This window comes from Hyla sarda, chromosome 9 (genome assembly GCF_029499605.1).
Source record: "Hyla sarda isolate aHylSar1 chromosome 9, aHylSar1.hap1, whole genome shotgun sequence".
In the NCBI taxonomy this organism is placed as follows: domain Eukaryota; kingdom Metazoa; phylum Chordata; class Amphibia; order Anura; family Hylidae; genus Hyla; species Hyla sarda.
The window spans coordinates 26,084,641-26,372,998 of record NC_079197.1 but is presented as its reverse complement, the minus strand read 5'-3'; the positions used below and the strand labels follow the sequence as shown (position 1 = coordinate 26,372,998).

The 288,358-nt window shown below is 45.0% G+C and overlaps 4 protein-coding genes across 13 annotated transcripts in view; 2 read left to right on the top strand and 2 right to left on the bottom strand.

Annotated features, from left to right (window-relative positions):
* Positions 1 to 24,173, bottom strand: part of TREX2 (three prime repair exonuclease 2) — a 30,112-nt gene extending 5,939 nt beyond the window's left edge. Inside the window, exon 1 of the mRNA XM_056540770.1 lies at positions 24,036 to 24,173. The gene's annotated coding sequence lies outside the window, so the exon portion shown is untranslated. The remainder of the gene's footprint in view (positions 1 to 24,035) is intronic.
* Positions 23,853 to 56,641, bottom strand: HAUS7 (HAUS augmin like complex subunit 7). Its single transcript, XM_056540767.1, has 10 exons — positions 56,511 to 56,641; positions 50,293 to 50,408; positions 48,455 to 48,522; positions 38,272 to 38,333; positions 36,123 to 36,232; positions 34,289 to 34,444; positions 33,854 to 33,944; positions 31,555 to 31,764; positions 29,276 to 29,387; positions 23,853 to 24,176 (listed from the first exon to the last, which is right to left on the bottom strand). The coding sequence occupies exons 1-10, from the start codon at positions 56,562 to 56,564 to the stop codon at positions 24,115 to 24,117; spliced, it is 1,041 nt and encodes a 346-aa protein (XP_056396742.1). The 5' UTR covers positions 56,565 to 56,641; the 3' UTR covers positions 23,853 to 24,114.
* Positions 56,642 to 56,749: 108 nt separating this feature from the next.
* On the top strand, positions 56,750 to 91,597 carry LOC130291677 (deoxyribonuclease-1-like). Of its 4 annotated transcripts, none has more exons than XM_056540766.1 (10): positions 56,750 to 56,987; positions 60,768 to 60,913; positions 66,052 to 66,140; positions 72,359 to 72,442; positions 72,850 to 72,965; positions 77,566 to 77,678; positions 79,005 to 79,162; positions 83,353 to 83,449; positions 83,547 to 83,598; positions 88,285 to 88,560. In XM_056540766.1, the coding sequence occupies exons 2-10, from the start codon at positions 60,824 to 60,826 to the stop codon at positions 88,497 to 88,499; spliced, it is 1,014 nt and encodes a 337-aa protein (XP_056396741.1). In that variant the 5' UTR covers positions 56,750 to 56,987; positions 60,768 to 60,823; the 3' UTR covers positions 88,500 to 88,560. The 4 variants fall into 4 exon arrangements, with proteins under 4 accessions (XP_056396741.1, XP_056396740.1, XP_056396739.1 ...); XM_056540765.1 differs by lacking the exon at positions 56,750 to 56,987 and adding an exon at positions 59,070 to 59,467; XM_056540764.1 differs by lacking the exons at positions 56,750 to 56,987; positions 88,285 to 88,560 and adding exons at positions 63,533 to 63,675; positions 91,267 to 91,597 and having other exon boundaries at positions 60,778 to 60,913.
* Positions 91,598 to 129,343: 37,746 nt separating this feature from the next.
* Positions 129,344 to 230,336, top strand: LOC130291676 (extracellular matrix protein 2-like). 7 transcript variants are annotated; one of them, XM_056540757.1, is made up of 10 exons: positions 129,344 to 129,494; positions 174,990 to 175,184; positions 182,966 to 183,364; positions 193,218 to 193,505; positions 200,963 to 201,078; positions 201,767 to 201,899; positions 205,616 to 205,773; positions 220,137 to 220,276; positions 224,186 to 224,512; positions 229,717 to 230,332. In XM_056540757.1, exons 2-10 carry the CDS (start codon positions 175,016 to 175,018, stop codon positions 229,895 to 229,897), a joined length of 1,911 nt encoding a protein of 636 aa, XP_056396732.1. In that variant the 5' UTR covers positions 129,344 to 129,494; positions 174,990 to 175,015; the 3' UTR covers positions 229,898 to 230,332. The 7 variants fall into 7 exon arrangements, with proteins under 7 accessions (XP_056396732.1, XP_056396734.1, XP_056396731.1 ...); XM_056540759.1 differs by lacking the exon at positions 129,344 to 129,494 and adding an exon at positions 141,290 to 141,563; XM_056540756.1 differs by lacking the exon at positions 129,344 to 129,494 and adding an exon at positions 154,064 to 154,134.
* The last annotated feature ends 58,022 nt before the right edge of the window (positions 230,337 to 288,358 follow it).

Below are 288,358 nucleotides of genomic sequence, written 5' to 3'. Positions count from 1 at the left end.
GGGGTACTGCGGTGGGGAATTTTTTTTTAAATTAAACTGGTGCCAGAAAGTTAAACAGATTTGGAAAGGACTTCTATATAAAAATCTTAATCCTTGTAGTACTTATCAGCTGCTGGATGCTCCACAGGAAGTTGTATTCCTTTTTGGTGTTCTTTTCAGTCTGACCATAGTGCTCTCTGATGACACCTATGTATGTATCAGGAACTGTCCAGAGCAGGATATGTTTGCTATGGGGATTTGCTCCCACTCTGGACAGTTCCTGACCAGGACAGAGGTGTCAGCAGAGAGCACGGTGGTCAAACAGAAAGGAAATTCTAAAAGGAAAGAGCCTCCTCTGGAGCATACAGCAGCTGATAAGTACTGGAAGGATTAAGATTTTTAAATAGAAGTAATTTACAAATATGTTAAACTTTCTGGCACCAATTTATTTGGAAAAAAACAAAAAATAATTGTTTTCCATTGGAGTACCCCTTTAATGTTATGGCTGATCAGTGTATATTGAACTGCTCAGTCCATGCTGCTCTATCATATGCTGTTTATATACAAGATGTTCAACGTGACAGATCCACTTACAGTAATACCACATTTACGAGGCATTTACAGATGAAAACTTTATAAAGTTAATTATTACTGTCAGGGTTATGACATATTTAATGGTCTTATTTACCACTTATACACATACCAGCTCTGGCTACATTCCACTGCCGTTCAGGTATAGACGGTCGCTCCGGAGCGCTGATGTATTTATAATGGCCGCCAAAAAGATCATGTTATCACACGAGGGCCAGTCTTATATCGGATTGGTGGAGCCTTCTGGCACAACACCCTCCATACATTGTGTAAATAATAGAGAGCGCTTTAGTACAATCATCATATAGTACGGAGCCCAAATAGAGCCAAATGGCCAAATAAAACTAAACGTTATAGGGTAGGTGCACAAGAGCCACATTTTGTAGTGTATTTTCCTATCCAATGAAGTTAATGAATGGCAAGATTGACTGCATATTGTTCTACACAATGTATACGCAGCAGCAAAATACAGCATATGGCCAAAGAAGCAGTGACACGCAATGCCTTGTATCATCTGAATGCTCAAATACCCCCTAGGAGTGACCAAGTAATAGCTCCAGACAGTAAATTATGGTATTTCTAAAGCCTTGGATCTCCTGTAGCTCCACCTTCTGCAGGGGTGGCTATTGCACCACAAAGGTCGCACAACCCCAAAAGCCAGCCCTATTTATTGTACTGCTGTCCTCTTCTGTGGTGGATAGCCCTTTACACCCTGTTCCAAATTATTATGCAAATTATATTTTTCTCATTTACCTAAATAATTGATGTCAATAACAGTCAGCATAATTCTCATGTAATCAACTATGAGTACATTTCAAATTTTACTGAACAAACCTCCTAATGAGAACAGTATTTCTTATAAAACATAAAAAATCTTACAATGCACTGTGCCAAATGATTACGCACAGTAAATTGCAAAACACTTTATAGGTTGTAAAGAACTGAAAATGGTCATTTGTTGTGTTTGCAGCATATTTTCTGAAATCAAAAGCTATTTCAATAAAACTTTAACAACATTTTAACTTTTTAAATGTTTTAACAGGTCACGTTACATTTTAACATAGGACCCCTTATTTGATAGCAGCTTCACAAGTCTTGCATCCATTGAACTTGTAAGTTTTTGGACAGTTTTGGCTTGAATTTGTTTGCAAGATGTCAGAATAGCCTCCCAGAGCTGCTGTTTGGATGTAAACTGCCTCCCACTCTCATAGATCTTTTGCTTGAGGATGCTCCAAAGGTTCTCAATAGGATTGAGGTCAGGGGAGGATGGAGGCCACACCATGACTTTCTCTCCTTTTATCCCCACAGCAGCCATTGATGCAGAGGTATTCTTTGCAGCATGAGATGGGGCATTGTCATGCATGAAGATGATTTTATTACAGAAAGCATAGTTCTTTCTTCTGTACCAGGGAAGAAAGTGTACAGTCCGAAACTCCACATACTTTGCAGAGGTCATCTTTACACCTTCGGGGACCCCAAAGGGGCCGACCAGCTCTCTTCCCATGATTCCGGCCCAAAACATGACTACACCACCACCCTGCTAACGTCGCAACCTTGTTGAAACAGGGTGGCCATCCACCATCCATCCACTACTCCATCCATCTGGACCATCTGGGGTTGCACGGCCCTCATCAGTGAACAGGACTGTTTGGAAATTAGTTTTCGAGTAATTTTTCTGCCCAATGCAGCAGTTTCTGCTTGTGAGCATTGGTTAGTTGTGGCTGAGTAGAAGGTCTATGCACCATTGCAAGACTCTGGAGGACTCTACACCTTGATGTCCGTGGGACTCCAGAGGCACCAGCAGCTTCAAATATCTGTTTGCTGCTATGTAATGGTATTTTAGCAGCTGCTCTCTTGATCTGATGCATGGATCTGGCAGAAATCTTCCTCAATGTGCCTTTATCTGCACAAACCGGTCTGTGCCCTGAATCAGCCACAAATCTCTTAATAGTGCGATGATCACGCTTAAGTTTTCGTGAAATATCTAATGTTTTCATACCTCATCCAAGACATTGAACTATTTCACTCTTTTCGGCAGCAGGGAGATCCTTTTTCTTCCCCATATTGCTTGAAAATTGTGCTCTGCTTAATAATGTGGAACACCCACCTTAAGTAGTTTTTCCTTAAATTGGGCTCACCTGGCAATCTAATTATCACAGGTGTCAGATTGTCTTCAGTGATCAAAAAAGCCTGAGACACGCCATCCATGAGTTAAACTGAAAAACTAAACATTTAATCTTTGTGACACAAATAGAATTTGAATAATAATTTGGAACAGGGTGTAGATACCAAGTGAAACCTACAGTCAGTGTCAGACTGGGACACTTCTAGGCAGGTTGGGACCCATTTGTGCGCTAAAGCCAGGGACAACTGGAGGATGCTCTTTTACAGTGGTCTCTAAATGGTTTTGCTCCAGATGTTGCAAAACTACAACTCCCAGCATGCCCAGACAGCCAAAGGTTGTCCGGCCATGCTGGGAGTTGTAGTTTTGCAACATCTGGAGGGCCACAGTTTGGAGACCACTGCATCTTCTACACCAATCTAACTAGTATTAAATGTCAGAATCCATCTAAACTAAAGAGATATCAAAGCGAGAGGTACATACGAAACACATGATGTTGTAGCAGCAATTGCTTAACTATTATTTACTTACCTTAATTCTATTAGACATTATTCCATACACTGAGCTGATTAATGTAAACAAAGGAGATCACTATAATGATGTCATCATAAGGAAATAATTCAGATTCCAAACCCTGACCTACCGATAGGTGTGAATCATCAGGAGGATCATGGCTGGAGAATGAGGAAGGCAGCATGAAAAATATTACAAGTCATCCTGTAATTAATTATGTAAAATATCTTATTTATTCACATTACATAATATGTCTATAAAAGAAACTGGAAATAGAGATGTATGGAAAATGGGTGAAAACATTGAGCTGCAAAGGAACATGTCTAACCTGTCATTGCACAATAGAAATAAGTCATCCAAACCTACCCAAGTATTGGGGAGGATGGTGGGGCAAGGATTGGCCATGGTGAATTTCAACATCTGACCCCATTGTTGTTCCTGGATATATGCAGCCACCAGAGGTTGCACTATGGTTTTCCTTTGGATCCAAAAGATCACTCAAACCCACAGTTAAGCAGACAGCGTCAATCTCTGGCCTACAATAGTACATATACAGTATGTACAATATAGTCTATAACCATCTTGAAAGCCCCATGTAAAGTAGAGGTATAGCTGGCTCATTCAGTATTATTCTTATACAATTACTAGATCTGGGATGCAGTACAGGGGATAAACTGATGGCATATAGATCAAACAGGGATCTGTTTGAATTTTAATCTATTCTATAGACTTTAAAGTGTACCTTTAAAAACCTTTTTATATAATGTAGATAATAAATTGGTTATTGAATGTGTATATTTTGGGGTGAAAAGCTGGTAATTACTCACCGGGAATTCTATTTCCTCGTAGTCACGACAGCACCAGAGAGATGGACTCCTCCCCCAGGAACAGGAAACCTAGAGTACAAAAAGGATGCACACCCCTCTCTGCCTCAGTGAATTACCAAGACCTAGGAAGCATCCTATTAATGGTTAAACAAGTAATAATAACAACACATAACATACTACTGAATAACAGCAAAAAATATGTTCAATATTAAATTTTTATATACATAAATATATACATATATATATATATATATATATATATATATATTATATATATATATATTTTTTTTTTTGCGACACCAACGTGAACACACCACTGTGGAGAAGAAACATGAAAGGGTCGGAATAGGAGGTGGTGGTGTCGTGACTACGAGGAAATAGAATTACCGGCTTTCCATCTCGTCACGACACCACCAGAGAGAATACCAGAGAAAAGTTAGGGAGGGACCACAGCCTGGAGAAGTTTGCATCCAAAAGCTAGAGGCACTAGATCATCAGCCCTGAGCCTATAGTGTCGAAAAAAGGTATGTGAGGAGGGGCAAGTAGCCGCCCTACAGATTTGAGAAATAGAGGCACCTCTGTTCTCTGCCCATGATGAAGCAATGAAGCAACAGCTCGAGTGGAATAGGCCTTCAGGTTAGGAGGCGGAGACAAACCTGCAGAAAAATAGGCTGCCACAATAGCTTGCCTGACCCACCTAGCAATGGTATCTCCTCTGACATTATTTCCCCTATTGGGACCTGTAAACTGAATAAACAATTTATCTGATTTTCTGAACTCTGAAGTCTTCAATATATTCTAGAACACACCTGCATACGTCTAGCATGTGAAACAATGTCTCCCTTTCTGAAGAGGGATTCGCACAGAAGGATGGAAGGACTACCTCCTGAGACATGTGAAATTCCGACACTACTTTAGGGAGAAAAGCGGGATTTGGTTTTAAAATAATCCTATCATCTAGAATCTAAGTATAGGGCTCTCTGATAGATAAAGCTGCCAACTCCCCTGCTCTTCTACCTGAGGTAACAGATACTAATAATGACACAACACCGTCTTCTGAGCTAGAACCCTCTTGGGAACTGAAGAAAGAGGTTCAAAAGGACTCTTGCAGAGGGAATTAAGGACCAGAGTAAGATCCTAAGCTGGAACAACCTGAGGACTAGACAGCTCTAACATATTAACAGACCTGAAAAATCTAACAATCCAGGGGTGATTTGCAACTTTCTGGCCATATAGAGTCCCTAGAGCTGCTATAGGCCCTTCTAAAGACCCTTTTGTAGAAAGTCCAAAATGAAAGCAAAGTTTGGTTTGTTCAAATCTGATAAAGTAGAGTCCGATGTAGACAGAAAATTTTGGTAGTCACCGGCTTCCTACTATACTGTAGATATTACTGAACCCGAGAGATCTTTGGATTTAAGAATTAGCCTCTCAAGAGCCAAGCCGTCAGATGAAGATTGCAAACCTCCGCATGAAGAACTGGCCCCTGGGGAGAACCCAGGGATCTGTTAAAGACATGGGGGGGGGGATTTATCAAAACCTGTCCAGTGGAAAAGATGCTGAGTTGCCCATAGAAACCAATCAGATCGCTTCTTTGATTTCTATCAAGGCCTCTGCAAAATGAAAGATGCGATCTGATTGGTTGCTATTGGCAACTTTTCCTCTAGACACGTTTTGATAAATCACCCCCATGGTCCTTAGGCAGGAGAGCCAAGCTCTCGGAGGCCAGAATGGGGCAATCAGGATAATTATAGCTCTGTCCTCCTTGACTTCATGACCCTGAGAATGAGAGCTAGAGGAGGGAAGGCATAGGCTAAGTCCCAATCCCATTTCTGGGACAATGCAGCCACTGCCAGAGATCTGTCTGCTGGATTCAATGAAAGAAAATTCCTGACCTGTCTGTTCTGCCTGGTAGCGAACAGATCCACTTGCAGAGTTCCCCACAAGGCTGAAATCTTTAGAAAAATTCTTTGATTTAGTCACCATTCTCCCTGACAAATCGGCTGACGACTTAGAAAGTCTACCCTGATGTTGAGGTCTCCTTTGAGATGCACTGCCGAGATTGGATTTTAGATGGATTTCTGCAAAAGGACAGGACCTGGAAAGATAGAGTCATTAGGGAAGGACTCCTCGTGGTACCTTGTCTATTGATGATGGACACTGTAGTGGTATTGACTGAGAAGATTTTAAATCACTAATAAATTCTCTAGCTGATTCAAGAGCTCTAAAAACTGCCAATAATGTTTTAAAATTAGAAGATCTGTCAAATATTTCTTCTTCCCAAGGACCCTGAAAATTAAGTTCTCCTAAATGTGCACCCCATCCCCAACAGTAGTGATAACCACAGGGTTCTGACAGCTCCAGTCTATACCCTTAGATACATTTTCTTCTACTAACCACCACCGGAGAGAGGCAAGCACAGGGGGAGACAACTCAATATGCCTTTCTAGATCAGATTGGGAACCATCCCAAGCACTTAACAGTTCTAACTACAAACCTCTAGAGGGAAAATGAGCCCAGGGGACTGCCGGAATGGCTGTAGTAAATAATCCTAAAACAGACATCCCTTTCCTGACATACGGGGAGAGCTAATAATGTCACTGACCGAGGACATTATTTTCTCCATCTTTGATGAAGGAAGGAAAGATTTCTGAACAGAAGAATCAAATAAAATTCTTAAATAAAAACAAGCAACCACACAATCACCTCCAGGAAAAACCCAGGATCAAACAAGGCGTGTGGATCTTGTGTAGAGTAAAAATGTTTATTACCCACAATGCAACACGTTTCGCGGAAGACCGCTTCATCAGACAATGGAGCTCATCTTCCATACACTTCTATTGCACAGCGGAGGCAAAGCAGCAGAAAAGTATCCCCTTTTTAAAATCTCCCGCTCTGGAAAGCCTGGCTGCGGAGTCTGAAGTCACATCCGTCCCTCGCGTCGGCCTCTCTCCCAGCCGTCACTTCCTGTGATGTCATAACCCCGCCTCCAATATGGCCACAACCACAGGAGCTCCGGACCTCTTCCAACCCACTGCACAGGTGGGCTGTAGGACAGAACTGGGAGAAGCGGAAGGAGGAGGCAGGTGGCAGCGCCGGAACACTGCACTGGGGCACAACTAGAAGTCTCCCCCCCAACCAGGGGGTATAAGAGGCCCTGCACTATCCCAACTAGGAGATGAAGCCTCCCTGGACCTCTCCACCGTCACCCACACCACCAGAGGCATGGATTAACTCTAAGCTTCCTACAGCAAAAAGGAAACCACTGAGGTAGAGAGGGGTGTGCATCCTTTCTGTACTCTAGGTTTCCTGTTCATGGGGAGGAGTCCATCTCTCTGGTGGTGCTGTCGTGACAAGGTGGAGAAATGATTTGTTCATGCAGCTATTGCATGTGTGTTTCTGTGCAGAGACAAAATACAGGGAGTGTGGGCGGACAAGCAGGGCTCTGTGACACACTCCTGGATCACACAGCAGGCTGACTGACAAGCCAGGACTGTGTGCAGAGCCCCGCTTGTCCTCCGTGCGCAGAGCCCCGCTTGTCCTCCGTGCGCAGAGCCCCGCTTGTCCTCCGTGCGCAGAGCCCCGCTTGTCCCACCCACACTTCCTGTATTTTATCTCTACACAGAGAAACAAAGGCAAAAGCTGCAGAGACAGCATTGTCACCAAAAATATACACATTTTTTTAACCAATGTACAAATATACATATGTTATAATCTCTACATTATATAAAAAGTTTGCAAACAAGTACATTTTGAGTGTAGGTGCATTTTCTATCTGCAAAATAGATGAAAGTAGCACAAGCTGGGTTTTTATAATATTCCCATGTAAATTGCCCTATAGACTAACATTAGTGCAGTAAGCTTTTTTGCTTTCCTTCAGGCTAGACTTACTTTTAAAAGGGTATACATTTTTAATACTGTCCAGACCAAGCACCTATGAAACCAAATGGTTGAACGCCCTTCACCAATATTCTGGATAAAATCTTATCATTTATCAGTACTCAGAAGCAGTCATAACCAGGAGTGGCAGATTTTCTCTTATTGTATTTGCAGAAAGGCCCTGAAATCATAAGTCAATGGAGCCTTTATCTACAAGTGTAGGTTACTCTTATGACACAGCACATTCATGAAACCATGCAGTTTCTTACTATGGATGTCCTTGTTTCAGGTGACCTGTAAAGACTAATCCCCACTGATCCCACATTAAAGTCCTTTTCCATGTTATATCCAAGCATGCCCCCCCCCCCCCCCCAAAAAAAAAAAGTCTTAATCCTTCCAGGAGATATCAGCTGCTGAAGTTGTGTTATTTTCTGTCTGACCACATTGCTCTCTGCTGACACCTCTGTCTGTCTCAGGAACTGTCCAGAGCAGTAAATGTTTGCTATGGGGGATTTGCTCCAACTCTGGACAGTTCCTGAGACAAGCAGAGGTGTCAGAAGAGAGCACTGTTGTCAGACAAAAAAGAACAGCTTAACTTTAGCAGCTGATAACCACGGGAAGGATTAAGATTATAGAAGTAATTTATAAATCTGTTTAACCTTCTGGAGCCAGTTGATTTAAAAAAAAAATGTTTTTCCTAGATAACAAAGTGTCCGTATTCAGTTTACAAAGGCAATGTTTTTTGCAGGCTGAACACCCGGCTACATTCTAAATAGACACAAGAGTTGCAAGAAATTGATCCAGGGTGAATTTATTGCGACTGTCAGGATGCATTTTGCATTTGTATTACAGCAGCATTTACTGGCGTGACCGAGGGTCTGATAGTTAGTCACCCTGTCTATGCATCAGCATGCAATGCATGCCCCCTGTCTGCAGGATTACAACAGGGAAATGCAATTGAGGTATTTCTTAAATGGAATGAATTAATGTGTGTAATTTACAGTTAATCACGGCGCAAAAATTAAGCCCTCATACCTCCTCATATATGGAAAAATAAAAAAGCTATAGGGGTCAGAAGAGGACATTTTTCAACGTATTAATTTTGGTGCATGTAGTTATATATTTTTTAGTAGTAAAATAAAATCAAACCTATAAAAATTGGGTGTCCTTGCGACAGTATGGACCTACAGAATAAATATAAGGTACACTTTTTATGAAAACTGCACTGCGTAGAAACGGAAGCCGCTAAAAATTACAAAATGGCTTTTTTTTTCAATTTTGCCCCACAAATATTTTTTTCTGGTTTCGCCATAGATTTTGTAGTGAAATTATTAATGGTATTACAAAGAAAAATTTTGGCGCAAAGAACAAGCCCTCATATGGATTTTTAGGTGGAAATTTGAAAGTGAGAAGGAAAAAACTAACGTGCAAAAATGAAAAATCACCAAAGAGGGAAGTGATTAAACGTGTGTATTTTATGAAAAAATTTAATGAAGGAGATTTTTTTATGCTTACCGTAAAATCTCTTTCTCGAAGGATCCATTGGGGGACACAGACCATGGGTGTATGCTGCTGTCACTAGGAGGCTTGACACTATGGCAACAGAAAAGTCGGCTCCTCCCAGAAGGGTATACCCGCCCACAGGCACCTGAGGTAATCAGTTTTAGTCCCAGAGCAATAGGAGAAGACCGCCAGGTCAAGAGAAAACCACAAACTGTCCTAGCAATCAGAAGAAAAGGCAACTGAACACACCTTCGGACAGATAACTTAAATAGGAACACCAGAAACAAAAGGGTGGGAGCTGTGTCCCCCAATGGATCCTTTGAGAAAGAGATTTTACGGTAAGTATAAAAAAAAATCTCCTTTTCTCTATCGGCTCCATTGGGGGACAGAGACCATGGGACGTACCAAAGCCGTCCCTTGGGTGGGTAAGGAGTCAGACAGGTGGACGGTTGGACCACTGCCGTCTGCAACATCTTACAGCCCAGAGTAGCATCAACTGATGCGAAGGTATGTATCTGGTAGCACCTTGAGAAAGAGTGCAAAGACGACCACGTGGACGCCTTACTAAACTACAAGGCCAAAGCCATGTAGCGGAGGGCCCAGGATGCCCCGAAAAAAACGGGTGGAATGAGCCAAAACCCTGAAGGGTGGGATCTTCCCCTTGCAGCGGTAAGCTCCCAAAATGGTTGTCTTGTCCAACTACCACAACAGGTTGTGGAACAAACACTTCCAGGGATGAGAAGGGGCCGGACAAAAGGACGGTAGGACGATGTTCTCATTGAGATGAAAAAGCCAAAACCATATCAGGTACGAAGGACGGACCTGGACAGAAAACAAAACAACTTGTCATGGTATACAACCAGGAAGGGAGAATGGCAGGAGAGAGCTGCCAGCTCTGACACCCTCCTAACAGCGGGAAGAGCAATAAGGAACGCCACCTTCCGGGGAAGGAGACGAAGAGAAATGTCCCTGAGAGGTTCAATAGGGGGGCCTTGCAGGGCATCTAAGATCAAGTGCCAAGTCCCAAGGGAAAAAAATAGACGGCAAAAAGGGGTGACACAGGAGACCAGATATAGGAGGTCTGGACGATAGGAAAGGTGCAGAGGTAAGTACTTAAGGAGCCTGACCACGACGACGTACCACGCCCGCCGGGGCCAGTCTGGGCCACGAGAATGGCGGGAACGCCCTCTGCTGCGAGTTTCCTCAGGACCCCGAAAAGAGAGGAAGGGGAGGAAACAGATAAGGTAGGGCAAAGCCAGACCAAGAGAGAGGAACACTTGGTTGTGGCGGGACGTGCAGATGTCCACACCTGGAGCGCCCCAGAGGTTGCAGATCACTGCAAACACCTCCGGATGTAGGGACCACTCACCTTAGACGACTGAGGACCGGCTGAGAAAGACCACATCCCAGAGACGCCCGGAATGAAGAGCGCCTAGATGGCCGGAAACCTGAGTCCCGCCCAGAAGGGAATTTCCCAAGAAGTAAGCAAAGAAAGGATTGCCCTAGACCCCAACATGTTGAAGGGGAAAAGGGCTTCTCGAGGGACCAAGGCCCCAGACCGGCCAGTCCTTGAAAACACCTCCCCAGCCCGACAGACTGGCAGGGAGGGGCAGGAAGGAGCGCCCCGAAAAAGCAGGGGGGGGGGGAAACGAAGCCACCATAGAAGGGACCGACAAGACTATCGAGAGAGAACGATCTTGCGGTCTAGAGACAACGGAGACCTGTCCCACCGGAAGAGAATCACCAGTTGAAGAGGTCGGTGATGAAACTGGGCAAATGGCACGGCCTCCACGGCCGCCGCTAACCGACCCAGGACATCCATGCAAAAGCGAATGGAAACTGGAGCAGGGTGCCTAAGTCATCGGACTCTTGACAAGAGAGTCAGCCGTCGGCGGAGTCGAAGCGGGCAGAGGCCGCGTCGAACTGGAGCCCCAGGAGAGCGGTTGGGCTTGTCACTATTGACCATCCAACCGAAGTGAGACAAGGTCTGGAGGTTGAGGCTAAGACTCTCCAGGATCTGGGCCCTGGCTGGAGCTCTGATAAGGAGGTCGTCCAAGTAAGGAATCACGGAAACAACTGTTGTCCGTAAAAGGGCTATCACAGGCACCAGGACTTTGGTAAAGGTCCGTGGAGAAGTGGTCAGACCGAAATGGAGAGCCACAAGAAAATGACTGTCCGGAACTGCAAAGCGGAGGTACCGCTGATGACCAGAACAATAAGATGTGGAGGCAGGCATCCTTGATGTCCACTGAGGAACAAAAATTCCCCATGAACCAAACACCGAACGGAGAGACTCCATTCGGGATGGGAAAGCAGAAGATGCTGGCTGAGATACTCGAGAACCAAGATTGGGCGAACAGAAACGCCTTACTTGGGGACCACAAAGAGGTTAGAATAAACCTCGAAAACGTTCCCCTGAAGGAACCGGGACAATTACTCGCTGGATAAAAAAAAGGAGTGGATCCTGAATGTGCATGGTCCAGCATCCCAGAAGAGTAACAGGCGACCAACCACCCGAGAAAGGTCGGTGGGTGGGGGCAACCCTTCAGACCGAGGAAGGCCTACGGGTGCCTGATGGGCCAGAACGGATAGCAGACCTCCGGGAGGGACAGTTCCGGAAGGAGGGAGCCCTCTTCCCGTGAAGGCGCCCGTCTGGACTCTTTGTTGGTACCCTTTGGCGGCACCAAAGGTCCGCAGAACCCGAAGGAAGACTTACGACGGAAAACGGTTCTGTGAGCCTTATCCAGAGGTAATAAGTAACTCTTCCGCCCGTCTCCTCACTTCCTGAAGGCGACGTGCACATTCCAGGCTTTAAGCCATATGGAGGAACGGTGCCTACCAGGTAGCTTGTGGCAAAGGCAGCACAGTGGCTGCGCATGGAAGCAGAACACAGAAAATCTCCAGCTGCGGAGCATCGGAGAGCTAGATTAAATAAATCCTCCAGAGGGATCTTGAAGACTACCCTGGCAGAGATGGGAGACCATACAGAAAGGGCCCTTGACACCCAGGCTGAAGCAAAAGCAGGAAGATCCTGCTGTCTCAAAGGCAAAGTTTGCCAAAGTCTCCACCTTCTTGTCCGCTGGATCCTTGAAGGCAGCCGCATCAGCCAACGGCCATGTAGGCGCCTTAGAGAGGCGGGAGACTGGCAGATCCACAGTTGGAGAGGAGGTTCACCGAGCAATGAGGTCCTTGGCGAAGGGATACCACACTTGAACCTTCTTCGTTTCCTGAAACTTCTTGTCAGGGTGCCTCCAGGCGGATACCAGCAGGGCGTAAAATTCAGCGTGAGAGCTGAAGGTCTTGGGTGCCGGTCAGGCCAAGGAGACTTCTGGGTCCTTTAGATGGAATGTGTCTATTATAGCTGAACCAATGAGTACTCCACATCAGGCATCTGTGCGTTCCTGTGAGTCGGAGGCCGAATCAGAAACCTCATCCACAAGTTCTCCAGGTGAATGGGAACGAGGTGAGGCAGCCCTGGAAGAGGTCGGGCACGATGAGAGGAAACTTCTGGACCACGTCCGAAGTTCCTGGGTCCTTTAGCTGGAAGGTGTCTCTTATGGCCGAAACCGATGAGTACACCACATCAGGCATATCCGTGCGGTCCTCTGAGTCGGAGGCCGAATCAGAAACCTCATCCACAAGTTCTCCGGGTGAATGGGAACGAGGTGAGCAGCCCTGGAGGTTGGGCACGATGAAAGGAAACTTGTGGAGCAGAGTCTGAAGTTCCTGGAACCTCTAGATGGAAGGAGTCTCTTATGGCCAAGACCAATGAGTGCACCATGTCCGACATATCCGTGCGGTCCTCTGAATCAGAGGCCGAATAAGAAACTAAATCCACAAGTTCTCCAAGTGAATGGTAACGTGTGAGGTGGCCCTGGAAGAGAGGGAGACTGACCTGGTACGCGGGTCTGGAGAGCCAGAGCGGCGACCATGGGAGCGTCCTCTAGGGGAGAGACGCTTGCTACAGGGCGGAGTAACGGGGCGATGCCTGTGAGGGGAACGCCCATGCCTACCAGAAGACTCGGAGGATGAGTCAGATGAAAAACACCCCTATGACGTTGCGAGAGCGTCAGTATAGGGGGAGAGCTGGACCCTCCGGAGGGCCGGAAGGGCCTCTCCAATGCAGTCACCACATAACAGGTCTGGAAGACAACCGGGGTAGAATAGCAGGGGGGTCTGGGGGAGCAGGCAGAGCAAGTGGGTTCAGCAGAACCGGGCATTTTGGAGTTACAGCTTTTACAGACAAAATGGGAAACTAACCTTCCAGTTGTCTGTTTAGAGGGAGGAACAGTTCTGGGCATGGACATAGTGAAAAAAAAAGAACTCTCTCACCCGAACCTGTGTCCCCAGGGCAGCTGCTGTGAGGAGCACTCCGCTCTAGTATAGATAGAGAAGGGAGATAAAACCAGCCAATAGCCAGAGAGGGGGTGCCAGGAGCAGGGACACTGCTGATTGGCCCCTGCCACCTACAATTGCATGCACAGCGCTGATTGGAGGACAATTCGCGCCTCCTGTAAGCTCCGGCGGCCCTGGTGGGCAGACCTAAAGCGCCCCGGCCGCCGAAGTGCCGAGAAGAAATACAGCAATGGCTCCCGCTCATTGCCCCGAGCGCACATGTCGTTCGCATATGCGCTCGCGGGAAGTGAGCGGGCAAGACACATTTTCGCCGGCAGCAATCTGCTGCCAAAAGTGAAAGTAAGTAGTCGCTTCGTGTGCCCGCATAGTATAAACGCTGCGGCTGTCAGCCGCATAAGTAAAAACACACACGTACATAAGTTTGAATGCATGTGAATAAACTGAGCCCCTTTATCCAAAAATGCCACTGCTCGCCCCAGAAATAAAGATAAAGCCCCTTGTCCAGGCCAGCCCCCATTAGACCCTGAAAGGTGGGCCAAAAACTGAGGGTCTCCAGAGGTTGCAAGTCTGCCCCTAAGGGAGAAAGGGAAATATACTCACCTCAGTCAGAAGAACTTACCTAATGGAGTCTTCTGTGAGGTCTTCAGCATTCTGTCACCAGCATAACGCCGAGCTACAATGTGCGTGCAAGGCGAGCAGGGAAATAGGGGGACCCGGACCCATGAGGTACAACCCCAGGCGCTGACCATTGGCGAGAGGGGTTTAACAGCACATACACGCAATGTCTGTGCACCCTCAATCGCAATGGGGAAACAGTGAGCCGCAGTTCCTGAGTCCCCACCTGAAAACAGGAAAGAAAAAGGAATTAAAAACACTTCCCTAACTAGGAAAATAATAAAACATAAGACCTAGTCTGGAGAACTCCAGTCCATAACCACCTCCTGAAGACACTAAGCTAAAACTGATTACCTCAGGTGCCTGTGGGCGGGTATACCCTGCTGGGAGGAGCAGACTTTTCTGTTGCCATAGTGTCAAGCCTCCTAGTGACAGCAGCATACACCCATGGTCTGTGTCCCCCAATGGAGCCGATAGAGAAAATAAAATATTACCTTTATTTTAGCTATACAAATAAGCATTTGTGAACTATTCTGTTTTATTCCATCATTTAACAAAACATTTACAGAACTAGAACTGCAAAGTGGATGTTAAAATCTGGATAAGCTGCGGAAAGTGCACAGATTGGTTGCAGATTCTCCTCAGGAAATTTAATATGAAAAAAATAATAATCTGCACGCACATCCTATTGTTGTGAATTACCAGCAGATCTCCAAGCCCAAGTATAAAATAATAAATACTAAACTCCCCTTGCCTGGTGATGCTTCCCTGGCCCCTGTACAATCGGTCCCCTGCGATGACATCACATGTCCACACTTCATGGCTGAAGGTGAGTTGTACAGAGACCAGCACCAGACCAGGAAAGTAAGAGTGCGTGTGTGTATGTGTATATGTATATATATATTTATTTATTTTTTATTAATATACATACATACATACATATACAGGGTGGGCCATTTATATGGATACACCGTAATAATAATGGGAATGGTTGGTGGTATCAACTTCTTGTTTGTGGCACATTAGTATATGTGAGTGGAGAAACTTTTCAAGATGGGTGGTGACCATGGTGGCCATTTTGAACTCAGCCATTTTGAATCCAACTTTTATTTTTTCAATATGAAGAGGGTCAAGTGACACATCAAACTTATTGGGAATTTCGCAAGAAAAGCAATGATGTGCTTGGTTTTAACGTAACTTTATTCTTTCATGAGTTATTTACAAGTTTCTGACCACTTATAAAATGTGACCAAAAAACAAAAAGGGGATAAATCCCAGGGGAAGTGCTCTTAAAATATAACTTAATAGTTCATGTAAAATACACCATAAACTAAATATGTGACCCATTAAAACGTAATTAAACTATATAGGTACCAAAGAAGTGCAACCCAACGCGTTTCCACTGTATATGACAGTTACCTCAGGGGAATAGCATTGGTACAATATCTATGGCCCAATCGTGGGCTGAAAGCAATTACCAGAAAAAAAGGTGCAGGCCAGAATCTGACTACTCACGTTTAGTTGTCCGGGAAGCAGAGCATCGAGCGCTACCCACAATAGTGGGGAGCCACGCTGCTGGCTACTGGCGCTCTGCTCAAACTTGGCGGAGTCCAGCCTAATATCCGGAACATCACGTGCACGTGACCTGCATCATATGACGTAAGCCTCACCCTCCTGGATCGCGGTCCCCAAGACAGGCTCTAGGTGTTGACCCTAACACCTAGGCGGGGTGGCCGCCCTAAGAAGGGCGGTCCCGCTCTGGAACCTCCTAGTATTCCCTATCCTATACTATCTAGGTAGTGATACTAAACTTAGGACACCGACTACGGGTCCTCTCTCTACCGAACCAGTCACTACCCAAGGGTAGGGGGAGCCACCACCAATCTAGTGCACTAAAGGAAGCAGAAATAGTTTTGTTGTTCATTAAGTCCTGTTGGTGCCACTGAATTTAGTTTAAAAATCCAACAGCACTCCTTTTGTAAAAGAATCCGGTCAATGTCACCTCCCCCAAGGTAGGGGTTTAACCCATTCAACGGCCATAAAGCTCAGTCCCTCAGGGTTCCCTCCATGTGTAGCATGCATATGTATAGAGAGACGTCTCCCTCTTGTTTCTAATGTCTCCCAAATGTTCCAGAATTCTACGCTTGAAGGGTCGTGTGGTTTTCCCTACTTACTTCAAGATACACGGACATGTGGCTACATAGATAATGTTGTTTGTGTCACAGTTCATAAAACTTCCTAATTTGACATCTGTGCCCGAGTAGGAGTCTCTAAAAATTGAACCTTTCTGAATAAACGGGCAGGCTTTACATTTGCCACATTTGTGGCACCCCTTGGGTTTCATTTGCCTGCCTAGCCAAGTTTCTCTTGTTCGGTTATCAGGGGCTAGATGGCTCTGGGTCTTGTCCCCCAGAACATCGGCGTCTATCTTGACAAAGGGAGGGAATTTGTAATCTCCCTTCCGTCCTACACGAGAGATTCGATGGATCTCCTTAGCAGGATAGAGGGAGTTATCCTTGATAAAGACACACTACTCACAAGTATTGATGTAGAGGCCCTCTATTCATCCATCCCCCACGAGATGGGGCTGAGGGAAGTCTAATTTTTTCTTTCCTCTAGAGGTAACCATTTGCAAGCACATAACAACCTTATACTGCGTCTGCTGGAATTCGTCCTCACACGCAACTTTTTCCTTTTTGAGGGCCAGATTTACCACCAGCTTAGGGGCACGGCCATGGGGAGCCCCTGTGCCCCCACATACGCCAACATGCTCCTAGGCAGGTGGGAGGCCAGCCTAGTCTTTGTGGACGAGAGGGAAAAGTTTGGAGATCTTGCCCTTCTATGGGCAAGATTTATTGATGACATCTTGATACTATGGCAGGGCTCGGAGGACGAATTCCGAGCATTTGTAAAGTCTCTTAATATGAACTCTATTGGTCTCTATTTTACATTCGAGATCAGTAGTACAAGACTGGCTTTTTTGGATCTGAAAATTGTAAAGGATGAGGAGGGCGCACTGCGAACCACTGTACATCGCAAACAGACAGCAACGAACAGCCTCCTGAGGTGGGAGAGCTGGCACCCGGCCCCCCTTAAGAGGGGGATACCAAGGGGCCAGTATCTCCGCCTCAGGAGGAACTGCTCACGGACAGAGGACTTCCTGACACAAGCTAATGACCTGAGAACTAGATTTAGGAATCGAGGTTACCCGGATTACATTTTGAGGAGGGCCTTTCAAACAGGCCCGACGGACCCCAAGGGAAGATTTGTTGGTTCCTCGTATTAAGGAGCAGACAAATAGTCCCATATGATCTGGCCGCTAATCCCATCAGATCTATACTAGAAAAGCACTGGGGAATCCTACAAATGGATCAGGACATAAGTGAGGTTATAGGGGGAACACCCACAAATTACACATAGGAGAGGCAAAAGCCTGGGGGACATTTTGACCCAGAGCCATCTAGCCCCTGATAACCGAACAAGAGAAACCTGGCTAGGCAGGCAAATGAAACCCAAGGGGTGTCACAAATATGGCAAATGTAAAGCCTGCCCGTTTATTCAGAAAGGTTCAATTTTTAGAGACTCCAACTCGGGCACAGATATCAAATTAGGAAGTTTTATGAACTGTGACACAAACAACATTATCTATGTAGCCACATGTCCGTGTATCTTGAAGTAAGTAGGGAAAACCACACGACCCTTCAAGCGTAGAATTCTGGAACATTTGGGAGATGTCTCTCTCTATACATATGCATGCTACACATGGAGGGAGCCCTGAGGGACTGAGCTTTATGGCCATTGAATGGGTTAAACCCCTACCTCGGGGAGGTGACATTGACCGGGTTCTTTTACAAAAGGAGTGCTGTTGGATTTTTAAACTAAATTCAGTGGCACCAAACGGACTTAATGAACAACAAAACTTTTCCTGCTTCCTTTAGTGCACTAGATTGGTGGTGTCTACCCCTACCCTTGGGTAGTGACTGGTTCGGTAGAGAGAGGACCCGTAGTCAGTGTCCTAAGTTTAGTATCACTACCTAGATAGTATAGGGAATACTAGGAGGTTCCAGAGCGGGACCGCCCTTCTTAGGGCGGCCACCCCGCCTAGGTGTTAGGGTCAACAACTAGGGCCTGTCTTAGGGACCTAGAACAGGATCACTAGGCCCCTGAATCTACTCCTTCCTGACCCCTGCTAGCATCCCCATAATGGGTGGGGCAGCCACCTCTAATCTATACCCCTTTATTTATCCACTTGCTGATATCCAACTTTGTTATCATATGCATATGCTCAATAATTCCCAAATCTTTGCGACAGCAGTGACTCTGTGTGCCTTACCTCATCCCAGATCCCTATGTTTAGAACTGATCTCCGCAATACTTTTGAACCTCTCCCTTTTCATCCCCTGTCTCTAAAGAGCATACTATACCAACAGTATTTGCACACCAGCCTAAATTACTTCCCCTTTTCTTCAAATATGCCCGTCACCATGCCTATTTAATAAATAACCATATATCTGTCATTCCGGAACCCGGTCTGATATCATCTGATCAGTTCGGATCACATGACCCCCCCGGGCGCGGCTACGTCCCTGGGATGTACACGCCATGGATGCGCACCGCGATCCAGGAGGATGAGGCTCGCGTCGTATGACGCGGGTCACGTGCGCGCGATGTTCCAGATATTAGGCCGGACACCGCCAAGTTTGAGCAGAGCGCCAGTAGCCAGCAGCGTGGCTCCCCACCATTGTGGGTAGCGCTCGATGCTCTGCTTTCAGGACAACTAAACGTGAGTAGCCAGATTCTGGCCTGCACCTGTTTTTTTTTTTTTTGGTATTCAAGAATGGGACAGTACCCCGATGGGGAATTTTTTCCTCTGCTTTACTTACAGGTTTCCCAGGTGACGGCAGGTAGACATTGTGATGGGTGAAATGTGATCAACCACACATACCGGCTGAACATGAAGTAACTGTCTGTCTCTGCTGTCTTTAATCCTAGGTCACTGTGGAATACCAACCAGTCCGGTATAGGTTTAAACACTTTGTCAAACTCTATTGTCAGCATATGACTGAGTGACAAATTGCTGTGAATTACTGTAATTTGGTTCAGTACATTGTTATGAACTGCACACCATACTGTAGGTAGCATGTTTGCCCATATGGAAACCAGGGCCGTGAACAAGGGCTGTTCTGAACAGTGGCAAATATTGCATACAAATAATACAGACTCTGGTAATTGCTTTCAGCCCACGATTGGGCCATAGATATTGTACCAATGCTATTCCCCTGGGGAAACTGTCATATACAGTGGAAACACGTTGGGTTGCACTTCTTTGGTACCTATATAGTTTAATTACGTTTTAATGGGTCACATATTTAGTTTATGGTGTATTTTACATGAACTATTAAAAGTTATATTTTAAGAGCACTTCCCCTGGGATTTATCCCCTTTTTGTTTTGGTCTCTATTGCTGGGAAGAGGATCATTGAATGCACACCTACTGTGGGGTGGATACAATACCACAGACCTCTATTTTGATTTAACTGTGTTTGATTTAAATGTGTTCAATGTGCTGCCCATTGTGTTGGATTGTCAATGCAACCCTCTTCTTCCACTCTTCACACACTGATGCAACACCGCAGGAGAAATGTTAGCACAGGCTTCCAGTATCCGTATACACTGCTATATACTACTATATACACCGCAGGAGAAATGCTAGCACAGGCTTCCAGTATCCGTATACACTGCTATATACTACTATATACACCGCAGGAGAAATGCTAGCACAGGCTTCCAGTATCTGTAGTTTCAGGTGCTGCAGAATGGGCAAAACAAAAATTGGAACAGGACCCTCAGTTTACGCAGAAGATTTTGTTCAGTGATGAGGAAACTTTTATGTGAATGGTGAAGTTAACAAACAACACCACCGCTATTGGTCTGACACTAACCCACATTGGATAGATCCCTCCAAGACTGTTGGAACACAAAAATTGATGGCATGGTGTGGTATATGGGGTACAAAGATAGTGGGGCCATTCTTCATCAATGGAAACCTCAAGGCCACTGGATATGTGACATTGCTACATGATGATGCGTTTCCCTCTTTATGCACCAGGGGTGTGGAAATTTTTAAAAAAAACTACTTGTCCAAGGGACTAAAGCCGAACACAATCTACTTGTCCCTCAAGAAAATCCACTTGTCCTGGTTGATGAAATAATTTCAACCAAAATAGTACGATCCCCCCCCACTAGACCACCAGGGATGGATATAAGATCCTTTAGACACTGCTGACAGCGGTGATCTAATGGTTTAATAGGTGATCGCAGTATGTCAGGATATTAGCGGAGGGAGAGCTGTAGATCCTTTTACACCCGAGGCAACCCCAGATAAGTCTAGATGTAACTTTTTGATCGCCTTATAAAAAATTTCTCATATGAAGTGACCAAAAATGAACAATTCTGGACTATTTTTTACATTTACACCGTTCACCGTACGGTTTAATTAACATTATATTTTAATAGTCTGGACATTTCCACATGCAGCGATACCACTTATGTTTATTTTTGTACATTATTTTTATTTAAAGAAAATTGGAAACTTTTATTAGGAAAGGGGCTTATTCACATATATACGCACTTTTTACAATATTTTAATCACTAGTTTTCAGTCTCAATAGGGACTTATGTGTTACTGGGGGGGGTTCTGCTTCTCCAGTTTATATGGTGCATTTTGTGTCAGAAAATGCTGGAAGTTGCATTTAGTTACTAGATAACAACACCACCCAGCATGCCCTGATACAGCCTATGGTTGTGTGGGTGTTGCAGCATGTTGCACTGTATAGTAGGACAGTTAAGGTTATTGTGTAACATGCTGGGAGTTGTAGTTTTGATTCGTGTCAGCTGCAGAGCCATAGGATGTGTCAAGGAATACTGGGAATTACAGTTAGTAACTACAACACCCAGCATGCCCTGATGTAGCCTATGGCTCTGCAGCTGACCCGAACCAAAACTACAACTCCCAGCATGTTGCACTTTATTGTTCTACAGTTTAGGTTATGGTCCAACATGCTGGGAGTTGTAGTTTTGGTTCGGGTGTGTTTGCGTGCATCCGTGGGGCTCTTGGTTGGCGGGTGAGTATGAAGGGGGGGATTCTGGGGGTGAAATTTAGTGCGGGTGCCACTAAAAATAAATAAAATTAGATGGCACAACTGCCCTAATGCCCGTCTGCTCCTATACAAAACATTCATGCATACACATATCATACATGCACCAACCACTGCCCCCATATCATACATACACACACACACACCCCCGCCACTCCCCCCCCCCACATCATACATTACATACACACATACACTCACACCATACATATACACCATACAAACACCTGCCGCTGCCCACCCCACATCATACATCACATACATACACATCACACTTAGACATTATACACACATCACACATACACTCACACCATACATATGCACACATCATACATCACATACACACACACACACACATCACACTTAGACATTATACACACATCATACATTACATACACATCACACAGACATCATACACACATCATACATTACATACACATACACATCACACATAGACATCATACACACATCATACATTACATACACACACACACACACACACAGACATCATACACACATCATACATTACATACACTCACACCCTACATATACAACCACCCTTCCTGCCGCCGCCTGTATTCTCGGTCTCCTCACCTGAGCCGCCATGAGTGGACATCAGAGCTGTAGTCCCGGCCGGTGTGAGGTGAGATTTCCGTCCTCTCTCCCCTCCCCCCTGCTCTGTGTTTTCCCCGTGCAAACTAGCAACCGCCCCGTGGTGGATTAGGTCCTGTCTAGACAGAGCAGGGGGAGGGGGAGGGGGGAGCTGTGTGCGGGGGATGGAGCTGTGCACGGAGCTGTGCTCGTCCTTTCTCTCCCCCTGCTGTGTCTTCTGAGCTCCGTCCATCCTCCGGGAGGGGAGATAAGGGGGGGCTCTGCAGTCAGCTGGAGGCCGCAGCCCCCTCCATACACTCTGAGCGCCGGTGTGAGGTGGAGACTTCCATCGGCTCCTGCGCCTCACACCGACATTAAAGAAAAATAAGGGGGACGTCGGTCTGTCCCTGCCCGATACAGGGCTAAATCTATAAACAATTCACCTGCCCGGCGCCCAAAACTACTTGTCCCGGGCGTCGGGCTATAGGATTTCCACATCCCTGCGCACTGAAGCTGGCACGTTCCCTGAGTTTTTCCAGCAAGATGGTGCGCCACCACATTATGGGTGTCAGGTCCGAGCATTCCTAGATAAACAGTTACCTGGAAAGTGGATTGGTCGTCGTGGGCCAGTTGAATGGCCCCCAAGGCCTCCAGATCTGACCCCCTTAGACTTTTATCTTTGGGATCATCTGAAGGCAATTGTCTATGCTGTGAAGATACGAGATGTGCAGCACCTGAAACTACGGATACTGGAAGCCTGTGCTAGCATTTCTCCTGCGGTGTATATAGTAGTATATAGCAGTGTATACGGATACTGGAAGCCTGTGCTAGCATTTCTCCTGCGGTGTTGCTATCAGTGTGTGAAGAGTGGAAGAAGAGGGTTGCATTGACAATCCAACACAATGGGCAGCACATTGAACACATTTTATAAGTGGTCAGAAACTTGTAAATAACTCATGAAAGATACTCCTAAAGTTACGTTAAAACCAAGCACATCATTGTTTTTCTTGTGAAATTCCCAATACGTTTGATGTGTCACATGACCCTCTTCCTATTGAAAAAACTAAAGTTGGATTCAAAATGGCCACCATGGTCACCACCCATCTTGAAACGTTTCCCCCCTCACATATACTAATGTGCTACAAACAGGAAGTTAATATCAACAACCATTCCCATTTTATTAAGGTGCATCCAGATAAATGGCCCACCCTGTATATTGTATATTACATACACACACACACACATATATATATATACATATACATTATATATATACATATATACACATATACACATATATATATATATATATATATATATATATATATACACACACACACACACACACATTTTAGACCAGTGTTTCCCAACCAGGATGCCTCCAGCTGTTGCAAAAATAACAAATCCCAGAACGCCCGGACAGCCAAAAGGCTGTCCGGGCATGCTGGAAGTTGTAGTTTTGCAACAACTGGAGGCACCATGGTTGGGAAATACTGTATTAGACATTCACTTGGGAATTAGAAGTGGGTTATCTGTGAGGATTTCCCCGTCGATGTTGGTAAAATACATTTGCTCTGGATATTTCTGTGGTGATTCTCACTCATGTATTTTACCCTATGTATAGTTAGATACCAACACGACCCAAACAAGAGCTTGGATTATTACATTATGTTGCAAACATCTTATACATTTGGAATTTGCAGGAAGTAGATACTTTAACTCCATGCACAAGAGAAGTTTTTATGTAAACTATAACCAGACTGAACTGATATGACGGCGCATTCAAATGTACAATATAGCAGTGCTTAAAGGGTTCATAAGTCATAGTCATTCTTCATGATACCAAACCTGCATCAGTTCATAATTGTGTCCTCTACGGATGTAGGTAAAAAGTTACAATAGCAGGCACCTTGTCAAATAAATTTTCGGAGGTGAAGCCACTTCAAGCCTTAAATCATGACACGAAAGGTCACCCGTCACTTGTTTCTTTAGTCTTGGAGTGAAGTCTGTAACAACTCATAGTTTTGCTTCAGTTCCTCGATTTTCTCATCTAGATAGGAAAAAATTTTTTTTAAAAAAATAAACGAAAATTGAGGAAAACAACTTTAGGAATTAGGCCACTAAAATTACATTAGCACCAACACCAATCAGCAGTTTGAAGGTGGCCATAGTGCTTGTGCAGCCTCTTCAGTTACCAGCACTTGTACCTGCATTGCTGTACTATTAGCAGCGATGGTGCAAGGTTCTGCAGTGTTGTCCTATTCAACGTAATGAAGCAACACCACTCCTTTTAGTACGGCCCTTTAAACAGCGCAGGGTGTGAAGACCTCCTCCCAACTAGTATTTATGGCCTATACTGAGGACTCCAGATGCGGTTGTTTTACTTATATATACTCTATGGCGCTACCATAATGTAGCAGCCTTAGGGCGCTGGCGGAGCAGAAAAATCTGAATTCCCAACTACTGGTAGGGGATTCAGATCAGAGGTGCACACATCATCACTCAGTGGCCACAGGCGATGAAGTCATCTCATCACGTGCGGCTTGCTGAAGAAGTGCAGAGGAAAGGGAGTTAAATGTTTATTATTATCATTTTTTGTGAGGTGACCTTTCTAGCTACTGGGGGCTTCCCTATCCTTCCAACTAGTGGTGATAAGGATGGACCGAGAAGAGGCTTTCAAATGTGATTGTCTGTGCTGCTATATATTTTGCTAACTGTCGACATAAGAAAATATACACCCTGCAGGGATGTTGGTATACACTCTCTTAGCAGGAAACTCCGCTGTTTCACAAAGAGCTCCGTTTAATTTAGGAAGTAAATTTTCTTTTTACATTCGAAAAAAAGAGGAGGGTTAGTTATGACATCACAATTAGCATGTTACTTTTTGATTGGTTGCTTGATTATTGTGTCCGTATATTAGCATATCTAGTGTCCATTAATTTCTTGGCAGAAGTTCTCTGTTCGTCAGATATTTAGTCTTTCTACTCCCGCATGAAGTCATCTCAAGGTCTCAATCCGGAGTCACGAGCAGATAGCATTCTGATGTATATGGTTAAGGGCTAGGGAACAAATATATTTTTCCAGCACCAATGGCATGTTAGTATTAGTATATTGATCAGTCATTAGAAACATAAGGGTCATCCTCCTTATCAATGGCAGCTCCCCTATCCTTCCAACTACAGGGGGCTCCCCTATCATTCCAACTACAGGGGGCTCCCCTATCCTTCCAACTACAGGGGGCTCCCCTATCCTTCCAACTACAGGGGGCTCCCCTATCCTTAACCCCTTAAGGACAAGGCCATTTTACACCTTAGGACCGGAGCGTTTTTTGAACATCTGACCACTGTCACTTTAAACATTAATAACTCTGGAATGCTTTTACCTATCATTCTGATTCCGAGATTGTTTTTTCGTGACATATTCTACTTTATGTTATTGGTAAAATTTTGTCGATACTTGCATCGTTTCTTAGTGAAAAATTCCAAAATTTGATGAAAAAAAATAGAAAATTTAGAATTTTTCTAACTTTGAAGCTCTCTGCTTGTAAGGAAAATGGATATTCCAAATAAAAATTTTTTTATTCACAAATACAATATGTCTACTTTATGTTTGCATCATAAAATTGACGTGATTTTACTTTTGGAAGACACCAGAGGGCTTCAAAGTTCAGCAGCAATTTTCCAATTTTTCAAACTCACTATTTTTCAGGGACCAGTTCAGGTTTGAAGTGGATTTGAAAGGTCTTCATATTAGAAATACCCCACAAATGACCCCATTATAAAAACTGCACCCCCCAAAGTATTCAAAATGACATTCAGTCAGCGTTTTAACCCTTTAGGTGTTTCACAGGAATAGCAGCAAAGTGAAGGAGAAAATTCACCATCTTCATTTTTTACACTCGCATGTTCTTGTAGACCCAATTTTTTTATTTTTACAAGGGGTAGAAGGAGATAATTTATACTTATATTTGTAGCCCAATTTCTCTCGAGTAAGCACATACCTCATATGTCCATGAAAAGTGTTCGGCGGGCTCAGTAGAGGGCTCAGAAGCAAAGGAGCGACAAGGGGATTTTGGAGAGTACGTTTTTCTGAAATGTTTTTTTGGGGGGCATGTTGCATTTAGGAAGCCCCTATGGTACCAGAACAGCAAAAAATCCCCACATGGCATACCATTTTAGAAACTAGACCCCTTGGGGAACGTAACAAGGGGTAAAGTGAACCTTAATACCCCACAGGTGTTTCACGACTTTTGCATATGTAAAAAAAAATATATATTTTTTTCACTAAAATGTGTGTTTCCCCCCAAATTTCAAATTTTTGCAAGGTTTAATAGCAGAAAATACCCCCCAAAATTTGTAACCCCGTCTCTTCTGAGTATGAAGGTACCCCATAAGTGGACCTGAAGTGCACTACGGGCGAACTACAATGCTCAGAAGAGAAGGAGTCATATTGGCTTTTGGAGAGCAAATTTTGGTCGGGGGGCATGTTGCATTTAGGAAGCCCCTATGGTGCCAGGACAGCAAAATAACCCCCACATGGCATACCATTTTGGAAACTAGACCCCAAGGGGTACAGTGAGCATTTACCCCCCACTGGTGTCTGTCAGAACTTTGAAACAGTGGGCTGTACAAAATGTTTAATTTGCACAGCCCACTGTTCCAAAGATCTGTCAGACACCAGTGGGGTGTAAATTCTCACTGCACCCCTCATTACATTCCGTGAGGGGTGCAGTTTCCAAAATGGGGTCACATTTTTTTTTTTTGCGTTTGTCAAAACCGCTGTAACAATCAGCCACCCCTGTGCAAATCACCTCAAATGTACATGGTACACTCTACCTTCTGGGCCTTGTTGTGCGCCCCCAGAGCACTTTGCGCCCACTTATGGGGTATCTCCGTAGTCGGGAGAAGTTGCATTACAAATTTTGGGGGGCTTTTTTCCCTTTTACCTCTTGTCACACACACACATATTTATTTTTTTACACCAACATGCTGTTGTAGACCCCAACTTCACCTTTTCATAAGGGGTTAAAGGAGAAAAAGCCCCCCAAAATTTGTAACACAATTTCTCCCAAGGACGGCGATACTCCATATGTGACCCTAAACTGTTGCCTTGAAATCCGACAGGGCTCCAAAGTGAGAGAGCCATGCGCATTTGAGGCCTGAATTAGGGGTATTCTACGCCAGTGATTCCCAAACAGGGTGCCTCCAGCTGTTGCAAAACTCCCAGCATGCTTGGACAGTCAACGGATGTCCGGCAATACTGGGAGTTGTTGTTTTGCAACAGCTGGAGGCTCCATTTTGGAAACAGTGGCGTACCAGACGTTTTTCATTTTTATTGGGAGGGGGGCTGTGTAGGGGTATGTGTATATGTAGTGTTTTTTACTTTTTATTTTATTTTGTGTTAGTGTAGTGTAGTGTTTTTAGGGTACAGTCACACGGGTGGGGGGATTACAGCGAGTTTCCCGCTGCGAGTTTGAGTTGCCGCGCAAAATTTGCTGCATCGCAAACTTGCAGCCTGATACTCACTGTAAGCCCCCTGCCCATGTGAATGTACCCTGTACATTCACAGGGGGGGACCTCCAGCTGTTGCAAAACTACAACTCCCAGCATGCACAGTTTATCAGTGCATGCTGGTAGTTATAGTTTTGCAACAGCTGGAGGCACACGGGTTGGGAAACCCTGAGTTAGAAAACAGACAATGTTTCCCAACCAGTGTGCCTCCAGTTGTTGCAAAACCACAACTCCCAGCATTCTCAGGCATGCTGGGAGTAGTAGTTCGGCAACAGTTTTAGAGCCAGATGTTGCCGAACTACAACTCCCAGCATGCTTGGAGTTGTAGTTTTGCAACATCTGGAGGACTACAGTTTGCAGACCACTAATACAGTGGTTCCCAATCTGTGCCCTTCCAGATGTTGCAAAACTACAACTCCCAGTATGCCAAAACTGTCCAGGCATGCTGGGAGTTGTAGTTCTGCAACATCTGAAGGGCCAGATGTTACAGAACTACAACTCCCAGCATGCCTGGACAGTAAGGGCATGCTGATGTGTAGCTTTGCAACATCTGGAAGGGCACAGTGGTCTCCAAACTGTGGACCTCCAGATGTTGCAAAACTGCAACTCCCAGCATCCCCAGACGCCAAGGGCTGTCTGGGCATGCTGGGAGTTGTAGTTTACAGGGTCCCATTACAGCAATGCATGTCGCTTTATGGCGACATGCATTGCTGTAAAGGGCCTGACCGCGGCTGAAGATCTACTCACCTGTCGCCGCTTCCGCCGTCTTCATCGCAGGGATCCGGGTCTTCAGGGACGAGGTAAGTACCGGGGCCGGTCCCCAGCACTCCCCCGTCCCCCGCCGCGTCCTCCGGTCTTCCTCCTGTCCTCTCCGGACTTCAAGGGGTCGGGTAGGGCGGGAGGAAGTAACCGCCCCCCCCCTGCGATTGGTCGGTTAGTTAACCGACGGATCGCAGGGGATCGGAGGAGGTGGCAGGCTTGCCCCCTCGCTCCTAGTCTTCAGCATGGTCCTGGCTGTGTGTGACAGCCGGGATCATGCGAAATTACCGGGGCGGTCGGGTCCCAGAGACCTGATCAGCCCGGTATCGCCGCAGATCGCAAGGGCGATTTCCCTACATGGCCCCCCTCGGCGTTTGCCCTGGATGCCTGCTAAAGGATTTCAGCAGGTATCCGCTTCCGATCTCTGCCCGGCGCGCGGCAGAGATCGGAAATACAACAGGACGTTCTCTAACGTCCTTGGGCATTAAAGCCCAGGTAGCGGGGACGTTAGAGAACGTCCTATGTCCTTAAGAGGTTCCAACTATAGGGGGCTCCCCTAGCCATCCAACTACTGGGGTTTCCCTAACCACGGGGGGCTTCCCTACCTATCTAAATACTAGGGGCCTAACTACTGGGGGCTTCTCTACCTACGTAAATGCTAATACTAAAACCACACCCCTCGTCTGGGTAGACAAAAATCCTTGCACCAATCCTGGTTGTTAGGATTTTATTTTCTGGATGTGCAGGAAACAGACTGATCAAAAAGTGAAATAAAGTGCACTGTGACATGCAGCATTGATTCACACATGTCCTTGGCATTTCAGCGAGATCAAATATATTTCATACAGGCATGTGTTCTGTACAGACAATTGTTACTTACACAATGTGGCCATGCTGCCTCCTCCCCAGCACTCTTTTTCTTGCTGCCTTTTCTTCACCACTCCTTCTATTGTACTGGAAGTTTCTATAAACTGGGCAATCCCTTCTAGCTCCTGGGTAGTAAAAGGTATAACAAAAAGTGTGGATGACCATACAGATAGCTTAAAAGGCAGTGTTTTCCAAAAAGCATGCCTCCAGCTGTTGCAAAACTACAACCCACAGCATGCGGACAGCCTTTGGCTGTCCGGGCATGCTCAGAGTTGTAGTTTTGCAACAGCTGTAGGCACACTGTTTGGAAAATGCTGGCTTAAAAGGGGTAATCTAGTCAAAATAATCTTTTCTTACTTCTGCAATCTCTGACTATGAAAGATTTCCAGAATCTTTTTTGAATGCTAAGGCTGCGTTTGTGTTATTGTTTCACTGGTTTCCATAGTATTGTGTTTTTTATATAGGGTAGTAGTCTGCACTATCGTGTCCATAATTTTATTTTTTTTAAGTATATGTTGCAATGTGTGCATGTTGCAAAGTATGCCAATGGGAAAACAGATTTGTTTAGTCTTCAGCATCCTTTTCAAATGTACACATTAAACGGGAAACACTTTTGGTCAATATTTGGTCGCTATTCGTAGCCAAAACCAGGCATGGAACAGGCACAAAGAAATGATAATGGAAAGAGTTGCACCTTTTTATGTGTTTTGGACACACTCATGATTTCAGCTAAAAACACTGACTAAAATATTAAATGTAAATCCAGCCTTGAACGACTTAAGTAATGTTTTTGTTACTTGAAATTTTACCTCATTTAAGTACTCCAGGATTGGAAAACTTATCCCCTATCCTAAGGTTAGGGGATACGTTTAAGATCGCGGAGGCTCAGACCGCTGGGACCCCCGCAATCTCCCGCATGGCACCCCGGCAGTTCGCGGGAAGGGGACGTGTCGATCACCGCACAAATGGGCGGCTGACACGCCCTCCTCAATTTAACTCTATGGGAGAGCTGGAGTGCTGCTTCGGCAATCTCTGGCTCTGCCAGGGCACTGTATTGAGGGGGTGTGACGGGCACCGCTTTGTGCGGTAGTCGACACGTGCTTATTCCCATCGGTCAGACCTCCCACGATCTAAAACTTATCCCCTAGGATAGGGGATACATTTTCCAATACTGGACTACTCCTTTAAATGCTGTTTTAGATTTACTGTGGTAAAAAAAAAAAAATCTTAGCCATTAAGACATAGGTAGTGGGGACTTAAAGGGGTACTCCAGTGAAATTTTTTTTTTATTTTTTTTTAAACAACTGGCGCCAAAAAGATTTGTATATTACTTCTATAAAAAAAAATCCTAATCCTTCCAGTGTTAAAGGAGTTTCTCAGATTGTATTGATCCTCGCTGGTTGGCTCTGGTTAGGCCTCTGAATTTGAGTGACTGCTGCTGTCCAAATTAGAGATAAATAGCTGGCAAGTGCCAGCAAGAGGAGTTGACACCAGACACCGGGTTGGTATAGACTCCTCACTCAGCTGCGGTTGGAGCGCACAATGGCAAGATAGCCCTTTATTTTTGGGGGAGACTACAGTTTATATGGTTATCAAAGAGGAGGTTGTTTCTCACATTAAAAATCATCGTGTTGTACTTTGGTTGTTTAACTATATCTATATATGACAAACTTTTATTTAACCATATGCAGTTATAGGATTCAGGTGCTTCCTGTTTATGCCAAGGATTCTTTCTGTGTCCGTCCTTTTCCATCATCTGACTACTTCTCCATATTCTTCAGTTGGATGTTACTTCTCCTTTTGGCACACTGCAAATCTTTGTCTTTCTTCTTGGGTGCTTTCCCCATGAGCAGATTCAGCCTTGGTTACAAGCAGTAGCTAGCTGATATATCTGATAAGGGTAATGTTTTTCTGCAGCAATTTATTAGCAATAATATATATTATGGATTAATATATTGATCAACAATCGTCATAATCATCCTTAACGCCAGTACTTTCCATTGTCCATTTTAGGAACTGTCCAGAGCAGCATGTGTTTGCTATAGGGATTTTCTCCTACTTTGGACAGTTCCTGACATGAACAGAGATGTCAGCATAGAACACTGTGGTCAAACAGAAAAGAAATCAAAAAAGAAAATAATTTCCTCTGTGGTATTCAGCAGCAAAGTAGTACTGGAAGGATTAAGATTTTTTAGTAATTTACAAATCTGTTTAACTTTCTTGCACCAGTTGATTTAAAAAAAAATAATAATAATAATTCCACCGGAGTACCCCTTTAAGCAGTGGATGTACCTTGCAGAATGTAGTCAGCAATTGGTGAACTGACTTGAAGAGGGGGCCTGATGTGTTCATCTGAGGAGCTGTGTATCTGCAATGTTCCTGCAATTCATTCTCATACACTTGAGTGAAAGCTGCAATGAGCTGGTGGAAGTCGGTCAGAGCCAATCTCAGCTTCTGAATAACAGTGTCTTCACCCGCGACAGGGCTGCAGAGGAACGTGCACTGCATGGACATAAGACAGCAACATATTTAATGATTTACATCTGATCTCATACAAACAACACTGGTTTTCTTAAAGGGAATCTGTCATCAGAGTTATGGTGACAATGATCCTCAATAAGACGCTATATTCGTTTTTATAGTTTCTGTCATTCTGCTTACATCCCTGTCTATCAGTTATATAGTCTTATTTCCTGCTGTTCCACCTCCTTACCACCTGTCAGTGATTGGGTCAATACAGTGCATAGACAGTACATTCCAAATCACTGACTGGCAGGCCTGTGCGGTACTTCATGAATGTTGCGGATTACTAAGTACATGCTTGCTCAGTAGTCTGAGGTGAAAACAGGGATTTTAGCAGAATTACAACAAATATATTTTAACAATAATACTAAAACGAATGAAGCATCTTAGTTAGGGCTGCAGGGTAGTCCAGGACAATCAGAAGGCAGAGTGCATAAGCCAGGGAAGTAAACAGAGAAAATAGGGAGGATGAGCGCAACATCACTGGACAGAAAGCATAAAATAGGTGAATATAGTGTATTTTGTTTATCCCAGACAACTCTTAACCCCTTTAGGATGAAGAGCGTACAGGTACACTCCTTGCGTCCTGGTACTTAAGGACCGAGGGCATACCTGTACACTCTGGTCCCGTTGCCGGGGCTTGAAGTGTGCTCACTAGCCAGTGGGTCCCAACTGCTATCAGCAGCCAGGACCCACGTTTATTGCCAGGCATCACCGATCGGGCCGAAGCCCAGCATTAACCCTTTTGACGCCGCGATCGAAGTTGATTGCAGAATCTAAATTGCGGGGGTTAAAGGTGCCAGTTAGCTCAGTGTATGCAGTCATAAGATTGCAAGTTATAGCCCCGTATGGTGAAAAAAAAAAAAAAAAAAGTTAAAAAGGAAATCTGCAGCAGAAACAACTTATCCCCTATCCACAGGATAGAGAGATAAATGTTTGATCACGGGGGGTCCGAACGCTGGGACCCCCCCCCCCCCCGATCTCCTGTACAGGGACCCGGCCCTGCCGCGGCTCTCCCGTACAGGAGGAGTGTCAGCCGCAGAATGGCGCAGCAGGCGACAAGCCTCCTCCATGTACTTCTATGGGAGAGGTGGGGATGCAGCGTTCGTGTCTCCCCGCCTCTCCCATAGACCTGTATGGGAAGGGGGCATACCATCGACCTCAGTGAGGTCTACGATACGCGAATTAGCTGGCGCATAGCGTGACAATGCCGGGGCCCCGTTCCGGAGATTTCGGGGGGTCCCAGCTGTCGGACTGTCCCCTATCCTGTGTGTCACATGATGTTGAAAAAAATATTGATAATTGGTATTAGCGAGTACTTAAAAAGTATCGGTACTCGTACTCTGTCTTAAAAAAATGGTATCGGGACATCCCTAGTACTGATAAAAACTACAGATCATGGCGCAAAAAATTAGCCCTCATATAGCCCCATATGCGGAAAAATAAATAAGTTATAGGGGTCAGATGAGGACAATTTTAAGCATACTAATTTTATGCATGTAGTTATAATATTTTTAAAGTAGTAAAATTAAATAAAACCCATATAAATTGATTATCCTTGTAACCGCATGGACCTACAGAAGATAAAGGTATAACTTTTACCGAAAAGTGCACTGCATAGAAACTGTAGCACCCAAAAGTTACAAATGGCATATGTTACTCAGTAATTCTGACCAAGTACATCTAATTTTTATGCCTCCATCACCTATATTTATTATAAAAATCCCTCTTTTCATTAGTTCACAGTATTAGAAATCCTCTCAGGGGGAATTGGTGTGTCTGCTCATGCAGCTTTGTCCATGACTCATGGACAAGCCTGATGCTGCTGCAGGACTGGTTATTATCCAGTAGGTATGGGATGGGATTACCTAGTGTTGGGATTTTCAGGAGCCATTTTCGTTATTAAATATTCACATTCAACCAAGGTCTTTAATTTTCAACAGTAACAACATATAAAAAGTTTTTGGATTTGACCGTGCCCATTTAAATGAAGAGCCAGAGAGCAGATTGAGGAGTCTTCTAGCACATATACAGTACATACAGCATGTACATACATACAGCAGAGTACCTCATGTTTAAGATCTTCAAGGCTCAATGAGATTCTTTGTAACTCTTGGATGTGCTCACTGATCACGTTATCCTTGCTGCACGGAAGTGTCCTGGGTAAACCATATAATGAAATGCATCCTTATAGATTCAAAAGTGTGGACATGTCAATACAATAAGGTTTATCATCTCTGAGATACAAACTCTAAAGTGTAAAACTATGCATGGTAACAGCATTTGCAATGATTGCACAGGAGTAGAAATATTTTTTCTCTCTTCTAGTAATGCACCACTCCTGACTACTGGCTGTGTCTGGTATTGCACCTGAGCCAGAGCTGAGATACCATGCAGACTATGGACAAGACTGGTGTTAATCCCCATACCAGACAGCAGTCTTCTAGTATGGGGCTCATGTGAACCAAGACCAGATGTGGCTACAATATGCTTACAGTATTACCTTTTCTGAAGTTCCTCTGGGACCAAGAGAGTTTTCAGGTCGGCAGGCCAGGGATTGCACTCTGGAGCCAGGGTTGCTTGAAGATGGGGGCTTGAAAATAGTTCCTTTAGAAGCTCCTCATTCTCACGAGCATAGGTAACAAAGTTCTTATCAGCGCTGTGATAGGGAGGAAAGGATAAGGATGGGCTCATACTGTGGTTTTAATTACGTTTACCGTATAAGTTTTATACTCTAGAAAAAGGATTAAAAAAAAATGTATACACTAACAGATGCTAAACATGGATTCTATTTTTATTGCCTTGCACATGGCAACATATACTTTTGCTGTATACAATAGGGCAGTCTACTATTCTTTAGTATACAGCAAAATCAAGTGTAATAAAAAAGAAACTGTGAAACAGAAACAAAGTGTGAAAAAAAAAAGTGGTCATTACATCACTGACAAGATAAAGAACTGCTTGCCAATAAAAGGGAACCTGTCACCACTTTCAAGCTGCCGAAACCATGAGTCATGAGGGTGGTTACCAGTGACTTCTCCCTGTCCCCCAGTCCTGATTGATCAATCTATCCCTATAATCAAACAAGAAGAGATTTATCCATCAAGGCTGGTGGGGAGAAGCTGCCAGGAACTGCCCTGGTGAATCATGGTTCTTGCGGTATTAATAATTATCCTCTATACCAGTGGACTCCAACCTGCGGACCTCCAGATGTTGCAAAACTACAACTCCCAGCATACCCGGACAGCCAACGGCTGTCCGGGCATGCTGGGAGTTGTAGTTTTGCAACATCTGGAGGTCCGCAGGTTGGAGACCACTGCTCTATACAAAGCATATGGGATAAGTAATATGAACCTGGGGACTTTGTTAGGATACACTCATTTTGAGAACAGGGACCCAAGTCTTCCATTGTAATGGAGCAGCCGTTACAATTGTCCATAGGCTGGGTCAGACATTACAATTCAAGCCTATTCACCTTAAAGGGATACGCTGTTGGAAAAATCTTATCCCCTATGCAAAGGATAGGGGATAAGATGTTAGATTATGGGGGTCTTGACGTTGGGGACCCCCGCGACCTCCGGGCCGGCATCCGGAACATGGAAACTTGCAGCTTCCCCGTTCATTACGTCACGCCACACCCCCTCCATTCATGTCTATGGGAGTGGGCGTGACAGCTAGTACAAAGCCGTCAACTCCTCCTCCCATAGATGTGAATGAAGGGGGCGTGACAGCTTGCATCGCCGGTCACCGGGCACGGAGCAGAGTTCACTCTGTGCACCGAATGACAGGGGTGCCTCAGCAGGGATCGCGGGGGTCCCCAACATCTTATCCCCTAGAGTACCCCTTTAAAGGGTTTTTACAATCGCTTATCCTCTAATGACAAAGTTATCCTCTAATCACATTTCAGTGGATAACTAATCAGTGGGGGTTGGACTGTTGCCACCCACCCCCCCACAATCTTGAGAACACGGAGCCCAGTCTCCCCTTAGAAGGGAGTGGCAGGTTCCATATTCGCGCTGTAGTTCCATTCATTCTCTATGGGAGACAGCCGAACACTGTACTCTGCTATTCTCTATAGAGAATAAAGCAGTGAAGCACATGTGCGACCATCCGTTACACTCTAATGGGAGACCAGTGTCCTCATTCTCGAGATTGCAGGGTGCCTTAGCGATCAGCTTGTTATATCTATTGATAAGGGATATCTCGTTTAACCATACATCATTCTATAAATGTGTAAAAGAAGGTTAAGAGGCGCTTACGTGAAACTGAGGTGACTTACTGCACCCTGACACAATGGGGTCTACATCACAGGTATGTATACGAAAATATTCACTTACCTTGGAGTCATGAGCTGCAGCTCAGAGCTGCTGGACACATTGTCACAGGTCTCAATAATATCCAGTAACTGTGTCATAAAGGCCAGCTGCCTGCTTGGGCTAACATTCCCCTGTAAGACATATAGACACCAAAGGAAACTATTAGGAAAACCACAAGTCGGGAAAGAGGTAAAAGCAGCTATGCATTTTATAACATATGCTGGGATCTGATTAAGTACCGTATATACTCGAGTATAAGCCGAGACCCCTAATTTCAACCCAAAATCCCAGGAAAAGTTATTGACTCGAGTATAAGCCTAGGGTGGGAAATACATCATCCCCCCCTGTCATCATCCAGACCAGTCATTAACATCCTCATCATCATCACCGCCTGTCATCATCAAGACCCTCATCATCATCACCTGTCATCATTCCCCTTGTCATCATCCCACCCCCCCCCCTTCATCATCCCCTTGTAATCATCCCCACCCCCCTTCATCATCCCCTTGTCATCATCCCCACCCCCCTTCATCATCCCCTTGTAATCATCCCACACCCCCCCCCCCTTCATCATCCCCTTGTAATCATCCCACAACCCCCCCCCCCCCTTCATCATCCCCTTGTAATCATCCCACAACCCCCCCCCCCCCTTCATCATCCCCTTGTAATCATCCCACAACCCCCCCCCCCCTTCATCATCCCCTTGTAATCATCCCCACCCCCCTTCATCATCCCCTTGTCATCCCCACCCCCCTTCATCATCCCCTTGTAATCATCCCACACCGCCCCCCTTCATCATCCCCTTGTAATCATCCCACAACCCCCCCCCTTCATCATCCCCTTGTCATCATCCCCACCCCCTTCATCATCCTCTTGTCATCATCCCACAACCCCTCTTCATCATCCTCTTGTCATCATCCGCCCTCAGTGGTCTTCAACCTGCGGACCTCCAGAGGTTTCAAAACTACAACTCCCAGCAAGCCCGGGCAGCCATCGTCTGTCCGGGCTTGCTGGGAGTTGTAGTTTTGAAACCTCCGGAGGTCCGCAGGTTGAAGACCACTGCGGCCTTCGACATCATCCAGCCCCCTCTCACCCCCTTTAGTTCTGTACAGTACTCGCCTCCGCTCGGAGCTGGTCCGGTGCTGCAGGGCTGTCCGGTGAGTAGGTCGTCCGGTGGGATAGTGGTTCCGGGCTGCTATCTTCACTGGGGGCGCCTCTTCTCCGCGCTTCGGGCCCAGAATAGAGGCGTTGCCTTGACGATGACGCAGAAGTACGTTGGCAATGAACGTACCTCTGCGTCGTTGTCAAGGCAACGTGACTATTCTGGGGCCGGGCCCGAAGCGCTTAGAAGAGGCCTCCCCGGTGAAGATAGCAGCCCGGAACCACTATCCCACCGGACGACCTCCTCACCGGACAGTCCTGCAGCACCGGACCAGCGCCGAGCGGAGGAGAGTACTGTACAGAACTAAAGGGGGTGAGAGGGGGCTGGATGATGTCGAAGGCCGCAGTGGTCTTCAACCTGCGGACCTCCGGAGGTTTCAAAACTACAACTCCCAGCAAGCCCGGACAGCCGATGGCTGCCCGGGCTTGCTGGGAGTTGTAGTTTTGAAACCTCTGGAGGTCCGCAGGTTGAAGACCACTGCGGGTGGAGAGTTCACTCGAGTATAAGCCGAGGGGGGTGTTTTCAGCACGAAAAATCGTGCTGAAAAACTCGGCTTATACTCGAGTATATACGGTATTAGCTCCTTTCTAGATTTTCCCCATTTATTATTATAGTAAATTTTCATGCAATGTTATGAAAAATATCAATGTGTCTGAATTTCAGCAATCCTGAGTCTTTGGCAGTAACTTTTGCTGCTTTAGGTGTGCAACCAGTGAAGGGGGCAATTATTTTTTCACGAGTGCTTGATAATAGTGATAGTTATAGTCAAGGTGTTTCCTTTGTCTAATAGTAGGGTATGAGAAAATAGATTAAATTGACAAACGACAACAACAACAACAACAAAATAAGAGGAGAATTATGAAGGGGAGGAGTATAAACCAATGTTCCCCAACCTGTGGCTTTCCAGCTGACGCGCAGCTACAACTCCCATTGTGCACACTAGTTTATATTATGAGATCCACTGGTTTATGATATGAAATTCGAGGGGGCGAAATTAAAATAACAAACCTTTATGAGGTCCACGTCGTCTGGATTACACAACATAAGATCAAAGCCAAGTTTTGCCATCTCTGTGAAATATATAAATAAAAAGGCATAAATATAATTACGGAAGATACCCAACTCAAATATTTCATGGTTACTCTTTTTAATGGTTTTATACCACCACCAGCTGCCCTGTTAAAATAAAAGTTTATTGTTGTTGGTGATTTTAACCCAACAGTGAAAACCACTGAAGAACCTGTGAAAAGGACCTACAACTCATGAATAGTATCAAACAAACACTGTGATTCACTCTGGTCAGTGTTTCGGAATAGTTTCTGTGGTACATGATGTATAGCTTAAGTAGTACAGTTTTAAGTAACTTTGCATAATCACAGTCTATTGTACTTATTGTAGCTCCACTGAGTATATTCTGAAAAGGCTAAGCTCATTTATCTTGTTACATGTTCAGAAATGGCAGCAGGATTTGCTGCAGAAGATCCCTGTGGGGGCATACCTGTGCTTTCGCAAGATGGCTTGATAAGAAAATTGTCTAGTGCAGGAGATAGGGTGGGAATCCCAGGAGCTTAGACTGTCTGAAGAGTAAGGCCTGGTTCTGACAAAATCCGGCAGGAGATTCAGACTGAATCAGTCAGTGCTGGGACGGCGCAGACATTGCCATTCCCATAATCGGCAATGTCCGCACGGCAATGTCCGCAGAGCGGAAATCTGCCAGAACAATGAACAAGTTCAATGTTCTGGTGGAATTTTAAGAGCAGATTTTCCACCGTAAAAACTCCTCAGTGTGCACTGTGCAGGGGAATCCCACTGCCAGCAATGGGACTCTGCTGCACTGGAATTTCCAAGCGTTAATTTCAAATGGAATTACATTTGGAAAATTCATAGTGTGGACCCGGCCTAAAAGGCCCCCATCACTGGGTCAGGGGAACCCTTATCTGATTGATCGGAGTCCCACCCATCCCTGGGATTTCCACCTGTCAAATGCTTACTGCATATCTTGTGGATATAGTCCAATAAAAGAAGTTTGCCACGTAATATTCAATTTATTTGTGTTAGCCATTAAAAAGTATCATAACTGAAGAGAAATAGAAACACTTTTTTTTTTTCAAACTGGGTAACATGGCATCAAATCCTTGTACCCAGTGCACACAGCAAGGTCCATAAAGGCATAGCTGGGCAAGTCTGGTGTAGAAGAACATGGCTGGCAGAAGGTCCTGACCATAACCCCATCCAACAATTTTAGGATAAACTAAAACAGAGACAGTGAGTCCTGTCCTCCAACATCTGGATCTGACCTCCCAAATGCTCTTCTGCTGGAGAGGCTTCCCTTTATAGGAAGTGGTGCAGTGTCTGTCACTGCTGTGAGAGTTGCCCAGAAATAAAGATGGAGGATCAAGAGGAGATGAAGTTATGTGCTCAGATGTTTACATGAATAAATGACAAGAACTTTATAACCTCACCTTTGGAAAAGAAGAATTAAAAAAAGTTTTTCCTCCAGACACTGTGAAAAAAACACTTTTCTCCATCTTATCTCTGGATTATTTCTGGTATTTTCATTTTAGGTAGAGACGCGGCTAATTTTTAACTGCAACCCAGCAGACATGTAAAGACGTCTCAGTCTTATCACAGTTCATACAGTTCACTTCAGTTAGTACTTACCTCGCGGTCAACAAGTTTCTTAGATGGCAAAATATTCACATGGGAAAATAATTTCTGGTAACAAATAGAGGAGGCCTACACTGAAGTGGGTTTTAACTCCTTAAAGGACAACTGCAGCGGAATTACACTTATCCCCTATCTACAGGATAGGGGATAAGTGTTTGATCGCGGGGGGTCTGACCGCTGGGACCCCACCTCGATCTTCCTAACGGGGCGCCGGCATTAGCACCCATGGTGACGTAGCGTCGACCTAGAGGTAGACGGTGACGCCCCGTCTCCTCCCCGTCCCCATACAGTTCTATGGGGGATGCGGGGAGGCACAAATGCTGCCTCCCCGCCTCTCCCATAGAGATGTATGGAGGAGGCGTGTCGGCCGCAACGTCATGCTGCGGCTGGCACGCCCCCTGCACGGGAGAGCCGCGGCCCCGTACAGGAGATCGCCGGGTACCCCAGCGTTCGGACCCCCCGTTATCAAACACTTATCCCCTATCCTCAAGATAGGGGATAAGTGTTTGTACCGCTGTTGACACTCCTTTAACGAGACAAAGGACGTATATTTACATTCTGCGCCGGCTCCCATGTTAGAACGCGGGGTCACGCGTCATATCGGGTTGGTCCCGGCGGCCATCAACGGCTGGGATCCGTGGCTAATACCGGAAACCCCCAATCGAGGTGATGCCCGGTATTAACCCTCCAGACGTGGCAATCAAAGTTGATCCGAAGTGAAAGTGAAACCTTCCCGGCAGCTTGGCGTCCTGAACAGCTTGCAGGACACCAGGAGGATCCCTACCTGCCTCCTCGCTGTCTGATCGCCTGCTCCGTGCCCGAGATCCAGGCAGGAGCAGTCGAGCAGCGATAACACTGATCAACGCCATGCTACTGAATGGCAGCGATCAGTGTGTGCAATGTTCGAGTCCCCTATGGGGGCTATAACATTGCAAAAAAAAAATATATAAAGTGAAAATAAAGTGTTAATAAATGTGATTTAACCCCTTCCCTAATAAAAGTCCAAATCACCCCCCTTTTCCCATAAAAAAATAAAAATAAATAAAAATAAACATATGTGGTATCGCTGCGTGCGTAAATGTCCGAACTATAAAAATATATAATTAATTAAACTGCACGGTCAATGGCGTACATGTAAAAAAATTCCAAAGTCAAAAATAGCGTATTTTTGGTCACTTTATACCATTAAAAATTAAATAAATAAAAAGTCTACTCAAAACAAAAATGGTACCAATAAAAACTTCAGATCACGGCGCAAAAAAGGAGCCCTCGTACATGCCCATATGCGGCAAAATAAAAATGGAATAAGGGTCAGAACTGACATTTTTAAACGTATACATTTATGAGCATGTAGTTATGTTTATTTTCCAGAAGTGATACAAAAATCAAACCTATATAAGTAGGGTATCATTTTAACTGTATGGACCTACAGAATAAGGAGAAGGTGTCATTTTTACCGAAAAATGCACTGCGTAGAAACGGAAGCCCCCAAAAGTTCCAAAATGGCGCCTTTTTCCTTCAATTTTGTCGCACAATAATTTTTTTTTTTTGTTTCGCCGTAGATTTTTGGGGCAAATGACTGATGTCATTGCAAAGTAGAATTGGTGGAGCAAAAAATAAGCCATCATATGGATTTTTAGGTGGAAAATTGAAGGGGTTATGATTTTTAAAAGGTAAGGAGGAAAACTGAAAAACGCCGAGTCCTTAAGGGGTTATGCAATGTATTCTTAAAAAGATAATATGATTCTGGGATGGGCGAAAAAAAAGTAATAAAACCTACGCTTACCTAGACCCATTTCACGCAGCTTCTGTTCGGCTCTGTCCAGTCCACCAATCTCTCTCCTTTCTGCTTCCAAGACGAGATGCGGCACCACTGCGGCCAATGATTAGCTGAGCAGCCAGGTTCTGTACCCGGCGCTCATCTCGGAACCAAGAAGACATCAGATCAGGGGAGCGGACAAAGCTGAATGGGAGCTTCTGGGGACTAGGGCTAGGCGAACAGCAAAATTTTTTTTTTTTTTAAAGAAAACACCTTAATAGCCCTTTAATAATCAAATTATGCACCATGCTCTGGTTTTGTAATTTAAACCTCTAGGCTAACTTCAAATTAGCAGTTTTTTTTTTTTTTTCCTTTGCATCGAACAAACCTTGAATGGGTCAGATCACAAAAGGACACCCCTGGGTCCCGACGGATTCTATTGACTTTAATGAGGTTCCATCAGGTGTCCGTCGTATCGCAGGAGATGAGCAGAGAAAGAATTAATGCTTGCAGTATTTTTTTTCTCTGTTCAAGTCCCATAGTTTTAACGTAGTAAAGCTACTCTGAACAGAACACAATGCTGATGTGAACTCTGCCTTAGAGGTTTTGCTTTAAATAGGTGAAGCATGAGAGCTCTATTGGCCAGAAGCCATAGAAGGCCGCACATTTATCCTGCATCCACCACCTTGACATGTAATGCCACAGTTCCTAGTCATCTATAAAAATTGCAGCACCTAGAGAAGCTAGGTCTATCAGTCATCTGTATGGTGTTTTTATGTCCTAGTAAGACAGATGTTGTCATGGCAATACTTAACACTTTCCATCTGCATTCTTCTTTCTGAATTATTTTTGGGGGTACGACCCTCTATCATGTGACAATTAAGCTTTTTTTACATGTTGTCTAACCCTGAACGTAACTAAAATATAGGGGGGAACTTATGATTATCTGCTCTGGACACACACTGCAAAAAGTTTGAAGCCTCTGTTTTGCACAAAAATGTAGCTTTTTTTAAATTTATTTTTAACTATTTATTTAATTTTAAACTATAACTCACTTAATTGTAGCCAAAACCTATGCTAGCTTTTATAGATTCCAGAGGCAAGTTACACGGCCCACTTCACTGCCCAAGCTATTAAAGGCGTGTAAAGATGTGATGCTGAGGATATGGGGAGCAGAGATGCTTCTATTCTCCAGGTGCCGAAATAGCATTTATTGATGCTGAAAAGCAGGTGTGGTAACATCTTAAAGATAAAAAGGATTGTCCTAGTGACAGATCCTATCTCAATATAACCCTTTAGATGCCCTATGATGGCAGATGGATGCAACAGAGGACCAAAACGTTCATGTCACATATGGGACTACTGTCCGACATACTTCACCCACTCATCGTATAGAAAAAAATATATATATATATATAATTTTTTTTATTTACATATTGCAGGATAAGTAGATTTTTTATCCTTACCGTAATATTTCTCTCTCGGAGGACCCATTGGGGGACACAGAGACCGTGGGTATATGCTGCTGCCACTAGGAGGCTGACACTAGGCAACAAAAGAAAGTCGGCCCCTCCTGGCAGGATATACCCCGCCTACAGGCTCTGAGCTAATCAGTTTAGTGCCAAAGCAGTAGGAGAAGATCGACAGGGAAAGGAAAAAAAAAAAAAACAGCAACTGTCCGAAGGAACCACAGACAAAAAATAACCGGAACCAACCCCCAGACAGACAACTAAACCAAAGACAGCAGAACAAATGGGTGGGTGCTGTGTCCCCCAATGGATCCTCCGAAAAAGTTTTTACAGTAAGCATAAAAATCTACTTTTCCCGGTCGTCTCCATTGGGGGACATAGAGACTGTGGGACATACCAAAGCAGTCCCCGGGGTGGAAAAGAAACCAAGCAACTCAGATGGAAGGCTGGGCCACAGCCGTCTGAAACACTTTGCAACCCAAGCCAGCAGCAGCGGACACAAAAGTGTGCACCTGGAAAAAATTTGTCAAAGTGTGCAAGGACGACCAAGTGGCCGCCTTACCGACTTGCATGGCCAAGGCCCTATTGCAAAGAGCCCAGGAGGCCCCGACGGATCGAGTGGAATGAGCTGAGACCCAGAAAGGCGGAGTCTTCCCTTTGCACTGGTAGGCTTCTGAGATTGCAAAATGGATCCACTGGGAAATGGTTCGCTTTCGAAGCAGGAAGTCCCTTACGATGACCCTCCAGAAGCACTAAAAAATAAAAAATTAAAAATGACGAAAAGATGTAGTGACCGAAAGGTAGGTCCGAACAGCCCGACCACGTCAAGACAGTGAAGCAAATGCTCCCTGGGATGGGACGGAGCAGGGCAGAAAGACAATATCCTCATTTAGGTGAAAAGAGGAGACCACCTTAGGTAAGAAGGTGGGGATCGGCCGGAAAACAACTTTGTCCTGGTGCAGGACCAAATAGGGGGAATGGCAGGAGAGAGCCACTAGCTCTGAAACCCTCCGGAAGGAAGTGACCACAATGAGAAGAACCACCTTCCCGGAAAGGACAGGAATAGGAACGTCCCGGAGAGAGGTTCAAAGGGAGCACCTTATAAGGCACTGAGAACCAGATTCAGATCCCACAGGGGAGTAGGGGGATATGTATGGTGGAGCCGCATGAGCTACGCCTTGCAGAAAAGTGTGAATGTGAGGATCGGACGCCAGGGGCCGCTGAAAGAGAATGGAGAGAGCTGACACCTGACCCTTAAGGGAACTGAGAGCCAAGCGTTGCTCCAGTCCAGATTGTAAAAAAGAAAGAAGGCACGGAAGGGAGAAGAATTAGAGAGAAGGATTGAGATTCACCCAGCGAAAGTAAGACTGCCAAGTACGGTGATAAATCTTTGAAGAGCAGGACATATGAGCCCTGATCATTGTGCGGATCACTTGGGGAGAGAACCCTCTGGCCCTCAGAACCGCAGTTTCAACCGCCACGCCGTCAAATGCAGCGACAGTAAATTGGGGTGGCAAAGGGGACCCTGAGAGAGCAGGTCGGGATGCATTGGGAGACGCAGTGGCACATAGGCCACTAGGCAAAAGACGTCGGCGTACCACGCTCGTCTGGGCCAGTCTGGAGCCACGAGAATGGTGGAGACGCCCTCTGCTTTGAGCTTCCTCAGGAAGGAAGGAGAGGAAGGGGAAGGAAGAGATGGGGGAGGACGAAGTGCGACCAGGGAATCACTAAGGCGTCCATGGCCAGAGCCAGAGGATTGTGGGACTTTGCAACGAAGTGAGGAACTTTTTGGTTGTGAGTCTAATCTCGTCAAGGAGCTTGTCAAAGAGACGGGTACCAGTAAAAGGCAACTCGGTAAGAGACCTTTTGGAGGCGGAAAACGCATCCCACGCCCTAAGCCACATGGGGCTGCGGAGGGCCGCTAGGAGACCTACAGCAAAGGCAGCACAACGGACTGACTGCATGGAAGCTGTGCACAGAAGTCCCCAGCATTGGAGAACCAAAGCAAGATAGATCCTCCGGGGGGGGGGAAATCCCGCCAGGATACCCTGACTGAGTTGTGAGCACCACAACAATAGGGCCTCGGACCCAGAGCCTGCTGCGTCCGAGGCAAACTCCGCTAAGGACTCCACCGTCTGGTCTGTCGAGTCCTTGAAAGCAGCTGCATCTGCCAGCGGCAGTGTAGTGGCCTAGAGAGGCGGGAAATTGGTGGAACCATTGAGAGAGGGGAAACCACCTTAGAGTCAAGGTCCTTGGCGAACGGGTAACGCACTTGAATCCTCTTCATTCCCGTGAACCTCTTGTCCGGATGTTTCCATGCAGATTCCAGAAGGATGTGAAGTTCAGCGCGAGAGCTGAACCCTTGAGGTGCTGGTTGAGCACGATGAAAGGATACTTCAGGAGTAACGTCTGAAGATCCTGGGTCCTCTAAATGAAAGGAGTCTCTTATGGCTGCAACCAATGAGTTCACCATTTCAACTATATCCGAGCGGTCCTCTGAGTCAGATGCCGATTCGGAAGCCTCATCCGCCAGTTCACCAGGAGAAAGTGAACACGTGGAGGCAGCCCTGGAGGGGTGCGACCCTGACCGGGTACGTGGCTCTGGCATGGCAGAGCGGCAATTCCGGAAATGTCCTCTGGAGGAGCGACGTCTGTGCCCAGATGAAACGGGGAGGCGAGACCCACGGAGGGACGCCCACGTCTACCTGGAGACTCAATGTAAAAGTCAGACAAAACACCCCTAGTACGCTTCGTGAGAGCGTGAGGCTTATGGAAAAGAGGAGCGGGACCCACCAGAGGGCCGGCGCAGGGCAGAACTCTTCAAGGTAGACACCATGTCACGTGAGGCCTCAGCCACCACAAAGGGGACTTGAGTCAAGTCAGCCAAATACTGGGATAGGAAGAAAACCCAGACTGAAGGGGCGGCCGAATCCACCGGAACTGTAACATCCGGGGAAGCTAGGGGGTCTGGGGGAGCAGTGGAGCAGGCAGAGTCAGTGGGCATTTTAGGAATAATATGTCATACAGACAAAATAGAAGACTAGTAGTCTCAGTTTAGAGGGAGGAACAGAATAGCGTCCCCTATGACAGTAAAGGGTTAACCCCTGAGATGGGCGTTCCCAGAGCAGGGGCACTGACCGATTGGCCCCCGCCACCTGGATCGTGCGCACAGTGCTGATTGGAGGGCGATTCGCGCCTCCAGTAAGCTCCGGCGACCCTGTGGGCAGAGCTATACCGCCCCGGCCGCCGAAAAGAACCACATTAATGGCGCCCGCTCCTTGCCCCGGGCACACGTTAGCCGCATATGCGCCCGCAGGGAAGTGAGCGGGCGATACAAATATCCCCAGGCAGCCGTCTGCTGCCGAAAGTGAAAGTAAGACGGCGCTTCATGCGCCCGACAGAATCCCATTCATATACACACACACACACACACAACTGCATAATAAGCGCCTCCAGAGAGTTCCGACCCCTGGGGGCGGAGCTATGTAGAAGTCGGGGACGAAGCAGTAATGCGCTGTCCCGAGCGCACATGTCAGCAGCATATGCGCTCCGGGGAAATGAGCGGGCGGCATACACACCGGCAGCAGCTGCCGGAGAAAATGAAAGTAAGCCAGCGCTCCGTGCGCTTGGTCAGTAAAAACGCTGCGGCTGTCAGCCGCATATAAGGCGCTGCGGCTGCAGCCGCATAATAAAACACACACACACACACACAGTGTAAGAAGAAAAAACACCTACACAGTGTAATAAAAGAAATCATGCCCCCAAAGACGCCACTGCTCGCCCCACTACCAGCCAGCCCCATAAACCTGAAAGGTGGGCCAAAAACTGAGGGTCTCCAGAGGTTGCAAGTCCTTGCACCTAAGGGAGAAAGGGAAATGTACTCACCTCAGTCTGAAGAACTTACCTAATGGAGTCTTCTGTGAAGTCTTCAGTCAGCTTTTTGTCCCTACAGCATGCCTAGCTGCTATGCGCGAGCGAGGCGAGCAGAGAAATAGGGGGACCCGGGCCCATGAGGTACCAAACCAGGCGCTGACCGTTGGCGAGGGGGGGTGAACAGCGCATATAAGCAATGTCTGTGCCCCCTTACTCGCAATGGGGAAACAGGGAACCGGAGTCCCTGAGTCCCCACCTGAAAACATGAAAGAAAAAGGAATGAAAAAATGAACACGTCCCTATACTAGGAAAACAATAAATCAGAAGACCTGGTCTGGAGAATTCCAGACCAAGTCCACCTCCTTCAGACACTAAGCTTAAACTGATTACCTCAGGGCCTGAAGGCGGGTATATCCAGCTGGGAGGAGCCGACCTTTTTTTTTTTATTACCATAGTGTCACACCTCCTAGAGACAGAAGCATACACCCACGGTCTATGTCCCCCAATGGAGCCGATAGAGAAAGGGAGATTTGGGTCCCTGTTTTAAAGATCTTGGGGGTCCCGGAGGTCGGACGATTCCACACACACACACGATCACACACTTATTCTCTATCCACAGCATAGGAGATAAGTCTTTAAACGCTGGGGTGCCCTTACATTGGGTTAAGGGGTTGTCCATTACACCCGCAAGTAACATTATGTGGAATTTATGTTTTTTTTTCCTAATGGGTTCTTGTAGTCAAAGGCTGTACAGTGATCCCTCAACCTACAATGGCCTCAACATACAATAGTTTCAACATACAATGGTCTTTTCTGGACCATTGTAACTTGAAACCAGACACAACATACAATGTACAGACAGTCCAGATCTGTGAAACATGTCAATGGCTGGAAGAACTGACCAATCAGAATGGTAAAGCACTTGTATTACTGAAGTACATGCACTGACTGGTGTCTAGTAGCACCCCCTTCAGTACAGGGAGGTATTACATGTTCTGTACTACTCTTTACCTGTGCCACAGTTAGCTGCTTCTTTTGGACACCAAGTAAGTGCAGCTTGATTTAACTTTTTTTTTTTTTTAGGACATGGTGTGTAATGTACAGGACCCTGAAGAAGCTCCTGTCCTCTACATAGACAGTGATTACAGATCCCAGCAGATCTTTCTTACTTTTATATGGACCTGCTTTATCTGTATTAGTTATTTACTTAGTTTTCTTTAATCCTCAATTTTTCCTATTTTTGGATGACATTTTGGTGGCTTCAGAACCAATTACCAGGTTTCCATAGAGTTATGGTCTCAACATAAAAAGGTTTCAACATACAATATTAATTGGTTCCAGGATGACCATTGTAACTTGAGGGACCACTGTACATGATAATCTATTACTAAAAAAAAAAAAAAAAAAAAAGTGTTAAAATTACCTTTCACTTTTAATTCTGCCTGAGATTCTTTCAAAACAGAGAACTGGTCCTGAAGTGGAGGGTAAGTTCTGTATAAAGAGAAGACCCAAAAGATGTCACACAGTGCCGGCTGTATACAGGGTGATGCAGTAATAGGAGGTTATTATGTAAAGCAGAACAATAACCTTCAAAAGCAGAAGAGGACAGATCACTTTGACGTAAAAGAATTTCCATTACAAATGTGACTACTTTCCAATGAGGATGACTAGATCACAACTGGAACCCAGCACAGAGCCACCCATCGGGGTGATGGAATACGTCACAACTAACGTTCATTTATTTTTCATAGCCACAACTTTAGCCTGTGTTTGAATGTATCTGCCTTTCCTCATGTCAGATGAAATGCAATGGCTCAAAACTCACGACTCAGAACAGTGTTTCCCAAATATGCCACAAATATGCCAAAGGGGGACAAAAAAACGAATTTACAAGATGGGAAAACCACAGTGCACCATGGCTTCACAAGCCTATTTTGCTGAAAAAGAAGGCTGCTCTATACTTACAATAAACAACATTGTAATCGGGTCTAGGAGTTGTCCGGACAGTCGCAGAGCTGGGGCTCCGGATCCCCACCACCTATCTCCGGCTACGTCACTCAGCTGATTCATACATTCATCCTCTTCCACCGTCAATCATCCGCATAATGTTGTCGGAGACAGGGGTTGCAGCTCTGGAGCAGAGCAGACCCGAGCCCCGTCTTTCTGACTATCCGCACAACTTCTGAACTGGATTACAATGCTGTTTATTGTAAGCATAGAGCAAGTATGTCTAGAATAGGCCTGTGGAGCCGTACTGCACTGTACGGGAGATTTATCAAAACCTGTGTAGGGGAAAAGTGGTGCAGTTGTCCACAGCAACCAGATTTCTTCTTTAATTTTTCACAGGTCTCTTTAAAAATGAAAAAAGAAATCTAACTGGTTGCTATGGGCAACTGCACCATTCTTCCTCTACACACATTTTGATAAATCTCCTCCTGTGTGTGCAGCTTCATAAGCCTTCTACAATTGCACTTTAAAGGAGTAGTCCAGTGGTGACCCAGTGGTGAACAACTTATCCCGTATCCTAAGCATATCGCGGGGGGTCCGACAGCTGGGGCCCCCTGCGATCTCCTGTACGGAGCCCCGACAGCCCACGGGAAGGGGGCGCGTCGACCTCCGCACGCAGTGGCGGCCGACACGCCCCCTCAATACAACTCTATGGCAGAGCCAAAGTGCTGCCTTCGGCAATCTCCGGCTCTGCCATTGAGATGTATTGAGGGGGCGTATCAGACGACGGTTCGTGCGGAGGTCGACACCCGCTATCTGGCCGGAGAGCCTGGCCCCCGTACAGAGAGATCACAGAGGGCCCCAGTGGTCGGACCCCCCGCGATCTCAAACTTATCCCCTATCCTTAGGATAGGGGATAAGTTTTTCACCACTGGACTACCCCTTTAAGGCAAGCACACATGTGTACGTGTTTGTATATAAAGGTAGTTTTTGCATGTTGTGGTTTTACAGCAATTTTGCAAAAAATAAACAAACAAAAATTGTTGCAAAATATGGTGCCATTTTACAGCATTGTTTCTACTGACATTTTTTCTGTACCTTTGAAAAAAGAAAAAAAAATGAAAAAACTAAAACTGTTTTAATAACATAGTTAAACCCCATATGAACACAGCCTAACAGACAAGTTTTGTCCCGAATGATCGCTATGATGCTTTCAGTTCTTGGCGGGGGTTTATCACGCACGTGCAAACACTGCCAATTCTGCACGACACCTAGTATTTGGCAGTATGAGGTTTATAGAGTGGTGCACGTTACCGTGTACAGATCCATTCCAGGATGTCCAGGCGATGAGCTGATGGGGTGCACAGGAGCTCAAGAATACTCTGCGGTTCAGTCACATAAACTCCCTCAAGAGACGGGCAAGACAACTTCTGCAAAAGGAGGGAGAGGGGTTACTTGTTACCTTTTCTTACCATTTGAAACACTTTTTTTTTCCGTTTTTTATCTTTCATTCTGCAAAGTTTTTAGAACAATCGAACATCTGTGATCGCACGACCAGGAAAACAATAAACCTGTACTATATCCCCAGTAATCCACGCACACGTTTATGTGATAAAGCATTACTGTCATTAAAGGAGAATTATCGTGCAGAAAAATGTCTCCGCTATCCAAAGGATAGGCGAGAAGCGTCTGATATTGGAGAAGTGCCCGACAGATGACAGGGGAGAAGTGCCCGACAGGGGAGAAGTGCCCGACAGATGACAGGGGAGAAGTGCCCGACAGGGGAGAAGTGCCCGACAGATGACAGGGGAGAAGTGCCCGACAGATGACAGGGGAAAAGTGCCCGACAGGGGAAAAGTGCCCGACAGGGGAAAAGTGCCCGACAGGGGAAAAGTGCCCGACAGGGGAAAAGTGCCCGACAGGGGAAAAGTGCCCGACAGGGGAAAAGTGCCCGACAGGGGAAAAGTGCCCGACAGGGGAAAAGTGCCCGACAGGGGAAAAGTGCCCGACAGGGGAAAAGTGCCCGACAGGGGAAAAGTGCCCGACAGGGGAAAAGTGCCCGACAGGGGAAAAGTGCCCGACAGGGGAAAAGTGCCCGACAGGGGAAAAGTGCCCGACAGGGGAAAAGTGCCCGACAGGGGAAAAGTGCCCGACAGGGGAAAAGTGCCCGACAGGGGAAAAGTGCCCGACAGGGGAAAAGTGCCCGACAGGGGAAAAGTGCCCGACAGGGGAAAAGTGCCCGACAGGGGAAAAGTGCCCGACAGGGGAAAAGTGCCCGACAGGGGAAAAGTGCCCGACAGGGGAAAAGTGCCCGACTGATGACAGGGGAAAAGTGCCCGACTGATGACAGGGGAAAAGTGCCCGACTGATGACAGGGGAAAAGTGCCCGACTGATGACAGGGGAAAAGTGCCCGACTGATGACAGGGGAAAAGTGCCCGACTGATGACAGGGGAAAAGTGCCCGACTGATGACAGGGGAAAAGTGCCCGACTGATGACAGGGGAAAAGTGCCCGACTGATGACAGGGGAAAAGTGCCCGACTGATGACAGGGGAAAAGTGCCCGACTGATGACAGGGGAAAAGTGCCCGACTGATGACAGGGGAAAAGTGCCCGACTGATGACAGGGGAAAAGTGCCCGACTGATGACAGGGGAAAAGTGCCCGACTGATGACAGGGGAAAAGTGCCCGACTGATGACAGGGGAAAAGTGCCCGACTGATGACAGGGGAAAAGTGCCCGACTGATGACAGGGGAAAAGTGCCCGACTGATGACAGGGGAAAAGTGCCCGACTGATGACAGGGGAAAAGTGCCCGACTGATGACAGGGGAAAAGTGCCCGACTGATGACAGGGGAAAAGTGCCCGACTGATGACAGGGGAAAAGTGCCCGACTGATGACAGGGGAAAAGTGCCCGACTGATGACAGGGGAAAAGTGCCCGACTGATGACAGGGGAAAAGTGCCCGACTGATGACAGGGGAAAAGTGCCCGACTGATGACAGGGGAAAAGTGCCCGACTGATGACAGGGGAAAAGTGCCCGACTGATGACAGGGGAAAAGTGCCCGACTGATGACAGGGGAAAAGTGCCCGACTGATGACAGGGGAAAAGTGCCCGACTGATGACAGGGGAAAAGTGCCCGACTGATGACAGGGGAAAAGTGCCCGACTGATGACAGGGGAAAAGTGCCCGACTGATGACAGGGGAAAAGTGCCCGACTGATGACAGGGGAAAAGTGCCCGACTGATGACAGGGGAAAAGTGCCCGACTGATGACAGGGGAAAAGTGCCCGACTGATGACAGGGGAAAAGTGCCCGACTGATGACAGGGGAAAAGTGCCCGACTGATGACAGGGGAAAAGTGCCCGACTGATGACAGGGGAAAAGTGCCCGACTGATGACAGGGGAAAAGTGCCCGACTGATGACAGGGGAAAAGTGCCCGACTGATGACAGGGGAAAAGTGCCCGACTGATGACAGGGGAAAAGTGCCCGACTGATGACAGGGGAAAAGTGCCCGACTGATGACAGGGGAAAAGTGCCCGACTGATGACAGGGGAAAAGTGCCCGACTGATGACAGGGGAAAAGTGCCCGACTGATGACAGGGGAAAAGTGCCCGACTGATGACAGGGGAAAAGTGCCCGACTGATGACAGGGGAAAAGTGCCCGACTGATGACAGGGGAAAAGTGCCCGACTGATGACAGGGGAAAAGTGCCCGACTGATGACAGGGGAAAAGTGCCCGACTGATGACAGGGGAAAAGTGCCCGACTGATGACAGGGGAAAAGTGCCCGACTGATGACAGGGGAAAAGTGCCCGACTGATGACAGGGGAAAAGTGCCCGACTGATGACAGGGGAAAAGTGCCCGACTGATGACAGGGGAAAAGTGCCCGACTGATGACAGGGGAAAAGTGCCCGACTGATGACAGGGGAAAAGTGCCCGACTGATGACAGGGGAAAAGTGCCCGACTGATGACAGGGGAAAAGTGCCCGACTGATGACAGGGGAAAAGTGCCCGACTGATGACAGGGGAAAAGTGCCCGACTGATGACAGGGGAAAAGTGCCCGACTGATGACAGGGGAAAAGTGCCCGACTGATGACAGGGGAAAAGTGCCCGACTGATGACAGGGGAAAAGTGCCCGACTGATGACAGGGGAAAAGTGCCCGACTGATGACAGGGGAAAAGTGCCCGACTGATGACAGGGGAAAAGTGCCCGACTGATGACAGGGGAAAAGTGCCCGACTGATGACAGGGGAAAAGTGCCCGACTGATGACAGGGGAAAAGTGCCCGACTGATGACAGGGGAAAAGTGCCCGACTGATGACAGGGGAGAAGTGCCCGACTGATGACAGGGGAGAAGTGCCCGACTGATGACAGGGGAGAAGTGCCCGACTGATGACAGGGGAGAAGTGCCCGACTGATGACAGGGGAGAAGTGCCCGACTGATGACAGGGGAGAAGTGCCCGACTGATGACTGGGGAGAAGTGCCCGACTGATGACAGGGGAGAAGTGCCCGACTGATGACAGGGGAGAAGTGCCCGACTGATGACAGGGGAGAAGTGCCCGACTGATGACAGGGGAGAAGTGCCCGACTGATGACAGGGGAGAAGTGCCCGACTGATGACAGGGGAGAAGTGCCCGACTGATGACAGGGGAGAAGTGCCCGACTGATGACAGGGGAGAAGTGCCCGACTGATGACAGGGGAGAAGTGCCCGACTGATGACAGGGGAGAAGTGCCCGACTGATGACAGGGGAGAAGTGCCCGACTGATGACAGGGGAGAAGTGCCCGACTGATGACAGGGGAGAAGTGCCCGACTGATGACAGGGGAGAAGTGCCCGACTGATGACAGGGGAGAAGTGCCCGACTGATGACAGGGGAGAAGTGCCCGACTGATGACAGGGGAGAAGTGCCCGACTGATGACAGGGGAGAAGTGCCCGACTGATGACAGGGGAGAAGTGCCCGACTGATGACAGGGGAGAAGTGCCCGACTGATGACAGGGGAGAAGTGCCCGACTGATGACAGGGGAGAAGTGCCCGACTGATGACAGGGGAGAAGTGCCCGACTGATGACAGGGGAGAAGTGCCCGACAGGGGGAGAAGTGCCCGACAGGGGGAGAAGTGCCCGACAGGGGGAGAAGTGCCCGACAGGGGGAGAAGTGCCCGACAGGGGGAGAAGTGCCCGACAGGGGGAGAAGTGCCCGACAGGGGGAGAAGTGCCCGACAGGGGGAGAAGTGCCCGACAGGGGGAGAAGTGCCCGACAGGGGGAGAAGTGCCCGACAGGGGGAGAAGTGCCCGACAGGGGGAGAAGTGCCCGACAGGGGGAGAAGTGCCCGACAGGGGGAGAAGTGCCCGACAGGGGGAGAAGTGCCCGACAGGGGGAGAAGTGCCCGACTGATGACAGGGGAGAAGTGCCCGACAGGGGAGAAGTGCCCGACTGATGACAGGGGAGAAGTGCCCGACTGATGACAGGGGCGAAGTGCCCGACAGGGGGCGAAGTGCCCGACAGGGGGCGAAGTGCCCGACAGGGGGAGAAGTGCCCGACAGGGGGAGAAGTGCCCGACAGGGGGAGAAGTGCCCGACAGACGACAGGGGGAGAAGTGCCCGACAGGGGGAGAAGTGCCCGACAGGGGGAGAAGTGCCCGACAGGGGGAGAAGTGCCCGACAGGGGGAGAAGTGCCCGACAGGGGGAGAAGTGCCCGACTGATGACAGGGGAGAAGTGCCCGACTGATGACAGGGGCGAAGTGCCCGACAGGGGGCGAAGTGCCCGACAGACGACAGGGGAGAAGTGCCCGACAGACCCACTGCAATATTTGCCGGGGAAGCGGGTTGGATTGGGCTGCACTGTCCCCATGGCCGAGAGATACGTACATTTCCCTATAAAGACTACTATGCAGAGAAGGTTGTGTCTGTTCCTAACCTATAGGTGTTTCCCCCACAAAAATAAATAAATAAAAAGAAAATGAACTACAGAAATCCGCCCCGACAAGGGCCCAAGTGCCCCTTGTGAATGTAGCAGTAATACCGCCACTCATTTCACCAGTGTTTCCCAAACATGGTGCCTCCAGCTGTATCAAAACTACAACTCTCAGCATGCCCGGACAGCCTGGAGACACCCTGGTTGGGAAACACTGGTGTATGGACAAACCAGGGGAGAAGTGCCCGACTGATGACAGGGGAGAAGTGCCCGACTGATGACAGGGGAGAAGTGCCCGACTGATGACAGGGGAGAAGTGCCCGACAGGGGGAGAAGTGCCCGACAGGGGGAGAAGTGCCCGACAGGGGGAGAAGTGCCCGACAGGGGGAGAAGTGCCCGACAGGGGGAGAAGTGCCCGACAGGGGGAGAAGTGCCCGACAGGGGGAGAAGTGCCCGACAGGGGGAGAAGTGCCCGACTGATGACAGGGGAGAAGTGCCCGACAGGGGAGAAGTGCCCGACTGATGACAGGGGAGAAGTGCCCGACTGATGACAGGGGCGAAGTGCCCGACAGGGGGCGAAGTGCCCGACAGGGGGAGAAGTGCCCGACAGGGGGAGAAGTGCCCGACAGACGACAGGGGAGAAGTGCCCGACAGGGGGAGAAGTGCCCGACAGGGGGAGAAGTGCCCGACAGGGGGAGAAGTGCCCGACAGGGGGAGAAGTGCCCGACTGATGACAGGGGAGAAGTGCCCGACTGATGACAGGGGCGAAGTGCCCGACAGGGGGCGAAGTGCCCGACAGACGACAGGGGAGAAGTGCCCGACAGACCCACTGCAATATTTGCCGGGGAAGCGGGTTGGATTGTGCTGCACTGTCCCCATGGCCGAGAGATACGTACATTTCCCTATAAAGACTACTATGCAGAGAAGGTTGTGTCTGTTCCTAACCTATAGGTGTTTCCCCCACAAAAATAAATAAATAAAAAGAAAATGAACTACAGAAATCCGCCCCGACAAGGGCCCAAGTGCCCCTTGTGAATGTAGCAGTAATACCGCCACTCATTTCACCAGTGTTTCCCAAACATGGTGCCTCCAGCTGTATCAAAACTACAACTCTCAGCATGCCCGGACAGCCTGGAGACACCCTGGTTGGGAAACACTGGTGTATGGACAAACCTTATAGGGCTATGTTCACACTGCATTAAAAAAAAAAAAAAAAAAAAACTGTACTTGAAGGATTTACATCTTGTTTGGGGAAAAAAAAGAGGCTGAACATATGTAAAACGTGCACATATTATTTGTCGCTGTGTGAGCATAGCCCTAGACGTCAATTTATTCTTACATTTCCATGAGGAATAACAGAGGAACAGAACGAGTTCTTGGAAGAAAAAAACAGAAAGTGACATCTCTATCCAGTTGCAGTGCTTTATGGGTGAAGTAGTTGTGAGGTAGAACTACAATTCACGACATAACCTCTCAGGACTAGGGCTGTTGTGAAACTACAACTCCCAGCATGCCCAAACGGCAATGAGGACGTATTTCACAAGAGTCGGAAGCTGCATAACATTACACGCCAGACGTTATCCGTCCGGTATCCGCCGCCGTCCCCGTCCTCACCTGTAGCCGCTCATACAACTCAGTCAGCAGCCTCAGCTCCACACCTCCCGCCATATTCAGCGCGCTCCGTCTCGGGCTCTGATTGGATAACGAGTGTCATCGCTGCGCTCTGATTGGTGCAGTAGAATTGCAGTGCAGACGGCCCTGATTGGCTATTGGATTATTTACATAAAAGCCACCTCTGCAATCGGATGATTGGTTGTTTAAGTTTTTCCCGCCCATTCACCCCTAAGCTATTGGTTGTAGAGGATTCCTATGGACATCTGTGTAGCAACTAAATGTGTTGGGATAACAGTGATCTATACTATATCGTGTGGGATTCATTTATTTTAGATTAACCCCTTAAAGAGTAGCTCCCACCATCCTTTTTTTTTTTCTGTCCCTACCTATTGCCCATCTATCCCTAACCTCCTCCCTGCCGAACTCCGCTCTCCCACCCCCCTGTTGAAAACAATAGTTTTGTTATATTTATTATGTGTAAGTCCGTACGGTTACAATGATACCCAATTTATATAGGTTTTCTTTATTTTACTATTTAAAAAAAAAAATATAACTACATGCACCAAAATTTGTATGTTTAAAATTGTCCTGACTCCTATAACTTTATTTTTTTTCGGCATACAAGGGGGTTTAAGAGCTCATTTTTTGCGCCGTGATCTAAAGTTTTTATCGGTACCATTTTTGCTTTGATCTGAGTTTTTGATCACTTTTTATACATTTTTCTAGGGTATACAAAGTGACCAAAAATATGCAATTTTGGACTTTGGAATTTTTTTACGTGTACGCCATTGACCGTGCGGTTTAATTAACCTTAAATTTTATAGTTTGCACATTTACGCACACGGCGATATCACATATGTTTAATTTTATTATGTTTATATATATTTTTTATATGGAATTTGGGAAAAGGGGGGTGATTTGAACCTTTAATAAGGAAGGGGTTAATGTGTGTGTTTTTAAACTTTTTTTTTTTTACACTTTTAGGAGGAATCATTAGATTCCTGATACAGATCAATGTGGTTCCATAGAATCACATTGATCTGTGTGCGCTGCGCTCGAATGATAAAGCCGGGTACTGCCAGGCTTTATTATTGTCAGAGCCGCAGCTAGCACAGGACGTGAGGGAAGCTCTCCGGCTACCTCAGCAGCTGATTGTCCACCCCAGAACCCCCCCCCCCACCGCGCGCGCGTAATGGCGATGTGGGGTGGCGAACCACCCCCCTGGACCACTAGGGAGCAGTTACAGGTACCTTTAGACGCCGGATCTTAAGGGTTAATAGCTGGCCAAGGCGATCGCCGCATGTCGACTATTAACGCCTGCCCTGAGCTTCAAGAATCAGCTGGGGGTCGGCCGGTATGTCGGGAGCCGTCTCGAGTCGGGAGCCCCCGCCGTACCTGCTTAATGGCACATGGACGTGTATACACCTCCATGGTCGTTAAGGGGTTTTAAAGGGGTTTCCCAAGATCAAAAGTTATGTCCTATACAAAGGACCTATCACTGGGATCCCTACTGATCCTGAGGACAAAGAGCAAATGTCTATCGAATGAAAAGAGCGGCAGCACACATGCATGGCGAGTGCTCCATTTATTCTCTAAGAAACATCTGAACATTGTGGAGCCCTGAGCGCTCATCATATGTGGGGGTCCCAGTGGTTGGACACCCCACAATCAGCTATTTAGCCACTGGGTGTCTCGGGTTGTGATGATGTGTATGGGGCAGATGTTGTAGCCCAGGGGCAAGATGTTATTAGCCCCTAAATGTTCCTGATGCCAGGGCGTGGTTTTCCCGGTAACCGACCGAACGGTAGAATCGCTATCCCAATGTTAGGCAGGGCAATGATAGTCCAAGACCAGGTAAGGGTTAACGGTAGCTTTACTGAGGTAGACAGATGGAAATAGTCTTTACAGCTAGGCCAGGATCCCAGAGAGGTGACCAGTAATACATAAGGACCTCGCAGCTTGCTAGGACTTGTAGTGTCTCTGATAGACTTTAGTTCAGCCACACTGACTATAATAGACTTGACTATAGACTTGACTAGGATGTAGGTAGTGACAGCAGACATGGAATGTGGCTGTAGATGGCTTGAGCCCTCCAGATATGCTGGACACTAGCTCTGAGACGTCTGGTCTTTACTGGTTCTCAGCAGGAGTGATAAGAGAGAGATTGTAATAGCTGCCCCTCTTATAAATGGGGGCTGAGCCAGAAGCCCATAGGTAAAGCTGCAAGTCACCTGGTTAGCTGGTGCTCTGTGGGTAACAAACACATCATGTGAACACATTATCATGTGACTAACTCAAAGGTCCTTAAAGGTCCTTAATACATGTGGTAGCTTGGGGGGTGTAGGGTATGGGGAGTGTAGCTGTGCAGTTAATAAAGGGTGTTTGTTAACCCTTGCAATTCATGACGCCAGGGTGAGGGCTCCTCAATAAAGCTTATCCTACCGCCACCCTTCCCAGGAACGATAGGGAGGTAGATGATACTGAGTTTAAGTAGTGAGTAATAATGGATTGTCCACAACCAGAAAGCTTCTGTAAACAGTGGTTGGGACTTTAGCTTTAAGAGTTTCTAGTATATCGCGCTGTTCCACTGGATTTAGGGGAATTAGTTGCGGTCCAGTAGTCAGGCTAGTATTAGCAGGTATTAGAGTAAGACTCACGATTTTTGGTTCTGCTGAGGCCAGCAGGTTTTTGAGGCCGAGCGTGTCGTTGAAAGTTGCGTAGCACCGTCCTGTTAGTCCGGCATCCACGAGAGCAGCAACTCAATAGAGCGATAATTGGACGCAGTTCCCTTATATGGGCAGGGGCTGGACTAACGCTAATTGGTCCATATGGATGTCAATCACCATTACAGAGAATGCTGGGTATCACGTGACCCAAGGACCTCCTAAGGTCCTGCAACATACCATAGAGGTTACTAGCTTGGTTACATGACCGAAGGTCCTGCGACGCTGAACAAGGTAAGTACTATACATTCCTATACAATATAGATAGAATTACTAATATATACATTTATTAATATTCAAGTTAAACTTAAGGAGAGGCGACTAGGGGCTGTCCCACCTGAGGAACCCTACCTGAACGTAGTTACTCTGACTTTGGGGACCTCTACACTAGGTACGGTATGCAATACGGTATCGGGACACCACATACATAACACACAGAACACTATACACAATATATATTACTATGGGGAGATGCTGCAGGAGGGCTCCTAGGATATAGAGGGACTCAACCGGACATGTCCTAAATACTGTACAGGAGTATATGGTGTACTGGGACATCACATGTGCATATGGGATAACTATTGATCTTGACATAACACCGGTATCTCCCACTGACTGAAATGGAAGCGGCGCAAGACAGTGTAGCACCATCCAGGGGTGTTACTCAAAGTAGCTAAAACAGGGGATTTTGATTTCTTGGCCACCTCTGGTGACCACATACAGACCAGAGGGGTTGCTGTAGGTTTCAGACACTTATGGCATATCTTATTTACCACATTGCCCTAATGCTGGGTCAGTTCCTGGTGGGTGCAGAGTGAGCATTTACTTGGTGCTCACCTGATGAGACCAATTGATCGGAACCCCATAGGGGCTGGTTGTAAGGACTACCCCTTTAATATAGAGAATTTAGAGTACATATGGGACATGGATATTTGTGTTTTCTAAGATGACTGTATTTCTCCAAACCACCGATAGTCACGTGACCCAAGAATTCTGCGTTCCTTGATTTTAGCTCTGTCGCTGAGGCTTTCACTACGGGACTACAGGTTTAAAGGGGTTATCCTGGAAAAAACTTTTTTATACATATATATATATATATATATATATATATATATATATCAACTGGCTCCAGAAAGTTAAACAGATTTGTAAATTACTTCTATTAAAAAATCTTAATCCTTTCAGTACTTATGAGCTTCTGAAGTTGAGTTGTTCTTTTCTGTCTAAGTGCTCTCTGATGACACATGTCTCGGGAACCGCCCAGTTTAGAAGAAAATCCCCATAGCAAACCTCTTCTAAACTGGGCGGTTCCAGAGACAGGTGTCATCAGAGAGCACTTAGAAAGAAAAGAACAACTCAACTTCGGAAGCTCATAAGTACTGAAAGGATTAAGATTTTTTTAATAGAAGTAATTTACAAATCTGTTTAACTTTCTGGACCAAGTTCATATATATAAAAACGCTTTTTCCTGGATAACCTTTTTGATGTGTAAAAACAGTGATGGCCTTCAACATATTGATATTCTTGTTTACAGAGCTCAAATAGGAAAAGGTGTCAGGTGGAACCCTGCCTTTTTCTCTCACACTCAGTATGGTATATAAGGCACCGGTAAACATACGCAATGGGCTCTGCATTTCATTGTCCAGCAACACATATCCGGCCAGGATCTCAGTGGAGCAGGTAACATGTTTTTCCTTATTTTTTTCATAGATATTCCTATCTGCTACAATCTTGCATATAAGAATTTTGCTACATTCATATACAGTGGTCCCTCAACATACGATGGTAATCCGTTCCAAACGGACCATCGTTTGTTGAAACCATCGTATGTTGAGGGATCTGTGCAAAGTAAAGTATAGGACAGTGGTCTACAACCTGCGGACCTCCAGATGTTGCAAAACTACAACACCCAGCATGCCCGGACAGCCAACGGCTGTCCGGGCATGCTGGGTGTTGTAGTTTTGCAACATCTGGAGGTCCGCAGGTTGTAGACCACTGTTAGAGGAAGTTGTACTCACCTGTCCCCGCCGCTCCGGACCGTCACCGCTCGTCACCACTGCCCTGGATGTCGCCGCGTCTCCGGGGTGTCCCCAACGCTCCGGCAAGGCCTCTACTTCCCCCGGCATCCACGCTCTCCGTCGCCGCCATCACGTCGTTACGCACGCCGCTCCTATTGGATGACGGGACGGCGTGCGCAGCGACGTGATGACGACGATGGAGAGCGCCGACGATGCAGGGGATCCCGAAGAGGACGCGCCGGAGCCCCGAGGACAGGTAAGTGATCGTCAGCGGACCACATGGGGCACCGTAATCGGCTAAGAAGTCTGCGCTGCCCGATAGCCGTTTAAGCGATGGCCCCGACATAAAAAAGCATCGTATGTTGATGCTGCCTCTGAGAGGCCATCGCATGTTGAAATTATCGTATGTCGGGGCCATCGTAGGTTGAGGGGTCACTGTACTAAACATATACCAAACCAACATAACATTATGGGCAGTTAATAAAAAACATGCAAAAATTGTTAGGGTCTTGAAATATAGGACTAGTGATGAGCAGCAGGGGCCATATTCGAATTCACAATATTTCGCGAATATATTGACGATTATCCGTCCTATTTTCCCGAAATTCGCATATTCGCTATGTTCGTTTACTTTTTTTTCCCCATGTGAAAATTTGCATGGAAAATTTGCTTAAAAATTTGCATGTGAAAAAAAAAACTACTAATATTTGTCATTAAGAATGTAAAGCACTATATTTTAAATATTCACGAGATCGCGACGTGCCGATATTCACAATAAAAATTTGCATTACGAATATTCCTGCTCAACACTATATAGGACCATGATGTTTTGCAGCAGGACTCTATTTCAAAACTTCTATATTGGTGAATAAAAGTATCAACCTCTCTGGGTGCCACAGAATGGTGCTATGAGGAGCATTTTTAGCTTCTTGGGCTAAGTAGCATATTTTATTATTAGTTGAACAGTTACTTTATCTAAAAATGTAAAGATGCTGTCAGTTCAGGTTTATTGAATCATGATTGGGTAGGCAGTTGCTGCTTAAAGGGGTACTCTGGTGAAAATTCAACTCAACTGTTGCCAGAAAGTTAAGCAGATTTGTAAATTACTTCTATTTAAAAATCTTAATCCTTCCAGTACTTATCAGCTGCTGTATGTTCCAGAGGAAGTTGTGTAGTTCTTTACTGTCTGACCACAGTGCTCTCTGCTGCCACCTCTGTCCATGTCAGGAACTGTCCAGAGTAGGAACTAATCCCCATAACAATCCTCTCCTGCTCTGGACAGTTCCTGATATGGACAGAGGTGTCAGCAGAGAGCACTGTGGTCAGACTAGAAAGGACTACACAACTTCCTCTGGAGCATACAGCAGCTGATAAGCATGTCAGGAACTGTCCAGAGCAGGAGAGGTTTACTATGGAGATTTGCTCCTGCTTTGGACAGCTAGGGTTGCCACCTGGCCGGTATTTTACCGGCACAGACGGTATTTTGGCCACCCTGCCAGTATTTTTATATTAAAAATACTGATAATGCAATGGCCGATATTTATCCAACCAATCCTCCAACTTCCGAAATGTTGCACCATATACTATACCAGTGTCTCCCAACCAGAGTGCCTCCAGCTGTTGCAAATCTACAACTCCCAGCATGCTGGGAGTTGTAGTTTTGCAACAGCTGGAGGCGCTATGGTTGGGAAACACTGACCTATACTATATGCTACTATATAGTCCAACATGCTGGGAGTTGTAGTTTTCAATTGGGGCAGCTGCTGAGCCACAGGCTGTATCAGGGCATGCTGGGAGATGTAGTTAGTACGGTAACTATAAAAAAAAGATCAAAAAGTCACAACAAAACATGTGAAAAACTACAGGCCCGTATAAGGACAAATAACAAAGTTATAGGGGTCAGAATAAGACAAATTTCCCCCGCATATGTGTATCCTGTGATGTTATGCATATCTATATATATATATATATATATATATATATATATATAATTAATTATGCAAATTAGCATGGCCGGTATTTTTTTTATTTTTTTTTTTGCAAGAAAGGTGGTAACCCTACTTCCAGCTGATTTTTGGGCACCCAGCAGTGAGACTACAATGATACCATTTGTGGATTCCTATATAAGTGTCAGGTCTGTGTTCTGGAGACTGTAACCTTATACCCCTGGCATCCACTGCTGCATTCTTACCCTCCTGGGTTGTGTGTAGTACCTGAGTTTTCTTTCGGGAAAGTCCTCCTGAATTACCCTGGAATACAATTTGATTTTCCTTGTTTATAGGAAGAATGAAGTCCGTGTTCCTGGTGACGCTGGTAGCCTACTTTCTACAGACCAGTTTTGCTCTTAAAATTGCCTCCTTTAATATTGAGCGGTTTTCAGCCACCAAGGTTGATGATCCTGCCGTCCTAAGCCTTCTTATCCGGGTAAGGATTTCGATCTGCAATCCCATATACACATTTCAATGCATTTTTTTAATTCCATCAAATTACCCAGATACAAACAGTAAATATGCTGCACTATATATGAAAAGAAATAAAAATAAATTCCCAGCGTACATTAACTTTCAGTCTGTCAGTCCAGTAGCCACAATTTACCTTAAAGGGGTACTCCAATGGAAAACATTTTTTTTAAATCAACTGGTGCCAGAAAGTTAAACAGATTTGTAAATTACTTCTATTAAAAAATCTTAATTCTTCCAGTACTTATTAGCTGTTGAATGCTCCATAGGAAGTTATTTTCTTTTAGAATTTCCTTTCTGCATGACCACAGTGCTCTCTGCTGACACCTCTGTCCATTTTAGGAGCTATCCGGAGCAGGAGAGGTTTTCGGTGGGGATTTGCTCCTACTCTGGACAGTTCCTAAAATGGACAGAGGTATCAGCAAAGAGCACTGTGGTCATAACAGCAGCTGATAAGTACTGGAAGTAATTTACAAATCTGTTTAACTTTCTGGCACCGGTTGATTTAAACAAAAATGTGATTTGCCAATTACTTCTATATATAATAATCTTAATAGTTCCTTTTCAAATGTTTTTATTGTTTTTTAACAAACAAGTTATTAGTTAAACATTACATGGTAAGTAGACAATGACAATCTGACAATTTTCTGTTACTTCATAGAAAAGTAAAAATTGTGAATCTATACATATATCAGTAAAGCGCATGTGTAAAACATGTCGTGTACATATTACATCACAGAGATATACTTATAGAATAAAGCAAAAACAAAATAACAATAAAGAAGGAGAAATAGTAAAATAAAAAACAAGCAAACAAGAAAATCAGTAAACAGTGGCATTAAAGTCCGCCATATCGTGTTCTCTTAGGCTGGGTTCCCACCACGTTTTGTTAAATACGGCTCCCGTATACGGTTGGGAGGAGGGGGGCGGCGCCCGCACTCAGCGGTCGGGAAACCGCATACGGCCCAAAACGAAGCCGACCGGAGGCTGCGGTTCACTCCGGTCGGCTCATAGACATACATTAAATACGGTTCCCGAATACGGCTGAGTGCGGGCGCCGTGATTAAGCCCCGCCCCCCTCCTCCCAACCGTATACGGGAGCCGTATTTAACAAAACGTGGTGTGAACCCAGCCTTTCGGGTCTGGACTAATGTCAGTTGCTATATCCCATTGTGAACAGCAGTTTTAACAGCATCTCTTCAATAATGTGTAATTAAAGATTTAGAACATTTTAATTACCTGCAGTCATAGTCAAATCTGTTCCTATGACTTGGGTTGATTCAGCTCCAGCTCCAATCTTAATAGTTTCAGTACTTATCAGCTGCTGTATGCCCCAGAGGAAGTTGTGTAGTTCTTTCTAGTCTGACCACAGTACTCTCTGCTGCCACCTCTGTCCATATCAGGAACTGTCCAGAGCAGGAGAGGATTGTTATGGGCATTAGTTCCTACTCTGGACAGTTCCTGATATGGACAGAGATGTCAGCAGAGAGCACTGTGGTCAGACTGAAAAGAACTACACAACTTCCTCTGGAGCATACAGCAGCTGATAAGTACTGAAAGGATTAACATATTTTAATACAAGTAATTTACAAATCTGTTTAACTTTCTGGAACCAGTTGATTTGAAAAAGAAATAGTTTTCCACTTTTAAGGGTGCGTTCCCACCTGGTGTATACGTAGTGCATTTCACGCTGCACAAAATTTACGTCAGCAGCGGGAAATACGCTGCGTATTCCTTGCTCACTATACACACAGGGCTCTCCGGCGGCAGCCCTATGCCTGTAGTGAGTTTTGGAGGCGGAGCCGTGCATCACAGTCACGCCGCCACACGGCCCCGCCTCCAAAACTCACTGCATACATAGGGCTGCTGCCAGAAAGCCCTGTGTATATAGTGAGCAAGGAATATGCAGCGTATTTCCCGCTGCTGCTGTAAATTTTGCGCAGCGTGAAATACGCTGCGTATAAGTCAGGTGGGAACGCACCCTAAAGGGGTACAAACAGTTCCGAATGCTGGAGCCGGCGCCGGGAGCTCGTGACGTCATAGCCCTGCCCCCTCATGATGTCACGCCCCATCCCCTCAATGCAAGTCTATGGGAGGGGGCGTGACGGCCGTCACGCCCCCTCCCATAGACTTGCATTGAGGGGGGCGGAGTTGTGACGTCTCGAGCTCCCTGCTCTAGCGTTTGGAATTGTTTGTTCCAAACGCTGAGCAGCGGAGTACACCTTTAAGGGATTGTTACAGGGCGAAAGGCTTATAGACTCTGCATGTTCTGTCATGTGGTTGGCCTGTATGCTATGCTTCATGCATTGTTCATGTTATTTCTTTTTTATCCTTATTACAGATCCTTAGGAGATATGAACTTATCTCTGTTCAGGAGGTCATGAATAAAGATGACACAGCCATAATAAGACTTGTCCAGGAGCTCAACTCGTAAGTATAAGTATGATATTTACATTAGATTGGTCTTCTGCAACCAGTGGCTCCTCACTTATTGCTTATCTCATGTGATGCAGTAAAACTACAACTCCCTAGGATAGGTGCCAGGCTTAATGAAAATTTAGGCTACGTTCAGACTGTGGAAACTCCAGACGGAAAATTTCTGTCTAGAGATTCAGTGCAGCCTGCGCCTGAAATCAGTCGGCACTAGGACTGCGTGGACATTGTGTGGTAGACCACCGGTGTATGGTGGGACCACGGGTGTAGCGGTGTGAGGGGTGGGATCAGATGGTATTAACCCCGGGGGCAAGATGTTGTTAACCCCTAGTGTTCGTGACGCCAGTGTGGTTTTAGGGTTCTGGAACACCACACGCCCTGTTTCTCCGCTATCCCAGTTGCTAGTAGTGCAATGAGAGTCCACAGCCAGTTATGGTCAAACGGAGGCTTTACTGAGTATAAGACAGATGGAATAATCTTCACAGCTAAGGACAGATTTCCCAGAGAGGTGGCCAGGACCCAGAAGGACCTCGCAGCTTGCTGGACCAATATACTTGTAATTAATCATTAGAGAAGAGAGTGAATTGTAATGGCCGTCAAGCAATTGGTCAAGCTGCAGGTCATAGGTTAAGCTGGTACTCTCTGGGAGAACATGTGACAACAAATCATGTGACAACATAACATGTGACAATCTCACAGGTCCTTGAGAGCTCTCGCAGGTCCTGTAGGCTATCTATACATTAAAGGGTACCTCACATCAAATAAACTTTTGATATATTTTAGATCAATGAATGTTGAATAACTTTCCAATAGCATGTTAATGAAAAATATGCTTCTTTCTATTGTATTTTTCCCGATCAGTCCTGTCAGCAAGCATTTCTGACTCATGCTGGAGTCCTAAACACTCAGAGCTGCCAGCCTGCTTTGTTCACAGCCAAACAGGCTGTGAACAAAGCAGGCTGGCAGCTCTGAGTGTTCTCCTTTGTGAACAAAGCAGACTGGCAGCTCGTAGTGTTTAGGACTCCAGCATGAGTCTGAAATGCTTGCTGCCAGGACTCGTAGGGAGACCCCTAGTGGTCATTTCTTCAAAGTGGAAAATTTAATAGAAAGAAGCATATTTTTTAATAACATGCAATTGTAAAGTTATTCTGCATACATTAATCTATAATATATCAAAAGTTTTTTTGATGAGAGGTACCCTTTAAGATACTGTCTAGGCATTATAGACAACATTCTGGAAACAGGGGGAGACCATGCAGGGGAGCCCCCAGGTCACTGAGGGACTCAACCTGACAGGGCCTAAGTGTAGTGCAGGACTATGTCCTGTACTGGGACATTACAATTGCAGTCCCCAATAGACTGCAATGTGTTTTGCAAGTATTTCTGCCTGAAGAATGAGCAACTCCATTATTCAGGTTGAAATTATAAAGCGGATTTTCCGTTCACAAATTTCACTTAAAAATTCCGAAGTGTGAGTTTGTGAACGGAAAACCAATTCACTAGCATAGTACATTTTAGCAAGCAGAATTTCTGCCAGCAATTTCAAAGCAGAATTGCAGGCAGAAACTCCGTAGTCTGAACCCAGCCTTACACTTTAACAAGGTAGCCATTGGTTCCAATTCTTTGGTGGTAAACTGACCAGACCAAGGAAACACTCTGATATAAGACTGAAATTAGAAAAAGGGGTCCTTGTCTTTGTTCTGCTTAGTTCCTTAGCAATCACTCTCACTTCTTCATCAAAGGGGGGGGGGGGGTCATTCACCACAGTTGGCTCCCAGCGCATATACTGACACTTTTAGTACTTCGAAAGCCTTGGAATACCCAAGACTGCAGGGTGCAGGCAATTCTGCTGTAGCCCACTTAGCTACCATCATGACTAGGCCTGGCCTGAAGCCCTATAGATCCTAGATGGCAGTAAGGCACTTGAATACTTGCTTCTCTTTGACTTGTAAAAGATTGTAGTACTCTTGACAACTTTTGATGGGGAACCTGTAACTCCTTGGTTATGGACTGTAGCTGTTGCTGGAGCTATGGTTCCATAAGGGCCAAGGGTGGTCTTAAGGTCTAAACTACATGAGGGAAAGCTGGGTTGCACTTGACCTCCTCTCACTGACTGGGGCTTCCCACCCATATATGCCCACAGTTAAAGGGGTACTCCGGTGGAAAACAACATTTTTTTTAATCAACTGGTGCCAGAAAGATAAACAGATTTGTAAATGACTTCTATTAAAAAATCTTAATCCTTCCAGTACTTATCAGCTGCTATATACTACAGAGGAAGTTGTATTTCTTCCTGGAGTTCTTTTCTGTCTGACCACAGTGCTCTCTGCTGACACCTCTGTCCGTATCAGGAACTGTCCAAAGCAGGAGAGGTTTGCTATGGGAATTTGCTTGTACTATGAACAGTTCCTGACATGGACAGAGGTGTCAGCAGAGAGCACTGTGGTCAGACTAAAAAAAATTCCAGAAAGAAATATAACTTCCTGTAGGGCATATAGCAGCTGGAAGGATTAAGATTTTTAAATAGAAGTAATTTACAAATCTGTTTAACTTTCTGGCACCAGTTTAAAAACAGTTTAAAAAAAAAAATAGTTTTCCACCAGAGTAACCTTTAACACAGTGTCCAAGTCACTTGCTCTGGTCTTGATACAGAACATCCACTAGGTGGCAGCAACACACACAGTACATAATGACATTGGTCATATATTGTCAATCATAATGCAGCATGACAACCATGGAGCAGCATGAAAAAAGACACAGCGTGACACTGCATGGTGACTGACATATAGCCTGGAAAATAATCTGCTCACTATATTATATAACATTTCTCAATTGCCCAAAACTTCAGGGTGTAGACAATTCTGGTGTAGCCTACTCAGCACCTATAAGGACCCAACCTGAAGCCCTATAGGTCCTAGATGGCAGTAAAGCACGTTGTCTATACAGTGGTCCCTCAACATACGATGGTAATTCGTTCCAAACGAGCCATTGTTTGTCGAATCCATCGTATGTTGAGGGATTCGTGCAATGTAAAGTATAGGAAGCTGTACTCACCTGTCCCCGCCACTCGCGATGGTGACCCCGGCCTCCGCTGGGCTCTCCGCTGTCTTCTCCGGTCCTCTTCTGTCTTCCGCAAGGCCTTACTAGGCCTGCGTAGCGACGTCATTACGCCGCTGCGTACGCCATTCCTATTGGATGGCGTGCGCAGCAGCGTATTGACGTCATCGGAGAGGGCCGAGAAGACACCGGAAGACCAGCGCTGGACCCGGAGGGCACCCCGGAGCATCGTGGAGGGGTAAGTAATACTTACCGCACCACACGGGGAACATTAAGCTGCTATCCGGCAGCAGCTTAAGCATTTGGCGCTGCCGGATAGCACTTAATGCGATGGCCCCGACATAAAAAAGCATCGTATGTCGATGCTGACATCGACATGCGATGGCCTCTGAGAGGCCATCGTATGTCGATTTCATCATATGTCGGGGCCATCGTAGGTCGGGGGGTCACTGTACTTTATTCTCATTGACTTGTAGAAGATTGTGGTGCTCTCGACTACTGGTAGAGAACCTGGAACTCTATGGTTGTGAACAAGGGCTCCTGGGCAATCTGCCGACTTTGCTGGAGCTATGGTTCCATAAGGGCCAAGGTTGGTCCTGAGGCCTAAACTACACAAGGGAGAGAGGATCTGCACTTGACCTTATCTCACTGTCTGGGGCTTCCCACCCATATACAGTGACCCCTCGACCTACGATGGCCCCAACATACGATCATTTCAATATACGATGGCCTCTCAGAGGCCATCGCATGTTGAAGGCAGCATCAACATACGATGCTTTTGTATGTCGGGGCCATCGCATAAACGGCTATCCGGCAGCGCAGACTGCTTCAGCTGCCACCGGATAGTCGTTTACGGTGCCCCGTGTGGTCCGGTGACAATCACTTACCTGTCCTTGGGGGTCCGGCGCGTCCTCTTCGGGATCCCCTGCATCGTCGGCACTCTCCAACGACGTCATCAAGTCGCTGCGCACGCAGTCCCGTCATCCAATAGGAGCGGCGTGCGTAGCGAAGGGATGGCGGCGACGGAGAGCGCGGATGCCGGGAAAGCAGAGGCCTTGCCGGAGCGTTGGGGACACCCCGGGGACGCGGCGACAGTGATGGAGGGCGACATCCCGGGCAGCGGTGACGAGCGGTGACGGTCCGGAGCGGCGGGGACAGGTGAGTACAACTTCCTCTAACAGTGGTCAACAACCTGTGGACCTCCAGATGTTGCAAAACTACAACACCCAGCATGCCCGGACAGCCAACGGCTGTCCGGGCATGCTGGGTGTTGTAGTTTTGCAACATCTGGAGGTCTGCAGGTTGTAGACCACTGTCCTATACTTTACATTGCACGGATCCCTCAACATGCGATGGTTTCAACAAACGATGGTCCGTTTGGAACGTATTACCATCGTATGTTGAGGGACCTCTGTATGCCTATACAGTAGCTCAGTGTTTTCAGCCAGCGGCTGTCCGGGCATGGTGGGAGTTGTAGTTTTGCAACAGTTGGAGGCACCCTGTTTGGAAAACACTGCTATAGCTAATAGCTAAGCCAAGTCAATTGTTCTGGTATTGATACAAAACATCCACTAGGTGGCAGCAACACTCACAGTACATAATGGTCCTGATTTACTAAGAGTGTTGTGTAGTTTTCTTTCTGGGTTTTAATTCCCTACAATTTTTTCCCCACAATATTTTCTAAGGGTTCCCTACATTTTGCACATGTCAGGTTTACAATAGTTAATCAGGGCCAATGACATTAGTGCATTTATAGTCAACCATAAAGCAGCGTGACAACCATAAAGCAGCATGATGACTAACAAAAAGACCCTAAAAGAACCTGATCACTATAGCATATAACATTTCTCCAATTCTATATGAAATGATTGATATTAGAAGAAATGGCGGAGCATGACACAGGGGTAAGTGTCTATGGTGAGACAATCCTTCTAAATCAGTGGTTCTCAACCTTTTTCGCGACTGTACCCCCAAAGGGTGAAAGTATGTCAGCAGGTACCCCTCGCGCGTAAATTCACGCGAGGGGTACCCACGGACAAAATAAATAATTAATTATCTCATAGTGGCAAAATGGGATCAGAGGGAGAGGGGAATAATGGCACAAGGGCATTAAGATGGATGGGGGAGGGGGGTTGATGATTATACCCCTCCATCTTAATCCCCATGTGCCATTATTCTCCCTTCCCTCTATTCCCCTTTTGCCACTATCAGATAATGGCAGATGGGGATTCTGATGAAGGTGGAGGGGGGGGGGGGGACGACGACTGGGGATAATCATTACCCACCCTCCATCTTAATCCCTCTGTACCAATATTCCCTCCTCCCTCTGATCCCCTTTGCCATTATCCCTCCCCCCACCCTTCATCTTAATGCCCTTGTGCTGACCAATGAGCTTTGTCCCACCCCCTTAATATATAAGGGGCTGCTGCCACTAAATTCTCGCTCTTAGCTTGCTCTCTTCCTGCCGGACTATCATGGAAGCACAATCATCTCAGCACAATCATCAATTCAAGCTAGGCCCAAAGCCTAAGAATCCACAGCCACTAAACGTGAGTTATTCAAAGCTCAAACTACTGAATTCTGTGTGACTACTAGAAACTCAAATCTCCTAAAAATAGTAGCACAGTGGCTGGCACCAAAGCTCATTGATCCGGAGTCCCAGCAAACCTGTGAGGAACCTGCACCACGGTTCTCTCTCTCTCTCAAAGACTGTTGTGTTCCATGCCGTTGCATAAAATATACAGTAAAGTTACTTGGAGTTTAGTCCATAAAATCTGCTGTGGACATTCCATTATTTCTCCCTGCCATTTGTGGGATGGTTGGCGGTAGGATTATTACATTGAGGAAACTCACCCTGGCGTCACGACAATTAAGGGTTAACACCAATATACCCTACACTATCACCAGCACCACCCCGTTACCACAGCTGCATCGGCCATTCCCCACTCTGCGCTGACAAATCCTAGCCAATGCATGGCCGGTATTTGTCAGCGCATCAGCGTATGGGGTACCTAGGGGTACGCGAACCACCGGTTTAGAACTCCTGTTCTAAATCCCTTTGCTTATTTTCCTTGTGTCCTGCCCCCAGTCATAATGCAGTATATGATTTTTGCATGGTTTGTACCTTTAAAGAATATTCTCTATTTCTTTTATAACAGAGCCACAGGCCTAAACTACAATGTGCTGATTTCTGACCATCTGGGCCGTAGCTCGTACCGAGAGAAATATGTATATATATACAGGTAAGTGACCATAGCCATTTGTATATAGGTTCATGTCGTTCTTCAATGGGGCACCCGAGGGTGGTGGTTATAGGGCAAGGAAGGGAGGGGTTCTTCTTGTATACCACCTGTCTATAGACGGCAGCCAGACTGCTCATAAGATGTGTTAACCTAAATTGAGAAAATTAGCACCTTCATTATTCAGCCGCTTTTGCCGGGAGTGCGGTTACACTTGACAGCATCAGTCAGGACGATTTCTTCAGGGTTGGGAGATCTGAACACCTGTCTTGGCAGCGTCTTGGACCATGATAGATAGGAAGGATGCCTGAAAGTGAAGAGCAGGCTGGTTTGTCCCATTAAAAGCCCCCAGCCAGATGGAGCCAGGTAATGAGCGATGCTTCACCCTTGTCTTGTTGTTAACTCCGCAGAGAGGACATCCTGAAGCCGACGGAGTGGTATCACTACGACGACGGCTGTGAAAACTGCGGCACTGACGTCTTCATCCGTGAACCTTTTGTTGCCCGGTTTTCATCGGTGACAACCGGTATATGGGATACACACATTCTTTATATATGAAAATCATAACTAAAGAATACTATGTTATAGATATTGCAAACCTACAACTCCCAGCATGCCCGGACAGCCGTTGGCTGTCCGGGCATGCTGGGAGTTGTAGGTTTGCAATATCTGTAGGGCCGTAGCTTGGAGACCATTGCTGTAGATGAATATAGCACCAACATATTCCAGAGAGATTGTCCCTGTCTTCAGTAGAGCTCACAAACTCATTTCCCTATCCCCAGCAAGCCCTATGGCCAGTTTCACAGAAGGTGCTCTTGTAGTGTCGGAGGGAATGCGAGAACATGGAGAACATGCAAACCGTGCATTCAGAGACGTGCACACATAGACTCAAAAGGGGGCTTGAGCCCCCTGCCCTTTTAATGTACCTGCCCTATAATACCCTTACTGATTGGAACCTCCGTGGGGTGATGCAGGTCTCATTTAGCTGACATGATTGCCGGAGGTCCCTTACTTCAGGAATGTTAACATATGTAAGGTTTTTACAAATATTTTTTAATCAGAAGTGCCCTGTTGTATGGGGTGTGATGAGGGCAGATGGAATTACCCTGGGGGAAGATGGCATTAACCCCTTGTATTCGTGATGCCAGGGTGTGGTTTATCCTCAATGCCACCTGAAGGTATACTGCTGGATCCTGGGCTAGGCACTGCGGCAATAATGACTCAGACGCCAAGTTACAGACAATGGTAGCTTTACTGAGAGACAGATGGTAAAGTCTATACAGTGTAGCCGGGGCCCACGGAGGTGACCAGTGACTTCAGAGACCTTAAGGGTTTGCCAGGACTTGCAGTGGTTTTAGACATTTTAGTGCAGGCCATGTTGACTTGACAATAGATGACAGTGACTGACTTGACTGGAGACAGACTAAGCTGTGACTGTAGTTACTTGTAGACTTGTAGCTTGTGGCTGCAGACTTGACTTGAGGCTCCTAGGACTCCAGACTCTTAGGATCGACTGCACCTCAGCAAAGACTCAGGAACTAAGAGAGCGAAGAGACTCCTCCCAGGGCTTTTACGGTAGAGACTCTGTTGGGGTCCCATTGGCCACCCTTAGGTCACCTGGTCACTGATACCTCCCGGGTAACAATCACATGACAATTCACATGACAACTGGTGATCACATGTTAACCTTTCTTGAAGATACAACATTCTTATATACATAACATAGGGGATATTATACAATTACAGTAGAGCAGATGCAGGGTGGGGGCCCAGAGGACACTGCAGGGAGGCTGCCTGACAGGGCAGCAAGGGTACGGGGTAACATCTCCCGTACTGGGCAACCACAGCCCTTTTTTTCTACTTGAGCCCCTGCCCCCCAAAATGTCTGTGCTCATCCCTGCATGCATTGGCCAATTAATGAGTTGGAAAAGAGTGATCACCTGATCCATGTGAAAGTAGCCTAACAGAGCACATGTGTTGCAGTAGGGAAGGAGGCCTGTATGATGGCTGAGACTTGTAGTCCTCACACCAGTCAGGGTCTGTGTCACCCTGGTCGTAATGGCTCAAGAGCTTTCACAGGGACTCCCATTCTTTATAGACTGGCATAGTGACAGAGAGGCAGCTCAGTATGGGATGTAGCTGTAGTTCATCTGGACATACCCTGTGTAGTGTTTGGGGGTTGTTTTGGGTACCCTGTTCATGTGCAGTAATGGAGCCGGACACAGTCGTAACCCCAGCAGCTTGCAGTTCTTTGCTCAAAGGAGGCACAGTCTCTTGAACAAGTAAACTGGAAGGTTATGGCTGGAGCAGGATATCCCACAATGCTGTTGTATACTAGGGTACCTGAAGCTTGTTTTCTTTACTTTAGCACTTTTTCTTTCTCTCTGGAGCAGATCCTAGCCGTTTGGCTTACAGCTTATGCAAAAAGTCTTTGCTAACAGTTGATGCTGCAGTTTCCAATAGAAGGATGCAGGTTTTGAGGGGTTGTGGCTTGCGGGTACATGGTACTAGGCCTGGCTGGAAGCCTAGTGAGGTCCTAGTGTCTGGCTGTGGGCTTCTTGTGCAGCTTATCCCCAAATGCTGTAGTTCTCTATTCTCTCCTTTACTTTCTCTGCTCCCAGGTATGGAACCAGGTTGAAGTGACATCCAGAACTGTATTCTAAGCAGAAGTGAGTACTTCCCAAAGCTATCCTAAACTAACGACACTCCTGAGGGCTAGTACACTCCTCTCCCCGCCACAGGCTACATTAGACCATCACTGACTTCCTGCAAGAGAAAGCCTGGGCTAGCAAGATCCTGCAATGTTCTGTGTGTTATCCCTTGGAGAGTTCTAACATTATAAAAGAGCATTAAAAAAAATCAAAAAACATTATAGAATAGTGCAAATCAGGGTAGAACACCATAGAGATCAGAAGAACACATAAAATATGGCACTTATTAGACGCCCTCCAACCACAGGCTCCACAGGGATCCCAGTTGGCACTGAATTCTTTCTTGCAGAATATTCTGTGCCATGTAGCCCAGTGCAGCGATGTACTAGTCTCTAGACTAGAAGAGTGTCTTATAAGTTATAACCCCCTAAAGCTTTAGCCAGAAATATTCTTCCTCTGCAGGGAAAATGCAGCCCCACATGCCTGCCTCACATCCTGTCTTGACTCCTAGGGAATTCCTTTAAAATCTACAGAACTATATAAACATTCAGAACAGTTCAGCAGACCTCCATTGTTACGAGGCTATGTTTATACTACATATGTATCTCCTATCTGTTACTTTGCTGTATTCATAAATATTTGGCTTGTTGCTAAGTACTTTCTGCATGCAGGAATTTTATGCAGTTGAATGGTTGACATCTTGTTGCTGCAATAACACAAGTGGCCACAGGGTGGGGCTTTGATTTAACGGATGGAACCACATCTGCATTACATTAGCCTGAATTGTACAATAGCGCTGCTTAATCGCACCAGGAAGTGAATGCAAGATTGTGACAGCATAATGGGATTTTATGGTGATGAAGAACTATAGCAAGCGGGCGCATTTGGTGGGAGGAGAGTGGGGGCTTCACGAAACGTGACAAAGGTTAAAAGTTGAACGGAATGGATGCTCATTTATTTTTATTACTTTGTATTTATGAAGACGCTATCACTAAGCAATGATTTCCTTTTATCATAACTTTCTTTTTTAAGACATTTATAAAACTATTCAAGTAGATAGGACAGCATGGACCAGATCTTTTCTTTCTTGTAAAACATATAATATAGTCCTCGCTTTGTTCTTTTCTGATGGCATGGTGCTGGAAAAACTGAGGTTAGGGCTACATGACCAAATCACTTAGAAATAATGGTTCTGCCTTAGGCTGGTTTACAGTGGTATTTGTTCCGTATCACGGCCAAGTCTCCCGGCCTGAGTCCGAACATACATTATCGTAGATGACTATGGTGCTCGGGGATCAGTCAACCTGCGGTCTGGCTGGGACATTTGGCCTTATTGCAGGAGCAAAAATTACATTGCAATACACTTGTGTGAAACCGGCCTAAGTTAGTGATAATCTTCCTCTTCCAAATTCATGCTTGGAAGGTTCTGCTTTCTTTGGACCATGAAATCTTCCTCAAGGAGGGTGTTATAGAAAAACAGCATCTGTATGATGTTTTTCATGGGGTTTTCTATCGCTCCAAAAAGTTGCAGCCAGGTGTTAAACTAGTGACAAAAAAGACAACAATAAAGCTTATATAAAATGCTGTTTCCTTTACATCCTGCAGCAGCAGCACCAATCATAGGACAGATGGTATCAATTAACAATTTAACTTCACAGCCTCTATAACACCTACTATTCCACAGCTTTAATGGCTCAGATTTACTAAGATTGTCTTGTTTTCAGAATCTGCCACATTAGGGTTTTAATTTCTCATCCTGCTAGATTTATTATGTCCTGATTTCCATTTAGTGTATTAGACTGTTTTTTATGTTTTTTTTTTTTTTTTACCTGTTACTATGCCCTGTTGTGTTTCCTGTCTCATCCTGTTTGCAGAGGCTAAGACAGCTCTTCTGTAAGGCTACGTTCATATGGCAGAATTTCTACACAGAATTCTCCATGAAAATTCTGCAGTAAATTAAAGGGGTACTCCGGTGGATTTTTTTTTTTTAAATCAACTTATGCCAGAAAGTTAAATAGATTTGTAAATTACTTCCATTACTTATCAGCTGTATGCTCCACAGGAAGTTTTTTCCTGTCTGACCACAATGCTCTCTGCTGACACCTCTGTCCATTTCAGGAACTGTCCAGAGCAGGTATGGATATTTGCCTCTGCTCTGGACAGTTCCTGACATGGACAGAGGTGTCAGCAGAGAGCACTGTGGTCAGACAGAAAATAAATTCAAAAAGAAAAGAACTTCCTGTGGAGCATACAGCAGCTGATAAGTACTGGAAGGGTTAAGATTTTTAAATAGAAGTAATTTTCAAATCTGTAGAACTTTCTGGCACCAGTTGATTTGAAAAAAAAAAAAAAAAAAATTAGTTTTCCACCGGAGTACCCCTTTACTGACATATTTGACATGTAGATCAGCTATCTTATGCCTTTAAATACAGTTGAATGCTATATAGACTTTTTGTTGTCCTGTTCCCTTCTCAGAGTTGAAGGACTTTGCCTTGATCTCCATTCACACCAGCCCAGATTATGCCGTGCGGGAGGTGGATGGTCTCTATGACGCGTGGGAAGACGCCAAGCAACGCCTGCTTCTGGAGGTTCCTCAATTTCTTATTCCTGTCTTTCATTTATGAGGCTCCTACATTCTCCACATTACAGCATCGCAGGGATGAATGACAGTGACAGACACGTAACATTGAACATAATAGCTCTGCCGTCTAAGGCATTCAATAACCCGTCCCTGCTTGGAGGAGGGGAAGATAAAGGGAAGATTATTACTTTTTTCTTTTCAGGGGAGCAGGGCCACAAAGGAGCGAGCTGGGGGACGAGGATTCTGATGTAAATCTTTCTAGAAGCTTCCGCTTTTGACGTGTTCAGCATTTCATTTACAGAATCTGTTCTTTTTCTCTCCAGTAGTAACCTCTGGGCCTCCTTGTAATGTTTCCCGTACCCCCCTCTGTTACTCTACTATGGAGAACTGCTGAATTGTGCAGCATAGATGTTCTTCCTACACCCTTATACAAGTTAAATATATCCCACAGGCGATGCACTATATATATATATATATATATATATATATATATTTATATATGCCGCACAATGACCATTGCAAAAAGTTACACAATTAGGCTACGTTCACACGTCGTAATGTCCGCACGGAAAATCTCCATGCAGACATTCTGCAGACTGCAGGCGCCGGCATGTTATGCCGGCGCCTGCAGTCTGCGGGATGTCTGCATGTAGTCTGCGGAATGACCGTGCGGGAATACACTGTCCGCCTGCAGTCTGCGGAATGACTGCGCAGGAATGCACCATCTCATAGACGGCAATGCATTCGGTGCAAAGTCCGCAGAAAGAATGGACAGGTTCATTCTTTCTGCGGACACAGAAATTGGAATTTCTTTGCCAGAAACATCTAGCTAAGGAAAATCCGCTGTGTCCACAGTGCAGCAGAATCCCATTGAATATTGGACTCTGCTGCTGCAGAATCTCTGCTGCTGAGGAACATGGCCTCAGCAAAAGTGATGCAAGCTAGAATTGAATTGGTTGCTATCGGAAATTGCTCAACTTTTGCCTTGAATTGGTGTTTAATCTTGTGCAGTGTGTGAACAAGGCCTTGGAAGCCTAATAAGTTCTATGAGGGCTCTTTGCCCACTTCTTTTAAACCTACAAATACAGACCTTTCTTTAGGAGTCACAGAGAGAGTAGGTGGGAGGAGAGAGCAGGGGCTGTGAATTTATTTAAAGCCCGGGTGACTTTATGACAATGATATAGCTTCACAAAGATAAAAATGGCTGCTGCAGCTTTGCTTCTTGCTGAGATGTAAAGTAAGAAGAGTTCAGCGACATCAATGATAACACAAGGAGAAAACTGAGATAGAGATACACATTTTGCATTTTCCTGAGGATGCTTTTTTTTTGTAGGACATCCTGATCTTGGGAGATTACAATGCCGGATGCAATTACGTGAAGAGCGCTCACTGGCCTACGATTCGACTCCGTCAGGAAGCCGGTCTTCAGTGGCTCATTGGTGACTCTGTAGACACTACTGTGAGCACCAATACTCACTGCCCGTATGACAGGTAAGGGATATAATGTTTACCCATCAATTGTAAAAGTGCATTGTTACTTGTTAAAGAGTATAACAAACTTATACTCTTTAAAGGAGTACTCTGGTGCAGAGTACTCCTGCTCCGTCCTGCCCGGGCTTCAAAAAAAATGAAAATAAACCATCTCTCACCTTCCTGGGTTCCCGCGGAGCGCCACTACAGCTGATCGGTCCTCCGGTCCATCTTCTTCATACTTCCGTGTGATTCAAGCGTCACATGGCGCTCAGCCTATTATGAGCCGAGGCAGAACATCGCGGCGGCCGGCGATAGGCTGAGCGCCATGTGATGCTTCGTTCACACGGAAGTATGAAGAAGATGGACCGGAGGACCGATCAGCTGCATTGGCGCTCCGCGGGAACCCAGGAAGGTGAGAGATGGTTTATTTTAATTTTTTTGCAGCCCGGGCAGGACGGAGCAGGAGTAGTCTGCACCAGAGTACTCCTTTAATATAGTGTTCCTTATGTAATTATAAGACACTTTGCTATTTACATGCTGTTAAAATTCTCAACCTTTATGAAGGAGATTAATCATTCTTTTCAAACGTATGGCTTTTGACAATTTTTTTTTACTTACTTTTGCTTACGTGCGGCCTTGGTAAATAAATGGCACGTAAGCAAAAAAAACTGGAAACTCTCTTACAAAAGCATTTTTTAAACAGAAAATGTTTCTCTTATGTTATTAGCCAAAGTTCTTTATCAACCCTGTGTGAATGTGTGTGTCTGAATGTATGACTACTACTTCTCCCATCATGGAACAGACTTGATTCCATGATGGGAATAGTAGTTCCCTGGCTGCGGGAGTCTACAGGTGACTGGGGAGGCTACGTTAGTGCTTGTACTACTACCCCCATCATGGAACTGAGTCTGTTCCATGTTGGGGGTAGTAGTACAGGGGATAAGGGATTGATCGCTGCGGGTCTCACTTCTGAGACCTGATGCAATCAGCAGTTATAAAACAGGGGAGTGAGCGGCATGCTCCGCTCCCCTGCGATGTATATACTTCTGTGTAAACTTTCATTTTTAAATCCCCCGCCGGGAACCCTGAACAACCGGCACCAAGGAGCCATTCAGGGCTCCTGGTGGGGTTTTTAAACTACTACTTTGTCCCCCAAATTTATGCCCCCATGCATGTTTATAATAATTAATTGGCCCCAGTGTGTTTATAATAATTCATTGGTCCCAGTGTGTTTATAATAATTCATTGGCCCCAGTATGTTTATAATAATTCATTGGCCCCAGTGTTCTTATAATAATTCATTGGCCCCAGTGTGTTTATAATAATTCATTGGCCCCAGTGTGTTTATAATAATTCATTGGCCCCAGTGTGTTTATTATAATTCATTGGCCCCGGGGGCTTATTCCCCCTCCCGCTGCCTGCTCCTCATCTTCTTGGAGCAGGGCAGCAGCGGGGACATGTCTGGAACCAGCGGCGGTGAATGAATGAAGCCGACATGTCCCGCATGTAGGCTTCATTCATTCACCGCCCCCGCCACGTCCCCGCTGCTGCCCTGCTCCTAGCACAATCAGCGCACCACTGGGACATGTCTATTCTCTGCTGCTCATCTCTGTACCTGACGGAGATGAGCAGCAGAGAATAGACATGTCCCGGCGGTGCACTGATTGCGCGTCAGCGGTGAATGAATGAAGCCTACATGCGGGACATGTCGGCTTTATTCATTCACTGCCGCCGATTCCCGACAGGCAGCGGGACAGGGAATAAGCACACTGGGGCCAATGAATTATTATAAACACACTGGGGCCAATTCATTATTATAAACACACTGGGGCCAATGAATTATTATAAACACACTGGGGCCAATGAATGGAATAATGAATAATGGCATGTACATATCCTAAAATTAACAAGGTGTGCAGTGTGTATTTTCAACCTTAAAATTAATAGAGTTAATTAATATATATAATTAACATAATATAATTATATTAAAGGAAAACTGTTACATATTTTCTCCTGCACTATCCACAGGTATTGGTGGATAGTGCGGGAGACGCTGATTAAAATGAGCCCTACCTTGGTCTGATCCGTGCCACCGTTCGCCCGCAATTGTAGTTTTAATCTCTGTGTATATCCTGCTATAACTGGCAAAGGCGGGGCTTCTGCGGGTTAACGGACACTGATGTCAGCGCCGCTCATGAATATTCATCCCTCCCTCTGGTTAGGAGGATGAATATTCATGAGCGGCGCTGACGTCAGTGTCCGTTAGCCCGGACTACAGCCACTGTTTCACGCCACTGGGTCACCGGGGCCTGATGAAATGGCATTAAACAGTGGCTGTCGTCCGGGTGCATGCTCCTGCCTCTTAACTCCGCTCGTGACTATGGGGAAGAAGTCTTATCTGTGTTCTGAATGAACTTTGAATAAATCGTTGCAGCAGGATCTTCAGGTGTGTGCTCTGTCTTTTCTCTTCATGTTATTGCTATTAACATTAATGTAGTAGCTTTGTTGCATGATGCAGAACAAAAACAGTTGTTTAAGTGGGTGTTAATGTCCTTTTCTGCGGACGTATGCACTTTCTGTAAGCCGGGTCGGACCTGTAATACATATGTGACTTTTAAATGGAAATGCAACTTTTTTCGCATTTCATAAATACATGACCACTGCAAAGTAAAAAAAAAAAATTTACTACGTGAGCAGATTTCAGAAATGTGCGTTGGAATAAGCAAGAATCTTTTTTTACACACAAAAAATCTACTACGGAGCTTCATAAATATCCTTCTATATGTTTTAATGTGATTGAAAAAAACGGCCACTAGGTGGCTCTGTTCTGTTTCCTGCCGCAAGTCAAACAGTTAGTTTAGTCTCCTCCCGGCCTGGCAGGAGACCACACTTAGGAAGTGTGTGTGGAGCGTGGCGAGGCACAGCTTTCACAGGCTTCAGTGACGTTGTGCCTGCTGGGGAACGCCCACTTTTTCCTGCCGGGAGCTCACACAATGGGTGCAAGGGGAAAGTTATGGTACACAGCTTTTTAAAGCTTGGGACATTTTTTTTTTAAAGGCAAGAGGGGTGTTAGGAGTAGTTAGGGAAAATAAACTGAGTTAGTTTAGAAAATAGGGTTTGATGACAGGTTCTCTTTAAGCCATTGTAGCTTAAGAGTATGTTCACATGATCATAACTTGTAGCGTAACTCGCAGCAGATTTCCCGCAGTGGGTTACCTTCTGCGGGAAATGGTCTGTGAGTTACGCTACCATTCATTTCAACGGATCTGCCTGCAATCTGTAAATCTGCCACCATTGAGGACTTTCCGTAGACCCATTGAAGGGAATTGTAGCGTATTTCTGATCATATGTTACAACTGTGTAAATGTACCCAAAAACCTCCAATATAGTATTATTCATCCCGATAATTTAGTGTATGAAAAGAACTCTAGATCAACAGTGCAGACTGACAATATGGCAGAGATACAGGAGTAAGAAGCATTGCTTATACCGTAGCCGTTGCTGCCATCTGCCACTTTCTGCCATTTTCTACTTCTCTATGGCTGTGTTTGCATCTGTTTTGGAGGCTGTGATAGCAGCCTCCATTGCAGATTCTGTTAGCAAAGGAGAAGGGACAAAAGCTAAACTGTTACCTCAGGATCTGATTACTCTGGAGCTGTTATAGTCTGTTACCATGACGATACATAGGTCGGCATGGGAGCTGTATACACAAAATGTTAGGGTACTTTTTTTTAAATTAAGCCCATTTGCAAAGTTTCTTTAATTTTTTGTTTCATTGGGGAAATATAAAATACTTGAATGGATACGGCAGCCAATTTAACTTATCCTCCCTGCTGGGAACCCCCCCCCCCCCCCCGTTAGATGGCATGTCCTCCATTCATTTCAATGGGAGCTCCAAAGAGTCCAAGTCGAGTACTCGGGCATCATTGGCGCTCCAATAGAAATTAATGGAGGGCGTGTCGTCTAGTGGTAGACGACACGCGCCCCTCACTGAGCGCCAGGTCCTGTTCCGGAGATTGCGGGGGGTCCCAGCATCAGCTGCTTATGCCCTATCTCCTAAATAAGCGATAAGCAACTATGTTCACAGACATTATACAGTACCAAGGAGTGGAGGATTTAAGCTCCTCATAATATACGCCATTAATAAATGAGTCCTCTCACAGATCCTATCTTGTCTCTGCTCCTTACCTTGTATCCTTTGATTTCAGATTAGTTGTTGGAGGATCTAAGTTTCAGAACACAGTCATTCCTGGCTCGGCTAAAGCTTTGAACTACCAAGTGGAATATGATCTTACATATGAAATGGTGAGGCTTTTACTGACAGCTGAGTTTTCTTGTTTTAGCCATATCATCTAAAATAACTACTAAATTGGTTTTGCTGCTTTTTAACTTCATACCTTAGACCAAAGCCGTCTCGGATCATTACCCTGTGGAACTGGAGATACGTAATGATTGTGAGTAAAAGAACAGAAAAACTAGAAATATTGTATATTCATCTTTCTATTTTTTTTTAACGTTTTTTTTTAAGAGCCGAGGTACGTGCTAGTAAAAAGTGCAAGTGTTCACACAAATAACTGTGAACAAGGTTGCGGTTCATCGCAAGCCCTTCTCTGAAAGTAGAGAGGCCCCCCAATAAACCAAACACTTTGCCTCTGGGCCAAAAGGCACCTGCAAGGCTCCAGGTACAACTGAAAGTGCTCCTGGCGAACAACCGGGCAAAAACCAAGGAGCCAGTAAAACCGGCTTGGCACCCCTGCTAAAGCAAGGGTGCCTGGCAGGGAGTTGAGGAACCTAATGGCCACACACATCTCCCCTAGATTGGCAGGAGGAACAACACCTAGAAAGGCGACCGCACCCTGACCAATCCTTGTGATGAAAAGAACACAAAATGTGAACACAGTGATGAATAAATTAATAAATAAATAAATAAACTATTCATCTTTCTATTGCAGTAGAAAGATGAATATAAGCAGTTGTCCATTATTACAGATCAAGAACATGTCCATTCTTTCTGATGACTCCACAGGGAATGCATTGCTGTCTATGAGACGGAGCATTCCCAAGCAGTCCTAGTGCCTGCAGTCTGCAGAATGTCCGCACGGAGATATTCAGTGTGAACATTCTGCAATGTAAACATAGGCCCAGATTTATCAAACTGTGTGAGAGAAAAAGTGGAGAGATTTCCCCACAGCAACCAATCACAGCTCAGCTTTCACTTTACCAGAGCTCGTTAGCTGAGCTGTGATTGGTTGCTGGGGGAAAATCTCTCTATTTTTTATCTCACACAGTTTGATAAATCTGGGCCTATATAGTCTTAAAGGGCACCTCTCATCCAAAAAACTTTTGATATATTGTAGATTAATGTATGCAGAATAACTTTACAATTGCATGTTATTCAAAAATATGCTTTTTTCTATTAAATTTTCCACTTTGAAGAAATGACCACTAGGGGTCTCCCTACCAGTCCTGGCAGCAAGCATTTCAGACTCATGCTGGAGTCCTAAACACTACGAGCTGCCAGTCTGCTTTGTTCACAAAGGAGAACACTCAGAGCTGCCAGCCTGCTTTGTTCACAGCCTGTTTGGCTGTGAACAAAGCAGGCTGGCAGCTCTGAGTGTTTAGGACTCCAGCATGAGTCAGAAATGCTTGCTGACAGGACTGATCGGGAAAAATACAATAGAAAGAAGCATATTTTTCATTAACATGCTATTGGAAAGTTATTCAACATTCATTGATCTAAAATATATCAAAAGTTTATTTGATGAGAGGTACCCTTTAATGCAATAATGGGTGTTATTTTCAAAGAGGTTTTACTGTATAACATACTCCCTATGTGGCCCATTGAATTTAAGGGGTCCAGCACAGTTTAGCCTCAGATTATTCCAAAGCAGTAATGACCCGAGAAAAGAGGATAGAACAGCAGGTACAACAAAGACAAGTATTAACGATGATTGTGGGGGAAAATTGTCTGAAAACCCTGCACACATAAAGCCCATTTTGATTATTTTAAGGTGCCTACACCCCTTTAATAAGAGCATTTGGTCGGCAGTTCTTCCTCCTGACCCCCATACGCATGTAGGCATGGCTTGGCTGAGCATGCATGTGTTGTTAGTGGAGAGAAGGGGAGTAAGCTTACGCTAGATATCTCTGGTAGCTTAGCTCCTTAGCTCGTTCTTTACTCTAACATTATTTGCCAGGTTGGGGTTAGTCAAGAAGCTTCCATTCACATTAGATAGTAGACCAAGCCAACCTAAATTGTGTAATGTGTATGGGTGCCTTTAGATTCTACGTATGGTATCAGCCTCCACTTATGCCGCATCTTACCAACCCAAGATTTTCTGACCCTGCCCTAACTGACCTCTGAGAAGGATCTGCCAATACTTTGTGGTGGAACCAGGCCTGCAATGAATAGTATAATACCCTGGTTAACAAGGCCATTAGGAAGTCCTACAAGTTCTCCCGCATCATGTATATTGGGTTATCCCGACCTTCTATGTCAGGATCAGGACTCTCTCAGGGCTTAAACAGTGTCATGACTCATAACCTTCTCTATATAAGTACTAAATCTTCTTGATTCCTTTAACTATTTACACATTTTATAACACCTATAGTATGTGCACAAGGCACAAGAAAAAAAACTCCAAACAATACACAATTTGAAAAGATTAAAATATTAATTCTTTATTGATATGAAAAAGTAACATTATAAAGTGCATATAAGGAATCAAACAAAGGGACAATATAATGGAAAAAATGAGATACTGTGGTGAAGGTCCTGATCACATAGTGGACTATATGTCTGAATAGAATGTAATGCTACAAGAATAGATCACCACTGTGCATGTATAGTGTATACATGGATACTAAGAGGTAAATACCAACAAAGGGTTAAATGTATAAACTATAAAGTGCCACAGTGCAAACAGCATGTTATTTCAAGTCTAAGACAGCTCTCATAGTTAAACATATACAGAAGACTGGGATAGGCTTTATCCAGGAGTGGGTAAAGCCTATCCCGGCGAAACGCGTCAGAGGTGTGGTGTGGAGCTGGGGTGAGTTCTGTTTCTACTGTATGTGTCTGCTGCTACATCTATTTACAATTGATCACTAGAAGTGATCACTGAAACCCTAAATTTACCACCCACTAAATTAATTGTACCCCTATAAAACAACTTTTATTTTGCCAACATTTAAAATTTTCAGTGTCCTGTCTCCAGTATTTGTAGTGCAGAAAACTGCATGTAGCCACATGCTAATCATTTTGTCTAATTGCCTCAGGCTGCAGTCCGGAGGACAATATGAACTGGGACAACACTGTTATTAAAAACGTATACACATTACCCCCCCCCCCCCCCGACGTTTCACCACAAGACAGTGGCTTTATCAAGCGCTATGGGATCAATGGCAAATGCCATTGACCCCATAGCCCTTGATAAAGCCACTTTCTTGTGGTGAAACGTCTGGGTAATGTGTATACGTTTTTAATAACAGTGTTGTCCCAGTTCACATTGTCCTCCGGACTGCAGCCTGAGGCAATTAGGCAAAATAATTAGCAATTTTAAATGTTGGCAAAATAAAAGTTATTTTTTAGGGGTACAATTAATTTAGTGGGTGGTAAATTTAGGGTTTCAGTGATCACTTCTAGTGATCAATTGTAAATAGTCATTCTAAATTCAACCCTCCACCCATTGGTCCAAATTGTTAGTGCTGCTACATCTCTCTCACAAAGTGGTTTCTCTTACTTGCACTAATGTACTCCACTCTGTCTCTCTAGCTTCAGTCTTCTGTATATGTTTAACTATGAGAGCTGTCTAAGCCTTGAAATAACATGCTGTTTGCACTGTGGTACTTTATACTTTTTACATTTAACCCTTTGTTGGTATTTACCTCTTAGTATCCATGTATACACTTTACATGCACAGTGGTGATCTATTCTTGTAACATTACATTCTATTCAGACATACAGTCCACTATGTGATCAGGACCTTCACCCCAGTATCCCGCTTTTTTCATTATATTGTCCCTTTGTGTGATTCCTTACATGTACTTTTTAATGTTACTTTTTCATATCAATAAAGAATTACCGTATTTTTCGCCGTCTAAGACGCACTTTTTCTTCCCCAAAACTGGGGGGGAAAAGTTGGTGCGTCTTATACGGCGAATACCTGCGGCCATCAACCTGTGGTCGGGACCCGCGGCTAATACAGGACATCACCGATCGCGGTGATGCCCTGTATTAACCCTTCAGACGTGCCGATCAAAGCTGTCTGAAGCGAAAATAACACTAACCCGGCTGCTCAGGCGGGCTGTTCGGGACCGCCGCAGTGAAATCGCGGCGTCCTGAACAGCTTACAGGACACCGGGAGGGACCTTACCTGCCTCCTCGGTGTCTGCTCCGTGCCGGGATCCCCTGCATGGCCGGCGCTCTTCTTCGACGTCATCACGTCGCCGCGCACGCCGTCCCGTCATCCAATAGGAGCGTCGTTGACGGAGAGCGTGGATCCCGGGGAAGAAGACGTCCTGAGCATCGGGGATGCGGTGACAGCGATGGAGCGAAATCAGGGCAGCGGTGACGGGTTCGGAGCGGCGGGGACAGGTGAGTATTACCTCCTATACCAGTGGTCTTCAACCTGCGGACCTCCAGCTGTTGCAAAACTACAACTCCCAGCATGCCCGGACAGCCAACGACTGTCCGGGCATGCTGGGTTTTGCAACATCTGGAGGTCCGCAGGTTGAAGATCACTGTTGGGTTCAGAATCTTTTTTTTCTAGATTTTGGACCTTTAAAATAGGGTGCGTCTTATATACCGGTGCGTCCTATAGGGCGAAAAATACGGTAATATTTTAATCTTTTCAAATTGTTTATTGTTTGGAAGTTTTTTTCTTGTGCCTTGTGCACATACTATAGGTGTTATATTCAGTCTATTTCTGATAAACCTCCACTTCTATATCTTTTGTGCTGGAGCCTACATTGGGGAAAGGGATTTTATAGGTTTATTATATTATTTACACCTTTTATAGAATATTCAATGTAATACCAACAGAAATAATAAGGTCATTTATTATCACGTGAACCACAAATGTACTCTGCACCCTAAAATGGGGCTTCTCTGAATGGGGCATATTTATTTCCTTTTTCAGCTTTTTACAGCGGTCAGAAGTTCGGGATCAGCAGCAGTATTGGTATAAGTGGAGGCCTATCACTTAATGGTGTCTGTGACTGTCTGGGGGTGGATTTCACATCCTGTGTGGGGCGCTGTGGTGCCAATTCAAGTAGTTACCCATGTAACTGTAATGCTTCATGTAGCAGCAGTAATAGGTGCTGTGCGGACTATCAGGCTACCTGTAAAGTGTAATCTTGTTCATCTCTGTCAGTAATAGAGAGATTTCCTTGTTGCCAATAAACAATATCCAATAAGCATATTTTAGCTGTACTTCTTTAGCCCATTGTCTTTCTTTTCACTGTTGTTTTAATATATATGGTTCAATTTAGTGGCTTAAAGAGTAAATTCCAAGAGGCATTTGCGTTTTCAGCTCTTACACTCATACAGCTATATACACATATACTGGATAGTCAGTGCCTCAATTATAAAGTGAATAAATAGTGTCGCCATACAGTGTGTTTAGGTTATACTGTCCTACTGAGGCCATTCATTTGTACAAATAAATAATTTCTGTACACAAATGTCACTATGATGACATCTAGAATTCTCTTGTTATCAGCACCATCAGAGCCATCAGAGCGCTCACCCCAAAACAAAACAATGCCAACTAAGTGTCCATTATACACAATAAAATCAGTAGAGTACCTCCCATATACAATCATCCCAGCAGAGTGTAGTGATATAATGTAGCATGATCTAGGGTAGAAAGGGGCGTTCTAGAATACCTTCCTGGTTTAGGGTGGTAAGATGGATAGGAACACTATCAGTTTTTATTTATTTAAACCAATCCATAATTATGTAGAGATTAATTTAAAAAAATATCTTTATAGATTACCGGATAGGTGATAACTAACCGATTGGTGGAGGTCCGACCTCTGGAACTGTCACCGATTACAATAACAGAGGCCTCTTGTTCCATGAGTGAATGACTGAAACGGGAGTATGTGGTGTTGGGGTGTGAAGGGAGGTGTATGGGGCAGATGTTGTAGCTCAGGGACAGGTGGTGTTAATCCCTAAATGTTCGTGACACGTGGTTTTAACCGAGAACCACCCAAACGGCAGCACCGCTAGTCCTAGTTAGGCAGGGTAAATAAGAGTCCAAGGCCAGCTCAGGGTTAACGGTAGCTTTACTGAAGTAGAAAGATGGCCAGCTCAGGGTTAACGGTAGCTTTACTGAAGTAGACAGATGGTACAGTCTTTACAGCTAGGCCAGGATCCCAGAGAGGTGACCGGTAACAGAGGGGACCTCGCAGCTTGCTGGGACTGGCAGTGACTATGACAGACTTTAGCACAGCCACACTGACTATAATAGACTTGACTGAAGATAATGGCAGCAGACAGGGATAACTTGACTTACTGACTTGTGGCTGTAATTTAGGCTTGAGGCCTCCAGATGTGCTGGACACTGGCTCTGAGACATCTGGACTGCACTTGACCTCAACAGAAAGTGGGGTGAAAGAGAGAGATTGTAATTCCTCCCCTTCTTATAAAGGGGGGCTGAGCAAGGAGCCCATAGGCTACCTGGGGGTCAATTGGTCACCTGGTGCTCTCTGGGTAACAAAACATCACCATCACGTGATCAATAACCATGTGACCATATCAAAGGTCCTTTACACATAATTTACAATTATACAGATTATAGGGGTACAGTGCAGGTGAGCCCTGGGGACGTGCAGGGACTCAAGCTGAGGAGTGTGAGATGCATATCCCTTACTGGAACATCACAAGTACATAAGCTTGGCTGACGCTCCATTCACTCTATATGGGACTTCCGAAGATAGTCAAGCACTGTGCTCTTTGTCTACTGGCTGCCTTGTATTGCATCATATTCCTATTCAATGGGCACACTTTTTTATATGTATACCACCAGCATTATTCATGATTACTTAGACTTTTGTTCTAAGTATAATAGGAGTATCTGTCATACAGTGGCCAAGACAATCCTACTGCTAACTTTTCCAGATGTGCCTCTAACGTTAAGTTTTTATCTTCCGATGGGATACTTGGCCCTAAAGGCCCTTTTACATGGGCTGATTATTGTCCAATGGGTTTTTGTAGTTGGGTTTTCCAGTGATTGTTTTCAGCTATCACCCATCCTTCATTTGATTGAGTCATATGAAGGCTCATTATATGAGCACCGATCAACAAGATAGATATAGGGAACATTATAGGGACCTGCTCAGCCCGGACCTTAAACATTAATGTGTGGGTACCCAGATTCAACAGCTGCCAACCAATGTGGAAATCCCTTAGCCTGCCATCTGAAAAGTTTAGATGTAGCATAAGTAGCCTACATTTAGCCAGTCATCATTTATTTCTCTCTTTGACCCTTACCAGTCTATAGAGGGCTAACTTTAAGATCATGGATCTCTAGGCAACAGGTCCCATACCTTCCATATGCCATTAACAATTCTGGTATGTTGTCATATGTCACCAGGGTTCAGATGTGACTCAGGCACCCCTTATAGCTTTGACACCACCACTCTTTGCTGTATTATTGTTTTGTTATTGTGTCCTTTGGATTAATTGAGATTGGTTCCAGATACTGTATTATAGGAGGTGTATGGCTACCATTATACATGAGGCTTCTCAAACTCTTTCTCCGATGAGTAGCTGTTGAAGCAGAAATTTGTATCCTTTCACACCCTTAGTTTACCTCATGGACTTCCACAGCCCCTTAAAGGGGTACTTCAGTTATTTAAAATGTATCCATAGCCATAGGGCTTCAGAGATGGGCCCCGTTCTGGAGATCATGGAAGCTACCGGGTCTATCCTGTGGATTAGGGGATATGTTTTAAATAACCTTACAACCCATTTAACCCTGGTTGGATTAAGATGCCACTATCCTTAGTCCTGAAAATCATATTTTGCAATCAGACTTTTCTTGCACAATAGTTTTTAATTTATTGTCTAAATGATGTCTTTGGATTTCATTGGCTTTTTTCCTATTCTGTTGCAGCATCATACAGTGCCCAACGTTTTGCCATCAGCTCTAAAATTGGAATAAATGGGGGCCTTTCTCTTAATGGAGTATGTGACTGTGCAGGGGTCAACTTAGAATCCTGTGTGGGGCGCTGTGGAGCAAGTGGGAAGAGTTTCCCTTGTAACTGTAATCCTTCATGTAGCAGCTACAATGACTGCTGTTCCGACTATCGCGCTGCCTGCATCGTTTAACTTCATTGACACTGATACACCAGCAAAAATCTTGTGATATTAAGTATAATAGAGTGAACTGCAAAATATTTCTTCATTAAACACCTTGTTGAAGATGTATTTTACTGTGTCAGTGTCTTTATGTGATGCTTTGTACTCTCTTTTAAAAGTATAAAGCATGAATAATCAGCTCACCCTCTGTTCAGGAGGAGGTTCCAGCGCACGGAGACCCACAGTGCAAGTGGTTAAAGCCAGGAAAGAAAGTAGTCCAGTGCTTGTTAGACGTTCTGGATAAAAAACATTTTCTTTAAAAAAATCCATTAAAATGAACAAGTACAAAGTACAAATATACAGTTTAAAGATGAATAGAAAAGAAGAGCTAATTTCTTTAAAAAAAAATGCTCCCTATCTGTCTCCAGGTTGGCTTTGGTTCTGCAGCTCAGTTTCATTGAAGTGAATGGAGCCAAATTGTAATACCACACATATCCTGCGGACAGAAATTGAGCTGTTTTTGAAAGAAATTAGCTCTATTTTTCTATTCCTGGATAACCCCTTTAATGCTGTATATTTGTACTCTGTACATGTGCATTTAACAGATTTTTTTTAAATACATTTTTTTTTTATACACAACTTCTTACAAGCGCTGGACTATTTTCTTTTCCTTTTTAAAGTGTGGTTTTAACATTCTAGCAGTTAGTTGCTGTTGTCTCCATGTTTACCAGACACTGTATAAGACACCATTCTAATTTAGAATGTCAGTCATTTTCCCCTTAGTCCTTTCTGCAGCACAATTGTGGGGATTTTTCCTCCTCCCAGCTGACTAATAGAACAAGTGGATCTTTTAACAATTAAGCCATACTGTAAAAGACTCCCCTAAATCCCACCCCTTGCGTAATTTTTTAAATACAGATGGTTTAAAAAAAAGAGAGGGAGTATTGTACTGCTAAACTGTAAATGTCCCTGACACCCTATCAGCAGCACCACTATAGAGATGTAGCAAGAAGAATGCTATAGGGAAGGATCTCCTTAACAGATCTTAGAATAGAACTTCCAAAGGAAGATTTATCAAACTGTGTGAGAGAAAAAGTGGGAAGATTTCCCCACAGCAACCAATCACAGCTCAGCTTTCACTTTACCAGAGCTCGTTAGCTGAGCTGTGATTGGCTGCTGGGGGAAAATCTCGCCACTTTTTCTCTCACACAGTTTGATAAATCTGGGCCACAGAATCTATAATGTATCTGGAATAGACTCTAAAGAGACAAAAACACTGCCACACATGAAAGGATGTCAACCGCTGAAAGACATTAGGTGCACAAACAAAAAAATCAACAGTTAAACAAAGATGGCTGCCACACACACAGGAGCCAGCAGGCAAACTTAAACTCATAGGGGGAGATTTATCAAACCTGTCCAGAGGAAAAGTTGCTGAGTTGCCCATAGCAACAGTGGTGGCCCAGTACAGGAGATGTTTCCCCGTACCCTTGCTGTCCTGTCAGGCAGCCTCCTTCAGTGTCCCTAGGGCCCCTTGCACCTGTTTCCCCCATGTACATATGTTCTGCAGTGAATTGTATTATAAAATGTGTTGTATCTTTAAGAATTAGGTCATGTGATTATTACCCAGAAGGTACCAGTGACCAGGTAACCCCTATGGGCACCCTGCTAGTCTCCCCCATATAAGACCTGGGTGGAGCTTCTCTCTCTCTTCTGCTGAGGTCCAGTGCAGTCGCCTAGTTTGTGTGTCCAGAGTGTTGAAGGCCTCAAGTCCAGTCCTGCAGCCGCCATCAAGTCAAGTAAGAGAAAGTCACAGCTTTATGATTCAAGTCAGTCCCTGTCATCTGTCAACTCAGCGTGGTCTGCATTCAATTGTCCAGTCCTGCTACAAGTCCCAGCAAGCCCTTAAGGTCTTTGCATCACTGCACTTATAACCAACCCTGGTGCCTCAAGTAGGCCCAAAGGTCCCTGTGCCATGTAAATGGAAACTTGTAATATAAATAGCATGTGGTAAGTAGGGGTGAAATTTGGCACTGGTGCCCAGTGGCTTCAAATCTACATTGTGCTAACAATGTATTAGATGCCAGACCAGGCCAGAGTACCATAATAATGGGAATATCAAAAAATACAGAAATGTATGGCTGTTAGACATTTTAATGGCTCCTCCTTTCAGACTTATTATCATTGAATTGATGTAATCGCTGTAACAAAAAGCAACAGGAAGACATTTATCGTATTCAATCGAAACCAAATGCATGTCCTGTGGCTAAGTCTACAACGCGACCTGCCACCGAAGCTCTGAGCCCACATATTGGACGTATTTGTAAAGGATATACCAACATAACAACAGAGGCTGCGTCCTGCCTCCATCCAGTCAGCACATAACAAAAATAGCTTCAAAGGAAGGGGGACATCTGATCTTTTTCAAAGGAAAGTGGTGTTCCGGGCTTGGAATAAGAAACAGTGATGGCACCACATGGTCCTTGAGTCATTCGTACTTGGGCTTTGCACAGATGCATCATATATAACCTGTGCATAATGCTGCTCTACCACCTGACTGCGCACTGCATCTGGCTTTGCACAGTTGTGATGCATTTTCTCATGTTTGGCTTCATAAGTTGTAGACAGAATATTTAAAAATACAAACAAAAAAAAAACAATTTTTAAATAATAATTTGAATACCGGGCCCCTGTTATGGAGGGTGTTTAGAGTGTGGAATGATTTCAGATTGGCCCCAACAACCTCTTCTACTTTTCTATAGGCCCCATCCTCTAGCCCATGTGTTCTCCCCCATACAGTGCAAGCTTCTTGAACAGTGGAGCAGTGACCACATAGTTGTATTTAAAGGGGTGCTCAGGCATTTTTATAAATTTTAAACAGATTTGTAAATTACTTCTATATAAAAATGTTAATCCTTCCAGTACTTATCAGCTGTTGTATGATTCTGCCTGATCTCAGTGCTCTGCTACCTCTGCTATGGGGATTTGCTCCTGGTCTGGACATTTCCTGACATGGACAGAGGTGTCAGCAGAGAGCACTGTAGTCAGACAGAAATAAATATACAACTTCCTTTGGAACATACAGCAGATGATAAGTACTGGAAGGATTAAGATTTTTACATAGAATTAATTTACAAATCTGTATAAGTTTTTGGCACCAGTTAATAAAAAAAAAAAAAAAGTAGTCTGTTCTTACTCATCCTGTTCTCAGTCTAGTTTTCCGTGTATTATATTTCAGTTTCCTTCTAGGCCAGTATCCTGATCACATGGTGGAGTCTGCCTGCTGGCTAGAAGTCTATTTGGCTTTAGTATTGATGTCCCTCCATGTTTGGAGTGGGGAGTCTAGTTTGTTCTTTGTTTAGTGTCCAGTGTGAACAGTATTCTATGTTTCTTGACCTGCTTAGTGTTTTACATTAAGTTCATCTGTTCATCCCCTGTATCTCCTGGTGTTTGCTGTGTGCTTAGTCCATATCTAGTCTTGTTCATTTATTCATATCTGCCGTTTCTCTTGATTACGGTTTCTGAACTGTATGTTGGAAAAGAAAAGAGGAAAGGCGCACCCTGTGTAGTAAAGCCAGCATGAGGGTGGGGAGAAGGAAAACTGAAATATCCGTGCTCACCCTGCTGAGTTGTGTGAGGACATACACAACTATGCTGAATGCATGTGATTTTAAGGATCACAATCCTGTTGTCTGCAGCCTTCCTGGAGAATTTGTGGAATAGAACAAGACTTCAAAGGGAAACCAGGATTTTCGGCGCTGACCATAGAAAAGGTATCAGAGCCCAGGTAAGAGAAGGAGGTTTATTAGCAACGCGTTTCACCGCGCTTGCGCGGCTTCTTCAGGCTTAACACACGGCAGTTGTAACAGGGTTATATACCCACACGGGATTAACCCATGGAGTGCATAATTAAAATATATTACAAACCATAATAAATGGACAATATAAAATGTATAAATAACAATGATCATACATATACATTTATAACACTCAGCACTGATCATAATAAAATATTAATTACAACCATAAAAATTTGAAACAAAAAAAATAATAATAAATCCAATAACCGCATGGTGTGGGTTAGTTGATAGATCTAGACTGGGAATAAGGTTACAACAGGGCGTATCCAATTCAACCCGATGGTTTATAGAGTGAGCTGCATGATTTGTACAGGGAACATCAGACAGGGGTAAAACATTTTATAGGAGTCAACAAGAAAACCTAAACAGACCAAAAAAACGCACAGTATGAACAGGTTAAAAAAGTAAAATTCATTGTATCCAATTTTATTTAATTAACCGTGAGTGTTTTTGGATTCATAAGTTAGCGACTTTATTTCCGCACGGTTTGAGTGAGACAATTGAAAATACTCGTTGACTTTATTATTCATCTTCATTATATATATATATATATATATTTGAACAGGTTCAAAAAGTAAAATTCATTGTATCCAATTTTATTTAATTAACCGTGAGAGTTTTTGGATTCATAAGTTAGCGACTTTATTTCCGCACGGTTTGAACGAGACAATTGAAAATACTCGTTGACTTTATTATTCATCTTCTTTATATATATATTTTTTTATAATAGTTTTATCTATATTTAATATATTACTTGTTTCTACTCCTTATCCAAACCGTGCAGATTATTATTATTTATACCCTCTGGTTAAAATTGGATACAATGAATTTTACTTTTTGAACCTGTTCTTACTGTGCGTTTTTTTGGTCTGTTTAGGTTTTCTTGTTGACTCCTATAAAATGTTTTACCCCTGTCTGATGTTCCCTGTACAAATCATGCAGCTCACTCTATAAACCATCGGGTTGAATTGGATACGCCCTGTTGGAACCTTATTCCCAGTCTAGATCTATCACCTAACCCACACCATGCGGTTATTGGATTTATTATTATTATTTTTGTTTCTGATTTTTATGGTTGTAATTAATATTTTATTATGATCAGTGCTGAGTGTTATAAATGTATATGTATGATCATTGTTATTTATACATTTTATATTGTCCATTTATTATGGTTTGTAATATATTTTAATTATGCACTCCATGGGTTAATCCCGTGTGGGTATATAACCCTGTTACAACTGCCGTGTGTTAAGCCTGATGAAGCCGCGCAAGCGCGGTGAAACGCGTTGCTAATAAACCTCCTTCTCTTACCTGGGCTACGATACCTTTTCTATGGTCAGCGACGAAAATCCTGGTTTCCCTTTGAAGTCTTGAACTGTATGTTGGTATGCTATGTCCTTCCCTGTTTGTATATTTATATCCTGTCTGGTTTATATGGTTGTTTGGTTGTTTTCCCGTTATGTTTCTGACCTGTCCCCGACTATGTACAGTATTATTTGTGTACTTTTACGCCCATTGCTTTTTAGCGTAGGGAGGGACCGGCTCCAAGTTGTAGACAGGGAGAGTGTTTCTAGGGACAGTTTAGGGCTTACTCTCCCTGTCCACTCCCGGTCATGACATAAAGGGAAAACCTGTCATCAGATTTTACCATATATAACGCGCTGCAGCAAGATATATGTAGTAAAATCTTCCTCACCATCCCCAGGGGACTTTCCGGCCCACAGGAATGGTGAGGATATGATGTTAGAAAGTGATCCCCTTCGGCCCAGTAAGTAGTCCCCTCAGATCTGCAGTAGAAAAGCCTTCGCATCAAATCTGTGCAGGATACTGTATGTATGAGCACACCATAGAGTGGAATTGACAAGTTTAGCTGACTATGTTAGTGGAGAAAGGGTTGGGCTCTACTCAAAACTAGAAAGCCCCTTTTCATGTTTCATGCACAGTTTTGCAAGTATAGGCAGTATGCGATAATATATAATATGGGTTAAGGGTCATACTGAGCTAGTAAAAGGGCCATAGCTATAAGGGGTCACAGAGCTAGCAGTCATACCCAGGCCCTCATGCCTGACACATAAGAAGACACCAATATTACAAATGGCATACAGAAGATAAAGGGCCCTGTTGAAGTTTTTGCTTTAGTAACCATGGAGGTGCATTAAAGGGGTTTATTAAAAATCAACTGGTGCCAGAAAGTAAAACAGATTTGTAAATTATTTCTATAAAAAAAATTGATAAAATGATAAATAAACAGTTACAAAAAAAAATCTTGATTCTTCCACTACTTATCAGCTGCTGTATACAACAGAATAAGTTGTGTAGTTCTTTGCAGTCTGACCACAGTGCTCTCTGCTGACACTTCTGTCCGTGTCAGGAACTGTCCAGAGCAGAAGCAAATCCCCATAGCAAACATATACTGCTCTGGACAGTTTCTGACATGGACAGAGGTGTCAGCAGAGAGCACTGTGGTCAGACAGAAAAGAAATTCAAAAAGAAATGAACTTCCTCCGTAGTATACAGTAGCTGATAAGTACTGGAAGGATTAAGATTTTTAAATAAAAGTAATTTACAAATCTGTTTAACTTTCTGGCACCAGTTGATTTAAGAAAAAAAAAAAATTAGTTTTACACCCGAGTATCCCTTCAGAGAATCTATCATCTGTGTCACCAGCACTAACCTGTTGGTGCAGGCTTGTAGTGAGGGTGACACTGGTGAAAATGACACTTATCATCGGCCGATCTGTGGCTCCATTCGTCTATTATTCTTCTAATTGGTCCATGGGTGGCGGTCCAGGAGCACGCTGACATCACGGCTCCTGCTTCTTCAAACCTGCTTGTAGCCAGGTCAAGTAAGAAAGCAGCAGCCGTGACATCAGCGTGCTTCTGGACTGCCGTCCATGCACCAAGCCTGCCGTCTGAATATGGAGGATAATGGGGGAACAGGGCCACAGGTCTGCCCATGATAAGTATCATTATAATCAGTGTTGCCCGCACAACAAGCCTGTACCAAAAGGTTAGTGCAGGTGATACTGATGACAGATTCCCTTTAAGTTACACCCCATTATATCTATGATTGCCTCATGCCGTCCTGACCTCAGAATACATGGCCAACTCAGTGTCAAATCTGGTCAACACATTGTTGCCCTCACTTTGCCCAATGTTCTCTATGCGACCACCTGACTGTTCTGTGGTCCAGAGGAAATGAGCCAAGATTCTTTGGCTTCATCAAAAATGTCTCCGATCAGATGCTGAGAGAGACCTTTTGTGACGGTTGTAATGTTCCCAGCTGCAATACTAACATCAAACAAGGCTTTATCTCTCTGCTAGTAGCTGAGGAAAGGGAGGTACCCGTCAGGCTAAGAGGGAAATTAAGCTTAAATAGCTATGGAATGACTATAGGTCTAGACTACTTGGCAAAGTTAAGGAACGTGAGTCAATATGAGTTGAATAAACAAAGCAGCAACTGCTGATTTCTGAACAAAGGGGGCACATGGAGGAGGCCGGGACAACGAGAGTGTCCACTCATTGGACATCGTCTTGGAAAGAGAACAGCATCTAACACACGTAGTGTAGTGACCATGAGCAGCCAGATCACAGATGAAGCGGGCTTGACAATCCCAGGCTCCTGCTAGGATTACACCCATGCTTAATGTACAAAACTAGGGGGGTCCTGAGTGGAGACCACCCTTTATTTTAATTATTTGCAGCATACAATCTAAGGACTTTTACAACAATATGTAGAGTGTAATATATACATTTTTTTCTCATGACATAAGAAGAAATTCAGATACTGTCTCAAGTTATGTTTTGATCATGGTTTCGGAGAGAGGATGGGGGATAGCTTGTAGATTGGTCAACACACCGAGCAACCTAGTCACCATTTACCATCTATCTTTACTGTGGTATGGCGGGGTGTAAGGTGCGGGGCAGATGTTGTTACCCTAGGGGCAGATGGTATTAACCCCCCCACCCAATGAGGTGACCAGTGACACAGAGACCTCGCAGGTTTGCTGGGACTTGTAGTTGGACGGGAGAATTTACTGCAGGCCACGCTGGGTAGACAGATGACTTGACTGGCTTGTGACTGGCAGGACGGTGACTTTAGCTTACTTGCACTTGACTTGTGGCTGAAGGACTTGACTTGAGGCCTCCAATACTCCGGAGACACACACTAGGCACGACTTTACTGGACCTCAGCAGGAAGCAAGAGAGCAAGAGCTCAAAGAGAGAAGCTCCACCCAGGGCTTATATGGGGGAGACCAGCAGGGAGCCCATAGGTCACATGGTACATTTTATTAAAGGCATAACACATCTTTTAATATACATCATATATACAAAGGGGGAAACAACTATAGGGGGCCCTGGGGACACTGAGGAACACTGACTGACAGGGCAGGAAAGGTACGGGGCAACACCATCCCGTACTGGGCCACCACATTACCATCTGTCTATACAAAACAACATTAAAAATTAGTTTTGTGGTGTCCCGGTACAGGACATGATCCTGTACCCTTCCTAAGTTCCCTCAGGAAGAGTCCCTGCAGTCCATAGGGCTCTCCTGCAGGGCTTACCCCTTGCTCACCTTATATAAATGTATTGTTTACATATTGTTCTTTGTGTATAAAGTTGTACAAATGTATAGGACCTTCCTGGGTCATGTGATCTACCGTCATGTCATGTACCCAGAGTTTCCTGGGTACATGACCTACAGGCTTTGCAACCAATGGGCTTTAGTCCAGCCCCCCTAGTATATAAGGGGCTGTAGTCTCTAAATTCTCTCTCTTCCTGCTGGACACTAAAGAAGCACAATACCCACAACTACTAAATTCATCTCATCTAGGCCAAAGCCTAAAGAACCTGCAGCCACTTCAAAACGTTAGTTATCAAGCTCTATCTAAAATTCCAGTGACTACTACTCAACTCAAGTATACAATTAGTAGCACAGTGGCCTGCATAGATATTCTCAATACTACAAGTCCCAGCAAGCCTGTGAGGTATCCTACATCCCTGTTGCCTCTAGAGAAACTGCATAACTGTAAAGACTGTTCCATAAGAAGTTTAAGTAAAAGTTCCAGTTATCTCACAATTCCTGCTGTGGACATTCCTTTATTGCCTGCCGTTTCTGGGTTGGTTGTTGGCAGGGCCTTCTACAGAAAACAACCACATCCTGGCGTCATGACAAATCAGGGGTTAATAACACCTTACCCCACAGGGTTAATACTACCAGACCCTGCTACACCATTGCAACACCCCAGACACCACGGTTTGTTAAAGGATGAAGTGACTGTTGTTAAAGTAGCAGAATCTTTTGTTCATGCTATATTATTGTGTGCTGAGAATGTAGATGATTTGGATTATGAAGGTCTCTGACCTCCGACATAGAACCAATGTACCACACAGTATAAGCAGGAGAGACTGTGGGACACTTGTTATAATCTTTGCTGTCTACAGTGTTGTGCCTGTATTGGACAATACCTAGTAAGCACACATCAGAATTAAAGGGGTATTCCGGCCAAAAACATCTTATCCCCTATCGAAAGGATAGGGGATAAGATGTCTGATCGCGGGGTGCCTGCCGCTGGGACCCCCGCGATCTCCCTGCAGCAGCCCGCATTCTATGTGTAGTTGCGTCTGAAGTTTCAGAAACCTCCGGGCTTCCGAGACGGGGAAGTGATGTCACGCCACGCCCCCTCCATTCATTTCTATGGGAGGGGGCGTTACGGCCGCAATGCCCCCTCCCATAGACATGAATGGAGGGGGCGTGGCGTAATGTCATGTCCCCGTCTCGGTAGCAGGGTGGTTTCCAAAACTTCAGATGCAGCTACGCATAGAATGTGGGCTGCTGCAGGGAGATCGCGGGGGTCCCAGCGGCAGGCACCCCGCGATCAGACATCTTATCCCCTATCCTTTCGATAGGGTATAAGATGTTTTTGTCTGGAGTACCCCTTTAAGCATAAACATTGATACCTCTGTACTATGGAGCGTTTCTATTTTTCTTTTAGTATTCCATCTTACCTTGGAAGTGTTCTACTACCATTTTGTCAAGCAAATGAAACTGTTTTATCTGTTTGATGTTACCCAAATCCCCTGTCTGTCATTTGCACTTTAAAGGGGTACTCCAGTGCCCCAGCGTTTGGAACATTTTGTTCCGAATGCTGGGTGCGGGCTGCGGGGGTCGTGACATCACCACCATGCCCCTCGTGATGTCACACCATGTCCCCTCAATGCAAGTGTGATGTCCCAGTATGGGATGATATGGCCCCGTACTGTCCTCCTGCCCTGTCAGGCAGAGTCCCAGCATGTCCCCAGGGCTCCCCTGCAGCATACCTCCATTATGTATATAGGTTTACCTCATTTAATATCCTGTTGCTTAAATGTTTGTACCACATGATTGTTACCCAGAGGGCTCAAGTGACCCCCCCAAGTGACCTATGGGCTCCTTGCACAGCCCCCCTATATAACCATGGAAGGGGCTGCAAAATCTCTTAGTACATTGCTACTTCTGTTGTATGCTGAGGTCCAGTGCAGACATCTTGGTGTCTGTGTCAAGAGCATTGGAGGCCTCAAGCCTAAAGTCCTGCAGCCACAAGTCGGTCATCAGTAAGTCAAGTCATCTTATTGTCAGTCACCATCTCTGTCAAGTCAAATCCATCTGTAGTCATCGTGGCCTGCACTAAAATCAGTTTAACTACTGCAAGTCCCAGCAAGCCTACGAGGTCCCCCTGTGTCACTTCCCTGGGATAATTGACTGTACTGCAAAGACTATATCACCTGTCTTGCCTCAGTAAAGCTGCCGATATCCTTAATCTGGCGTTGGTGTCTTCATTGTCCCTGCCTAACCCAGTATCAGCGGTATTACCTTCGGGTGGTTAAGGCTAAACCATGCCCTGGCGTCATGACAAGAAGGGGTTAATACCACCTGCCCCTTGGGTCATAACATCTGCCCTGCATCTACCCTGCACCTCACACCCTGTCACCACACAGGTCTATGGGAGGGGGCGTGGCAGCCGCGCCCCCTCCCATAGACTTGCATTGAGGGGCATATGTGCTAGGACCCATTCTCCTGCTCTGGTATACCTGGCCCATCCATGCATTACATGAATCGCAATTATTTCAATGGATGTTATGTAATGCTACATTTCCCTTGATGCTGCCACTACTGCAGCATGAGATGCTAGACTTTCACAAAACAACCCCTTAAAGAAAACCTCCAAGCCGGAGCTAAAAGATTTTATTGTAATCTCTTTTTATTCAAATTTTATGTTAAGGCAAAAACTGTTTGACAGCCAATAAAGTATACTGTAATCTAGCAGCCCAGGGGAGCGCCCAGTGGGTCCCAAAGCCTAATTTACATATCCTTGTAAACTTTTATATCTGCTAGAGGGGTCGATTAACTAATGAGAGGTATGTACGGATTCAAGGTTAATATGGAGCGATGCTTTTACTTTATACCCAAGAACCTGCTGAAAGGTCTGCTTTGATACGCAGGAAACCCCACCGCATGTGACTTATGGCGCCCTACTCTATTCCACACAGCCAACAATGATTTGAGGCACCAGAGTACATATATGTTTGTATCAAACTGAGCTCTAACTGAATTACTAACTTATTGTGGCAGCCACGGGGTTTTAGGAAATACCTTATCACTTCGTGACACCAGGGCACTGTTAGCCTATACACGGTCCAAGGTTGGAGACAGCTTCTCCTGGGCCAGACATGAGGAGTAAAGGAACACACTGATGTCATGTTACGGATAACTGTCTTACTAAACTGGGTGCAGATGTTGATATACAGAGAGTATGGTGCACCGTGGAGAGGATGCAGCGTAACCCCTTGGAGCCCTGTTGCCTTGCTGAGACTCATGGTGCTTTCACCCAATAGATTGATACTGACTTGAAAGAGGATTGAAGATTGGTCCAGGTAGCTAGGGTTCTGTCAAGGTCCTGTAGCTTTCTCTGCCAGGCTTGAATTTCCCATGTGCGGGGGATCCTTGCAGAATGACTGGCTAAGATAGATTTGTTCTGGGCCTTCCCTAAGAGCTTCTCCACACACCTCACAACTTTACCACACTTGTGCTCAGCAGAAACTAGACTGGACTAACTAACTCTGCCCCACTACACTATATGGCCAATAATTTAGGGGTTCCCATTGGGCATACAGGGTCACATGGACCTGCACTGCTCCTCTCATAAAGGTTCCAAACATATTTAAATAAACACAGCATAATACTTATGAAAAAAATATATTAACCATTTGATAAAGTGCTTCATTTAATAACATTGATAAGTAGTCCATTAGTGGGCCCAACACCTGTGCTGCCGGTCTGCCTGAGGAACTCCAAAGCCACAGGACAGCCTTTGGTGCTGGGACACCACATTATGGACAGCAACAGGACATAGAGTCATGAGAGGTGTCAGTCTAAGTACTTTCGGAGAAATAACTGGGAACGAGCTGTGATCAAAGGAGCATAACTGGTCGTATGCCAACTAGGATAGACGTCTGTCTGGATGGAGAGCTCTTCGAAAGAGGGCAACTGTCCCCATGCTAGAATCTAAGCGTGGTCAAGAAAACCCTATCCGAAATAAGGAGACCTGTCAGTCGGGCCTAGTCGGAAGGCAGGCTTCCGAAATACAGGCATCATTAAGCCAGGTTGTTTGAAGATAGGGGGAGATTTATCAAAATCTGTCCAGAGGAAAAGCTGCTGAGTTGTCCATAGCAACCAATCAGATCACATCATTAATTTTTAACAAGGCCTCTGAAAAATGAAAGCAGCGATCTGATTGGTTGCTATGGGCAACTCAGCAACTTTTCCTCTGGACAAGTTTTCATAAACCTCCCCCTCTGTCTTTAAGAATCTACTTATCCCATTCACAAAGAAATGTGGAGGACCAAATATGTCTAGAATAATGACCCATCACTATCCAAACTATGGATCCAAAGGACCAATAGCAGATCGATGGGAAAAATGGCAAATTCCAACAAAATTCACAATTTTTTGGGTGTTGATATGCCCAGTCCAACACACATGTCAAAACTGGGTTTTCATTGTAGAGTCATACGTCCAACAATCCTGATCCTTGGTGACTTCTGCTCAGTCTAAGTCTATTCATATTCCAGATGTAGTACAGGTGGCTAAGGAGTTTTGAAGTAACACAAATAAGTACAATTTCTAACAAATAAAGAAATTGCGTAAGAAAGTCCATCTTTAGAACACTTGAGTCCAAACCAAGACAGATATTTACAATGGTAGTTTTTTCAGAGCTGAAACATTTTTATTGATCCAATGCCTGATCAGTGTTCCAATAAAGCCCTTGCTAGTAAACTCCGATAAGTATCCAGACCTCATAAACCTACAGCTGCCCCATTACTTAAAAGGGTATCATGACAAGCCATGTACTGTGTAAGGATAAACTAAATTCTTCTGCTTAAAGGGGTACTCCACCCCTAGACATCTTATCCCCTATCCAAAGGATAGGGGATAAGATGTCTGATCTCGGGGGTCCTGCTGCTGGGAACCCCTGTGATCTCCCTGCTGCACCCGGTATTTGTTTAGAGCATCGGGTGCAGCGCAGGAGGCTTGTGTCATCACAGCCATGCCCGCTCGTGATGTCACTGTCACGCCCCCTCAATGCAAGTCTATGGGAGGGGGCGTGGTGTCTGTCACGCTCCCTCCCATAGACTTGCATTGAGGGGGTGTGGTTGTGACATTACGAGTGGTCGCGGCTGTGATGTCTTGAGCCTCTGCCCCGCATCGCCAGTCATCCGGCACAGTGCGAAGTTCGCTCCGTGCACCGGATGTCTGGGGTGCCGCAGCCAAGATCAGCCGAGACCCCAGTAGAGGAACCCCCGCGATCAGACATCTTATCCCCTATCCTTTACATATGGGATAAGATGTCTAGGGGCTGAGTACCCCTTTAAAGTTGTGTTATACATACTACATTGAAACTCAGAGATGGGAACTTGACAACCAGTCAGAAATGGAACATCTGATGGGTCTTGTTTATGTGTAGACAGCATGGGCATGTCTCTATAAAAGATTCTGGCATGGAAAAGCAAAGAATGACATTTCTTGAGAACAAGTTTACAGTTCTGGACTGGAATACAAAATTATACTGCCAGTAACGGCAGTGAGTGAGTTTTTGGACTGTTTTTATGTCCTGGGAACTAGGCCGAAAATGAAGCTGAAATATTGATGCGGTTTTGGAAAGCGGTTAAACCCACAGGGACTGGCCTATTTCAGGCCTTCAGCACCAAGCAAGTCTTTTCTTTTTATTGAGTCATTCCAAGATAACTTTTTTATTTTTTACAATGATGAAGCGGTATGAGGGTGATTTTAGCTTTTCTTAGCATTTAGCACTATTTCAGGGTATTTATTGGTTATATTTAAATTTTTTAGGGGTGAAAACAGCAATTCTTCCATAGTTTTTTTGCATCTAATTTTTTATTTTATTTTTATCTTTGCAGTGTAAATATGTTACCTTTATTCTATGGGTTGATATTATTAGGGCAATACCAAATGTATACAATTTTTAAGATATTTTAGTACTTTTGCTTAATAAAAATTTGTTTTACTGGGGGAAAAAAGGAATTTCATTGATGTATAAATACTTGGTTTGGTTTTTGCACCATTTTGGTGTAGATATGTAATTTATTGCTTGACTTTTATGATTTTTTTTTTTTTTACATAGGGACAAGGACAGAAATTCTGCTATTGCTTTTGTTTCTACTTTATAGCCTTATAGTTTCTCATTCATGGCAGAGTTAAGGGTCTTTGCTAGGTAACCTGTTGCCATGGTAACCCATCGACACCCCACAATCGGGTTATGGGATGCCGATAGTCTGACATTGGGAGCCACTTCCCTTGGTCAAGTACCTTAGATGTCGCAGTTGCTTCTGACCATAGCATCTAAAGAATTAATGAGAGCTATCTATGACCCTGGTAGTTGTTACAGGTGCATGGCTCTACATAACATCTGCGCTACTGATCTCATGGGTACCGTAGAAGGACCCATGAGATCATTGTGTTTAGATGAATATATACGTCACAGAACATTAAGGGGTTAAGGTAATTGGATGAGGTAGCACAAAATTGGATGAAGGCTGTGTAGGCATCTGGCATTGCTACTCTGTGCTAGATATTTATATATTCCTCCAAGCTTACTGTATATTTTATGATGGGATTATCACGTCTTACCCAAGTTTGTGAATTTTGGATGTACATAAAAGTAAACGAAAAGTCAAACCTCAGAGGGTTTTCAGCTTTATGGTTGTCCAAGAAAACGCTAGGGAAATATATCCTGAGCTTCAGAGTGTAGGGATTAAAAGAGCCGAATCTGAATGCTTGAGAACCACACATTTTATTATCCCAGGTGTTGAATGCCAAAAAACAATCTCGACCCACTCTAAAATTGCACACTTATAAAAACACGGCTTTGTGTGAGAAAATAGGTTGAGTGTATATACTGTACTGTGGTGGCCCAGTATGGGAGGTGTTACCCCGTGCTCCTGCTGTCCTGTCAGGCAGCCTCCTTCAGTATCCCCAAGGCCCCCGGCACTTGTTTCCCCATTGTAAATATGTTTTACCATGTTATAAAATGTAATGTTGCTTTAAGAGTTATACCATGTGATATGTCATGTGATTGTTACCCAGGAGGTACCAAAGACCAGATGATCCCAAGAGTGACCTATGGGCTCCCTGCTAGTCCCCCCATAGAGACTAAAGTGGCATTTGTGGTCAGTTTATTGTCTGGTAAAGCCCAGGCCTGGGCTACTCCCCTCTGAGATCGTAATGATCCGGTGTCCACAAACCTGCATGCCTTTCTCTCAGAATTCCGCAATGTCTTTGAAGAACCAGCACGGGCCTCCTCGGCCGAGACGGCACTTCTGAACCTCAGCCAAGGGAGTTCCTCTGTTGGTGAATACGCGGTTCAATTCCGCACTCTTGCCTCTGAACGGGCTTGGAACGACGAGGCTTTGTGTGCTACATTTAAAAAAGGACTGTCTAATAGAATCAAGGATGCTCTCGCTGCGCGTGATCCTCCGTCTACCCTGAGTCAGCTTATCCATTTGGCCACTCGAATTGATGTGCGCTTTGCCGAGAGGCAGGAGGAACTTCGTCTGGAAAGAGAACCTGTCCGAACACAGCAATTTCCTCATCTGGCACCCTTGTTCCAATGTCCACCTCTACCCTCTCCTTTGACTTCTGAAGAGGCAATTCAGTTGGATTGGTCTTGCTTAATGCAGCAGGAAAGATCCCATTGATGCAATGAGAATTTGTGCCTATATTGTGCTAGTCCAGAGCAGTTTCTCAAAGACTGTTCTATACGTCCTCAGCGTCCGGTAAACACTCGCACCTAGAACACATGGGAGAGGCGTCCCTGGGTGTGAATACTACCTCTCCTCGTTTTACCATACCGGTTCTAGTTTATACTCCTGCCAAGTCATCTTTCTCCGCTTCTGCCTTTTTGGACTCTGGTTCCACTGAAAATGTTATTGATGCCTCCCTGGTCCATAAACATCGTCTCCCAGTGACTCGGGTTCCTAAGCCTTTGTACATTTCTTCTGTCAATGGAGAAAACCTGAACTGTATGGTGCTATTCCGCACTGTACCTCTTATTATGCAAGTGGGTGTGTTACATAAGGAAAAGATTGAGTTCTATGTGCTTCCTCATTATACTTCAGAGCTTCTTCTCGGTCTTCCTTGGCTTCAACGTCACACTCCACTTCTCGACTGGAAATCTTGTGAGGTCACCCGCTGGGGACCTTTTTGCCAAAATCACTGTCTTGTGTCTACCCAGCCTAAGTCTGTCTCTTCACCTTCTTCTATGCCTGGTCTGCCGCTTCCTTATCAAGACTATTCTGATGTATTCAGCAAAAAGCAGGCTGAGACTCTTCCACCACATCGGTCCTGTGACTGTCCTATTGACCTACAGCCTGGGACTACTCCTCCTCGGGGACGAATTTATCCTTTGTCTGTCCCAGATACACAAGCTATGACAAAATACATTCAAGAGAATCTCCAAAAGAGCTTTATTCGTAAGTCCACCACTCCTCCTTGTTACGCCGAGCGCTCCGGGTCCCCGCTCCTCCCCGGAGCGCTCGCTACACTCTCTCCGCTGCAGCGCTCCGGTCAGATCCACTGACCCGGGGCGCTGCGATTCTGCTTCCAGCCGGGATGCGATTCGCGATGCGGGTAGCGCCCGCTCGCGATGCGCACCCCGGCTCCCGTACCTGACTCGCTCTCCCTCGGTCCTGTCCCGGCGCGCGCGGCCCCGCTCCCTAGGGCGCGCGCGCGCCGGGTCTTTGCGATTTAAAGGGCCACTGCGCCGCTGATTGGCGCAGTGATTCCAATTAGTGTCTTCACCTGTGCACTTCCCTATATCACCTCACTTCCCCTGCACTTCCCTGCCGGATCTTGTTGCCATTGTGCCAGTGAAAGCGTTCCTTGTATGTTCCTAGCCTGTGTTCCAGACCTCCTGCCGTTGCCCCTGACTACGATCCTTGCTGCCTGCCCCGACCTTCTGCTACGTCCGACCTTGCTTCTGTCTACTCCCTTGTACCGCGCCTATCTTCAGCAGCCAGAGAGGTTGAGCCGTTGCTAGTAGATACGACCTGGTCACTACCGCCGCAGCAAGACCATCCCGCTTTGCGGCGGGCTCTGGTGAAAACCAGTAGTGACTTAGAACCGATCCACTAGCACGGTCCACGCCAATCCCTCTCTGGCACAGAGGATCCACTACCCGCCAGCCGGCATCGTGACAGTAGATCCGGCCATGGATCCCGCTGAAGTTCCTCTGCCAGTTGTCGCTGACCTCACCACGGTGGTCGCCCAGCAGTCACAACAGATAGCGCAACAAGGCCAACAGCTGTCTCAACTGACCGTTATGCTACAACAGTTACTACCACAGCTTCAGCAGTCATCTCCTCCGCCAGCTCCTGCACCTCCTCCGCAGCGAGTGGCCGCTCCTGGGCTACGCCTATCCTTGCCGGATAAATTTGATGGGGACTCTAAGTTTTGCCGTGGCTTTCTTTCCCAATGTTCCCTGCATCTGGAGATGATGTCGGACCTGTTTCCCACTGAAAGGTCTAAGGTGGCTTTCGTAGTCAGCCTTCTGTCCGGAAAAGCCCTGTCATGGGCCACACCGCTCTGGGACCGCAATGACCCCGTCACTGCCTCTGTACACTCCTTCTTCTCGGAAATCCGAAGTGTCTTTGAGGAACCTGCCCGAGCCTCTTCTGCTGAGACTGCCCTGTTGAACCTGGTCCAGGGTAATTCTTCCGTTGGCGAGTATGCCGTACAATTCCGTACTCTTGCTTCAGAATTGTCCTGGAATAATGAGGCCCTCTGCGCGACCTTTAAAAAAGGCCTATCCAGCAACATTAAAGATGTTCTGGGCGCACGAGAAATTCCTGCTAATCTACATGAACTTATTCACCTAGCCACTCGCATTGACATGCGTTTTTCCGAAAGGCGTCAGGAGCTCCGCCAAGATATGGACTCTGTTCGCACGAGGCGTTTCTTCTCCTCGGCTCCTCTCTCCTCTGGTCCCCTGCAATCTGTTCCTGTGCCTCCCGCCGAGGAGGCTATGCAGGTCGACCGGTCTCGCCTGACACCTCAAGAGAGGACACGACGCCGCATGGAGAACCTCTGCCTGTACTGTGCTAGTACCGAACACTTCCTGAGGGATTGTCCTATCCGTCCTCCCCGCCTGGAAAGACGTACGCTGACTCCGCACAAAGGTGAGACAGTCCTTGATGTCTACTCTGCTTCTCCACGTCTTACTGTGCCTGTGCGGATGTCTGCCTCTGCCTTCTCCTTCTCTACCGTGGCCTTCTTGGACTCTGGATCTGCAGGAAATTTTATTTTGGCCTCTCTCGTCAACAGGTTCAACATCCCAGTGACCAGTCTCGCCAGACCCCTTTACATCAATTGTGTAAACAATGAAAGATTGGACTGTACCATACGCTTCCGCACGGAGCCCCTTCTAATGAGCATCGGATCTCATCACGAGAGGATTGAACTTTTGGTCCTCCCCAATTGCACCTCGGAAATTCTCCTTGGACTTCCCTGGCTTCAACTCCATTCCCCAACCCTGGATTGGTCCACTGGGGAGATCAAGAGTTGGGGGCCCTCTTGTTCCAAGGACTGTCTAAGACCGGTTCCCAGTAACCCTTGCCGTGACTCTGTGGTTCCCTCAGTAACCGGTCTCCCTAAGGCCTATATGGACTTCGCGGATGTTTTCTGCAAAAAACAAGCTGAGACTCTACCTCCTCACAGGCCTTATGATTGCCCTATCGACCTCCTCCCGGGTACTACTCCACCCCGGGGCAGAATTTATCCTCTCTCTGCCCCAGAGACTCTTGCCATGTCTGAGTATGTCCAGGAAAATTTAAAAAAGGGCTTTATCCGTAAATCCTCCTCTCCTGCCGGAGCTGGATTTTTCTTTGTGTCCAAAAAAGATGGCTCCCTACGTCCTTGCATTGACTACCGCGGTCTTAATAAAATCACGGTTAAGAACCGCTACCCCCTACCCCTCATCTCTGAACTCTTTGATCGCCTCCAAGGTGCCCACATCTTTACTAAATTGGACTTAAGAGGCGCCTATAACCTCATCCGCATCAGAGAGGGGGATGAGTGGAAAACGGCGTTTAACACCAGAGATGGACACTTTGAGTATCTGGTCATGCCCTTTGGCCTGTGCAACGCCCCTGCTGTCTTCCAAGACTTTGTCAATGAAATTTTTCGTGATCTGCTATACTCCTGTGTTGTTGTATATCTGGACGATATCCTAATTTTCTCTGCCAATCTAGAAGAACACCGCCAGCATGTCCGTATGGTTCTTCAGAGACTTCGTGACAATCAACTCTATGCCAAAATTGAGAAATGTCTGTTTGAATGCCAATCTCTTCCTTTTCTAGGATATTTGGTCTCTGGCCAGGGACTACAAATGGATCCAGACAAACTCTCTGCCGTCTTAGATTGGCCACGCCCCTCCGGACTCCGTGCTATCCAACGCTTTTTGGGGTTCGCCAATTATTACAGGCAATTTATTCCACATTTTTCTACCGTTGTGGCTCCTATCTGTTACGCCGAGCGCTCCGGGTCCCCGCTCCTCCCCGGAGCGCTCGCTACACTCCTCTCACTGCAGCGCTCCGGTCGGTTCCACGGACCCGGGGCGCTGCGATACCGCCTCTGGCCGGGATGCGATTCGCGATGCGGGTAGCGCCCGCTCGCGATGCGCACCCCGGCTCCCGTACCTGACTCGCTCTCCGTCAGTTCTGTCCCGGCGCGCGCGGCCCCGCTCCCTAGGGCGCGCGCGCGCCGGGTCTCTGCGATTTAAAGGGCCACTGCGCCGCTGATTGGCGCAGTGGTTCCAATTAGTGTTTACACCTGTGCACTTCCCTATATCACCTCACTTCCCCTTCACTCCCTCGCCGGATCTTGTTGCCTTAGTGCCAGTGAAAGCGTTTCCTTGTGTGTTCCTAGCCTGTGTTCCAGACCTCCTGCCGTTGCCCCTGACTACGATCCTTGCTGCCTGCCCCGACCTTCTGCTACGTCCGACCTTGCTTCTGTCTACTCCCTTGTACCGCGCCTATCTTCAGCAGCCAGAGAGGTTGAGCCGTTGCTAGGGGATACGACCTGGTCACTACCGCCGCAGCAAGACCATCCCGCTTTGCGGCGGGCTCTGGTGAAAACCAGTAGTGACTTAGAACCGATCCTCTAGCACGGTCCACGCCAATCCCTCTCTGGCACAGAGGATCCACTACCTGCCAGCCGGCATCGTGACAGTAGATCCGGCCATGGATCCCGCTGAAGTTCCTCTGCCAGTTGTCGCTGACCTCACCACGGTGGTCGCCCAGCAGTCACAACAGATTGCGCAACAAGGCCAACAGCTGTCTCAACTGACTGTTATGCTACAACAGTTACTACCACAGCTCCAGCAACCATCTCCTCCGCCAGCTCCTGTACCTCCTCCGCAGCGAGTGGCCGCTTCTGGACTACGACTATCCTTGCCGGATAAATTTGATGGGGACTCTAAGCTTTGCCGTGGCTTCCTTTCCCAATGTTCATTACACTTGGAGATGATGTCGGACCAGTTCCCCACTGAAAGGTCTAAGGTGGCTTTCGTAGTCAGCCTGCTGTCTGGAAAAGCCCTAGCTTGGGCCACACCGCTCTGGGACCGCAATGACCCCGTCACTGCCTCTGTACACTCCTTCTTCTCGGAAATTCGAAGTGTCTTTGAGGAACCTGCCCGAGCCTCTTCTGCTGAGACTGCCCTGTTGAACCTGGTCCAGGGTAATTCTTCCGTTGGCGAGTATGCCGTACAATTCCGTACTCTTGCTTCTGAATTATCCTGGAACAATGAGGCCCTCTGCGCGACCTTTAAAAAAGGCCTATCCAGCAACATTAAAGATGTTCTGGCCGCACGAGAAATGCCTGCTAATCTTCATGAACTTATTCACCTAGCCACTCGCATTGACATGCGTTTTTCCGAAAGGCGTCAGGAGCTCCGCCAAGATATGGACTCTGTTCGCACGAGGCGTTTCTTCTCCTCGGCTCCTCTCTCCTCTGGTTCCCTGCAATCTGTTCCTGTGCCTCCCGCCGTGGAGGCTATGCAGGTCGACCGGTCTCGCCTGACATCTCAAGAGAGGACACGACGCCGCATGGAGAACCTCTGCCTGTACTGTGCTAGTACCGAACACTTCCTGAGGGATTGTCCTATCCGCCCTCCCCGCCTGGAAAGACGTACCCTGACTCCGCACAAAGGTGAGACAATCCTTGATGTCCACTCTGCTTCTCCACGTCTTACTGTGCCTGTGCGGATGTCTGCCTCTGCCTTCTCCTTCTCTTCTGTGGCCTTCTTAGACTCTGGATCTGCAGGAAATTTTATTTTGGCCTCTCTCGTCAACAGGTTCAACATCCCAGTGACCAGTCTCACCAGACCCCTTTTTATCAATTGTATAAACAATGAAAGATTGGACTGTTCCATACGTTTCCGCACGGAGCCCCTTCTAATGAGCATCGGATCTCATCACGAGAGGATTGAACTTTTGGTCCTCCCCAATTGCACCTCGGAAATTCTCCTTGGACTTCCCTGGCTTCAACTTCATTCCCCAACCCTGGATTGGTCCACTGGGGAGATCAAGAGTTGGGGGCCCTCTTGTTCCAAGGACTGTCTAAAACCGGTTCCCAGTAACCCTTGCCGTAACTCTGTGCTTCCTCCAGTAACCGGTCTCCCTAAGGCCTATATGGACTTCGCGGATGTTTTCTGCAAAAAACAAGCGGAGACTCTACCTCCTCACAGGCCTTATGATTGTCCTATCGACCTCCTCCCGGGCACTACTCCACCCCGGGGCAGAATTTATCCTCTCTCTGCCCCAGAGACTCTTGCCATGTCTGAATACGTCCAGGAGAATCTAAAAAAGGGCTTTATCCGTAAATCCTCCTCTCCTGCCGGAGCCGGATTTTTCTTTGTGTCCAAAAAAGATGGCTCTCTACGTCCTTGCATTGACTACCGCGGACTTAATAAAATCACGGTTAAGAACCGCTACCCCTTACCCCTCATCTCTGAACTCTTTGATCGCCTCCAAGGTGCCCACATCTTTACTAAATTGGACTTAAGAGGCGCCTATAACCTCATCCGCATCAGAGAGGGGGATGAGTGGAAAACAGCATTTAACACCAGAGATGGACACTTTGAGTATCTGGTCATGCCCTTTGGCCTGTGCAACGCCCCTGCTGTCTTCCAAGACTTTGTTAATGAAATTTTTCGTGATCTGTTATACTCCTGTGTTGTTGTATATCTTGATGATATCCTAATTTTTTCGGCCAATCTAGAAGAACACCGTCAGCATGTCCGTATGGTTCTTCAGAGACTTCGTGACAATCAACTCTATGCTAAAATTGAGAAATGTCTGTTTGAATGCCAATCTCTTCCTTTTCTAGGATACTTGGTCTCTGGCCAGGGACTACAAATGGATCCAGATAAACTCTCTGCCGTCTTAGATTGGCCACGCCCCTCCGGACTCCGTGCCATCCAACGTTTTTTGGGGTTCGCCAATTATTACAGGCAATTTATTCCACATTTTTCTACCATTGTGGCTCCTATTGTGGCTTTAACCAAAAAAAATGCCGATCCCAAGTCTTGGCCTCCTCAAGCGGAAGACGCCTTTAAACGACTCAAGTCCGCCTTCTCTTCGGCTCCCGTGCTCTCCAGACCTGACCCATCTAAACCCTTCCTATTGGAGGTTGATGCCTCCTCAGTGGGAGCTGGAGCTGTCCTTCTACAAAAAAACTCTTCCGGGCATGCTGTTACTTGTGGGTTTTTTTCTAGGACCTTCTCTCCGGCGGAGAGGAACTACTCCATCGGGGATCGAGAGCTTCTAGCCATTAAATTAGCACTTGAGGAATGGAGGCATCTGCTGGAGGGATCAAGATTTCCAGTTATTATTTACACCGATCACAAGAACCTCTCATACCTCGAGTCTGCCCAACGGCTGAATCCTCGTCAGGCCAGGTGGTCTCTGTTCTTTGCCCGATTTAATTTTGAAATTCACTTTCGGCCTGCTGATAAGAACATTAGGGCCGATGCTCTCTCTCGTTCCTCAGATGCTTCTGAAATTGAACTCTCTCCTCAACACATCATTCCTCCTGACTGCCTGATTTCCACTTCTCCAGCCTCCATCAGGCAAACTCCACCAGGAAAGACCTTTGTTTCTCCACGCCAACGCCTCGGAATCCTCAAATGGGGTCACTCCTCCCATCTCGCAGGTCATGCGGGCATCAAGAAATCTGTGCAACTCATCTCTCGCTTCTATTGGTGGCCGACTCTAGAGACTGATGTGGTGGACTTTGTGCGAGCCTGCACTATCTGTGCCCGGGATAAGACTCCTCGCCAGAAGCCCGCTGGTTTTCTTCTTCCTCTGCCTGTTCCCGAACAACCTTGGTCTCTGATTGGTATGGATTTTATTACTGACTTACCCCCATCCCATGGCAACACTGTTATTTGGGTGGTCGTTGATCGATTCTCCAAAATGGCACATTTCATCCCTCTTCCTGGTCTTCCTTCAGCGCCTCAGTTGGCTAAACAATTTTTTGTACACATTTTTCGTCTTCACGGGTTGCCTACGCAGATCGTCTCGGATAGAGGCGTCCAATTTGTGTCTAAATTCTGGAGGGCTCTCTGTAAACAACTCAAGATTAAATTAAATTTTTCTTCTGCATACCATCCTCAATCCAATGGACAAGTAGAAAGAATTAACCAGATCTTGGGTGACTATTTACGACATTTTGTTTCCTCCCGCCAGGATGACTGGGCAGATCTTCTACCTTGGGCCGAATTCTCGTATAATTTCAGAATCTCTGAATCTTCCTCCAAATCCCCGTTTTTCGTGGTGTACGGCCGTCACCCTCTTCCCCCCCTCCCTACCCCCTTGCCCTCTGGTCTGCCCGCTGTGGATGAAATTTCTCGTGATCTCTCCATCATATGGAGAGAGACCCAAAATTCTCTCTTACAGGCTTCTTCACGCATGAAGAGATTCGCGGATAAGAAAAGAAGAGCTCCTCCCATTTTTTCCCCTGGAGACAAGGTATGGCTCTCCGCCAAATATGTCCGCTTCCGTGTCCCTAGCTATAAGTTGGGACCACGCTATCTTGGTCCTTTCAAGATTTTGCGCCAGATTAATCCTGTCTCTTACAAACTTCTTCTTCCTCCTTCTCTTCGTATTCCTAATGCCTTTCATGTTTCTCTTCTTAAACCACTTATCATTAACCGTTTCTCTCCCAAATCTGTTCCCCCCACTCCTGTCTCCGGCTCCTCGGACATCTTCTCCGTCAAAGAAATTTTAGCATCTAAAAAGGTCAGAGGGAAAACCTTCTTTTTAGTGGATTGGGAGGGTTGTGGTCCAGAAGAGAGGTCCTGGGAACCTGAGGACAATATCCTGGACAAAAGTCTGGTCCTCAGGTTCTCAGGCTCCAAGAAGAGGGGGAGACCCAAGGGGGGGGGGTACTGTTACGCCGAGCGCTCCGGGTCCCCGCTCCTCCCCGGAGCGCTCGCTACACTCCTCTCACTGCAGCGCTCCGGTCGGTTCCACGGACCCGGGGCGCTGCGATACCGCCTCTGGCCGGGATGCGATTCGCGATGCGGGTAGCGCCCGCTCGCGATGCGCACCCCGGCTCCCGTACCTGACTCGCTCTCCGTCAGTTCTGTCCCGGCGCGCGCGGCCCCGCTCCCTAGGGCGCGCGCGCGCCGGGTCTCTGCGATTTAAAGGGCCACTGCGCCGCTGATTGGCGCAGTGGTTCCAATTAGTGTTTACACCTGTGCACTTCCCTATATCACCTCACTTCCCCTTCACTCCCTCGCCGGATCTTGTTGCCTTAGTGCCAGTGAAAGCGTTTCCTTGTGTGTTCCTAGCCTGTGTTCCAGACCTCCTGCCGTTGCCCCTGACTACGATCCTTGCTGCCTGCCCCGACCTTCTGCTACGTCCGACCTTGCTTCTGTCTACTCCCTTGTACCGCGCCTATCTTCAGCAGCCAGAGAGGTTGAGCCGTTGCTAGGGGATACGACCTGGTCACTACCGCCGCAGCAAGACCATCCCGCTTTGCGGCGGGCTCTGGTGAAAACCAGTAGTGACTTAGAACCGATCCTCTAGCACGGTCCACGCCAATCCCTCTCTGGCACAGAGGATCCACTACCTGCCAGCCGGCATCGTGACACTATCGTGGCTTTAACCAAAAAAAATGCCGATCCCAAGTCGTGGCCTCCTCAAGCGGAAGACGCCTTTAAACGACTCAAGTCTGCCTTTTCTTCGGCTCCCGTGCTCTCCAGACCTGACCCTTCCAAACCCTTCCTATTGGAGGTTGATGCCTCCTCAGTGGGAGCTGGAGCTGTTCTTTTACAAAAAAATTCTTCCGGGCATGCTGTCACTTGTGGTTTTTTTTCTAGGACCTTCTCTCCGGCGGAGAGGAACTACTCCATCGGGGATCGAGAGCTTCTAGCCATTAAATTAGCACTTGAGGAATGGAGGCATCTGCTGGAGGGATCAAGATTTCCAGTTATTATTTACACCGACCACAAGAACCTCTCCTACCTCCAGTCTGCCCAACGGCTGAATCCTCGCCAGGCCCGGTGGTCTCTGTTCTTTGCCCGATTTAATTTTGAGATTCACTTTCGTCCTGCCGATAAGAACATTAGGGCCGATGCTCTCTCTCGTTCCTCGGATGCCTCAGAAGTTGAACTCTCTCCGCAACACATCATTCCACCTGACTGCCTGATCTCCACTTCTCCAGCCTCCATCAGGCAAACTCCTCCAGGAAAGACCTTTGTTTCTCCACGCCAACGCCTCGGAATCCTCAAATGGGGTCACTCCTCCCATCTCGCTGGTCATGTGGGCATCAAGAAATCTGTGCAACTCATCTCCCGCTTCTATTGGTGGCCGACTCTGGAGACGGATGTTGTGGACTTTGTGCGAGCCTGCACTATCTGTGCCCGGGATAAGACTCCTCGCCAGAAGCCCGCTGGTTTTCTTCATCCCCTGCCTGTCCCCGAACAGCCTTGGTCTCTGATTGGTATGGATTTTATTACTGATTTACCCCCTTCCCGTGGCAACACTGTTATTTGGGTGGTCGTTGATCGATTCTCCAAAATGGCACATTTCATCCCTCTTCCTGGTCTTCCTTCAGCGCCTCAGTTGGCTAAACAATTTTTTGTACACATTTTTCGTCTTCACGGATTGCCTACGCAGATCGTTTCGGATAGAGGCGTCCAATTCGTGTCTAAATTCTGGAGGGCTCTCTGTAAACAACTCAAGATTAAATTAAATTTTTCTTCTGCATATCATCCCCAGTCCAATGGACAAGTAGAAAGAATTAACCAAGTCTTGGGTGATTATTTGCGACATTTTGTTTCCTCCCGCCAGGATGACTGGGCAGATCTCCTTCCATGGGCCGAATTCTCGTATAACTTCAGAGTCTCTGAATCTTCCTCCAAATCCCCATTTTTCGTGGTGTACGGCCGTCACCCTCTTCCCCCCCTCCCTACCCCCTTGCCCTCTGGTCTGCCCGCTGTGGATGAAATTTCTCGTGACCTTTCCATTATATGGAGAGAGACCCAAAATTCTCTCCTACAGGCTTCATCACGCATGAAGAGGTTCGCGGATAAGAAAAGAAGAGCTCCTCCCGTTTTTTCCCCTGGAGACAAGGTATGGCTCTCCGCTAAATATGTCCGCTTCCGTGTCCCTAGCTACAAGTTGGGACCACGCTATCTTGGTCCTTTCAAAATTTTGTGTCAAATTAATCCTGTCTCTTACAAACTTCTTCTTCCTCCTTCTCTTCGTATCCCTAATGCCTTTCACGTCTCTCTTCTTAAACCACTCATCCTCAACCGTTTTTCTCCCAAATCTGTTCCTCCCACTCCTGTTTCCGGCTCCTCGGACATCTTCTCTGTCAAAGAGATCTTAGCCTCTAAAAAGGTCAGAGGGAAAACTTTTTTTCTAGTGGACTGGGAGGGTTGTGGTCCTGAAGAGAGATCCTGGGAACCTGAGGACAACATCCTAGATAAAAGTCTGCTCCTCAGGTTCTCAGGCCCTAAAAAGAGGGGGAGACCCAAGGGGGGGGGGTACTGTTACGCCGAGCGCTCCGGGTCCCCGCTCCTCCCCGGAGCGCTCGCTACACTCTCTCCGCTGCAGCGCTCCGGTCAGATCCACTGACCCGGGGCGCTGCGATTCTGCTTCCAGCCGGGATGCGATTCGCGATGCGGGTAGCGCCCGCTCGCGATGCGCACCCCGGCTCCCGTACCTGACTCGCTCTCCCTCGGTCCTGTCCCGGCGCGCGCGGCCCCGCTCCCTAGGGCGCGCGCGCGCCGGGTCTTTGCGATTTAAAGGGCCACTGCGCCGCTGATTGGCGCAGTGATTCCAATTAGTGTCTTCACCTGTGCACTTCCCTATATCACCTCACTTCCCCTGCACTTCCCTGCCGGATCTTGTTGCCATTGTGCCAGTGAAAGCGTTCCTTGTATGTTCCTAGCCTGTGTTCCAGACCTCCTGCCGTTGCCCCTGACTACGATCCTTGCTGCCTGCCCCGACCTTCTGCTACGTCCGACCTTGCTTCTGTCTACTCCCTTGTACCGCGCCTATCTTCAGCAGCCAGAGAGGTTGAGCCGTTGCTAGTGGATACGACCTGGTCACTACCGCCGCAGCAAGACCATCCCGCTTTGCGGCGGGCTCTGGTGAAAACCAGTAGTGACTTAGAACCGATCCACTAGCACGGTCCACGCCAATCCCTCTCTGGCACAGAGGATCCACTACCCGCCAGCCGGCATCGTGACACTCCTGCTGGAGCTGGTTTCTTTTTTGTCGGGAAGAAGGATGGTTCTCCTCGTCCTTGTATTGACTACCAGGGATTAAACAAGATCACAATCAAGAATCGCTATCATCTTTCTTTAATTTCTGAACTTTTTGATCGTCTATGTGGTGCCAAGATCTTCCCCAAGCTGGATTTGCAGGGAGCATATAACCTCATTCAAATCTGTGAGTGAGACGAATGGAAGATGACCTTTAATACCCGGGATGGACACTTTGAGTACCTCGTGATGCCTTTCTGCCTCTGTAATGCCCCGGCTGTCTTCCAAGAATTTGTCAACGACATCTTCCGAGATCTGCTTTATACGTGTGTAGTGGTGTGCCCAGACGACATTCTTATCCTCTCGCCCAATTAGGGGGCTCATCCTTCTCATGTCCGCCAAGTTCTACGGTGCGTCCGAGATAACCATCTTTACGTCAAACTCAAAAAATGCATTGTAACTTCCATTCCTGAGTTACATTGTTTCCAACCAAGGTCTACAGATGGATCCTAACAAGTTGTCTGCAGTTTTGGACTGGCCATGTCCTACTGGCTTACGAACTATTCAACACTTTCTTGGGTTTGCCAACTATTATCGACAGTTCTTTCCACATTTCTTTGCCTTGGTTTCCCCGATTGTGGCTCTCACGAACAAAAAAAACTATAACCCCAAGGCTTGGACTCCTTAGGCCAAAGAGGCCTTCTCTCAATTAAAATCTACATTTGCCTCTGCTTCTGTCCTCTCTAGACCTGATCCTGAGAAACCCTGGGGGGAGTTGGGGACATCCTTACTCAAAAAACTCCCAAGGGCAAAACTGTAACCTGTGGCTTTTTTCCAAAACCTTTTCACCAGCAGAGAGGAACTACTCTATCGGAGATCGGGAACTCCTGGCTATTTAACTTGCCTTGAAAGTGTGGCGACATCTACTGGTTCATCTCATCCGTGTTAGCATCTTCACAGATTATAAAAATATATTATACTTCCAGTCTGCTCAGCGCTTGAACCCCCACCAGGCCAGATGGTCCCTTTTCTTTTCCAGGTTTAATTTCTTTATTCATTTCCGTCCTGCGGACAAGAATGTCAGAGCCGATACTCTTTCTAGATCTTCCGATGTGGTTGGTCTGGACTCCACTCCTAGACACATTGTTCCACCTGAGCGATTGGTTTCTGCTATGCCTGTCAAACTTGTGCAAGTTCCTCCTGGGAAATCTCTTGTGCCTTCTCAACTGAGACGAAGAGTCTTGAATTGGGGACATTCTTCCTTGCTGGCGGGTCATTCTGGAGTACGGAAGTTCGTCCAACTTATTTCTCAGCATTACTGTGGCTGAAACTTGAACATAATGTCACAGATTTTGCCCGTTCCTGTGCTATCTGTGCTTGCAACATGACTCTCAGGCAGAGACCAGCAGGCCTTCTACAACCTTTTCCTATTCCAGAAACTCCATGGTCTCACATAGCTATGGTCTTTATTACTGATTTGCCACCTTCCAGGAACAATACAGTCATCTGGGTTGTAGCTGATTGTTTTTTCCAAAATGGCTAATTTCATTCCTTTGCCTGGTCGTCCATCTGCTCTGCAACTGGCGAGACATTTTCTTCAACATATCCTCCGCTTTCATGGCCTTCCATCTCACATCATCTCTGATCGAGGAGTGCAATTTGTTTCCAAGTTCTAGCGAGCTCTCTGCTTTCACCTTAAAATCAAGCTGGACTTTTCTTCTGCTTACCACCCACAAACCAACGGCCAGGTAGAGAGAGTTAATCAAATCCTGGGAGACTATATCCGTCATTTTGTCTCAGGTCGACAGGATGATTGGGTCGATCTCTTAACTTGAGCAGAATTCTCTTACAATCACAAGGATTCTGAGTCTACGAGGACATCACCATTCTTTGTTGTCTATGGTCATCATCTTTGTCCTCCCCTTCCTCTTCCAGTCTCTTTTGGTGTGCCAGCGGTGGATGGACAATTACGGGATTTCATGACAATTTGGCAAGGAACCCGGTACGCTTTGGAGCACGCCTCTTCCCGTATGAAGTCTCAGTTAGATAAGAAGAGAAGGTCTCCTCCGACTTTCTTCCCTGGTGACAGGGTCTGGCTTTCTTCTAAATATATCTGTTTCAGGATCCCTAGTTACAAGTTGGGTCCTTGCCACCTTGGACCATTCGAGGTCTTGCAGAAAATGTATCTGGTCTCCAACAAGCTCTGTTTGCCATCTTCTCTACGCATCCCTAATTCTTTCCACGTCTCCCTTCTCAAGCCATTTATCATCAACAGGTTTTTACAAAAGCACATAGTTTCTACTCCTGTGTCTGGTTCTTCGGACATCTTCGTGGTCAAAGAGATACTGGCGACTAAAACCATGAGAGGGAGACGTTATTTTATGGTCGATTGGAAAAGTTTTGGTCCTGGGAGCCAGAGGAGAATATCATACACCGATTTGGTCAAAAAAACTGAGGCTATCTTCCCCTGTTCATGAATTCTCTAGAGAGCGGGGAGATCATGGATTATATTCCTGTAGAGAGCTTGAGAGGAGAGTGGTCGGCTGCGGTGACCCATCCGAAGAATCCAACCCAGATTTAGTTTGCCTACTTCCCATCGGATGGCTGGGAAAGTCAGAGGTACCATCCAGGAGCAGGAGGTCTATCTACCTGAAGTGCCTGTCATGGCACCAAAGTATCTACAGTATCTACCACGGTCGTCTGTAAATGTGCCCAGGCTTACTCCTGTGGTCGAGGAGGTTTGGCCTAACCAGCCGGCACCAACTGAAGTACCTTGGCCTACTCCCACAAAGGAGGTTTGCCGGCCCAACAGGCACCAATCATTGTTCCCCCAGTGGCACAAGCCGCTGCAGTGCAAATGGTGGTCAACATCAGCCCCACCATTACAGAGTCCACGTTGTCCCGGGTGGGACTGGAACACCCCAGTGAGTCTAATAGAGGGGGCACAGTCCCATGGACCCTGTTACATGTCCCAGCCTCGTAAGCAGTCCGACCGGAGAGGCTGGGATGGCAAGTTCCCAAGTTAGGAAAGTCTACCCGTGATAATTCTGATATATATCATTAACTTTCTTTGTGAAGTACTTTTGTTCTCACAGGTTATGCAATGTTTAAGAAAAGTTTATTTGTAACCAATTACGTAAGTGTACATGCCCGGCTTCTAGCCATGATTCTTTACTAAGAACTCTACTATGTACCATGACTGTGGAGCGGTACAATGAAAATATGTATATACCGTTAGAGTAATATATTTTTGCTCATTACCTTTGCACAAGTAATTACTTATATTGGTGTACTATAATGATTATGGTGTGCTGTAATAAAATGTTTATGTCTAAGGGTATAGTGTGGTTTATTCATGGCGGTCTCTATGGGAGGTATCCTGACCCAGTCAGGAGAAACGTGGCCCCTACCTCACTGCCATGACAAATTCCTGCCAGGTACAAACATAATGCAAAGTTATGTACCAGGGCATCACTTTGGCCGTCACTTTGTGCCATGGTCGACATACTTCATTTATGCAGAGAGCTAGGGCGCGGGTCAGGAGATCACTGGATGTCCAGGTGGAAAACTCCTTTAACTACCACAATCTTGAGTTAATAGTGGGAGCTCCACAGTTCAGGACTCTCCGTTTGGGCTATAGTGCCTTTTACTGTGGAGGACCCAACAGGTCAATGCATTATATGTATACCCACTGGAGTCAACAGGAACTATGCAATGCTCGTATACCCTGTGGTGATTGGGTATGGAAAGTAAACATCTGAACATTGGTTCCCCCATAGGTTACAGCAAATCTTTGGGATTCCCACAAGTAGGACAATCTGTAATCATTCTGTATTTGTTAGAAGGAACCATTCTAACAAAATGCATTGTCCATAGTGTACAATCCCTTTAAGGAGTACGATTTACTGATTGGAAGTATTCCCTTTTTTTTCCTTATTGTGACTTTTGTGAAAGACATCACTACCATGCAAAATGTTAACCATCGCAGAACAAATGGCTCCCAGCCAGGTTGACCTTTTTAACTATAATACTAAAATGATGTCCCCACTGATAAAATTGTAAATTTTCTTTAGATTATTTAAATTGTGAATTCACATTGAAGTCATGGCTCTAAATTCTCAAAAACAACAGGGTGATGTACCGTATGTGTTTAATCCAGAACTTGCTGAATGCCACCCTGCTGGGTTATAACCTCAAGATTACTCAGATTACTCTTAAAAATACTTCCTGATGTAGAGTCCTCCTGATCAGATCATGTGTCTGTGGTATATAATATACCAAGCCTGTTCTCCTATAGAGAGAGAGAATACTTTTAACCCTGTATTGCTCACAACGATAATGTCGTCAATGATATTAGGTGCATCAAAAAAAAATTTGAAATAGGTTAGTGGGTTAGGTGGTGGTACCAGTGGATACCGTCTTCAGAAATAAAGGTGTAAATACCATAGAGGCCATTCAGCTGCTTTTTTGCAGCCACATGACAAATAGCGTAGCTGGAATATAGGTCCCAGGACACTTTAATGTGTTTTGGCTAAAGGCATGTATATTTGTATAATACAGAAACTCTACTGCTCAGAAGATAGTTTTTTTTTTGTCACGAATCATATATACTCTCTATATAGAATATATATATATATATATATATATATATATATATACATATATATATATATATAGTGGACCACGGGTGTAGCGGTGTAGTTGGTGGGGTCAGATGGTATTAACCACTGGGGCAAGATGTTGCTAACTCCTAGTGTTCGTGACGCCAGAGTGGCTTTCGGGTACCGGAACCACATGAACGGTATCTCCGCTATTTCCATTGCTAGTTAAGGAAAGGAGAGTTCACAACCAATTATGGTTTAACGGAGGCTTTACTGAGTTTAAGACAGATGGTATTATCTTCACAGCTAGGCCAGATTCCCAAAGAGGTGGCCAGGAACCCAGAAGGACCTCGCAGCTTGCTGGGACCAATTATTCTTGTATTAGACTAGACAATTATCTTGAGGCTTGACTATATGCAGGACTTGACTATTTGTAGTGACAGCAGACATAGACTTTTGACTTACTGGAATTACTGTAGCTTTGTGGCCTTTCAGATGCTGGTCACTAGCACTGAGATCTCTGGTGGTTGCTGGTCTAAGTAAAGACTGATGGTACAAGAGAAAAGAGAGTGTATTGTAATGGCTGCCCCGTTATATATATATTAACATAGAGCAACCAAAATTGCATTTGAAGTTGTTTTCTCAAAGAAATGGCCACTATGTCACCATGTATGGTGGACTGATGTCTGGATAAGGAGCATGGAGAAGGGGGTAAAATTAAAGGGGCACTCCACCCCTAGACATGTTTTCCCCTATCCAAAGTATAAGGGAAAACATGTCTGATTGTGTGGGGTCCTGCTGCTAGGACCCCCGCAATACCCGGGCTTGCGCTACGCCGTTCATGGGGCTTCCGTGTTCATGACATCATGCTCCCTTCATTCATGTCTATGGGAGGGGGCATTACCTACCTAACTTGGGGGGCATATCTATTACTTACCTAGCTAATATGGGAGTACCTACAACCTTCCTCGCTAGTTATGGGGGGCTATTTTTGACCTACCTGCCTAGTTAATATGGAGGGGCTACTTATTACCTACCTACTTAGCTAATATGGAGGGATTACCTTTTACCTACCTACCTGCCTATCTAGTATGGGGAGCTATCTATTATTTACCTAACAAAAATGGGAACCTTCTATCAACCTGCTTAGTTAATATGGAGGGGGGGGGGGGGGCTATCTATTACCTACCTACCTAATATTGTGGGCTACTTATCTGCCTAGCTAGTATAGGGGAGGTTAACTACCTAGCTAATAGTAAGTATAGAACTCTATTTATCCACAATGTGGGGGGTTTACCTATCTACACATGCGGGTGGGTCTACCCAACTGTTTGGGGACACAACTGAAGACTATATCAGGGTACAAAGGTGGAACATAACTGTATGCAAGCAAAAAAAAAGGGGGGACTATTACATTTTGCACTACTACTGTGTGGGGGACTAAGGGGGACATTATTGTTTTTTGGGGCACTATGGGTGTGGAAAAGGTCTTGGCTAGAAGAAGTCTTTAATGGTGGTCTGGGCTAGATGTAGATAAGAAAGGAGGAAAAAACTATGATCAGAGAAGACCCCCACCTGTGAGTCACTAGACGTAACTGCACTGTAATCACTTTAGGGTCACTATATGGGTAGGTTATATTGGTGCTTGTATAGTAGTAACATACACCTATACCAGCTGATAAGTGAGGGTGGCTTGTTCCGATTGGGGGGCCACCAAACTGTATTTTTGCCCTCAGTGCAGGAAAGCCTAGCTATGCCTCTGCACAGTTAAACAGTGTATGAATAAATACAACATACAGTGACCATAACCTGCTACTTTCCTAAATAACATTGACCAGTAAATAAACTAGGGAATATGAGTGGACTTCATCCTCTGCAACCATCTGTCGATAAGTCTGAACAAAGAGAATAGGGGGGCAAGAAGAAGGGCAAGTGGCACTCTCTTCGGTGGAGAAAAGTCATGTGCCTTTGCCACCATGCCAGTTACACAACCCTAAGGCCAGCAATACGCAGTTGTAGCGGTATTCAATGTCCAACCGGAGATGTAACTTGAAGCTTCTGGCTGGATGCAAAACCTGTCACAGGGCCATCCTAATAGGATAATGTGGGAAGATTTTGGTGCAAGTCTCGGCTCTGTAGGATATTAAGTTCGCACAATAAAGTTGTTAATACATTGCCATGTATATCTCAGCCCCAGTACCAGGATAGAGGCAGGAGGGAGGCATACAAAGGGGGAAGAAAATTACATAAACTATTTCAGAGAAAAATGAGTCCTTAATTTAAACCAGACTTCAGACTTTGCAATATGATTCTGAAGGCAAACAAAATGTAAGATGGTTTTTATTATTGAGCATTCCCAGGTTAACAAAAACAGGAAAAGAGGAGGGGAAATAAAAAGCTGGCATGGCTCTGGCGAGCCAAAAATAAGAAAATTATTACAGATTTACTCTCATTCTTTTTCGGTGGTAATTTTTTACATAATATACCGTATTTTTCGCCCTATAGGACGCACCGGCGTAGAAGACGCACCCAATTTATAGGTGCAAAATCAAAAAAAATAAAGATTTTGAACCCAATAGTGGTCTTCAACCTGCGGACCTCCAGATTTTGCTAAACTACAATTCCCAGCATGCCCGGACAGCCGTTGGCTGTCCGGGCATGCTGGGAGTTGTAGTTTTGCAACATCTGGAGGTCCGCAGATTGAAGACCACTGCATAGGAGGTAATACTCATGTGTCCCCGCCGCTCCGGACCCGTCACCGCTGCCCTGGATGTCGCTCCATCGCTGTCGCCGTGTCCCCGTCGCTCCGGAACGTCTTTGCTGCCGGCCGGGTATCCTTGGTCTCCGTCGCCGCCATCACGTCGTTACATACGCCGACGCACGTACGCGACGACGTGATGACGAGGAAGGAGAGCGCCGGCCATACAGGGGATCCCTGAACGGAGAAGACACCGAGGAGGCAGGTAAGGTCCCTCCCGGTGTCCTGTAAGCACTAACCCGGTGAAATCGCGGCGGTCCCAAACAGCCCGACTGAACAGCCGGGTTAGTGTCACTTTCCCTTCAGACGCGGCGGTCAGCTTTGATCGCCGTGTCTGAAGGGTTAATACAGGGCATCACCGCGATCGGTGATGTCCTGTATTAGCCGCGGGGTCCCGGCCGTTGATGGCCGCAGAGACCGCCGCGATAGGGGTGTATTCGCCGTATAAGACGCACCGACTTTTTCCCCCCAGTTTTGGGGAAGAAAAAGTGCGTCTTATACGGCGAAAAATACGGTACATATTAGGAAAATTTACAGAACCTGAAATGAAAAGAAAACATGTAGCACTGAGATTATAACCGGGATGTGTCCCAGGAGCAATGGAGCAGAGATAATGTCCTATGCATGGGACCAGTGCCTGATTTATTATAGGGACAGAGATTATGAGATTATTACCTTCACGTGCACATGTTTACATTAATACTGCCACATGGACATTCATAGAGACTAAAGGGGAAACTGTGGTGGCCCAGCACAGCTGTACTAGTTGCCTTGCTCTTACCGTCAAACTTGGACAGTCAAACTGTATGCCTACAGGAAAGAAGGTGTATTGGAAAACACGGTGGGTGAGGAAGGATTAAAGCGCTGTCCCACATCCATGGTAAGAAAAATCATTTTTATTTCTATTCCTTTAAGGTTGAACATGTAACGCGTTTCAAGGGCGAGCTGCCCTCTTCATCAGACATGTGAATGCAGTAGAGGTAAGTCAGTTTAAATACATCACAGGAAATTACATCACTTACAGGAACACCTGATACAGTTTTTAAAAAACATCTTACACATTAGGGACATGTGAAAGAATCTCAGAAAACCAAATACAAAGAATGTGCATGCAATATACAAAATAAGTAATAATAATAATAAATAAAAAAATAAAATGATTGTTTCTTTTTTTTTTCTTTTTCTTCCTTTCCCTTTCATATTGGAGCGCTCTTTCATTCTTTTTTTTAAACTGTATGCTGAGGCCTAGATCTCTGTGTTTACCACTTTTTTAAATAAAGCCCCCAGAACGGACCAAATGGGAGTGGAGGGGGCCCATGACAGGGGATGTTTGAGAGCATAGGAAGGTAGGGAGTGAAAGAGTTAAGGTAGAAGAGGTAGGTCAGGACCAGGAGGGGATAGATTGGCCTCTAAGGGAGGGGTTAAAAGGGGGTGAGGAGGAGTCAGTGGATGAGGCGCCGGGGTTAGAGTTTACGCCCGCCAGCCTGCTTGGTGTTCCTTGGGAACACTTACTGGGTTTGTGGTTGCTTGGGTATTTTTCTTTGTCACAGTGGCAGGAGATAGAGGGGGACTTGGAGGCACTTTAGAGAAGGAGGCAGAGCAGCGGAGACAACGGTATGGTTGGGCTGGTGACGGTACCCAGTTGGTCGTATGAGGTGCCCTTGGGTCAGGGGCTGGACGACCAAAGGCAAAGTAGGAGACCAGAAGAAGCCGAGCTGCCTTTAAGTCCCCTTCTGCTAGTATTACTCTTATTACATAATTATTGCACTGTTTAAATTGTTTACATGGTTTTCTCTGGTTATTTATTAAACTGTTTTATGTTATATATAGATTTTGTTATTAAATAAAAGTGGGCCGTTGTTGCCTTTTCCACCAAGAATTTGGTTTTAATGAAGGAGTAAGGGTTAGGGGTAATTTGGCCCACACTGGATCCATACGATCCCCTATTCATGTATAGTCATATAGAAATATACAATAGTCCCTCAAGTTACAATATTAATTGGTTCCAGGACAACCATTGTATTTTGAGACCATCGTATGTTGAGACCATAACTCTATGGAAACCTGGTAAATGGTTCTGAAGCCACCAAAATGTCACCCATAAATAGGAAAAAGTGAGAATTAAAGAAAAATAAGTAGATAACTAATATAGATAAAGCAAATTCTGACACATAAAATTAAGAAAGAACTGCTGGGAGCTGTAAATCACTGTCTATGTCAGGGGTCTATGGCGGCCCTCCAGATATTGAAAAACTTCAACTCCCAGCATGCCTTGACATGCCCAAACAGCTGTTGGCTGCAGTTAATGGCTGTCAGGCATGCTGGGAGTTGAAGTTTTGTAACATCTGGAGGGCTGCCAGTTTGAGACCCCTGGTCTATGTAGAGGACAGGAGCTTCTTCAGGGTCCTGTACAGTACACACAATGTCCTAAAAAAGTAAAATGGAGCCGTCCTCACCTGGTCTCCAAAGGAGCAGCTAACTGTGGCACAGGTAAAGAGTAGTAAAGGACATGTTTTACCTCCCTGTACTGTAGGGGGCGCTACCAGCCAGCCAGTCAGTGCATGTGTGGTGAGCCACTGTGAATGACGGGACCACGGGGTGTAGCAGTGTAGGTGGGTGGGGCAGAAAGTATTAACCCCAGGGGCAAGGTGTTATTAACCCCTAGTGTTCGTGACGCCAGAGGGGTTTTTGGGAACCCCCCCAACGATATCTTCGCTATCCAAATGGCTAGGCAGTGAAATGAGAGGCCACGACCAGGTTATGGTTTAAATGAGGCTTTACTGAGGCAGTTGTTATAGTCTCTACAGCTCGGCCTGAATCCCAGAGAGGTGGCCAGGAACACAGAAGGACCCCGCAGCTTGCTGGGACAAATTATACTTGTAATAGACATGAGATAATTGACTTTAGGCTTGACTGAACTGTAGATTGCGACAGCAGAAATAGACTTGACTTACTGGAAGTGACTGTAGATTTGAGGTCTCCCAGGTAGCTTGACACTAGCACTGAGACATCTGGTCTCTCTGTTCCTCAGCAGCAAAAGAGGCAGATTGCAGCACCTCCCTTCCTTATAAAAGGGGGCTGAACTAGAAGCCCATAGGTCAAGCTGCGGGTCATGTGTTAAGCTGCTGACTCTCTGGTAACATGTGATAATATCATGTGAACATATCATGTGACCTCTCAAAGGTCCTTTAGACAATTACATTAGTCCTCCAAAGGTCCTTTATACTGTCTATACATTAGCATATTGACTCTATACCTATTACAATAAACAACATTGTACTAACAGCAGAGGAGACACTGCAGGAGAGCCCCAGGTCACTGAGGGACTCAACCTGACAGGGCCTAAGTGTAGTACAGGACTGTGTTCTGTACTGGGACATTACACATGCAGTTCAGTAATACAGGTGTTTCACCAGTAAAATGCCAATTCTGATTGGTCGGGTCTTCCAGACATTGACACGTTTCACAGATCTGGACTGTGCGTAGCATTGTATGTTACAATGATCGAGAAAAGACCATTGTATGTTGAAACTATTGTATGTTCAGGCCATTGCAAGTTGAGAAAACACTGTATGTATTTATATGTGTATATATATATATATATATATATATATATAAAGTGTGCTGTACATAGTAATTCACCTGTTTCTCTAGTAAATCTCCATTGACATTGCGCCACCAGGCAGTTAAGTCAGTTCTACTGGGTTATAGAAGAGAGACTAATGGACTGCCAAGGTACTGATAATATCGCAATTTGTGGAATATACTTCTGCTGTAGGAAACAACATCTCCAGATAGAACCAAGAAAACAACCTTTAAAGAGTCACACCATACAGAAATCTATTCCTGAGGAGGAAATTCTACAATACTGGGGTGCCCAAGGAATGGACGGAATGTGCTGGGAGGGGACGTCACAGTCCATTGCAAACTCTCGGGGAGAAGACCGTCACTTTAAGTGCTCTGAGTCATATCCTGCTGCTTAGTCTAGCGAGGACGGCATTCATATGGATTTATACTACTGCTGGGATCCTGTGATACAAATGGAAAAGGTTGCAAAGACTAGACAGGAAAGACGAGCAAAGAGGCTCTACTGGAAAAAGAGAGGGGCGCGGGCTTCATTGTGTAGGTAGATCTGTAAGAAATCATAAGAAATATCAATCTATCATGGAAGGACACACATTTTAGGGGTTGCCAGCTTTACACAATCCCTATTAGGCTAAGTGTACATGGCTGTTGTGCTCCGACCCAGTCAGGGTGACACAATTGACACCACTGAGTCCGACGAACCCATTGGCTTGAATGGGGTCTGTCAGTCGTAAGGTTTATTTTACAGGAGTTAAGCGGAGAAAATAAATAGGACATGTACATTTTTTTTCTCTGCTCAACGCCCGTCTCTCCAATGGACTGGCCCAGAGATCAGCTGTGTTCTGTAGGGAAGACAGGCCAGATTTCCAAATACACAGCAGCAAATCCATACTGCACACCTGCAGCAATTTTTTTTAGTACAAAGTGGATGTGGTGTTCAAAAATTCCACATGGAATTCTAAGCATAGTGAGGATTTTTATGTCTGCAGTATGCTCATCCTGTTAAGTCAAATCCATGGCAAATCTGCAAAAAATAAATAAATAAATAAATTATATATGTACAGTGTATATATATATATATATATATATATATATATATATATATATATAGAAGGTGTTCAGTTCCAGTAAATAAGTATCGTAAGTCATATCGGTAGTAGAGAAATAATTGAACTGGCACTCACCTCTCCTAGAACCTTCAGTGTCTTTGTTACATCAGATGAGCTTGCCAGGGACACATCGATAGACACACCGGGGCTCTCAGAGGTGACAGCCGTTTTGTACATCTGTCGATATCTCCCCACAAGCTCGTCTGATGTCATAAAAACATGAAAGATGCCAGGAGCGGTGAGTGCCGATTCATTCATTTCTCTACTACCTTTTCTCTACTAAGTATAACACAGTGAATCAGTTTTAGCTTGAGTGTGGAAGCCCTTAAAGAGACACTATTCTGTACTTTGACATTAGCTCTCCAATCTGCAGTGCTTGCGGGGACTAGGAAGCCTCTCCAGTAGCAGAATAAGGCATTGCACAATATACAAGTATTTATCAGCTCTCTGATGGTTTCTTGGCTCTCTTTCACATCTTAATCTTCCAGTTTTTGCACGGTCAGCCTCTTGTGATTGCAAAATTGGAACTTTTTTTTTAGATGTTTCCTAATCAAATTACTAGAAAAAGCAATTGGAAACTCTGTGTATTCTGAACCTACACATGTGATCGTATTGTAACGATATGTGTAGTTAAAGCGGTATTCCACCCCTAGACATCTTATCCCCTATCTAAAGGATAGGGGATAAGATGTCTGATCGCAGGGGACCCCCGCAATATAGCACGCAGCACCCACCTGTTACTGCTCCGGAAGCGCTGGAGGATCTGGCTCCCGACCACGGGGACGTAAGATCGTGACGTCACGACTCCGCCCCGTGTGACATAACACCCCGCCCCCTCAATGCAAGTCTATGGGAGGGGGCGTGATGCCCCCTCCCATAGACTTGCATTGAGGGGGCGGGGCGTGACGTCACATGGGGGCGGAGTCGTGACGTCACGATACATGTATCCCTACATATTTTCTGCTAGGGATACAATCACCATTAACCTTCTAAGTCTCCCAGACTCTTACATTTTTCCCTGCACAGCAGTGTTGGCAAGTCCTTTTCACTTAAAAGGGGCCCCACTGCAGTTCCCCGCATAGCCTGGTGAATAGTGGGCACTATGCATGGGAAAACAGTGGGCTTGGGGATCCCAGTTGTCTAAACTCCACTGATCATGAACTGATGGTGCACTATCCCACCGCGTGATTTCTAGCACAACATGGCTGTCGGACAAATCAACTCCCCCCCAATATTGCATTTTGTTGCTGTTCAGTTATGTTATATGAATATTTTGCAATATTTTGTAACATGACCAGAGCCATCCCAGAAGGGTAGGGTCACACGTAGTGTATTTTGCTGCGTAATTTCTTACCCCCCTCCCCCAAGCCAATAGGTAACAAAATCATCTGCGTATTCCGCTACCCATTGACTTCAATGGGTAGGAAAATATGCAGCAAAATATGGCGCGTGTGACCTTACCCTTAGGGTTGAAATCCCTGCAAGGTGGGAGGTCCCTTCTCAGTCAACCCATCCCCTCAGAAAGGGTTGTCCCATTAAGTTAAATAGGTCTAAACCGATATATTTGTAATAATAATACGTATCTCTAATCAACAAGATTATTTTGAAAATGTACTGTTTGAGAGATATAGACGTACTAATCCCCCATTGTTTTAATAAATTGCCGACCTTGGCTATGACCTACTAAGATGGTCAGTTCAACTGCAGTCTCGTGAAAGTACTTGCTGCTGGTCTCCACTGTGCATGTAAGCAAGGGGGATTGTGGGAAAGTGTGCGGTCTGTTGCTTGGGAAGAAACCAGCAGGTAATCAGATCCATAAGGGAGAAGAACTGTATACAGGGAAGTAAGTTATTTTACTTAAAAGCAGGACATTTGTACTCCTTCAGATATATATGTTTGTGGCACACATCTGACTTTACCAGCCATGTGGAAAACCCCCTTTACGCTGAAAAGTAAATTTACTGTCTGTAAAGAGGAACAGTTAGTCAGTGTAGAGTTCGGTTCAGTAGAGGAGTTGAGAGTTTAAGGCTAGGTTCAGACTACGGAATTTCCGACAGAAATTCAGACGTAAAATTTCCGTCAGAAATTCCGCTTGCTAAAATGTCTAGTGTAGTGAATGGTTTTCCGTTCACAAATTCACACTTCGGAATTTGTGAAGCGGAAAATCCGCTTTGAAAATCTGCTTGGAAATTTCCGCCTGAAGAAAGGCAGTGCTCTTTCTTCAGGCGGAAATCCGCGCGAAACACATTGCAGTCTATGGGAGACTGCAGTGTCCGCGCGGTCCTAGCGCCGACTAATTCAGTCGGCGCAGGCGGAACTCGGAATCTCCGGGCGGAAATTTTCTGCCCGGAGATTCCGTAGTCTGAACCTAGCCTAAGGGTTTATTCACATGCCAGAATTTCCACTTGTGGAATTCCGCCTCAAATTAAAGCCCATAGACTGCTATGGGATTTCGCACTCCCATTCACACTTCTGAATTTCCACTTGCGGAATTCCGCCAACGGAATTCCGCAAGCGGATATTCAGAAGTGGGAATGGTAGTGCGGAATCCCATAGAAGTCTATGGGCTTTAATTTGAGGCGGAATTCCGCAAGCTGAAATTCGGAAGTGTGAATAGGAGTGCGGAATCCCATTAAAGTCTATGGGCTTTAATTTGAGGCAGAATTCCGCAAGCGGAAATTCTGCTGTGTGAATAGGCCCCTTAGAATTTCCGCTTGTGAAATTCTGCCTCAAATGAAAGCCCAAAAGACTTCTATGGGATTCCACACTTCCAAATTTCTGCACGAATTCCGCACCAATTCCACACAAAATCCATACAAGCCAGAAACCACCCAAGGAAGCGGAATTGGGGCGGAAATTCCAATAGACCCTTAGAGTTAGTGTTGAGTTAGTGTAGTGTAGTGCACAGTCTAGAAACACTGGGTGCTGTGGGACGTTAGCCTAGTGAAAATTACCAGTAACCTAGGAGAACCAGTCCAGTCTAAAGGTGTCTACATATATTTTAGACCATCCTCTATATAGTTTGCCAAAGGTTGAGAGGATCACATTAGTCTTTAGAGTCAGCAAGGAGAAGTTGTACATTGTACCTTAATGCACTGTAGGACCTGTTAGGGCTTTAGGCCGGGCCTGGCCATTATAGTGGTAGAGGTGAATACAACTATCCTGAGGTTTCGGGAGCCAAACGGTGCCCATCAGTAATCCCTTATGGGAAATCTTGGTCTGTGAGAAATGTATCTGCCGAAAGACTGATCAGAAGAGACTAAAGGACCCCCATACAAGATACCAATTTACTACCACGATAAATCCTTGAAAGCTGGGGATTTTTGCTAAAATCTGCATTTTCTACCGTGCCAACATACTGTTAAATGTGTGTTACCTTTATTAGAGAGAAATAAAGGAGAGACAGCGTTTTCAATTCATCCTTTGTCAATGTGGCCATTTTTCCTCCCTTACCATCTACACTACACTCGACATCTTCAGACCTGCTAAAGCCCTATGGGAACAGAGAAAATCTTTGGGAACCCCTAAAGCCCATAAATATGACATAGCTGTGGTACCATAAGGTCCAGCCTGGCAGCAGATTCAACATACTGCAGAGTGGTGTTCTGTTTGGGCCAGCCAGGTTGTGTACTGCAATGGCACACAATTTGACCTGCTATTACTTTATGGGATGGGAATACCTCTTTAATAAATTGTCCGCTTTGGGCAATCACTTTCTATTAAAAGGGTTATCTGATCAGTGGGCTTTCTACAGCTGGGGCCACTAGTGATCAAATCTGTGACAGTAGTAATGTAGTGTTTAATTCAGCGCCACTGCAGACGAAATGACAAATCAAATAGTTCTCATTGAAGTCAATGGGTTGTTTCTGTAATGCATATAGAAACATAGAATGTGTCGGCAGATAAGAAATATTTGGCCCATCTAGTCTGCCCAATTATCTGAATCCTATCAATAGTCCCTGGCCCTATAGAAGGATAGCCTTATACCTATCTCTATCTTATATGAAGTATAGCCTTATACCTATCTCTATCTTATATGAAGGGTAGCCTTATACCTATCTCTCTCTTATATGAAGGATAGCCTTATACCTATCCCTATCTTATATGAAGGATAGCCTTATACCTATCTCTATCTTATATGAAGGATAGCCTTATACCTATCTCTATCTTATATGAAGGATAGCCTTATGCCTATCTCTATCCTATATGAAGTATAGCCTTATACCTATCTCTATCTTATATGAAAGATAGTCTTATACCTTTCTCTATCTTATATGAAGGATAGCCTTATACCTATCTCTATCTTATATGAAGGATAGCCTTATACCTATCTCTATCTTACATGAAGGATAGCCTTATGCCTATCTCTATCTTATATGAAGGATAGCCTTATGCCTATCCCATGCATGCTTAAACTCCTTCACTGTATTTGCAGCAACCACTTCTGCAGGAAGTCTATTCCATGCATCCACTACTCTCTCAGTAAAGTAATACTTCCTGATATTACTGCAGAAACCTTTCCCCTCTAATTTAAAAGGATGCCCTCTTGTGGTAGTTTTTCTTCTTTTAAATATGCTCTCCTCCTTTACCGTGTTGATTCCCTTTATGTATTTAACATTTCCTATCATATCCCCTCTGTCTCTTCTTCTTCTGTACATGTTAAGGTCCTTTAATCTTTCCTGGTAAGTTTTATCCTGCAATCCATGTACTAGTTTAGTATCTTCTCTGAACTCTCTCTAGAGTATCTATATCCTTTTGGAGATACGGCCTCCAGTACTGCGCACAATACTCCAAGTGAGGTCTCACCAGTGTCCTGTACAGCGGCATAAGCACTTCTCTCTTTCTACTGCTTATACCTCTCCCTATACATCCAAGCATTCTGCTAGCGTTTCCTGTTGCTCTATTACATTGTCTTCCTACCGTTAAGTCTTCTGAAATAATTACTCCTAAATCCCTTTCCTCCGATACTGAGATCAGGACTGTGTCAAATATTCTATATTCTGCCCGAGGGTTTATACGCCCCAGGTGCATTATATCCACAGAATCCAAGTTTCAGTTGCCAAAGTTCTGACCATTCTTCTAGTTTTCCTAAATTCTTTTCCATTTGGCATATCCCTCCAGGAACATCAACCCTGTTACATATCTTTGTGTCATCTGCATAGAGACCAAGACCTTACCATCAAGACCTTCTGCGATATCAATAATGAAGATATTAAACCAAATTGGTCCTACTACAGATCCCTGAGGTCCCCACTGGTAACAAGACCGTGCTCTGAATATTCTCCATTGACTACAACCCTCTGTTGTCTGTCACTAAGCCACTGCCTAATCCACTCAACAATATGGGAGTCCAAGCTCAATGACTGCAGTTTATTGATAATTCTTTATCCTTTTTTTCAGTAAAAAAAATGTACAGAAGTATTCATTAAGGCGGTCGGCTAGCCCTTTATTCTCTTCTACATACCTTACTTCCTTTGTTTTTAATTTAGTTATTCCTTGCTTTAATTTCCTTTTTTGATTTATATATCTGAAGAATGTCTCATCCCCTTTTTTCACAGACTGAGCTATTTTTTCTTCTGCCTGCGCTTTTGAAGTTCTTATAACTTGCTTGGCCTCTTTCTGCCTAATCTTATTGATTTCCCTATCTTCATTCTTCTGGGTTTTTTGATAATTACTAAATGCTAGCTTTTAGTTTTTATGATTTTTGCCACTTCTGCTGAGTACCAGAGTGGTCTGTTTCTTTTTCTGCTTTTACTGACAAGTCTATTGCAGTTTTCTATTGCCTTCAATAATGCATCTTTTAAGTAGTCCCATTTCTTCTGGACTCCATGTAATCCATTCCAGTCTGATAGGGACTCATTTATGACTAATCTCATTTTTGAAAAGTCTGTTTTTCTAAAATCTAAAACTTTTGTTTTTGTGTGGTGTGATTCCTCCACTGTTCTTATATTAAACCACACTGATTGGTGATCGCTAGATCGCAAGCTTTCGCCTACATTAACATCATATACCAAATCCCCATTTGTGAATACCCAATCCAAAATGGCTTCCCTCTGGGTTGGCTCCTCAACCACTTGTTGTAGAGATAATGCCAGTAGGGAACTTAGAATATCTGTACTCCTGGCAGAACTTGCTATTTTGGTTTTCCAGTTATTATCCAGAAGATTGAAATCTCCCTTAACGATAACTTCTCCTTTCATTGTCATTTTAGCTATTTCCTCAACTAATAGATCATCTAATTCTTTAACTTGGCCAGGTGGTCTATATATCACACCTACACGAGTTACTGCATGATTACCAAACTACAATGTAACCAAACTGACTCTATGTTGGCCTCACTAACTTGTATTAGGCTAGATTTTATGCTATCTTTCATATACAGGGCCACTCCTCCTCCTTTCTTGCTTTCTCTGTCTCTTCTGTATAAAGAGTATCCTGGTATGGTTATGTCCCAGTCATTACTTTCATTAAACCATGTCTCAGTAACAGCCACTAAATCTACATTCTCAGATGCCATTATTGACCCAAGTTCATTAATTTTATTACCTAAACTGTGAGGACAGGACAGGACTCGAAATTAAGAAATGAGCTTGTCATTTCTTAACCTCTATGCTACTGACATGTTCTGGCATTGTTTACAGGGGGCAATTGGACTCATGGATTTAAACTCTTCCCCCCTTCCTAGTTTAAATACTCCTAAGCAAATTCTTGGAATTGTTCACTGAGTACATTTGTTCCTCTGAGATGCAAACCATCTTTTTTTTACAGTTCCTTTCTATTCCAAGTAGAGCTATCATGAGAGACAACGCCAAATCCTTGCTCTTGACACCATTTACTAAGCCATAAATTGAACTCGTTATGCACAGGCAGAACTTCAGAAAATGAAACAGTGGATGCAAAATCCTGTACATCATTACCAAGTGTAATAGAAGATTCCTTCACCTCTAAACCTCCATTGCAAGCCAGATTATTTGTCCCTAGATGGACATGAATATCCAAGTCGCCTTCCTGCTTTGCTTGCTTAACAATATTAAGAATACGTCTATCTCTTCTAGCTGTAGCACCAGGGAGACATCTCACAGAACAATTTTCCCTAAGCTCCACACTTATTATGATTGATTCACCCAGCAACAGCTGCTTCCTTTCAGACTTCACTTTATCTTTTTTGTCCTTGGCTGCAGTCTTGCATACATTAGACATAGGAGTCGATGGTTCCTCACTTTTTGCGCTTGAGCCAATATCCATGTTGCCCTTACATTCTGAGAGTGCATAATGAGTGAGTTGAGATGAGATTTCTGAATGGGGACCCCCGTTTTATTAAGTCTAACCCCTGTAAAAATGGATTTCCTAGTTCCTGGTTTAATTTTCATTATGAACAATCCTGAACATTGCCTCATTACCTTTCTTCACCCATTTGTGTACACAGTGTTAACATAATTTTATCAATTGTTCCAAAAAGTATTGTGAATTGTGAGTTTATAAGAATGCTTCCATGAGCCAACCCTCCACCAATCTTACACTGAAGGCTTATGTTGAAGGAATACCTAGAATGTATCCAGTCATTACAACAGGACACTACTGAAGTTTTTAAAGGGGCCGTCCAGCCAAAAACAGCTTATTCCCTATCCCAGCGGTCAGACCCCTCACAATCTAAAGAATGGGGCCCAGGTTCTCAGCAAGTCCTGGTGCTGCAGACACCTCATCATCCATTAATTTCTATGGGAGTGGCAAAGATACCAAAGTGCAGAGATCTCAGGTGCTCCGTTAATTGTGAATGCAGCTCCAGGATGGACAGAGAGCCAGGACCCCGTTCTGGAGATTATGGTGGGTCTGACCACTGGAACCCCCATGATCAGACACTTATCTTCTATTGAGTGGATAACCCTTTTAAGGCCCCAATAACCTCTCGAAAAGATTGACTAATGTATTTTGGGGCTACCCACATTTCCCCTGACAGATGACGTACAGTAATTGTAAGGAAAGGATCTGGCATGTTGGATCTGAGTTATGTGTAATTATATGAAATGATTTGGAAAAAGTATTGAACACAAAGAAAGGATGATGCAAAAAGGCCTGGAAAACCAAGACAACAGTTGAAATCTATCAGTAATTAAAAAGCAATCCAGCCCCTCGTCAGTGCAAATTACTATCCGCTGGTTCAGTCCTAACTGATGGCTGCAAAAAAGTCTCATTGCCCAGGTGTCACACAAGACACATCTCATGATGGGTAAAAGTAAAGAGCTGTCTCAAGACCTTCACAACCTACTTGTTGTAAAACTTAACAATGACGTTGGTTACAGGTGCATTTGTAAGCTTCTGAATGTTGCAGTGAGCACTGTTGGGGTTATTATATGGAAGTGGAAAGAAAATCACTTTACCATAAATTTGCCCCAACCAGTTGCTCCTCACAAGATGACTGAAAGAGAAGTGAAAAGAATTATCAGAAGACTTGTCGAAGATCCAATGACACTTGTGGAGAGCTTCAAAAAGACCAGGAATTAACGGGTGCTGTTGTCTCAAAGAAACATAAAAAAAATGGTGACGTGTTCAATATTTATTTGTATGTATACAATATCAAAACTGTGACCCCCCGACCTACGATGGCCCCGACATACGATCATTTCAACATTCGATGGCCTCTCAGAGGCCATCGCATGTTGAAGGCAGCATCAACATACAATGCTTTTGTATGTCGGGGCCATCGCATAAACGGCTATGCGGCAGCGCAGACTGCTTCAGCTGCCACCGGATAGCCGTTTACGGTGCCCCGTGTGGTCTGCCGACCATCACTTACCTGTCCTCGGGGCTCCGGAGCGTCCTTTTTGGGATCCCCTGCATCGTCGGTGCTCTCTATTGTTGTCATCACGTTGCTGCGCACGCCGTCCTATCATCCAATAGGAGCGGCGTGCGTAGCGACGTGATGGCGGCGACGGAGAGCGGCGACGGAGAGCGAGGATGCCAGGGAAGTAGAGGCCTTGCCGGAGTGTCAGGGACACCCTGGGGTCCCGGGGACGCGGCGACAGCGATGGAAGGCGACATCCTGGGCAGCGGTGACGAGCGGTGACTGTCCGGAGCTGCAGGGACAGGTGAGTACAACTTCCTCTACCAGTGGTCTTTAACCTGCGGACCTCCAGATGTTGCAAAACTACAACTCCCAGCATGCTGGGTGTTGTAGTTTTGCAAAATCTGGAGGTCCGCAGTTTGTAGACCACTGTCCTATACTTTACATTGCACGGATCCCTCAACATACGATGGTTTCAACAAACGATGGTCCATTTGGAACGGATTACCGTCGTATGTTGAGGGACCACTGTACATGGTTTATGAGGGGCACTGCGCGCATAACATATATTTGTTTCACCTCTCGTATGGGTAATTTGGAAAGATTTTCTTAAAACCAAACATCAATCTGCACACCATCGGCACATAATATTATTAATAAACGGGGATTGAAATCTCAAAGCAGAGACAAACAGTAGGGGTATGGCGAGGAGGAGGGGGAAGAGGAATTTGCCGAGGGCGAAGGTTGTTTGTTCCAAAAGGACAAACCAAAATATCCATGTGTTATGAGTCTGCTGGAACCGATGGCGGTAAATAAGTTACGGAGGGAATTCGGCATTCGCAACCTTTCGAAATGGAGAACTCGGTGTAACTGTAGGAAAAGTATTGTGGATTTAGTTTATGAGACAGATGCATTAGGTGACGGTCCATCAGCCCCGGCATTGTCAGCCGGTTATGACTCAAGTGCTCTATGAAAACACACAATCTGTCTGAAGGATTTAGGGAGGATCTGTGAGCTGACATCTGGAAACAGTGTGACGGAATCTGTGCAGACATGAGAGCTCCCGCTGTGGAATTTAAAATGGTAAATTGTCACCGTGTTTATGATCTGTCAGTGAATAGAACTTACTTAAAGGAGTACTCCGGCGCGCACTTTTTTCATTTTATCCCGTCCGGGCTGCAAAATAAAAGAAAACACACTTTATCTTACCTGCCAACGGGCCACCGGAGCTCCGGTACAGGTGTTCGGGCTGTATTCTTCTTACTTCCTGTTAGCCCGGCACGTCACACGGAGCTTCAGCCTATCACCGGCCAAGGCGGGACATCGCTGCGGCCAGTGATAGGCTGAAGCTCCGTGTGACGTGCCGGGCTAACAGGAAGTAAGAAGAATACAGCCCGGGGACCGAACACCTGTACCGGAGCTCCGGGGGCTCGTTGGCAGGTAAGAGAAAGTGTGTTTTCTTTTATTTTGCAGCCCGGACGGGATAAAAAGAAAAAAGTGTGCACCGGAGTACTCCTTTAAGGTGCCTATAGACCTGTTCATTTGATATAGAACGCACCACAGTGTAATTGTATATGTTTATTGTTGTTTATTTTGTAAACTACTGTTAATTTTATATAGGATCTTTGTATAGGATTTTTGATATTTGCATAATTATTTGTATTATTTGCGATTTTGCACTTCTGGTTACGTGATATGATTTGGTACTTATTCTGAGCATTGTGTGGTTTGTATCATACCTGAAAAAGAAACCAGACCGGTTTCATAATGCATAGTACGTTTTTAAATAAACATTTTAAAATATATCCGGTGGACCTCCGATCCTCCGTGGAGTGTGGTTGATGGTGTCTGGATTTCTATAGACCTTATGTAAGGGGAGATTTATCAAAACCCGTCCAGAGGAAAAGATGCTGAGTTAACCATAGCAGCCAATAAGATCGCTTCTTTCATTTATGAGAGGCCTTTTCAAAAATGAAAGAAGAAATCTGATTGGTTGCTATGGGCAACTCAGCAACTTTTCCTTTTGGACAGGTTTTGATTACTCTCCCCATATTAGTCTCTCAAAGGTGTATGGTGATCTTCCAACTCTCTACTGATGCAGAGGATGATAGTGGAGAGACGGGTCAAGTGTTTTGGATTTTTAGGCCATGTTCACACCTCAGAGATTTTCCGTGCGGACATTCCGCAGACTGCCGGTGCCGGCACATTATGCTGGCGTTAGGACCGCACAGGAATGCGCTTTCTCATTCTGCTATACATTCTATGCGGAGTCCGCAGACAGTGTTCATTCTTTTTGCGGACACAGAAATTGGAATTTTCCTGCCAGAAACATCTGGCGTGGAAATTCTGCCATGTGCACAGTGCAGCAGAATCCCATTGAATATAATGGAGAACTGCTGCTGCAGAATATGAGTGTGGAATTCCAAGCCCGACCCTATTATTCAGGGAAGTGTTTTCCAAACAATGCAGGCAAGATTTTTCAAAACCTGTGTAGTGGAAGAGTGGTGCTGTTGCCCATAGCAACCAATCAGAGTGCTTCTTTTATTTTTTACTTTAAAAATGAAAGAGGTAATCTGATTGGTTGTGATGAGCAACTGCACCATTTTCCCTCTACACAGGTTTTGATAAATCTCCCCCAACGTGTCTCCAGCGGCCAGCCTGCTGGTAGTTGTAGTTTTCCATAAGCTGGACTGAACACACTGTTTGGAAAACACTGATGTAGGGAGAGATAGAGCTGTTTGGCTGTGGCAAACCCCTCCGCTCGGCTGTGGCTTTAGACGATGGCACTCAAATGTAATAGGGAGACATTTTGGTATCATTGTGTGACCTCAGGTCCTAGCTTGAGAGCAGGTCTAATGATCAGTACGGTGTTCAGAATTTTTCTGAGATCCTACATCACATCCGGCCGCTACATAAGTCGCAGCTATTTGCTGATTTGCTGCGCTGCCGCACACCCTCTCCCTGCCATTTGCAGGCCACGGCTAATGCCAGGTTTACACTCACGTTGTTTACACTCCCGTTGAGACCCCATTCACGTCAACTAGTTCCATGAGGAAATTCCGCTGTGTAAACTGAGCAGCAGTCTCCCATTGAAAGCAATAGGAGGCTGCTGCAAGCAAAATCCACACTAAGGGTGCATTCCCACACGGCGTATTTTGCCGCGTATTTGGTGCTGTGTATTTTCCTACCCATTGACTTCAACAGGGAAAATAAAATACGCAGCAGCAAATACGCAGCAAATACGCCGTGTGGGAACGTACCCTTAAAGGTAAGCTGTAGGGGTATATAACGTATTCCCTATCCAAAGGATATGGGATAAGTTATAGATCAGGGGGGTCCCCCCCCCCCCTCCGCAGCGATCTATAACTTATCCCCTATCCCTCGGATAGATGATGAGTTATATACCACTATAGATCTCCTGTAGGGGGCCCCGGCAGTCCACATGAAGGGAGCGTTTCGTCCCCGCATGACGTGGCAGCTAACACGCCCCCTCCATGTATCTCTATGGGATATATGTGGGGGCGTGTCGATCACCACATCATGCTGGAGACGAACACGCCCCCTTCCTGCGCACTGCCAGGGACCCGTACAGGAGATCGCAGGGGGGCCCCAGCGGTCAGACCACCCGCAAGCTATAACTTATCCCCTATCCGAAGGATACGTTATATACCACTACAGTTTTTCTTTAAATTTCCTTGTAGAAATTCATTGCGGGATGTTCGTAGTGTGAACTAAGACAGCTTGGTAAATTTCCCCATAGCTTGATGTTACGCTGTACCTGAGGTGATCCTATGGGGTTGTATTAAAATGGTAATTTTCCTTCATTGAGTTATATTAAAATCCCATTTGATATTGTGCATGGTCTCTGTGGGCTGCCATACAGGCTCAGGTATGTATGAAAATATACTATGGTAAAAAAGGAGAGATTCTATTAGGCCATGTTCACATTGCAGAAATGCGTGTATACGGCCATACGGTATACAGCGGTGCATAGCACAGCACTGCATTGTATACAGGAGCCCAGTCTCCTGTCACTATACTGACTGGAGTCCCTGTTTCTAGCAGGGCTGAGCTGTGCCTCCAGCTATACAGCCACAGGTACAGCTCAGGCTGAGCAGCAGATATACATTGTATATCTCCTGCCCAGCAAGAACATACAGTAAAGCAGTGATCTGTATCGGTAGTAGCATTGACAGTATACAGCGCTGCACTATGCAGGGGTGTATACTGTACGGCTGGCGGAGGTAAGTAGTGATGCAAAAATTATGAGTTTTTTGACAGAAAAAACACCATAGTCTCAGCATGCTGCAAATTTGGAAAACTGCAATTGATCCCAAAACTGCAAAAAAACAAACAAACAAAAAAAAAAAACGACCAAGATGAGGGAAAGTCAAATTGACTCTCTGCCAACGTCTGGTTGCTGTGTTTTTGCCACGAAAAAACTCAATGTGGTGGAAACTTGGCCTTCCAAAATCAGAGCCGAGCTTAAAGGGGTACTCCGGTGGAAAACATTTTCTTTTTTAATCAACTGGTGCCAGAAAGTTAAAAAGATTTGTAAATGACTTCTATTTAAAAATCTTAATCCTTCCAGCACTTATCAGCTGCTGAATGCTCCAGAGGAAATTCTTTTCATTTAGAATTTTTTTTCCCAGTCTGACCACAGTGCTCTCTGCTGACACCTCTGTCCATTTTAGGAACTGTCCGGAGCAGGATGGGCTAGCTATGGTGATTTGCTCCTGCTCTGGACAGTTCCTAAAATGGACAGAGGTGTCAGCAGAGAGCACCTTTCTGTCTGAAAGGAAATTAAAAAAAGAAAAGAACTTCCTCTGTAGTATACAGCGGCTGATAAGTACAGGAAGGGTTAAGATTTTTAAAAAGAAGTCATTTACAAATCTGTTCAACTTTTTGGCACCAGTTGATTGGATATTTTTTTTTCTCTAATGGAGTGCCCCTTTAATGACAGATCTGACAGCAGAGTTGTGGTTCGTTGTCTGTTTCCATAGGCAACTAACATAATTGTGAAAGCAGCAATGTACAATATGGAGAAGAAGGCCTGGAATGTAAGTGGTACATGGCACACATGGTAACAGAAGTGAAAGCATTCGTTATTTGTGGAGTCTGGCAGCTCCACAGGTAGGAGACCATTGGTCCATTAGACGCTTCATGATAAATAAGAAAGAACAGAGCCAGTAATGGACATGTGCAGCCCAGGCCCAGCTGGGAATCTTTCTAGAATTTATTTACTAGCCCCTAGGCCAGCAGTCTTCAACCTGTGGACCTCCAGATGTTGCAAAACTACAACTCCCAGCATGCCCGGACAGCCAACGGCTGGGAATTGTAGTTTGCAACATCTGGAGGTCTGCAGGTTGGAGACCACTGGCCTAGATCAGTGTTCTTCAAACTGTGGCCCTCCAGATGTTGCAAAACTACAACTCCCAGCATGCCCGGACAGCCGTTGGCTGTCCGGGCATGCTGGGAATTGTAGTTTTGCAACATCTGGAGGTCCGCAGGTTGAAGACTGCTGCCTCTGGCCATTCCCAACCATCATGGACTCGGTGTTCTGGAAGTAGATGTTGCTTCCAGGATGTATGAACACTTATAAAACTCTGATGTTTAAAACCACTGGTTGCTATAAACATGGTTTCCTGGTTTCACCAAAAATAGATCATTTATACGTTAGTCAGAGAACAGATGTTTTATGAGCAGAACCCCCTGTTTTGTAGCAAATTTATATATATATACGCTATAAAACCGAGGATGGAAGTAGATCAGGAATAACATATAGGACATACCGTAATAGCCATGTTAACAAGACTATGTGGGAGTCATTGGAGAGTCATCTCATCCCTGTGGTAGCATTGCATCATGATGACAAGGATACTTCTGGTTAGAGTTATGCTCAGTAAATGTCACTGAGTAGCTTAAAGGGGTACTCCGGTGAAAAACATTTTTTTTTCAATCAACTGGTGTCAGAACTTTAAACAGATTTGTAAATTACTTCAGTTTAAAAATCTTAATCCTTCCAGTACTTTTCAGCTGCTGAATGCTCAAGAGGAAGTTCTTTTCTTCTTGAATTTTTTTTTCCGTCTGACCACAGTGCTCTCTGCTGACATCCTCTGTTCATTTTAGGAACTGTCCAGAGTAGGAGCAAATCCCCATAGCAAACCTATCCTGCTCTGGACAGTTCCTGACATGGACAGAGGTGTCAGCAGAGAGCACTAAAAAGAAATTCAAAAAGTAAAGAATTTACTCTGTAGCATACAGCTACTAAGAAGTACTGAAAGTATTAAGATTTTTTTAATAGAAGTAGTTTACAAATCTGTTTAACTTTCTGGCACCATTTCATTTAAAAAAAAAAAGACAAAAGAAAGTCAAAAAGAAAAAAAACTTCCTCTGGAGCATTCAGCAGCTGATAAGTAGTGGAAGGATTAAGATTTTTCAATAAAAGTAATTTTCAAGTCTGTTTAACGTTCTGGCACCAGTTGATTTAAAAATTTTTTTTTTTTCACCGGAGTATCCCTTTAACCCCTTAAGGACCAAGGGCGTACAGGTACGCCCTTGGTCCTGCTCTCCTGATATAACGCGGGGTTACACAGTAACCCCGCGTCATATCACGGCGGGCCCGGCGTCATAGTGAAGCCGGGACCCGCCTCTAATAGCGCGCAGCGCCGATCGCGGCTAAAAGTGAAAGTGAAAGTTCCCGACTAGCTCAGTCGAGCTGTTCGGGATAGCCGCGGCTAATCGCGGCATCCCGAACAGCTGACAGGACAGCGGGAGGGCCCCTTCCTGCCTCCTCGCTGTCCGATCGCCGAATGACTGCTCAGTGCCTGAGATCCAGACATGAGCAGTCATGCGGCAGAATCGTTGATCACTGGTTTCTTATGAGAAACCAGTGATCAACATAGAAGATCAGTGTGTGCAGTGTTATAGGTCCCTATGGGATAACAATGATCAGTATAAGAGATCAGTGTGTGCAGTGTTATAGGTCCCTATGGGAGCTATAACACTGCAAAAAAAAAGTGAAAAAAAAAGTGAATAAAGATCATTTAACTCCTCCCCTATTAAAAGTTTGAATCACCCCCTTTTCCAATAAAAAAAAAAACACAGTGTAAATAAAAATAAAAATAAACATATGTGGTATCACCGCGTGCGGAAATGTCCGATTTATAAAAATATATCATTAATTAAACCGCTCGGTCAATGGCGTGCGCGCAAAAAAATTCCAAAGTCCAAAATAGTGCATTTTTGGTCACTTTTTATATCATTTAAAAATGAATAAAAAGTGATCAATAAGTCCTATCAATGCAAAAATGGTACCGTTAAAAACTTCAGATCACGGCGCAAAAAATTAGCCCTCATACCGCCCCATACACGGAAAAATAAAAAAGTTATAGGGGTCAGAAGATGACAATTTTAAACGTATTAATTTTCCTGCATGTAGTTATGATTTTTTCCAGAAGTCCGAAAAAATCAAACCTATATAAGTAGGGTATCATTTTAATCGTATGGACCTACAAAAAACATATCAGGTGTCATTTTTACCGAAAAATGTACTACGTAGAAACGGAAGCCCCCAAAAGTTACAAAACAGCGTTTTTTTTTCAATTTTGTCGCACAATGATTTTTTTCCCGCTTCACCATAGATTTTTGGGCAAAATGAATGACGTCATTACAAAGTAGAATTGGTGGCGCAAAAAATAAGCCATCATATGGATTTTTAGGTGTAAATTTGAAAGAGTTATGATTTTTTAAAGGCAAGGAGCAAAAAACGAAAATGCAAAAACGGAAAAACCCCCGGTCCTTAAGGGGTTAAATAGGTTATCCTAGGTTATAGAATTGATGCCCTCGCCAGGATAGCCCATCAATAGTAGACAACCGTGTAATTGCTGCAACCTTCCAGTGCTCATACATGCAGGGCTGTACTATTTGCTGCAGCAATGCAGAGTACTGCAACACTACCTTGTTTACTTGAATGGGACAACATAATAGTTGCTTTATTCATATAACAACAACATATATAGCAGCAATGTACAAAGCTTCTCCTCACTCAGATTGGGCCCTGTCCCCAGTGAGGTTCACAATCTAACTCACCTATCAGTATGTTTTAGAGTGTGACATGAAACCCACACAAACATGGTTAGAACATATTAAAGGGGTACTCCAGTGGAAAACTATTTTTTTCACATCATCTGGCACCAGAAAGTTAAACAGATTTGTAAATGACTTTTATAAAAAAAATCTTAACCCTTCCAATACTTATAATCTGCTGTATACTGTATATTTGCTCTTTTCAGTCTGACCACAGTGCTCTCTGCTGACACCTCTGTCCATATCAGGAACTGTTGGAAGCAGTAGTGGTTTGCTATCGGGATTTGTTCCTACTTTGAAAAGTTGGTAGCAGCAGAGAGCACTGTGGTCGGACAGAAAATAACTACACAACTTCCTCTGGAGCAACCAGCAGCTGATAAATACTGGAAGAATTAAGATTTATTTTTTTTAACAGAAGTAATTCAGAAATCTGTATAACTTTTTGGAGCCAGCTGATTTGATAAAAAAAAAAATTCTACTGGAGTACCCCTTTAACTCTTTACAGAAGTTGTCCTCGGTGGGATTTTAATTTAGGACCCCAGTGTGGCAAGGTGGGGGTACTAACCAGTGAGCCACCATGCTACCTATCATAACCAGCAGTACCTTCACTGCTAATACCAATGGCGATGCAAGTATGGGTACTAGTAAACATTGCAGGCGCTGAGCGCTCACTTGAGAGCCATGACCACTTCTCTTGGCTTATTGGCACAGGTCCAGGAGTTACACCCCCACTTACCTAATATTTATATTTTATCCTGAGGGTTGGTCATCAATGATATAAGGTTGGGTACTACCTTAAAGAGACTGTTTGTGATAAATACTGCCATCAAAAATGTTGGGGCCCCTTACATAGCTCATGCCTGGGCCCCAAGTCTACCCCCCGGGTCTGCTCCTCATTGGTGCTTTCAGTAAGCAATAATTTTTTGGCCAAGGTGGAAGCCTACCACCACAACAAGGTAGACTCTTTTGAGTGGAACCCTACACTAACTAAACTTTCTTTTCCATGCACCCCCTAGCTATATTTCCCATCATCTATAAAAAAATATATTTTAAAACAACGGACAAGAAAAACAAGAGCCCTTTATGTAAATGAAGAAGGATGGATATTATCTCCGTTCATGAAACCATCATATTACTACAAGGGAGAATAATATCGCCACACCATGACCACTACCATCACCACCACCACAGTGACTGGATAATACTAACATACCGGAAACTGGAAAAAAAAAAACACTATACACAGACCAATATAAAACATACAGAGTCCATATAGTGGTGATCCCAGCTCTACACAGGCTCTGCTGGAAGTATAAGTGATTACAGTGCACTTACATTCAGTGACTCACAGGGACGTCTTCCTGGAGTTGTTCTCTTTTCTTGCTCAGACCGCCATGAAGTTTTTTTTTCCAACCATGACTCGTCTCCATAGTATCTGCACGACAGAAAAAAACATCATAGGTTCCGCACTTTTCCAGCACATTCCTCACCATTTGTAGTGCCCCAAATAATACCTCCCTTAGTTTCCTGCATAGTATGAGGGAGTAGGTAAGTGTGTTGTGGTGAATGATAGGGGTATTGGGTTGTTGTGTTTAGGTAGTCCACTACCATTAGATAAAAGCACATTAGTAGGTAGGTAGGAAATCCCTCTATTAGGTAGAAGCCCCCAGTAGAAAGGGGAATCCCCCCTATGAGGCAGAAGCCCTCATTTGGTTGGGAATCCACCTTATAGAGTTGATGACCTCATCAGGATAGCCAATCAATATTAGACAACTGTGTCAGTGAAACCTGAAACCTTCCATTGCTGTAGCAGTAAAGCAACACTGCCCTGTTCAATTGAATGGGACAACAAAATATTCATATAGCACGAATATCCATTTTTTGTGGGGGGATTAGCTGCCTTACTTCCCGCAAGGGGCTTCTACCTTATGGGAGGAACCAGGAAGAAGCCCCCTAGCCGCCTGCAGAAAAGTATGTAGCTAATGCCTCCCCACTCAAAAAAAAGATAGGTAGGTAATGCCCACACTAGGTAGGTAGGTAATGTAGTATGCCCACTTTGTATCATACACAGTATGAGTATTCATCTAGAGTAATGGTGCACCCTTCATTTGAATCACAGGAATAGTGGGACCACACTCCTTAAAAGTGCACTCTTCTCCAGTATCCTGGTATGGGTGCAAACTTAGTGCCCCTGCCCACTTAATAGTAGCCCCCCTTCTCAGTAAGAATGCCTTTTAGTGAATCCCATTTAGCAAAAGTGCCTTTAATGCCCCTGCTTAGTAACAATGCCTGCCCCATTTTGCCTTATTCAGAAATAATGCTTTTTAGTGCACCATGCTCAGTAATGGTGCCCCTCAGAGCCTTTACATAGTAATGGCAAATAGGGCCCCCTACTCAGAAATAATGTTCTTTAGTAACCCACACTAAGTAATGATGCCCTCTAGGTTATGGTGTCCCCTATTGCTTCCTCATAGTAATAATGCCCCATTTTTTTGACCTTACTTAGTAATAATGCCCACCATAGTTTTCCCTCATGTATTGTGCCAAATTTTAAAATAAAAAACACAAAACGAGTACTCCGGTATCCCTGTTTCCACGCTGATATAGTATATCTGATATAGTATATATAGTATATCTTTAGGTCTGCAGTCTGTGAGACTCATCGTCTACAGACTTGAAGTACCTGAAGCTTCTGTGAGTGGATGGTGGAGCAGAAAGCTGACAGCTCTCAAGTGCACCTTGAAGATGCAGATGGAGCTGAAGGAGGTGGTGGATCGAATAAATGGGGAACATAGCAAAACAATTCCTAGTGATGGTCAAGCCCCTGTGCAGCATCAGGGTTATTATGAAAATAAATGTTAAATGCACCAATAAATACACCCTATATAATACTATCTTGTGTCTTGTTATGGTATCTCCTTCCAAATCTATATGGTGTAATTGTATGTGATGGTAAACCTGTGGAGAGAAAAAGGGGTGCAGTTGCCAATCAAATTGTTTCTATAATTTTTCTATAAATGACAGAAGCGATCTGATTGGTTTCTATGGGCATTTGGCCAACATTTCCTGTGCACAGGTTTTGATAAATCTCCCCCAATGTGTGTACTGGACTCTATATACAGAAGACACAGCTACTTGTAGTCAGTAAACATGAAGTTTTTCTTTATTGCAAGTTCTGGATATTAGGTTCAGCTAAAGGTTCTTTCTGGTGTTATTCTTTATCCTTGCAGCATAAACTTCGGAGACTGTGAATTCTTCAGCAATATGAAGCATCAATTCTGTAGAACCTGGGACTTCAATCATCTCTTCCACTTTTTATGTGGAGTTGTGGTGACTGTATCCTGAGGTCTGATCCTTGCCCAGTTAGTATTTGGTGGCAGCCGCCATCACTGGGTATTATTCCTTCTGGAAACTCATCTGTGATGTGTCTTCTTCCTCTTTGAGGTTCTACCATCTTCTTTCAGCAGTCAGGCTTGTCTTGTCTTCAGGGCATTTGCTCTGTGTCCATTCTGGTGCACGTTGTGCTTGTATTGTCTCAAAGACGTCTTGATATTAGGAGATCATGTGCCATAGAAATGACAGATTTGACCTCACTATCATCATGTTCTCTATAGGTGCTTTCAGTTCTGTCCTCTCTTGTCTCCAAAATTTCCAGTACTTGGAGTTTTAGTAGAGCCAACTCTTTGTAGGATCTTCTGCTCCAACCTTCAGGTGAAGTTACTGAATCTTTGCTCCTTGAACTTTCTTAGTCTGAGGCTGGTAGCGAGTTGTGTTTGGACAGAACCAGTATTTTCCTGAGGAGGGACAGGTGAGGGCCGGGACCCTGGTGCTGTCCACCTCCTCTATGCAGATATGTAGTTTCTTCCATCAGTCACCTGTCAGAAGATCAGTCTACTCCCCGATATATGGTGAATTTGTGTGGTGCTTTTTCCAGCAGCCAGGAGGAGTTTGCGGAGGATAGCCCAAGGTCTACAACACATGGGCAAGTCAATATATGGGCCAGGAACCCATTATTGTCTCAAAGGCGTCTTAATGTAAGGAGATCATGTGCCATAGAAATGACAGATTTGACCTCACTATCATCATGTTCTCTATAGGTACTTTCAGTTCTGTCCTCTCTTGTCTCCAAAATTTCCTGTACTTGGAGTTTTAGTAGAGCCAACTCTCTGTAGGATCTTCTGCTCCAACCTTCAGGTGAAGTTACTGAGTCTGTGCTCCTTAAACTTTCTTTACGTCTGAGGCTGGTAGTGAGTTGTGTTTGGACAGAACAAGTATTTTCCTGAGGAGGGACAGGTGAGGGCCGGGACCCTGGTGCTGTCCACCTCCTCTATGCAGAAATGTGGTTTCTTCCAGCAGTCACCCGCCGGAAGAACAGTCTACTCCCCCGGTACTTGGTGAATATGTGTGGAGCTTTCTCCAGCAGCCGGGAGGAGTTTGCGGAGGTTAGCCCAAGGTCAACAACACATGGGCAAGTCAATATAGGGGCCAGGAACCCATTGGAGGCTTTTAAGGCCATTTGTGGATAAGATAAACTGCCATGTTGGTCATCCATAGGGAATGAAACCCAGAATCCCTTTAACACCGACCTGAACACACCGTTGTGTGATATGTCATCCCTGGTGATCTGGATCATGGTCAGCAGCGGGATGACATGGAAGGGATGGTTAACAATGGTGGCAGCTGTAGGGGCCATCTTCTCCTGGGGGCCCTGAAGAATAGAGTAGCGTTTTTTTTCTCATCTTGTCTTTGTAATTCTGGTTGTGGCAGAGCTGCAATGCATTACTATGCACCAGATCGATTGCCCAGTCGTTTCTTGCTATGAACATTGATGAAGTGTCTTCCATAGAAGAAGAATCCAGGCAGCCGGTAGACCTGGCACCCATAAAGGCTCCTTGTGAGAACACATGGCATCATCTGGTAGTTATTCGGCGCCATCATCTTCACATAGGAGAATGGGTGAGACACAGGAGTGAGACTGGAGTTCAGAAGCAGCTGCTTAGCCGGGTCCATCTTCTCGGGTCAAAATTGTGTCTCAGGATAACATCAAGATTACCAAGCTCTGGTGTAATAAAAGCCAAGTGTTCATTTCTTTCATTGCAGCTGTTGTATTGTGATGTCATCACCTCAGTGTCAGGCCTGTAACCATGGAAATAAGACCATGGGCAGATGTGCCATTCAGGAGCCTGTAGAGCTGGATACTAGATACTAGATGTAATCCAGCTTACCTAGCAACAGGTTTACAAACTGTTTTTTTTTGTTGTTATAATATTACAGAAGATGATGCGTTTTATTTTAGATAAAAATTAAATTGAATGTTGTTTTGGTTCCACTTATAAATAAAGCTAGTATTGTATTAATATACTGACATTTAACCAGTTGCCCATTGCAACCAATAAGATCTCTCTCTTTTTTTTTTTTTCAGGGGCCTTTTTAAAAATGAAAGAAGCGATCTGATTGGTTGCCATGGGCAACTGGTCAACTTTTACTCTGCACAAGTTTTGCAAAACCTCCCCCAATGTCTGGTTCTCTGGAAGCCACGGGCAAGGGTGATGTCTTCTAGCCGAAGGTGTATAGTCATGGGAAAGACCTTGGGGGAGATTTATCAAAATATGTCCAGAGGAAAAGTTGCCCAGTTGCCCATATTAACCAATCAGATCACTTCTTTCATTTTGCAGAGGCCCTTGTTAAAAATTAAAGAAGCGATCTGATAGGTTGCTATGGGCAACTCAGCAACTTTTCCTCTGGACAGGTTTTGATAAATTCCCCCCTTAAAGGGGTACTCCCTTTTTTAAATCAACTGGTGCCAGAAAGTTAAACAGATTTGTAAATGACTTCTATTAAAAAATCTTAATCCTTCCAGTACTTTTTAGGGGCTATACATTACAGAAGAAATGCTTATCTTTTTTAATTTCTCTTCTGTCACAACCACAGTGCTCTCTGCTGACCTCTGCTGTCCATTTTAAGAGCTGTCCAGAGCAGCATATGTTTGCTATGGGGATTTTCTCCTGCTCTGGACAGTTCCAAAAATGGACAGCAGAGATCAGCAGAGAGCACTGTGGTTGTGACAGAAGATAAATCAAAAAAGAAAAGCATTTCTTCTATAGTATACAGCCCCTAAAAAGTACTGGAAGGATTACTATTTTTTAATAGAAGTAATTTACAAATCTGTCTAACTTTCTGGCACCAGTTGATTTAAAAAAATAAAAAAAAGTTTTTCACTGGAGTACCCCTTTAAGTATGAAAACTACTACACACTCACTAGACAGTACAACAAGACTGCACTACACAGAGTACACTACAGATACTGCAGAGTCGACAACACTACACATACTACATAGAGTACACTACAGATACTACACAGAGTACACTACAGATACTACACAATGTGCATAACACTACTGCACAGAGTACACTACAGATACTATACAGAGTGCATAACACTACACATACTACACAGAGTACACTACACATACTACAGACAGAGAGTACACTACAGATACCACACAATGTGCATAACACTACACATACTACACAGAGTACACTACAGATACTACACAGAGTACACTACAGATACTACACAATGTGCATATGTGGTAGGCCTCTGGGGTAGGGGCAGTGTAGTCAGGGTGTTGCTTCAGTATATCAGGGGTTAAGGTTAACCCTATCACTCGTGACACCAGGCTGAGGGTTAGTATGCTGAGGTAATTCTCCAGCCTATCACCGCCCTTCCCAGTAATGATAGGTGCATGCATATAATGACTGAAGGTCCACAAGGTAGTTGAACTTGAACTTGGGTAAACTTTACTTAAAGACTTGCAGTACATCCAATGAACAGTAACAGTCTCATTAATACAGTCTCCATACACCTCAGTGACTGACAGTTGTTGCGGACCTTGAATTTTTATGTAAGTCTCAGAATTTAGGGTAATTTGCGAAGATCTGTCCGGATTTAGGGGTTAGATATGGTCCGGTGATCTTGCAGAGTGCGTAGGGATTGATTACACTCACAGTTTAGTAAAGATCAGCCGTCGCCGCAAGGCTCGGGCCTAACTCACTGATGACAGTAGCACAGATCCTTCCCTGTCAATAGCCCAGGAACAAGAGAGCGAAACATGGCTGCCGCGCCCTTATATGGGCAGGGGCGGTGCCTTTTTGGATTGGTCCATGGTCAGCTGTCACTCCCCGTTACATAGCCTGATGGGTGAACACCTGACTTCCTCCAAAGGTCCTATACACAGAAACCATAGAGTCTTTGGAACGCATCACGGGACCCACAGGTCCTCTGACACTAACTAGGTAAGTACACTTACTATACAAATATATACACATTACATTTAAATAATTTTAATTACAAAAGGGGTGACAAGGGGCTAACTAAGGATGAGGAACCCACCTACACCCAGGGACTCTGACTTTGGGGACCTCACCACAAGGCAACGGATGCAATCCGGTGCCGGGACACCACAAATCCCCTTACTTAAAATAAGTCGACCCCGACGCCTGTCCCCTAAGGCAGAGGAACTAGGAAAGACTTAAGCAGGATCTCTAACTAGACAGAATCTATATCCTGACAAACTTTTATACACATTAGGTACTTTTAAACCTACCAGACATTTTCTAGGCATTTTAAACATTTTATAGACTAGTAATCCTACTAGACATTTAAGAAGGCTTCTAAGACACTTATGAAGTTATCTAAGCAATTATGAAGCTACCTAAATAATTATGAAGCTATCTAGACCTTTAGTTTCTAGCTTCCAAAACATTTTTATTAAGCTTGCTATACATTTTAAAGCTTAGACAATTAGGCAGCTATTTAACATTTAGTTTCTAGTTCCTAAGACATTTTATTACCTCTCTACACATCCTTATGAGGCTAACTAAACATTAGCAGAGCTCTTTATGCCTTTAGTTTCAAGCTGACTAAAGAATTTTATTATCTCACACATTTTATTTGCCAACAATGTGTTTCCTGCTAGTACACATAGGTGACAGTAAGATTGGCTGCTAGGGTCTATCGGCTACACGCTACTTACCCCTAGAGCACATAACCTACCTAGGTTACTTTAAGAATTACGTGTTTCATTTGTTAGCTCGCAAGAGCACCTACTGGCCAGGTAGAGCATCTCACACACGCAAAGAAAGAGAAGAAGAAGTGTACCTAACAGTGGCAGGAATTTAATTACAATAAGCTACAATCCCTAAAGTGTTTCCTTAAGTGAGATATATTTTATTTTTGTGTATGTACTGAAATAGATTGAGGTAGTATTTTCAAGCGAGTAATCTAGAGTACTATGTGTGCAAGTACTATTTTAATTGTAATCTTCCCTATTATTTTTGTTGAGACAGGTGCTAGCGATGGGCGACAACAATAATACTACCCTCGGAGGAGCCGAGGTGTCAACTATTTATTAACTACTAAACACCTGTAGCTTTTTATACATTTGTATGTACAAGAATTATTTACGTTTTTAGTGTTGAGTGTACACGTACAACACACTGACATTTTTCGTGTACAGCTCTGACTCACTTTTTATGTACATAGACATTAGACTATCTTTCTATGTACAACCCTTACCTATTTTTATGTGTACACAGACACGAGGACACCTTCCTGTGTACAAAAACCATATACATATCCATTATACAATTTACACAATCATCAACACTCCAACAGGGTTCAGGCGCATTCACCTGATAAGTGCAACATTTAGCATAAGAGATCTTATGAAGCTGCTGGTATATACATAAAACGGATGTGTAAGGATCAGCAGTCCACCTGCACTAGGAGTCTAATTAAAGGGAAATATACAAAGTGGCGTGTGAGGATCAGCAGTCCACCTACACTAGGAGTCCAATTAAAGGGAAAGGTAAACACGGCCTTAACCACAACTCAGCCGGGTACAGTCCTTAATGAATCTCCTACTGGCTAGGAGTCTCTTGACTTAATAGTCAGGCACAAGCTTAGTGGTTACGTTGCTGAACTTTAAACTGAAACAATCTTAGCACAGTCCTGCTAGGCACAATTCTTGAACTTGGTTGCTGCAAAATAAAAGTGGATAACACAAGAAACAATCTGACATTACTTTAAAGTGTCTTCAGATAATATTCTTCTTTACTCTTGTTGTGCCTCTCCTGGTTCCCCTATACCTTCCAACATCAGGGGCAGGTGTAGAATTGTCATAGCTTTGCCACACCACATTGGCGAGGATGGAGTGGTGGATGGCAGCATTAGAAGAGGACACAGGCTTTCTAGCCGGGATCAAAGTGGGGCAATAGGGTTTGAGTACCATCTCCAAACTAGGATGGACCCATGACCCTTCCGTTTGTACCTCAGGAACAGGCGAACTCTCATAGCTCCGAGAGGGCCCAGGTACATATGTTGGTACCCCAGGGTCAGACAAACTCTCACTGCTCCGAGAGGGTCTAGGTACTGACTTGGGTGGCCACAACTTTGGTCTACTTTCTACAGAACTTGACTCTCGGCAGTACACAGAAGATGAAGAACTTGACTCTTTTCTTTACACAGAAGATGATCTTGGCTGTTGAGGCTCCTCCTCCTTGGGTACGCTGGTGGAGGCTTTAGGAGCAGACCATTTCGGCCTCAAGTTGAAGGGATCAGACTCCCAATCAGTTGACGGAAAATATTTGAAGGGGAGCTGTGTTGGGGCTGTTGGTCTGGTGATCGCTGCAGCCCATTCTCCACAAAGGCTCTGGACGGGGGTGTACTCTACAATCTCACCCACCTCCAAGGTGTAGAACTTCTTATGGAGATAAGGCCTTTGCACTGCTCGCCGGTTTACGAGGATGGTCTGCCCAGTGTGGCAGTCAAGAAGTGTCCCATAACCTCTGACCTTGTCAAACTTGGCCACAGTTGCTCTTCTTCTTTCCAATGGCTCCTCCCCTTCACGGGGGTGATCCCATTTACGAATCGAATGTACAATGCCTCCATTTCTCAGGGCCCTTCTTGTTTTCTTGCCACCGTACTTTCTGTTCATGGGGAAAATGCATATGCTTGGGGGCGTAGAGTTCTTTGTGTCGGGCCCTTAGCTTTTCCATCAATTCGGCCAGCTCGGCTTCTTGACGGGCCCTTTCTTTTTCTGCAGTTGGGATTGGTGGGAATGGCTTCCCAGGTAATGGTTGAAGTACTCTGTGCATGTACTCGATCAGCTCCGGCTCATCTCCGAACACCCACTGCGGCAATTTTGGTGAGCATGGTCGAGCACTTGGCAAATCAGATAGAGGAACTTTAGCTTGAGGGCTGGAGGAGGAAGAATAGGCTGCCTCTGGCGGGGTACTCACTGTAGACTCCTCCGATGGGATCTCGGCCCACGAGCCCCAAGTCCTGTGGTGAGGGGTCAATCTCACCGGCGATGCACCTCCAGGTGTCCCTGCGCTCTCCGCTGGAGGTGTCTCTAGCCAATCGTCGTCATCATCAGGCAGTGGGGGAAGTTTGCAGGCCCTCTCTTCGTCTAATGACAACCGCTGCAGACGGTCAGCAAGTTCTTGAAAAAGTCGGGCTGCAGCTGCCACAAATACTACAGTACACTACAGATACGTCATCATCAGGCAGTGGGGGAAGTTTGCAGGCCCTCTCTTCGTCTAATGACAACTGCTGCAGACGGTCAGCAAGTTCTTGAAAAAGTCGGGCTGCAGCTGCCACGACTTTTGGTTGTTCCAGCGCCATTTTGCCATCTTCACCACGTGGAACGCTGCTCTCCGCCTTGTCTGTACTCCCGACTCTTTGTGCAGACTGAAGAGGCTGCTCTGCGTGGTGTCTTTTATAGTGGGCTTCCCCAAAATGGCGGCCGGCAGGAAGGACGTCATTGGCGCAGCCCCGACTCCCGGTCCCTCCAGAGACGACTCCTGTATCTCCAAGTTCCCTTTCGGGTGTGACACAGCAGCTTGACAGCCACGCCCAACTTGACAGCCATACTGCACAGAGTACACTACAGATACTACACAGAGTACACTACAGATACTACAGTACACTACAGATACTACACAGAGTACACTACAGATACTACACAGAGTACACTACAGATACTACACAGAGTATACTTCAGATACTACAGTACACTACAGATACTGTACAGAGTATACTACAGATACTACTACAAAGAGTATACCGTACTACAAATACTACAGTACACTACAGATACGTCATCATCAGGCAGTGGGGGAAGTTTGCAGGCCCTCTCTTCGTCTAATGACAACCTCTGCAGACGGTCAGCAAGTTCTTGAAAAAGTCGGGCTGCAGCTGCCACGACTTTTCGTTGTTCCAGCGCCATTTTGCCATCTTCACCACGTGGAACGCTGCTCTCCGCCATGTCTGTACTCCCGACTCTTTGTGCAGACTGAAGAGGCTGCTCTGCGTGGTGTCTTTTATAGTGGGCTTCCCCAAAATGGCGACCGGCAGAGAGGACGTCATTGGCGCAGCCCCGACTCCCGGTCCCTCCAGAGACGACTCCTGTATCTCCAAGTTCCCTTTCGGGTGTGACACAGCAACTTGACAGCCACGCCCAGGGGCGGGGCGTAGCGCAGTGCGGGCCTTCTTCGCGCACTTTTCCGGCAGCAGTTCAGCTCCGCCTGTGCTGACCGGACCAGAGGATCGCAGCATGAACTCATTGTGCAGTTTACACATCTTAGTTGCAGATACATTTTCGCCTCCCCCCTTACTTTTCTTGTGGCCCCCTTGCATGGTGCACCACGGACATCGCTCCAGTACACAACAACACGGTTTACAGCACATGAATAAAGTTCGTTGCTTGGGAGGGGAGTACACTTTCGCCAGTGGCAACTGTAGCAGGCACACACCCGAATCCTGTTCGTGCGACGCCAAAAAGGCTTTGTGGTAGGCCTCTGGGGTAGGGGTAGTGTAGTCATGGTGTTGCTTCAGTATATCAGGGGTTAAGGTTAACCCTATCACTCGTGACGCCAGGCTGAGGGCTAGTATGCTGAGGTAATTCTCCGGCCTATCGCCTTCCCCTTCCCTGTAATGATAGGTGCATGCATATAATGACTGAAGGTCCACAAGGTATTTGAACTTGGATAAACTTTACTTAAAGACTTGCGGTACATCCAATGAACAGTAACAGTCTCATTAATACAGTCTCCATACACCTCAGTGACTGACAGTTGTCACGGACCTTGACTTTTTATATAAGTCTCGGAATTTAGGGTAATTTGTGAAGATCCGTCCGGATTTAGGGGTTAGATATGGTCCGGTGATCTTGCAGAGTGCGTACGGATTGATTACACTCACAGTTTAGTAACGATCAGCCGTCGCCGCAAGGCTCGGGCCTAAACTCACTGATGACAGCAGCGCAGATCCTTCCCTGTCAACAGCCCAGGAGCAAGAGAGCGAAACATGGCCGCCGCGCCCTTATATGGGCAGGGGCGGGGCCTTTTTGGATTGGTCCATGGTCAGCTGTCACTCACCGTTACATAGCCGGATGGGTGAACACCTCACTTTCTCCAAAGGTCCTAGACACAGAAACCATAGAGTCTTTGGAACGCATCACGTGACCCGCAGGTCCTACAACACTAACTAGGTAAGTACACTTGCTATACAAATATATACACATTAAATTTAAATAATTTTAATTACAAAAGTGGTGACAAGGGGCTAACTAAGGATGAGGACCCCACCTACACCTAGGGACTCTGACTTTGGGGACCTCACCACAAGGCAACGGATGCAATCCTGTGTCGGGACACAACACAACACTACACATACTGCACAGAGTACACTACAGATACTACACAGAGTACACTACAGATACTACAGTACACTACAGATACTACACAGAGTACACTACAGATACTACACAGAGTACACTACAGATACTACACAGAGTACACTACAGATACTACACAGAGTATACTTCAGATACTACAGTACACTACAGATACTGTACAGAGTATACTACAGATACTACTACAAAGAGTATACCGTACTACAAATACTGCAGTACACTACAGATACTGCACAGAGTACACTACAGATACTACTACACAGAGTATACTATAGATACTACAGTACACTACAGATACTACTACACAGAGTATACTACAGATACTACAGTACACTACAGATACTACACAGAGTATACTACAGATACTACAGTATACTACAGATTCTACAGAGAGTAAACTATAGATACTACACAGAGTATACTACAGATACTACAGTACACTACAGATTCTACACAGAGTATACTACAGATACTACACAGAGTAAACTACAGATACTACACAGAGTATACTACAGATACTAGAGTACACTACAGATACTACACAGAGTATACTACAGATACTAGAGTACACTACAGATACTACACAGAGTATACTACAGATACTACACAGAGAATACTACAGATACTACAGTACACTACAGATACTAGAGTACACTACAGATACTACACAGAGTATACTACAGATATTAGAGTACACTACAGATACTACACAGAGTATACTACAGATATTAGAGTACACTACAGATACTACACAGAGTATACTACAGATACTAGAGTACACTACAGATACTACACAGAGTATACTACAGATACTACACAGAGTGCGCTACAGATAATACACAGAGTGCACAACACTACACATACTACACAGGGCACAACAGTGTGATTAGGAGATATAGTCTGCTTTTTTTTTTTCTACACAGCACCACCCCTGTCCATAGGCTCTGTCTGGTATTGCAGCTCAACACCATATACTTAAATGGAGCTGAGCTGCAATACTAGACCCATCATATAAACAAGACTGACACTGACACAAGCCCTCTAGGTGTACTTCTTTTATTTCCATGGTTTTCTTCCCTTTTTCACCATGTAGGCACATGGACATCCCCTTCATGCATCGACCTATGCTGTGGTAGTATATGTCCTCCTGAGCAGGAGAATCTTTATTACAATGCTTTGGTTTATGCAGGGGGTACAGAGCAGGGGAACCCTCCTATCTATTGAGTCTAAAAATGCATATGAATATGGATTGGGCAGGTGGGCCCCAAGGTGGATCCACTTCACACAAACACAAACAATACTTATAAATATCATTAGGTTTTCTGAGTAGGGTAAATCCCTGTGATGCTGTCAGTTTGGGTCAGACAGTGGGGCTGGGAATTGAGGCTATAATATGTTCTTCCTCCTTAGGCTAAGTTTCTACTTGTTTTTTGTGTGTGCGTTTTCCCCCCCAAAAAATGGCAAATGGCCCCCATGGCGTTTTTCCATTGAAAAAAACGCTGTGGTCAGATGTTAGCTGTAAATCAATGAGAAATCGCAAAATTCTTTTTCCATTTAGCGTATTTCAGTTTGGTGTTTTTTATCCTTTTGGTTTTTTTTCACTCTATTTTGGTGTTTTTCAGCCCCTTGGCGGTTTTGCACAGTCACAGCATGTTGAACCTATGGCCTAGTGATGAAAAAAATAGTATCTAACGAAATTTATCTATTTTATAACAAAATTTTTATACATTTTTAAAACAGGGATCAATTTATGTGTGCGGGCAGGGCACTAAAACTGTAGCCGACGATATTAAAAATGTAGTGTGTGTTTTCACTTTTCATATATTTTTTTTACATTTTTTAGGTAGTATTACTACTTCCAGCATGGAACACACTGTTCCATGATGGGAGTAGTAGTACCTGTACTAATTGACAGATCGCCCCAGGTCCATTGCGATCCTTCTGTATAATTAATATATGCCCTGCTTGTTCTCAGTGTACAGAGCCCTGCTTGTCCTCAGTGTACAGAGCCCTGCTTGTCCTCAGTGTACAGAGCCCTGCTTGTCCTCAGTACACAGAGCCCTGCTTGTCCTCAGTGTACAGTGCCCTGCTTGTCCTCAGTGTACAGTGCCCAGCTTGTCCTCAGTGTACAGAGCCCTGCTTGTCCTCAGTGCACAGAGCCCTGCTTGTCCTCAGTGTACAGAGCCCTGCTTGTCCTCAGTGTACAGAGCCCTGCTTGTCCTCAGCGTACAGAGCCCTGCTTGTCCTCAGTGTACAGAGCCCTGCTTGTCCTCAGTACACAGAGCCCTGCTTGTCCTCAGTGTACAGAGCCCTGCTTGTCCTCAGTGTACAGAGCCCTGCTTGTCCTCAGTGTACAGAGCCCTGCTTGTCCTCAGTGTACAGAGCCCTGCCTGTCCTCAGTGTACAGAACCTTGCCTGTCCTCAGTGTACAGAGCCCTTCTTGTCCTCAGTGTACAGAGCCCTGCTTGTCCTCATTGTACAGAGCCCTGCTTGTCTTCAGTGTACAGGGCCCTTCTTGTGCTCACTGCACATCGCCCTGCTTGTCCTCAGTGCACAGAGCCCTGCTTGTCCTCAGTGCACAGAGCCCTGCTTGTCCTCAGTGTACAGAGCCCTGCTTGTCCTCAGTGTACAGAGCCCTGCTTGTCCTCAGTGTACAGAACCCTGCTTGTCCTCAGTGCACAGACTGAGCCCTGCTTGTCCTCAGTGTACAGAGCCCTGCTTGTCCTCAGTGCAGAAAGCCCTGCTTGTCCTCAGTGTACAGAGCCCTGCTTGTCCTCAGTGTACAGAGCCATGCTTGTCCTCAGTGCAGAAAGCCCTGCTTGTCCTCAGTGTATAGAGCCTTGCTTGTCCTCAGTCTACAGAGCCCTGCTTGTCCTCAGTGCAGAAAGCCCTGCTTGTCCTCAGTGCAGAGAGCCCTGCTTGCTCTCAGTGTACAGAGCCCTGCTTGTCCTCAGTACACAGAGCCCTGCTTGTCCTCAGTGCACAGAGCCCTGCTTGTCCTCGTTGTACAGAACCCTGCTTGTCCTCAGTGTACAGGTCCCTGCTTGTCCTCACTGCACATAGCCCTGCTTGTCCTCAGTGTACAGAGCCCTACTTGTCCTCAGTGTACAGCGTTTCGCTTGTCCTCAGTGTACAGAGCCCTGCTTGTCCTCAGTGTACCGAGCCCTGCTTGTCCTCAGTGTACAGAGTCCTGCTTGTCCTCAGTGTATAGAGCCCTGCTTGTCCTCAGTGTAGGCCATTAATACATTTTGCTCCTGCTCTGGACAGTTCCTGATATGGACAGAGGTGTCAGCAGAGAGCACTGTGGTCAGACTGTAAAGAACTACACAATTTCCTCTGGAGCCTACAGCAGCTGATAAGTACTGGAAGGATTGCAATTTTTTTTAATAGAAGTCATTTATAAATCTGTTTAACTTTCTGACACCAGTTACCAGGAGTACCCCTTTAAGTATTCACTAACCATGGGAAAATATGGAGATGGCTAATGGCTAATCTGAGCTGGAGCCCCCTTTTCTATAAACCCCATTTCAGCTGCCTTTTGTACCTTTATGGTACGTGAGTCTAAAGACTCAAGGTGATAATCTTCAGAGCTTAGCAGCACTAACCATGGGCTATAAACTATGATATACAGTTTATCAGTGCTATTACATTTGTAAGGCAAGTTTCTTAAACAGTCCTTGTATTTAGTGCTATTCCTGGTGGGGTTGACTTACAACTGTGAACATGAATTTGCCTATATGACCCTAAGCCCAGTATAAGGTGTACTCTTTAAGTGCTTACACATTGCTGACAGCCCCTCAGAGTCAAATAAGATTAACATTTTATTGAGAGGGATAGTGAATAAATATCCATAAATACATACATTAATTCGCCAATATACTGTATTTAATCAGGACTTACAGAAATGGGAAAACCTGTCTAAATTCATTTGACCCCAAGGTATAACTGTCTCAGCCTTGTAGCAGTATTGGTAAACCTGAGATGTGCCATATGCTGTTCTCCAACGCTCTGTCTACATAGCAACTCTACACAGGAAATAGCAGAGAAAGGTTGCTGTGTATTAACCTGATCGCAATTCCAACTCCCCCAACCCTACTGAGTGTTGCTTGTGAACAAACAGAGGTCCTATTCATAGGGACTAGGCCGCAGACCTCGCTGCAAGATGCTCTACGGTAATTTTATATTCAAAACACTTAGAAACGTCCAATCTCTCCGAAGCTTGATAAAAAACCATGGGCTTGTTCAACCAATGCTTTCAAGGCATAGAGGAACCATCCCGAGGAGCTGTTTGCATCGAAGGGGATCACAAGTGATGGAAGTGTTTGTTTGGACAGAAAATAAATTCTGTAGAGGGGAAGGAGAAAGGAGTTCACCTTGTGTTTAAGTTAAACCCTCCAGGAAATATCGTTTCGGAATAGGCTGGGGTTGATCTTCTTGCAGTCACTTTGCAGTTCAGAGGAGCAGATACCAACATCCAACTTTAAGAATTAAGCATAAACAACATGAAGCTACTTCTTACCCTGTTGTTTTTCGGTATTTTGGGATCCTCTGGCTGGGCCCAAAAGCTTCGAGAGAAATTAAGCATGGGCCTTCACCAAGAGGCCCCAAAGACAAGCAACACCAATCTCGTGGAAGACACATCTTCATCCTCAACTGAGAAGGTTCCTGAGCACAGCACCGCCAGACAAAGGAAAGGAGAGGCAGCCACGTTGGGTGGTCCCTTAATTGCAGGTAAGGTTCTTGAGTGGTTATTTATTATCTCTCTCTCCTTATTTCATACGGGGTCAGTCTAAGGGGGTGTTCAACGTGTGCACTCACCTGTCACTACTCAAGGGTGAGACACTGGGCCTTATGGACTAAGCATCTAGGGTGGGAACCCTGGTCCCATAGATGGTGAACTAATCTATGGATAGGCACAGGATTCAGCTATATTCCCTGGTTTATTTAATTACTTTATTCAAAGGGGTTATCCAGGAAAAACTTTTTTTTTGTATATCAACTGGCTCCAGAAAGTTAAACAGATTTGTAAATTACTTCAATTAAAAAAATCTTAATCCTTTGAGTACTTATGAGCTGCTGAATTTGAGTTGTTCTTTTCTGTCTAAATGCTTTCTGATGACACCTGTCTCGGGAACTGTCCAGAGTAGAAGCAAATCCCCATAGCAAACCTATTCTATTCCATGCAGTTCCCAAGACAAGCAGAGATGTCAGCAGAGAGCACTGTTGTCAGACAGAAAAGAACAACTCAACTTCAGCAGCTGATAATTATTGGAAGGATTAAAAATTTTACAAATCTGTTTTTTCTGTAGCCAGTTGAGATATATATATATATATATATATATATATATATATATATATATATATATATATATATAAAGGCTCTTCCTGGTGTACCCCTTTAAGATTTAGAATGTATCCATCTATCTGCTATCTTCTGCAGTGATCACTCAGAATGTACAAATAAAAACCTTATGAAGTCTTCCCATTATTTTCCTTGAACCTGTCAGCAGGCTGTCCTAAGATAGTCTGTAGGTTAGGGAAGGATAACAGCCAAGCTGCAGGAAATATGGATATCCCTCCCCGACCCTGCAGCATTTTGGATCTGACCCAAAGCTAACGGAAATAATTCAGGTGTTAACACTATATTGGGAGATTAGTATTTTAGCAAGTCCCTGCTATATTTAATATATGGGCAGTTGTAAAAATAAAAAATCCAGCCACTGGGGGCAGTATTTCTAATCCTTTCTAGAAGTCATAGGTTCTTCACATTTCATGAACCAAAACTATAATGTTCTCAATGACTTGAAGATAATGCATCACCTAGATTGTTTCCCTAATTAGAAGCAGATACTAAAACATGTTCTTTTTTTAATTTATTTTATGATTGTAACTTTTTTTTAATATATCATTATTGTGGCAACATTTAAAGGGGTTATCCAGGAAAAAACTTTTTTATATATATATATATCAACTGGCTCCAGAAAGCTTAACAGATTTGTAAATTACTTCTATTAAAAAATCTTAATCCTTTCAGTACTTATGAAGTTGAGTTGTCCTTTTCTGTCTAAGTGCTCTCTGATGACACGTGTCTCGGAAACCGCCCAGTTTAGAAGAGGTTTGCTATGGGGATTTGCTTCTAAACTGGGCGGTTCCCGGGACACGTGTCGTCAGAGAGCACTTAGACAGAAAAGACCAACTCAACTTCAGAAGCTCATAAGTACTGAAAGGATTAATATTTTTTAATAGAAGTAATTCACAAATCTGTTAAGCTTTCTGGAGCCAGTTGATATATATATATAAAAAAAAAAAAAGTTTTTTCCTGGAATACCCCTTTAAAGATATGGTTTATGGCATGGTAACAATGAACATCTGCAGATCCTATTTTTTGTATAGGGTGGGTATCTAAACATTCTCTGTGACCTTTGTAACCTGTGCTGAGGGGGAGGCTGAGCTCCTATTGCCTTCTTTAAATACTAACATCCCCTTTCTCTGTAATACTATACAGAGCACTTCCCAGCAGGCTCCTTCTAATAATCACATACAGAACAGGAAGATTTAGGCCTTGTGGTGAAAATGAAAACTGCAGAATTTCAGGATTATTCCAAAATATAGATAGTAAAATAAAAAAATAAAAAAAACATCACTATCAAATACCCAAAAATTTTAAACATAAAAACTTAGTTTAAACAATAGGTTACATTTTGATGTGCATTCCTTTTAAGAAGGCTTTGTTCTGCTAACAGGGAAGCAATGGGGATGGCCCTTCAGCCCCACATGGTGCTATTAGGTATTCATTCTAATGTTAATGCGGTCGTCTCATAAAGACAACCCCTTATTTTTACACAGCTCCTGGAACAATTTTCTTGCTATGGCAATTTTTGGGGGGGCTTTCAAAACTGTTTTTATTGAAGGCCTAGACTCAGGATATCCGATCGTTGGGGTTTGACAACGGGCACGAAAATGATCAGATGTTGGTCAGAGTCACAGCACATGTATACACAGAGAACAGAGCTGGAAGTGGCTCCATACATTGTGTAGTGGATATGTTGAGTTACTGCAGCTCCGCTCCTATTCACTTCTGCATATGTAGCCCCATGGCTCTGGCAGGTGACAGGTAATTGGCAGGGGTGTCAGCTGTCAGGTCAAACATCTGGCACCGGGCAGGTGTAATAGGCGTCGGACCCTCACTGGCCAGACATTGATGGCCATCAATAAGAGTCCTGGTAACCCCCTTCTACTCTATATCGGGGTACAGCCATTTATGCTTTTGATCAACATAGTCCTAAAGCTTTGATCCATTGTAAGGTTAAAGGGGACATGTCGGCTGGAAAACAGGGTTATACATAAGCTCCCCTAAGTCTCCTAAATCGGCGATATTATATATAAGCTTTATGTTAATATGCAAATGAGGCTCAAGGGCCCAGAAGGCATTCTCCAGCATGGAAAAAGCCCAAGTAAGTCCAGCCCATCTCCTCTTTATCTATTCGCTGTCAGTCAAACAGGGTAGGTGGATGCAAGCAGGCATGGGGCTGTAATAAAGAGGACATAGTCTGGACCTACCTGCTGGGGAACACCCCTTGGGCACTTGAGTCTCATTTTTATCAATGAAAAGGCTAATAAGTCACAGATGGAGAGGACTATTGAAATAAAGAAGGTATGCTAAGAATCTTTTTTCACACCTTACAGGTTTGCCGTAATCCCTTACATGTCCCTATTTACAGTGTGCACAATTCTTGTCGTGTGTTTGTTGCCCTTTTTCCTCTAATGGACAAACCAACATTCTCATAGGAAAACTGTCTCCTTTTGGTACAGACAGGTAGTGTGGGTTACACTGATGAAACCATACTTACCTGTCCCCTATCCGTGGTCCTGTTCTCCCACTATCTTCCTCCATCCTCCGACAGCAGGCTTGGGGCATGGGCGGAGCCTCCTGCTTTTCTGCCGGGCCCCGCTGCTGTTTCTTTGCAGGACCCAGCTGTGAGCAAACAAAGCGGTGACGTCAGGAAGCTCAGTCTGTGCCCCAAATCTGCAGCCGGGAAAAAAAAAAAAACAGAGGAAAATAGCGGGAGAACAGGACCTCCGATTGGGGACAGATGAGTATGGTTATCATCAGGGTCACTCTCACTATATATCTGTACCAACAGGTTAGTGTGGTGACACTGATGACAGTTTTCCTTAAAAAAAAACCTCAAACATGAAGTTTTTGGAAAATTCTAATATGTTTACAGTTTCTTCAGAGCTTCTAACTTTCACAAGGAAAATGTTAATAATAATAAACCCCAGTAATGCAGCCATCAATATTCTGCTTCCTCTTATAATTAGTGTTGCTCGCGAATATTCGCAATGCGAATATTATTCGCGAATATCGCATATTTGCGAATTCGCGGATTTCGCGAATATAGCGCCACATATTCGTAATTACGAATATTCGTTTTTTTTTTTGTTTTTTTTTTTCTTCACAGTACACATCACAGTGATCATCCCTCTCTGCTTCCAGCTTGTGTGGTGTAAAGAAGGCTGTAATACCACTGTATGAGACTGGCGTGCGAAAATTCGCATATACGAAAATTAGCATATGTTACTTTTCGCATATGCGAATTTTCACATATGCTAATTTTCGCATACGCGTATTTTTGCATATGCGAAAATAAAACGAGAATATAACGAATATGCGAATATTCGCGAATATATGACGAATATTCGTCCATATATTCGCGAATATTCGCGAATTCGAATATGGCCTATGCCGCTCAACACTACTTATAATATTGGTTTCAGATGCTTGGCATCACTAAGCCAAGGAGCTGGCACAAACCCGTACCTTCACTCCTGATCTTCCATTCTCAGATAATAAATGATCCTGTACTAATAACTGATGTGTGGAGATCATCTTCAATTTATAAGATCCTACAGCTATGTGATAGCCTGGGGGATGTAGGGTATGGGGAGTGTAGCTGTGCAACAATTAAAGGGTGCTTGTTAACCCTTGCTATTCGTGACGCCAGGGTGAGGGCTCCTCAATAATGCTTGTCCTACCGCCACCCTTCCCAAGAGCGATAGGGAGGTAGAGAATAATGGATTGTCCACAACCAGAGAGTTTTCTGAAACAGTATTAATTTTTACTGAAGGTTTTCTGCAAGCTTCAATAACATAACAGTCTCTAAGCATAACAACGACTTTGGTTGGGAATTAGCATTTAGAGTCTTTGGTAATGTGCATTGTTCCACTGGATTTAGGGGAATTAGTTGTGGTCCAGTAGTCACGCTAGCTTTAGCAGGGAGTTAGATTTCAACTCACGGTTTTGGTTCAGCTGAGGCCGGCAGGTTTTTTAGGCCTAGCGTGTCTTTGAAAGTTGCGCAGAACCGTCCTGTTAGTCCGGTATCCACGAGAGCAGCAACCCAAGAGAGCAATAATTGGACGCAGCCCCCTATATGGGCAGGGGCTGGACTAACGCTAATTGGTCCATACTCATGTCAATCACCATTACAGAGATTTGTGGGTAACACGTGACCCAAGGGCCTCCTAAGGTCCTACAACATACCATAGAGGTTACTAGCATGGTCACATGACCGAAGGTCCTGCGACGCCAAACAAGGTAAGTACTTTACATTCCCATAGAATATATATAATTATTAAATATATTCATACATTAGCATTAGAGATAGACTTGAGGAGAGGCGACTAGGGGCTGTCCCACCTGAGGAACCCTACCTGAACGTAGTTACTCGGACTTTGGGGACCTCTACACTAGGTAGTGGATGCAATCCGGTACCGGGACACCACAGATCAATGTTCCCTTGGCTAATGGGAATATGTAGAGGGGACAATGGAAATATTACTTTTGCTGCAGCATTGCTTTATGTAGGTAGAAGCTGACGCTTGATAAGTGACATTTTTATTGTTATGGGAGCGGCAGGAAAAGGCTGCAAGAAAAAATGTCATTATTTCAGGAGTAAAAAGAAAAAAAAAGGATGGGGTGTGATGTGAGTCTTATAGGAATATGTCAGCGTCAAGTATAGTAATCAAGTTCTGACTACATCTAGAGACTACAGATGAAAAGCAGTAATAGTATGATTGGATATTTGCTTTAGTTTAAGTTTCAGCCAGAAAAAAAATATAAGGCCAAAATAAATGTTATATATATATATATGGAATCACGCTGTATTTGAAACCCATTTTTCCCATCAGTGACATACATAGCAAATTAATACTAAGAAATAAAAAAGGACCCCATGTACTTGCCATACATACACAAGTAAAACATATCACCTAAATCAGTGGTCTCCAACCTGCGGACCTCCAGATGTTGCAAAACTACAATTCCTAGCATGCTGGGAATTGTAGTTTTGCAACATCTGGAGGTCTGCAGGTTGGAGACCACTGACCTAGATGTTTTGTCATCTGTTTTAATTTTGTAATTGTAATTTTTTTAATTTCATTTAACCCCTTAAGGACCAAGCATTTTTCTGTTTTTACACTTTCGTTTTTTCCTCCTCACCTTTTAAAAATCATAACCCTTTCAATTTTGCACCTAAAAATCCATATGAGGGCTTATTTTTTGCGCCACCAATTCTACTTTGGAAAACAAACATTTATGGCGAAACGGAAAAAAAAATCATTGTGCGACAAAATTGAAGAAAAAACACCATTTTGTAAATTTTGGGGGCTTCTGTTTTTAGGCAGTACATTTTTCGGTAAAAATGACACCTTATCTTTATTCTGTAGGTCCATACGATTAAAATGATACCCTACTTATATAGGTGATTTCGTCGTACTTCTGGAAAAAAGCATAACTACATGCAGGAAAATTTATACATTTAAAATTGTCCTTTTCTGACCCCTATAACTTTTTTATTTTTAGATGTACAGGGTGGTTTGAGGGCTAATTTTTTGCGCCGTGATCTGAAGTTTTGATCGGTATCATTTTTATTTTGGTTGGACTTCTTGATCACTTTTTATTCCTTTTTTTATGGTATGAAAAGTGACTAAAAATACGCTATTTTGGACTTCGGAATTTTTTTGCGTGTACACCATTGACCGTGCGGTTTAATTAATGATATATTTTTATAGTTCAGACATTTACGCACGCGGCGATACCACATATGTTTATTTTTATTAAGGTTACATATTTTTAATATGGAATTTGGGAAAAGGGGGTGATTTAAACTTTTAATAAAGAAGGGGTTAATGTGTGTGTTTCTAAACTTTTTTTAAACTTTTTTTTTTTACACTTTTAGTCCACTTAGGGGACTTTTAGGAGGAATCATTAGATTCCTCATACAGATCATTGTGGTTTCATAAAACCACAATGATCTGCGTGCTCTGCACTCGATTGATAAAGTCTGGCCCTGCCACCAACCGGCCCAAAAACAGCAGGAAATAAACGGAATGTCCACAGCTTGAATTTATGAGTTAACTGGAACTTTTACTGAACTTCGTATGCAAACAGTCTTTATAAACATACAGTCTCTCTTGAGGTAACCGGGATGCAGGTTCCTCACAGGCTTTGCTGGGACTAATAGTCTTTAGCTTTAAGCAGGCCACTGTGCTACTAATTGTATGAGTTGAGTTGAATAGTAGTCACAAGGATTTAGGAAACAAAGCTTTATAACTCACGGTTTTAGTGGCTGCTGGTTCTTTAGGCTTTGGCCTAGTTGCAATTGTGCTTGAATTGGTATTGCTGAAGTGTACAGGATGATGAGCAGGAACCAAGAGAGAGAATTTAGTGACTACAGCCCCTTAAATACTAGGGGGGCTGGACTAATCCAATTGGCTGTAAAGCCTGTAGGTCCTGAACCCAGAGAACTCTGGGTACATCACATGATATCATCACATGACCCTGGAAGGTCCTAAATATCTATACAACCATTATAATATATCAAGTGACCTGGGTAGGTCCTATACTTTTGTGCACTATACAGAAATACATTTATATGAGGCGACCAAGGGGCAAGCCCTGCAGGAGAGCTCTGTTTGATGGAGGGACTCTAGCTTAGGGGACTTTAGACAGGGACCGGGACACCACAAAATCTTTGACAATTTGTTACCTCATGAATCCTGGCACCATTTTTCTCTGCTCCTAGTCACATTTTTGGTTAAGAGAGTGTAGCAGAAAGGAGTGTGTGTACTTAGCAGGTGTGAGTACCTCAAGATGCTGCAGAATAATGTTCTTCCTCCTCTTAAAGAGGTACTCTGGAGGAAAATATTTTTCTTTAAATCAACTGGTGCCAGAAAGTTAAACAGATTTGTAAATTACTTCTATTTAAAAATCTTAATCCATCTAGTACTTATCAACTGCTGTATACTACAGAGGAAGTTCTTTTCTTTTTTAATTTCTTTTCAGTATGACCACAGTGCTCTCTGCTGACACCTCCGTCCATGTCAGGAACTGTCCAGAGCTGGAACTAATCCCCTTAGCAAACCTATCCTGCTCTGGAAAGTTCCAGAGATGGACCGATGTGTCAGCAGAGAGCACTGTGGTCAGACAAAAAGGAAATTCTGAAAGAAAAGAACTTCCTCTGGAGCATGCAGCAGCTGATAAGTACTGGAAGGATTAAAGGGGTTATCCACCATAAGGTGATTTTAGTACGTACCTGGCAGACAGTAATGGACATGTTTAGGAAGGATCTGCGCTTGTCTTGGGCTAAATGGCTATGTTGTGAGATTACCATAACACTGTGGCTAGCTTTCTGCGAACTGGTATTTCCTGTTTGAGTTTTCTTGTTTGCCTACAAATCCCATAATTCCATTTCCTCCTTCCCATACATCAGCCACCCCACCCATTGAAACAAATGAGCTGCAGACCTGTGGTCTTCAATCAGGGTGCCTCCAGCTGTTGCATTACTTGCAGATTGATCGCTCCACCCATTGAAGCAGACAGGCTCCCTGTCATCAGCTGACTAGTGAGTCAGGTCTCGACCGCATTGCAAGCTGGGAAAAATTCAGAGACAGCAGTCATTTTGTATGCTGTTAAAAATAAATATTGGGGTGAAAATCACATAAGAATTGTGAGAAAACCGTCACACACAGGTACAGACACTATATTATGGACTACACTAACTTTACAGCCCCTGTAGCTTAGTCAAATAAAAAAAAAATCCTGGAATACCCCTTTAAGATTTTTACATAGAAGTAATTTACAAAACTGTATAACTTTCTGGCACCTGTTGATTAAAATAATAAATGTTTTCCACCAGAGTACCCCTTTAATGATCTACTCACTAGACATAAACAAAATAAGTGATCTACTTAAAGGGGTATTCCAGGAAAAAACTTTATTTTTTATTTTTTAGATCAACTGGCTCCAGAAAGTTATAGATTACTTCTATAAAAAATCTTAATCCTTCCAATAGTTATCAGCTGCTGAAGTTGAGTTGTTCTTTTCTGCCTGACAACAGTGCTCTCTGCTGACACCTCTGTTTGTCTCAGAAACTGTCCGGAGCATAAGAGGTTTGCTATGGGATAAGTACTGGAAGGATTAAGATTCTTTAATAGAAGTGATTTACAAATATGTTTAACTTTCTGGAGCCAGTTGATATATATAAAAAATTTATTTTCCTGGAATACCCCTTTAATCTGTAAAGTAGAAACTAGATATTAATACATAAAAATGTTGCTGTATATTTGTATTCACATGAGCTCTTATGGGTCTGTTGCCTACCAGGAAAAGGACAATGCTTGGTGAATGGGATGATCATGTACAATGGAGCCGCGTGGTCCCCACAGCGATGTACCATATGTGTATGTGACCAAGGAAAGAAGGTGTGTGAACCTCTGGACTGTGAAGAGGATATTGCTTGTCCTGCTGGTAAATTACAAATACCTCCGGGTGAATGTTGCCCCATCTGTGTGAAGACAGGTATGTTATCAGCATCTACTTGTCTAATGTATCTACAACTTAAAGGGGTACTCTGGTGTAAACCTTTTTTCTTTTAAATCAACTGGTGGCAGAAAGTTAAACATATTTGTAAATTACTTCTATTAAAAAATCTTAATCCTTCCTGTACTTATTAGCTGCTGAATACTACAGAGGAAATTCTTTTCTTTTTGGAATGCTCTCTTCTCTGATGACATCACGACCACAGTTCTCTCTGCTGATGTTATTATAATAATAATAACGCTTTATTTATTGTTGTTCTTAGTGGGATTTGAACCCAAGTCCCCAGCACTGCAAGGCAGCAGTGCTAACCACTGAGCCACCATGCTGCCCTTAGCATACATCTGCTATGCATGGTTTCTAAAATGGACAGAGATGTCAGCAGAGAGCACTGTGCTCGTGATGTCATCAGTGTTCCAAAAAGAAAGGAATTTCCTCTGTAGCATTCAGCAGCTAATAAGTACTGGAAGGATTAAGATTTTTTAATAGAAGTCATTTACAAATATGTTTAACTTTCTGCCACCAGTTAATTTAAAAGAAAAAAGGTTTTCACCAGAGTACCCCTTTAAGTTGGGATTCTTACATTGAAAAATGTTGACCATGAATTATTTTATATAGGAAGTTATTCAGTATGATGTGATTGACTTTAAGATGTATAATGAAGAACATAAATCTTAAAATCTTTTTTTTTAATATGTTGTAGTACTTATGTACTACAACATATCTCTAAAATACTTTCATAATTTTTTGGGGATTAAAATAGTTTATTTTATATTTGAAAACCGGCCACTAGGGGTCTCCCTCCTAGTGGCCGGCTGCAGTCTGCTGTGACGTCACGACTGAATTAGGATCGATGCCTGCTGGGCAATCGGTCCTAATTCAGTCAGCCAATCAGCCTGCGCTCGCTCCCTGCCTGTCAATCAGACAGGCGGGAGTGAGCGCTGAGAGCGCAGAGGATGCGGCTCCCTGGCCTCGCACGCCGGCCCCGCCTCCCGGCCTCAGGACTGCCCTTCACTTCGGTAAGTGACTTTCGGGGTGGGGGTGGGGTTGGAGCGGGTTGGGGCCGTAACAAACATATATTGTTTTCACCACAGGGAGCCTCCAGTTGTTTCACCACTACAACTCACAGCCAATAGATGTCAGGGCAAGCTGGGAGTTGTAGTGGTGAAACAGCTGGAGGTACCCTGAACTAAGGGCGGAAGTCAGCCCCCCCAGCAGGCATCAGTGACGTCGTACCTGCTTAGGAAGTCTGCCTGGTAACTGAGCACACTACCAGGCAGACAAAAAGCCATTTTTAATATAGTAAAAAAAAATGTAAAGGCAGGGAGGGGGTTAGGGATAGACGGGCAATAAGCAGGGACAGAAAAAAAAAGGATGGTGGGAGCTACTCTTTAAAAGTTGCAGGAAGCATGCGCTCGAAACGCATCCATTTGGAGTGTATCACCGGCTAGGTGGTGTGATGTGTGCTCATCCTGTAACTTTTAACTGTCTGGAATACAGGTGTTTTAAGGAATTGCTGGATCAACTGTTCTTTCCTACTGTTACTTTAAAGGGGTACTCTGGTGGAAAACTTTTTTTTTTTTTTAAATCAACTAGTGCCAGAAAGTTAAACAGATTTGTAAATTACTTTCTATTAAAAAATCTTTACCCTTCCAGTACTTATTAGCAGCTGGACAGCTGGATGCTATAGAGGAAATTCTTTTCTTTTTGAATTTCTTTTTTGCATTGTCCACAGTGCTCTGTGCTGACACCTGATGCCCGTATCAGGAACTGTCCAGAGCAGGAGAAAATCCCCATAGCAAACCTATGCTGCTCTGGACAGTTCCTGACACGAACAGGGGTGTCAGCAGAGAGAACTGTGGACAAGACAAAAAAGAAATTCAAAAAGAAAAGAATTTCCTCTGTAGTATTCAGCAGCTAATAAGTACTGAAAGGATTAAGATTTTTAAATTGAAGTAATTTACAAATCCGTTTAACTTTCTGGTACCAGTTCATAAAAAAAAAAAATAATAATAATGTTTTCCACCAACGTACCCCTTTAAGATGTATACATTGTATGTACTGTAGTATATTATTACTAAAAGTATTTTAGTGCACCTCTATCTGTCATGTACATAGACTACTGGGGGCTCCATAGTGTTGACTAAAACCAGGGCCCCCTGCTGATGCATACGTTCACACTCCTGTCCTCATGAACACCTGCCCCTTTTTGACCTTTCACCTTCTGAGACCCTGTAAAATAGAGTGGTCGGAGGACCAGCTGAATGTTTCCCCTTCATATGTTTCTGTGACCATGAACAATAGGAGTCATGTACGGATTCAGACAGCTCATAGGAAAAGGGGATAGAGGTCGCCTAAGGCTGGGTTCCCACTATGTTTTCTCCCACACGGGAGCGCATACAGCAGGGGGGAGCTAAAACCTCGCGCTCCCGTATGCCTTTCTATGCGCTCCAGTATGTAATTCATTTCAATGAGCCGACCGCAGTGAAACGTTCGGTCGGCTCATTTTTGCACCGTATGTGCTTTTCCCCGCACCTAAACCGTGGTCAACCACGGTTTTAGGTCTGGTTGTAAAAGCGCATACGGCGCAAAAATGAGCCGACCGAACGTTTCTCTGCGGTTGAAATTAATTACATACGGGAGCACATAGAAAGGCATACGAGAGCGCGAGGTTTTAGCTCTCCCCTGCCGTATGCCCTCCCGTATTGGAGAAAACGTAGTGGGAACCCAGCCTTAGTTATCTTTCCCATTTATGATTCCTAGAGCAACTACATAATAAAAGTATCATAGGTATGAACGCCCTTGTCATAAACTAAACCTAGAAGAGGATGACCCCTTAGGACTATTTGATGGGTCATGAATGCCCCTCTTCACACAACAGAGGCCCGGACCCACCAGATTCACCATGAAGACTCCAAAAGAAGCCAGAATACCCTCTTTATAATAGAATAGTTGAATGGAAACATAAAAGGTTAGGTCCTCCTGCATGAGAAAAGCATCATCCCAGAAGACTGGCTTTACTTATAATGTCCTGTGTCCTGTATGCTGACTTATTGGGCGCAGTTGTACAGAATAAATGGGTGCTAAACCACATGTACATGGAAGCCTATGGTGTTTAACCCCTTAAGGACCAGGCCATTTTACACCTTAAGGACCAGAGCGTTTTTTGCAATTCTGACCACTGTCACTTTAAACATTAATAACTCTGGAATGCTTTTAGTTATCATTCTGATTCCGAGATTGTTTTTTCGTGACATATTCTACTTTAACTTAGTGGTAAAATTTTATGGTAACTTGCATCCTTTCTTGGTGAAAAATCCCAAAATTTGATGAAAAAAATGAAAATTTTGCATTTTTCTAACTTTGAAGCTCTCTGATTGTAAGGAAAATGGATATTCAAAATAAAACATTTTTGGGTTCACATATACAATATGTCTACTTTATGTTTGCATCATAAAATTTATGAGTTTTTACTTTTGGAAGACACCAGAGGGCTTCAAAGTTCAGCAGCAATTTGGAAATTTTTCACAAAATTTTCAAACTCCCTATTTTTCATGGACCAGTTCAGGTTTGAAGTGGATTTGAAGGGTCTTCATATTAGAAATACCCCATAAATGACCCCATTATAAAAACTACACCCCCCAAAGTATTCAAAATGACATTCAATAAGTGTATTAACCCTTTAGGTGTTTCACAGGAATAGCAGAAAAGTGAAGGAGAAAATTCACAATCTTCATTTTTTACACTCGCATGTTCTTGTAAACCCAATTTTTGAATTTTTGCAAGGGGTAAAAAGGAGAAAATTTTTACTTGTATTTGTAGCCCAATTTCTCTCGAGTAAGCACATACCTCATATGTCTATGTTAATTGTTCAGCGGGCGCAGTAGAGGGCTCAGAAGGGAAGGAGCGACAAATGGTTTTTGGGGGGCATGTCACCTTTAGGAAGCCCCTATGGTGCCAGGACAGCAAAAAAAAACCACATGGCATACCATTTTAGAAACTAGACCCCTCGGGGAACATAACAAGGGGTAAAGTGAACCTTAATACCCCACAGGTGATTCACGACTTTTGCATATGTAAAAAATAAAAAAAAATGTTTTACCTAAAATGCTTGGTTTCCCAAAAATGTTACATTTTTAAAAAGGATAATAGCAGAAAATACCCCCCAAAATTTGAAGCCCAATTTCTCCCGATTCAGAAAACACCCCATATGGGGGTGAAAAGTGCTCTGCTGGCGCACTACAGGTCTCAGAAGAGAAGGAGTCACATTTGGCTTTTTGAAAGCAAATTTTGCTCTGGGGGCATGCCGCATTTAGGAAGCCCCTATGGTGCCAGAACCGCAAAAAAAAACCACATGGCATACCATTTTGGAAACCAGACCCCTCGGGGAACGTAAAAAGGGGTAAAGTGAACCTTAATACCCTACAGGTGTTTCACGACTTTTGCATCTGTTAAAAAAAAAAAAAAATTCTTACCTAAAATGCTTGGTTTCCCAAAATTTTTACATTTTTAAAAAGGGTAATAGCAGAAAATACCCCCCAAAATTTGAAGCCCAATTTCTCCCGCTTCAGAAAACACCCCATATGGGGGTGAGAAGTGCTCTGCTGGCGCACTACAGGTCTCAGAAGAGAAGGAGTCACATTTGGCTTTTTGAAAGCAAATTTTGCTCTGGGGGCATGCCGCATTTAGGAAGCCCCTATGGTGCCAGGACAGCAAAAAAAAACACATGGCATACCATTTTGGAAACTAGACCCCTCGGGGAACGTAACAAGGGGTAATGTGAACCTTAATACCCCACAGGTGATTCACAACTTTTGCATATGTAAAAAAAAAAAAAAAAAATTTTTACCTAAAATGTTGGTTTCCCAAAAATTTTAGATTTTTAAAAAGGGTAATAGCAGAAAATACCCCCCATAATTTGTAACACAATTTCTCCCGAGTACGGCGATACCCCATATGTGACCCTAAACTGTTGCCTTGAAATACGACAGGGCTCCAAAGTGAGAGCGCCATGCGCATTTGAGGCCTAAATTAGGGATTGCATAGGGGTGGACATAGGGGTATTCTACGCCAGTGATTCCCAAATAGGGTGCCTCCAGCTGTTGTAAAAGTCCCAGCATGCCTGGACAGTCAGTGGCTATCTGGTAATACTGGGAGTAGTTGTTTTGCAACAGCTGGAGGCTCCGTTTTGGAAACAGTGGCGTACCAGACGTTTTTCATTTTTATTGGGGAGGGGAGGGGGGCTGTGTAGGGGTATGTGTATATGTAGTGTTTTTTACTTTTTATTTTATTTTTTGTGGTAGTGTAGTGTTTTTAGGGTACAGTCGCACGGGCGGGGGGTTCACAGTAGTTTCTCGCTGGCAGTTTGAGCAGCGGCAGAAAATTTGCCTCAGCTCAAACTTGCAGCCGGATACTTACTGTAATCCTCCGCCCATGTGAGTGTACCCTGTACATTCACATTGGGGGGGGGGGGGGGGGGGGGAACATCCAGCTGTTGCAAAACTACAACTCCCAGCATGTACGGTCTATCAGTGCATGTTGGGAGTTGTAGTTTTGCAACAGCTGGAGGCTCCGTTTTGGAAACGGTGGCGTACCAGACGTTTTTCATTTTTATTGTAGGGGTATGTGTATATGTAGTGTTTTTTTACTTTTTATTTTATTGTGTGGTAGTGTAGTGTTTTTAGGGTACAGTCGCACGGGCGGGGGGTTCACAGTAGTTTCTCGCTGGCAGCTTGAGCTGCAGCAGAAAATTTGCTGCAGCTCAAACTTGCAGCCGGATACTTACTGTAATCCTCCGCCCATGTGAGTGTACCCTGTACATTCACATTGGGGGGGGGGGAACATCCAGCTGTTGCAAAACTACAACTCCCAGCATGTACGGTCTATCAGTGCATGCTGGGAGTTGTAGTTTTGCAACAGCTGGAGACACACAGGTTGTGAAACACTGAGTTTGGCAACAAACTCAGTCTTTTGCAACCAGTGTGCCTTCAGCTGTTGCAAAAGCTACAACCCCCAGCATGTACGGACAGCGGAAGGGCATGCTGGGTGTTGTAGTTATGCAACAGCGGGAGGCATACTACTTTGGCTGGGGATGCTGGCGATTGTAGTTATGCAACAGCTGGAGACACACTGGTTTGCTACTTAACTCAGTGTGCCTTCAGCTGTTGCAAAACTACAACTCTCAGCAGTCACCGACAGCCAACGGGCATGCTGGGAGTTGTAGTTATGCAACCACCAGATGCACCACTACAACTCCCAGCATGCACTTAAGCTGTTTGTGCAAGCTGGGAGTTGTAGTTACACAACAGCTGAAGGTACATTTTTCCATAGAAAGAATGTGCCTCCAGCTGTTGCAAAACCATAAGTCCCAGCATGCCCATAAGTGCATGCTGGGAGTTGTGGTGGTCTGCCTCCTCCTGTTGCATAACTACAGCTCCCAGCATGCCCTTTTTGCATGCTGGGAGCTGTTGCTAAGCAACAGCAGGAGGCTGTCACTCACCTCCTGCTGCTGCTTGATCGCCGCACAGGTCAGTCCCGCTGCCGCCGCCGCCGTCGTCGCTCCTGGGGCCCCGATCCCAACATTAACGCCGGGGATCGGGGTCCCCAGCACCAGGGGTGCACGTCCCGCACCCGCTCACGTCCTCCGGAAGAGGGGCGGAGCGGGTGCGGGAGTGACACCCGCAGCAGGCGCCCTGATTCGTAGGCCGGTAATCCGGCCGACGAATCAGGGCGATCGTGAGGTGGCATCAGTGCCACCTCACCCCTGCAGGCTCTGGCTGTTCGGGGCCGTCTCTGACGGCCCCGATCAGCCAGTAATTCCGGGTCACCGGGTCACTGGAGACCCGATTGACCCGGAATCGCCGCAGATCGCTGGACGGAATTGTCCAGCGATCTGCGGCCATCGCCGACATGGGGGGGCATAATGACCCCCCTGGGCGATATGCCGCGATGCCTGCTGATTGATTTCAGCAGGCATCGGGCACCGGCTCCCCTCCGGCTAGCGGCAGGGGGCCGGGAAAGGACAGGACGTACTCCTACGTCCTCGGTCCTTAAGGACTCGGAAACGGGGGCGTAGGAGTACGTCCATTGTCCTTAAGGGGTTAAAGGGGTACTCCGCCCCTAGACATCTCGGCTGCGGCACCCCAGACATCTGGTGCACGGAGCAAACTTTGCTCCGTGCCGGATGACTGACGATGCGGGGCAGAGGCTCATGACGTCACGTTCACGCTCCGCTCGTGACGTCACGGTCATGCCCCCTCAATGCAAGTCTATGGAAGGGGGCGTGACGGCCATCACGCCCCCTCCCATAGACTTGCATTAAGGGGGCTTGGCTGTGACGTCACGAGCGGGCCACAGCCGTAACGTCATGAGCATCCAGCACTGAACCTGGCGCTCTAAACGAAAGCCGATGCGGCACAGAGATCGCAGGGGGGCGGATAAGATGTCTAGGGGCGGAGTACCACTTTAAGTTCAGATGGGTCCATTGTTTTGGCTGTAAATTGCCCATATTGGCCCAAGTGTTAAGACTCCAGCATTAAAAGTGCTTGGAGAAGGAAAGAGCCTTCTATGTGTGTCAGTGTCTGGCATTTGGTGTGCATCTGGCATGTGCATCTGACTGGCATTTGGTGAGTCCATTTAGTGGGTGCCATATCTATTAACTCAATCATTTAGTGTTTATACGTCTCCCGGTAAACCTAAGAATAATATTGCAGCAGTCATGGTACCTGAATATATCACTATAATCTAGATGTTGTATCTTGCAGAAAAGACACAAGTTCCACTTGAGTCAGCAGCAACGCTTAACCAAGCAAAAGTAACAGCACAAAAACACAAGGAAGTAAAAAAAGACACAAAACAGATGAAGGTCAAAGGAGATACTACAAGGATAACATCCAGACCGGCCCTGGAGCTGAATACAACTAGGAATAATAACACTACGGCCATAAAGCCACCAAAACCAAAGAGAACAACAGCAATAAATAGACAGGTTGATGGTGCCCAGTGGAAATCTCCAGCTAAAAAGGAAATAAATAATAAAAAACAGGAAACCAATGTCCAGAAGAAAGAAGTGAAGCTTCATAAGACAAAGAAAGAGGAAAACGGGGAGAAAAATTCACATGTTGAAGGCTTGAAGACCCCTCAGAAGAAACGGCCAACTGAGGGTCAGATATGAACACGACCAACAGTGGCGGCCAATAGTTGGATTATATTTTGTCAGTGGTTCTCAACCTGTTGCCCTCCAGCTATTTCAAATTTACCACTCCTGCCATGTCAGCAGTAAGAGCATGTTGGGAGTTGTAGTTGTGCAGCAGCTGGAATTATGGAATGACATAAAAAGCAATTCCACTGCAATGTTAGTCATTGACCTAATATGTATTGACACCTTAAAGGGGTACTCCAGTGGAAAACATTTATTTTTTTTAAATCAACTGATGCCAGAAAGTTAAACATGTTTGTAAATTTCTTCTATTTAAAAAATCTTAATCCTTCCAGTACTTATCAGCTGCTGTATACTACAGAGGAAGTTCTTTTCTTTTTGAATTTCCTTTCCGTCTGACCACAGTGCTCTCTGCTGACACTCTTTTTTTATTATAAAAGTACAAAACTTATACAAAAACACAAAACAAGCTTAACCAGCTATAACATAAATAAGAAATACACTGGTCCAAAGAACAAAAACAAAACCCTGCCTAACCGGCCAGCCCAGCTTTACAAAAACCTAAAATATGCCAACCCACCTAACCGAACCACACTCACACGCATACCAAAAATGAACATAAAAATAGCGCTTGGCTATTAATAAAATTTTGCACTACCTGGCTACAACTCAAAACCATCCATATTCGGGAAACACAAAATAAAAAATAAAAAAAGCACAACTTGGCTTAGCAAAATATAAACATAAAATTTAGCACTACCTGGCTACAAAAAAAAAAAAAAAAAAAAAAAAAGAATTAAAAATTTTTTTATAAAATAAACAGCGTAACAACATGATAAAATCAAGTAAACCACGTAACATAATAACTGGTCCGACTGCCATGACTACTGTAATGCTGTAATATAGAAACAAAATGAAAACAATATATAAACAATATACATACAAAATCACATGAACATAAAAATATAGTATTTAACTAAAAAGAAATATAGATACACTAAAGAAAACCTACAAAAACAATAGAAAACCCTACCAAAATCCCTACACTAAAACTGTACCCACTCCCACACCACCCCTCCTGCACATGGGTCAGAGTCCATAACGTTCGTACACAAAGTCCTGTCCCTAACTGACCCATGTCAGGTCCCCAAAAGAAAAGCAAAACACCACCACCCACAAATACCCTCCCCACCTAGCACTCCTCCCAACCAACTTACACACAAACTTATACACACTAACATATACACACTAAACCAAAGCTACCTTAGGCCCAAGTTTGGTCGCCTGTAAGCCCTTCATACCATATCAACTTAAAACAAAACAAAAAGCTAGCGTGTGCATGCATTAGCCCACCACCAGGAAGAAGGATGGCAGACTTGATACATCAAAATAATTTTAAACTCTTTCCCTAACTCCCCCCTACAATTTTCCCTAATTCTATCCCTCCATTAAAACTGACCCTGCTCTCACCCTATCACTATCCCTATAACACTGCCCCTAACCAAAATAAAGGTACTCTACCTAAAAAGGTCTAGTACCTAGGGCACATCAAAAGAAAAACCTCTCCACAGGAGAGAAGCCCTACTGGTACCAAGACTGCCATACTCCAAAGACCTGATCTTCCCGAGGTCACCGGTGATGTTCCTACAGACCTCCACCTCGGAGAGGATTTTCTGTTGGGTCGACACTAAACACCGTGCGTTCCACGTGTAGTACCTAACCACTAAACTAACTAAGAATAAAGTGCCCCGATCTCGGCCACCCAGGTTCCTGAATGCCCCATAAGCCCACTCCGGATAGGTTAGGCCGGCAAGTTGACTCCAGCCAATGGAAGCGCCCACCCTGTTGTAAACCCCTATATTAAAGGGACAATGAAGCAGGAAGTGGTCCATGCTTTCCAGCGTGTCCCCGCACTCTTCTCGGGGACATCCCCGGTCATCAGAGTTCCTGCACTTCAGGTTGTCCCTTACATATAGCTTCCCCTGAAAGCAGCGCCAGGCCAAGTCCCAAAACTTCTGGGGGATCCTTTTCATGTTTAAAAGGTACAACCCCACCCTCAGATCCCGACCTGGGCAGTCCCTGAGCGCCAGAGGCTTCTGGAAATGGGTCAACAGAACCCGTTTGTCAAGGAACTGCCTTGACTGGGTCCCGATCTCCCACACTCCCAGACCCCACCGACGTATCGCCTTCAGAGTCGGGGTAGCATAAGCCGGAAGATATCCATGGGGCGTGCGGAGGTCCTTCACTCGCCCTCCTCTCTCCCATTCCTGGAAGAAAGGCCGAAACCATTCCCTACAGGAGAGTACCCACGGAGGAGCCCTCTCTTTCCAGAGGTTTGCGATGTTAGCTTTCAAGAAGGTGTTCGTAAAGAACACCACAGGGTTTACCATAGATAAACCCCCTAGTCTCCTCGTGTGGTACGTAACCTCCCTCCTGACTAGGTTCATCCTGTTCCCCCATAACAGTTGGAAAAACAGGCTGTAGATCCTAGTGTAGTAAGCCTCTGGTAAGATACATACACTGCCCAGATAGATAAACAAAGGGAGCAGGTACGATTTGATCAGGTGTACCCTTTCCCTGAGGGTCATAGACCAAACCTTCCACTGGTCCACCTTCTGAGCGGCATCCTGGAGCTTACCATCCCAGTTTTTGGTGGGATAATCATCCTGGCCGAATGTGATGCCTAAGACTTTTGCTGATTCTTGGGGCCCTGGAAGGGTGTCCGGGAGATCAAACGTGGGATCCCCCCCTCCCAGCCAGAGACTCTCACACTTATCCCGGTTGATCTTGGACCCGGATGCCTCCGAGTAGCGGTCCACCTCCGACATCACCACATCGACCTCCTCCTGTGAGGAGACGAAAATAGTGACATCGTCAGCGTACGCCACCACTCTCTGGGTGACATCCAGCTCCGCCAGACTCATCCCGACTCCCGCCAACGGCCCACAATCTACCCTCCGGACGAAGGGATCGATTGCGAACACGTATAAAAGCGGGCTCAAAGGACAACCCTGACGGACTCCGGACCCCACCTCAAAAGAGCGGCCAGACCAACCGTTCACCAGCGGGAAACTCTCTGCCCCTGCATACAAGATCTTAAGCCAATTAACAAAAGTACTCGGTAAGCCATATCTCAGGAGGACGGACCAGAGGTACTCGTGGTTCACCCGATCAAACGCCTTGGCCTGATCCAGGGACAGCAAGTACCCCTTCCAGAAACCCGCACTACTCCGCTCCACTGCCTCCCTGACACTAAGGACAGCACTTAAGGTGCTTCGGCCTGGAACAGAGCAGTGCTGAGTCCCCGAAAGGAGCCGGGGTGCAAACTTCACCAGCCGATTAAACAGTATCTTGGCCAGAAGCTTCCTGTCCGTATTGAGAAGAGCTATGGGTCTCCAATTCCCAATCCGGCTAGGATCTTTACCCTTTGAGAGAAGAATCAGGGCTGACCTCCTCATTGACTTCGGCAGAGTGCCCGAGGAGAGACACTCATTGAATACCTCAGTCAAGAGGGGAGCTAAAGACTCCTTAAAGGTCCTGTACCACTCGGATGTTAAGCCATCCGGACCTGGCGACTTCTTGGGGGCGAGCCCCTCGATCGCCAGTCTCACTTCCTCTTCCCTGATTTCTTCTGCCAAAACATCAAGAGAGGGGTCTACCCCTGGCTCAGGAATGGTTTCAGCCAGGAAAGCCGACATCCTGTCTCGATCTAGATCCTTCCTTCCCAAGAGGTGCGAGTAGAAGGATCTGACGACCTCCAAGATCCCTGATCTGGACCGATTCAGAGATCCCGTACTATCAATCAGTCCTGAAATGACTTTACTACTCACTGACATCTTACAGTTTCTGTAAGGGTCGGGCGAGCGGTACTTCCCGAAATCCCTCTCAAAAACCAAAGATGCGTGCCTATCGTACTGACACCTCATCAGCAAGGATTTCACTCTGGAGATATCCTCTCGGCTACCTCCAGTCGAGACGAGAAGCTCGAGTTTCCTCCTCAGACCCTGATACAAGCGATACCTGTTCAGGGACCTGAGGCTCGAGAGCTGGCGGAAGAACCCCGCAACCCGCTTCTTGAATATCTCCCACCACTCCAGCTTATTACTACAAAGATCCAGTAAAGGTACCTGACTCTGAAGAAAATCCTCAAAGGACTGTCTTACCTCCGCTTCCTCCAGGAGGGACGAATTCAGCTTCCAATAACCTTTTCCCATCCGGGGGGTCTCTGAAACATTCAGGGAAAACAAAATCATACAGTGATCGGAGAACTCCACCTCAACCACGGACACTGCGGAAGAGACGGCTTCCTCCTTCAAATAAAACCTATCTATTCTAGACCTGCGACTACCTTGATGATAGGTGAAACCCGCGTGGCCCGAGGGGCTCCGGATGTGGGCATCCTCTAGGCGAGCTTCTCTAGTTATGCTAATCAGTGCCACACTATCGCAAGTCAGCGGACCATTGGAGCCTCTCCTATCTTGGGACCTCGTGACATTATTGAAGTCCCCTCCAAAGATCACCTGCCGACTCGTAAAAAGAAAGGGCTTAATCCTCATAAAGAGATCTTTACGGCCCCGCTTAGTTTGCGGGGCGTAGATGTTAATGAGTCGGAGCTCCTGTCCCTTCATGAAGACATCTAAGATCAGGCACCTCCCCATTTCTAATTCAATAACCCGTCGGCATTCAACAGGAGCGGTAAAAAGGACCGCCACCCCACTATACGACTCAGCCGCAAGAGACCAGTGGGAGGGGCCGCGCCTCCACTCTCTCCTGGCTTTTACCAGGGAGGCTAGATCTGACAACCTGGTCTCCTGCAGATACAAAATGTCGGCTTCAACACGGCCGAGAAAATCAAAGGCTGCAAATCTAGCCGTATCCGACTTTATGCTGGCACAATTAATAGATGCCAGCGTCAATGGGGTGAGTGCCGCCATACAGGGTGATTGAATTAGATGGCCTCACCCTTTATTTCTTTTTCCCCTTCTTTTTAGCCCCCTCATCCCCCGAAGACGACGAAAGGGCAGGACCACTCTTACATCTTTTTTTAGACTCCGATTGGTCCATAAGGTCCCCGTGTCCGTCCGGCCCCGGTCTAGCCCTGCCCTCTGAGGAAGGTGCCTCAACAGGACAGGGCCCAGTTCCCCCCAGAGGCTCTTTCTCCCGAGGCACCCCGCCCTCACCTTCCCCCTCCAAGGAGGGGGAGGAGATGGTATCGAGGACGAGGTACCGGTTTGACAGGTCAATCAGAGGGGGGGCAGCCAGGCTTCCGCTTTGGACCTGGCCCGTAGTACCAGGAGCTTCAGAGGGCTCTGACCTCTTCTTTCTCCCTTTCCTTTTGCCCTTTTCTTTCTTTTTGGGCCTCACCCCACTCTCCTCATCCACACTTTCATAGTGGGAGGAATCGGAAGGGTCGGCCATATTGCTTTCCTCTCTGTGAAGTCTCCTGATCTCCTCATCCAGCACATTCTCCACCAGGGCTTCAGCAGTTACAGGGCCAGCTTCAGGAGCAGGGACTGAAGCTACCCCCGCCACCTGGGCACTCTCCAGCTCCCTACTCCTTCTACGATTTTCCTCCCGCCTTAGTTTGGCAGGGCCCTTTTTCCTCCTCACTAGCCCTGTTGCGCCCCCATCCCTGCCCGTACCCTCCCCAGCCGAGGCAACTTCACAGCTCTCCTCAGCTGGAGCGGCCGCTGCATGGGCGAAGGCGCTAGGACAACGGCTGAAAGGGTGTCCGAGGACACCACACAGGTGGCACCGGATCTGCCGACAGGATGCGGCCAGATGACCCACCCCACCACACAAAGCGCAGACCTGCACAGTACAGGCTGCGCTAAAGTGGGTGGGGCTGCCACACCTGTGACAGACCTTAGGCTGCCCCTGGTAGAAGACCTGGATCCTATCACGTCCAAGGAAGGCGGCTGACGGAATGTGGGCAACCGTACTCCCTGAACGCTTGAGTTTGACGGAAAACGTCCAGGCCCCGGACCAGATCCCGTGCTCATCCAAGTTTTTCTTGGGCATGTCCGTCACATCCCCATACCGTCCAAGCCAGGTCATGATATCATAACAAGAAAGTGACTCGTTACGGGTCAAAACGGTCACCTTCTTGACAGCATTCTGACGGGAAATCGCCTTTACGGCGAACTCCCGCCAGCCGGGCTCGTTTTTTGCAACTTCGTAGTTTGACCAGAAGAGTTCGAGACCCTCTGGCCGAACGAAACTGACATCAAACTCAGACGAACCGTAGGGGTGGATCAGGGCAAAGATGTCACATGCCCTGAATTCCATCTGGAGGAGGAGCTCAACCACTTTAGCGCGAGGCGGGCACGCATCCTCGCCCCTCCAAATCAGACGGACCACATTCCTACGGTTATTGTCCTGCCCAGTTGTCGGGAGGGACCAGACCACCTCCCCATTCCGCTCTCGGAAAGCCCCCAAACCGTGCCTCTCTATCCAGAAAGACAGGTCGACCTCACCCCTCCCCTCTACCTGGATCGACCTGTCGCCCCTACGCAGAGCCTCCAGGAGGCGCTGTTGCAAGTGGCCTCCAGAGCCGGCCGGAGACGGGGACCCACCTGAACCCCCGGCAGCGACATTAGCATAACTTCTAGGAGCAGTCACTACCGGGGGGGCAGCCGGACCAGACCCAGACCCATCAGTACAGCCACTCACACCACTACTCCCATCTTTATTCCCATCCATACCAGACTTCCCATTCTTACCACTACTACTCCCACCATCATTCACTCCACTTACACTCCTCACATCCACACCTCTACTACACTCAGCATTCTCACATCCTCCACTCTTTTCCTGCCTAATGGATTCTGGGCTGGCTGGGACCTGTAGTACTGCTGGTCTTATTATGGTTTTCTGTGCTGGGGTCGATGCTGCTGCTGCCGGGGTCGACACTGATGACTCCTCCTCCATGTGCGATGACACGTCCTGAGTCTGGGGCTGCCCCTCAAAGCGCACCCCAGCTCCTCCCACAGCGCCATCGCTTGGTTTGCCTAACCACACAGGCTCTGCAGGGGATATCGGTGCCCGGACACTCCCCCCCCTCACAGAGGAGTGCCCCGCAGCACCCACAGAACACACAGTACTCGGGGGACCGCCCCCCGAGCACACAGACACTCCGCTCTCCGCCACCGGTGCCCGGACACTTCCCCCCCTCACAGGGGAGTGCCCCGCAGCACCGGTAATGCCCACAGTTCTCGGGGAACCGCCCCCCGAGCACACAGCAGCAAAACTCGCCTCTGGCACTGGGACACGCCCCCCGCCACCCTGGGGCGGCCCTGCAGTGCCAGAGCTGCCCACCATGAGCCCATCCTTCCCCTCCCTACCGGCAGGATGGGTGTGCTTTACAGCTATTGCGTCCGCAGCCTTTTCTGACGCCATGCTGTACCCCCCATGCTGGCTCCGTTCCACTACAGAAACGGAGTCTGGCAGTCTGGGGGGCCCAGCAGCCTGAACCAGCTTTGCAGCTGGCCCTGACTGCTGGAAAGGGACAAACATGTACTTTACTGTCTCCTGAGTCTTCTGCTTCTTACGCTTTACTGCCACATCATCGCACTGGTCATCTCCAAAGGTAAAGTTCTGGAGGTGGGCTGGGGACTCCTGCATAACAATCGCCCTCAGTAATCCCCCAGCCTCACTCTCCAGTTCATCCTCCTCGCTCTCACTTAATGGAAGCGCCACCTGGGCTGGCTCTATGTAGCTGTCCTGGGTGTTATAGGGAGTAGCTACAGGCAAGACATCCATTTCCACCACTTGTGCTCTTTCTCCCACATTCTCCTTCTTCTTTATGCCTTCACCATCCACACTTTCTTCACCGCCACTACTCTCCCCATCATCCACCTCCACCTTACCTGGGGATTTCATGGCGGCAAACCGGTTGTTGTTCTGAAGCTTCTCCTTGAAGAGACCGCTCCCCTCCAAGATCTCTGCTCTCCTCTCCTCCAGCTGCACAATCTCAGCCTTCAGTGCTGAGATCTTTCTTCTTAGCTCTGGTCTGCTCTTTTTGGGCGCAGTGTTCACCAGATTCTGAGCCCCTTGCAGATCTTGTCTGGCCAACTTCAGCTCCTTGCCACAGCGATCATATTCAGCAAACCGCGCGGCCATGCGGGAGCAGTAGGTGGCGCTGGACTCCTTGGGCCCTCTCTCTGCCCACAACTCCACACTTCTTCTTCTTGCTTTTCTTTCACCAGTCCTCTGGCTGGCAACCGTTGCCGGGGGTGCAGAGCCTGCATTGCTGCAGACTCTGCCAGATCTTCTCCCCCCGGCCGGAATGGCTGTTGCTGTTTGCTCTCCACCCCCCGCCAGCCTTGAAGAACGGGAGGTGGAGGCCCTGGGCTCCATGCAGGGAGGCTCTCCCCAGGAGCCTGACACACTCCTGGGAAGGCGGATGGATCACCTGCTCTGGTCTGATCTGCTGGAAGTTTGTGGAGCTCAACAAGGGACACACCCGCACGCTGCTCACACTGAACTGTTGTGTTCACAGGATGTGCTCTCTGCTGACACCTCTGTCCATGTCAGGAACTGTCCAGAGCAGGAGAGGTTTTCTATGGGGATTTGCTCCTACTCTGGACAGTTCCTAAAATGGACAGAGATGTCAGCAGAGAGCACTGTGGTCAGACGGAAATTCAAAAAGAAAAGAACTTCATGTGGAGCATACAGCAGCTGATACGTACTGTAAGGATTAAGATGTTTAAATAGAAGAAATTTACAAATCTGTATAACTTTCTGGAGCCAGTTGATTAAAAAATATTTTTTTTCCAGTGGAGTATCCCTTTAAAGAGGTTGTCCAGGATAAGAATAAGGGTCTATTCACACGGCAGAATTCCGCCTCAAATTAAAGCCCATAGACTTCTATGGGATTCCGCTCTCCCATTCACACTTCTGAATTTCTGCTTGCGGAATCCCATAGAAGTCTATAGGCTTTAATTTGAGGCGGAATTTCGCAAGCGGAAATTCTTCCATGTGAATAGACCCTGAGGATAATTCCGAGGCAGCAGAATCCCTTTGCTGTCACTGGGATTCCGCTGCAGTTTCCGACGCTGGAATTCCTCCCCTGAAGAATGATCTTCCTTATTCTTTCGGCTGAATACATCGCCATCTAGCGATACATTATGCAGAGTGGACATTTTCATTAAACTCAACCAAGCTTTATATTTTACCATATATTACACTTGGCAACGTTATATATGGTAAAATCTTTATCCTCACCATCCCCTAGGGATATGTAGTTTTTAAATTACCCCCGCCACCCCGTTAGTAGTCCCCTGGGTGGGGAGCTATACTTAAAGGGGTATTCCACTGCCCCAGTGTCCGGAACATTTAGTTCTGAACGTTGAGTGTGGGTTGCGGGGGTCGTGATGTCATGGCCACGCCCCTCGTGACGTCACACCATGCCCCCTCAATGCAAGTCTATGGAAGGGGGCGTGGCTGCCATCAAGCCCCCTCCCACAGACTTGCATTGAGGGGCGGGACGTGACATCACGAGGGGCAGTGGAGTACCCCTTTAAGTAGCCTGGTGGCTCAAGCTGTGGTGACGCCCCCTTGGCGTGATTGACAGCACACGTCATCTCGGTGAGGTGGGCCGTCAATCACGCCAAGGGGCGTTAGTACGACTGAATCGGCAGGACTGGGTAAGTATAGCTCCCAACCCAGGGGACTACTTATGGGGCGGCGGGCGTGACTTACAATCGTCATAGCCTCACCATCCCTGAGGGCCAAAACGTCCCCTGGGGATGGTGATGGCGAGGTTTAAGATGCCCACCGCTATAGATGGTCACTTTGCTACTTTTCTACTCATAAATAGTTATTTTAATTATAACTTTCTTCTTTTATATCCTCAGAGAAGACAAGAAACAAAGCAATAAAAAAGGCGGCATCACCAATCCCCAGCACAAAGAAACCAAAGACTCCACATAAGGAAACCAATAACAAACAGGAGGATATTAAGCTATTGCCACCGACACCAACCATGCCCGGTGTGCCATCATTCATTCGTCCAACGCTGCCTCACATCCCCTCATTACCTAGCGGCTGTCTCCTGTCTGAATCCGCCATCGCCTGTGTCAACACAAAGATGACCTACCTGCCTCTCATGACTGACCCAGGATTGAAGATTCTTTACTTGGCAGGTAAGAGAAAACCAACCCTGTGTTATTATAAGTAGATAAATGGGGGAGGGGAGGGGGGGGGGGGGGCTTTAGCTACAGAGGCATTGTTGGTAAAATCGATGATAAACATTTTTTTTTAATTTATTTAACTGGTGCCAGAAAGTTAAACAGATTTGTAAATTACTTCTATAAAAAAAAAAATCGTAATCCTTCCAGTACTTATCAGCTGCTAAATGCTCCACAGGAAGTTTTTTTTATTTTTTATTTTTTTATTTCCTTTCTGTCTGACCACAGTGCTCTCTGCTGACACCTCTGTTCATTTTAGGAACTGTCCCCATAGAAAACCTTTCCTGCTCTAGACAGTTCCGGACACGGACAGAGGTGTCAGCACAGAGCACTGTGATCAGACTGGAAAGAACTACACAACTTCCTCTGTAGTATACTGCAGCCGATAAGTACTGGAAGGATTAAGATTTTTTTTATATAGAAGTCAAGTTACTGGTACCAGTTGATTAGAAAAAATATGGTTTTCCACCGTAGTACCCCTTTGAGTCTTGCAGATGGTGCTTCCTCTCTAAATACTCCCCTCTCCTTGCTCCTGCAGTCCTAATATATGAGGACTGATCTGAGGTCCATATTAGTTTAGAGCAGTGTTTTCTAAACAGTGTGTCTCCAGCTGTTGCAAAACTACAACTCCCAGCATGCCCGGACAGCCAAAGGCTGTCCGGGCATGCTGGGAGTTGTAGTTTTGCACCAGCTGGAGGCACACTGACAGGGGTTTAGGGCATCTAAGGCTGGGTTCACACCACGTTATGAGCCGACCGGAGTGAACCGCAGCCTCCGGTCGGCTTTGTTTTCGGCCGTATGCGGTTTCCCGACCGCAGGCAAAAACGTGGTCGACCGCATTTTTGCCTACGGTCGGGAAACCACATACGGCCGAAAACGAAGCCGACCGGAGGCTGCGGTTCACTCCGGTCGGCTCATAGACATACATTAAATACGGTTCCCGAATACGGCTGAGTGCGGGCGCCGCGATTAAGCCCCGCCCCCTCCTCCCAGCCGTATACGGGAACCGTATTTAACAAAACGTGGTGTGAACCCAGCCTAACTTAGGTCTGTATATATTTATGGGGTCTGTATTATTTTAGGGGGGGGGTCTATATCTGTATTTGGGTATTGTGATAAATCTCATGACCACACACAATAATAGGGTTACACGAGTGTAATCCAATAATACCGGAAACAGAAATACCCCAAAACACAAACAGTATTACCTAAAAGCACAAAAAAGAGGATGCACAGCATAGAAAGCCATATAATTATAGCCATAGCACCATATAAAACATAGAACAATCACTGTTATTAACTAATAAGACCCATGTATAACACCGCAGCTACGGTTTATAGCAGTCAGCGCCAGAAGGCGGCACACATTTCTCTCCCAATAAATGAATTCCTGAAATGAATTTTGGAACAAATCCGTCTGTGTGTATTTAGCTCCGAATATTCCAATTCAATCAGATGTCCCTGATGCCTTCAATTCTTTTTTGTTTTCAAGATCTCTGCTTGCTGTCTTTGAGTAGGAACCTTCGCTATTTACTTCCAGATAAAAATCTGTTGTGCTCATGTGTTGCAATGGTGTGTGTCCTGTTTTTTTTTTTTTAAAGAGGACCTGCTCTGCTGCTCACTCATTCTGACATCCACTGCTCAGGAAGGGGTGTGTCTAAGGCAAGCACTGAGCCCGCCCTCACATACCATGCATTCACTTCCTCCCCGAGATGAAAGGGGCGTTCCAGGCCAAAACTTTTTTTTATATATATCAACTGGCTCCGGAAAGTTAAACAGATTTGTAAATTACTTCTATTAAAAAAATCTTAATCCTTCCAATAGTTATTAGCTTCTGAAGTTTTCTGTCTATCTGCTCAATGATGATGTCACGTCCCGGGAGCTGTGCATGATGGGAGAATATCCTCATAGGAGCTGCACAGCTCCTGGGACGTGAGTCATCAGAAAGCAGTTAGACAGAAAACAGCAACTCAACTTCAGAAGCTAATAACTATTGGAAGGATTAAGATTTTTTAATAGAAGTAATTTACAAATCTGTTTAACTTTCCGGAGCCAGTTGATATATAAAAAAAAGTTTTGGCCTGGAATACCCCTTTAAGTATATTAGAAAGGTTAATGTTTTGTCAAGATGTACAACATCAAGTTTTTTGATTCGGACAGTGCCCAAGGGGAAGTCCGGGGAAAAACAACTTAGGGCATAAGTGTATGTGGGGGGTTCGGGCGGCCCGGCTCTCTGAAAGGAACGTGTGCTAAAGACGGCAAGCGCTCTATTCATTTCTATTGGAGCGTTGGAGATGTTCAAGTACAGCACTGTAGATAGGGAATAAGTTGTTTTTCACCGGACTACCCCTTTAACACAGTGTAAAACCAGCCTAACCTTTCCATGCTCAGATTTGTAGCATATTTTCGCACACCCTTAAAGCGTATGTCTCATGATCTTGTTAAATTTTATAATCCTAATCATCCCAGTTCACTGCCCCCATCAGGATAAACCTCCCCCTGCCTTTATTTTTATTATTTTTTAGTTTTCTACCTTGATATTGCTCTGTATTTTCTGCTCAGTCTCAGTCAGATTCACAGACTGGGAAGGGGCGTTCCCCAGCAGGTGTGACATCAACTGAAGCCATACAGGGAAGAACTTCTTCTCTCACTCTGCTACACACAGCCCAGAGCAGTTCAGAGTGTGAGATGAGCTATGATTGGCTAAGGCTGCATACACACCCCTCAGCACTCCAGACTGCATTTCCTGATTTTGTACCTCTGCCAGGCCAGCAGGAGTCCAAAGTTTGTGCAAAAGATGGGGGGAAATGTGCTCTGGACAAGTAGGGAGACACCTAGTGGCAACTTTTTTAAACACAAATAAAACACAGAAAACGTCATGTTTTTGTTTTTTTATTTTTATTTTTTTTAACAAAGTGCATTAGAAAGATTTTTTATGTACCATAGGGAGTGCAAGAGCAAAAATTAGTTTTAATGAGAGTGCCCATTTAAAGCACTTCACATACTGTCCATATAAAACTACTTATCTACAATGTAAGCGACATTCTGTCAGAAATCACTGAAATGCACCGACTTGAAATGACCGGGCACCAGAGAAACAGCTGGCATGCTTGGCACAGGCTGGCAGGCTCAGTTGTGGTATTGGAATCCAGATTGGGTGGAGCCGCCATTACCTCGGTTAGATGTGATAGCGATGCCGAGCTGTTCCATTTCTCCATGTGCGATAATGGAGCCATGCTGTCTACACCGTTCCTGTTATTTGAAGGCGGCCACGCCGATATTTACAGTATGTAGAGTCACAAGGTAGAAGCTTTCCATCAGATCTGCCTCCTCACATCTGGCCTCAGTTAGTAATCTGACCACGTGCAGGCCCAAAAAAAAATGGCTTTAGCTAAAGCCGGCACTTCCCGCCCTGGAGAAATACAAGTCAATCTGCTAAGGAATAGGCAAACCATACATCACATGACCACTGCGTATAGGCGCTGCGAGTACCTACACAAGGTGTACGGCATCCGTCATGTGCTGGAGTACAGCCGGCTTAGTTGTAGCTGCTGCGGATCAAAAAGCAGACTTTTTTTTTTTGCAGACCACATAGTCTATTCCAGATGTTCATCTGGCGTATGGCTGAAGCCCGTCAACGTTCTCCTGCAATTAGAATATAGTTTTCAATATGACAAATGACATCAGCAAAGAGACAATATAGAATTATAGACTCGCCCCTTAACCTCCACTATGACACAATGCCACTTCATTTCCTCCCCTTTAATTGAGAGCAGTGAACCCCATGTGACCCTGCCTGTCAATGAGAACCCCAAAATTCTCCCCTGTATAGTGTAGTAGGGGGAGGAGTTGTTCACCCTAGTGTGGCTTTTGAGCAACAGCTTAGCTCAGGTGTGCTGTGTGTCGTGTGCTCTGAGGAGAGGCCCACTTCAAATCTAATCTTTCAACTGGTCATCCTGCAAGGATCACTCTCAAGGAGGAAATTCATGCCCCTGCGGACAAGTCTTCAGTACCTTGACAGGACCCTAGCTACCAGGATTCAATCTTCCGTCTCACAAGTCAGTATTAATCTGTTTGGTGTAAGCACCACAAGTCTCAGCAAGGCAACAGGGCTCCCAAGGGCTTACGCCACACTCTCTAACCTAAAGCCAGCTGTACGTGTATTACCATCTGCACCCAGCTCAGTAAAGACAGTTATCGGTAACCTGACGTAGGTGTGTTCATTTACTCCCCGTGTCTGGCCCAGGAAAAGATGTCCCCAACCTCAGACCGTGTATAGGATAACGGTGCCCTGGCATCACAAAGTGATCGGGTATTTCCACTACCACCCCCCCGTGTCACCACATATATTTTTGGCATCATGAACAGGATAAGGGTGTGTGCCTACAAAACCCCCCAGTCTGAACTGTGTCTTAGAAGCCACACGGAGTGTGCAACAGTTTATGTGCCAGAATATTGTACAGGACTTTGCTTTTATGCTGACCTGCGCTAAGGAAATAGAAGGGAAGCACTTTATTCAAGGCCATACAGTGTGTGAAGATTGTAATAGACTGTGTAAATCAAGTTTTCCAGTATGTGCAGGCAGCGCAACGAATTCATGCTACGCCACAGATTCCAGTCCAGTGGAACTCAAAGGACCACCCCCTTGTTGCACAGGGGATGGTTGAAGAGGCTGCACAGATTACGTACTTCCGTCTGGAACCCATTTAGGGGGAACCTGCTATAAAGCCTGCAGCAGGACTCCACCCATCAGATTCGTCTTGTGAGAAGGAGAGAAGGTGCACCAAGATGGAGATTCCACATGGAAAGCTTAGCCAAGCGAGCCCGCAGCAAGTGGCGGCGTCGGCCGCTAAAAGTTTTTGCAGCCAATGCCCTTGGCCAGAAGGACTGCGTCGGTGATGCCAGCAAGGTGAAGGTCCGAACCAGCAGTCTCCTGCATTGTCCCTGGTGCCATCACCAGTGAGGCTCTCGCCCCACTTCACCTGGTGGGGATCCTGGGCGGAGCTCCGGAGTGAAGCCTCTGAGGTTAGTACCCCTTCCGGGACAGGGTTCACCTCACCATCTCCTGCAGCCCAGGTGGCGTTTCCAAGCAGGAACCCATGGTTAGGCAGACCCTCTTATTCACCACCTCCATGAATGCTGTCAATCAAAGAGGGTTGGGCGAATGTAGCAGGCACATTTTGGCTAGATACAGACACAGAGTTTTTGCGTAAAAATGGCAAAAACTAATTTTTGGGGGCCAAAAAGGCTAATGTTTAGTGGGAGTCAATAGGGAAATATGAAACGCCATAGCTGAAAAGCATTTTTTGTGCTTTTTTCAAACCACTTTTTCCCAAAAGATAGTTGTAGGCACCTTAGATTACTGGTTGGGGCCAGCAAAAAAAATCTAAAATGGGCTCCCAGCTTCTGGTTTCCAATACAAGCAACAAACAATATACTGTATCCAAGTCCAGTCCAGTTCAGACAATGGCTGCAGGCCACACTGCCTTCTTTGCCATTGAAAGGCCCTAAAGGGGTTATACCATGATTAGTAACAAGATTATCCCAAGGTCCGTGTGTTCTAACTGCCTATGGTCCTCCCATTATGATGCGAATAAAATCCCCTCCTCCCCTGAGAAAATGAAGCTGCAGCTTGCATGTTTGGTCCCCAAACCATTCACTCCCTAAAAGACTCCAGAACATGGCCCATTCATTGTTTCCTTAGATACATGAACATGTCTGTTTAATTCAGTAAAATGAACTGTATTACCTGACACATTCTACGTAGAAGCCATGGTACTTGTATAAACAATTAAGGGGGTTATCCGGCCAAAGACATCTTATCCCCTATCCAAAAGGGGATAAGGATCCCCCCGCGATCTCCGTGTAGCACCTGCATTCTATTCGTGGCTGCGTCTCCAGTCTCGGAAACCTCTGTGTTTCTGGGACTTGAGAAGTGACTTCACGTCACACCCCCTCTTGATGTCACGCCATGCCCCCTCCATTCATGTCTATGGGAGGGGGCGTGACGGCCGTCACGCCTCCTCCCATAGACATGAATGGAGGGGGCATGGCGTGATGTCACATCACGATGGGGCATGGCGTGACTTCACAAGGAGGCATACAAATGCATGTACTGTACGGAGATCGCGAGGGGTCCCACGTGATCAGACATCTTATCCCCTATGCTTTGTATAGGGGATAAGATGTCTTTGGCCTGATAACCCCTTTAAGGGGTAGATCATGCTCCTTGGACCCTTAGGACCTCCACCATTCAAACATATATGATTTGCCAATCACGTCATCAGAGTCCTAGAGAGCCTCTTTAAAGTGTACCTGGTGCTTTAAAAAAAATGTTTTACACGTCCTAGAGACAAGTCAAAAGTTTTGATTGGTCGGGGTCTGAGCGTTCAGATTCCCACCGATTATTAGAATTAGACAATCTCATAGACTTAGATTATCACTTTGTCTTGTCAACGCTCTCTTCTCCCGGCTCATTCTAGCGATCGGTCAGGGTCTGAACACCCAGACCCTGTCCGATCGAAAGTTTTGACATGTCTCTACAACGTAAGGTCAAAGGTAAGGGTCATTTAAGTATGAAATGCTGAAAGGTTTATGAGAGTTTGAACACATGCATCCAGGTTATTGTTATTGCTGAATTATTCATATATTGGGCGGCACGCTTGTTAATGTTAAATTATTCAGTGCATTTTGCCGGTATATCCGAATCAACAAGAATTTGATTGAAACCATTTGTTGCTTATCTGTGTCCCCAACCCATATGGGTCCCACCTGCAGTCCAAATATTTAGAGATGAGTTTCATTTTATAGGACAGAGTCTAAGCAGTTTTTATTTCTTAGACTTTTGTATTTTATTACATTTTTTACCATTTATGTTTGACACTGTGATAGCTCAGCTGGGGTCCACCTGTTAATTGTAAGCTTTTATTTGACGTTACCATTATCTGGCCTTTTCAATGTCAGTAGGTCTTTTTCTCTTTCAAAAAGCCTCTTAATATGGAAAACCTGTATATTTAGCATTTTGTGAACTGTTTTGATGGCTTTAAAATCTTTTATTAGAGAAGCCAAGAAGGTTTTATTTGTCCTAATAATTCTCATGTGACTTCTACTGTTTAAGTTCAGGGACAGTCTATCTCTTCATCTCCAAGGTTTACTTTCATGTTCATCCAAAAATATGTACTCCTGTATCTTCCTCGGGGTCAAAAGGAAATTGTACCCTTTCAGTAAATTGCAGTAAATCCTTATATGGCCCATCCTGTTTCCATGGAGAAAGCTTTGAACTGAACGACATGATGTACCCAAAAAGTTCTCTGTCAGAAACAAACTTAGCAGAGGTGCAACATAAAAACCCAAAGCAAAATGGCATAAACCAGGTAATCCCGAACTCCTTTAATTCTACATTTATCTTTCAGAAAATGAGATTTCGAAACTTCCTGCCAGGGCTTTTGCAGGGCTCCCTAATTTAGAATGGTTGGATTTAAGCAAGAATAGGCTGGATGACTCTGGCCTGTCAGATGATGTCTTCAAGGTAAGACATGTAAAGCCTTGGATTTATGGTTTCTGTGTCCTGTCATGATTCTCTTACTGTAGCAGGCCGACATTCAAGCCCTACACTGTAGGAGTTAAAGGAGTAGTCCCATGCCGAGAAGTACAGAAAAACGTATCCCCAAAGGATAGGGGATATGTTTTAGATCGTGGGGGGTTCAAGCACTGTGGCCCCCCGCAATCTCCTCTATGGAGCCCCGGGCACCTCCACGCCCCCTCCATATAGAAGATAGACGAATGGCTCTCCCACAGAGATATCTGGAGGGGCGTGGCGCACTGCTCCATACAGGAGATCGGGGGGGGGGGGGGAACCCCGAACACGTGTCGAACCCCGAACCCCCCGCGATCTAAAACTTTTTTCTGTACTTCTCGGCACGGGACCTCTTCTTTAAGTCATGGACTGAATGTACTGCATACATTTAGTAAGAACAACTATGGGGGAGATTTATCAAAACCTTTCCAGAGGAAAAGTTGCCCATAGCAACCAATCGGATCGCGTCTTTCATTTTTAACAAGGCATCTGAAAAATTTAAGACGCGATCTGATTGGTTGCTAGGGGCAACTCGGCAACTTTTCCTCTGCACAGGTTTTGATAAATCTCCCCCTATATGTTTTTATCATAATACACATATTACCATGCAGAGATATAATATTTAAGCTTTGTATTTCAGAATTTAACCAAACTGAAGAGGCTCAATTTGGATGGGAACCATTTGACTTTCCTTCCACAACTGCCAACATCTCTCCAGGAACTAAAAGTCAACGACAATAACATTTTGGAACTAAACCGACACAGTTTCCATGGTAAGAATGAAAATTGAATTGTAGTTATGTGATATATACAGTCTTCAAGGTCCCCTAACAGTACAGGATTGGATTTTTTCCCTGTTCTATTCCAATGGAGTAACTAAAAAAAAAAATGGAATGTTGGTGGGCCTTAAATACTGGGTTAGGGAACACCGCTGTACACTACCGTGTTTCTCAGAAAATAAGACCGGGTCTTATATTAATTTTAGTCACAAAAAACCCACTAGGGCTTTATTTACGGTATGTACCTTGAACAACATATGGGGCTGTAGCAGTGTGGAGAATGGGGGGCTGTAGCAGTGTGGAGGATGGGGGGCTGTGGAAGGATGGGGGGGCTGTAGCCCCCCATCCTTCCACAGCCCCCATCCTCCACACTGCTACAGCCCCCCATCCTCCACACTGCTACAGCCCCCCATCCTCCCCTTCTCCCATCGTCCTCCATACTCCTACAGTGCCCCCCACCCCTCTGCCATAATAAACTACGGTACATATTTCATCCCCAACGAAGACCAGCTCTTCCCCACCTTCATACGGTAGCGTCCGCAACTTGTACTGTACGGAAGCTGCAGCTCTCGGCGGCGGCGGGATCTCCTTCTGTTGCATAGCAGCCGGGGGCAGGGACACGTCAGTGACGTAGGCCGTGCATACACACGGACGTTTTAAAGAGACAGCGTCCCTTCCCCGGCTAAATTACGGTAACTTGCCGCGGGACCAGCCAAAGGGGGGGGGAGGGTTGCGGGCATTACTGGCGGCCATGGTCCGGATCTGGACCGTGGTCCGCCAGTTGATTGCCCCTGGCCTAGGTCTTATTTTTGGGGTAGGGCTTATATTGCAGTCCACCCTGATTATCCTGCTAGGGCTTACTTTCAGTGTAGGGTTTATTTTCGGGGAATCATATTTTACTCAAAGTGGGAAAACAGAACAGGGTCCATGTTCTTTACAAAACCTATAGGTCACCACTTTTCCACATAGATTGCTGAACTTTATGACTCCCTACCTGTACCAGCAGTATCTGTACTTACGACTGACCTTCCATTTTGGAGTAAACATTTAATTAAAGTTTTAATGGAAATATATTTCTATTTTACAAAGAAAATTAAATGCCAAATGACAACTTTTAATATATCTCTTATTTTTTACTCTTTCTTTGATCAATATCTTTCCAAGTCCCTGTCGCGATTGTGCAATTTAGCTTTGAGGTTTGCAACACATTTGTTAGATATCTTGGTAATTTATCATGTGTTGATGTGACTCTGTGTGCTTTTCAAGTTCCAAACTTTTTTGAAGATGCTCCAGGATAGAGTTTATTGTTGCTTTTACACTGTGCAGATCCTTTATGATGAAATACGCTTTGTAAACAGAATACATTAGAGCATATATTGCAGAGTGCGGTACAACCTTGTAATATTCAAACATATGCTTTATGTCTTCTCGCACCACTCTTGGGGCAGGCCCTGCGACGACTTGTGTGGGGCTGTCTAATTTAGAAGCTGAACATAGTATCTACTGTATGACTACACAACATGATGAAGTGGTCGCAACGGTCTAGATTTCCTGGAACACAAAAGCAGATCTTAGAGGTCTGATCCCACATTTCACCAATGGGACCAGTTTCGCTGTGACTTCTTTTAGGACTCTACTAATCCAATATTTAAAGGGCTCGTTTCAGGAGAGAGGTTGAGATAGACACGTCTGATTGGTCCACGTGACCCTCATCAGTCACTAGAAATAAGCAGTAACATCGATAGGAAGAGTTGTGTGAAACTTTTTCCAAGCATTCATATGTCGCCAGTGACTTTAATGGGCTGACTAAGCAGTCGGTGAAGGAAAGAGAGTGGAACTGATATTAGGTGAAGTGCCATGGTAGTTCCCTGTTCTGGCGATCAGCAATGTTCACTGGATTAGAACCCTTGTAGTTCTAATTGGTGGCACATCTTCTGATAATGCCTCCAACTCCTTTAAGTGTGTTGGTTATATGGCGGTTGATCCCTTGAGTTAGGTTGTGGAATTACTCCGGAAGAAATGGCAATGAATAGCCACAAACCGGACCACATAAACGATATCCACCCAAAAAAAGCACCAGTTACAAAGGAATGAATCGAAATATAGCCAAATTTTATTGATAGCCTTAAAGGGGTTTCCAGGAAAAAACATATATATATATATATATATATATATATATATATATATATCAACTGGCTCCAGAAAGTTAAACAGATTTGTAAATTACTGCTATTAAAAAAAATCTTAATCCTTTCAATACTCAATACAATGAGCTGCTGAAGTTGAGTTGTTCTTTTCTGTCTAAGTGCTCTCTGATGACACGTGTCTCGGGAACTGTCCAGAGCAGAAGCAAATCCCCATAGCAAACCTCCTCTACTCTGTGCAGTTCCCGAGACAAGCAGAGATGTCAGCAGAGAGCACTGTTGCCAGACAGAAAAGAACTACTCAACTTCACCAGCTGATAATTATTGGAAGGATTAAGATTTTTTAATAGACATTATTTACAAATCTGTTTAACTTTCTGAAGCCAGTTGATATAAAAAAAAAATAAAAAATAAAGTTTTTTTGCTGGAATACCCCTTTAAGGGTGCGTTCACACGCTCTTTGTTTTTGCAGGTTTTCTGCTGTGTATTTGAAAGGGTGCGGGCTCTACTCGGCTATCCGCAGCAAATTTTCCACGGAGGAATTTACGCTGCGGAAAATCCGCCACAAGCCCCATTGAAGTCAGTAGGGACTGCGGCGGATTTTCCGCAGCGTAAATTCCGGCGTGGACAATCTGCTTTGGAGAGCCGAGAAGAGCCCGCCCCTTTCAAATACGCCACGGAAAACCCGCAAAAAACAAAGAGCGTGTGAACGCACCCTAAAGCTGCGTCAGGGGGCGCGGGGTCTCGTCCTCCACCAAAAAGTTTTAAAACTGACATCAAAATTGAAAGATCTTGGAATGAGACATCTCTAATTTATAGGGCCCTGTACCCCACAGGTCCCCAACTCAGTCCTCAAGGCCCAACAGCAGTCCAGGATTTAAATTTTATCTGTCCTATTCCAAAGGAGTGTCCCCAGAGGGAGCACAGATATTGGAGCACGGAAGAACACCTGTGGGATGGCTGGTACAGTGTTCCACTTGAATAGTGTGGTGACTCTGGGGCCTGTGGAAGGTGTCACTATGCTGGTAGTTGTAGTGCTTGCAGTCACCCAGTTTATTATCACAATGGAATGAGTCAAGATTCAATGAGGCTGAATTTAAGGCCTCTCGGGCATATAAGCGGTCTGACACCTCCTCTCACAAGAGAGGCTAACTTTCAACTATGGGAACTTTTTTCAGTTAGTTGAGACAGGTTTTCTTCTTTCTTCAAGCTTTCTAACTAAGTCTATGTGTGTAAGCATGTAAACTGTTTAACTCCTAGCTATACAATCAGTGTATAAAACATAGCAAAAACAGTAGAAAACAGTAAAGAAGTGGAAAGATAAAGTATCCCCTGGGCGACACCCAAACGAGACCCTGCAGGGATCCTAGTGGGACACTGCACTTGTAAACATAGGCACCTTTATTTGAGGCACGTCCAGGCATCCCTCGTACTAAGAGATCTGTCAACAGAGGTGGGATCTTAGTTCACTCCTGAAAACTGTTATTATAATTGCAGGAAAACCCTTAAAGAGAAAAAAAAATGCATTGAAAGGTTTGATCATAATGTCTTTATTCTTCTTTTTAGGTTTAGGTCATTTACTTACTCTTGAAATGGAGGGAAATGGGTTTCATGATGGAAATGTCTCCCCTCTGACTTTTAAACCTTTAAAGAAGCTGATTTATTTACGACTTAACCGCAATCACTTCCGTGCTGTACCATCAGGACTCCCGCCCACCATACAGGTACTGAACGCATTTTCTGAATAAGAACTTTTGGGGGGCTGTGTTTACAATAAAGTTTAGTTAAACAAAGTAAAAAAAAATAAAAAAAACAGCTCCACACCTGTCCTCAGGTTGTGTGTAGTATTACAGTTCAGTTATATTTGTTGTGTGCGACATTGCAGATCAGTTCCGTTGAAGTATTGAGCTTGTTTTTGGAAGAAATAGCTCTGTTTCTATTCATGGATATCCCCTTTAAATCTACTTGTGCTGCTAACATGACTATGGCTTCAATAATAATACATAATGGTCCCAATACTATATATGTTAGAGTGGATCTTTCAAATATATAGTGAATATATTTGCAAGATTCGCGAATTCGCTACTTTGCGATTTTCGCAATAAAAATTCAAAATGCTAGGAGAAGCTTTTGGATGTGCGCTTCACTTCCTGGGTCGTTGCTCGATCCGGATTATTGCAGGAGATGGGCTCTGTTGTAAGGCTAGGTTCAGACTACGGAATTTCCGCCTGCAATTCCACTTTGAAATTGCAGGCGGAAATTCCGCTTGCTAAAATGTATAGGGTAGTGAATGGGTTTCCGTTCACAAATTCACACTTCGGAATTTGTGAAGCGTAATTTGCCGTCCCCATAGATGTTAATGCATATCTGAGCAGATCTTCAAAAAGATCCACCCAGAAATGCATTGCTGTCTATGGGGACGGCAATGCGGTCCGTGCGGTCTTAGTGCCGCTGGCTTGATCTCCGGCAGAAATTCTGCGCAGAAATTCCGTAGTGTGAACTTAGCCTAAGTCTATTGGAGACTGCAGTGTCCGCGCAGTCCTAGTGCCGACTGATTCAGTCGGTGCTGGCCGCACTTGGAATCTCCGGGCGGAAATTTTCTGCCCGGAGATTCCGTAGTCTGAACCTAGCCTAAAGGTCTATTGACACGACAGAATTTCCGCTTGCGGAATTCCGCCTCAAATTAAAGCCCATAGACTTCTATGGGATTCTGCACTCCCATTCACACTTCTGAATTTCTGCTTACAGAATTTTTGTGAAATTGGTGCAGAATCCATGCAGAAATTCCAGAAATGTGAATTGGAGTGCGGAATAGGAATGTGAGACGAAATTCTGCAAGCGGAATTCCACAGGCAGAAATTCTGCATGTGAATATACCCTTAAGCTTAGTTCACAATGTGGGCAGAATTTCTGCTGGAGATCAAGCCAGCGGCACTGGGACCGCGTGGACTACATTGCCGTCCCCATAGATGTTAATGCATATCTGAGCAGATCTTCAAGAAGATCCACCCAGAAATGCATTGCTGTCTATGGGGACGGCAATGCAGTCCGTGCGGTCTTAGTGTCGCTGGCTTGATCTCCGGCAGAAATTCTGCCCAGAAATTCTGTAGTGTGAACTTAGCCTAAGTCTGTGGAGCACGTCTTCTGCAATATGTTAGACTGAGCAGCGAGCCTGGGAATAAATGTACAGATACACATTTTTCCTAGCTATATCTAGAGATCGGTGATGGTCTCAGCCCCTAGAGCTCTACCTATCAAAACTTTCTGGAAACCCATACATTACAAGTGTAGTGGAACAAGTGGTCAATGTCTTGGCAATCGGAGACACTTGGTCAATGTGTCTTGGGGCAGCTACCAGAGGGACTTTAAAGGGGTACTCCGGGGAAAACCTTTTTTCTTTTAAATCAACTGGTGGCCGAAAGTTAAGCATATTTGTAAATTATTTCCATTAAAAAAATCTTAATCCTTCCAGTACTTATTAGCTGCTGAATGCTACAGAGGAAATTCCTTTCTTTTTGGAACACTGATGACATCACGAGCACAGTGCTCTCTGCTGACATCTCTGTCCATTTTAGCAACCATGCATAGCAGATGTATGCTAAGGGCAGTATGGTGGCTCAGTGGTTAGCACTGCTACCTTGCAGTGCTGGGGACTTGGGTTCAAATCCCACTAAGGACAACAATAAATAAAGCTTTATTATTATTATAATAACGTCAGCAGAGAGAACTGTGCTCGTGATGTCATCAGAGAGCATTCCAAAAAGAAAAGAATTTCCTCTGTAGTATTCAGCAGCTAATAAGTACAGGAAGGATTAAGATTTTTTAATAGAAGTAATTTACAAATATGTTTAACTTTCTGCCCCCAGTTGATTTAAAAGAAAAAAGGTTTTCACCGGAGTACCCCTTTAATTGAAAGCGGATAATGTTAATACAAGACATATGTCATTAGTAGCCATAGAGTGAGTGCACTATAATTTGTCCAAAACTAAAGTAAAGCAAGGGGTCCGGCACTGCAGTCCAAACTAACGGTCTATTACGGAGACCTGGGGAGTTGTTCCGGGGGTACACTCCAATATAGAAAAGCAACAGCATACAATTCAGAAGAAAAGAATGGATGCACTCACCCGGGTCTTTAACTTACAGCAATCTTTATTCCAAATTCATAAGAGTGATAAAGCGGGGAGACGCAGAAGAGCAGCCTTGCAGCAACAGAACTGTTTCCTGCGCTTGCAGCGCAGGAAACAGTTCTGTCGCTGCGAGGCTGCTCCTCTGCGTCTACCCGCTTTATCACTGTTATGAATTTGGAATAAAGATTGCTGCAAGTTAAAGACCCGGGTGAGTGCCTCCATTCTTTTCTTCTGAATTGTATGCACTATAGTTTGTGTCTTAGGACATCTGTATGGTGGCACATAGAGTCACAGGACTGATCCTTTAAAGGGGTACTCCCGTGGAAAAAATATAAATTGATATATTTCAGGTTACTATCAATGTCACATTAAAGGGGTACTCCCGTGGAAAACTTTTTATTTTAAATCAACTGGTGCCAGAAAGTTAAACAGATTTGTAAATCACTTCTATTAAAAAAATCTTAATCCTTCCAGTACTTTTTATCGGCTGTATACTAAAGAGAAATCCAAAAAAGAAATGCATTTCCTCTGATGTCCTGACCACAGTGCTCTCTGCTGACCTCTGCTGTCCATTTTAGGAACTGTCCAGAGCAGCATATGTTTGCTATGGGGATTTTCCTCTGCTCTGGACAGTTCCTAAAATGGACAGCAGAGGTCAGCAGAGAGCACTGTGGCCATGACATCAGAGGAAATGCATTTCTTTTTTGGATTTCTCTTTAGTATACAGCCGATAAAAAGTACTGGAAGGATTAAGATTTTTTTAATAGAAGTGATTTACAAATCTGTTTAACTTTCTGGCACCAGTTGATTTAAAATAAAAAGTTTTCCACGGGAGTACCCCTTTAATGTGACATTGATAGTAACCTGAAATATATTAATTTAGGCAGATTATTAAATAAATGCACTGTACAGACATTATATAAAATGTTTTGATTTTTTTTTTTTTTTTTTTTTTTATATCCCCACCCTCCCTCGCCCCGGTAGTGGAACAGTAATACGTAGTACAGGTGCCAAAATCTGCAGTTATTCTTTGGTTGTCAGATTTTATTTAGGATTCTTAGTTTCTTAGCACAGGGAGCTCTTTGACAGAATTGCTGTTTGTGTAGAGACTTTGAAGCAATATAGAATGGAAAGTGCTGGTTTTGTCCTTGTTCCCCTCTAACCTCAGTCTGAGCAAACGCTCCACCTGGCTGCTCAATGTTTGTCAAGGGATCTATCCAGGATGGGGTAAATTACGTGGCTATTTCCTTCTTTGGCCCTGACTTGTTCTTTTCCCTAGGATCATACCCGTCATGGCTGTGATTGGATTTTCTTCAGAGTAATTTAGAAGGACTTGGAACATTGCTTGTTGAATCTCAGGCTTCCAGAAAGTAAATCAAGAGTGGTGTGAAAATAGGTTCTGACTGTTTGAGTATATGAGCTTTGATGGTACATTCACAGTCTTCATCTTTTTATAATATGACTATAAAGCCAAAAATATCAGGACCACAGAACATGGGTCATCCTATAACCTAGCCTAAAGCTTATAGGTCTCAGTGCAAAATCTGTAACAGCCCCATGATGTGCTATTTATTATTCTTACTTTTATTTGGCAGAACGAGGGGTCTCCGTGCCCTCTCAGGCACTAGGGCCTCGGTGTGTCTGCTACCTCAGCAAAATCTATAACCAAGCCACTGCAATGACCATTCAGGGTGCGTTCACACGCTCTTTGTTTTTGCGGGTTTTACGATGCGTATTTGAAAGGGGCGGGCTCTTCTCGGCTGTCCATAGCAGATTGTCCGCGGCGGAATTTACGCTGCGGAAAATCCGCCGCAGTCCCTACTGACTTCAATGGGGCTTGCGGCGGATTTTCCGTAGCATAAATTCCTCTGTGGAAAATCTGCTGCGGATAGCCGAGTAGAGCCCGCACCCTTTCAAATACGCAGCGGAAAACCCGCAAAAACAAAGAGCGTGTAAACGCACCCTAAAGGGGTATTTCGGCTTTATACATCTTATCCCCTATCCAAAGGATAGGGGATAAGATTTATGATTGCTGAGGACCCCCGCGATCTCGGGGCAGCCACTGGCATTCTGTGCCGGACGTTGTCTCCGAGATGGGGATGTGATGTCATGGCCACACCCCCTAGTGATGTCACACCACACCCCCTCCATTCATGTCTATGGGAGGGGGCGTGATGGGCTGCACCGAGATCATAGATCTTATCCCCTATGCTTTGGATAGGGGATAAAATGTATAAAGTCAAAATACCCCTTTAACCACTTGCCGCAAATAGACATTCATTAACATCCATTTGCGGCTCCCGAGGTATGGCGCACATCATACCCGGTGGGTCCCAGTTGCTATAAGCAACCGGGACCCACAGCTAATGCCGGACATCGCCGATCGGGCTGATGCCCGGCATTAACCTTTTAGACGGGTTGATCAAATTTGATTGACGCGTCTAAATGAAAGTAAATAATGCCGCTTAGCTCAGCGGTGCTGTTCGGGACCACCGCGGTGAAATCGTGGTGTCCCGAATAGCTTGCAGGACGCAAGGAGGATCCCTACCTGTCTCCTCGCTGTCCAATTGCCGAATGACTGCTCTGTGCCTGAGATCCAGGCAGGGGCAGTCAAGTGGCGATAACACTGATCAGTGTTATGCTATTGCATAACAGTGATCAGGGAATTCAATCAGTGTGTGCAATGTTATAGCCTCCTATGGGAGCTATAACATTGCAAAAAAAAAAAAAAGTCTAAAAAAAAAAAAAAAGTGAATAATGATTTAACACCTCCCATAATAAAAGTTTGAATCACCTTTTCCCATTTGAAAAAAATATATAAAAAATTCATCACAAATAAAAATAAAAACATATGTGGTATCGCCGCGTGTGTAAATGTCCAAACTATAAAATTATATTGTTAATAAAACCGCATAGTCAATGGCGTACACATAAAAAAATTCCAAAGTCCAAAATAGCCTATTTTTTGTCACTTTTTATACCATTAAAAAATGTATAAAAAATCGCTTTTTTTTTTTTCAATTTTGCCGCACAAATAATTTTTTTCTGGTTTTGCAGTAGATTTTGTGGTGAAATTATTGATGGTATTACAAAGTAAAACAAAAATAGAGAAAAAGACGCAAATCCACACATTCACAATTTGTATTTTGATCTACTTGCTTCTCAGCATAAATTCAAACACAAACAGGTTGTTAGTATACATTTTGATCAAAAAGTTAAATTGTTGGCGCAAAGAACAAGCCCTCATATGGATTTTTAGGTGGAAAATTTAAAGTGTTATGATTTTTAGAAGGTGAGGAAGAAAAAACAAAAGTGCAAAAATGAAAAATCGCCAAAGAGGGAAGGGGTTAAAGGAGAACTCCAGTATATAAAAATTGTCCCCCATAATGCCGGCAGTAAAAAAATAAAGATGTACATACCTTTCTCCGCTCCCCCGGGGCCTCCAGTAACCAGCTCCGGTCTCCTCCTCGTACCTCTTCCTGGTTGCTGGTGGTCGGCGAGTCATACTGCGCTCAGTCAATCACCGGCCGCAGCGAAGTCCCGGCTCGGCCGGCGATAGGCTGAGCGTCAGTGTGACGTTTTTGGCCCCGGCAGCAGGTGCCAGTGTAGTGTAGTCGGGACTTCGCTGTGGCTGGTTATTGGCTGAGTGCAGTATGACTCGCCGACCACCAGCAACCAGGAAGAGGATCGCGGCGGAGACCGGAGTCGGTTATCGGAGGCCCTGGGGGAGCGGAGGAAGGTATGTACATCTTTATTTTTTTTTACTGCCGGCAGTATGGGGGACAATTTTTATATTCTGGAGTTCTCCTTTAATTAAATCATACTGATAATAATGATACTTACATATTCTCGATCCGTGCTTTCCACCGATATTCTTCTTTATCTTCATAAGGAGCATGGAGCATTCCCAAGCCCCCCCCCCCCGTAGACAATGACATCCATCTTCAGTCTTGAGGGAAAGAGCTTCCTCCCCCGGTGCTGAATCTTCTATGCTGCAGAATAAAGCTCCACTCTGCAGCATAACACCTTTCCTTCGCTGTGAAATCTCTCTCACAAATAGAGAGATTTCACTTCATGGCGGCTGCGCATGGAAGAAAGGTGTTCTGCTGCAAAGTAGAGCTCTATTCTGCAGCATAGGAGAATCAGCACAGTGGAGGTAACACTTCCTCTGAAGATTGAAGATGGACGTCACCATTTACGGGGGGCTTAGAATGGCTCCATGCTCCTGGTTAGCATATGAGGAAAAAGAAGGAAATCACTGGAACGAAAGCACGGATCGTGGATCGGTAAGTATCATTTTCATCTGTTTCACCCCCACTATGAGGCTATACTGATAGGTTAGTGCGGGTGATACTGATGACTGATTCCCTTTTAATGAACAAAATGTTTAGGCTAACTTCCTCCAAGGGCACAAAGGGGGGAAAGCATAACTTCCTCAGCACCACTGAAAGGTCCCAATGGGGAACTTGATATAACTTGACAATCTGCCACAATCTTCAGAGATCTGTGGATATGAACTGCCGACAGGTGGGTTCATCTTTGCCCAATTCTAGAGCAATCCCACTTCCTTGAGAAGAGGTTGAGATTTTGTGCCACCCTGTTTGTTTATATAGAGTACAGATGGCATGTTGTCCAACCTTATTCTGATGGCATGTCCCTAGATCAGTCCTCAGCCAGATATCTCTGTCCTTGTCTTAGACTTCCCTGTCCTGCTCCAAACTCCTCTGCCCTCTACCCTCCAGACTCCTCTGTTCTTCCCCAGACACATCTGTTCTGCTTTTAGACTCCCCTGTCCTCCTTTAGACCCTTCTGTCTCTCCCTCCAGGCTCCTCTGGCCTCCCCTAGACCTCTCTGTCCTCTGCTACAGGCCCTTTTGTCTCTTTAAAGACTCCTCTGTTCCCCTTTTACAGAATAATGCCCCTCCCCCCCCACAACCCCTCTGCCCCTCCTTTCAGACTCATCTGGCCCCAACCTTTATCTGCAGCCTCTATGCAGCCCCCAATAACCACCACTCAGCCATGTAGTCCAGCCCAGCCACAAAGTGACAGCGATGTTGCGAAGTAAGAATTCGGGGGCTACTGGTGCTGTTAGTAAACTGACTGAATCTCACACCTGGGTATCCTGTGGATAGGGGATAACTATCTGAATGGCAGTAATTCTCTATGAGAGCCATGGTGACCACCGAATGCTGTAAACTATCTCTGGCATCTCCCATACTGAAGGAATTAAAGGGGTATTCCAGGAAGAAGAAAAAACTTTTTTCTTTATATCAACTGGCTCCAGAAAGTTAAACAGATTTGTAAATGACTTCTATTAAAAAAAAATCTTAATCCTTCCAATAATTATCAGCTGCGGAAGTTGAGTTATTTTCTGTCTGGCAACAGTGCTCTCTGCTGACATCTCTGCTTGTCTCGGGAACTGCACAGAGAAGAAGAGGTTTGCTATGGGGATTTGCTTCTACTCTAGACAGTTCCCGAGACAGGTGTAATCAGAGAGCACTTAGACAGGAAAAAAACAACTCAACTTCAGCAGCTGATAAGTACTGAAAGGATTAAGATTTTTTTAATAGAAGTAATTTACAAATCTTAAGCAGCAAATGCTCGACCCACCACTCCATTCTAATGGGAGACTCCGATCCCTGTTCTTGATATCACGGGGGGGGCCCTAATGGTCAGACTCCCCATGATTATATAGTTATCCCCTATCCTGTGAAAAACCCCTTTAACATTTCACCTCCAGTTGTCCCCCTGTATCTGTTTCTCTCTGTCAATGCTTTGTACTTTGCATCTACTTGAGAACATAAATCTCAAATTAGTTTTGACTGTATTATACAAAATGATGGAAGAATAGATCTGGGCAGGAATGGGTGCACATTTAGTCCTAATAAGTTTCCACCTTGAGCCCTTTTGTCTCCACCAGCTCCTTTTCACATTGAAGATCAAACCTTAAGCCCAATACATTTAACAGCTTAGGCCATTATATCTGCCGCCCACCACATCTTAAATGACATGACCTTTTTTTTAAATGATACCTATACCAAGTACATATTCTGCGTCTGGATAAATGTGGGACTGTCACTCACATGCTGGTAATAAACATAATCATTATGACTTCTACTGAAATAATGGCTGTGTAGGATCTCGCTCTGTGACTCATTCCATGTCTTTATCCTGCATTTACTTTTAGCTTATGATTTCTTATTCTGTTCTAAGAAAAGGATGAGGATCCCACCACATGTCTCTGGAATGATTTCAATGAGTGACAGTGACTTTGATGATGGGGTTTGAGTGGGACTGTCCACCATTGCTATTATACAGAAGGTTTAAATGGTGCTGTATTTAGAATCCTTAAAGTGAATGTCCCCTATATTTTACTAAATACAGTAGGATTCAAATTTCCTCATATATCTTTACAGAAGTCAGAGCTTCATTTTCCTGACACACAGCTCCAGATTCCCTGCATAGATAAAGATTCAAATACATTTTAACTGCCTGCAGCCGCCACTAGAGGGAGCTTAATGCATACTGCTTATACAGTGACCCCTCGAACTACGATGGCCCCGACATACGATCATTTCAACCTGCGATGGCCTCTCAGAAGGCAGCATCAACATACGATGCTTTTGTATGTCGGGGCCATCGCATAAACGGCTATCCGGCAGCACAGACTGCTTCAGCTACCGCCGGATAGCCGTTTACGGTGCCCCGTGTGGTCCGCTGACAATCCTCAGGGCTCCGGCGCGTCCTCTTCGGGTTCCCTGCATCGTCAGCACTCTCCATCGACATCATCACGTCGCTGCGCACGCCGTCCCGTCATCCAATAGGAGCGGCGTGCGTAGCGACATGATGGCGGCGACGGAGAGCGAGGATGCTGGGGAAGCAGAGGCCTTGCCGGAGCGTCAGGGACACCTCAGGGACACGGCGACAACAATGGACGGCGACATCCCGGGCAGCGGTGACGGTCCGGAGCAGCGGGGACAGGTGAGTACAACTTCCTCTAACAGTGGTCTTCAACCTGCAGATCTCCAGATGTTGCAAAACTACAACACCCAGCATGCCCGGACAGCCAACGGCTGTCCGGGCATGCTGGGTGTTGTAGTTTTGCAACATCTGGAGGTCCGCAGGTTGTAGACCACTGTCCTATTCTTTACATTGCACAGATCCCTCAACATGCGATGGTTTCAACAAACGATGGTCCGTTTGGAACGGATTACCATCGTATGTTGAGGGACCACTGTACTTTGGGTGGTCTTACTGCGAACCTAACGCTAATAGCCCTCCTACACCTCTATACACAGGGCCGGTTCGGCCTATAGGCAAAATAGGCAGCTGACTAGAGCGCCCTCTTGATGGGGGCGCCGCTCTGCACACTACAAGAAAGTTAGTAGTCAGCTAAAATCTGAAGCCCCTGCTCACCCGAAGCACCCACCTAGCCAGCACCACCATGTCACACCAATAATTACAGGTAATTAAGGTAATTACATGAAAAGGAGGTTTGTTACAGTGTGTCATCCCAGTAGTAAGGTGATTACATGAGGAGGAGGTTTGTTACAGTGCGTCACCCCAGTAGTAAGGTGATTACATGAGGAGGAGGTTTGTTACAGTGTGTCACCCCAGTAGTAAGGAGATTACATGAGGAGGAGGTTTGTTACAGTGTGTCACCCCAGTAGTAAGGAGATTACATGAGGAGGAGGTTTCTTACAGTGTGTCACCCCAGTAGTAAGGTGATTACATGAGGAGGAGGTTTGTTACAGTGTGTCATCCCAGTAGTAAGGTGATTACATGAGGAGGAGGTTTGTTACAGTGTGTCACCCATTGTAGTGAGGTAATTACATGAGGAGTAGGTTTTTTACAGTGTGTCACCCTAGTAGTAAGGAGATTACATGAGGAGGAGGTTTGTTACAGTGTGTCACCCTAGTAAGGTGATTACATTAGGAGGAGGTTTGTAACTATCTGTCACCCCAGTAGTAAGGAGATTAGATGAGGAGGGGGTTTGTTACAGTGTGTTACCCCAGTTGTAAGGTGTGATGTCCCAGTACGGGATATGTTCCTACAGTCCTGTCAGGTTGAGTCCCTGTACGTCCTCAGGGCTCACCTACAGTGTTCCCCCATAATGTGAATAGGTTCTATATTAAGTGCAAAGAATTTGAATTGGGTCAAGTGATTGTTAGCCACATGATAATGTTTGTCACATGTTTAAGTCATAAGTTTGTTACCCAGAGAGCACCAGGTGACCCGCAGTTGGCCTACGAGCGCCTTGCTCAGCCCCCTTTATAGGTACTACAATCTCTCTCTTGTGTTTCACTTTCTGCTGAGGTCAAGTTAATATACACAAATAGTTCAATTAGGCACTTCTGCCTATACCCCTACTTGTAATTTGCATAGTGCTTAGGGAAAAATAATGGACTTATAAGTTGGATGTACATAATTTATCAACTTGTATACTTAGTATACCCAAAAAAACACAAATTAAAAAGTATAAATGTTATTGAATATTCCACATAAACACATGTATAGTGCTCAATAAAATACAGAAGACAAATAGCCAGGAGGCCACTCATGTAACACAAGAGTATACTCCACAGTAGAAAAATAGAACAGCTTAGTAGTGATACCTAGGACCACCAAAAAATTGGGATATAGCAATAGCAATGCAATTGTATAAAATGGAATAATTCCACATGTAGATGTGTTGATAATACAATTAACCTTAAAGGGGTATTCCAGGCAAAACCTTTTTTTATATATATCAACTGGCTCTGGAAAGTTAAACAGATTTATAAATTACTTCTATTAAAAAATCTTAATCCTTCCAATAGTTATTAGCTTCTGAAGTTTTCTGTCTAACTGCTCAATGATGATGTCACGTCCCGGGAGCTGTGCATGATGGGAGAATATCCCCATAGGAACTGCACAGCTCCCGGGACGTGAGTCATCAGAGAGCAGTTAGACAGAAAACAACAACTCAACTTCAGAAGCTAATAACTATTGGAAGGATTACGATTTTTTAATAGAAGTAATTTACAAATCTGTTTAACTTTCTGGAGCCAGTTGATATATAAAAAAAAAAGTTTTGGCCTGGAATACCCCTTTAAGGGCATGGGGGGAGGAAAAAACATGCTGAAGGTAAAACCACTATGGGTTGTGCATCCTAACCAACTCCACAATGTGTAAATTGCCAATTATGGGATGACCAGCACACATATGAAATAGCGCTTTTGTAACTCACCCATGCGGTACATGCAAGTGTGCTCCCGGACCCCGAGCGCTGTTTTGGAGATCATGGTGGGTCCCAGCAGTCAGACCGTACCAATATTCTTTAGATAATCAATAACACCAGATCAGATTAAAAAAATGGGATCCAACGCCATCACAGCAGTTCTAAGTCCTCCGTAAGGGCAGCTTTGTGTGGGAGACAGCCCCTGACAGTGGTGTCTCAATGTCTCTACCGAAGCCGGCGATGGTTGAAATGACCACATTTGTTTCTGAAACGCGAGTCATTTTGGCCCTTTCGAACTTCCAAAGTGATGTCACAACCTAGAGCATGACATTTTAACAGCACTGATTGGTTGTGACGCCACCTCTGCATACAACACGGTTTATACTCTCACTCTCTCCCACCTTGCATTGATGGCTATATATAGTGTTTTTTGTCATTGTTTATCTATGAGTGGTATATAGGGGAACCAGTAATCCAATAGCAGCATAAACAAAAATAGGGTGTTTTTCACCTCAATTAGGGAGGACAAGTAACCAAGTGCCAGTATATTTTACATACACCTCAATACCACGCAATGTCTTAATAGTAGGGAATGGTAACTTAGCTACAACACTCTATAGGGATTGGGATCTGTAGGGTTGTCAATTTCGAGGGGAATATTTGGCCCCTGGAGACTGACAACCCTACAATCTATATAGCTTTCCAGCAGCCTGACTTCTTTATTGAGTGAATTTTTGTGGCCAGCGCAGGTCCTTTAGTTGTAGCCAAAGTAATCAACACATGGTCCTGGTTGGTGATTATCTCCGATGCCAACTGGCGCGTCTTCTCCTGTAACTATGTGTGGACGTACAATACATGAGTGCGCAGAAATGCAAACAGTCACGCTGGAGTCTACAAACCACAAGAACTAGAAAAGGATTCTTTCTTTCACAGGGGAAAGCATTGTACTATTTTCTTTGGACAGTAGGAAAACACGCATCCTTTTAGAGTCAAAATAACAGTGTCTACGTCTCCCATGATTTCTCACCAGAAAGCCAACATTGCAGTCTGGATTTTGACAGTATCCTAAGAAAATAATTTTGTATACTTTAACATTTGAGGTAATATGGTGAAGGCAACTGTATATTTGGGGTCTGGTTCTATAAGCCTTTAGACACATCTCACATTTATGGCAGAAGTGTAATTTAATGTTTATGTGCCCCAGGGGTGCATTCACACCACGATTTCTTCATCCATCTGCCGGCAGGGAAAGTGACTCCGGTTGGCTCATTTTTGCACCATATCAGTTTTATTGGATACAGTGCAAAAATCCGGTATGAGATGCGGCGAGGACGTGGCAGCGGCTGGTTTTGAGACTTCCTCACCGGATCCGGCAGCCGTATGAAGAAATTGTAGTGTGAATGTAGCCTAACAGTCTCTTCCTCCACTTAACATATGCCATTTACAATACTGGTGCCTTCCTGCAGAGAAAAGGGGCCTTTGGGCCCTCTCAGGCACTAAGGATTGGGTATGACGGCTACTGATCGGCTACTCTGATTCACAAATGAGGCATAATTATGGAAGCATTGTACAAGCTACGTAGTTGAAAGGGCCCAATGTCAAAATTAAAATGGGCCTCTTTTTGGTACTAGTTGTTACCACCAAAGCCTTACCCCCTTAGACAACAAGGGCAAATGGTTGAGCCAGTCTTCCCTGATCCTTAAATGGGCACTCCATTGGCCAGCATTCAGAACATTTAGTTCCAAACACTGTGTGCGCGCTGCAGAGGTCGGCCACGCCCCCTCATCACGCCATGCCCCCTCATTGCAAGCCTACAGGAGGGGGCGTGGCAGCCGCCACACCTCCTCCCATAGACTTGCATTGAGGGGCGTGGCTTTTCATCACGAGGGGGCATGGCCAAACGCTGGCCAGTGGAGTACCCCTTTAAGTGGTAGACTCTGTTGAGAGAGCATCTTTGCACAGATTACCAGCTCTCATACACTTTAGTAAAAACCTAGACGATTTTGGCAGGACTGTGCAATTCTTTTATGTATATTGGGGCCCCCTGCCTCTCCCTCAAAAGATGATAAAGAGGGAGAGAAGGGTTAGGCATGTTGATTTTAAACTAACCCTTTTGTCTTCCAGAGCTTTCTGGCACCAGCTTACCTCCCCTCTCCTCAAAACACGTGAATGTTTGGCAAAGGCGAATGTTCATATGTAATATAGTGAACAGGAGAGATAGCTGTTGGCTGATCGAATGTTTGGCTGACAGCTATTGAAGGTGTATGGGTGCATCAAAAAAATGTGGGCAACCAGGGCTGTGGCCCTATCTACAGAGGTTATCGTAGCTTTATCAGTTGCCGCTATGGTACATATGACCTTGTTCGGGAGCCAAATTGGATTGAACCCTACCTCTATTACGATATACATACTATGTATATCAGGGTGGTCTTTTCCTGGTAGAATAATCTGCATGTGTGAAATAGCGGCCGTCATAAGCCTTGCCAATGAATCTGGAGATCCTCATTCTAAAAGAAACACAGGCAATAGAACCACCCAGCTGTATCGCTTCCATCCATAGGGGCTGACCCTAAGTGGATTTGTGTATCTCAATTGCACTTTTTCATTGTATCTGAATTCAATCAGAAGAGATGTAGCTATTACATACTAGCGGCAGCTCCCCGAAAACACAGGCCTCTTAATACGTGACAGATGTCCGTTCACAGATCACATATTGAGATTAACCGTTTTGTCTGGCACAGGAACTGCATTTAGAAAACAACCGCATTGAAGTCGTATCGGAAGGGATACTCAACAAAACCCTCAACCTGAGTATTATCGTCCTGAGTAACAACAGACTTCAGGAAGACCGCATTGCCCCTCGGGCCTGGATTCACCTTATGTGAGTATGAGTATGAGTTCTCTCTATACTAGAACTAAATAAAGGGCAATAAGCAGCAGATAAATAATGAACATATTTTTAACGTCAAGTCACATCTGGGACCCTTTACCATACTTGACTTAATGCTACTAACCACAACGGGGAGGGGGGTAGTAATTTATTAAAGTAAGTATGCCAGTGTAAGTGGCATAAAAAATACCGCAAATAAAAAAATTAAACTTTTAGCAAAAAGCATAAATGTGCAATTTTTGGGAGTGTTTTACGCTCTGCCCCCTTTTTCAAAAGGTGTGTGGGATATAAATGGGTATTCCATGAATTTTTTTTCTTTGACTATGCTACAGGGGCTGTAAAGTTAGTGTAGTTCATAATATAGTGTCTGTACCTGTGTGTGACGGTTTTCTCACAATTCTTCTGTGATTTTCACCCCAATATTTATTTTTAACAGCATACAAAATGACTGTTGTCTCAGATTTTTCCCAGCTTGCAATGCGGCCGAGACCTGACTCACTAGTCAGCTGATGACAGGGAGCCTGTCTGCTTCAATGGGTGGAGGGATCGCTTGGTGAGAGAGGAATCAATCTACAACTAATGCAACAGCTGTAGGCACCCTGATTGAAAACCACAGGTCTTTTGAATGGATGCAGCTCATTTGTGTTTCAATGGGTGGGGTGGCTGATGTGTGGGAGGGAGGAAAATGGAATTATGGGATTTGTAGTCAAAAAAAGAAAACTGAAACAGGAAATACAAGTTCACAAAAAGCTAGCCACAGTGTTATGGTAATCTCACAGCATAGTCATTTAGCCCCAAGACAAGTGCAGATCCTTCCTAAGCATGTCCATTACTGTCTGCCAGGTATGTACTAAAATCACCTTATGGTGGATAATTCCTTAAACCTAAAGTGGGCATGGCTCCTAGCTGGCATAGATTTCAGTCTGTGGTGTACACAGATGCGACAAATTTATTAAGAGGCACATTCCTCTTAATACGTCTCTTATTAACTTTCTAGCAACTTATACTAACCTAGATTTGTTACAGACTGTCCTCTTTACGCTATTTTGTTAGCCACAGCTGAGTTTACATGTAGACATATTGGGGGAGATTTATTAAAACTTTTCCAGAGGAAAAATTGACCAGTTGCCCATAGCAACCAATCAGATCGTTTCTTTCATTTTTCAGAGGCCTTTTCAAAAATGAAAGAAGCGATCTGATTGGTTGCTATGGGCAACTCAGCAACTTTCCCTCTGGGCAGGTTTTGAGAAATAAAAACAACTCATATTAAAGCCTTTCATGTTATACAAAGGAGCCCTTGCGGAAATTTTTCGTAATGTTAGTCATGTCAATTTTTTTTTTTTTTTTTTTTAAAGAATTTTCTGTTGAAGGAATTCTAGTGGGGATCCAAACGCTGCCGCGGCCCCTCCACGCATCTCTATGGGAGAGGCAGCCTTCATGCATCCCCGCCTCTCCCATAGAGCTGTATGGAGGGGGCGTGTGGTCGGCCTTAGTGAGGTCGATGACGCGCGTATTAGCCATGTCAATGCTGGGACCCCGTACGGGAGATTGCGGGGGAGTCCCAGCGGATAGGGGATGAGTGTCTAACACTGCAGTACTCCTTTAAAGGAAACCTTAGAAAAACAACCCTGTCCATATGCCCTATTAGGACATACGGACATCATGATGCCCCCATATCTTTGGTACAGTAGAGAGCCACAGTTTGAACTGCTCCCACTCTTTTAGGACTTCATCTTACTTGATGATAAGGACTGATAATGTAGAACAGTGGTCTCAAACTGTGGCCCTTCATATGTTGCAAAACTTCAATTCCCAGCATGCCCGGACAGCCGTTGGCTGTCCGGGCATGCTGGGAGTTGAAGTTTTGCAACATCTGAAGGGCCACAGTTTGAAACCGCTAATGTAGAATAATTGCTGCAGGGAAAGCCCATCACCAGAATACATTGGCCGGCATTTATCATTGTAGGTGTAAGTGAAGCATTTATCATTGTAGGTGTAAGTGAAGCATTTATCATTGTAGGTGTAAGTGAAGCATTTAGCATTGTAGGTTTAAGTGAAGCATTTATCATTGTAGGTGTAAGTGAAGCATTTATCATTGTGGGTGTAAGTGAAGCATTTTTTACACCTTTTTTGTGTGTGCTGGTAATGTGTAGGAGCAGTAATTTTATTAAATGGTCACAGAGCATTTTATAAATTTTGTGCAGGTCACATTTTCTGAAATTACCCTCTTCACATACACCAAAAAGCTAAGCTAAGTCTGGGCTGGTGTAGCTTTAGAGACTTTTCAGTGGTTCTGCGCCTTTTTGGCTCCTTTTCACAAAAAGGCGCAGTTCATAAAACCCTTCCGTATCATGTGTATTGTCAAAATCAGTGGATTGCAAAATCAGCAAAAATGTGTAAACCAAAAGGTTCAAAAAAGGTGCATATAAACCCTGCCTGTGTCTTTTTTAGGCACAAAAAACAGTCTAAAGACAATGATAAATGTCGGCCATTGTCTGGGAACTACAGCTGTTACCAACCTACCTATTCCAAATTCACCATATGAAGATTCATGTACCATTTAGACTCTTTTAACCAGTACTGTTAAAGCTCTTATAAGTACTTTATCCGTTATGAGGATATTATCACCATCTAAGGCATAATGTGGGAACAACTCAAAAACCCATTAGTGAAAATAAAAATTTGAATAAAAAACAAAAAAAACAAAAACATAAGCAAAGTGTATGAAAAAGATGGTATTTCCAGCAGCTTATAAAAGCCCGGGCCCAGGGCTAGTGCAAGGATTTTTGCCACCCTAGGCGAAAGCTAATTTTGCCTCCCCCTTGACCCCACCCATTGTCTCCACCTCCACCTTACTACTGGGGTGACCCACTGTAACAACCCCCCCCCCTGATGTAATCACCTTACTACTAGGGTGACACACTGTAACAAACCCCCTCCTCATGTAATCAACTTACTACTGAGGTGGCACACTGGGTTGGCGGAGAGGCGGCTGTTATGAGATGCAAGCGCTGTCGGGATGCTGGATGGACCTCAGAGAGGAGTGCTGCGTGCATTGGTGCTGTGCTCTTTACAGACTGAAGAATGTTAAAGAATAGGGGATAAGATGCTTGATCACGGGGGGCCCGCCACTGGGCCCTTGCGCGATCTCCCTGCAGCACCCGCATTATGTACGGCGCTGCGTCTTGAGGCTATGAAACCGGAAGTTTTCGGGACCGGAGACGTGACGTATGAAGGGTAGGGGCATGACGTGACGTCACGAGGGGGGGCGTGGCATTATGTCACGTTTTCAGTGCCGATAACTTCTGGTTTCCGAGCCTGGAGATGCAGCTCCGCACATAAAGCGGGTGCTGCAGGGAGATCGTGGGGGGTCCCAGTGGCGGGCCCCCCGCGACCAGGCATCTTATCCCCCTTTAATACCCCTTTAATTATTATGGTTCGGGGTTGGCCTCAGAGAGAAGTACAGACCTCCTCTGACAGGACATTATTATGGAAGGGGGGAATTGCGTTTGTGTAGGGGGAAGTGGTGCTGTCTGTGAGCAGGTGGTTAGGAATCCTGGCTGGCTATGTTTCTTGTGGCGAGCAGAGCAGCACTCCCCTCAAGAGGACGCTCTAGGCTGTTGCCTATTTTGCCTATAGGCAGAGCCGACCCTGCCCTGGCCTCAATGTCCAAAGTATAAACTTGGCAGGAAACCTGACAGAGTCTTCTTACTTCCAAAGTGATCTTCTAGAGGAATGGTTCTCTCAAGGATGATGACCTATATGCATAATATATGACAGAACTGGAAATCTAAGAAATGCCGTCATAAGAAATAGGTGGTGCCAACATCTAGGTGATGGAGAGGCCCATTTGGTTCATACGCCTAATATCAAGCTGAACGTCCCTATTTGTCTCCTCAGGAATGTGGAATCTCTCGATTTGTCTCATAACCGCTTGGTTCATGTTCCCTCCTTTTTGCCCCGTGGAGTAAAGCAGCTGATCCTACACCACAACCAGATTGAGCTTATTCCCGGCTACGTATTTGCTCACATGAAACCTGGGCTGGAATTTCTTCATCTGTCACACAATAACTTAAGAGATGATGGTGTTCATGCCGTGTCGTTTTTTGGCCTCTACAAATCCCTCAATGAACTTTTGTTGGACAACAACTACTTTCAAAGCATTCCACGTGGTATCCTGAATTTGAAATCCTTACAGGTTCTCCGTCTTAGCCATAATAAAATAAGGTGAGATGCATCTGAATATTATGTTTTTTATTTCAATATTTTTTATGAGTATGATTTAGGTAACATATCAGAATCGAATTGTTCTCAACTTGGATATGTCTGGTGAATAAAGGGGCAGCACACCTTCCTGACCGCCATTCCATTTACAAGGGGAGGCCCTCGCCGTGGATAGGTGAAGAGAGTGGTTTATGGGCAAATCCCCTTAAAGTGGTACTCTGGTGGAAAAAAAATTTCAGAAATCAACTGGTGCCAGAAAGTTACATTGATTTGTAAATTACTTCTATTAAAAACATTTAATCCTTCCAGTACTAATCAGCTGCTGTATGCTGCACAGGAAGTTCTTTTCTTTTTGAATTTCTTTTCTGTCTGACCACAGTGCTCTCTGCTGACACATCTGTTCATGTCAGGGACTGTCCATAGCAGGAGCGAATCCACATAGCAAACCTCTCCTGCTCTGGAAAGTTCCGGACGTGGACAGAGGTGTCAGCAGAGAGCACTGTGGTTAGACAGAAAATAAATTAAAAAAGAAAAGAACTTCCAGTACTTATCAGATGCTGTATGCTTCAGAGGAAGGATTAAGTAGAAGTCATTTACAAATATGTTTAACTTTCTGGCACCAAATGATTTAAAAAAAAAAAAAAAAACATGTTTTCCACCGGAGTGCCCATTAAACAAATTGTCTTCTAGATGGTGGTTCCTCACATGGAAGATGGCCAGCAAGTATGGAGTATGATGGAACTAAACATCTATCTATGATGGAATATTTAGTCTTGATAAAGGGATGGTCATCCTAAAGAAGTGGTCTTTTAAAGAGGTTTTACAATGTTTTTCTGTGACATTATAGCACATTAAATATAGACTCTAGGAAAGAATAGAATGACAAGAAATGATCCAATGATCTGAATTTTAAAGGGGGTTTAATGCTGAAATGATTGATGGCGTATACTCAGGATAGGCCATCAGTTACTTATCGGCACAGCCAGAATTCCTGCAGATCAGCAGCTCAAGAAAACCGAGGTGTCTCTCTCTACACCTTGAGCTGGGCCGTAAGCCAAGCTGTAAGTCACTGTCCATTGTAGAGTGGTGGAGCTAAGTTACAGCTGCTCCATTCACATTTCTTTCAATAGGAGCTGAGCTGCAGTAACCCAGCGCCACCACTACAAAATGAATGGCGCATGGCTTCTGGCTCCAGCTGACTTGCGGAGATGGCAATCAGCAATTGGTGGCCTACCCAGACCTAGTCATCAGTTGTTTTAGGGAACGTTCCCATTTGGCGTATGCGCAAAATCTGCAGCAGCGTCGGGAAATACGCTGCGTATCCCTTGCTCACCATACACACAAGGCTTTCCGGGGGGGGGGGGGGGGGGAGACCTATGTGTGCAGTAAGTTTTGGAGGCGGGGCTGTGTGCTGGCGTGACTGTGACACGCGGCTCGCCTCCAAAACTCACTGCACACATAGGGCTGCCGCTGGAAAGCCTTGTGTGTATGGTGAGCGAGGGATACGCAGCATATTTCCCGATGATGCTGCAGATGTTGCGGAGCGCGAAATGCGCTGCATATACGCCAAACGGGAACGTGTCCTTAGACTAGAAAACAACGTTAAAAGGGGTACTCCACTGCTAGACATCTTTTGGAGAGGGGATAAGAAATCTGATCACGGGGGTCCCACTGCTGGAGCCCCCACGATCTCATGCATCACCTGGCGTCTAAACAAACGTTGGGTTCCTCCGGCAGTGGTCGTGATTAGAGATGAGCGAATTTACAGTAAATTTGATTCTTCACAAACTTCTCGGCTCGGCAGTTGATGACTTATCCTGCGTAAATTAGTTCAGCCTTCAGGTGCTCCAGTGGGCTGGAAAAGGTGGATACATTCCTAGGAAAGAGTCTCCTAGAACCGTATCCACCTTTTTCAGCCCACCGGAGCACCTGAAAGCTGAACTAATTTATGCAGGAAAAGTCATCAACTGCCAAGCCGAGAAGTTCGTGACGAATCAAATTTACTGTAAATTCGCTCATCTCTAGTCGTGATGTCATGACCACGCCCCTCATGAGGTCACGCCACTTCCCCTCCATTCATGTCTATGGGAGGGGGTGTGTCTGCCGACATCCCTTCCTCCCATAGATATGAGAGGCCGACACGGCCTCCAGCTCCGAGCGTTCTGAACTAAATGTTCAGAACGCTGGAGCACCGGAGTACCCCTTTAAGAGAAGTCAGAAAGTATTTGAGAACGTATCGAAACCATGATCCCCTCTGAGCTTCAGTCAGTCCATTGTACAGAAGTAGATCAACGCGTGAGAACGAACCTTTATCTAAGGCGGGGTTCCCATTACGTTTTCCCCCATAACGGGAGCGCGTACGGCAGGGGAGAGCTAAAAACTCGCGCTCCCATATGCCTTTCTATGCGCTCCCGTATGTAATTCATTTCAATGAGCCGACCGCAGTGAAACGTTCGGTCCGGTCGGCTCATTTTTGCCCCGTATGCACTTTTACAACCGGACCCAAAACCGTGGTTACATACGGACTACAAAGCGGTTGAATGCAAATTATGCCCAGTCATCAGTCATCGCAGGTTGCTAAGATATTTACTGTAGTGTTATGCATTGGGATTTCTAATGGGAAAGCCAGAAAAGTGTCTCACATACGGCATATTGAATTCTGAAACTCTCCATATACCTTCTATGTGCACATGTATGTAGGATACTACTTGCTCTTTTATAGGTTTATGTTTTAGTGCTCTGACGAAAGAAGAAAAAGTTGCCTCTACGTGTCCAGCTGTGACCGACATTAACTATGGAAACCTTAGGGGTCCAGCAAAACATGATATACTGGGGTCAATGGCCTGGAGTGTGATGCACCAAACACATGGTTTATGGAACATTTTTGGATTATAATAGTAATTTCTTTAGCAGAAAAAGTTTACCAAAGTTCACCTAGAAGAAGCTCTGGAGAAGCAGATTATGTGGGTTTATGAGAGGGCCTGAGGGTTGTTCCCCTACTGACCATACATTGACAGTCTATCCCTGTGTATCCCAACCAGGGTGCCTCCAGCTGTTGCAAAACTACAACTCCTAGCATGCCCGGACAGCCAAAGGCTGTCCGGGCATGCTGGGAGTTGTAGCTTTGCAACAGTTGGAGGCACCCTGGTTGGAAAACACTGTCCTATCCAAAAGATCTTTGTCAAGTAATTCCACCAACTTGATGGCTGGTGGAACCTTTCAACCATCTACCGTGTATAGGGTCTCCTGAATCTCCCTAGAAAAATTATGTCGTGGGGGGGGGGGGGGGGGAGAGAAGAATTGGGCAATTGGATTTTGGATTAAAAACATTTTTAAATCAGCTGGTGCCAGAAAGTTAAAACAGATTTGTAAATTACTTCTATTAAAAAAAAAAAAATCTTAATCCTTTCAGTACTTTTCAGCTGCTGTTATGATCCACAGGAAGTTCTTTTCTTTTTGAAGTTCCTTTCTGCCTGACCATAGCGCTCTCTGCTGACACCTCTGTCCATTTTAGGAACTGTCCAGAGAAGGATAGGTTTTCTAAGGGGATTTGCTCCTACTCTGGACAGTTCCAAAAATGGACAGAGGTGTCAGCAGAGAGCACTGTGGTCAGGCAGAAAGGAAATTTGAAAAAGAAAAGAATTTCCTGTGGATCATAACAGCAGCTGATTGTAAAGTACTGGAAGGATTAAGATTTTTTAATAGAAGGGATTAACAAATCTGTTTAACTTTCTTGCACCAGTTGATTTAAAATGTTGTTTTTTTTTCCAGTGGAGTACCCCTTTAACTTCCTTTTTGTTTTTAGTGTGGGGGGGGGGGGGGGGGGGGGAAGCTGCAGCCAGCATAGCTCCATTCTTCATTGAAAATACATGCATGCTCAGTCATGCCCAGTGTACATGTGAGCACGGGGGAGAGAGAACTGTTACCTGAACGACTGTCTAATATTTTTGGCCAGGGAAAGTTTAGACCAAGAATGTAAATTCTCGAAAGACCCTTTTAACGGAGACATTTTCAAAATATTAGGATTTTAAGAAAATCCAGTGTTTAACCACCATCAGATGTCTTTATTTTTCTGCTTATAAATGATGTCATGCGATTGTGCTAAATATTTGGTTCTAGGTTGCCTGAGTGATCTTAGCCAGTACAAAGAAAGAGCTGTTCTGTCGTATTATTCTGGATTGTACCAAATGGTCTCCTGTAGGTACAATGGTAAGCAATGTAAGGTCTGTGTTCTATCAAACAACAAACAAAACAACTCAACAAGAGCAAAGACATAAAGAGCAAACAGTTCATTAATTTCAAGGGGTTCTCCAGTCTTATATAATTGCCTATTCTCAGGTTTGGCCATTGCCCAGATTGGGGGGGGGGGGGGGGGGGTGTCCTACTTCTGGCATCCCCGTCCATCAGCTGTTTGCATGTAACACCTGTCAATTGAATAAGACAACACTGTAGTACCTTTTACCACTGCTTATAACAGTACCACAATGCAGATACGAGTGTTGGTAAACATTGAAGAGACTGTGGCGCTGACAGCTGATTGTTGGGGGTGCTAGGAGTTAAAGGGGTACTCCGCCCATGGACATCTTATGTCCTATCCACCCATGGACATCTTATCTCCTAGGAGATAAGATGTCTGATCGCGGGGGTCCCACCGCCGGGGACCCCTGCGATCTCCCTGCTGCACCCGGCGTTCGTTTAGAGCGTCGGGTGCAGCGCTTGAGACTTGTGATGTCATGGCCACGCCCTGCTTGTGACGTCATGGCCACGCCCCCTCAATGCAAGTCTATGGGAAGGGGGCGTGCCTTGCATTGAGGGGCGTGATCATGACATCATGAGCAGGGCGTGACTGTGACGTCCCGAACCTCCGCCCCGCATCGCCAGTCATCCGGCCACGGAGCGAAGTTTGCTCCGTGCACCAGATGTCTGGGGTGCCACAGCCGAGATCGCGGGGGTCCCCAGTGGCGGGACCCCCACGATCAGACATCTTATGCCCTATACTTTGGATAGGGGATAAGATGTCTATGGGTGAAGTACCCCTTTAAATACCATAGTATGAGGATAGCCCATAAGGTTAATGAGGCTGGATAACCCCATTAATACTATGGATCCGCTAGGAAGCTTCTGGATAGTCCAAGAAATTTCTAAAGCTGTAGTACCACAAGGGTTAATACCCTCAATAACCTTCTTTTTTTTTTAACAATCCATAGATATGTGCCTCTTAATTCAATCTGTGATACTAGAATATCCGAAGACTCCAACCTGGTCTCTGTGCATCTGGAAAACAACCATATCAACCGGCACCTCATTCCACCAACTGCATTGTCCTGCATTAAAACCTATCACAGCGTCATCCTGCGACCTCAACATGATGAATATGAGGAGTACTAAAGGCATGAATGTCAACCAAAGAAGCTTCCATCCCGGCATAACCGTATATATATGTATAAAGAAGGGTTCAGAGAGGACTAAGAGTATACTGAGCATGAGTGCGGGAAACCATACTGTTACCAAATTGTTACATTACCATTGATGCCAAAATGTGTAGATGTATTAAAAGGGGTGAGTGCTGGTGCTCATGCCCAACAACTTTAACTAAAAAAAAAAATATGAATAAAGATTTATTGTCAAATGGTTTTTGGTCAATGAATCACACAAGAGAAAAAAAACTAAAAAATGGATTTGCGCCCCTAGGCAAGTATGTTTATGAGGATATCAGGATATATATTGTAGTCAGTTAAATTACACTTACTGAGCAGGGTTGCGCTAAGAGCACAACACCTGGAAGTGTATATAGAAGGTAAAGACCTGCAGCCACGGTCCTCCGGTATTGAAAAAAACTCCCCCAGTCTATACCAGCTCAAAAAGGCAAGGAAAATTGACCGTTCTTGGCTCTGGTCTCAGGTAAACAGTAGGACTTCAACATCTGATATAATCCTTAGGTAGTCTATTGTGTAAAACACAAGCAACACGTTTCTGGTCCGGAATGGACCCTTCGTCAGGCAAGGTGATACACCGTGCCTGACGAAGGGTCCTTTCCGGACCAGAAACGTGTTGCTTGTGTTTTATACAATAAACTACCGAAGGATTATACCAGATGTTGTAGTCCTACTGTTTACCTGAGACCAGTGCCAAGAACGGTCAATTTGGTCAATGAATGTCCATCTTATTTTTTTATATTCAGATAATAAATCCATCCTTTTTTTGTTTCACATTACTGTTGGGTTTGTTACAATGTAGCAGTCTAGATAGGAGTTCAGCCTAAAGCTGGCCATATACATCAGCTAATGCTGGCTTAACCTTTCAGTTTCAGTTGGCATGGATTCCCTCTAATACATATGGGGGCTTTCCAACTCTCCCCAATGACAGATACCAGTGAGGGAGATGGTGTAGTTTAACTTACCGATACCTTTGTTTTTAAATAAGCCACCACCAGAGGCAGCCTCTTACCTCTCTCTCCACTGAAAACACTTGGCAGAGCTGTTGGTCATACAAAAAGTTGTCTGACGGCTCTCTGAAGTGTATGGGCAGCTTTTAAGTATTTGTCTCAGCAGGACAACGCTTTTCTGAAACCACCAGCTATGAGCTGCTATTGCCAGTGCATCCTACTGTATGTAGTAGTTTACGCCAGCCATTGAAATTAAAGGGGTTCTCCACCATAAGGTACTTAGCTGCCAGACAGTAATGGACATGCCTAGGAAGGATCTGTGCTTGTCTTGGAGCTAAATGGCTATGTTCAACCATGAAACTGTGGCAATTTTTTTGTGAAATTGCTATTCCCTGTTGGAGTTCCCTCCCTCCAACTACAAGTCCCACGATTCCTTGTTTGCAAGTGTAAAATCCCTTTTCTCCCTCACAAACATCAGCCACTCCACCCATTGAAACACATCTGTGCTCCCTCCAATGCAATATACCATTTTTTTCTAACCAGGGTGCCAACAGCTGTTGCTAAACTACAATTCTTTGCAGAATGATCTCCCTCCTACCCAGCAGTCGCTCCACCCATTGAAACAAAGACAGGCTCCTATTGAACACTAGTCTAGGACTAGTGATGTTATGTCTTGGGCCGCACAGCAACCTGGGAAAAGTTAAGACGACGGTCATTTTGTATGCTGTAGCATAGTCAAAAAAAGGAAATTCCTCACGCCCCCTCTCATAGACTTGCATTGAGGGGGTGGGGTGTGACGTCATAAGGGGGCGGGGCTATGACGTTAAGAGCTCCCGTCGCCGGCTCCAGCGTTCAGAACAGTTTGTTCCAAACTTTGAGCAGTGGAGTACCCCTTTAACAAAGCAGGTCCACCAGAGTGAGAAGTGCCCTTTGCTGTGGCTCTGAGAGGAATCCAAGCAGAAGACCCTTTTCTATGACGTCCATATTTTCATATGTGAATAGTTTGTCTTGATAAAATAACCCCTTTAGGTCTGGCACAGAAGTGAAAATTACCCACAAAGGGCAAAGGCTACAAATGATAGCACAACAATTAAAGTAACATTTGAAAATCCAGAATTTCCTCTATCTCTTCAAATAGACATAAGCAATAAGTATTTTGCTGCCTGGGGCTCTTTAAATTTGTATGTGTCATGTCTCTCTAGTGGTGGTTGCAAGTATACATAATTTTAGAGAGCCAGAAGCAAACATACTGCAAAGAGCTTAAAGCGAGTATTAGATTTAACCCAATGGCTTGATTCACAACTTAGCTTACTCAGTGCTGCTCTATAATGTCCTCCATTCTGCTGCTTCTGTTGAGAATGTGCTATAGAGATTTAGGAAGGCAGGATCTCCTCTTCTTAGCATGTGCAATGTATGGAAGCCTACATAGATGTTAGATCCACCCAAGGACAACTGAAAATAAAAGTTGAAATGCCATATACAAGTTATTTAATGGCCAGAAATAGTGCTACTCCTCATGTATACACACAGGAAGCTTATCCTGAAAAGTTACCAGAAACAAAAGGTATGCTTTAAGTTTGTACAACGCAGGCCCAGAAGCAATCTCTTAAAGTCAAGTTCATATCTCCCCTCAGCTCTTTAAGACCACCCAATGGCTAAGGTTTATGGGTTCATTTATATCCTCATGATTGGAACCAATGCAGACTCAATGGACATACTCATTGTACTAGACATTCGCATAGACAGGAGTGGTGCAGCTACATTTCATGATCATCTCATCACCTTAAAAAAATATTCTATTAGCTTCTATTTGTGTTACAAATAATGGAAATAATGCCAGTGTGATGTCTCTAACCTCGGGGCTCTGAACCAGTATGTGACCATGAACAGTAGTTCACAACTTAATTCTTTTCTGTTTTAAGCATTAACCGTTCTCAGCCAAGTGTATAATGTGGTTCATAGAATAAATTATCCTAATAGGCTCAAGTTCAAGGCGATTATGTTATTAATAACCAGCGATTCATCATTGCTCGACATGGCTAAAGAACACATGATGACAGGACGGTTTCATCAACACTAAGATCACATAAATATGTATATATACAGTAGAATCGCCCAATAGCGGACACTCATGGGGAATAAAAAAAGTGTCCGCAATTGAGAGATGTCCCTTATTGGGAAAAAAAGGCTCAAAAACCTTCTCAAATGTCTGAATACTGTACTGTACTCACTATAGCGTGTAATTACCTATAAAACACAATAAAAAGCAATATTACAGTAGAATCTCTTTCTCTGTCTGGGAGATATACAGGTGAAGAGTGGGTGGAGTAGTTAATTCATTAGCAGTTGATAAATTGCAGCTTTTTGCAGCCAGATAGCCCTTTGCATTCACTTCCAGGCAGAGTGAATGAGAGAGGTGGTGTCTGGTAACTATAAAAGAAAGTACACTAAGCGACTGTCTGAGCTAGTGATTGTGTGTCTGTATACAAGAGTGTGAAGTATACAAGTCAGTGTAAGTATAAAGGTGAGAGGTACTTAAATTAAAGGAGTTTAATTGAAATATTTGGTGGTTTTTTTTACTGTTAATTTTTGCAATCCTTAATCTAGTATGGCATCCATGTTGGAAATGGCAGTCCAGTATGCATCTTGCGCAATGTATGCAATCCTTGAACAGCAGTTTGAGGGTGCATATTGTTGTGCGAGATGTGTGCGAGTTGTTCATTTGGAAGCCCAGATCCTGGATCTAGATGAGCAACTGGCAACACTGAGACGCATTGACAACTTGGGGATGAGTCTCCTGCTCACTGAGCAAGTACTCTCTGGGGTAGAGGTGGGGGAGGATAGTGGGACGGAGGTGCAGGACAGTCAAGCAGCTAGTTGGGTTACAGTTAGAAAACAGGGTAGAGGGAAAAGTGTCAAGGAGGCTAGTCCTGAAAGGGCACACCCCAACAAGTTTGCCCGAATGGCAGATGAGGGGGATGCCATATCAGAGCTAGAAGTACTGCCGCAGAACTCTGCCTCGGACCGCCAGGGGGGTGTCTGCTCCAGTAAGGAGGGAGGGAGGGAGGAGTGCAGGGCAGGCCAGAAAGGTACTGGTAGTGGAGGACTCAATTATTAGGGGGATCTGTCACAAAGACCGGGATCGCGAAACAGTGTGTTTGTCTTCCTGGCACTCGAGTTTAGCACATCGGGGATCAGGTTGACAGGTTGCTGGGTGGGGCTGGAGAGGACCCAGCAGTCATGGTACATGCACCAATACCAGTAAGAGGTAGGTGGAGTGTCCTTAACCCCTTAAGGACTCAGGGTTTTTCCGTTTTTGCACTTTTGTTTTTTCCTCCTTACCTTTTAAAAATCATAACCCTTTCAATTTTCCACCTAAAAATCCATATTATGGCTTATTTTTTGCGTCGCCAATTCTACTTTGCAGTGACATTAGTCATTTTACCCAAAAATGCACAGCGAAACGGAAAAAAAAATCATTGTGCGACGAAATCGAAAAAAAACGCCATTTTGTAACTTTTGGGGGCTTCCGTTTCTACGCAGTACATATTTAGGTAAAAATTACACCTTATCATTATTCTGTAGGTCCATATGGTTAAAATGATCCCCTACTTATATAGGTTTGATTTTGTCGCACTTCTGGAAAAAATCATAACTACATGCAGGAAAATTTATACATTTAAAAATGTCATTTTCTGACCCCTATAACTTTTTTATTTTTCCATGTACAGGGCGGTATGAGGACTAATTTTTTGCGCCGTGATCTGAAGTTTTTATCGGTATGATTTTTGTTTTGATCGGACTTTTTGATCACTTTTTATTCATTTTTTTAATGGTATAAAAAGTGACCAAAATACGCTTTTTTGGACTTTGAAATTTGTTTGCTCGTACGCCATTGACCGTGCGGTTTAATTAATGATATATTTTTATAGTTCGGACATTTATGCACGCGGCGATACCACATATGTTTATTTATTTATTTTTTTACACTGTTTTATTTTTTTTATGGGAAAAGGGGGGTGATTCAAACTTTTATTAGGGAAGGGGTTAAATGACCTTTATTAACACTTTTTTTTACTTTCTTTTTGCAGTGTTATAGGTCCCATAGGGACCTATAACACTGCACGCACTGATCTCCTATGCTGATCACTGGCGTGTATTAACACGCCTGTGATCAGCATTATCGGCGCTTGACTGCTCGATCGGACACCGAGGAGGCAGGTAAGGGCCCTCCCGGTGTCCGGTCAGCTGTTCGGGACGCCGCGATTTCACTGCGGCGGTCCCGAACAGCCCGACTGAGCAGCCGGGTCACTTTCAGTTTCACTTTAGAAGCGGCGGTCAGCTTTGACCGCCGCTTCTTAAGGGTTAATACCGCACATCTCCGCGATCGGTGATGTGTGGTAGTAGCCGCGGGTCCCGGCCGTTGATGAGCGCCGGGACTGACGCGATATGATGCAGGATCGCGTCGCGATCCCGCTTCATATCGCGGGAGCCGGCGCAGGACGTAAATATACGTCCTGCGTCGTTAAGGGGTTAAAAATGATTTCAGGGACTTAGGCCGCAAGCTTAAGGCCATTTTCTGAAATATTACCTGTACCACAAGCTAGGGGTTTGCTATAAGCCACCAAACATAATGGAAGAGGCAAAAGATCAATTACTGAGGCAAATAAACAAGGCAGCAAATCAGAATGAGGTGATAATAATGGGGACTATGACTATCCTGATATAAACTGGGAGACTGAGACCTGTGAATCTCATAAAGGAAACAGGTTTCTGACTATAACTAAAGACAATTATCTGTCCCATATGGTGCAGAGCCCGACCAGAGGGGGCGCCCTACTAGACTTAATATTAACCAACAGACCTGACAGAGTAACTAAGTAAGGCAAAGTTTGATCAACTCAGAGAATCCCTTAACAATATAAAATGGGATCATGTCCTCAAAAACAAGAATACTGACACTAAATGGGAGACTTTTAAAAATATCTTAAATTCTCACTGTAAGAGGTATATGGGAATAAAAGGGTCAGAAATAAAAGAAAACTAATATGGATGAATAAAAATGTTAAGGGGGCAATAAATGACAAAAATAAAGCATTTAAACTACTAAATTAGGACGGCAGTGAAGAAGCATTAAAAAGCTATAGAGAAAAATTTAGAATATGTAAAAAACAGATAAAAGCCTCAAAAATAGAGACAGAAAGACTCATTGCCAAAGAGAGTAAAGCTAACCCCAAAATGTCCTTTAACTATATAAATAGCAAAAAGGTCAAAAATGAAAGTGTTGGCCCTTTAAAAAACGATAAAGAAGAAAGGATAAACGGGGATCAGGAAAAAGCAAATATATTAAACAAATTCTTCTCCACTGTATTCACCAAGGAATGAAATGCCAGGTGAAATACAGCGAGATAAGGTAAACTCCCCAGTACAGGTCACCTATCTAACCCAAGAAGAAGTACAGTGCCGCCAACAAAAAATCAAAATAGACAAATCACCAGGTCCAGATGGCATTCACCCCCGTGTTCTAAAGGAATTAAAGGGGTTATCAAGGAAAAAACTTTTTTTTTTTAAATATCAACTGGCTCCAGAAAGTTAAACAGATTTGTAAATGACTTCTATTGAAAAATCTTATTCCTTTCAGTACTTGTGAGCTTCTGAAGTTGAGTTATTCTTTTCTGTTTAAGTTCTCTCTGATGACACGTGTCTCAGGCACCAGTGTGAAAGAAAGATATAGTGGAGCTGGAGAGGGTTCAAAGACGGGCAACCAGAGTAATATGGGGAATGGGAGGACTACAGTACCCAGAAAGATTATCAGAGTTAGGGTTATTTAGTTTAGAAAAAAGATGGCTTAGGGGAGACCTAATAACTATGTATAAATATATCAGGGGACCGTACAGAGATCTCTCCCATGATCTATTTACACCCAGGACTGTATCTATAACAAGGGGGCATCCTCTACGTGTAGAAGAAAGAAGGTTTCTACACCAGCACAGACGGGGGTTCTTTACTGTAAGAGCAGTGAGACTGTGGAATTCTCTGCCTGAGGAGGTGGTCATGGTGAACTCTGTAAAAGAATTTAAAAGGGGTCTGAATGTATTTTTGGAGAATAATAACATAGATTTATAGGGACAGAACATTGATCCAGGGATTTATTCTGATTACATATTTGGAGTCGGGAAGGAATTTTTACCTCTAGTATGAGGGTTTTTTTGCCTTCCTCTGGATCAACTCAGTAGGGACTCATTATGGATATAGGTTGAACTTAATGGACTCTGGTCTTTTTTCAACCTTATGAACTATGTTACTATGTAATCTCCCAGTGTCGTTTAATCTTCCCTTATTTTTTTCCAGTATATAGCTCTGTATTTCTTGCATCCATACAGAGTCACAGTAATTGCTAAAATCCTGGCTGCATCTGGTGACCACTAGGGGAAGCTAAACAGCATACTGTATACTAGTATATTATTGACTTCATTGTTTTTTTCTTTGTAAAGCATGTATAATTTATTATATTTTTTACTAAATACAAAATTCTAAAGTACATTTACAAGCTACAAATACAGACTTTATACCTTTTCTCCCAATCCTTCCCTTTCGTTTCTAGCTCACTCCTCTCTTTGAATCCTTCCTCCCCGTTTCTTGTCCTGGGGACTTCTCTCTTATCTTGTGGCTCCTGTCTCCTCAGCTACTTTTTCTTTTTGTAATAAATCTTCTTTTTGTTAAAGGGGTTAGCCAGGAATAGAAAAACAGAGCTACTGTCTTACAAAAACCGCTCCCCGTCTGTCTCCAGGTTGGGTGTGGTTTTTCAGCTCAGTTCCATTGAAGTGAACAGAGGAAAGTTTTGAAACCACACCCAACCTGGAGACAGACGTGGACCTGGTCTTGAAAGAAATTAGCTGTCTTTTTCTATTGGTAGAATCAAAACAGGATGACCGTAAATTCCGGAGTTAGTCCTGCGCAGAGAGGAACCATCAGGGAGCCAGATAAAATCAATGGATTTATTAGATGCAATGCGTTTTGCTGCGCATGCGCAGCTTCATGATGAAGATGCATGATGCCTGATGAAGCTGCTCATGCGCAGCGAAACGCGTTGCATCTAATAAATCCATTGATTTTATCTGGCTCCCTGATGGTTCCTCTCTGCGCCGGACTAACTCCTGAATTTACGGTCATCCTGTTTTGATTCTACTTCTACCCAGGAGGGCTGCAGTGGACCTATACATATATTCATTCTACACTTTACCTTGTTATGTGTGGGCGCACAACCAACTCTGGTAAGCGGCTTGGGAATTACCGTCCCATTCCCCCACTAACAAGACCTGCTGCTGATCCCGCACATCTCTCTCTCTCTATTTTTCTATTGGTGAATAACCCCTTTAATCCTTGTATTCATGCTTGGCATATGTAAAGACATGGGGGGGTTATTTATGAAGCCTTTTACTCTGGTTTTCTTTCTGTTGCTGTATTTCTCCTTGATTTTAACATGATTTTATGATGTCACAACTTTGTATTAATAAAGCATTTATATATATTTCACTATATATTTTTTGTGGGAATAGCTCCTTTCTTTTTCGGTTTCTCTGGTTTTCTTGGGTAAATTAGTTTTTTTACTTTGTTTTTTCGATAACGAGTGATGGAGTGGAGTCTTAGTGTAGCATGTGGTATAGTGTATAGCTTAAGGAATCTGTGCTGCATATTGTACCGTCATGCTTTGTGTGATTGTAATTTATTTTATGACTTGTAATGAGGACCGAAGATCATTAAAGCTCCTTCAATACCTTTGGTGTCATCAAGCCCATACCTAAAAAGTGCTGAGGGACAAACAGAAAACCAGGACCAAGGCACTGACAGGCAGGAAAAGTGTTCACCATACGTCTGAGCAGGCCTGTTGTAGAACAAGTGGAGATGACTCCATATCTAGTGTACACATTTAGAGCACCAGTGAATGCTGATCACGGGATCCTCTGTGCAGAGCACCATCTGTCCTCCATGCTTCAGATGAGTAGCAGATTTCCAATATTCCAGAAGATGTTATAAGCATGATAGAATTGTTCCACTCTACTTCAGAAGCGGGATGGACATAGAGCGGATTTAACGTACATTGATCACAATTACATCTAGAAGACACATGTGTAGAACACTCATGGACATGTGGCATTATACGTCTCTCCATCTCCACCCACTTTATAGACGTAAGCAGTGTGCTCATGTGGGACAAGGCTTTTCTGCATATATCTCCCTTTCAAGCATTGGAAAACAGCCCAGGTGCTGCCTAAACCACGAGTCATCAGGGTGGTCCTCGGGACCTTCTTCCTGCCCTACCAGCCTTGATGGATTTTCTCTCCTCGTTTGGGTATAGAAGGAGATTTGTCAATCAAGGCCGGTGGGGCAGTGAGAAGCCACCAGGGACCCCTGTGATGACTTGTGGTTTAGGCAGCATGAAAGTGATAAAAGGTTCCGTAAATTTTTTTAATATTAATATTTAGTAATTCGTGGTATAGGAGATAGAGCATCTGATTGTCATATAGTTCAGTTCTACTTTAAAGGGGTACTCCATTGGAAGACACATTTTTTTTAAATCAACTGGTGCCAAAAAGTTAAACAGATTTGTAAATTACTTCTATTTAAAAATCTTAATCCTTCCAATACTTATCAGCTGCTGTAAGCTTCAGAGGAAGTTGTGTAGTTCTTTCCAGTCTGACTCTCTGCTGCCACCTCTGTCCATGTCAGGAACTGTCCAGAGTAGGAGCAAATCCCCATAGCAAACCCCTCCTGCTCTGGACAGTTCCTGACATGGACTGAGGTGTCAGCAGAGAGCACTGTGGTCAGACAAAAAAAGAACTACACAACTTCCTGTGGAGCATACAGCAGCTGATAAGTACTGGAAAGATTAAGATTTTTATAATGAAGTAATTTACAAATCTGATAAATTTTCTGCCACCAGTCCTTTAAAGGAGTACTCCAGCGAAAAATAGCTAATCCCCTATCCTCAGTATAGGGGATAAATAGATGATCGCTTGTGACCCCGGTGCTCGTAGTTAGGAGTGTGTGTTGTCTAACGGTAGACGGCATGCCCTCCTTTCATTTCTATGGGAGCGTCGACAAGACCCGAGCTGTACTCGGGTCTTTTTCGCACTCCCATAGGAATGAATGAAGCACGTGCTGGCTGCAGCATGCGCTCCTCACTGAGCGCCTGGTCCCGTCCCGGTGATTGTGGGGGGCCCCAGTGGTCAGACCCCTGTGATCAGCTACTCATGCCCTATCCTGTGGTTTTTTTTTTTTTGCCTGAGATCTCCTTTAAAGGGGTACTCCATTGGCTGCGGGGGTCGGCCACACCCCCTCGTGACGTCAAACCACGCCCCCTTAATGCAAGTCTATGGGAGGGGGCTGCCACACCCCTCCCATAGACTTGCACTTGGGGGGCATGGCCTGACGGCACGAAGGGGTGTGGCCGACCCCTGCAGCGTGCACACAGCGTTCGGAACTAGATGTTCCGAACACTGGCCAGTGAATTAACCCTATAAATACTGGTGGTACCTAAATACTGGGAGCCAGGCCTCAATAAATTTGATGCCTCTTTGGTTGTCCATTCACCAAGAGCTGTTGTATATTTTGACATAATTCAGTGTAAATTATATTAAATTAGTCAGGTTGTGGTAGGCCCCACCCCTTCAGCTTAACCCTGCCCACTTAGAAAAAGTAACAGATTTTTATCCTGGTGGTACCTAATTACTGGGAGCCATAGTTACAACCAAGTAAAGGCAATTACTATAGGTGAAGTCCAGTTCTTCTTTTTAATTACCAGATTTTTATATATTACATATGTGGATGAAAAAAAAAAATTTCTATTTTTTTTTCCACCCAAACAGTGGCGCAAAGCCATTGGTAGGTCCATAGACTTTTCCAGGCATTTACTGTAGACTGGGAACGTCACTTATTTCAATGCCTTATTCATTCCCCTCCGCCCGGTTATGTTACTGACCCGGCTCAGTCTAATAATGAGGTTCTTGAAAGGAGACTTCAGCTAAGAAGTTACTAAAGTGATTATCAGACCTTATAATACTAAATACGGAGGCGTTAACAATACTAATTCATAGCTGAAAATGTCATTTACATATGAACAGCTGTACTGTAAAATAATTCATATAAAATCCCTCTTAAAGCAAAATGTGTACTGTGGCGTGTAATGTGTAATAATGCTATTCATGCCAAGGCAAACGGAGAACATAAAAATGTATTACACTGTAGGTCTTAAAATATAAAAATAGCTGGAAATGTTTCCTTAAAGGGGTACTCCGCCCCAGACATCTTATCCCCTATACAAAGGATAGGGGATAAGATGTCTGATCGGGGGGTCCCGCTGCTGGGTCCCCCGTGATCTCCCTGCAGCATCCGGCATTCCCTGTGGCACCGGAGGCTTGTGATGTCACGGCCATGCCCCCTCAATGCAAGTCTATGGGAGGGGGCGTGGTGGCCACCACGCCCCCTCCCATAGACTTGCATTGAGAGGGAGAGTGTGATGTCACGAGGCTGTGATGTCAGCGCTGAATCGCTAGTCATCAGGCAGGGAGCGAAGTTCGCTCAGTGCTCTGGATGTCTGGGGTGCCACAGCAGAGATCGCGGGGGTTCCCCCCCCCCCCCCCCCGATCAGAGATCTTATCCCCAATCATTTGGATAGGGGATCAGATGTCTAAGGGTGGACCACCCCTTTAAGCAGGGGCGGGACAGACTCTATGGGTGCACAAATCAGGTTTGACAGCACACTTTCTCCCTGTTCAGCACTATGGCTGTCAACAAGGATATAGTCTTAGGCTCCTGGTTCCAGTTTTAGAGGCCCATGTGTGGCTAATACCTTTGATGGATAAAATAATCCCTAGAATGATTATTTGAAGACACATATTTCCACTATTCCCTCCACACAAAGATCCCAATGTGTAGTTAGTTAGGTACTCCCGTGGAAAACTTTTTTTCTTTAAATCAACTGGTGCCAGAAAGTTAAACAGATTTGTAAATCACTTCTATTAAAAAATCTTAATCCTTCCAGTACTTTTTAGGTGCTGTATACTAAAGAGAAATCCAAAAAAGAAATGCATTTCCTGTGATGTCATGACCACAGGGCTCTCTGCTGACCTCTGCTGTCCATTTTAGGAACTTTCCAGAGCAGCATATGTTTGCTATGGGGATTTTATCCTGCTCTGGACAGTTCCTAAAATGGACAGCAGAGGTCAGCAGAGAGCACTGTGGTCATGACATCAGAGGAAATGCATTTCTTTTTTGGATTTCTCTTTAGTATACAGCACCTAAAAAGTACTGGAAGGATTAAGATTTTTTAATAGAAGTGATTTACAAATCTGTTTAACTTTCTGGCACCAGTTGATAAAAAAAAAAAAATTACGTTTTCCACGGGAGTACCCCTTTAATACCCTAATAGAAAAGGAAGAGATTGTAATTCCCCTCTGATCCAGTCTTAATTAAAGGGGTAATCCGGGGGGAAAACTTTTATTTTATTTTTTTTAAATGAACTGGTGACAGAAAGTTAAACAGATTTGTAAATTACTTCTATTTAAAAATCTTAATCCTTTCAGTACTTATTAGCAGCTGTTTGCAATAGAGGAAATTATTTTATTTTTGAAATTATTTTTTGTTTTGTCCACAGTGCTCTCTGCTGACACCTCTGTCAATGTCAGTAACACCCCAGAGCAGCATAGGTTTGCTATGGGGATTTTCTCCTGCTCTGGACAGTTCCTGATACAGGCATCAGGTGTCAGCAGAGAGCACTGTGGAAAAGACAAAAAAGAAATTAAAAAAGAAAAGAATTTCCTCTGTTGCATACAGCTGCTAATAAGTACTAGAAGGGTAAATATTTTTTAATTGAAGTAATTTACAAACCAGTTGATTTAAAAAAATAAAAAAATTCCACTGGAGTACCCCTTTTATAAAGATTAAGGGCAACGTCCTACCAAGGCTTGGAACCTTAACCACTTTGGTCTGTGTTCACAAGCTCATATGTTAGTCGAGGCCAAAATATCTTTCTTGCCTCCATTTGCCTGCAAAGGTGCCACCATCTACCCTGCAGAACACCTTGGTACCTTCTTTGTGAGGTCTCAAAGTGTCTCACTACTGGCAAACCCTTAGATATTTTATAGCCCATAGCACGCTGTCTACTTACCCAACCACTTGCCTTGTTCTAAACCAGCTATTAGGCCATCCCATAATGTCCGGTAGTGATCACCATTTTTGATGCTGATTGACCAATATAGGCAACAATGTAGTTATCAACGTGCCCATCAAAATGCTGTGTGTTATCAGCCATGCCCCTACACCCGCACCCTGAGGGTCTTCTGCACAGCCATTTCCCTACCATGGAGCGGGTACTTTGGATGACCAGTGCAGGGTAGGCACCATGTGCCAAACATCTGTTGTCCATAGAGGCCAAGTATCATTCTCTGGCCAATCCATGTTCTCCTCTGGCCACAAGACAGTAGAGAGCAGGGGTGGCGACAGCTGCTGCTCTCTAATATAAGGGATTTAATTGGCTTTCATGCTCCAAAATACATAAAAGTCTGATGATAGCCAGGCCCCTCATTAATTCTGATAGTAAAAAGTAACAATGACAGATCCATCCAGAGAACTCCCACATTTCCTGTCTAACCCAGTGTCTGAACCATCCCCTCGCCTGTTCAGTGTTTCTCATGCAATCCGCACCACAAACACTGGGGATCTGTAAAGTTCTTCTTGTTTTCCTTTTATTAAGCAATTATATGTCTGTCGCCCGCCTGAAGCCAAAACTTCAACAATTCCCACTGTCGTCTTTCTAGATGTTTCAATTCATGGTATTACAGCCCAGAAGGTTGCTGTAAAAGGCTTATAGCTCCAGCAAACCAAATTCATATAGTAGTATTGGATGATATGTAAGATGTATTCCAAGAGCAAGAGCTACTGTATCTACCTGATATGTTGGGATATGAACTCTGGGACCTCCAGTGTTCATAAGAAAAGAGGTCAATAGTCCCTCAAGTGGATAAGGGGAAGGAGAAAATGTTCAGCCACCGCTCTATTCAGTGGTTATGGGACTTTCGAACAAAGCCAGGTGCAGAGCTTGGCAATGTTTGGAAGTCCCATAGAGAATGAATGGAATGGTGGTTGAGCATGTGTGCTGCAGCTTCATTGATTTAGGGGACAGCTGACCTCTGATTGGTGGGGGTCCCTTCAGTTGCCCCTAGTTATCCCCTATCCTCTAAAAAGGGGTTAACTTTTGATCTTGGTATGATCCCTTTAAAGCCTACCTCTGATGCACTGCCTGTTGAATCCTTGAATCCTCCACTAAGCTGTTCCTCCTGAAGGACACCATAGTTCATAAAACATTAAAGGGGTACTCCGCCCCTAGACAGTGGGGGCGACTCCCACGATCTACCTTCTGCACCCAGTGATCGTTTAGAGTTGCAGCGCCAGAGGCTCGTGATGTCACGGCCGTGCCCCACTCGTGATGTCACGGCCACACCCCCTCAATGCAAGTCTATGGGAGTCACACCCCCTCCCATAGACTTGCATTGAGGAGGCGTGGCCATGAAGTCACGAGCGTGCCGTGGCCGTGACGTCACAAGCCTCCGCCCCGCATCGTCAGTCATCCGGCACGGAGCACAGTTCGCTTCGTCTGGGGTGCTGCAGCCGAGATCAGACATCCGTTGGATAGGGGATAAGATATCTAGGGGCAGAGTACCCCTTTAAGGATTGCAGTGGTAGCCCCCAGAGGAGAAAGTTAGCTGGTTGCTCAGCAACTACTTCTTATTTAGAAAAATAAATATTATTGCACAAAGCATGAGAAGCATTCGGTGTATACATCAAGCACACGGCCCAGAACTAGTCAGTACTATACAACTGCATTCATTGGCCATTGACTTTATATAAAACAATACACAATTTTTGTACCCATGATGCTCTTGTATTGAAAAGCCTAGTGGACTGCAAAGTGTGCGAATTCACACAACCTAGATGACGCCAAAGAACCACTCATATGTCTTACAATGCAGAGAATTGTTTAGTCTCCCACAACGTTATAATAAAATAACTTCAGAAGAACATTTGTCTGAGTTCTCCCCCAATAAATGTCAGATATAAAGAGGCACTCTCTGCCAGCACCTGGGACGCATTTGGTAGTAGTTACAATAGTGTGTGATCTGGTCATGGAATATCGTGCTCATATTTACAGCAGGTGAATGTAACTAGCGGGAATTCATCGAAACTGTCCAAAAACTGCAGCCAGTTAGGTGAATGTCCAAATGAGACAGGGCTGGTGGCCGGAAGATCTGAGATGTCGTCCCTGGAGGACCTACCCAGACAGACAGCTCCTCCACCTGCTCCACTTATGTACAGCTCTGTTGATTTCCATGACTTCAGTTCCGATGCTAAACTTCCTGACCAGAGGGAACGAAGCAACAGGGGATTTGGGTTTCCATGAGGGTCAAAGAGCTTTCTCTTGGCTTCTAAAGATTCTTCAGATTTTCTTCAAACTACAGTTCTTACATTATTGATCACACAATTTCTGTCCCTTTTGGGCATGACAGGTGGAGTAGAACTGATGTTTTTTTAAATATAGGATAGTTTAGTTTAAAGCATACTTGAGTACGCTCGTCCTGATCATGTACATCTAATTTTTATGTATCCAGGACCTATATTTCTCTAAGAATTACCTTTATTTACTCGCCATCATTGCTCCGTGAGGATTCTGTCCATGCAGAGTCATGGGGCGTGTGCCTCTCTTCTCCTCACTGTGATGACTCCTCCCACTCCCTCACTCTGCTCTGACTCACAGAGGGCCGGGAGCAAGCACAGCAGGTCTGGACCTGCCTGCAGCCCTGTCAATCGCTCATGGTGTCCATGAAGTGTCCATGACCACTGGACACTGCAGGACTGGTATGTGTCCCAGGAGGCAGGTGGACTCCTACTGGCCATTTGTTTGACTGGCTTTTTCAGTATGAAATACTGAAAATTTTCTGATAAAAGAAACTGCAGTAACTGTAAGTTATTGTATCTGACAATGGCCATTAATGAGTCCAATGCACAGTAATGAGTCTGACATTAAAGGGGTACTCTGCCCCTAGACATTTTATCCCCTATCCAAAGGGACCCCGTGAACTCCCTGCTGCACCCGGCGTTCGTTTAGAGTGTTGGGTGCAGGGCTAGAGGCTCATGACGTTACAATGACACCCCGCTCGTCATGCCCCTTCCCATAGACTTGCATTGAGGGGGGGTGGCTGTTATGGCACCAGCGGGGCGTGACCGTGACATCACGAGCCTCTGCCCCGCATCGCCAGTCATCCAGCACACAGCCGAGATCGCGGGGGTCCCCAGCAGTGGGACTCCCGCGATCAGACATTTTATCCCCTATCCTTTGGATAGGGGATAAGATGTCTAGGGGCGGAGTACCCCTTTAAGGTGGGACATGCTCTTCCTGGGTTAAAATATTTTGGGTTATTTTTACATATTTTTCTCATGTCCAATGAGAACTTCAGAATTTACAATAACAGATATATACAGGCTTTAAACAGATGGATGGTCGGACCTCAGAACCCATTGTTCTTCCAGGCCCAAGGTATCTGAAAATGCATTGCCAATGGCATACCTGGGGTTATAGCATCTCCAAGACATTCAATTGTATCCAAATCCTCTGGACAATTGTGCAAAAATCATATGAAAATGTGACAGCACTGCTGGTGGAATATCAGAGGGCAACTAGGGCAGTACAGGAGGAGGCTGTAGCATATACAATATTGGCAGTAGGAACAGGTGACCCATAGCTGGGAGAAGTCTTGGTACAAATGAAGTCTGACTAATGTCATGGGGCCCTGCAATTTCTATGTATGCCCCAGTGTATTGTTATATGACTTACTATCTGCAGGTAAGTCTTCTGCATTATGTTACAAGAAGTTGTTATCACAGTAAACAGTAAACAGGATTAAAGCCTCCGCCCCTAGACGTCCCCCACGCCCCCTCCCATAGACTTGCAATGAGGGGGGTGTGGTCGTGAGGTCACACTCTAAACGAACACCGGGTGACCCCCGCGTTGGGACCCCCGCGATCAGACATCTTATCCCCTAGTATACAAAAAAGAAGGTTGCAGCAGCACTCTTGGTCAAAAAATGGAGGCTCTTAGCGCACTTTTTGATCAAAACGTGTCCCCCATCCACCACGTGGAGGTGGCCTCATTTCGGATGGGTCCCTAACCCTCTTTTACTCACCTCTGCTGGGCATATAGCCTCAGACTGGGTGACATACTGGATCCACCATCAATTTAAAAAACCTCCCGTGAAACAGGGAGGAGTGCATGGCTACAGAGGGTTAGCGTCCCATCCGAAATGAGGCCACCTCTGTGTGGTGGATGGGGGGACACGTTTTGATCAAAAATGTGCGCTAAGAGCCTCCATTTTTTGAACAAGAGTGCTGCTGCAACCTTCTTTTTTGTATACTTTGTATTTGTGCTGGCTATTTCTCTTTTTGTTTTTGCCGATCTTATTCCCAATCCTTTAGATAGGGGATAAGATGTCTAGAGGTGGAGTACCCCTTTAAGAGCAGGTCTATAGACAGATCTGCTGAAAACTACACATAGACATCTCTAGTATCTTGTCCAAACCTGTACACTTGAGTGATATGGAATACCCTTTGAGGTCCTCAAATTGAGAACAGAATATGAGACTGAAACGTTCAACAGACCGAAACAGATGGAAATTCTGACTCCATTTACACGAATAATGAATGACTGAAAAATGTGTGTGCAAGTCATGCAAGATATGTGCTAAATGATGCACTGTCAGATGTGAGATCCTGCTCCAAAAAGCCCATTTGTTTTCCCTTGAAGAAATCTAGGGCACTGTGTTCTTGCAAGTCCAAATCCGAAACACATGTGCAAAATCGGATTCTGGCTCAGCCTCACGTTCAGAGAAGGGAGGAGTTATTTTGTGGTTATTAGGAGGTAGGACTTACCATGGCCAACAGGGGGCAGTTCATAGACCTATGAGATTGCACTCCAACCATAAGTGTTCATTTATAAGGGGCAATAGCAGGGTGAGGCTAAATTCTATCAGACGCTTGTAGAGTTTCATAGAGAAAGTGACTTCTGCTTTATACACAAACCCATGTGGGAAATGGCTGGGGACAATGCAGTGTGCCGGGACAGGAACAGGGTCATCATCCAGGCAACTGGGCTTCGTGGTAAGACGGAAAGCAGGGCGACTGTTTAGCCTCACCCAGCTATTGCACCCAATCAAATAACATCAGGCAAAACTAATACACGGTTATGTCTTGTGCTGAGCCTGAGGAGGAACAAAATCACATAAGGATTCTCTCTTTGGTGCTTCTTCCCCTCAGACCTTAAACTATAACAAATGCCAGAAAGTTTGTAAATTACTTCTATTGAAAAATCTTAATCCTTCCAGTACTTATCAGCTGCTGTATGCTTCAGAGGAAGTTGTATTTCTTTCTGTAGTTCTTTCCAGTCTGACCACAGTGCTCTCTGCTGACACCTCTGTCCATGTTCGGAACTGTCTAGAGCAGGAGAGGTTTGTTATGGGGATTTGCTCCTGCTATGGACAGTTCCGAACATGGACAGAGGTGTCAGCAGAGAGCACTGTGGTCAGACTGAAAAGAACAACTCAGCTTCCACTGGAGAATACAGCAGCTGAAAAGTATTGGAAGGATTAAGATTTTTAAATAGAAGTAACTTACAAATCTGTTCAACTTTCTGGCACCAGTTGATTTGAATTCCCCCCCCCCCCCCCCCCCCCCCCCACTGAAGTAACTTACTGACAGAGAGAGATAAGAGGCCAGACCTGGTGCTCCTCATACAGTCACGTGTTGGCACCCCTGAATTTTTTCTAGATAATTAAGTATTTCTCACAGAAAAGGATTGCAGTAACACATCCAATGTGGATAGGGGATAAGATGTCTGATTGTGGGGGTCCCGCCACTGGGGATCCCCAGACATCTTGGCTCCGTGCTAGATGACTGGCGATGTGGGGTGGAGACTCATGATGTCATGGCCACGCCCCCTCAATGCAAGTCTATGGGAGGGGGCATGACAGCCGCCACGCCCCCTCCCATAGACTTGCATTGAGGGGGCGTGACCATGACGTCATGAGCCTCCAGCGCTGCACCCGATGCTCTGGACATGAATTGAGGGGGCATGACATGAATAGGGGATAAGGAACGGAGTACCCCTTTAATACTTTACCTTGCTACTCACGTCCTGTTGCAGCACAATACCCTTTGTACAGGGCATATGCAGGAAAATTAACTGTGACTGAAATCACAGAAGAGATAAGTGTACGTAGAGGGACCCTTGTTCAGCTTTCTTCTCCTCTGACTAGATGATACTCCTTCTTGGAGCTGGGAACGTGAACACTTTGCCTTCACAGCTTGGACTGGAGACAATCTCTGGACTGGTCCTGCAGGACTCCTGCTCATGGAAACAGTATTCCTGCTGTGGAAAAAGTGCAGGAACTCCGTTCCCATGTGTTCCTGCAGGACTTGAGCCCTGCCTGTACCCTATACACAGAATAATGCAGGTAGAAAAGGATTTCTCTCAGCCACATGACAACTTCCAATAACCAGTATAGCAGCTTTAAAGGGGTACTGCGGTGAAAAACTTTTTTTTAAATGAAATGGTGCCAGAAAGTTAAACAGATTTGTACAAATCTGTTTAACTTTCTGGCACCAGTTCAATTAAAAAAAAAAAAAAAAGTTTTCCACCGGAGAACCCCTTTAACTTATGTACTGGGACACTACATAGGAAATGTTTAAAGGGGTACTCCGGCGCGTAGACATCTTATCCCCTATCCAAAGGCTAGAGGATAAGATGCCTGATCGTGGGGGTCCCGCCGCAGGGGACCCCGTGATCTTGCATGCCGCACCCCATTTATAATCATTCCCCGGAGCATGTTCGCTCCGGGTCTGATTACCGGCGACCACAGGGCCGGCGGCATGTGACGTCACGTCTCCGCCCCCATGTGACGTCACGCTCAGCCCCTCAATGCAAGCCTATGGGAGGGGGCGTGACAGTGACACAACGCTCCAGCCCAGTGATCGACAGTGATCAGACCCGGAGCGAACACACTCCGGGGACTGATTATAAACTGGGTGCGGCGTGCAAGATCACGTGGGTCCCCAGCGGCGGGACCCCTGCGATCAGGTCTCTTATCCCCTATCCTTAGGAGATAAGATGTCTAAGCGCTGGAGTACCCCTTTAATAGTACTAATGTTTAGGGTACGGAAATTGCATAGTAAGCTTCACAGGGTGGTATTGGGGGTTTTAGACGTATGCACATTCCTGGTAATATGCCATGAAATCAGTAAGATGGTGACTTCTATATAAACTAGTAATAATACAAACTCTCTTCCTTTACTATTTTATGACAATTTGACAGCTAAAGCTCCATGGATTTGTTCCACCAGTTTCCAGCTGCCCGTATAGTCTGACTTTCCTATCGCTTTGCTCTGACTGCAGATGTTCTTGGCGTCAGGCCAGTTCTCCTGGATGGAAAATGGTTAACTCAGCATAACTTTTCTTGGTTAAGCCTCCCCCCCCCCCCAGCTTCATGATAAGGGGAGGCCATTGGTGGATGTGAGCGTGAACCCTTCTTGGCCCCAGGACTGGTCTCATTAGACAAATTGCACAGTAAAACAGCATATGGACTTTATTTCAACCTCCTCATCCCCACCCCCAAAGGACACTTTCTTTGTGTGTGTTTGTTTTACAGAGAGACACATTGTCCGGCTCTTCATGCACAAAGCGTGATCGCACACACAAGTATTTTCTACATTTACTACATCTGTTACCATTCCCTATTATTCCCAGGCCCAAATTGGAAGGAGCACAAAGGAACGACTAGCTGTATTTCAGCCCAAGTACATCTAACCTATCCTGTCAGTTACATTCCTCCCTAATATATAGAAAGGCTCTGGCATTTTATTACATTCACTGCATCCTATAAAGGTAGTAGATTTACTCCTGGGTCTTCAAGCTGAGTCACAGGAATGCCAAAAAGCACAGATGGTCCTACAGGGTCCAAGAGAAAGGGTTGTTTATAACTCTGCCTTGGGGGGGCTTTTTAGATGTTGCTAAACTACAAGGTCTAGTATGTCCTATAACATAACAGGCCTGCGACCAGAACTGGCTAACCAAACACCAGGCCTCTTTTTTGGGTCCTGGCTTGGACATGACTAGTCTGCGGCTATATTTGGGCCTATGAGGCCTAGCAGAGATTCCAATACAGTGAAACTGAGCATACACATCTCATTGCATAGCGAATGGTGGGATCTCAGTCTCTTCTCCACTGGTGGCCATGACTGCATCATTAATATTCATATTAAACACCAAGACACTGCTGTCAACAAGAAGGGTCAATGCTAAAGGAGAAGTCCTATGTAGGACAATAAAAGGGGTACTCCGCTGCTCAGCGTTTGGAACAAGGGAGGTCATGACGTCATAGCACCGCCTCCTCATGATGTCACGCCCCACCCCCTCAATGCAAGTCTCTGGGAGGGGGCGTGACAGCCTCTGAACTTTCTTGGAACGATGAGGCCTTGTGTGCTACCTTTAAAAAAAAGGACTTTCCTCTTGAATCAAGGATGCTCTCACTGCAAGAGATTCTCCGGCTAACCTAAGGGAACTTATCCATTTAGCCACTGGAATTGATGTGCGTTTTGCCGAGAGGCAGGAGGAACTAACTTTGGATAAAGAACCTTCCCGGACACGGCGTTTACCTTGTCTGGCCCCCGTGTTCCAACATCCACCCTACTCTCTACTTTGCATCTTGCCGAAGAGGCTATGGAAGTGGATTGTTTTCACTCAACACAGCAGGAAAAATCAAGTCAACGCAATGAGAATTTGTGCCTATATTGTGCCAGTCCAGAGCACTTTCTCAAAGACTGTTCTATATGTCCTCCACGTCCGGGAAAATGCTCTCAACTTGGTGTGATAACCTGGGGGATGTAGGGTATGGGGAGTGTAGCTGTGCAGTAATTAAAGGGTGCTTGTTAACCCTTGCTATTCGTGATGCCAGGGTGAGGGCTCCTCAATAATGCTTTTCCTACCGCCACCCTTCCCAAGAGCGATAGGGAGGTAGATAATAAGAATAAATTGTCCACAACTTTTATTGAAGATTTTCTGTAAGCTCCTAAGGTCCTGCAACATACCATAGAGGTTACTAGCATGGTCCTGCGATGTACTATACATTACTATAGAAGATATATAATTATTAAATATATACATTTATTATTATTAAAGATAGACTTGAGGAGAGGCGACTAGGGGCTGTCCCACCTAAGGGACCCTACCTGAACTTAGTTACTCTGATTTTGGGGACCTCTACACTATGTACGGTATGCAATACTGTACCTGGACACCACAAACCCCCTTACTTAACATAAGTCGGCCTCAACGTCAGTCCCCTAAGACAGAGGGACGAAGTGAAGGTCAGGTACAACACTATAAAGCTACTTAACATTTTCTTTGATGCACATATATTGGTTTGGGTAAACTCACGAACAGGATTGGTTCATGAATTTAGTAACGGGATGATATGATTCATATGAGATACATCCTACTTAACATTTTTCTAAACTCACTAGACAATTTAAATCTCACTTTACATTTTTGAATCTCACTATACATTTTTGAATCTCACTATACATTTTTTTCTTTTGCCATTTCTGTTACCTGCTTAGTACACTGAGAGTAGATTGGCTTGCCTGAGGCTTTCTGCCAATAAGACTGGCTACTAGGGTCCATTGGCTATACGCTCTTACCCCTAGAACACAACAGATAAACCTTACCTAGGTTACCTTTAATTATGTGTATTACTTTTAGCTAGCAAGAGTATCTACTGGCCAGGCAGAACATCTCGCACACTATGAGTCTAAACTTCACGGCTTTCAGCTCTAGCCGGGCACACACTCACGAATCTACAACTGCTAGGAGTCTCTTGGTCTAATGACCAGGCACAAAAGCTTGATGGTTACGTTACAACTTGAACAGTCTTAGCATAGTCCTGCTAGGCACACTTCTTGAACTGTTGCAGAAAAGTCTGTGAAGACAACATAAAAAACTTTAAAGCAGTAGAAAGGTCACAGTTCAGATGAAACTCTGGCGATGTCGTCCTGCTCCTCGCCTAGAGCCTCTACCCCTCTCAGGATCACAAGCAAGTAAAGAGTTAATGTGGCTCTCCCATACCACATTAGTAAGGGTAGAGTGTGACACTGAAGGATTGAGGTTAACAGTTGGTGCTGGTTGATTCGGCCCCACCTCCTCGCCGGGAGTGGGCCGCAGCACTGCCGTTGGTACCTGGTGGGCAGGCCAAATCTCCTTGTCGGGAGTAGGCCCAGGTACTTTGGTTGAGGCCAAACCTCCTGGATAGGAGTAGGCCAGGGTACTTTGTTGAAGGCAGAAGGAAGTGGCGGCTGCTGTTGAGACTCCTCCTTGGGTATGTTGGTGGAGGCATCAGGAGCAGGCCATTTCGGCCTCAGCTGGAATGGCTCCGCTTCCCAATCATCAGAGGGAAAGTACTTGAAGGGCAACTAGGTTGGAGCGGCTGGCCTGGTGACTGCGGTCGCCCACTCTCCTCGCAGGCCCCGGACGGGGGTGTATTCCACTATCTCACCCACCTCCAGGGAATGGAACTTTTTGTGTAGATATGACCTCTGTACAGCTCGCCGGTTTACGAGGATGGTATAGCTGGTGTGGCAATCAATGAGGGTACCATAACCTCTGACCTTGTCGAACTTGGCCACTGTTGCTCTGCGAAGATCCAAGGGCTTCTCCCCTTCTCAGGGATGATCCCACTTGCGAATGAAGAGTGCCTCCATCTCTTTGGTGTTCTCTTGGTAGTGGATCCTTTCCTCAAGAGGCATATGTACATGTTTGGGGGCATAAAGTTCTCTGTGTCGGCCCTTTAGCTCGTCCATCAAGTCGGCTATTTCGGCCTCCTGACGGGCCCTTTCTTGCGGTGCGTTAGGAACCGATGGAAGGGGTTTCCCAGACAGGGGTTGAAGCACATCATGCATGTATTGAATAAATTCAGGTTCATCCCCAAAGACCCATTGGGGCAATTTTGGTGAGCACGGTCGTGCATTCTGAAGGGTGGACAGGGGTATCTCTGGCTCAGTGCTGGTGGAGGAAGAGAAAGCTGCCTCTGATGGGGTGCTCACAGAGGATTCCTCCGTCGGGATCTCAGCCCACGAAACCCCAAGTCCGGTGATGAGGGGACAGTCTCACCGGTGAAGGAGATCCAGATGTCCCTGCAGTGTCCCCTGGATGGGTATCTTGCCAGTCGTCGTCATCATCGGGCAGTGGGGGAAGATTGCAGGCCCTCTCTTCATCCAGTGACAACCGTTGAAAACGGTCGGTAAGATCGTGGAACAGTTGGGCTGCGACCGCCGCAACTTTCCTTTGTTCCGGTGCCATCTTCGTGCGCACCGGAACACGTGGAACTCTGCTCTCCGCCATGTCTGTACCTTCTGGCTCTCCTTTGTGCAGACTGATGAGGTCACTGTACAGGGTTCCCTTATATTGGGCTTCGCCAAAATAGTTGCCGGCTGGAAGAACGTCATCGGTGCAGCCCCGACTTCCTGTCCCCCCGGAAACAACAACTGTGATTTTAAGTTCCCTTTCGGCTGCGATACGCTCACTTGATAGCTACGCCCAGGGGCAGGTCGTGGCGCAGCGCGGGCTTTCTTCGTGTGCTTTTCCGGCAGTGGGTTAACTCTTGCACTGCTGACCGGACCAGAGGATCGTAGAATACATTCATTCCTTACTTTACACATTCCTGCAGCAATAACATTTTCGCCTCCCACCTTACTATTCGCGTGTGCTCTCTGCACCCGGCACCATACGCAATCTTCCGTACAATTATATGGTGCTCCGTAACACATGGGTACAGTCTTTTATATGGGGGAGTACACTTTACTTGGTGGCAACAGCTGGAGGCACACACCCGTATCCTGTTCGTGATGCAAAAAGCTATGTGATAGCCTGGGGGATGTAGGGTATGGGGAGTGTAGCTGTACAGTAATTAAAGGGTGCTTGTTAACCCTTGCTATTCGTGACGCCAGAGTGAGGGCTCCTCAATAATGCTTTTCCTACCGCCACCCTTCCCAAGAGCGATAGGGAGGTAGATAATAAGAAGAGATTGTCCACAACCGGAGAGTTTCTGAAACAGTATTAACTTTTACTGAAGATTTTCTGTAAGCTTCAATAACATAACAGTCTCTCAGCATAACAACAGCTTTCCTTGGAGATTGACAATGGGACTTTAGCATATAGAGTCTTTTGGTACTATGTGTTATTCCACTGGATTTAGGGGTTAGTTGCGGTCCAGTAGTCACGCTAGCATTAGCAGGGATTTAGATGTGAACTCACGGTTTTTCTTCCGCTGAGGCCGGCAGGTTTTTGAGGCCTAGCGTGTCTTTGAAGGTTGCGTAGATCCATTCTGCTAGTCCGGTATCCACGAGAGCAGAAACCCAAGAAAGCGATAATTGGACGCAGCTCCCTTATATGGGCAGGGACTGGACTAACGCTAATTGGTCCATACTGATGTCAATCACCATTACAGAGATTTGTGGGTAACACGTGACCAAAGGACCTCCTAAGGTCCTGCAACATACCATAGAGGTTACTAGCATGGTCACATGACCGAAGGTCCTGCGACGCTGAACAAGGTAAGTACTATACATTACTATAGAAGATATATAATTATTAAATATATACATTTATTATTATTAAAGATAGACTTGAGGAGAGGCGACTAGGGGCTGTCCCACCTGAAGAACCCTACCTGAACGTAGTTACTCTGACTTTGGGGACCTCTACACTAGGTACGGTATGCAATACTGCACCAGGACACCACATTGGGCAAGTAGGAGTGGCTCCCTAGACGTGAATATTACCTCTCCTCGCTTGACCACCCCGGTTCAAGTTTTTACCTCTGCCAAGACTTCTTTCATCGCTTCTGCTCTTTTGGACTCACGGTTCCACTGGTAACTTCATTGGTGCCTCCCAGATCCATGAACACTGTCTCCCATTGTCTCGTCTTACCAAGCCCTTCAACATTTCTTCTGTTAATGGACAAAATCTGAACCGTAAGATGCAATTTCGCAAGGAACCCCTCGTCATGCAAGTAGGAAATTTGCATAAGGAAAAAATGTAGTTCTTTGTGCCACCACATTGTACTTCAGAGCTTCTTCTTGGTCTTCCTTGGCTTCAACGTCATTCTCCCCAAGTTGAATGGAAATCTGGTGAAATCACTTGTTGGGGACAATATTGCCTAGATCTCTATCTTGTTCCCCCTGTGATATCTTCTGTGCCTGTTAAACTCAGACGTAAAGTCTTGAATTGGGAAAATTTTTCCTTGCCAGTTGGTCACCTTAGAAGATGGAAGACTCCACGACAGAAACCTGCAAGTTCCTTACAGCCTTTACCCATTCCAGAAACCCCCTGGTCTCATGTAGTGAGGAACTCTCTAAATTCCAAAGAAGGGGGGGAGACCAAAGGGGGGGATCACACCTGCGCTGCGGCCGGACACGCTGGCCGTGATCGCTCCCTGCTTCTGTCCCCGCTGCCGGCGGAGCTGGGATTCGCATTGCGGGACGCGCCCGCATGCGAATCCCAGCCCGTCACTTAGCTTCCTCATCTTCCACCTCTCTCAGCCCCAACGCACGTGCCCCCGCCTCCTAGGGTGCGCGCGCGTCGGAGCTCTTTCACTTAAAGTGCCAGTGCACTATTAATCAAGTGTCTACACCTGTCCCCTGTCCTTTAATATCAGCTCCTCCCTTGTTTCCCTGAGGGATCTTTGGTTACCTTGTGCCATAGTGAAAGTATGTGTCCCTGTTACCGTTTACCTGTTCCTTACTACCTTACCTTTCCCTGCACCTGTGTTGCCTGCCCTGACCTACTGCCATCTTGCCACGTCCTGCCAGTCTCCTTTTGTGCAATGCCACCTCCCAGCTACCTGTGTGGACGAGTCGTGCCGGGGGTAGCAACCTGGGTGCCGCCTGCCGCAGCAAGACCATCCCACTATGCGGCGGGCTCTGGTGAAAACCAGTGGCACCTTAAACTCCGCTCCCTGGCACCGCTCACGTCATCATTCACACAGGCCTAGAGGATCCACCACCTGCCGTGACCCGTAACATCCAGTCTGTTGTTTTCCACGTTTGTGAGGCTTACTGTGAAACATATTCATGTTGTTAACAGACAGTACAACACAGACAAGATGACTGCTCCTATAATAATGTACATACAATAAAATAAATAAACTACTATTAGAAAATAGAAACTGATTATAAAAAAAGGAAAATGTTTCTGTATGCGACTCTTATCAGTAATAAAAAATCTAGGCAGCATGTTATACTTGGATTGGACTGGTCCAGCAGAGGACTTGAGAACTTGCCATAATGTGATAGATCCCACAATTATTATGTCTAAAATTGTAATTGCATCAATTTTCTTGAATGAAATTTGTCTGTACGGTTTGCATTACCTTGAAAATTGCTCTCACGTTTCAGCTGGGGGGTCATTGAAAAATGACTAGGTTAACTATTAGAGGGTACTTGTACCTAATTCTTTAACCTATGGACCTGATACAAGGCAAACACGCCTTAGGCCCAAGATGTTTTTCATCTGGATGTAAATGATACTTTAAGGGAGAACAAAATGGGTTAAATACACAATTGGTATTAGCTGAAGCGTTCCAGATGGTGTCTGCCAAGCTTAACACATGTCGATGACCTCTGACTCCACAAAACAGGAAGTTCTTATGTTATGATGAAGGCCCATGGGAAAGTGTGGGAACTAGGCCAGGCCACCCTAGTATTCCTTGTTCTCGGGAAGTCGTCTTCCTCTTGATTTGTCCTTTCTGTGTTACTTAATAAAGGGGAAGAATTTATTGTATTTATCATGTAGCCTCAGAAACTACAAATGGTACTGACACGCCTGTGAGTCATGGAGGCATTGATGTTAAGTGCCATTTTTGTTACGAGATCCATTGACAATGGAGGCCATTGCATTGTTACGTCACAAATCTTTCTACATATGTACAGAATTTATGCAGAAGGAACGACAGATGCGAAATGTGATGTAAAAGCAGTTTTTGCACATTTGGCCAATGATCAACATCTCTACACAAGAGTGCCGGAGACTTAGTTATTGTTGCCCAGATGTTCGCTCTGACTTCACACCGGTCATCTCATCATAAAAGCGGAAACTTGGAAAGATTTGCAGAAAACCCCACAGGCTCCAAAAGCTGCTCAGTAAGTCAAGTGAATGGAGACTTTGTTAGCCGGGGAAGTTAAATCACTCGTATGTAAGCTGGAAACAAACTGCTGTCCCATGTGTTAGACCAGACGGGACCTCTGCATTTCTACTACAGTTTAAAGGGAAAGGTGCATTCATATTATATATCGGGGATTATTATGTATCTAGGGTGCTTACATGTGTGTCTGTTGGTCAATACCTAGGTCAATGGGTGCACATTCATCATAATCTTTACTATCATCATAGATCATGTTCTTCATAAGTCTGATTTACAATTGGTCCCTGAAGCTGATATCAGAGTCCACATCTGCAGGGTCTGTAGGGTCTGTATGTATCAGGTTGGGTTCACATTACGATTGTGCCCCAGTGGCATGAATCCGTCAGCAACAAAAACGGGATGCTGATGGACAGCACAGGCTCCACTGACTTAATTGGTCTGGAGATAGTCAGCTAGTGACTTCATTTTGGTCATTTTGAGAATGCATATGTGTCATTTTCAGGACTTAAACATTTGTTGCGCTTTTAAGTCACTGTGGTGGCCCAGTACAGGAGTTGCACCCCTGCTCCCTTGCTGCCCTGTCAGGCAAACTCCAGTTGGTGACCCCTGTCTTGTATATACATCCTAAGTGCCTATGTTATCAAGTGTGTTGTACATAAAATGTGTTATACCTTTAAGTAATGTTGTCATGTGATTGTGGTGTCCCGGAACAGGACATGTCCTGTCCCTTTTGTCTGGAGTCCCTCCATGATAATGGGCTCTCCTGGAGGTCTAACCCCTAGTCGCCTCTTAATATTGTGATATTTAATGTATATATTTATATATTTAATTCATATAGGATACCTATATATAGGACCTTAGAGGTCACGTGCCTTTAATACATGTTATGCTTTGGTTTAAGGACCTTTGGGTCATGTGATATACCCAGGGTTCCATGAGTCAGGACTGACAGGTTTGGCTGACCAATGAGCTTTGTCCTGCTCTCTTAATAAATAGGCACTTGGCTCTTGCTCTTGGTTCCGGACTATAAAGCAGCACTAATCTCAGCACAATTCATCAATTCAAGCTAGGCCTGAAGCCTTATCTTCCGCAGCCACTAAACCGTGAGTCATCCAGCTCAAAACTACTGAAATTCTGTGTGACTACTGCAACTCAATTATCTTCAAATCAGTAGCACAGTGGCTAGCAAACCAGATCTCATTGTATTCAGAAGTCCCAGCAAACCTGTGAGGAACCTGAACTACGGTCCTCTATACAAAGACTGTCTTGTTACCTGCAGTTGCATAAAATATGCAGTAAAGTTTATTCCGGTTTAATCAAATATCTGCTGTGGACATTCAATTATTTCTCCCTACCGTTTCTGGGACGGTTGGCGGTAGGACCATTTATCTAAGGAAACCGCATCCTGGTGTCACAACAACATAGGGTTAATACCAACATACCCTACACTATTAACTGCACCACATAGACACCACATGATTGTAACTAAGGAAGGTACCAATGACCATGTGACCTACAGGTTGACCAATGGGACCCCTCCTGAGTCTCCCCCATATAAGCCCTGGGTGGAGCTTCCTCACTCTCTCTTGTTCCTGCTTAGCTGAGTGCAGCAAGGTCAAGTCCTAGGTGTGTGTCTGGAGTCCAGAGGAGGCCAAAGTCTACCACTGATCCACAGGTCCACTACCCCCAGGTCCAAGTCAAAACCTGGTAAGCTACCAAAAGGGCTGAAGTCAGTCATAGTCAGTCTCAGTCAAGTCTGTCCAAGTCAACCTGTGTCAAGTCAGCGTGGCCCTGCATCAAATTATCCAAGTCCACTTCAAGTCTCAGCAAGTCCTGTGTTCTCTGAAGTCACTGGTCACCTCTGTGTGCCTAGCCAAGCTGTATAGATTGCTACATCTGTCTGACTCAGTAAAGCTGCCGTTGTTCTGTAACTTGTCCTCAGAGTCATTATTTGCCCCTGTGCCTAACCCAGGATCCGGCGGCCTACCTTTGGGTGGTAAAGAGGTTAAACCACACCCTGGCATCACGAACACAAGGCGTTAATGCCATCTGCCCCTAGGGTAATTCCATATGCCCTCATCACACCCACACTACATCACTAAAAATACATATAATGGGAAATTACCTGAATGTAGGTTTGGGCTATGGAAGTCAGGTTGGAACTATAGGTTGCTGACGTATACATGTACCAGAGACCATAATCATTATGTGAACTTCCGCTAAGCAGCAATGAACACAGTAGAGGACTCTATACAGTAAGAAATTACATATGTATGTATGTTCTGTGGAATTAGTCCTTAGGGACCAAAGTAGACCAAACCACCAAACCATACCAAATTTGTTTGTAAAATGTTTTCTAGGAACACATTTGGGACAGTTTACAAGTTTTCGTTTCATATATCCCTCACTATTTCACATTCATTGATGCATAGAAAGGTTAGATGTGAGTCGTCTGACAGGGTCTAGCAGTGAAATGCTGCTTATCTCTAGTGAAAGGAAAACTCCAGCAAAAATGAACTTATCCCTTATTCACAGAATAGGGGATAAGTAGCTAATCGCGGAGGGTCTGACTGCTGGGACCTCCCGCGTTCTCAGGGACAGGCCCCCGGCTCTCTCAGTGAGGAGCGCGTGTCGTCTACCGGTAGATGGGATGTGCTCCGTTCATTTCTGGGGGAGCGCTGATAATGCCAGAGTGCTGTACTCGCTTCTTTTTGGCGCTCCCATAGAAGTGAATGGAGTATGTGCCGCCTGCAGCATGTACTACTCACAGAGCACCGGGGCCTTTTCAGGAGATCGCGGTGGTCCCCAAATCAGCTATTTAAATAAAGGGTACCTCTCATCAAATAAACTTTTGATATATTTTAGATTAATGAATGTTGAATAACTTTCCAATAGCATGTTAATGAAAAATATGCTTCTTTCTATTGTATTTTTCCCGATCAGTCCTGTCAGCAAGCATTTCTGACTCATGCTGGAGTCCTAAACACTCAGAGCTGCCAGCCTGCTTTGTTCACAGCCAAACAGGCTGTGAACAAAGCAGACTGGCAGCACGTAGTGTTTAGGACTCCAGCATAAGTCTGAAATGCTTGCTGACAGGACTGGTAGGGAGACCCCTAGTGGTCATTTCTTCAAAGTGGAAAATTAAATAGAAAGAAGCATATTTTTTAATAACATGCAATTGTGAAGTTATTCTGCATGCATTAATCTATAATATATCAAAAGTTTTTTTGATGAGAGGTACCCTTTAATTTCAGCTGGATTTCTCCTTTAACACCCTATAGCCTACAACGCATTGACAAAAAAAATCATCAGTGACAATTGGTGGCTACCATTTCTATAGTGCGAAGACTTCACCACACAACTCTCTAGCCTTCGGCTGTCCGGGCATGCTCTGGAGTTGTAGTTTTGCAACAGCTGGAGGCACCCTAGTTGGGAAACACTGGTCTATGTAGAGGACAGGAGCTTCTTCAAGGTCCTGTACATAACACGCATTGTCCTAAAAAAGTAGCATGAAGCCGCCCTCACCTGGTATCCAGAGGAGCAGGTAAAGAGTACAGAACATGTAATACCTCCCTGTACTGTAGGGGGCGCTACCAGACACCAGTCAGTGCATACGCTTCAGTAATACAGGGGTTTTACCAGTGAATGCCCATTCTGATTGGTCATATCTTCCAGCCATTGACATGTTTCACAGATCTGGCCTGTCCGTAGCATTGTATGGTGAGTCTGGTTTCAACTTACAAACTTACAGTAAATTCGATTCGTCACGAACTTCTCAGCTCGGCGGTTGCTGACTTTTCCTGCATAAATTAGTTCAGCTTTCAGGTGCTCCCGTGGGCTGGAAAAGGTGGATACAGTCCTAGGAGACTCTTTCCTAGGACTGTATCCACCTTTTCCAGCCCACCGGAGCACCGGAAAGCTGAACTAATTTATGCAGGAAAAGTCAGCAACCGCCGAGCTGAGAAGTTCGTGACGAATCGAATTTACTGTAAGTTTGTCATCTCTAATAAGAACGTCTGGCGGGCTCCAGTCCTCTGACAACCCAGACTCCCACACTTCCTCTGATGATTTCATTTGTAGCTTAAACATACAAAATCCCCACAGAGATGGTTTATTATGGGTCACCAAGCGATGATATTGGTAGCAACATCAGCGAGAAGTTTTTATGCATTGCAGGGAGCGTGACATCACAGGATACACATATACGGGGGGAAATTTTGTCCTATTCAGACCCCTATAACTTTTTTTTAATTTCTCCTTAGGCCCCTTTCACACTAAAAAAAATTACATTCGTTTTAAAGATCCGTTGGAAGTTCCGTCTGAAAATCGGCTGTAAAACAGCAGTTACATAATCCCATACGGCCGTTAGAAAATCCCATTATAGTCTATGGGATTTTTCTAATAGCCGTTTTAACCCATTATAGCCTGTTATTAATAACGGGCTATAACGGGTTAAAACGGCTATTAGAAAAATCCCATAGACTATAATGGGATTTTCTAACGGCCGTATAGGATTATGTAACTGCTGTTTTACAGCCGATTTTCAGACGGAACTTCCAACGGATCTTTAAAACAGAGTAATTTTGTAGTGTGAAAGGGGCCTTATACTGGCCTGTATGATGCTAATTTTTGGCGCCCCGATCTGTAGTTTTTAACAGTACCATTTTTGTTTTGAATTGACTTTTTGATAGCTTTTTTTTTTATTAAAGTAGGAGTTGCAGTTGGTTACTGTAATGTCCCAGTACAGGACTTGGTCCTGCACTACACTTAGGCCCTGTCAGGTTGAGTCCCTGAGTGATCTGGGGGCTCTCCTGCAGTGTCTCCTCTGCTGATATTATAAGTGTCATTTATTGTCATAGGATTCTAGTCAGTGTATCAATGTATAATCAGTATAAAGGACCTTTGGAGGACTCCAGTAAATGTCTGAAGGACCTGTGAAATGTCACATGTTATGTTTACGTTGTCACATGTTACCCAGAGGGCACCAGGTTAGCACATGACCCACAGCTTGACCAATGGGCTTTGGCTCAGCCCCCTTCTATATAAGGGGGCGGCCATTACAACTCTGTCTCTTTCTGCTGAGGACAGCAAAGCACAGACATCACAGATCCTGCGTCCAGTCCACCTGGAGGCCACAAAGCCTGCGCACCAGCCACATTGTCAGTAAGTCATCTCCTCTATGTCTGCTGTCTCTACTAAAGTCAAGACACTGATCAAGTCTATTCTAGTCTGCGTGGCTGAACTAAAGTCTATTACAATAACTACAAGTCCCAGCAAGCTGCAGGGCCCTTTCCGTGTTCCTGGTCGACTCTCTGGGATTCAGGCCTAGCTGTGAAGATAATTCCATCTGTCTTAACTCAGTAAAGCCTCCGTTAAATCATAACCTGGTTGTGGACTCTCCTTTCACTGCCTAGCCATTGGAATAGCGGAGATACCGTTCATGTGGTACTTCTGATACTCAAAAAACACTCTGGCGTCACGAACAATAGGGGGTTAACAACACCTTGCCCCTGGGGTTAATACCATCTTGCCCCATCCACCTACACCGCCACACCTCGTGGTCCCGCCATCACTGTGGGTCACCACAGTTACTAACTACAACTCCCAGCATGCCTTGATACCGCAAGTGGCTCACTAGCTACCCTAAACAAAAACTACAACTCCCAGCATCTTGTACTATATAGTAGTATATAGTATAGGTCAGGGTTTTCCAATGAGGAGTGCCTCCAGCTGTTGCAAAACTACAACTCCTAGCATGCCCGGACAGCCGTTGGCTGTCCGGGCATGCGAGGAGTCGTAGTTTTACAACAGATGGAGGTGCTCTGGTTGGGAAACACTGGTGTGGTCACCCACGGTGATGGCGGGACCACTGGGTGTAGCGGTGTAGGTGGAGGGGGCAAGATGGTATTAACCCCAGGGGCAAGGTGTTATTAACCCCCAATGTTCGTGACGCCAGAATGGTTTTTGGGTACCGGAACAACACGAATGTTATCTACGCTATCCCATTGGCTAGGTAGTGAAAGGAGAATCCACAACCAAGTTATGGTTTAACGGAGGCTTTACTGAGGTCAGATAGGTGTTATTATCTTCACAGCTAGGCCAGAATCCCAGAGAGGTGGCCAGGAACACAGAAGGACCTCGCAGCTTGCTGGGACCAATTATACTTGTAATAGCCTGTAGATAATTGACTTGAGGCTTGACTAGACTGTAGATAGTGACAGTAGACATAGACTTGACTTACTGGAAGTGACTGTAGATTTGAGGCCTTCCAGATAGTGGACACTAGCACTGAGACATCTGGTGTTTGCTGGTCTCAGTAAAGTGGTGATGGTACAAGAGCCAAAAGAGGCAGATTGCGGCACCTCCCTTCCTTATAAAGGGGGGGCTGTACTAGTCGCCCATTGGTCAAGCTACGGGTCACGTGTTAACCTGGTGCACTCTGGGTAACATCATGTGATAACAACATAAACATAACATGTGACATTTCACAGGTCCTTTAGACATTTACTGGAGTCCTCCAAAGGTCCTTTACACTGACTATACATTGACAGACTGACTACAAACCTATTACAATAAATGACAGTATAGTAACACTGACACTGCAGGAGAGCCCCAGGTCACTGAGGGACTCAACCTGAGAGGGCCTAAGTGTAGTGCAGAATCATGTCCTGTACTGGGGCATCACACTGGCACAGTATATGGTGAAACATTCCGGGAGTTGGAGGATTGATTGGATAAATACCGGCCATTACATAGCCGGTATTTTTAATATAAAAATACCATCTGTGCTGGTAAATCCAACATGGAGAAGAAGATAATCTCTACTTCTACCTTATTCATCCTTTCTCAGGATTCTGCTCTGTAGGCATCATACTAAAGAAGAAGGAAAACTGGGATGGCAAAGTGTGTTGATCTTTAAAGGAGTAGTCCAGCTTAGAAAATTTTTATTCCTATCCAAAGGATAGGGGATAAGTTCAGATTGCGGGGGTCCAACCATTGGGAATCTCCTGTACAGGGCCCCGGCTCTCCTCCTGCATGGAGTTGTGGTCAACACGTCCCCTTCATGAATCTCAATGTGATAGTCCGAGATACCTTAGAAAAGTGCTTTGGCTTCCCATAGAGAGGAATGGAGGGCATGTGCTGACACTAGGGTTGCCACCTGGCCGGTGTTTTACCGGCACAGCCAGTATTTTGGCCACCCTACCGGTATTTTTATATTAAAGGGGTAGTCCAGTGGTGAAAAACTTATCCCCTATCCTAAGGATAGGGGATAAGTTTGAGATCGCGGGGGGTCCGACCGCTGGGGCCCCCTGCGATCTCTCTGTACGGGGGCCAGGCTCTCCGGCCAGATAGCGGGTGTTGACCTTCGCACGAAGCGGCGGCCGACACGCCCCCTCAATACAACTCTATGGCAGAGCCGGAGATTGCCGAAGGCAGCGATTCGGCTCTGCCATAGAGTTGCATTGAGGGGCGTGTCGGCCGCTGCTTCGTGCGGAGGTCGACACGCCCCCTTCCCGCGGGCTGTCAGGGCTCTATACAGGAGATCGCAGGGGGCCCCAGCGGTCGGACCCCCCGCAATCTCAAACTTATCCCCTATCCTTAGTATAGGGGATAAGTTGTTCACCACTGGACTACCCCTTTAAAATGCAATGGCCGGTATTTATCCAACCAATCCTCCAACTCCTGGAATGTTGCACCATATGCTATACCAGTGTTTTCCAACCAGAGAGCCTCCAGCTGTTGCAAAACTACAACTCCCAGCATGCCCGGACAGCCGTTGGCTGTCCGGGCATGCTGGGAGTTGTAGTTTTGCAACAGTTGAAGGCACCCCTGGTTGGGAAACACTGACCTAATATATATACTACTATTTAGTCCAACATGCTGGGAGTTATAGTTTTGCAACAGCTGGAGGCACCCCTGGTTGGGAAACACTGACCTATACTATATAATACTAAATAGTCCAACATGCTGGGAGTTGTAGTTTTCGTTTGGGACAGCTGCTGAGCCACAGGCTGTATCAGGGCATGCTGGGAGTTGTAGTTTTTGTTTGTGGCAGGTAGTGAGCAACAGGCTGTATCAGGGCATGCTGGGAGTTGTAGTTAGTAACTAACTGCAATTCCAAAATTTAATAAAAAAAAAAATTTTTAAACTATCAAAAAGTCAAATCAAAACAAAAATGGTCCTGTTAAAAACTACAGATCGGGGCGCAAAAAATGAGCCTCATACATCCCCGTATAAGGAGAAATAAAAAAGTTATAGGGGTCAGAATAGGACAGAATTCCCCCCCCCCCCCCCAATATGTGTATCCCGTGTAATTACGCATATATAATTAATTATGCAAATTAGCATGGCTGGTATTTTTTTTGCAAGAAAGGTGGCAACCCTAGCTGACACCCGTTTCATGCAGGAGGAGAGCCTGGGTGCCGGGCAGGAGATCGCAGGAGGTCTCTCAGTGATATGACACTTATCCACTATCCTTAGGATATGGGGTACATTTTTCTAACCCCTTTAGGGTACGTTCACACGTACAGGATCCTGCACAGATTTGATGCACAGGATTTTCTGCTGCAGATTTCAATGTAAACCAAATGACTGAGCACAATGAGCAGAAAGAGAAGCATGCTGCTGTGCGCTTCTCTCCTTGCTCTGTGTCTTTGAGACCAGGTCTGAACATTTAGACTCCAACCGAAATAAATTTTTGGTACGTCTCTACAACATATATCGACAGGCAAACTTTAAGGTGGCCACACACTTTTAACAGTTTATTTTTATTTTTCCAAAAGCTCATTTGGCCAACAGTTATTTGTGCCGATTCCACCAAACGCGTGTATGATTGACCAAGTCTGCATCTTATTTCAATGTCAGAAAGTAGAACAAAGAACAAAAAAGGATTGGTCGTTGATATGCAACATGCCCCATCCTTCTCTTTACCAACATAATCTGTCAGGGGAGAGTCGGGAGACCCCAATACACATTAGAAAGTCTCTAATAAAATATATATTGTAGACTCTATATATATATATATATATATATATATATATATATATATATGTTTATGTATATATATATATATATATATATATATATATATATATATATATATATATGTTTATGTATAAAAACCCTTTATCCACCAGGGAATTTACAATTAAACTTTGCAGTACCTTATTTTTTCCATCTGGTGGATTGGTTTTCTGTAGTGTCGGTGAGTAGTAGTCTTCAAAGGTGAGGACACAGGAAAAAGTAACAAGTCTGAGGAGTAACGTGTAGTGTTGAGTGCGAATATTCGAAATGTGAATTTTTACCGTGAATATCGGCACCACAATTTCGCGAATATTGAGAATATAGTGATGTGGTAGCCCTTGGGGGGGGGGGGGGGGGGTGTATGGTAGTGGTGATATGGTATAGGTATACAAGGGGTTAATGTTAACCCTAGAGTTCGTGACGCCAGGCTGAGGGCTGGTATGCTGAATCAATGTTCCGGCCTATCTTCGCCCTTCCCAGTAACGATAGGTGCATAAAACAACTGAAGGTCCACAGGGAGATTTAAACTTGAACTTGAATAACTTTTTACTGAAGTTCTTGCAATAACCTCGGCACAGTAACGGTCTCATACAAACAGTCCTTAGGTTGCTTAGTGACTGGCAGTAGTTGCGGACCTTGAGCTAGACATAAAGTCTCTGAATTTAGGAAGAGATTTGCAGATCCGTCCGGATTTAGGGGAGTTATTAGGTCCGGTGATGCTGCAGAGTGTTTGGGAATTGATACACTCTATAGTTATAATTGTTCAGCCATTGCCGCAAGGCTCAGGCCTAACTCACTGCGATTACTGCTGTACAGGTCTTGCTTGCTTGACAGCCCACGAGGTAAGAGAGGTGTTGCTAGCTCAGCAACCCGGGAACAAGAGAGAGAGAAGATGGCCGGCGCTCCCTTATATGGGCAGGGGGCGTGGGAATCTGATTGGTCCGAATGTCTGCCATTCACCATTACATGGTGTAATGGGATTGCTTACGTCACAGGGCCTCCAAAGGTCCTCAAGCTAAATATCATAGAGTTCACCTCGTCACATGACCCGCAGGTCCTGCAACGCTAATGGAAACAAGTAATTAACCATTTATTTACACATGTTATTCTATTTATATTAACCTACGAATAAATTAGAGATCTATACACTAGAATAGAGGCGACCAGGGGTAGACTGGCTAACAGGGATCCCTAAGTCTTGGCTATGGGGACCCATAAATAAACAAGTACCGTATAGAATGCGGTACTGGGAGACCACAGTGATATATATTCTGCATTACTTTTTTTATGCAAATGTATGTGAATATTTGTGCGAATATCACCACTTCGCGAATATTGAGAATAAAGTGATATATGTTTGTAATGACGAATATTCATTTTTTTAAATGCAAATTTATACAAATATTTATACGAATATTGGCACTTCCAGACTGGACACTGATCACTTACTTCTTTTAGGTGACACTATGCGAATTTCCTTACGAATTGAATTAACAAAGAAAAAACAAAGAGAACGAACATAGCGAATATGAGGATTTCGCAAACATAGGACGAATATTCATCCATATATTTGGGAAATATCGCAAATTTGAATATGGCCCCTCCCGCTTATCACTAGTAACTTGGGTGCCAGTGCAAAATCCTAGCAAAACTGTAGCAATGGTAACAGAGCATCCACATCTACAGTAGGTTATCTGTAGCATTGGTCTCCTGATAATTTGTCCATATGACAGATTAAAAAAGGGATTACTTAAAGGGGTACTCCGATGGAAAACAATTCCTTTTTAAATCAAATGGTGTCAGAAAGTTAAACAGATTTGTAAATGACTTCTATTAAAAAATCTTAAAGGGGTATTCCAGGCAAAAATCTTTTTTTATATATTAACTGGCTCCGGAAAATTAAGCAGATTTGTAAATTACTTCTATTAAAAAATCTTAATCCTTCCAATAGTTATTAGCTTCTGAAGTTTTCTGTCTAACTGCTCAATGATGATGTCACGTCCCGGTAGCTGTGCATGATGGGAGAATATCCCCATAGGAACTGCACAGCTCCCGGGATGTGAGTCATCAGAGAGCAGTTAGACAGAAAACAGCAACTCAACTTCAGAAGCTAATAACTATTGGAAGGATTAAGATTTTTTAATAGAAGTAATTTACAAATCTGCTTAGCTTTCCGGAGCCAGTTGATATATAAAAAAAAGTTTTTGCCTGGAATACCCCTTTAATCCTTCCAGTACTTATCAGCTGCTGTATACTACAGAGGAAAGTTGTGTAGGTCTTTTCGATCTTACCACAAAGCTTTCTGATGACACCTCTGTCCATGTCAGGAACTGTCCAGAGCAGGAGAAGTTTGCTAGTTTGCACCTACTCTGGACAGTGGACAGAGGTGTCAGCAGAGAGCACTGTGGTCAGACTGGAAAGAGCTACACAACTTCCTCTGGAGCATACAGCAGCTGATAAGTACTGGAAGGATTAAGATTTTTTAGTAGAAGTCAGTTACAAATCTGTTTAACTTCCTGTCACCAGTTGATTAGAAAAAAATTGTTTTCCACTGGAGTTCCCCTTTAACCCTAAGAAAATTCTGACTGCATGCAAAAATTTGTATACAATATACAATCATGGGTGGAATATACATGCAGTGACATAGAACTTTGGGTTTAGTTGACAGTTTCGGGCATTCTTTGTAATGTTTCCATAAAGTTTTTCTGTCCATTCAGACAAAACACACAGTACTATATGTCAATGTAATGTCCCGGCCTTCAGCCAGCGGAGGATTAAAGGGGTACTCCGGTGGAAAACTTTATTTTTAAATGAACTGTTGCCAGAAAGTTAAACAGATTTGTAAATGACTTCTATATAAAAAAAAAATTTCCCCTTCCTGTACTTTTTAGCGGCTGTATGCTACCAAGAAAATTCTATTCTTTTTGAATTTCTTTTTTGTGTTGACCACAGTGCTCTCTGCTGACACCTCTGTCCATGTCAGGAACTGTCCAGAGCAGCATAGGTTTGCTATGGGGATTTTCTCCTGCTCTGGACAGTTCCTGATACGGGCATCAGGTGTCAGCAGAGAGCACTGTGGACAAGACAAAAAAGAAATTCAAAAAGAAAAGAATTTCCTCGGTAGCATACAGCTGCTAAAAAGTACAGGAAGGGGAAAGATTTTTGTAATAGAAGTCATTTACAAATCTGTTTAACTTTCTGTCACCAGTTGACTTATAAAGACCTTAAAAAAAAAAAAAAATGACCCCAAAGTACCCCTTTAATGTACAGGCATAGCATCCTATAGTCCAGTGTTTTCCAACCACTGTGCCTCCAGCTGTTGCAGAACTGCCTCCAGCTGTTGCAGAACTACGATTCCCAACATGCCCGGACAGCCAATGGCTGTCCGGGCATGTTGGGAATTGTAGTTCTGCAACAGCATGCTGGGAATTGTAGTTCTGCAACAGCTGGAGGCACACTGGTTGGAAAACACTGCTATAGCCTGATCTCAAACAAGGAACATCCTACGGAGCAGCTGTGCTAAGAAGCTTTAGGAGTAAACAGACCGGACAAACAAAACATTTCTGGTAACACAAGGAGAAGACGCTTTCCAAAATCCCGAGTAACCGGGATGTATGGCCTTTGACACGGAGCACAGGAAATGCCCTATGAGTGGTTTGGTTAGTCTCCTGCAAGAATGTGACTTATTGTCCAAATTAAACATAGGGACCCAGCTGAGGACAAGGAGGGGGCAGTGTTTTCAGCTGTGAAAATATTACAGTAGAGTCTATTGCCTGACTTCTGTATTCTGTCTACATGGAGGAGAGGGATCTACGGGAATACTCTATATATCTACGGTGGTCACCGTACCCCCAAAGGCTACGTTCACACTAGTGTCATGGAGGAGATTGATCTACGGTGGTCACCGTACCCCCAAAGACTACGTTCACACTAGTGTCATGGAGGAGAGGGATCTACAGGAATACGGTACTCTATATATCTACGGTGGTCACCGTACCCCCAAAGGCTACGTTCACACTAGTGTCATGGAGGAGATTGATCTACGGTGGTCACCGTACCCCCAAAGACTACGTTCACACTAGTGTCATGGAGGAAAGGGATCTACGGGAATACTCTATATATCTACGGTGGTCACCGTACCCCCAAAGACTACGTTCACACTAGTGTCATGGAGGAGAGGGATCTACAGGAATACGGTACTCTATATATCTACGGTGGTCACCGTACCCCCAAATGCTACATTCACACTAGTGTCATGGAGGAGAGGGATCTACGGGAATACGGTACTCTATATATCTACAGTGGTCACCGTACCCCCAAATGCTACATTCACACTAGTGTCATGGAGGAGAGGGATCTACGGGAATACTCTATATATCTACAGTGGTCACCGTACCCCCAAAGGCTACGTTCACACTAGTGTCATGGAGGAGAGGGATCTACGGGAATACAGTACTCTATATATCTATGGTGGTCACCGTACCCCCAAAGGTTACGTTCACACTAGTGTCATGGAGGAGAGGGATCTACGGGAATACGGTACTCCATATATCTACAGTGGTCACCGTACCCCCAAATGCTACATTCACACTAGTGTCATGGAGGAGAGGGATCTACGGGAATACTCTATATATCTACGGTGGTCACCGTACCCCCAAAGGCTACGTTCACACTAGTGTCATGGAGGAGAGGGATCTACGGGAATACGGTACTCCATATATCTACAGTGGTCACCGTACCCCCAAAGGCTACGTTCACACTAGTGTCATGGAGGAGAGGGATCTACGGGAATACTCTATATATCTACGGTGGTCACCGTACCCCCAAAGGCTACGTTCACACTAGTGTCATGGAGGAGAGGGATCTACGGGAATACTCTATATATCTACGGTGGTCACCGTACCCCCAAAGGCTACGTTCACACTAGTGTCATGGAGGAGAGGGATCTACGGGAATACTCTATATATCTACGGTGGTCACCGTACCCCCAAAGGCTACGTTCACACTAGTGTCATGGAGGAGAGGGATCTACGGGAATACTCTATATATCTACGGTGGTCACCGTACCCCCAAAGGCTACGTTCACACTAGTGTCATGGCTATAGTTAGTAAAAACATTTTTGGTTCAGTCCTAAGACAAATCCAACCGGTCACCAACAGAACCCAGCGACTTACAATATGGTCCCTTAGTTTTTTTTATTTTATTTTTTATACTTTTGATGGTTACGGTATTCGTGCCTTTAAAAGTGATAGGACCCTACAGAGGAGGTTCTGAATGCTAATGTCAAGTACACATTATACAAGGTAAAGAACATTTGATAGATGCCAAGTTGACAGAAATATTCCTTCTTGCAGCTGCCATATTTTGGTCACTTGAAGCTAATGGGCCCCAGTGCAAAAATGTATCTATCTATCTATCTATCTATCATCTCATTTCTATCTATCTTTCTATCTCATATCTATCTATCTATCTATCTATCTCATATCTATCTATCTATCTATCTATCTATCTATCTATCTATCTATCTATGTACATCATATCTATCTACTGTATCTATCTTCATGTTTCTACATGCTAAAAATATATGTCCTATAAGAACCTTTCAGTTCATCCAGTCTGCCCAATATTCTGAATAATATGAATAGTCCCTATCCCTATCTTATATGAAGGATAGACTTATACCTATCTCTATCTTATATAAATGATAGCCTTATACCTATCTCTATCTTATATGAAGGATAGCCTTATACCTATCTCTATCTTATATGAAGGATAGCCTTATGCCTATCTCTATCTTATATGAAGGATAGCCTTATACCTATCCCTATCTTATATGAAGGATAACCTTATGCCTATCCCTATCTTATATGAAGGATAGCCTTATGCCTATCTCTATCTTATATGAAGGATAGCCTTATACCTATCTCTATCTTATATGAAGGATAGCCTTATACCTATACCTATCTTATATGAAGGATAGCCTTATGCCTATCTCTATCTTATATGAAGGATAGCCTTATACCTATCTCTATTTTATATGAAGGATAGCCTTATCCCTATCTCTCTTATATGTAGGATAGCCTTATGCCTATATCTATCTTATATGAAGGATAGCCTTATACCTATCTCTATCTTATATGAAGGATAGCCTTATGCCTTCCCCTATCTTATATGAAGTATAGCCTTATGCCTATCTCTATCTTATATGAAGTATAGCCTTATGCCTATCTCTATCTTATATGAAGGATAGCCTTATGCCTATCTCTATCTTATATGAAGGATAGCCTTATGCCTATCTCTATCCTATATGAAGGATAGCCTTATCCCTATCCCTATCTTATATGAAGGATAGCCTTATGCCTATCTCTATCTTATATGAAGGATAGCCTTATGCCTATCTCTATCCTATATGAAGGATAGCCTTATCCCTATCCCTATCTTATATGAAGGATAGCCTTATGCCTATCTCTATCCTATATGAAGGATAGCCTTATCCCTATCTCTATCTTATATGAAGGATAGACTTATACCTATCTCTATCTTATATAAATGATAGCCTTATACCTATCTCTATCTTATATGAAGGATAGCCTTATGCCTATCTCTATCTTATATAAATGATAGCCTTATACCTATCTCTATCTTATATGAAGGATAGCCTTATGCCTATCTCTATCTTATATGAAGGATAGCCTTATACCTATCCCTATCTTATATGAAGGATAACCTTATGCCTATCCCTATCTTATATGAAGGATAACCTTATACCTATCTCTATCTTATATAAAGGATAGCCTTATACCTATCCCTATCTTATATAAATGATAGCCTTATACCTATCTTTATCTTATATGAAGGATAGCCTTATGCCTATCTCTATCTTATATGAAGGATAGCCTTATACCTATCCCTATCTTATATGAAGGATAGCCTTATGCCTATCCCTACCTTATATGAAGGATAGCCTTAGACCTATCTCTATCTTATATGAAGGATAGCCTTATACCTATCCCTATCTTATATGAAGGATAGCCTTATGCCTATCCCTACCTTATATGAAGGATAGCCTTATACCTATCTCTATCTTATATAAATGATAGCCTTATGCCTATCTCTATCTTATATGAAGGATAGCCTTATACCTATCCCTATCTTATATGAAGGATAGCCTTATACCTATACCTGTCTTATATGAAGGATAGCCTTATGCCCATCTCTATCTTATATGAAGGATAGCCTTATACCTATCTCTATTTTATATGAAGGATAGCCTTATCCCTATCTCTCTTATATGTAGGATAGCCTTATGCCTATATCTATCTTATATGAAGGATAGCCTTATACCTATCTCTATCTTATATGAAGGATAGCCTTATGCCTTCCCCTATCTTATATGAAGTATAGCCTTATGCCTATCTCTATCTTATATGAAGTATAGCCTTATGCCTATCTCTATCTTATATGAAGGATAGCCTTATGCCTATCTCTATCTTATATGAAGGATAGCCTTATGCCTATCTCTATCCTATATGAAGGATAGCCTTATCCCTATCCCTATCTTATATGAAGGATAGCCTTATGCCTATCTCTATCTTATATGAAGGATAGCCTTATGCCTATCTCTATCCTATATGAAGGATAGCCTTATCCCTATCCCTATCTTATATGAAGGATAGCCTTATGCCTATCTCTATCCTATATGAAGGATAGCCTTATCCCTATCTCTATCTTATATGAAGGATAGCCTTATACCTATCTCTATCTTATAGGAAGGATAGCCTTATACCCATCTCTATCTTATATGAAGGATAGCCTTATACCTATCTCTATCTTATAGGAAGGATAGCCTTATACCTATCTCTATCTTATATGAAGGATAGCCTTATACCTATCTCTATCTTATATGAAGGATAGCCGTATGCCTATCTCTATCTTATATGAAGGATAGCTTTATACCTATCCCTATCTTATATGAAGGATAGCCTTATACCTATCTCTATCTTATATGAAGGATAGCCTTATACCTATCTCTATCTTATATGAAGGATAGCCTTATACCTATCCCTATCTTATATGAAGGATAGCCTTATACCTATCTCCATCTTATATGAAGGATAATCTTATACTTATCCCATGCATGTTTAAACTCCTCACTGTATTTGCAGCGACCACTTCTGCAGGAAGGCTATTCCATGCATCCACTACTCTCACAGTAAAGTAATATGTCCTCATATTACTGCACAAACCTTTCCCCTCTAATATAAAACTATGTCCTCTTGTGGTAGCTTTTCTTCTTATATACTCTCCTGCTTTACCGTGTTGATTCCCTTTATGTATTTAAACATTTCTATCATATCCCCTCTGTCTCTTCTTTCTTCTTTACATGTTAAGGTCCTTTAATCTTTCCTGATAAGTTTTATCCTGCAATCCATGTACTAGTTTAGTCTCTTCTCTGATCTCTCTCTAGAGTATCTATATCCTTCGGGAGATACGGCCTCCAGTACTGTGCACAATACTCCAAGAGAGGTCTCGCCAGAGCTCTGTACAATGGCACGAGCACTTCCTTATACTGCTAATACCTCTCCTTATACACCCATGAGCACTTCCTTATACTGCTAATACCTCGCCTTATACACCCATGAGCACTTCCTTATACTGCTAATACCTCAACTTATACACCCATGAGCACTTCCTTATACTGCTAATACCTCTCCTTATACACCCATGAGCACTTCCTTATACTGCTAATACCTCTCCTTATACACCCATGAGCACTTCCTTATACTGCTAATACCTCTCCTTATACACCCATGAGCACTTCCTTATACTGCTAATACCTCTCCTTATACACCCATGAGCACTTCCTTATACTGCTAATACCTCGCCTTATACACCCATGAGCACTTCCTTATACTGCTAATACCTCTCCTTATACACCCATGAGCACTTCTCTCTCTACTGCTTATACCTCTCCCTATACATCCATGAGCACTTCCCTCTAAAGAGTTTAGGACTTTACCAAATATTCTATATTCTGCCCTTGGGTTTTTACACCCCAGGTACATTGGCCTAGATTTATCACACCTGTGTTAGAGAAAAAGTGGAGAGATTTTCCTACAACAGCCAATCACAGCTCAGCTAACGAGCTCTGGTAAAGTGAAAGCTGAGCTGTGATTGGTTGTTGTGGGAAAATCTCTCCACTTTTTCTCTCACACAGTTTGGGCCATTATCTTGCACTTTCCACATTAAATGTCCGTCTCCAGAGTTCTGACCATTCTTCTAGTTTACCTAAATCCTTTTCTATTTGCCGTATCCCTCCAAGAACATCAACCCTGTCACATATCTGTCTGTCATCGGCACAAAATCCAAAACCTTAACATCGAGACCTCCTGCAGCATCACTGATAAAAATATGACACAAAACTGGTCCCAGTACAGATCCCTGAGGTCCCCACTGGTGACAAGACCGTGCTCTGAATATTGACTACACCCCTCTGCTGTCTGTCACTCAGGAGGTCTCACACACTTCATGTCGATGCTTCCCTTGGACCCCAGGGTTACAAAACAACAATGCTGACCACTGAAGCACCATGCTGCCCGCTGCACACATCACAGTCTGCAGAATTATAACTTTTATTAAAGGGGTACTCCACTGGCCAGCGTTCAGAACTAAATGTTCCGAACTCGGTTTTTCGCTCTGCGGTAGTTGGCCAAGCCCCTCGTGACATCACATCCAGGCCCCCCAATGCAAGTCTATGGGAGGGAGCGTGACGACCCTCCCATAGACTTGCCTTGAGGGGGCATGGCCGTGACGTCACGAGGGGGCATGGCCGACCGCCGCAGAGTGAAAACACCGTTCAGAACATATAGTTCCGAACTAGAGATGAGCGAACTTACAGTAAATTCGATTTGTCACGAACTTCTCGGCTCGGCAGTTGATGACTTATCCTGCGTAAATTAGTTCAACCTTCCGGTGCTCCAGTGGGCTGGAAAAGGTGGATACAGTCCTAGGAAAGAGTCTCCTAGGACTGTATCCGCCTTTTCCAGGCCACCGGAGCACAGGAAAGCTGAACTAATTTATGCAGGAAAAGTCATCAACTGCCGAGCCGAGAAGTTTGTGACGAATCGAATTTACTGTAAATTCGCTCATCTCTATTCCGAACGCTGGCCAGTGGAGTACCCCTTTAATACACACTAATAGCGGAATACCACCGGCTGCTGCTAGTCTTCTTGCTGATCGTTTTCCTATTAGCTACAGTTTCTGCATTTCACTGTTGTGACCAATTAGATCCACCGATTTCCCCCCCATCTCTGTCTGGCTCTGCAGTGTTCCAGCCATAGCGTTGTTTTATCTAGGAGGGTCTCCCAGAGTCCCCATAACTACGGTTTACATCCTGTGGACCCTGGTGAGCCTCACTCTTGCCATGACCTCAGCGCTCATTCCAGATGCTGATGGATTACACATCTCTGGAGTACGATGTGCAGCTTTTCCACAGGTTCGTGGAACAACATTGAGGAAATACACATTGACATACACATGTGCGCTAGCAACGCAATTTATGTATGAAGCCGTCATATTAGCCGGTGTCCTTATATATTTTACAAGTCTTCTCCTCACCATATTATACTACAGTGACCCCTCGACCTACGATGGCCCCGACATATGATCATTTCAACATACGATGCTTTTTTATGTCGGGGCCATCGCAGAAACGGCTATCCGGCAGCGCAGACTGCTTCAGCTGCCGCCGGATAGCCGTTTATGGTGCCCCGTGAGCTCCGGTGATGGTCACTCACCTGTCCTCGGGGCTCCGGCGCATCCTCTTCTGGATCCCCTGCATCGTCGGCGCTCTCCATCATCATCATCACGTCGCTGCTCACGCCGTCCCGTCATCCAATAGGAGCGGTGTGCGTAGCGGCGTGATGGCGGAGGCGGAGAGCGAGGATGCCGGGGAAGCATAGGCCTTGCCGAAACGTCGGGGACGCGGCGACAGCGATGGAGGGCGACATCCAGGGCAGCGGTGACGGTCCGGAGCGGCGGGGACAGGTGAGTACAACTTCCTCTAACAGTGGTCTACAACCTGCGGACCACCAGATGTTGCAAAACTACAACACCCAGCATGCCCGGACAGCCGTTGGCTGTCCGGGCATGCTGGGTGTTGTAGTTTTGCAACATCTGGAGGTCCGCAGGTTGTAGACCACTGTCCTATACTTTACATTGCACGGATCCCTCAACATGCGATGGTTTCAACAAACGATGGTCCATTTGGAACGGATTACCATCGTATGTTGAGGGACCACTGTACTTTATATAGATCAGATTTCTAGTAAAGGTTTATAATCTGCAGTTGTAGGAATTCTCTGTTCATACTCATAAGTGGTCCTTTTACTATGCCTAGTACTATTATGAGTTGTGTAGGCTATGGTCTGGTGTTGCCCCAGCAACTGGTGGGTCAATGGGTTGCTACAAGTCCTATATGGCTCCTCAGGTATAGGATTTAGCCAAGGTACCTGTCCATGATCCCTGTCCACTATCTACCTCACTATCTACCTTTGTCCCATCCATCCTCACTACTTTAAAGGAGTACTCCGTTGGAAAACTTTTTTTTTTTTTTTTAAATCAACTGGTGCCAGAAAGTTAAACAGATTTGTAAATGACTTCTATTAAAAAATGTTAATCCATTCAGTACTTTTTAGCAGCTGTTTGCTACAGAGGAAAATCTTTATTTTTTAAATTTCTTTTTTGTCTTGTCCACAGTGCTCTCTGCTGACACCTGATGCCCGTATCAGGAACTGTCCCGAGCAGGAGAAAATCCCCATAGCAAACCTATGCTGCTCTGGACAGTTCCTGACAAGGACAGAGGTGTCAGCAGAGAGCACTGTGGACAACCCAAAATTTTTTTTAAAAAGTAAAGAATTTCCTCTGTAGCATACAGCTACTAAAAAGTACTAAAATGATTAAGATTTTTTAATAGAAGTAATTTACAAAAATCTGTTTAACTTTCTGGCACCAGTACATTTAAAAAAATAAAATAAAATAAAGTTTTCCACCGGAGTACCCCTTTAAGATATTTTGTCATGGTTATTTTATTAGAAGGAGGGAAAATATTGTCCACAGTTATTGTGCAGGAACAAGTTATTTCTTGATTCTGGTCTGAGCTTATGGCTGGGCCTTAAAGGGGCACTCCGGTGGAAAACAAAATTTTTAAGATCAACTGGCACCAAAAAGATAAACAGATTTGTAAATGATTTCTATAAAAAATCTTAATCCTTCCAGTACTTATCAGCTGATGTATGTTCCAGAGGAAGTTGTGTAGTTCTTTCCAGTCGGACCACAGTGCTCTCTGCTGCCACCTCTGTCTATATCAGGAACTGTCCAAAGCAAGAGCAAATCCCCATAGAAAACCTCCCCTGCTCTGGACAGTTCCTGACATGGACAGAGGTGGCAGCAGAGAGCACTGTGGTCAGATTGGAAAGAATTACACAACCTCCTCTGTAGTATACAGCAGCTGGTAAGTAATGGAAGGGTTAAGATTTTTTAATACAAGTAATTTACAAATCTGTTTAACCTTTTTGGCACCAGTTGATCCTAAAATAATTGTTTTTCTCCGGAGTACCCCTTTAAGTTGATGAGGCTTGCATTTTCAAGTATGTCCTATATTTATTGAAAACAGTATATAATATATATGTATATATATATATATATATATATATATATATATATATATATATATTTAGATCTTTAATAAAATGGCTGTAGCCAAATTATACCTTCCAAATCTATACAATGTCTTATGTCTTTATATTGAGGACAGCAATAAGGCTGAGTTTGTTCCAAACTGTTCCGAACGTTGGAGTTGGCACTGGGAGCTCGTGATGTCATTGCCCCGCCCCCTCATGCTGTCATGCCCCACCCCCTCAATGCAAGTCTACAGGAGGGGGCATGGCGGCTCCTTTCTCATGGAGGAGAGCTAATTTGCATACCCTTTCCCATGAAGCATTGCCTGAATATAATTCTTTACTGGGTCTCTTCATTGGGAATAAGAACCTCCCCCCCTGAACTAAGTTCCGGAATGTAGAATTGAAGGAAAGAATAAATTCCTCAAGCCTTTTGCGGGGTGATGAATAGATGACCTTTGACCGGCCTAAGGTAACATTCGCCGTGTTAACCCTAAAATATTTGGCCAAGTGTTTTTATATTGTCATGTCACCTGCCAGCAGATGTGTTTGATTTATTTCATTTAGGGTTATTGAGATCCGACGCTGATAACAAACTTTTAGCTCTGGGGAATATGGAGTGATGGAATGTGAGGTATGAGGTATAAGGTGCGCCTCATAGATCACTGACGAAAACGAAACAACTGTGTGTGAAGGAGAGTAATGGGTGTATACAGGATTGTTACAATGTCCAGAGCCCTTCAGGTTATCGACAAGACCCTCGAATAAAAAGAAGATTACACATTACATATGGGAAAGAATATAATGGATGCCGCAGCCCGGCCTATGGAGAGATTTTAGAAGTTGCCTAAGTAAAATAACTTATCCCCTATCCACAACAATGTGAATGCCTTGTGCACACCTGTTTTAGCTGATGTGGCAGGCATTGTTTTTCAGCCATATTGAACATATTGAATACTGAAATAACTTTCCAATGGTGCCTACTTTTCCCAAGAAAACTCCGACTTTGCTGAGAGATTGTGTGGGGTGTTTGATCATTGCAGCTCATTTAGTTAGGCTGCTGGAGTTCACCTAGGTGAACTGTTTCGCTCATGAGTGGGTTGGGGGTCACTTCACACTTCATGCAATTTAGCGTTTTCTTATTTAAGAAAAACATCTTATCGGCAAAAAACATTGTATCCTCTATCCAAAAGCGGCTGTAGTCCCCAGTCATCTGGCCCGGAGCGGAGTTCCCTCCGTGCACCGGATGTCTGAGATCGCGGGGGTCCCCAGCGGCGGGAGCCCCGTGATCAGACATCTTATTCCCTATACTTTGGATAGGGGATACAATGTCTAGGGGCAGAGTACCCTTTTAAAGTGTGTTTTTTAAGACAATTATTGCCATGAAGAGAAAGCAATTTGACCTATAATCACTCCTGAGGTGTTATGTGAAGACTTGAAGTTTTTAGGTTGTGTTCACACAGTGAGTTTTTACTACATTTCCACCAATTGTTACTACATTTTGGTTGTGGTTTTGCTGTGATTTTCCAAAATAGCTGTAAAAATTACGGGGGGAGATTTATCAAAACTTGTCCAGAGGTAAAGTTGCTGAGTGGAATAAAACTGGAAAATAAAAGGATATGGGACCGCACGCGTATGTGGACCAAAAAGCTCTGACGCATTTCGAAAACTGACTCGAAAGACGAAGGAAACAGTCAGTTTTCGAAACATGTCGGAGCTTTTTGGTCCACACACGCATCTATGGTGACACATGGTGATGGCGGGACCACTGGGTGTAGCTGTGTAGGTGGATGGTGCAAGATGGTATTAACCCCAGGGGCAAGGTGTTATTAACCCCTAATGTTCGTGACGCCAGAGTGGTTTTTGGGTACCGGAACCACACGAACGGTATCTCTGCTATTCCAATGGCTAGGTGGTGAAAGGAGAGTCCACAACCAGCTTATGGTTTAACGGAGGCTTTACTGAGGTCAGATAGATGGAATTATCTTCACAGCTAGGACAGAATCCCAGAGAGGTGGCCAGGAACACAGAAGGACCTCGCAGCTTGCTGGGACCAATTAGACTTGTAATAGACTTTAGATAATTATCTTGAGACTTGACTTTAGACTGGACTTGACAATAGGTAGTAGTGACAGCAGACATAGACTTGACTTACTGGAATGACTGTAGATTTGAGGCCTTCCAGGTGCTGGACACTAGCACTGAGATCTCCGGTGTTTGCTGGTCTCAGTAAAGGAGCACAAGTGCTAAGACCAAAAGAGAGAGCAAAAGAGGCAGATTGCAACACCTCCCTTCCTTATAAAGGGGGGCTGTACTAGAAGCCTATAGGTCAAGCTGCGGGTCATGTGTTGAACTGGTGCCCTCTGGGTAACATCATGTAATAACATAGACATAACATGTGACATCTCACAGGTCCTTTAGACTAACTTTACATTAATACACTGACTACAATTCTATGACAATAAATGACAGTATAGTAACAGCAGAGGAGACACTGCAGGAGAGCCCCAGGTCACTGAGGGACTCAACCTGACAGGGCCTAAGTGTAGTGCAGGACCATGTCCTGTACTGGGACATCACACATCCATAGTGACATCACTAGCTAGCGATCACCTGATTACCTCACTAACACCGACAGCAGGAACGGGCTCTGGTAGAGACGCCACTGGCCGGGGCAGTCTCCCAGACCCTTCCGCAAGCAGAGGATCGGGACCAGTACTCCATAGAACTTATAAGACACTTCGGTAACATGGGGAATACCAGTGAGCGGCGCATGCTCCTATTAATTAGCGGAGCAGCGCGCTTACTGTGTATCCCGGCTTAGGAATAAGTACAGCAATGGACTATCGCGGCAATACCTCTGCATGTTAATTATAAACTTTTATGCTAACTGCAAGTTAATCTGCATCTTCTGTACTTACTAAGGATATCCATTAAAGGGGTACTCCGGTGAAAACTTTTTTTCTTTTAAATCAACTGGTGGCAGAAAGTTAAACATATTTTTAAATTACTTCTATTAAAAAATCTTAATCCTTCCAAAACGTATTAGCTGCTGAATGCTACAGATGAAATCCCTTTCTTTTTGGAACACTGATGACATCACGAGCACAGTGCTCTCTGCTGACATCTCTGTCCATTTTAGCAACCATGCATAGCAGATGTATGCTAAGGGCAGCATGGTGGCCCAGTGGTTAGCACTGCTGCCTTGCAGTGCTGTGGACTTGGGTTTAAATCCCACTAAGGACGACAATAAATAAAGCGTTATCATTATTATAATAACGTCAGCAGAGAGAACTGTGCTCGTGATGTCATCAGAGAGAATTCCAAAAAGCAAAGAATTTCCTCTGTAGTATTCAGCAGCTAATAAGTACAGGAAGGATTAAGATTTTTTAATAGAAGTAATTTACAAATATCTTTAACTTTCTGCCACCAGTTGATTTAAAAGAAAAAAGGTTTTCATCGGAGTACCCCTTTAAGCGGGCAAACGGCAGTACGTTGCACCTTCTTGAGAAACTGCGGCAGCACATTTCAGAGAAACAACAAAAACACAACCTGGGAAATAATCCATACAGGACGAACAGGATATCTACTTACCTTTACTGTATGTGCATTTTAGTAGGAGTTCTGTCTGGTAGCAAGTGTAGTGTTAATAGACTAACTTATATCTGATCTACAGATAAAGCAATTGCAGAACATCGCAACCATCAATACTGGTGAAGTCCGTACCTCTCACTGTTCTAATCCCCTGCAATAGGTACGTACTTTGAATTGTATGCATACACTCCTCATTCTCATATTGGAAACATCACTGTATGTCTACAGTGATCCCTCAACTTACAATGGCCTCAACATACAATAGTTTCAACATACAATGGTCTTTTCTGGACTATTGTAACTTGAAACCAGACTCAACATACAATGTACAGACAGTCCAGATCTGTGAAATGTGTCAATGGCTGGAAGAACTGACCAATCAGAATGTGCATTCACTGGTAAAACCCCTGTATTACTGAAGTGCATGCACTGACTGGTGTCTGGTAGCGCCCCCTACAGTACAGGGAGGTATTACATGTTCTGTAATCTTTACCTGTGCAGGGTTACCTGCTCCTTTGGATACCAGGTGAGGGCGGCTCCATTTTACATTTTTAGGACACTGTGTACTGTATAGGACCCTGAAGAAGCTCCTGTCCTCTACATAGACCAGCGTTTCCCAACCAGGGTGCCTCCAGCTGTTGCAAAACTACAACTCCCAGCATGCCCGGACAGTCTTTGGCTGTCCGGGCATGCTGGGAGTTGTAGTTTTGCAACAGCTGGAGGCACCTTGGTTGGGAAACACTGACATAGACAATGATTACAGCTCCCAGCAGATCTTTATTACTTTTATATGTAAGGATTTGCTTTATCTATATTAGTTATCTGCTTATTTTTGTTTAATCCTCACTTTTTCCTATTTTTGGATGACATTTTGGTGGCTTCAGAACCAATTACCAGGTTTCCATAGAGTTCTGGTCTCAACATACAATGGTTTCAACATACAATGGTCGTCCTGGAACCGATTTGTATTTAGGACTTCATTCCTGCTCTACATCTGCACAAGCAGCCTCCTAACTAGTGTTGCTCGCGAATATTCGCGAATATGTGCAGGAGGGTGCACTACTCTGCCTCCTGGAGGGGGGGGGGTGCAGGAGGGTGCACTACTCTGCCTCCTGGAGAGGGGGGGGGGGGGGGTTCAGGAGGGTGCATTACTCTGCCTCCTGGAGGGGGGGGGGGGGTGCTGGAGGGTGCACTACTCTGCCTCCTGGAGGGGGTGGGGGGTGGGGGAGGGTGCACTATTTTGCCTCCTGGAGGGGGGGGGGGGTGCAGGAGGGTGCACTACTCTGCCTCCTGGAGGGGGGGGGGTGCAGGAGGGTGCACTACTCTGCCTCCTGGAGGGGGGGGGGGTGCAGGAGGGTGCACTACTCTGCCTCCTGGAGGGGGGGGGGTGCAGGAGGGTGCACTACTCTGCCTCCTGGAGTGGGGGGGGGGGGGGGTGCAGGAGGGTGCACTACTCTGCCTCCTGGAGGGGGGGGGGGTGCAGGAGGGTGCATTACTCTGCATCCTGGAGAGGGGGGGGGGGTGCAGGAGGGTGCATTACTCTGCATCCTGGAGAGGGGGGGGGGGGGTGCAGGAGGGTGCACTACTCTGCCTCCTGGAGGGGGGGGTGCAGGAGGGTGCACTACTCTGCCTCCTTGAGGGGGGGGGTGCAGGAGGGTGCATTACTCTGCATCCTGGAGAGGGGGGGGGGGGTGCAGGAGGGTGCATTACTCTGCCTCCTGGAGGGGGGGGGGGGTGGCTTCAATGTTAATAATTAATGGACGTTCAATGATCCGTTAATTATAAACGGAAAAAAAATACTGCATGTCCGTTCTATTCTTCCGTTATAACTAACGGACGTTACAAAAAAGGTACAAACGGGAGATTTAGAAATCCCATAGACTTTAATGTGATTTATTAACGGAAGTTTAAGGATCCGTTATAAAAGACTTTATAACGGAATTTCATAACGGATCTTTAAACGGAAGAACTTTAGAGTGTGAAAGCAGCCTTAGAGGGGAGGGGTATAATTACTATTTATGTTTAACCCATAGAGATAGCAGCAGCAGTATATAGATAGAGCTGGAGGGGAGGTGTATAACTACTATTTCGCCTGATCCTATAGATAGCAGGTGTCAGACCTTCAAAAAATCCTTCCACAAACAGCTGACTTCACAAACACTACAATAAGGGCTACATGGCAGATGTCCAGGCACTTTAGCTACTAGAGGAGTCACTAAAATAAATTGTTGTGTCCACTTGCAACACTGTTATCTTCTATGGGGGTGGGGGGGGAGGGGTGACTACCTGTCATGACTACCATTTGCTGTCCAAAGGTAATGTGAGCTGCAGCATTAGCTTCAGTCATGTTGAAACTTGTCTCTATACTTCACTCTTCCTCCATCAAATGATAAAAAGGGTTAACAGATTTTGCTTTGAATACTGGCAAGTTGTTTCAAAAATGTTTATGATTAAAGCCAACTGGGTCTTCACCAGGAAACTTGGTGAAGACCGAGTTGACCATAAGCTACTTGCAAAGCTTATGGTGCATGACTACATGTCAGAAGGGAATGTATCAAACAATTACATTATATACTATATCATGTATAAAGCTGCGTAGTTCCATTACCATTCTTCTCATGATCCTGGAAAGAAACTCTCCAGTAACCACCAGATGTGAATTTATGAGGACCTTCTCAACTGGGAATGACATCTACGAGACCTAAGTATTCAGGCTCCTATGGTGGGTAGCATCTACGAGACATAAGTAGTCTGGTTCCTAAAGCAGGTGCCATCTATTAGACCTAGGTATTCAGGCTCCTATGGTGGGTAGCATCTACGAGACATAAGTAGTCTGGTTCCTAAAGCAGGTGCCATCTATTAGACCTAGGTATTCAGGCTCCTATGGTGGGTAGCATCTACGAGACATAAGTAGTCTGGTTCCTAAAGCAGGTGCCATCTATTAGACCTAGGTATTCAGGCTCCTATGGGGGGTAGCATCTACTAGACCAGGCATAGGCAACCTTTGGCACAGCAGATGTTTTGGACTACATCTCCCATGATGCTTTGGCAGCATTTTGGCTGAAAGAGCATCATGGGAGATGTAGTCCAAATCATCTGCAGTGCAAAGGTTGCCTATGCCTGTACTAGTGAGACAAAAGACGGACAGCGCTCCATCGTATAATACCGTAGTTGCACAGAGAAATTAGTAATGGTGAGTGTTGCTCTTACCCCAATGGGTTACACTTCACCAAGTGCAACAATGGATCAAGGCGTAGAATAGAAAATAAGGTGTCAGGCAGCCACTCCTCGTCTCAATGAAATGTGACAATAAACAGGTAAAAAACTTCAACGTGTGGACAGGATACACGGGCGCTCGACAACCAGGTAACAGGATAAAAAGGTTTATTTTCCCATAATGCAACGTGTTTCACAGCACAGCTGCTTCATCTGCCTGATGAAGCAGCTGTGCTGTGAAACGCGTTGCATTATGGGAAAATAAACCTTTTTATCCTGTTACCTGGTTGTCGAGCACCTGTGTATCCTGTCCACACGTTGGAGTTTTTTTTTACCTGTTTATTGTCATATGCCTGTACTAGACATAGGTAGTCTGGTTGCTATAGCAGAAGCCATTGTGGTGACCCGTATGGAATACCGTATCCTGCCCATCCTGTCAGACAGATGTTGCCTTTAGTGTCCGTCTTGGGTCTACTACTCAGGACTCTATATATTATTTGTTAAGCCATTATTGTTATTCTAAAATTTTATATGTTACTGTTTCTTTAAGTCTGTTAGCAGAGAAAGTGCAGAGTAGATCAGGTGACATGTCTGCCTCAATAGGAATCCTCCAAATTGCCCTGTATATAGTGTAGGGGGGGGGGGGGTGGAGAAGGTGCACAGACTAGTTCCAGTCTAGCTTCAGTACTAGTTGTGAGCTGAGCTCCTGAGGTACAGTGTGGAGAAGTCAGAGAGAAGTGTGAGGTGTTCTGTGGAGGAAGTCTAATCCTGCAACCACGCATCTTCTAAGGAAAATCCTCTACGCTGAGGTGAATGTCAAAGCTAATCGGTAAGCACTAAACTCTGGGGAAGAAAGTCAAAATTCTTCAGTCAGTCAGTCTGCAGCACCAAAGTCAGCGTGGCTTGCCATTCATCATAAGTCATTCACAATACAGCACCAACAACTACAAATCCCAGCAAGGTGATAGGCTTCCAAGGTTTACTCTGCACCTCCCTTTGCACCAATCCATGCTGTAAAGGAATTACCATCTATCCTGCCTCAGTAAAGACAGTTATCCGTAACCTCGTATCGGAGTGCCTGGCCCAGGAGAAGCGGTCTCAAACCTTGGACCGTGTATTGGCTAACAGTGCCCTGGCATCACGAAAAGGTTAATTTCACATTATACACCACGTAGACACACCATCTACCAGGCTAGATCTAGATAATCAGGCTCCTACGGTGGGTAGCATCTACTAGACATAGGTAAATCAGGCTTCAAGGGTGGGTAGAATCTACTAGACATAGGTGATTTGGCTCCTATATCGGGCACCGTGGTACAATCTTCTTGACCTAGGAAGTTTTGAAAATCATTTTTTCATTAACTCTTTAAAAAGGCATATAAAGGATTCTCACTTTTTATGTGATCTATCAAAATACACACAAGGTTGTAATCATGCATTGGGCCAGAATAATAGAAAAGAACAGCAAGTGTGAGTCCCCGTGAGAGTCATGGCGTATACTCCCCGGGATACCAATATCGCAAGTTGAAAACCTAGGTCCTAGGGACGGTGGTTCTCTCAAGGAAGAGCTCTGACATGAAGAAAAAACGGTTCCAAATAGGTGGTGTTCTTCTTTTGAAGGAGGGCCTTTGGATAGGATACTATAAGTTGCAACCA

Bases quoted from the DNA above. Each gene is read 5' to 3' on its own strand.
- HAUS7 (XM_056540767.1), bottom strand. From the start codon at position 56,564: ATGGCGGGAGGTGTGGAGCTGAGGCTGCTGACTGAGTTGTATGAGCGG. The intron at 50,409-56,510 runs GTGAGGACGGGG...CTCCTTTTGCAG, and splicing joins AGTTGTATGAGCGGCTACAG to AAGTTGTCTTGCCCGTCTCT. The intron at 34,445-36,122 runs GTAAGTGAATAT...TCCCTATCACAG, and splicing joins CTGCAGCTCATGACTCCAAG to CGCTGATAAGAACTTTGTTA.
- LOC130291677 (XM_056540764.1), top strand. From the start codon at position 63,538: ATGAAGTCCGTGTTCCTGGTGACGCTGGTAGCCTACTTTCTACAGACC. The intron at 63,676-66,051 runs GTAAGGATTTCG...TCCTTATTACAG, and splicing joins TCCTAAGCCTTCTTATCCGG to ATCCTTAGGAGATATGAACT. The intron at 72,443-72,849 runs GTAAGTGACCAT...TTAACTCCGCAG, and splicing joins AAATATGTATATATATACAG to AGAGGACATCCTGAAGCCGA.
- LOC130291676 (XM_056540755.1), top strand. From the start codon at position 165,829: ATGAAGCTACTTCTTACCCTGTTGTTTTTCGGTATTTTGGGATCCTCT. The intron at 166,058-174,989 runs GTAAGGTTCTTG...GTTGCCTACCAG, and splicing joins GGGTGGTCCCTTAATTGCAG to GAAAAGGACAATGCTTGGTG. The intron at 183,365-193,217 runs GTCAGATATGAA...TTATATCCTCAG, and splicing joins GAAGAAACGGCCAACTGAGG to AGAAGACAAGAAACAAAGCA.